This window comes from Eublepharis macularius, chromosome 6 (genome assembly GCF_028583425.1).
Source record: "Eublepharis macularius isolate TG4126 chromosome 6, MPM_Emac_v1.0, whole genome shotgun sequence".
Classification (NCBI taxonomy): Eukaryota; Metazoa; Chordata; class Lepidosauria; order Squamata; family Eublepharidae; genus Eublepharis; species Eublepharis macularius.
The window spans coordinates 48,671,223-48,959,580 of NC_072795.1; the positions used below are offsets into that span (position 1 = coordinate 48,671,223).

Consider the following 288,358-nt stretch of genomic DNA (forward strand, 5'->3'; position numbering starts at 1 on the left):
TCAGTGTGCGTTGTTAGGGTTCCACTTTGATATCACTAGGTTAGGTAATACCTACAAGTTTGGTTCAAAGTCTATTTGCCAATTACAAATGGGGTACTGATTTTTCATCAGTTCGTGTGGCTGTTTCTCAGTTCGAGCCTGTTAGCTGAGTTGCTTTTCATTATTCAGATTTATTGTACAAATGTGTATTTTCACATCAGGGCCGGATCGGGGGGGCAGGGGGGGTAGTCTGCCCCTGCCGCCGCCAAAGAGGGGGCACCAGGTGCAGCTGCCAGCCACTGGGAGTGCGCCGACGGCAGCATGGGTGGCTGAGTGGCCGCCCATGCCATTCACCTGCCCAGCAGGACAGGGAGTGCGTGGCAAGCTGGCTGTCCCCTCAGCCGGGCAGGCAAATAGCACGGAGAGCTTCAAGGCCGCCCGCATCACTCACCTGTCCCGCTGAGGGGGCAGCCGGCTGCACCCACTATGCAAAAGCCTTTGCAAGGCAAGGAAGTGAAATTCCACCACCCCAAGGAAACAAAATTCTACCACCACAGCTAGCTGCAAAACTACTCAACAGCCTTTTGAAGCAGATGATGGACAAGCAAACAGATCAGAAGTTCAGTTCCCGGATAACTATAGCCATTTAACATATTCACTTGTCGAATACTGAGTGTTTGTCTATTAAACGTGTTCACCATAAAATCTGCAGCACCTCTAGTTACCCTTTCTGTCTCAGGATTGCTACAGAAATTCTGGGAAGGTTCACTGATGGATAATGAATGGCAAGAAGTCTTTAAAAAGCCATAACTGGTGGTGGCTTTGGCCTTGAAGAGCCAGGGAAAATAGCATCCAAGGGGTATAAGGATTGGATTGGGAACATGAGAGAGAAGATGTATGTGTTAATTCTTCCTAGTTGTGCTGCTTCCTCAGTAGAAGTCAGGATTGTTTCAATTGGAAGATACCTTCTGTTATGGATACATAACATGTCACAGAGAGCTGAAGCCATTCATTCTTAAAGTCATTATATATATTATATCATCTTTCATGTGGATGATGATACAGGAGTATACCAAAAACTTAGAATAAGCAGCCACTTGCAATCTAAGAAGCAGAATGGATCAAACTCAAATTTAAAAGAGAACCAATTTATTCACTGTGCTTTTTTTACTCTTATGAAGGGGTTTTAAATAAACATAAAAGTTTATTATTAAATGATCAATCCCAGGAGAAATTAGTTATGCTAACTGACAATGTGTGTTCCTGGCTCATTAAACTCAGAACCATGCCATTGTTTCAGTGAGATATGACTAATCAAGAAGTTTAATAATAAGAATTTTCACCTTATCTAACATCTGGTTAAGAAAATACTGTTGGAAGATACAATGGAATAGACAGATAAGTAAGAAAAATATAAGGCATACACCACTGTAAATTATCATTTAAAAGTCTCATCTGTATAAAGAATGCTGAGAAAATCAATTATATGGTGAAGGCTTAATATAGGAGAATTGATGGAGATTTATTTGTTTTTAGAAGACTTGGTATGAGGAGGTCATCTGACCATCCCATAGGACAATGATAGCCTACTCACCCATTTCATCAGGCAACAATTTTGCCATTCACCCAAACTGAGCATGCTATGATTACGGCATTAATTTCTGTCTTATAAAAGTTTTCCTCATCACTTTTATTCTGAGTAATTGGGAATGTAATTCTAAACAGAGTTACACCAATACTCTGCTTAGTATTGCATTGTAGGATGCATTAGTTTTGCAGTCAGTAGTGCGCAATCGAAAGGTAGCATAAAGGGCAGTGTTTTTGTGGGCACATTTAGGCTGCTTCCACACACATTGGATAATGCACTTTCAATGCTCTTTAATGATCATTTGGAACTGGATTTTCATGTGTTAAACACAAAATCCACTTCTAAAGGATTGCTAAAGTGCATTGAAAGTGCATTATTCAACGTATGTGGAAATGGCCATACTGGGGTGGATGACTCAGAGTGGTATTCATCTTCAAAGATTAATCTTCAGTCTTGTTTCAATGTTTTTATTATTGATTGCCTTGGGGATGCTGAGTTGAGTGAAAAGTCGGCTTATCAATATTTTATATAAATAAATATATTAAACACTGTGATCACCTTGAGACATCTAATGATGGCGGATGTTTCCCAATCCAGTCTCATGGGGATCCAGGGGAGCTTAAACCCAGGATGTGTTCGCTGAAACCATTGTTGGCTGAAATAGGGGCTCAGCTCCTCTCAGCACAGATTTTCTGTGTGGGTAAACATATAAATGAGGCAAGGCAGGATTGCCAAACTGAGATTTGGGCCAGAGATTGCTCAAAACACTGGCAGCTCTTTAATAGGGTAACCTGCACTAAATGGAGTTGGGGATATTTTAATAAATTGAACAGATTATCTGTTAACAATAATTCCCACCTGGATCTCATTTTATGAGTTTTGTGTCTTCTTTTTACGGTGGGGGCAAGTCACCAGACGCAGCTGAGTGAAATCTGAAGTGAGACCAAGAAAAAGTCATCAAATCAGTGAACAAAAGAACACAACAATAATATGACATTGGTGTTATATTATAATTAGTTCAATAAAAAAGGAAGCAACAGATATTAATCACAACAAAGGGAAGTTTAATAAACAATATAAAAATTATATTGTTTATTGGCATATGATGTTGCCAGTCAATGAATCTGTCAAGGGACAATGTGCCATACCTTCATGTCACTTTTGACAATGACTAATTTTGAGCACAAGTTGTCCTGAACAAGATCTCCTGCAAAGATTTTGAGAGTAGAGAAAATTCATACAGAAGAAGACATCCCATAAGGATGTGCTGAGCCCAAGTCATTAAGTACCATATAGCACAATCCTATATATGTCTATTCAAAAGTAAGTTATAGTATGTTCAGTTATACTTACTCCTGGGTAAGTGTGCATGGGATTGCAGCCTTACAGTGCAATCCTAAACAGAGTTATCCCTTTCTAAACTCACTGAAGTTAGGGCAGCACCATTCATCTTTTTCTGAAATTATAGTTTTTAAAGCTTGCATTTGGGGTAGTTGGAATATCTTTTTGACCATTTCACTCTGAAACTGAACTCTTCAAGCTGAGCCAGAATTACACTTATAATTGAAAACCAGACAGTTTATGGGAATAAAATGTGAATAAGGAAACTGGGAGTATTGCCAACTATATTAATATCTTCATTTCCACAGGCATCTCATGTAATTATCAAAGATATATAGATTTCTGCATAGAGTGAAAGAAGTTCACAGTTTGCTTTTTCATCACTTAGTAAAAATGACTGATTAATATTGATAGCCTTCTAATTGTTCAGAAAGAAAGAAAGAAAGAAAGAAAGAAAGAAAGAAAGAAAGAAAGAAAGAAAGAAAACATAACTCTTTATAATTCTGAGGATCTAATAAGAATGGAACTTTAGGACATTTTTCTAATCCAGTGGGTTATATATATCTGTATCTTGCTGTTTTTCCAAGGCCCTCAGAGTGGCATACATGCCCTCCATTTGTTCTCACATCAATCCTGTGAAATAGGTCGGCTAAGAAACAATGACTGGCCCAGGGTAACCACGGAGCTTCATATGTGACAGGAATTCCAAAATTATAACCACTATACCATACAGGTTGTCACTTCATACTTTAATTTTGCCCTATGCTAGCTAAATGATTCACAGCATGCAAGTTGCTGTCATCTGATAAGTATATATAAAATGGCACAAACAACACTGCCCCACCCCCCACTCACAACAGGTAAAAATTTCTATTAGCCTGACACAGCTGTCAATAAAAGAATGACTGGAAAAGCTTCAAGGTACAAAGGCTAACAACGACAACAAAACAGGTATCTGTCCTAACAACTTATGAATTGGCAATAATGAGTGGTTAATAGAAAGAGCCCTCTGAATGCTGAATTTCATTTTGGTAGGAACAAATACTCCTGGAAAAACTCAACACAATAGAAGTGTTTTACTAAGAAGAAAGCTTATTTTGGCACTTAGTAGAAGAAAACTGTGACCCTTTCTCCCAACCTCTCCCAACTCTGTAGTAGAGCTTGGTGAGTTTTTTAAACATCAGATACAGAAAGACAGAAGAAATTATGCCCCCAACTGTATTCTCTAATGTGGACTATGATAGGGTACTCGTGTCCTCTAATATACACCTTTAATATGGAAAATGCTGAGTCTTCTTCTTAACATTAGTTCTTCCTTATATCTCAAGTTTAGTGCTAGAACATATAATATTTTTCTTTATAATGACTCTCTCATGTTACCAATTCTAAGCTTTCCCTATCACTTTAAGGCAGGGGTATTGCTGGGAAGAAATTTAGTGGCACTTTGACAGCAGCCATTAAAACAGTCATTACTGCTGCAGTACCGACTAGAGAGCTCCTTTGGTGAGAGTCTGTCACTTGCAGCATCGTGAGTTATCATTCAGAGGCTTTGGAGTTCTCATTTTTAATAATATTGATTAGTTATAGGCTCATAGCAAGCAAACAGTATGGCTTTGGGATTAGAAAATGATCATTTGCTCTGACAAAATGCATCACACATAAATTACTGAGCAAAATAAATGTGCGCTGACCATCAATCTTATTTTCCTGCAGATTTATGATGTTGCTCACGCAGAGTTCACTTCGTGATGAGTTATCATAGTGGCTCCTTTCCGTGTGAATAATGAGAATGAGTAATAACTCATGCCTATCATTTAGCAAATGGCAAAGAGGCTGGGAAAGCAGTCAATCACCAGCAGTCATCAATCCATCCTCTATGGTCCTTGCCATGTTAAAACTGCTCTAAGTGTAAATGCATGCAGATTATTTTGAATGACAGAAGGACTGTTAGGCTTCTATTTGTGCACATTGTTAGGAGCATGGAATGTATTTAAAGACAGGTATATTTTCCACAAGATACTCCTGTGCCCAGACAATGCCGGTGATTGCGTATCCTATGCCAGCTCCCTTCAGTCATATAATCTTTCAAAGACCTTAGCACAGGGGGCAGAGTTAAATCCTAATATTAGACAGACATGCCCTAACCCTAGTGATGGGAAGCAGGAATTGCTGCTTGCCTCCTATGGGAAGCTGCTTCTATGTCAATATAGGAGAAAGATTGCACCTCTACAGGGTGTTTAGGGTATCAGAAGCAAAAGTGGCATGTACCTTGCAACGGAATCAATCAACTATTACAAATAGACAAGCACAAGCTTTCAAGTTCCCTAAGAAAGCTTCATCAGGGTAGAGATTCAGGACAAAAGTAGAAACAAGGAAGGGGGCCAAAAAAAAACCCAGGTTATATTGGAATTTTCCCCATGCTGCAGCTTCCAGAGCAGTGGTCCCAGCCAATATGTTTCCTGGTAGCAAAAGGCTAATTCTGGCTTCCCTGCACTTCACTGTAGGAGAAGGAACTTCAGAATAAGGGAGGCGGCAAGATCTTTGGATCAATAAGGAACACCCATTCAGAAGCAGCTGCATCCATTGTGGAAGAATGCCTGACTTGAAACCTCCTAAAATTTTGTGAAACCTTCCAACATTTTATAGCTGGAATCAGGCTGCATGACATCTATTCTGAAGTTTGTTATATGCCTTATGGCAGCCATTGTGCTGTGGCACCCAATACTTATTTACAAAATTACCCAAACAGATTCAATAAGGCTGGATAGCCCATTCCAGATCCTTCAGAAGGAATGCAGGATCTGTTGCAGACCTGATTAGATTACTTGGTGTTACATGCATACAGATTAAGTGCAGCATCAACTGGGGTGGCCCAGCCACTAAGCAGCCCTAGGCTACTGTCTAGGCTGCCAGAGGGTGATGGGCATTGGGGAGTCCATGGACCCAGTACCACTTCCCTGGTCATCAAACCAGCTGGCCAGCTCAGGGGTTCACTTTCTCGTGCTGGAAGAGAAAGTGGGAGAAGGACATCCTGGGCGTGATGAGTGACACTCTAGGAACCATCATATCTTTAGATCTTTAGCATAGGGGGGATCAGTTTTGGGTTTAGAAAAAATCTTTCACTCCTTCCATTACATCAGAAAGCAAGTGCAACCCAAACCACCTGAGCAGTCTGTGGCTTAGTGTGTGCCTAGGCATATGGGCAAGTCATTGAGGGAGTATGATGGACCCTCCCTTCATTTCTCCACTGTAATTCAGATTTTCCCACCAAAATTCAGTTACCCAGATTTGACTGAGCAGCCTCAAATAATGTGCTAATATTTGAGGTTTTAAAAGTCTGTTTGTCCACCCTGACAGGCCAATATAATGTTCGCTTTTTAGCACAGTACAGGAATTTGATGGGGAAAAGCAGGAGCCTCTTCCTTCTTGTTGGAAATGGAACCAGAGACTGTATAATGTTTTTTAAAAACTTTATTTAACAGGCAAGAATTGAGTAGTTGTAGTCAGGGAATGGAAGTGCAGAGGTAAAATTTGGTTGATATTACAGAATATGCATCAAGAAACAGACAAGATGGTATCCTTGAAGCTTAGTTTCATATAGTCTTAGTTCTTAACAGTGAGAGATGTTTTACTTAGTACTTTAGTTACAGCAACAATGTTTCTTCACAAAGTTCCCTATGACAGTTTAAGTTTCCTGGAGTTGGTTTAAAACTGTTTTCCCTCCACAACAGACTTGAGGTCCTCCTCAGAGCCTTAACCCTTTAGAAACTGGGCAGAAATTAATCTTCTCCTCAGAAGAAAACCCTTCTTCTTTTGGCTTGAAAGGGAGTTTCACCCCACTACCCAATCACTCTTGCCAAAACACACTCCCAGTTCTCTCTTGTCTGTATAAAACCAGGTTTCAGCTTATGCTGACTCATACTTTGAATTCTTAAATAGAATTCTTCCTCAGGACAATGATGTTACAGTTAAGACACAAGATTCCTCTTCCCTCACACCAAAGGGAACCTGTCTGACCTTCCCCGTCAGACTCACTCATACAATCTGAACAATCCTCTCAGAAACCAACTGACTTTCTTTAGACTGGTTCTAAACTGACCAATCAGAGAGGAGGGAGAAAACTGCTGCTCAAGCTCTCCATCCCAGGCAGTAGTTAACTCTTTCCCTCCCAGCTTTCTGATTGTGCTGTTCTTAGGAAACCTGCTATTCAGTGCAGGGGGTGCTAAACTGGCGTGCCTAAAGTGGAGAAAGCCCTTAGGACAACCCTTGCATCAGTCATCAGTGGTGCTGGGATGGTGAAGTAGAGGTGGAAATGGCCATACTCCCTTTGTAAATATAAATCCCATTAGTTAATGATACATTTTCTCGGCATGAATTGCTACAGCATCTGGGAGTACCAGGAGGTTATCAAGCTCTATTGAATTTAATGCTTTCTTACCATTCTTTTGCTCTTCTTTCCTTCACTGAAGTGAGGCTTATGCAGATCTTCAAGATGTATTTGGGAGGCTTCTAGAAGGTCATCTGGAAGTGGCATCACTTCTGGATTAGACAAAATTCTCCCCCTTACTCTCACTGCACTGGCAAACAAGTGAGCCCCAATTTTGGCTATTATGGTAATTCCAGATAATAAATTAATAGTATCTTTTCAGCAATGTTTTGTCAAGGCCTTCACCAAGGTCTCCAAATTCTAAACATCAAAAGTCTGGGGAGGGAATTCCCTTGGTTTTAAAAATTATTATTAAGATCCATTTTAAAATAAAGGGAACGGCCTCCCCAACTCTTTATGGCTAGAATTTTGGAGGCCTTGACCAAATGTTGCTGAAAATATACTAATTATCTTATTATACAAAATAGCCATAATATTTGGGAAAATATAAAACACACACAGAATTACTCTGACAAGGAAAGATCAAGGAACAGTAATTGCCTCCATCAATCCCATCACCCCCTTTAATGTGGGAAGGAGAGATTGCAGAAAGTGTAATGATGCATAAATGGGTCAGAATTACCATGTTTGCAAACTGAAACAAGGTTCATATTACACTGACAACATGCAGATAAATGGATTTTTAAAATGAGCTACAAAAGTCAGTGTGTATTTGACTCCTTTTTCAAGGTATTGATCCAGATTTGACGTCTCTTTGCCTAAAAGGGTGAGTGATAACTAACCTGAAAAGAAAAAATATAGAAAGAAATAAGGGTACAATTAGCCTAAGTGAGCCTGTCATTAGAAGGAAGGAAACAGGAACAAAGAGCTGTTATGAGCTGGCAGAGCAACAGTTTCATTTGAACGTATCTGGGGGCTTATCAAAATGACTTTTTCCACGTCTAACTTCCAAAAGCATATTTCTCTACACTAGATGGATGTGTGTGTGTTTGTGTGTGTATGTGTATGGAATTACTCAAGTATGTCTTAGAGGCATGTTCCTAGATAAAACCAAGCAAGCGTATTATATAGGTAAATAGTACTTAAAAATATTCTAATGTGAAAATGCTATGTATAACGAGTGTGTGGCAAAGCGATGCTATTGCCGTAAAGAAAAATAGTAATAACATTTTGTGCTGTGTGACATTAGCTTTACAAAGTATAGTAACAAACATAATGACTGAAAGCAACCATCCACTACAGTATAGTAGAATAGTAGTTGGAGTATGGGTGGGTTGTGTGTGTTTCAAACAAAAGATGTGGTAAAGCAAGGTGAGGAAGGTGTTTGCTTCCTTTATCTGTTTGTACCTCTCTACATACCAAATAGTCTTCTTCACCCATCCAATTTACACATGAGCAAGGCAGACACATGAAGAAATGCATATAGCCACCTCCCATTAGGTATAGTTTGGCCCTAAGAATGAGGATTTTTTTCTGGAGAATGGCGCCTGGTACAGTCTGAAAATCCAAAAACTCTTTCCAGATGTTTTAGAAAGTACATACACATAGAAACATAGAACACAACCAAGGTGAGATTATTAATCCATAAATCCTACACTAATAGGAATTTATACTAATTTGGATCACTGTTCTTTCAAAGTCAGTATTACATACTCTTACTGGCTGTAGCTCTCTAGGGTCCCAGCTCAAGATCTTTCACTTAAATTACTGCCTAATCTTTTAAACTGGAAATGCCCAGGACTGAGCCTTAAAGTTTCTGCATGGAAAACAGGTGCTTTTCAACTGATCTACTGATTCTTCCCAAGTGCAAGCAAAACCCTTCTAGAACATCTATCTAGTCCAGTCTTTTGTTTCCAACAGTGGCTATTCTTCTGATTTCTTGGGAACTTTACAAGCAAGGCATCATGCTGATAAGGGCTTTCTCTTTCTCTTTCCATCTGCAATACAAGTTTAGAATCAGTTCTGTCTCTGCAATTCACTCTACAGTGCACCACAAGCAAGGTGCAAGAGAACCAAGAGTAGCTGAAGATAGCCAGTATGATTCAGACAAGCCTGCCAGCTAGCCACTCCATATATTATGGAGAAAGGCAAAAAGTAAATCCCAAAGGGTTTCTGTTGGTCAATACTTTTAATATATAATTGAATGCCTGCCAGGACTCATATCCACAATAGATTTGTACAGGGATTCAGTTTACTACTCAGCTGTGGCCAAAGATGGGAGATAGAAGGCCTGAAAGATCTACCCGAAAGGAAAGCAATATGAGAGAATCCTGAATACCTGTAAAATGGGGGGGGGGGGGATGCATAGAAAGGAAACTGATTGTATTTGGAAAGGGGATGGATCACAAAACAAGAGAGACTATGAGAGACACTGCAATAATCACAGTTAGAATGTGTGTGTGTGTCAAAAGGGAATACTGGCTAGCTTCTCATTGGTTATCATTTCTTTGGTTTCTCTCCCAACTTAAGAAATAATTGCATTGTTGTTCTGTAAGTTCAAGGCCAGCATCATTATAATGTGGATTTGGAACCCAGCACATCTATAGAGTGGCCACAATAAATGATTTACATGCAGAAGAAAATATTAAAAATGAAATTAAAAATCACATGCCTGCAAAATGAAAATAGCAGCCATGATTGGGCAAACCATGGTGCATGAAAGATCAACATTTCAGCTCTGTATTCCCTGTAGCCAGATGATAACACCCCCCTCTCTTGCTTGGTGAGATATTAATTTTTACAGCTCCACTGCTTTTATTTTTAGATATTGAAAACCCTCTATGAATACATGGGCTTATGGCTTTCTTAATTTCTTTTGTATGTAATCTGTTTTGATAGTTTGTAATGAGCTAAACAGCCTTATGTTGTCCTAGGCACTGGAGGTCGTCAGAAAAATGTGGCCGTTAAAACTCTCCAGCATTCATAAATGTTTTTATTACCTTTTCAAGGTTGGTGGAGAGGCTGGAAGCTTGTACAGCCATCAGCATAATTTTGAAAGTCAGCAAGCTTCCTAACACCATCTTGTTTTAGACATTTTAAACAGAGAGGGAAATCAAAGTACGCTCTTCCCGTAGAGCAAGTGTTATTAGTGTCATAAAAGTGTGCGTGAAAGAAAGCAGCAAAGCCATTGTGGAGAATCTTTATACAGAAGAATCACTATTGTTGAAGGTCAATTGATGCTTCTGACAGAAACATTACTGTACACTTCCACATAATACCTCTGCTACTTTCAGGGACTGGAGACTGCGCTGAGTGAGTGTTAATGCCCCTCCAGAAGAAACAGCATCACCGTGACCATAATGAATTGAGTGATGAAATTTCTTCTGACCTGCCAACTACAGAAGCAAAAATTATCCCAAGCAGTGGTGTTTGTGAGCCGTATCCAAGGATTCAGACAGGGCCAGCAAAAAATGAATTCTTTTTTAAACAGCTAACATTATAATTTATGGATCTATTTTAACCAGGAATGAAGTTCTGAATCACTGTAATAGGCAGCATTTCATAGCCATGCAGGAAAAAAATCGGTACTAAGTCTCGTTAAAGCAGCCCATTGAACTGAAGCCAGAGATGTGTTTCCTTGATGTCAAATATTGATGGGGTTAGCAAAGAGCCAAGGTTTGATACCAATGCAAGGTATTTGTCATCATACATATACTTCGAGCTATAGATTCGTACAACAAAAATGTCAATTCTTTTTATCTTTTTTAGTACCATAACCAGGCCTTTTCATTCTGCATGCCACTTTTACTGTAAAACAAGCTGAGCTGGCTCAAAAGAATTCTATCAGTAATCCAAAAAGCTGATGGTCAGCATATCTAACACACTGATGGGGCTGCTTGGCCTTCAATGGTTTACAGTGATTTTTGAGCAGAGTTATACCCATCTAAGTCCTTTGAAGTCAATGGGCTTTAGAGCATGTAACTGAACTGTGTTTAGGATGGCACTGTTAGCTTAATGTACATATACTGCGGATCCAAGAAAGTGAATTTGTCAAATCATGGATGTAGCTTCAAAGCACATATAATTCTGTTCATACACTGATGTTACGATTCATTAACACCCATAGGATTACTATATTGACATATTATAATACTACAAATCTCAACCAATTAAGTGATTAATATTCCAGCATCTCAGTGTAAATTATCATTTTGTAATAACTGAATTAATTATTAAGTAACTATTCTCTAAGAAAAAAAAAATCTTCACAAAACCTGTGAACCTGTGGATAAGATCCAACATAATCACATTAAATCATCCAGGAAAATTTGAGCAATCATTACCTGTCACTGAAACCTACTTCATTTCTGATAAATGGGTGGAACTCTATGACTTTATCATCCACACTAAACCAAGACAACAAGTTTCACTTTGTTCGTTTGGGTTCCTATCCAATGGAACCGAACCAACATGGATCTGCATGCATAGATATCCAGTGCTGACCTCTGCATGCAGTAATTCTCTTGATTCAGTCTTCTTTCCTAACCCACAGGATCCTCTGTAGATTTGCATGGAATAATTATTGCAATAAATTCTTTTATTACAGACCAAAGACAAAAACTGCATTGGGATGAAAAGGTAAACAACACAGTGAGTTTTCAGTTACTCTCATGGAGATTTTCAGGTTCTTGAATAGTATTCAAATAACATCCAGGTGGGAGAACTTTAAAAAAATAAGCATTCATTCCCTCCCTAGTTTTTAATAGAGTAAAAATATTTGAAGTATAATCTGAGAAACATGTTTCTAAATCTGTCATGACAATAAATACAAGTAGACTATTATACAAAAGGACATTATAATAAGATGCCCAGACCAGTTCTTAGAGCATATAAGACAACACACAGGTTATTAGCACTCATAAGACACTGCATAATAGAATGATCTATGATATAAATGATGAGATTAAAGCCCCATTTCTGCACAGAATTTGCAATTCATGTGGAATACAATGGCTGTCAACCTGTCATTTTACATTAGAAGTGAATTTCTTGCTATTGATTCTTTATCTGCCTGTGCACTTTTTGTTCTTCGGTTTCTCAGCTTTTTAAAAGAACAACAAGAAACGTTAACAAAAGTCTCTGAATCAATGAATACATTACTTTTGGCATGCTACACATTCCAGTTATTCTTTTCAAGACTCAGTTCAGAATGCCTCCATTCAAATTTCTGTCAACATATTTCCTGCAACACATTTTGGATGGTAGGTTGTACCTGGGATTAAGGAGAAATCTTTACTTTCCAAAACAGAGGTCAAATGAAATGAAATAAATATGAGAGTCAGCATGGTGCTGTGGTTAGAGTTTTGGACTGGGATATGGAGAAATAACAACAACAACATTTGATTTATATACCACCCTTCAGGATGACTTAACACCCACACAGAGCAGCCTACAAAGTATGTTATTATTATCCCCACAACAAAACACCCTGCAAGGCGGGTGGGGCTGAGAGAGCTAGAAGCTGTGACTGACCAAAAGTCACCCAGCTGGCTTCAAGTGGAGGAGTGAAGAATCAAACCTGGTTCTCCAGATTAGAGTCCTACACTCTTAACCACCACACCAAACTGGCTCTCAATAAAAGAGGAGTAACCGACCAACTCCAGATCTTCTTGGATGACTCTAGTGCTTTGGAATCTTTTTAGTCTGTAAGGCTATGAGATAGGCTGCAGACAGTGTTAGTGGATGGTCTCCATCTGAATATAGACAAAGTCCATGTTTCGTTATTACACCTCCTGGATCTATCTGCAGCCTTTAATGCATAAACCATGCCAACTCACTGAGGTGTTTGGAGGAAGAAATGGGTGTCAATGGATGTACTTTGGACTGGTTTAAATAATTTCTTATGGAATGAACTCAGAACGTCACTGCTATCTTCAGAGTGGGACCAGCTATCTTCAGAGTGGGAATTATTTTGTGAGGTTCCATAAAAGCCTTTAAGAAAACTCATTTGTAGCTATGGAATCGATGAATGCCATTGATATGTGGATTACACCCAACTCTATATCTCACTATTGAAGTCACTGCAGGTTGCAGTAGAAATCTTGGGTCGCTGCCTGACAGGTCTGGTCAAATGGCTGAAAGTTAACAAATTGAAATTGAACCCAGATGAGATGGAAGTGATGCTCATTGAGAAGGCAGAGATCTTGAAGGACATTGTACCTCCCACTTTTGATGGAGTTTGGCTGATCTTTGCAAACTCAATTAAAAGCCTAGAGGTTATACTGGATCCAGCATTACTAATAGAAAAAAAGTTAAGACAGCTACAAAAAATGTTTTCTACTACCTCAGTCTAGTCTGAAAGATGGCCTCCTACCTCAGCACAGCTGATCTGGCCACCTGGATCCATGCCATGGTAACATCGAGACTTGACTACTGTAAAACACTTTACATAGTTAACTTGGAGACTCTAGTTGGTGCAGAACACTGCAGCTTGATTATTATCAGGGGCTAGGAGAAGAATGAATATTACTCACATGCTGCAATTACTCCAATGGCTACCTATATGTTACTGGGCTTAATTCAAGGTATTGGTTCTCACATCCAAAGCTCTTCATGGCCTTGGTTCAGCATATCTATGGGAACACCTCTCTCACACTGTTCCACTACAGTAGCTGCACTCATCTGGCTTTCTGCAGGTGCAACCTTGCACATGGACAAAATCTACAGCAGCCATATGCATGTGTTCCCTGTGGAGGCCCCCAACTTATGGAATAGCCTACCTGAACAGGTCAGGAAAAAAACAGGGTTTCTCACCTGTAACTGTTGATCGTCGAGTCTCTTCTGTGCAGACACACATTGGGACTGCGCAGGCGCAGGCCAGCCGCGGAAAAGATTTTTCTAGCTCTAAGAGATGTGAGGGGGACGTTCGGATCCACCGCGCATGCGCGCCGGTGTTCCCGCCAATTTTGAATGCATATATATCCGAACGTCCCCGGCATTCCCTCAGTTCACCTGAGCCGCCGGAGAAACAATGGAAGAAACCAAGCACTCACAGCGGGGCAGGCGGGAGGGAATGTGTGTCTGCACAGAAGAGACTCGACGATCAACAGTTACAGGTGAGAAACCCTGTTTATCGTCTTCGTCCTTCTGTGCAGCCCCACATTGGGAGAGTAACTAGCATCTCACCAATGGGGGCGGGTGTGAGTGTCTACTTGAACAAGGACTGCAGGACAGCTGTGCCCACAGCCGAGTCACGTCGTGCATGCACATCCACAGAATAGTGCTTGATGAAAGTGTCTGCAGTGGACCATGTCGCAGCTTGGCAGACGTCCCGGAGCGGCACTCCTCGTAGGAAGGCAGCAGAAGCAGCTTGCGCTCGAGTGGAATGAGCGGTAACCAACAAGGGACACTGGACTCCAGCATGCTGATAGCAAAGTTTAATCGTAGACACAATCCAGCGAGAGATGGACTGGGCAGAAGCAGGTGAGCCCTTGCGAGGGCCAGAGTAACACACAAACAGGGCAGGAGACTTCCTGAAACAATTGGTGCGGTGCAAATAAAACAATAAAGCACGCTTTACATCCAATGTGTGTAGTGCTCGTTCCCCTGGGGATGAAGGTGTTGGAAAAAAGGAAGGGAGGAACACCTTTTGCTGTAGGTGAAACCTTGAGACTACCTTGGGCAGAAACTCCATGCTAGTGTGGAGCATGACAGTACCAGGGAAAAACTGCAGGAAGGGAGGGTCACACCGCAGGGCAGACAGCTCCCCAACACGCCTAGAGGACGTGATTGCCACCAGGAAAGCCACCTTCTGAGTGAGCAAAGGCAGGGGACAAGAAGATAGAGGCTCAAAGGGCTGGAGCATCAGCTGGGAGAGAACCAGGGAGAGACTCCATTGTGGAATGGGATGGGCCCTAGGAGGGAAGGTCTTGAACAGGCCCTTCAGGAACTGCTTGGAAAGCCAGTGAGTAAAAACTGTCTTCCCATCAATCTGCTCATGGAAGGCAGAGATTGCAGCCATGTGGACCTTAATACTGGAAAACGCAAGGCCCTGGGAGCAGAGATCCAGGAGGTAGTCCAGGATGACAGGGAGCGGGCAACTAAAGGGAGAAACCCCCTTTGGGGCCAACCACCGGGAAAAACGTGACCACTTCCTCTGGTAGGACAACCTGGTGGACGGTTTCCGGGCATTCAAGATCACCCCAAGCACCCCAGAAGAGAGGTTCATTCCCGGTTGCCCAGAAGCCAGGCAGCCAGATTCAGTACAGCCACATCGTGATGCCACACCCCGTCCCTGGTTAAGAGGTCCGGGGCGTGAGGCAGGGGGAGGCATCGCCCCTGGGACAGGGAGAGCAAAAGGGGGAACCAATCCTGGCGAGGCCACCGAGGGGCAACGAGGATACAGCGGGTTCGGTAGGCCCTGACCCTGGAAAGAACCTTGTACAGGAGCGGAAAGGGCGGGAAGGCATAAAAGAGCCCTGGGGACCAAGGTATTTGGAAGGCATCCCCTAGGGAGTGGCGGCCAATGCCGGCCCGGGAGCAGAACAGCGGGGCCTGTTTGTTGCGGGCAGTGGCGAAGAGGTCGACCAACGGCGTGCCCCATGTGCGGAAACCTGGTCGAGGTAAACCCTGTTTAGGGACCACTCGTGCTGAGGCAGAAACACCCTGCTCAGCGCATCCGCCGAGGTGTTGAGATCCCCGGCAATGTGCACGGCTCTGGGAAGGACGTTGTTGACCATGGCCCAATTCCATAGAGTTGTTGCCTCCTTGCAGAGCTTGAGCGAGACCGTCCCTCCCTGCTTGTTGAGGTAGTAGCAGGCCGTGGTATTGTCCGACAGGACCTGAACCCTCCTGTTCCGAATGGCATCTGCAAAAGAAGCGAGGGAGTAACGGATCGCCCTAAGCTCAAGAAGGTTGATATGCATGGATGCCTCAGATGGGGACCAGATGCCCTGAGCCGAAAGCTGTCCACAGCGCCCCCCCCATCCCAAGTTGGAGGCATCGGTATAAACCGTGACCTCGGCTAGGAAGGGGCCGAAAGGACAACCTTCAGACAGGTTCCCAGGGACAGTCCACCAGGCCAGAGAGCGCAGCACCACCCTGGGGATGGAAAACCTCTGGTGCTGACCCATGGTGAGGGGGTTGTACCTCCGGACAAACCAGTTTTGCAGAGGCCTCATACGCAGGCGCGCAAAGAAAACCACCCCTGTGGTGGAGGCCATAAGGCCCAACAGAGTCTGAACCAAAAGGGCAGTCTGATACCGGCAATGCATAAAATGCCGGGCCAAAGCGGAAAGCCTGGCCAACCGGTCAGGGGGCAGGTAGGCTCTACCCAGCAGGGAATTGAAATGGACCCCAATAAACCTAATGGCCATGCCTGGGGTCAGGATAGACTTATCCCCATTAACCACCAAGCCCAGCCTAGCCAGCACGGACAAAGTGAGGGCAATATGGGCCTGGAGAGAGTCAGGCGAGGGTCCCACCAGGAGCCAGTCATCCAAGTACGGGTAGATAAAGCAACCCTGGGACCGCAGGTATGCCACTACGGTGGCCATGCACTTTGTGAAGACTCTGGGTGCAGAGGCTAGCCCGAAGGGCAACACTGTATATTCATACACAGAATTCCCATACACAAACCGCAGGTATTTCCTGTGGCCCTCAAATATAGAAATGTGGAAGTAGGCATCCTTCAGGTCTAGAATGGCCAGCCAGACGCCCACTTCCAGGAGTTCCATGACTCGCGCCAGGGTCAGCATGCGAAACTTCTCAGCCTTCAAATAACCATTGAGGCCTCGAAGGTCTAAGATGGGCCGGGAACCTCCACCCTTTTTATCCACAAGGAAGTATCTGGAGTAAAATCCCCATGGGGAAGTAGAGACATTGACCACCCGGACAGCACCTTTGGTAACCAACTCCATAACATTATTGTGTAACACAACATCACAACATGGAGAACAACGGGGAGGGAGAGAGAGAGGGGGTGCATCCGTAAACATTAACTTGTAACCATGGGCCACAATGGACAGGACCCAAGCGTCAGAAGTAACACGTTGCCAACAGGGCAAAAAAGGTCGAAGCCTGTCCAGAAACTGGGCAGCAGAGGAAGCACCCTCGGAGGCCAACGGGGGAGCGTTCAGGCGCAGTCAGAAGACCGAGGGCTTCTGCGCCGAGGTCGAAGGCTTGGGCGAAGAGGGCTGTTGCCTGCCTTTGGACCGGCCGGAGCGCCTGGAAGGGTGACGCTGCTGGGCAGAGTAGGATCGGTGACCGTAGGACTGGCCCGAGAAGAAGCGCCCTTGACGCTGCTGGTAAGGCTGGTAAGGGGTCTGGTAGGATCGGAACCGACCATAGCGATACCTCGGACCCGACGACTGGGCTGAGGGGGCGACCCCGAGGGACTTGGCCGTCTGCTGATTCTTCTTCATCAGGGAGAGGGACTCATCCGTCTTCTCCGAGAAGAGCTGGGGCCCCTCGAACGGGAAGTCCTCCACCTTCGCCTTCTTCTCTGGAGGCAGGGCCGTGGACCGGAGCCAGGCGTGCCGACGCAGGACCACCGAAGTCGCCATCGCTCGCGCTGCAGAGTCGGCGGCGTCCTTGCCAGCTGTCATTTGCTGTTTTGACAGCTTCACGGCCTCGGCTTGGAGGGCCTTAACCAGGTGGCGGCGATCCTCCGGGAGGTCGGAGAGGTAAGAAGACAGCCTCTTCCACAGGAATAGATTATAGGATCCCATTATGGCCTGGAAGTTGGCAATACGGAATCCCAGAGACGCGGATGAGTAGAGTTTCCTGCCCACGCCATCCAGCTTCCTGCCTTCCCGGTCCGCCGGGGCCGACGAGGAACCGGAACGGAACCGAGCCTGACCCTCCTCAGCCACGATCGACGAGGGTTTCGGGTGATTGAAGAGGTACGGGCAATCATCTTGCTTTAAACGGTAGTACCGTTCCACCTTCTTTGCCGTCGCGGACAGGGACGCCGGCGCCTGCCAGAGCGCGAGAGCGTTATCAACAAAATCCTCCACAGGGGGAAACGCCACCGACGCGGGGGACCCGGAATACAGCGCCTCCAGCAGCTTACTCTTGGGCTTGGAGGTCGTGGAGGAGACGTCTATCTCCAGCGCGGCGGCCATCCGCACCATTTGTTCGGAGAATAGCCTGTAATCGTCATTCGGGGACGATGAGCGGGGCCCACCCACGGTGTCATCCGGGGAAGGATCCGAGGCCGCGTCTGAAGAGCACTCCGACGGTGACGCCAGACCTTCATCATCCTCGGAATCCGAAAACTCCGGCGAGGTTTGCGTCGGAACCGAAGACCGGTGAGCGGTCGGGGCCGACGGATAAGATGCAGGAACCGGCGGTCGCAGAGGTAAGCCCGGAGGTGGAGGAGCGGGTGCTGGGAGCCCGACTGGCTGAGCCGGAACGGAGACCATCGGAACCGACGGATGTTGCAGGAAGGGCAGCGACTGCTGGAACCACGCCACAAAATCCTGCCAGGAGGTCATGTTCCCAACCCCCGCGACCGGCTGGCAAGGGGGCAGAGGAGCAGGCACCGGGGCAGGCCAGCGAAGAGGCATCGGAACCGACGAGGTAGACGGCAGTGGAACGGAGGCCTCTGAAGGCGCCGGGGCGGACGGCAGGGAGCGCTCAAAAGATTGGAACGGATCCGGGAAAGGCGGAAACGGCACAAATTCCTCGGGAACCGACGGAGGAGGCGTGCAAGGAGGCGACGGGGTGTGGAGACTCACCACATCGTCGGGTATCAGGACTGGTTCGGCCGGAGAACCAGGCAGCACAGTCGGAGCTGGGGACAATGCACGGTCCTTGGCCCTCGACTTCGCCTTGGCCTTCTTGGACGGGGGCTCCGAAACAGCCTCCCGAACCGAAGGCTTGGAGGAGGACTTCGGCTTGGGCGCGGAACGCTTCTTGGCCTTCCGGCTCGAAGGACGATCCCCGGAACCGGAATCAGGACGGGCCTCCGGAACGGGTTGCCCCGTCGGTTCCGAGGGGAGCGGCTCTGGCGACTTACGAGACGGCGCCGGTGACGGAGCGGCGGAGCGCGGCCTATCTCCCGAAGAGCCTGACGGCTTGGGGGGGAGAAGGTTGGCATCCCACAAGAAGGCACGGAGCCTGGCCTTCCGATCACTCCTTGCCTTCGGAGTGAAGGACATACAAATGGAGCAGCGCTCGACAACATGCCCCTCGCCCAGGCAGATGAGGCAGAGCTCATGGCCGTCCGAATGGGTCATCTTAGTGCCGCATTTATGACACTTTTTAAACAAAGATGTCTGCGACATAATGAACGGTATCTCCCGACAGATGACAAGGGGAAAATACCGACCAGCAGAAGAAACGATCCAAAACTCCGAAGAGACGCTTGAAACGAACGCTAGACAATAAGAACCTTTTCGACGGCGGCGAAAAAGGAACTGAGGGAATGCCGGGGACGTTCGGATATATATGCATTCAAAATTGGCGGGAACACCGGCGCGCATGCGCGGTGGATCCGAACGTCCCCCTCACATCTCTTAGAGCTAGAAAAATCTTTTCCGCGGCTGGCCTGCGCCTGCGCAGTCCCAATGTGGGGCTGCACAGAAGGACGAAGACGATCTCCTGTTTTCCTGGCCTTCTACAAATGATGCAAAACAGAATTATTCAAGAGTGCTTTTTACTCAGCTAGGAGGGCTGTGCTGTAAGGAAGTGGTCTCAAAGAGATGTATCGGTAAAGAAAGACCATAGACTTTACTATTATATGCTGCTAGGTACTGCCTGTTGCTTTAGGTATGATCCTACTGTGTAATTCTATGCTGTTTAATATGTCAGAATTGCTTATCCTCTGTTTCAGCATTTCTTTAGTTCTGTATTGGATTTCGGCCATTTTAAATCTTGAGAAATGTGCATTTATATACCCTATTACTTTGGATATTGAAATGTCCTTGAAATTGACTGTTCTAACTCACACTGAGTAATTGACCTTGAGCCTCAGTAAGAAAGGCAGACTATAAATAATGTAGATAAATAAGCAGGTTTGAATCCCTACACTGCTGTGGAAGCTTGCTGGGTGACTTTGGAATAGAGATGGGGATGAACAGGAAAAAACCCAAACATGATGTTTGTTGTTCATTGCCATCCACGAACAGGGACTCACGAACAACCATGAACATGCCCCTGTTCACAAACATGTTTGTGGTTGGCTGTTCGTGGGGGCCAGCAGGCTCTCCTCCAGCCATCATCCAAGTCAAGATTTCTACTGCACCACTCCCAGAAACCTGATCTAAGCAGGCACCAGGAAAGGTACCAATAATAAATAATAGCTTGGCCGCAGAGCCTGGCAGCAGCCCTGGAACTTGAAGGGATATATCCCTATCCCACCACACACAAAGAAAATTCAAGCCCCAATGCACTCTATCAAAATGCCAACAGCAGCTGTGTCTCTCCCTCTCCACTGTCTGCAAAGTCAGAGCTGGGAGTCCCCTCCCCCCTGCTCTTTGCTCCCTTGTTGTAATAAATTTGAAGCTCCACACTTGAAAGGAAGACCTGCCTATCAAGTCAAATTGGGCTTAGATTGGGGTTTCCATGGCAACAGCTGGAGTTCAGACAGAGTTCATACAATCCCTGCCTAAGTTGCCAAGGGAATTGATTGCAGGTGCCAGACTGTCTGGCTTGACAAACAGTAAGATGAACAGCAATGAATGAGGCTTGCAATGACCACCTGTTCGTTTAGAATGGGGCCTCATGAACAGCTTGTTCGTGAACAGCAGATTGTGCTGTTTGTGGCTTTTTTTTGTTCGTATTGCTGTTCGTGCCCATCTCTACTTTGGACTCACACACTCTCAGCCTAACCTACCTCTCAGGGATGTTTTGAGGATAAAATGGAGGCAAGGAAAATTATATTAGCCCATTGGGGAGAAAGGTATGGTACGTGGAAAGAAAGAAAGAAAGAAAGAAAGAAAGAAAGAAAGAAAGAAAGAAAGAAAGAAAGAAAGAAAGAAAGAAAGAAAGAAAGAAAGAAAGAAAGAAAGAAAGAAAGAAAGAAAGAAAGAAAGAAAGAAAGAAAGAAAGACTGGTATCTGTTATGTATGCGGTAGAGAAGGAATGTCTTCCAGACCCAACACCACCAGCAATAAAGATGCATACATCTGCCATAAACAGAAAGGAAAAAAATAAAGTGCTAAAAGAAAAATATTGTGGAGTGCCAGTATGTTTTAGTGGCCAGAGGTCTGTGAATGATAAGACCCAGATTCTAATTCTTCCTCTCTCCTAAATCTTACTTTGGGCCAATCCCCTCTCACTCTCTCTTTCAACTCACAATCCATTATAGGGTTGTTTTGAGGGTAAGTTTGAAGAGTGGCAAACATGTATGCTGCCTTGAGTTCCTTGGAGAAACAGCAGGATAAGAATAACTGAATGTTTAATAAAGTATCCATCCTATGATGCTCAAGGGAAAAGAGGCAAATACTAGAATGAAGTCTTCTAGGTTGTAAGATAGGATACTTTCCTCAGTCCACTATAACAACTTGATTTTGAACAAGAGATATTACAAGATACTTTTACTTCTCTTTAGGAATACAGCATTTAGTTCATTATGTGGATTTTAGGGCTGCCATATCCCTACTAGGAGCAGCACAAAGGGAAACCCCGGATAGTCAAGCTAAGCAACCATACAAGTCCGGGAATACATATATTTTTTAGAAGCAATAAATAGGTATCAAAAAATTTTTATATTTGTGCAAAATACCAAGTGCAAAGTGCAAGTGAATATTCAATAAATATGAAAGTTATAAATACAAACAATTAAATAAATCTATTCATCTAAAGTCTGTCCGAGTCCTGTATTCATTTCTCATCAGTTCATGGACTGGAAGTCACCTTAATGTTCTCCATTCTCATGCCTGTGGAACTCATTGAGACATGAACTGATGAGAAATGAATACAGGACTCGGACAGACTTTAGATGAATAGATTTATTTAATTGTTTGTATTTATAACTTTCATATTTATTGAATATTCACTTGCACTTTGCACTTGGTATTTTGCACAAATATAAAAATTTTTTGATACCTATTTATTGCTTCTAAAAAATATATGTATTCCCAGACTTGTATGGTTGCATATCCCTACTAGGGGCAGGAGATCTCCTGCCGGCACTCCACTGACTGGTTGGAAGGATTTTTAAAAAACAATGCTGTTGGTAACAGTTGGTAAATCACTCTGGAAAAATCCCACTCTAGGAAGCTCTATGGTAAAACCTGTAGGATGAATGGAATCCTCTCTAGGAATTGCAGAAAAGTCTATGAGTTACTGTATGGAAGTTGCTAACCTGAGACTAGGTGTTTAGAGAAAATGACTGAACTTAGTTTCAGGTAGTTAAGTGTTGTAAGGTTTGTGGCCTAGCACTTTGTTCTGGCAGTTGTTCATGATGATGCAAATGTGCAAGTGAGAAGCTGAGACGTGCATGTTATTTGTCACCCTTAGCATGTCCTTATGCTGAATTGACCAAGTACAAAGAAGTGATGGATTGGTGAGATATGCAACAATGGAAACCTCTTAAAGATGCTTAGGTAGAAAGCTCTACCTAAGATATACCTAGATAGTTTTAATATTTAGCAATAGCAATCTTGTTTTAATGCCTGTTGTCTAAGTAAGAGTGCTTCATGTGTTTTGGTGACACTCCTTAATTAATAAACTTGTATTTTATTAAGCTGAGCCTGAAAATCATGTCTTGTGTGTGGATACACCCCGAAATTAACCTGAGATTGCATAGCCTGACCTTTGGAAAAGAGAGAACTTTCAGTCTCATAAATAATTGGAAAACACATCCTGCCTGCCTGGTTGCTGGAGTGACTGTGGTCCGCGCTCAGAACTGGGAAGTGAATATGCAGGTTCCTACAATTTCCAGTGATTCCATAGAGTTTCCAGTGATTCCTAGAGAGGTATGACATCACCAAGTTTTCCCAGAAAAGATGTCATGCTATTGCTAACAGCTGTCCCCCAGGTCTCCTATTTGGCCTGACAACTCTATTTGTGGTCAGTTATAAATATAGGCTCAATTAATCATGCAGCAATTTTAAAATTTTATTTTAATAGAAATCTTTGCAAAAACTTACATGCTACTTATATGCAAATAGAATCACATGTTAGGATCAATTTGCCCACAAAATAACTGGATGATTTACAAAATATTGTCTGGAGATTAAGTATAACAAACAGTCAAGAAGTCCCACTGCACTTGAGAAAATATATTCATGGAGTAAACTGTCATTCTCTATAACAAGGAGAATTAGAAAATTGGGCTGTTAGATTCGGGGGCACTGCAAACGAGTTTGGAAATGTAGGTAAAGCAAATGGACTAGAATGAAATGTTTTGTAGTAAATTATTCACTTCAGTTGTGTTTCATTGGTAAACATATCGTCACAGAGAAAGCCCCAGAAGAAAAAAAACTGCACTCAGGCATCGCATCATGACAAGCTACAATGCAAAACTTTTGGGCTTGATCAAGATCAAATTTGCTATGGGGTCAGAATGCCTTAGTGGTTGTTTACTCCACAATCCAAGATTCTAAACTTCAGTTTAATACCAGTTTTGAATTTGTATTTAATAAACAAATTTTAATTCATTGAGGCACCTGCATTCAAATTGCACAGTGAATCAGAGCTCAGTTAAGCTGGGAAGAGTACCATGGGGGTGTGGATGAGAGTGCATGCAAACGCAGCAACAAGCTATATCTGCATAAAAATCTGAAATGTTTATGGTGTCTGTATGCAGCCTGGGCCCAGTGGACTACTTTCATTGCAATTCATAGACTTTCCTTTGTTATTTTTTGAAGAATTTATACCTTGCCTTTCCTGCATTCAAAGCATCTCTAGCACATTCCTCAATAAAAATAAATCAGAGAAAATCAGATAATACTGATAATTCACAGGTTAGAATTGCCAGGTCCCCTGGGTGTCAAAGCAGTGGATGGTGGGAGTGGGGCTGATGGGAGAACATAACTTGTGTATGTGCAAAGCATGCATACTAAATTTTTACTAATTCAGTTGAGTGTGCAAGCTGTCACTTCTGTGTTGTGCCATGAATGACGTCATTCCCACTGCAATACAGAAATGACAGGTCACTTGTGGAATTAGCATTTTGACAATTTTACCGGTAATTTGTGCTTCATTAAGGCGGAGAGCACCTTCCGGACCAGTTCTACGTGTGCCCTTTTATCCGCTGAATAAATAAGTATGTCATCTAGGTACACACACACACCCTTATACAGGTATTCATGTAGTACTTCATTGATGAGGTTCATATACACACCTGGGGAGCCTTTGAGGCCAAATGGCATGACCAGGTACTCGAATTGTCCCAAGAGGGTATTGAACGCTGTCTTCCACTCATCCCCCTCCCTTATTTGCACCTGGAAGTAGGCATCTTTTAAGTCCAATTTCGAAAAGATTTTGCCTTGGGCCACTACGCTAAGGAGGTCTCGGATCAAGGGGAGCGGGTGAGCGTTGGACATGGATATGGCATTTATTCTTCTAAAGTCTGTGCATAAGTGCAGGCCCCCATCTTTCTTTTTGACGAATAAGACTGGCACTGCATGGGGGGAGCTGGCTGGCTGGCTGAAGCCATGCTCCAAGTTTTTGTCAATGAATTTTCTCAGCTCTTGCCTTTCCGCTGGACTCATTGAGTACAGTTTGCCTTTAGGAAGGTTTTCCCCGGGGACTAGTTCGATAGCACAATCCATAATTCGATGGGGGGGGGGAGTTCGTTGGCTTCCTTGTCACCAAACACTAAGCGGAGGTCTCAGTACTCTAGGGGGATGGACTTTTCCTCCTCCTCCGTGAGCAAAATAACCTCCAGTGGGGAGGGTGCTTCTTTTCCCCATACCTTCGCCCACGCATGCGTGGCATATTTGTCTCCCTTAAAGACGATCATCTTCGTGGACCATTTAATGTAGGGGTCATGATCCCATAGCCAGTGACTCCCTAGTACCAAGGGATATTTTGCTACATTGCTGACTATATATGACCAGGCTTCCCAGTGCTTTCCCATCCCTGTTGGGACCAGCTCTGTTTCGTAGGGGGCAGGGCTCATGCTGGACCCGTCCATTTGCTCAAATACTATAGGCTCTTTTAATTCTTGGGTCTCTAATCTGAGCCCGTTCACTTAGGTAGGTGACATAATGTCACACGAGCATCCCGAATCTATCAGGGCTTGTAGTCGCACGTGGGTTCCCCTTTTCGAGTTTACTAGTATTACGGGCATGATGAGGATGGCCCCCCTTTCTCTAACCTGTGGTGGGGTAGGTTCCCTCATGACCTGCCGTTGGGGCTGTCTTACAGCAAATCTATCCCATTTCCCGGTGGTAGGTACATCTCGTCCTCCTGGCCGGGGTCTTCTGTGTCGCCTGGGTGTTCTTCCACATCCAAGCCAGTTTCTGGCCTTCCCCTCTTGGGGGGTTGCTTGCACTAGGCTTTTGAGGCACACACGAGGGGCTGGTGGGGGTCTTTGGCTGCGCCTGTTCAACTTGGTTTTGAGGGGGCATTGTGCGGCGAAGTGCCCCATGCCTCCACATTGCAGGCACAGCCCTTGCCTCCAGCGGGTGTCTCACATCTCGCGGCCAGGTCCGGGGCCGCTTGCTGGGGGCACCCATCCACGGGTGTAGCTGGATGGGGGCCTCCGCGCCCCTGTAAGTTGATATTGTTTTACCAACCGGGACCACCTGCGTTCTGTTTTCGATTCCGGATTCATGAAGTATCCCAGTTCTTCTTCCCAGGTGTGTTGCATCTGCCACACACGTTCCCATTCCTCCTGGGAGAAATCGGGTTCGGTGGGGCCCCCTGAGTCCTGTGTCATCCCAGCCCCGATGAGTGTCCTGGAAGCATTGTGATACTTGCTTGAGCTGGAGGAGCGGGACTCCTGGGACCCCTCGCTAGCGTACTCCGCAATTCTGGGGATTTGTACATCCAGCAGCGTCGGTTGTGCTGCATCCAGGGGGGGCAGAGGGGGGTACATGGGAGCACCGGGGCCCCTCACCTTCCCTGGGTGCTGCAGGGTATAATCCCGGATCCCGATCTCAACAAACTCGTGGGGTGCCATGTTATGTTGGACGCCATGCATGCTATCCACCCAGCCCTGCGTTAGGCCAGTCACCGCGAGAAGGTCATAGCGCATCACCTGGACTAGTTCCATGAGGGCATCCAAACGGTCCCCCCTTGCGGTTATGCGCCCTCGGTTAATTGGGGCGCTCCAGGTTCCGGCTCCACCCGTGCCCACCACCGGAGTTCCTGTGAGGGTATCTGGCTTGCACCGGTCAAGGGTTGGAACAGGGGCTCCATGCCTCCAGTGGCCGAGCTCTCATGCGGGCAGGGTGCCTCCACGTAATGGCCCACTGCCTCATCTCACCAGAATTCCTGGCTGCCGCTGGCTATCATTGGGCCTTCCACTTCCGTGGAGAGTTGGAACGTCTCTCAGGTATAATTCCCCCCGGCCTTTCGCCCTGGCTGGGTCTCCGGGATAGCTGATAATTGGGGGTCCAAACCACTGCTGAGCCCCGTGCCCGTGGAGTAGCGTGCAAACAAAGTCCTGCAGCGCTGCTCCTTCTCTTCCCTCAGCTGAGGGGCCCATTGTCTCGGGGTGGGCAGGGAGGACCACGACAGGTGGGTCACCCCACTCCGGGGAATCACCCCCATATCTGCAGAAGGGCATCCAGTAATCAGCCCCAAGTCTGGGGGCCAAACCGGTTGAAGTGAAAGACTCTCCTCCTCCATCTCTCCCAGGTCAGGTGTCTCAGTCAACGAAAAGCTGGTAGCCATCGCTCCGGGGTACAGATTCGGAGATAAAGGAAGATTCTTAACAATATGTCAGGCTATGGAAGACAGGATACATTGAAGATGACTCCTGACCCTTGCAGCAAGAAATCCAAGCTGTCCTGAGTAAATAGGTCTTTATTGAGATATCACAAGCTTCTTCGTACATATGTCCATAGGTTACACAGAAGCAATTAAAGGCATCTGGCTGTACACAGGTCTCTTGTTAAGAATGATGCAGTGAGCACAGGTTACATTATATCAACCCTTTTGCATGTTCCCCCCACCCCTCTGGCTCTCCCGGCTGAACACAATCAGTAGCGGGATGGAAGGAGCTGTCCTAAGGCCGCTGCTGCGAGCCATCCAAGATAAGGGCTCGCTCATCTCGGAATCTGGAAAGCAACAGGAAGCAGGTGCAAGAGGCTATTGCAACATACTATACATGGAATAACAATATGGAGGGACAGCGGGCAACAGACCTGACAATGATGTCATTCCTGGAGCGACATGGAAGTGCTCTAGAATGCGCAGGAGAGTGCTGAGGGGTTCTGGAAACCATTTATGAACCTCCCCCCCCAGCCAGGTGGGATGTGGTGGGGGGGGGGTGGAGGCTGGGAACAGGGATCCCCCACCCCCCTGGAGGGATGGTAACCCTGTTACTGGAAGATGCACTGTATGAATTTCTTTCTGTACCAAAAATATTAATTGCTAAATGAAAAAACAATAATGCAGCTATTATATTCTACTTATCGGCAAATAATTCAATTTAACTGAGTCAGGAAAAGACTCCTAAAGTCTAAGCATCAGTGATGCATGCACACACACACAAATACAAATGAAAAATAGTTATTCTAGTGGAAAAGTGTTAGGGGTTTTTTTTAATGCTGGAAGTATGTATTGAGAGCTGTACTAAGCTCTCACAGTAGCATTTATTTATTTATTTCATTTATAGCATAATTTTTCTCTGCACTGGGGACCCAAACTGGCTTACAACATTCTCTCCATCTTTGCAACAACAACCCTGAGAGGTGAGGCTAGAAATTTGTGACTGGCCCAAGGTCACGCATCAAGCTGCCATGACAGAGTGAGGACTCGAGCCAGAATTTCCCAGATCCTAGTCCATCTCCCTAACCACTACACCATACTAGCTCACATTTGATTCTGTTTACCGGCTACATTGCGCCAAACTTTGGAATCTAGTATCTTTTCCAATTATTTTTGACAGGAACAGGAATGTTTCCTTAACCTTGAAATACGGCTTCCATGCCATGCCTGTGTGCATTGTGCTGAATTAGCTTGTAGAAAAGCAGGTAGACAGATTTGCTGGCTATGTGGCTGTCACTTTGGTAGAGAGAAGTGGTGCCATCAGTACAAATTAAAGTTGCCTGGAACGTTAAGTATGACAGATACATTTGTATAAAAATTTCTGTTCCTGGTTTCTCTTTCCCAGGCTTTCCAGGAAATGAAGTCTTATTGTTTTTTAAGAATATCCTCCTGTGGCAAGTTTTAATGAATGAACTGCATTTGTAATGTAGCACCATCTGTGCAGATTCATGAAGTTGCAAAATTATGCAGTCAAATTTCTACACATCCTGAGAGCTGAGCTGTCCCTTGTTTAACGAATGTGTATTATTCAAATGAGTTTGAATGAATACATTAGTTAAATCTGCATATATTTACATATGGATAAAACAATTTGTAGGAAAAATGTGTTTTATGTATGCATGTATTAGATGATACATGCATAACCACCTTCAAAGAGACATTTCCACCATCTTTGTGCTAGCAAGTGGGGAATGACTCACACGTCTCATTTAATATTTTTATATGTACCAGCATAAATAACGGTTTCCTTGATTAAAGGCAGATCAAAAGATTCTCAATCAGTTAATCTAACCTGGTGGCCTGAGTGAAGTGATTTGGAAATATAATATTTCATATCCACTCCCCATATATATCACCCTTCTTTCAGCAGTAGAAACTTCAAAGCCTCTTACCTGGTTATTTCCTCGGAAGGGCTAGATGCCACAGAGGGCAGGGGTTGTACCCCCTGTTCTGTTAACATCTAGTTGTAGTAACATCCAGCCCCATGGATTGCTGTTATTATTGGATGTGTGCTGTTGTCATTTAGAAATTGCTGTATTTATTTTCATGTTACCTATATGTGTTGTATTCCACTCTGAGCCCGTTCATGGGGAGAGCGAATTAGAAATATAATAAATAATAATAATATATAATAAATGTCTTTGCCATAACTGCAAATATTGTTTAGTTACACATGTTGAATAGGTATTAAAGACAGCAGAAACAAGCACACAGGTAGTATCAAATTATCAGTTCAGGTTTCCAAAACAAGAGCAAACATTCAGATAATGAAAAAAGCCCGCTTACAGTTCACCAAATTCAGAAAGACTCCAGATTAAGGCTGAGTGAACTAATTTTAGCCTCCTGCAGGTGGGGATGACTCACATTCAGATACTTGAAACAGCCGATTGCCCATTAGCATCCTAGCCTAGGGAGAAAGAAAGCTCTTCACTTCACTCAACACAACAGCATGAGTCACAATAATAATACGGTGCAGACATCCTTTAAAGAAAGTGAAGGGAGAGGAGTGTGCTGTACATTAAGTTGTGTCTTCAGCAAAAAACGGATGTGACAGCAAAGTAGATATGGAATGGCTGAAGCACTTCACACTGACACACTAAAACACCTGATAGATAACTTTGTTTCTACTGGCAGCAAGAAGATGAAATGCTTTGGAATAGACACCTGGGAAATTATGCTTGGCTGTACCTCAGGTAATCAGTAGCCAACAAGTACGCACAAAGAGTGACACACTACTGATTTTCTGTGCTGGACAATTCTGACTAGAATTTTAATTAAATGTTACTAAAAGAGAGGAGAGAGGGGAAAGAGTCCTAGAGCAACATGCTCACAAATGTAAACTTAATTGGACGCTGCTAATGAATTTCCACCCTTTTAGGACCTCTCTCCTAACTGCAGCTTGCATGTTTGTGACAGGCTTCTGATACAATATAAACAACCCAGCTCAGAGAGCTTTCCTCAGCCTGAAATTTAATTTAGCACCAATCAGGAACAAGTACCAAACCCAAAAAAGTATAGATCACTATGTTTTCTTCATTCAATAGTGTTCACTCTCTATTTGTCTAAGAAATCTATGTAAATGGACAACAACATTTATTTCACAGTCTGCATGCATCAGCTGATGACTGGTTAATTGATTAATCAAAAAATGGCACAATAGTACACATTATGATTTTCCAAAAGCACTATGTATTTTGTTACACAGATGATGTATGTGAAAAAAGGGAATGTGTGCTGGTGTTTAGAGGACAGCTTCTGACGTAACTTGTGAAGTATCATCACACTTGTGTGTCACACACAAGTCAGCCTTCTTGGCTTCTTTGTTATATATGAAAACATAGTAGAAAAGCACACAGAAATTTTATTTAAGTTCAGATTGGGATCCTGAGAGCTTGGGGAGAGGAGCCAGGTGGTGATCGGAGGTTTCCTTGGAGTGCTTTTACCATCCACATGTCCAAGAATAAAGAAAAAGCACTCTAACAAGCTGCACCAAAAGGAAAAACTGGAGAAAGAGCATTCGCAGAAGAAATGCATAAAAAAGGTAGGTACACTTTTCACCATTTTGCTAACTGAGACATATGAAGGGAAGGGGGAAAGCCGCAGGCCATACGGAAGCAGCCTAAGCATGGAAAACTTCCTTGGAATCCTACATAAGACCTAATTTAAATTTGATGCTGGCCAAGCAAAGAGCTTCCCTGGGCAACTTTGCCCAGGTTCAATTCCTCATATAAACTGTGCTGCAGCCCATGCAAAGGAGCTGTGCATGCTTGGTCTACATAATATCCACAAAGATTGTACAAACTAAACATGCATAGCTGCTTTGCACAGGTTTGCAACATAGTCTTTACCTCACTTGCTTCTCCTTTAAATTGGGCCTATGTTTTATCAAGTTCCATGACCAGAAAAAAGTGGAATAAAAATAAAATAAAGTGCATTGCCAAGCTGACAAAGCAGGACACTCCTCAGCACCTGAGGGACAGAGGAGTTGTGCTGCCAATGGAGTGGCTTTTAAAGCTGGCCAAGCCAAAGATTGAGAACAATAATTCTGAAGCCCACTCCAGTCTGAAGACTTTGAGTGGAAATAGAAGCATGTGAAGGATCCCGTTAACTCCCTTCCTTCCATTTCTAACAATCAGAGGAAGAACGAGGAGGGACATGAGGAGCAACTGTCTCCTGACCGTTCCCAAATTACATTTGATCAGTCATGGTTTAAGCATGTTCTCTGAAACAGTCCTCCAGAGAAGATCAGAAAGATACTGTGTCAGAAAAGAAACCTCAAGAAGTAGCAGATTTATCCACAGATTGATGTGGGTGCAAGGAGACAAAATTGCTTTGGAACTGTACCGATTATTTGTTTGGCATTATATTTTAGACACAATAGTCCACTTCTTTGTTTATATATATCTGAAGGGAAACCATCTACCATGGGAATCTCAAACTGTTTTGAAAGAATCTTGAGATCCTCTGAAACTTTCCAGAAGCAGCATGAGAGGTTACCAACCAGAACGTGGTTGTTGGATGGTTTCATTCTGCTTTTGAGCAGGACTGTTTCTTGGATCTCTCCAAGAACTTCATTTTTACAGCAGCTTTAGATTCAATTTTTCACCCTGTCATGCTCCTATGTTTCATCTGCAAATATGCTGAATGCTTCTCCTCCACAAAAGCCAGTAGGTATGGTCTATGCGAATAATGAATGAAGTACAAAAATCGTTAGCTATCTGGAGAAAAAAATGCCCTGCACCTTTAACAGAGGCTTAATGGAATATTATTTATCAGGTGCTATTATTAACCTCAGTGCCATGAAAAGCTTCCTCTGTTCATTTCTGTACATTAAGCCTCTTTTAAAGGGGAAGCATATTTTTCTCCAGGCCTGTTTGGAACCCTAGAATAAAGTGGTGAGATTTTTTTTCCTGAACTGTAGCATTTCAGATTTAATGTAGCTCAGCCATCAATGGGCTCAGAATGCTGCTGTGGCGGTGGCAGGGGGAAGAACAGCATAGAGGAGTTGTTTCCCTGTTTTCACTGCTCCACGTGGAGTATTTCTGAACATGAAGCAGAGAGAACGATAAATAATTCCCCCTTTGTGCCTTTTCCACATGGTTAAACTGCTTGGGGGGAATGCAAGAGCAAAGCACGCCTCCCATCTGCGGAGGCATTCCAAGCCTGTTTGGACTCTCATCTTTTTAAAAAAGCCATTCCCTGTAGCTGTTGTGTACCTTCAGGGAACATGAGTTGGCTCCATGGCAAACAAGTGAAAAAGTAACGTCTAGTTTGGAGTATACAGTAATTTGGGGGATACAGTTGTCACTCCACTCTAGGGTTGCCAGGTTCCCTTACCCTCCCAGCAGGAGGGGGGACCTGGCACTCACTTTTTAGCTGTCTTTGTGTGTGCACAAAGTATGCACGTGCTACCACAGTGGAGTAGTGATGTCACTTCTCGGAAGTGACATCATTGTGCAGGGGCTGGGAGTGCTCCTGCATTTCACAGTGGGCTGATTTGGGCCCCAAACAGGCCCGATTCAGCCCATTTGGAGCTCAAATCAGTCTTCTGTGTAGTGTGGGGGCACTACAGGGCTGGTGCAATGATGTCACTCCAGGGCATGATGTCATTCTGCCACCCCAGGAGCACATCCAGGAGGCCTATTCACTCACCTTTCCCCCCACCAGCCAGGTGAGTGGTGGCGGGGCTGGAGGGTGGGAGTGTTCTCTCCTCCTTCCACTTTTAAAAAGCACCAGAGGCATTTTTAAAATTCAAAAATAACTATTTTATTTATGTTAGAGGGGAAAGGACAGGTGAAATCAGGTGTTGAAAATTTCTGAGGTAATTCAACATAGAAATCTTTGAAGTAAAATCAGTATATGCACAGACTTTAGTTCTTATGCTCTTTACAGATTCTTATGTTAAGAAGCTTGTGTTTCCCTCAAACACTCTAGTATACTTTCTTTTAGTATTCTCTGTCTCTTTTGGGTTTAAGAATGCAGGTACCACTTTCTAGTACCCCAAACCTTTTCTCTTCAAATACTGGTGGTTTCCTTCAGTTTCTGTCAAAGTCTTCAAAAGGTAGTTTCCAACCATACCTGACTAGGCATGGGCACAAACGGAAAAAAAAGCGAACATGGTGTTCGTTGTCATCCACGAACAATGAACATTGACGAACATGATCTGTTCATGAACATGTTTGTTGTTTGTGGGGCCAGCAGGCTCGCCTCCAGCCATCAAGATCTCTACTGCATAACTCCCAGAAACCTTACCTGAGCAGGCAGCAGGAAAGGTACCAGTAATAAATAATAGCTTGGCCCAGAGCCTGGCTACTTGAAGAGGTAGATCCCTATCCCACCACACACAAAGAAAATTCAAGCTCCAATGCACTCTCCCTCCCTCTCTCTCTCTCAAAATGCCAACAGCAACACTCCTAAACTGTCTGCAAAACCAGAGCTGGGATCCCCCCTCCCCCCAGCTCTTTGCTTCCTTGTAACAAATTTGGAGCTCCACACTTGAAAGGAAGACCTGCCTATCAAGCTAAATTGGGCTTAGAGTGGGGTTTCCAGGGCAACAGCAGGAGTTCAGACAGAGTTCAGGCAGTCCCTGCCTCCAGTTGCCAAGGGAATTGATTGCAGGTGCCAGATTGTCTGGCTTGACCAATAGCAATGAACAGCAATGAACGAGGCTTGCAACGACCACCTGTTCATTTAGAATGGGGCCTCACGAACAGCTTGTGCAAACAGCTGATTGGGCTGTTTGTGGTTTTCTTTAGTTCGTATTGCTATTCGTGCCCATCTCTATACCTGACCAGGAATCTCTTCACTCTCCAGAGCTAGCTCCCTGTTTAACTGGGTAGGGAAAATATCCTCTCCTTAAAAGATCTATCCCCTTTCTTTGGCCAAAATGGGAGTTTGTACCTACATCCCAAACTTCCTTGTCAACTTTTCCCCAGTTCTCCTGTCAGTGTTAAACTGCTGTCCATTAGGACTCCATCTCCCAACTGTTCACACTTGAGTCCTTTCAGCTGGGGCTGAAAACAGACCCTCCTCTTTCCAGCTCATGCTACCCAATCAGATCCCTTGGAGAAGCCTGTCACTAAAAGCTGTCTAATTCTGCGAGGGATTACCACTTAACAGTCCTTCAGCTGTTTGTACAGCACTTCCAGGCTTTTAAAAAGTGCAGTTCATCACAGATCCCTACTCCATTCCCACTCCCATATACAATCTGAAGGTCTAAACTCATCTGCTGTTTATGTAGACTAGAATGTACCCTACATGTAACATTTGGAATTCTATGCTGAGAACTTCCAAGAATTTTCTTTTCTCTTTTAATAATAGGTGAGCAAACCTCTGATTGGGATTGGGATTGCAGCACAGGGCTGGCATAGCTGAATGGAGCCACAAGTCTGATATTGTTCTATTGCTTCCACCATCATGCGTATTTAGGCTGTGAGCCTTTGCTCAGAAGTCTCCTGTTTCCTGTTTATCTAGTTTATTTAATTCTGCCCATGCTCCAAACTGCTCATGGCAAAATATTTTGCTCTTTCTTCTTCATTTTATCCTCACAACACTGTGAGGTAGCTTTGGAAGTGACTGGTTCCTGACCACCCAGCAAGCTTCATGGTAGTGTAGTATTTGACCCTGGAGTTCCTGGGACAACATTCTAACCATTATACCATATCCTGAAAACTGGGGTGACTGTCCTGAAATCAGATTAGAATAAAAGATCTCTGGTATTGGGTCTAACTTAATTTTCTTGACTCAGAGCACTTTTATTTAATAAACTAAGCATGCATCTTTTGAATGTAGATTTTGTAAGAAGACTATGCATAGCTCTTGAAATAGTTTCCTCAGTAAAGGCTTCCATCTAGTGTGATTAAGAATGTGCGCACACAACATTTGTCAATAGGGAAGCACCTAAGTGCTGTTTGGCCTTTGCAGTACACCTACTTTTTAAAGACTCTTTTCAGTCTTACATCTTCAGCTTTTCAACAGATCACTCAGGAAAAGACTCTATTTTTATCATGCATGAACATATCAAGGACAGCTAAATTTCATGTTTAAATGGCCCTTCTAACATACATTTACCAAAACGTCACAGACTGTCATCAGCTTAACAGGAAATTTCTCTCAACTGCTTTGGGAAAGAGAGAGGAAATAATGAAAAATAGCAGATGCAGTCAGCCTCTACTTTTCCCTAAAGAAACTTCTGGCAGGAACCCTTGGAAGAAATGTAGACTTACACTCTCCTGAGAATACTCAAACTGGAAGAAACCTGAGGCCTGCCAAATTCTAAACCTTGGTTTTGACAGATGAAAAATTTGCATAGAGCTGTCTATGAATCACTATTCTCCACTTTGGAAAATTTGAAGAGACTGCTGACTTGTGAAAATGAATCAGTGGTTAGTCAGTCTACTGACATAATTGGATCATAGCTGTGTTTTGCATGGTTATTCTATTTTCATCAGATGAGGAAAATATTTAGATTCTATATTGTTAAAATGTTCACAGTTTTGATCCACAACTTTTTTTAGAAGTCTGCTTATAAATACTTTTAGATTTAAAAGGAGAATGCCCCCCCCCCACACACACTGAATGCCCATGTGGCAGAAAGGGGACGGGCCATGCAGGTTTGCCACTGACATAATGTCCCTTCCAGGACTCTTCTCCTTCCCCACACACATCCTCCTTTCCTCCTTCCCCTGTCAGGTCTGTAGCAGGTAAGGGTTTTAATTGGCTGTTAGAGAGGCCCTCCCTGCTAGGCCAGTGTGGGAAAAAGCTATGAGGAATGAAACCAGGACGCAAAATACCTCCTGGTTAAGTGTACAGTGGGTGCAGCCCTGGCGGGGCACAACAATGTCCCTTCCAGGAGTGACATTATCACACTGGCCGCAGGAATGTTCTCATGCTTCACCCGGGGCTGATTTGGGCCCCAAACAGGTCGATGCTTAAAACCATGATGACATCACTCCCAGAAATTATGTCATCATGTTGGCACCAGGAGTGGGGGCCCAATGCTGAATGGTGAGTACTGTGTCCTTACCCCTCCTGCTGGGAGGGTAAGGGGACCTGGCAACCCTAATGGCATTATATCCGACTCCTCATCAAAGCCCACCCTCCTCAGGCTCCACCCCTCAAACTCCAGGAATTCCCCAACCTGAAGCTGGCAACCCTATTTAAGCATGGGTGTCTACAGGGGGAAGGTGCTTCCCCCCACACCCGGAATCCTAAATTTTGTATTTCTTTAATGTACACAGACACATTAAACACACAAACTCCTATACAGAAAAAAGCATTGATAGAATGATCTCTAAGGCCACTATTAGTGATAGAATAGTAGGCTTCAGCTTTGAGATCAGGACTCTGCATTTTTTTAGGGGAGTTAGAGGACCAGAAGGTGACTTAGTTCTGATCTAGTGATGTTTTCCCAAGTTTTATAAGCTATAGACCCCCTATACATACAATGATAATATAAGCTGTGTGACATACGTATGCATAAAAATACTACATTTTAGTTTCAGTATCTCTTTTGTAGTAGAAATTTTGTTTATAAAAGCCCTCTAGGTTTGTCTGAACAAATGTCTCCTTTTAGTTTGGACCCTGCCAAAGAGCCTCTTGTGGAATATCTACAGTGGAAATTTGGTGATGTTGCTTTACTGAACTATGTGCTGTTTTAGGGGCAAAGCAATTACTTCAGTTTCGCTTTTTGTTCTGCTCGTCTGTTGTGCCAGCCAGAAGTAACAACTGCTCCAATTTAGGGATTATTCTAATGCAGTGTTCCCCAACTTTTTTTTTTTAGGAACCCTAAATCAACTTTTAAATGCCAAGGAACTCCTATGAAAATATTTACAGGCCAGAAAAAGCTGATGGTGAGGAGCACAATTCAATTACTACTAAACTAAAGAGCTGCTGTGTGTGAGAGTCAGATTATATACCCTTAATAACTATGGTATTTCAATAGATATTTGGAATTTTTCATGGTATTTCAAAATTTTTATTTATTCCGTGATTTCTTGTGGAACCCCTAATGATGTCCTCAGGAACCTGAGGAGTCTAATGGGTACGATACACTGTTCTAATGTGCAGCTATACATTTTGTGCAGTGTCAAAAAACGTGCAGTGTGAAATAATTTTTTGTACAAGTGGGTATGTGGTATTTAATAAAGGATCAAATTGTTTCTTAAAAGGAACTTGATGTGAAAAAATTTCAGGTGGAGCATGAGGTACATTGGCTAGCACAGCCATTGCAAATGAGGCAGGAAGGAGCCGGGCACACTCTCCCTTCTCATGGTAACTTGTCCTAGCCAGCAAGGGCAAAGAGCTGCAGTAGTTTCATGCAGGTGAAAACTGACTCCTTTCCTACTCTGTAGATCTTAGCCCTGGTACCACAGTTCTCTAATACAGGATAAGGTCCCCCAACCCTCATTCTAGCTCTTTCTGCAGCATCCGTTGTCTTCCATTTCCAAATGTATATATGTGCACATAGCCTTGTAAGCCTTATGTAGTTTCGTTTTCTTCAAGGCCTCTATGGACGGCATCTCGCTTTTGCCTTGGTGTTCTCTGTGCACTCTCCCCCTCCGTATTAGTGACAGATTTCCACAATAGTCAGAGTGCTCTCACATCTGGAATCAGTAAAGAGACTATCCAACTTTCCTGAAACTTTCAGTTACAGAGCAAGACAGAGGGGTACAGTGAAAGCACCGTGGGTGAGCCCACCCACACCTCAGGAAGACAACAAAGCCACTATAACAGTGGCTGCTGCAAAGGACAGGCCTTTGTTGTATCAAACTACACTTTGCAGGTTTCCTGTAACTTTGTTTTAGTTGTTCAGTATTAATTTTGCCCTTCCCCTATCCTGGAGAACTGATCTTTGAAGAAGCTTCCTAGCAAACGTCTAAATCTCTGGAAAGTTCAGTTCAGCACAAGATCTTCAGGATGCAACAACAACATCTCAGAATTCCAGATCGAGGCTTTATAGTTCAAATTAGATATACTTCCATACAAGCTGAAAGACATTAGACTCAATATAATTCAATTTATGACCTGGATTTTGTTTAAAAGTTCCTTTTTACAAGCAACAGTAGCACAGTTTTTGATCAGCCATTTTATGAAGATCTTCTAGTAATGCTTGTTTTACTGTAATACTAAATATAAACAGAATCTTGAATATATTCCACTCAGAAGAATGTTTTGTTGTCACAGAGGGAAAATCTTAATGATCACAATTATAAATTAAAGGTTTGGGAAGGGACATAATCTTATTCCCCAAGTAATCTGAAGTGTCAATGCTACTCCATTATTTCAAGTCTCATCCTTTACCCTACTCGCCTGCATGCTATTATCCTATTAATTTTAATTTTTCCTTCCCCCTTTCCTAATCATTTCTAATACAAAATGCTTAGCCAGTGGGTGCTGTGCCTGCAGCTTGTCTACTAGGAGGGGAAAGCTTAGAATAAACCCTGTTTCTGTTTAGTTTTACAAATTATGAAACCATTTATCTTTACTTTAGAGAGCAATCCAGCTACATGCAGTAATTGGGAGCAGGAAAATATGGCTATTATCTCTAGTAAACTGAAAGCACTAAGGCCGTTGGGTGCATGGATTATAAGGACAGAGGAGGTTTTATGTGACCAAGAGCTCACATAATAGCTATTTAGGGGCAATGAAGCAATTGAAGGGGAATGATAGGAAATAAGGTTGTAGGCCCTGAAAGCACACCGTATAGCATGGGGTTAAAAATAATTAAACGATAATTTAAATTGTATGAAGGGGACCCCCTCTTTCCTTGCTCTCTCTCTCTCTCTCTGATTGAGGTTTAGGCATGGATTCCACAGTTATTTCAAAAAGCAGAAGACTACTGAGCCACAGCTCAGAAAGAGAAAATGATGGACTATTTTCTTTTAGCCCTGTCTCATGAAAAACATCTCCAGAGAGAGAGATGTTCTTCCCAGTGACTGCCTGCTGCAATTGTCAAAGAAGAGTGAGTGGAAGGCACTGTTCTACCTCCACTCCACCCCAAACTCTCGACGTGCACATTCCATCCACTGCTCCCCAATAGCTGAGTAGGTGCCGAAAGGTTTCCAAGTTTAGCTCTTGAAGTTTCCAAACACAAACTGCATACACTAGAATACCATCAGTGTGACTGTAGAGAGACCACAAAGAAGAGACACCTACATTCTTATGCAATTACCAGTAACATTTCTTTGGGCAAAAAGAGGGAAAAAATAAACTTTAAAAAGTGCATCTGTTTCTTTCCTTATTCCTTAAAATTCAGAATAGTTCAATGTTATTTCTGTAAAAGGCTTGGAACACCTGGTATCTTTGACCTCTTTAATAATAACAGCACTTATATACAACTTTTCTAGACAGATTAGTGCTTCACTCATAGTGCTGAACAAAGTCAATGTTCTTATCCTTACAATGCAGCAGGGGAGCTGGGGCTGAGAGGTGTGGCCTACCCCAAGCCACCTGCTGAGTGGGATTTGAACTAGCAGAGTACTGATTCATGACCCAGCCCCTTAACCACTATGCTACATATGGATTTCTAGTAAAAATAATTTGAAGATAGAAACAATATAGAATGCTTCATACTGATATGAGACCTTATCTTGAAGATAATAAATGGCAGATGAAAATGGAAAAATTTAAAAGAAAATATTAAGCTAAAATGTTTCTTTTACACTAGATAAATGCATACCTTGACAGATTCCCCCGCCCCCATTGTTGGCCCTCTCCACAAGATGCTGTCTTTGCTTTAATAGCTGATAATTCTGCATGTACAAATTCTATATACTTAGGTTCTTTGCTCCACTCTGAAGAGTCATCCATGCACACATTTGGGTGCATCTGGACTCTGCCTCAGAGAACTGGATTTTCAGTATAATTTTTATCGGCTATGGTTGGGATAAATGTTTTGCCCACATTTAGGACTCTGCATCTTTACAGATCTTCACATAGAACAATACAAAAACTTCCAGCCTTGTTTGATTTATAGTTCAATTTCATTTCCCCCACCCCCTCAGGGTTGTTTCAGGGAAAGAAAGAAAACAAGTGATTAACACATGTTTACATCAAGGATAACTATTCAAAGCAGACTGTTTGTCAAATTAGTTTATCCCCTTTTCATGTTTGCAAATTATCCATAAGGAGACTTTGACTTTAATAGGTTTGTTTATTTGCAAATATTTAGTGTGACAGATGTTAGCCCAAGGCTTCTATGAACGCTGCTCATTGTTGTTCTTGCATCGAGACAACTGCTTTCAATTGGCATTTATTGTTAACTAAATCACATGACAGATATTTTGCATATTACCTGACTTAGTACTCAAGGAATGTTAATGACAACCACTTGCTGTGAAGGCTGCAGACTACATAAGAATATACGTTCCCCATCATTACTTTAGAACCACTGGATTTGTGCCCAAGAAATAGTTCAACAAATATTGCTTTGGGCATACTTACCTCAACAATAGTTGGGCAGAAGCAACTGAGAAATACAACTGATATAACTATTACTTCAAACCATTAAAAACACCACTGATGCAAACGTGTGTGTTCAAATCATTCAGCCAGTTTAGACAGGTCTTTCAGGATGGAGCAGGGTCATTTGCAGACAATCAGTGTAGGATAACGTAAAGGTCTCATTTTTGTCAAGTGTCTGTCTCTTCCCCTTTCCTGCTTCCTTCTCTTCTTCCCACCAACCAATCAACCTACCTTTATCTGCTCCCCCTCTCTTCAACTTTCCCTCATTCCCTCCCCTTGGCAGCCAGAAAACCTATGGCTCAGTTGCACTGTGTGCAGCCTGCAAGGATTTGTGGGGATTACCTTACTTTCCCCCATATCACCCTTCCCACACTATTTCTCTCCTCCTGACAGCTCCCATACCCTCATCTTTCTGTTTCTTTATCTCCTTCCCATACACCAACCAACATACTTTTACTTCTCCCCATCTTCAGCTATATTTACTTCATTTGTACCCCACTTTTCTTTCCAATGAGAACACAAAGCAGCTTACATCATTCTCCTCTCCTTCATTTTATCCTCACAAAAACTCTGTAAGGTTTGAGAAGGTGTGACTGGCCCAAAGTTACCCAGTGAGCATCCATGGAAGAGTTGGGATTCAAATCTGGATCTCCCAGATCCTTATCTGAAATTCTAACCATTACACCATAAACTGGCTTTTGTGGGATGGCTGCTGTTGACCTGTACCAAGCAGCTCAGCCTGGGTGATTCATGAAAGATGTATGGTAACAACTCAGTTGGTGGTTGCTGGCAGGCCCTGATGAGTCCTCTCTCAAAGGACAAAACACCCTAGTAAGGGGCTTCCCCCTACCTTTTCCATGATAGAAACCAAGGCTTGAAGGCTGAAATAATGGTATGGTTGTCTAGCAATGGACACTAAGGGCATTTGGGGGGGGGAGGTTTAATACCTCATTTTAAAAAAAGATTTCATATTTTTATGCAAACTGGAGCTTTTCTTAGGTTTGCAGAAATATGTGTTGTCTGTCCATGCCCCTAAATCTCTGAATTTCGGTATCCACAAGTAGTGCCATGTTAAGAATTAGATATATTGATAACCTGATTACCATGTTGTTTATGACCATTTTTCAAGTTGCCATGATCACAGGAATTGAGTTGTGCACATATGCAAGCAGCACATGGAAGCACCAGTTCCCACGGTTCTATATGTTTCCACAACACTCATAAGGGTTCATTTCATGTCTGAACCATTCTGTATCTTATCAGGAGGCACCTTGGCCTCCTTCCCAACACCTTCTTCACCAAGGTGGATGTTCTTGTCTTAACTATACCAATTTGATCTATAAATCCTTTTTTTCTTTCACACGTGAATTCTTTAAATTCTGATTCCTAACAATAAAATCTAATTTTCAATGTTCAAAAAATGAGTACTTCAGGTATGTGCAACAGATGATTGACAACAGCACATTTTGAGATATTACTAATAAACCGAAGCATCCCCAAATGCCTAGAAAAGTTGGAAGTATTTTTATTACTCTCAGCTTCTAGGAGTTTTCAAACTGTTTATAGGAAGAGGATGAGGGTACAAAACAAGGAGCTTAATGATTTTTCTAAAAAGCCAAAACTACTCACTTCATGATGTCCCTTAAATTACTATGATGAACTAAATGGGAGACTGCTGACAACCTGCTATTTTTAAGTCTCTTTCATTTCTTCTTATGTCACACTCTTTAATACAATAATGATTTGTAATGCATTAATTCACAACTCATTTATAACAAACTTCAATTTAGCTTTGGGGTAAACATTATCCTAGACTGAACTTCGCAGCTAGAATTCTGACAATCTTATTATCTAGGCCATTTTAGTAAAGGAGCAGTACTGAGTCAACTGGTTCGGGAAGGTGTTGACTCTGCTTAGGACTGCTCCATCAGTCCCATATTTCCTGATTTTCTGTTGGGAAAAAAACTTTTCAGTACAATTAATTGTTGTACCATGTTTGGCCACCAGAGGTGAGTCTAAGCCTTCTCTTTGCAGAGGAGAGTACAATTGAGAAAAAACATGAGAACAAAACACATTACCACAGTGGGGCAGTAGGTTTTGCATTCTTGCAGAGGGCTGATGTTCATTCTAGAAAGTGATCTTAGCAGAGAGTAGAAATGGAGCCTGAGAAAATTTAGAATTGAATGCTAATGTTGTTGAAGAGGCAAAGGACATATCCCACAACCTTTCATTCCACTACCCCAAATACACACTTGAAAAAAAAATTATTGCTAATTGGTGACAATATGTCAGAAGATTTCAAAGATATCCAGATAACAATGGTGTGTATGTGTAATTCCCACCCTCCGACTTACCTACTTTTAAATCAGCTGGGATATGGTTTCATGTTGGCCCATAAATGTGTCCACAATATATGACCAATAGAGATGCTCTATAGATTCATTTATACATGTTCCCAATGTGCTAAGACAACTGAAATATGTAGGAATTCAGCTCTGACACCAAAACATACTTATGGGCAAAAGCCTGGATGTGTGAGGCATCATGTGCAGACAGCTTAAACACAATAGTGTCAGAGTATATTCAGAATCTCAGTTGTCAGTTAAAACTTAACTGGATGTTGCCCTAAGTTGCATGGCAAACTAAATGTTTGAGAAAAGCGCATAGTTCAAAATGCCACCCAACATGTAAGTAGACATGGCACTACAGAAGAAAAGGCTGCTGGTTACTGGAAATTCTGTTCCACTTGAAGTAGAATTGCTCTTGCTAATATGCCATGTTACAATCAGACTTTGAGTTCTTATACACCTTAAGGCAAAAGTTACTTATGTCTTAGAAAAATACCACAAACACAAACAAATCTCATGGTTGCACTCTGCAGATGACCAGATAACTGCACAGAGGCAAGGGGTGGGGCCAGTGCGCTTGTGCCAGCTCTCCCTTCTGGCATGATGTTAATGTGTATGGGGAGGCACACTTGTTCCTTGTTACAGATATATGGACAAGCAAAGCACAACTACACCACCAGAGTGTGCATTGTACAGTGCTAAACTGCAAGTTTTGCATTGGAAAACATCTGTACAATCCAACCATAAAGACTGTGATAACCTAGTTTTATTTCTGAGACCTAGAGCTTAAGTGCTTACACATTCCTGGTTAGAGTCCCTGAGGCACTTTCTGCAAAGAACTCTCATTAAAGTCATCTTGAAAACTGTGAGCCTACTCCAGGAATTACTTCAGAATAAATGGTTTAAGTCTGCAGCCCGACTCTGATAAAATGCCAAGCTTTTAATATTCTTGCAATGCATCCTGCATCCCCATTGAAAAACCAATTAAATTGCAAAGACAACAATCGTTAGAGCAACAAACAAGTAAAACAATCAGTACTGCAAAGATCAATTTTATAAGCTCTATTTAGAATACCACATACAGCAAGATAAGGGTTCATGAACAGCTACCACCAAGAATTCTTCCAAATTTTATTTATAGGAACATTCAAATGCACCATTTCAAAAGAGGCCTACATGCCTATAATGTCAACCACAAATTAAATTACAGCCCCTTTGAATTTCTGTCACTGTTTCAACACATATCCCACACTAAATTATGTTAAAAACTCCAGCATTATAAAATTTAGCATTCCATAACTAAAGAAAACCTTATCCAAGTTGACTAAAAAATCCCGTATGACACAAATATTTAAAAATGGAGCTGTGACATCCTAACAGTTCATCAAAGTAAAGTTATCCATGACAATTGAGTCATCTGTTTACTGTGATTAAAGGAAAATGTTTGAAAGCAGTTTTTGGCATCCCCTTTACAAAGAAGGTAAAAAACATTTAGTATACTCACTGTACAGTAAAAAACAAGACTAAGCGTATAAAATGTCTTCCTAGTCTATAAAAGTACTACAAATGGACTACAAAATTAAGCATTAAGTCAAATTCTTTTTCGGCTACATGCAGCCATTACAACCAAATGCTAAACACTGCTTTTCATCACAGCACATTGATTTGAACACATAAGTAAACAGAAAGATCCTAAAACAATGTATTAAAAGTCCGATTTAGAGTTTTCTATTTCCCATCTAATGACTCTGTATTTACTTGTTAATCCTTTTCTAGCATCTGGCACAAAAACCTGTAATTTGTGTTCGAACTACACATAAAGTGCTAAAAGTGCAAAGAACGGAACGTTTATTTTTACGCGTCCTGTGGTTGTCTTTGTATGTGATACGGTGGTTTGGTTCCTGCCAAGCTGGGGGGAGAAGGTTCCACAAGAAGGCAGTAATGTTTTAATTGAACGGCTTCTTACACGGATCAGCCTGCATTGATTGTGCAAAAAGGTGCTTTCGATGATGGTGGTGCCCCGCAGAAAGTCACGGCATGTTGGTAAGCAGGCTTCCCGCAATTTCCAGCCCATCTATATAAGAACCTATTGGTAAACATTCCAGTTCCCACACTTTGTTCCCACCATACATTAAATACCTTTCAGCAGAAATCATGCTGTAAACCTTCTGTAGGATGGAGCCTCCATTATATTTTACTCTTCATATTTATAGGTCACATGCTACAGAGCTGTGTGTGCAAAAAGCATTTGTATTCATGTGTCTCCAACTGACCTATGACTTCAGTGGATTGTCACTTCAGAAATACTTTAGCTATATACCAATAGAGAAATACTGTATGTTATTCTAAGAATTTGAATTTTTTTTGTTAATTACCTCTGCAGTGGTATATCAAGGAACCAGAATATACATAGCCAGTTCTTCAAGCAATATCCATTTTACAGCAGCTTGGAGACAAATCAAGTTGACCAGAATGTACATAGATCCCGTAATGGGCATTAGACTTATTTTTTTCTACTTCATACCATTGTAGAATGAATTTTGGCAAAACTAAAACCGTTTCAAGCTATATTCATTTGCACTTAGGCACACAAGGATTTGACAATGTCAAATTTTCACAGAGATGTCCTTTCTGAAAATACAAAATGTAACATTTATTTCTTCCTCATTTAGAACAATCTTCTGCGACATGCATCATAATAATTGGTGCTATTAAAAGGTGAAAACATGTCCTGTTTAACAAAATGGACAAATTTCTCTAAAGGGCACATTGGCTTGTTGTAACGCCGGTTATAATCCCGGCAGAAGGAAGTCTGTGATGAGACATCCACACCATTATAAAGGATTCGAATGAAGTGTTCTTTGTTTTTTTTCTCATCTTTCCACAACTCAAAGACTAGTCTAGCTGCAAATCTTGGAAACCTGGCCTCTGTAATGCCTAAGGCACTAAGGACAGGTGACAACGTGACATCATGAGCAGAGTATAGAACAAATAATTCTTCACTCTTGCCTTCTGTAATACGCTGCATACGATTCACAGTCTGGTTAAGAAGAGGATGAGTTGCCAGTAGTGCATACAAGTAGTAATATTTCTTCTCCTGCCTCTCTTTTTCATCTTCAAGTTGATGTGTTTTAATGACTTTAAAGTGCTCCATGTTAATGCAACCATTCATAGTACATGGGAAACTGACATTATGGCAAAAATGGCATAACATAGAATCTATAGGGTTAGAAGCCCTTAACTGTTTTGTGGGGATGCCAATTATTTTTGCCATATCCGCGTATGTTTTTTCCAAGCGTATGTTTGTCACACGTAGGCTATACTGTCGACGTTGATCTTCTCCAAGGTAATAGTTTCTTATTGGGCAAACACAATTTCCAGAACAAAAAATGGTGCTCCACTGGTGTCTAAAATTAATTTTCTTCCAATCAAAATCTGGCAGGAAGGCATACAGTAATGCCAGCCCGCTCTGCAGTGTTCGACTTTTTCCAGTGGTCTCCAAGTACAAGTGTTTTGCTGACCAGTCATTTGGCATCAGGTTATGCTTCTTTATATAAATATCCTGTAGTAGCTGCCCATTTCGCAAATGCTGCACAACCCCTTTACAAAAAAAAAGGAAATAATTCTGTCATAATAATGCTTAAGAGAGACTCCAACTCTAGTTACAGCCGTTTATTTTCATTTTTCAGCCAAAAATGACTCTCAAAGTGAATCATAGGAATAAAAACATATCAGTATAAATGACATTAAATGAAATGTTCAGTGGAGGTTTGTGGATGAATGCCTTGATGTTTCGTATCCTCCTTCTGATGGTCCCATCAACAGCAACTGGAAGCAGATAGGAGGGGGCTTCCCAGCTGTTATTAAAGGGTTCAGTGTCCCTAGCTGGGGAAGAAAAATCAGATTTTCCATCCATTTAGGTGGGCTCCAGAAAGATAGCACCACAAAAGGGAATATAACCAAGTGCATATTACTAAAACCTAAATTAGAATTTAGCACACTATATTGCTTAGTACAATGGTAGAATGAAACGGCTGGCTCAATAACTTTTTATGATGAACAGCTTACGAGAGTACGGTATTTTAAGAGGCACTAAATGGTAAAGTCAAAAAAAAATGAACTTCTATTTTCCAAAGCTGATCAGCTTTCAGATAGGATAGCTGCAAGAAGCAATTCAGGCAACAGCGTGCAGCCCAGAGAACAACATATTCAGATTCTAGATGGAGATTGGATGTTTTGAGTCCCAATTTTCTAACGATAAATCAGGCTTTGGGATAGGGGTGGACTCAAGTGCCTATCTACGTTTCTCAGGTCACTTAACAATGATAAGCAGATTTTGTTTAGGGGTTGGTACCCATAAAGAATTATGAAAAAAAATCTAGCTTGACTCAAAATTTGTACCTATGGTGGCTGCTGTTTCTTTAAAGGTTATTTGGAATACAGAACAGTCTACATTTTGGATTTACTGTCTGAAGTCTATGTAAACCAAATGGCTGAATTCTTACTAACAATTTTGTTACACACTCATTTCAATAGCATCTCTAAGGAGATAAGCTTTAAGGAAAGAACAAGATGTCAGGAAACCACGAGCATGTTTGGTTAGCTGAAATGAAAAGCTGGACCTTTCACAATAAATGGAACACAAGTGGTGGATAGATATTTCCCATGATTTCCTGGCTGCTACTTAAACATCATGAAACTGCACAGGCTTATCGGGTCATGAAAGAAAACAGTATAAAAATAATTTAGATGGCTTATAGTTATTTAAATTATTTCCTATACATTTGTATCACCTTACCTAAAAATCTCAAGGTGGATTACAAAAAAAATGTGCACAACATGAAATCAATCTAAATTAATTTTTCATACTGAAGATGTTTATGAGAAAATGGAAACAAATCTGGTTTTCACCTAGGTACATAAAAGTGCATGTGGGATGGGTCTCAAAGCCCATGATGAAGCAACCTTGCAGTAGCTAAGCAGATGTGAACCTGACCAATAACTGGGTGGGAGACTACCAGGGTACTACATATCTCTGGATCTTATGAAGGGAAGTAGAAATCTGGGAAGACATTGTGTCATATGACTTGCTTGTACAATGTATTATGTTCTTAACATCAACAGCAAACTTGACATCAAATTAATTTGGGTGTAAGATTCACCATGAAAGAACTGAAATATATGCATTGGAAGCAAATTTTCCAAGGTTAGTTATTGCTGATGACCAAACAGAAAATACTGTGCTATACTATAATCCTGTAGTTCATTCCTCAGTTCCTTTCAAAGGAAAAATGCATTCTTTCAGGTGTCCATCTAAAAGATGAGAGGGGGTGAAGAGGAAATTTATATTTCAAAATGGCCATCCACTTAGATTCAGAGGATTATGCAAGCAAAACTATAAAATCTGCTATAGATACATAGTGGTTTATGGCAATGCTATCATAACTGTATTTTATTGTGACGAATTAGAAAGTGCATATGCCATCTCTTCAGAGACTTGTTTGAGGTGGCTCCTCTGGAATGTACCAACACATCCTTTAGGAAAATCATTTTTAATACTTTGAAAGTGTCCTGGAAGTTCCAATTAAGAGAGAAGCAAACAGCCCTTTGGCATACTGATTTTTGCTGGAGGTGAAAATAAAACAGCTGTATGCACTCACCTGTCTGTGTAAGCTCTCCCATTTCACATAGCAAATGGCTGGGGTAACGAGGCATGCCGCTCAGAGTGCTATCCATTTTAGCTTCTGATCCAAGTTTAGACATATGGCCAATAAAAGCTTCAAGCTGAGGGTGGGAAGGTTTTCTAAAGAGATAAAATAAACACAAGACCTTTAAGTGCATAAAAAAGCTTAAAAATGTAAAGTGCTCCAATTATGTCAATTCATATAATTTCATGATGAAGGCTTACCACCTGCTGGGGGAAATCTACTTTTATAGAAATTAAATATGTAGACTGGCAGATGGCCACCAATGCCTGAAAGAATGTATAGCACGTGAACAGAAAATGAATATGAAAGGGGTACATACAAACAAAAGTACTGAAAACATCCAGGACAACAATCCAATTGTCCGTTTCTCAGATAAATGACTTTGCTGGCAACATACCTACTGGCCTTCTGTATCATCTGTGTAAAACGAGCAATACCTTCCCACTCAGACCACAGTTTTATCTACCCAATGTATTCTGATTTTCAGAACTTATCCTCATGTGATAGATATGAATTCTCATGGCAGAAAGAAATATTTCAATTAATGCCTGCTGCATAAAATGGCCTAAGATCATCTCAGGATGACTTTGTCATAGCAAAAATTGAGAAACATCCTAAACCACACCTTAACTCACAAAACAAAGATCTGGCCTTCTGAAAAAGGCTTCTTTCTTAGCCTAAAACTCCCAGTACCAATGGAAGTTAAACATTAAAAAAGGTTACTTTATACATACATTGAAACTGCAAACTCCACCATTCAAATACTGATAAAAGCAGAAAAGAGGCACATTTCAACCAGTAAAAGCTCAGTATAAACAGAAGTGGTAAAGTAATTTTGGCATAACATTGTCATATTTCATGTAACTCTTTTAAACACTGCTGTAAACCCTTGACACAGCTAATAATAATGGAACATATTAATATTTATTTATGAAACCTCTTAGTACAGAAGATCAATTGAAAGGCAATGGCTGCTATCAAGAAGCCTACAAAAAAGATCAGAATGAAATGTCCACAAATCCAATTGGGTTGGCTTTCAGGAGGGAGAGCTTCTGCTGAACTGCAAGATAAATGAGAGGATGACACCTAAGATATGGTTTGTAGAAAGGCAGAGGAAGAACAGGTTGAGGGAAAGAACACTGGAACAATCTCTTCCCCAGCTGTGGATGTTGTAGGGGCTTGTTGGATCATAGAAGCTTTCCAGCTTCTGACTGAGTTGTGTGTTCTTATCACTGCAGCCAGGATATCATAAAGGGACACGGTACCTGATAAAACATGAATTGTGAACAATTCTCTGTGGAAATGAATTCCTGGCATCAAAACTTGACCCATTCCAGTCAACATCCCAGCTGCATGCAGCATTCTGCACCAACTGAAGTTTCAAGAACAGTGCATTGCAGTAATATAATTGAATGTACATGGAACCCAAGACGTTCATCACAATGGCATCCCAATTCATCCACTCAATAGTAGCACTTCTGGCTTGTTGGAATTAAACTTTTATTTTATTTATTTATTCAATTTTTACCGCTTCTCTTCAATTAAGCTCTTGAAGCAGTTCACAACAACACAACAGTCAAAACCAATACAAAAATACAATATTCAATAAAATAATAATAAAACAATAGTCTAATACAAATAATTAAAAACCACTCTAGTCCCAACCTTGGCCTATAAAATGCTGTGAATCACATAAAAATTGCAGGTAGATAAAATGTGCAGCAATTTGCTCACAAAAAAAGCACACAAGTTCTGCCTTACAGAGTTTCAAAACATCAACAGGTCCTGCTGAGCACAAGTGCCTTCTGACAGTGCATTCCAAAGGGAGAGTGCCACAATTGTCAAGGCCTTCTTCAAGTCATATCCCAACAGGCCTGAAACCATCTGGAACAGCTTCGCCGGCCTACACTGTGCAGAAGCAATGGTGGTGGGAAAGTGCTGTTTCTTTGTTGCTATCACTGCCGCAGAGTATACTTTAAGATACGGGCAAAAGCTCATTTTATCAGATTTGTCCCTAATCTTCCGCCACTGTAGCTGTCTGTCTATTCATTGATCACAGTGCCTCAATAAACAAAGGTGCTACCTGGGCTTTAACACTTGAGAGAGGACACCCAGGAACCATTGCATAAACCTCTTGGGTCATTTCCAGAAGTCAACCAAGGCATCAACAACAGCATCAACCATATCAATAGGAAAATTTCTCTAGACCCATCAGAAAACCATTTTGGTCTATCTGGCTCTGAAGGCAGATGATTTTGATAGATCCCCCATCCCTCCAGAGTGTTAGTATCCCTTTAAGTATAAACCCATGCAAACACTGATCTATCCACCACCAGAACAAATTCCTCCACTCTCAGATCACATTCCTCCTACCCAGAACAAAATATCAGATCAAGAGCGTAGGAACAATTATTACTAGTTATAAACATGTCTTTCTTCTAAACAAATGGGTAACAAAATAAGGTAACAAAATAAAACCATTGAACATCACACTAGTGAAGAGTGATGCTCAATCAATATAAATGGCTTTGGAAGCAACCAAACAGGTATTTCCAGCAAACAAGAAAACAGATTTCCTGTTCACTAATTTGGCTATTATTCCAACAGAGAACCTGAATCATTACAAGTAATGTAGGGCTAGCACAGTCTTCTGTGCAGACCGGTCCCATAGATGTAACCAGAGAGTCTGCCCTGGTGATTCCATAACTATAGGTACTGATTCCCAGGTTACTCATGAAAATTCCACTGGTTGCATCTGTAGACTTGCTATACTAGACATTGCTTCCTCCATGTTGCTATTCTGTGTGGATGAGGCTGAATATCTAACTTCGCCAATGTAAGGATATATTTCAAAGTTTCACAACAAGGCATGTGGCACAGATTCATCACACATTCCATTCTTAGCAACATTTTTTCCAGTGATATCTAGTCATTTTTTTTCTTTTCTTAGTCACATTTTACAATTTGGAAACATTTAGTACATATTGCTCCTTTCATATGATGGTCTATAAAGGTAAAGGTAGTCCCCTGTGCAAGCACCGAGTCATTACTGACCCATGGGGGGACGTCACATCATGACGTTTTCTTGGCAGACTTTTGTTATGGGGTGGTTTGCCATTGCCTTCCCCAGTCATCTACACTTTACCCCCAGGAAACTGGGTACTCATTTTACCGACCTCGGAAGGCTGGAAGGCTGACTCAACCTTGAGCCAGCTACCTGAACCCAGCTTCTGCCGGGATCGAACTCAGGTCATGAGCAGAGCTTGGACTGCAGTACTGCAGCTTACCACTCTGTGCCAGGGGGCTCCTATATGATGGTCTATATGCTATGTTTAATCTCTTTAAAAATGTATTCAACAGGTTTTGCCATTTCTCAGAAAAAGATTCTCTACCATGTTTGAAAATACACGTTGAAGTCGAAGGCAACCAATTGCATGACTAATAACTTGAGACTGGCTACAAAAAAGTATGGTTTCTACCTGAACATTTGCATGCACTTAAAAGAATTTGGTCAAAAGACATGCTTGCAACTGCTTGCTACACATGTCACCAACTTCTCAAAGTTACTTGAACCACAAGAGGGTGCCACATTACCATTTCAGTGTAAACATACTAGTCTTTAAAAATGGATCATTTCTGTAGGACTACAAAAAGTACTCACCAAGATTTTATTATACAGTACTATTTACCACAACTTTATTCTCAGCTGAACATCTTGCTACTGCACAGAACAGCAACAAAAACAACTACTCTCAGAGGGAGCCAGACTCTTTAACTTGCCTGACATTCCCAGCAGGTTACTGCATTGAAAGGCCACTGATGGCCAGGAGTAAACCAAGCCTCAGAAACGCTGGCAGCATGGCATCGGACGCTTGGTTTGGATCAGGCCAGCTGCTTCTTCCCCTGCTGAGTAGCCTCTGTAGTGCTGCTGACACCACAGGAGCTGGTTAGCTTGCTCCTCAGTCGTTTTAATGTCCCGAATCCAGGGAGTTAATATTTATTGAGAGATTTAAAATCCCAAGTGAAGTGATTAGCGATATTTTGGAGTTGGAATTTTGATCTCACTAAGAATCTTAACTAACTTGGCAAAACCTAGAATCCCCCCTCCGATTACATACGTTAACTAGTTTAGCATAACTAGTGAATAATCTATATGTTTCTTGGTTAGATTTGAATTTTCCATCAAATTACCACCAAATACCATTTTCCATCAAGTATTCACATTCCATGTAAAAACAAATAGGCAGGGAGGTGGTGGTGAAGTTATGCTACCTGCTTTTATTGCGTTCCAAGCCTGTCTCTTCCTGCCTTTCTTGGGATACCAAATGTCATCATATTTCTATCTTTTGGATGTCTGTTACAGTCTGTTTTGAAACTGAACATTGTATTTCCTAAACAAGAAATTTTTCCTGTTTGCAATTTGGCAAGAAGGAGCCTTGAAAATGCAATGGAAACCACAGAGTCACAACTGGATTTCTCACTGAAAGTAAACAAAAAAGGACAACTAATTAATGCAGCATATATATATTTTTAAAAGGAAAGAATTAATGCAAAGATAATACAAGTCAAACGTTGGAAATAAAATGAAAAAACAAAAAACAAAAAATGTACAACCCTAGCTTAAATGGGCACAACCATTAAAGATACAAGCATTACTACCAAGATTAAGAACTAGGGGTGTGCAGCAGCAAACAAACAACTCTCCCATCCCAGTATTATTTACATCTGGGTATTAGGAATACCGTAAATATTTGGTATTCCTGATTTTCATGTCTAAAAATATTGGCATAGTATTTGGAATTCCAATATTCACCTCCATTAATTACAATGAGGAAATCTTCCCCATTATTCCCTGTGGGGAAATCTTTCTGGGGAGCTGTAGGGGTCATTTTTTTAAAAGCTAACTACACCAAACTTGCAGAGTTCTAGTCCCATCTATCCAAAGACTCCCCCCAACCCCAGTTTTAAGTGAATTGGACCAAATGCTCCTGTAAACAGGAGAAATGGCCCAGTTCTACAGCCCCCTAAACAAGCTGCCCTAGCCTCTCTCCATTATTTCCTATGGTGGAAAAATCAAGGCTTTCTCTAGGGCACAGGAAGCCTTAGTCAACACACAATAGCAACCAATGACCAAAAGCCTCGCAAAGCAAACAGCACCAGCAAAGCCCAAGAGAACTACCATCAAACCAGGAAATCACACCAGAACCAATGTCAAACCAGAGAATCACATAAGACATAAACTGAAGCAAGGGACATGTTACAAACTCAACAGAACCAGTATCACTCAAAGATGCCAAGCAGAACCCAAGACCAATGCAAGCCCAACAAAATCAATGTCAAATCAGAGAACCCCACCAGAAAAATGACAAACCAGAAAATCCTAGCAGAATCAATGCCAAACCAGTTTCAGGTGGATCACTTGTTGATCTGTAGTAGAAGAGGAAGATTCGGGTCCAGTAGCACCTTAGACACCAACTAGATTTCCAGGGTGTGAGCATTTGACAGTCAAAGCTCTCTACATGTTGTAATTAGGTTGACAGAACACGTAAATTTAGCATATGTAATGCGAAAAAATTCCTATGTTCCAATTCAACCCTGGAGGATCCATTGTTCCAAATTTGCAAATAAAGTCATTTCCAGCAGTCTCTCGGCATGTTTTTCCTTATGAGTTTATTTGCTTGAGAACTCGTACTCTGAGATCAGAGATGGAATATCCTAGAAGACTGACATGTTTTCTCACTGGTTTTTGAATGGTGTGGTTTTTGATATCAGATTTATGTCCATTCTTTTGTGAAGGGACTGACCTGTTTGTCCAATTAGAGAGTTGAAGGGCATTGTTGACATACATGATGTTGAATGAACAACTGAACGAGCCTGAGATGGTATAACTGGTGTTGTTCGGTCCAGCGATTGTGTTGTTGGAGTGAATATGGGAACAGAGTTGGCATCTTGGTTTATTTCAGGCCCTGGTCCCAGAATTCATGTCCATGTTGAGACATGCATTGCTGTGAGTGAGGAATTGTTTAAAGTTTGGGGGGGGGGGCTATATGTGGGCAAGAAAAGGTTTGCCTCCCAATGCCTGTGAGAGAGCATTATCATTGTCCAGTAAAGATTGCAGTTCATTAATGATACGTTGAACTGGTTTGAGCTGGGAGCTGTATGTGACCACCAGTGGTGTTCTCTTGTTCAGTTTGGGCTTATCTTGTAGCAGGTAATCCCTTGGTATCATTTTGGCTTGGTTGATTTGTTGTCTTACTACATCCAGTGGGTACTTTAAGTCTAGAAATCTCTGTTGCAGATCACACAGGTGAGAATCTCTGTCAGAGGCACTGGAGCAGAGGTGGCTGTAGCAAAGAGCTTGGCTGTAGACAATGGATTGTTTGGTGTGTTTGGGATGGTGATTGGAAGCATGTAGATATGTTTGGTGATCAGTAGGTTTTCTGTTTAAAATGGTTCTTAAGTTTCTGCCATGTATTGGTACAGAGGTGTCAAGAAAATGCACTTCTTGTGGGGACTGATTCATGGTCAGGTTGATGATAGTGTGGAAACCAGAGAATCTCAGCACCCAACCTAGCAAGCCAGTAATACAACAGCAACAGCCAAACATACGTCATATGGCAAGCAAGCAATACTGTCACAGATATACACAAACAGTAACGTGGCTTCCCTCCCTCCTCCTCCTGTTGCCTGGGAAGCCTGCAAAAGTGTGTGTGTGTGGGTGGGGGGGGAGAAGCTGCTAGAACCTTTAAAATGTGATTCCTGGATATTCCTGAATATATACAGATAATTCAGTAACATAAATACTAGCTTATCCGAATATGCCAGATGTACCCAAAGAATTCTGAATAGTTATTTTTCAGGATGTATTTGGTATTTCTGAGCCAAATCGTACACCCTTTGTAAGAGCCTATGAAATTGCTTATACCAAGACTGCTTTTTAAAAATCCGTCAATATTGCCTACTCCTAAGGATCTCAAGCATTCATGGTCCCACTCAGTTGAATGGATCTTGATCTTAATTAAGGAGTAATTTGATTGCAGCCTTAAACATTTAACAATGCACTGTGATCTCATTGCTTCCAAAAGAATTTAGTCCACAGATGTTTGCTGGGCTGTGCCCAGAAGTGAATAGGTTAGAAAAACTCTAGTTTACAGTTCTCCATCAACCTTTACATTCCAATCACAACACAAGTACCTTCTTTAATACATCTTTAATTCTGATGTTCTCTTATAAAATATGATCATCTTTTTGATGTTTAATTAAAAATCTTTGTTTCAAATTAAGATTGATGTACCTGTTCTCTTCTAAACTCTGGTCTGGTGTGTATGCAGCCTTTTAAAACTTGCAGCAAGTTAAAACTTCACTTAATACTGTGAATTCACATATATTTTATCATCCTAAGCCTTGGTTCAGCAGAAACTAAAGCCAAACCAGTCTTGACATGAAAGACCTCATATAAAAGGCTGCAGTTTGGTAAATGCTAATTTTCAGCCTTGGGCAGCAGCACTGAAGATCACAGAAGGGTCACTGAAGACAGGATGTTTAAATCCTTTCCCCTCATGGATTGCCTATGATTTAAAATGTTTTTCCAGAGCTGAAACTGACTCTTGTGGGAAAATCCATGGATTCAGGAAACTCAACTGTAGAAGACTCAATTGCAACTTTGGAAAGGTATTTTAAATCATAGGCAAGCCTTGGAGGGAAAGGATTAAATCAACTTTCCCAGCAAACCGTTGGGATTGTCTGAGCAGCTGCCCAAGGCTGCAAATTCGCAATTTAAAAAACCTTACCTAAATCCCAATACACAGGTTTTTCAAGTCAAGTCTGGTTTGGCCTGAAATCCTCATGTCCAAAGCCCAGGGTGAAAGAGGCAGAGGACACTCAAACCTTTCTGCATGCATACGTAACTGGTGATAACCTAATTCTGTCAAATTTCATCTTCAGCCACTGCAAAGCAAGTGTCAACTGTACTACAGGAAAAATATTTCCAGTGATGAACATCATTCACATATTTATCAGAAAGAACACACGGTCTTGGTTGCATGGCAAAACTATTGTTTGGGCTCAATCAAATGCCTCAAATTTCAGCCAAATCTAGCAAAACCAAAAGAATTTTTACGGTTTTGCACTGCCTTTATTCTCTCCTGAAGACCCAGGAACTTAATATAAGGTTTAACTCTATCATAGATCATTGATCAGTACAATCCAGTTTGTTACAAAAACAAAGCAAAGCTCAACCAACTCCATAAACATCTTTCCACCTGATCAAGTGGTTATGAAGTAATGGGCAGATTTTTCTCTATCATTTTATATAATAGGCACTTGCTTGGGAATTTTATAAAGTATGTGTAGTTTCTGTGAATGAAAAGTTAGTGTAACTTGTATATTTAGAAAACTATTCACTTGTACATTTAAAAAACTATTTGCAAACCAAAACTCAATATGGCCTCAAGTTTTAAGGAGAATGATCAAAATACTTCTGAGTAGATGGCAAGGAACGTTATATTACTGCTTCTAGTCAGTATTACTCTTCATCATATTATCATTCATTTGCTACCCCTCAGGACCTCTACTAGACCAGTTTTAATTGATTCCTAAAGATAAGGACTCATGTCTACTATTTATTTGCTCAACCCATTCATAACTTATTAAAACTGCTGGGAAGGGTGAGGGAAATGGAAAAATTATAAATGAAGATAAAGATGTCAGCCAGGTAAAGGAAGCTAGGATGAGGCAAGCATCCCTTGTGGTTCTCCTGGATCTTCCACTGGCATTTCATATCATCAACCATGTTATTTTTCTGAATACTTGGCTAAGTTGGATCTGAGTAGCATCATTGTACAGTGACTCCATTTCTTCCTGGAATGTGTGTTTCAGATGGCAGTTCGGTACCCCATGGTTTGTGGGGTACCATACAGTTTTATCTTGCCACCCATGCTATGAAACACATTTGGTTAAATATATGGGGAGGTCATCCAAAGATTTGGGTTGCTTTTCATCAGCATGTAGATGATACTCAGCTATCTCTCTTTTTTCAGTGTAGTCATAGGGAGGCAATGAAAGTTCTGAACCAGTGCAAAGGACTAGTGATATACCAGATGGGGCTGAATAAACTAAAACTTAAGTTAAGACAAAACTGAAGCATTCCTAATCAGAAACAAGATAGCCTTGGAGTGGGTGTCATACCTACACTGAATGGATTTTATCCTTGAAATTCCCTGTCTAGAGTTTGGAAGGGGGATTACTCCTGGATCTCCTGATACTCCAGGATGGCCAGGAAACAGTTATATCCTTTAATCAGCTCTGGCTTGTTTACTTCTTTTTTAGTCATGGCTTTTTATGCTTTCACGACATCTGGACAAGACTACTGCAGTATTTTCTACTTTTGAAGAAAATACCATCTTCACTGTTTTCCAATTAGTTCTGGGCCCAATTCACAGTGTTTCCAATTAGTTCTGGACCCAATTCACAGTGTTTTGAATCTAATTCTAAAGCCCGGAACGGTTTAGTATCTAGTTTCATCTTCTGCCACACACTTGAATGGATGCTGAGGTCATCTTTAGAAATCCCTCTCCATTTGCCCCACCATCCAAAGTATGCTGACAAAAGTCTGCCTTACCTCTTCCTTACTGGTATTTCATTACCTACTGAAGATCTATTTGAGAGGGTACTTAGTAGAGATGGGCATGATCCGCATTACGAACGAAAAAAACCCACGATAATGGCGATTGCGCGATCGTGACCTGGCGGATCATGATCGTCCACAGCCAACAATCCAGCGGTCGGGAGAGGCCTGGATCGGGGTGTTTGGGCTTGATTCGGGGATCCAGACACTCAGGCACCAGCAATCTATTCCCCTGGCAACGGATCCAGGGGAATGCCTGAGCTCTGTTTGCCCTCCTTCTGTCACCCTGGAAACCTGAATGGAAGCCCAGCTTTCCTTGATCAGCAGGGCTTCCTTCCAACCACGGAGCAGCAAAGCAGTCACCAGTTGGGAGAAGACACCCAGGGAAGGGAGGAGGTGTTCTGTATCCATGGGCACTCCAATCTCATCCCTGCAAACCCTGATAGGCAGCTCTGATGGCCAAACACAGACCTCCTGTGTTGCTGAATAGGACCCATGCTTATAAATAGCCGTGGTCTCCCAGGCTGGGTTTCACTTTCTGCGAGCAGTGGAGTGGGACAGAGCTCTTGCTTGCTACTTGCTAGCCTTTGGAGAGAGAGAGAGAGAAACTGAGAGAGTCGGCTGCCGCCACAACCCACCTTCCCACATAGCTGGGAATACCAGCGTGCCCCGCTTTGGCATCCACGATCCATGGTTCGGGAATGGGAGATGATCGGTGTGGATTGTTAATTTGGGATGATCCGCTGGCTCGTAAATATTTTTTGGATCGTGCCCGTCTCTAGTACTTAGTACATAGGGTTTTGATGCTGTCATGTAATAGGAAGTGTGAAACTGCTGCTGTGAGACTGGTTATAGTGTTTAGACTATAGTATAAAGACTGGTTATAGTGTTTAGATGGTTAAATATCTTTTTCATAACATGGAGGCTTATTTGTATTGATGCATTTTTAAATTTTGTATTATATTATTTAATACTATTTTAAATTAATGAAATCCACAGGGATTTGGGTGGAAAGGGTAGCTATAAATGTTTTTTATAAAAAATGTTCAGAGATCCCATTTCATAATTTTGTCAGTACAAACATTCAGCAAAACACCAGTACAAGCAGATACTATCTGAAATTTTGCTGAATTTCTTGGATTAACCCCCCCACACCCATTATAATGAATAACAACAAATGCACTTATATACCACTCTTCTGGACAGATCCCACTCAGAGCAATGAACAAATTCAATGTTGTTATTATCCCCACAATAGAGCTGGGGATCTGGGGCTGAGAGGAGTGGCTTACCCAAGGCCACCTGCAGAGCTCAGGGCAGTAGTAGAAGTCGAACTAGCAGTATGCTGATTCACAGTCCAACCACTTAACCACTATGCTACAGCAGCTCTGAAAAACAGGCTTGAGTATGCAAATTGAGATTCTGCAGTATTGTTTACTGGCCAGCATATTAGAGGAAGAGCTGCTCAGGCAACTATCAAGACGGCAAATGTGCGCGAAGGTCTGTCAGATGAGTCATGGCAAGGGAAAACTTGATGGTGGTTACTTGAAATAGTCTCTCTGACAAGCTTTAGAATTTCATTTCATCTGTCTCTTTACTATGACCCCATTCTGCTGAACCTAATGCATTAGATGTATCATGTGCATGCACTAGATTGGGTTCATCTTGTTCAGGTTTGGGAACGGACCTTGGAGGAAATCAATGATTACTCACCTTGTAGGTAAAGGTGCTGGGGAAAAAATAAGGACGCTTATCCAATTATTCACTAAATTACTGCTTACTATTAATTGCATGAAAACATTGTCAGAGTATATCAGTTTGAGCTGTTAAGGTGATGTGAATACAGCCTCTTTTCTAGTTAGGGAAAACAACTTTAACAGGTTGAAATTTTGAGTGTTTATTTATTTATGTTATTTATAATCTGCCTTTCTCTCTGGTGTTCAAGGTAGATTACACAAAGAAAGTCAATAAAATCAACAGTATGGGACATCCAATAAACAATGCAATAGGATTTGGATTGCAAAACTCTAAAACCAACAGGAAATCTAAGGCAGCTTAAGCAAAGCATAACAATTAGTATGATCCACTAAATGATGCAAAAATTGCGTAGTAGGATCCTGCTTACAAGCAACAGACAGTGTAAACTATCCACAGTATTACAGCAACATAAGGAACAAACTATATACAGTAGTACAGACTACAGTCCCTAACATTTTACTCAAGTACCTTTCTAAATCGTTTTGTTACAGTACAGCCTTCCTACCTGTATTAAACAAGCCCTTTTGAATAAATCAGTTTTTCATATAGGAGAATGGGAGCCTTCTAGACCTGATCAGGCGGGCTACTCCATAAATTGGAGGACCACAATGAGGAATGCATGTGTATGGGCAGCAAATGATTTTGCCTATTTGTAGGCTGGCACCTGCAGAAGGCCCTGTTCAGATGAACAAAGCTGTCATATCGGAGTACAGAGGGAGAGGCAGTCCCACAGATATGAGGGAACAAATTCGTGAAAGGCTTTGTATGTGATTGCCAATACTTTGACTGAGCCCAGTTACTGATGGGAAGGCAATGGAGTGAATACAGAATAGGAATAATATGCATACTCCATGCAGCTGTGGTATTCTGCACCAACTGGAGACTTTGAGTTGATTTTGAAGGGAGACCAATTACAATAATCTACTCTCAACATTATGGTGATGCAGATCCAGGTGGCTCAACTGGCCATATCAAGATAGGGGGCAATTTTCCAGGCTAGAGTGGGTTGAAAGAAAGCGTTCTTTTTAGTTGCATTAATTTACTTCTCCAGCAATAAAGTTGGATCCACTATAACCCCAAGCCTCTTAACTGAGGCAGAAAGGGTCAGTTAAGCCCCATTAAAAATGGGGAGCTCAGTGTCCTTTAAGATCTCCACCTTTGAAGCCAGCAGCAATGCAGTGATTCAGGATCTCTACTGCATCACCAGGATAGGAATATATAGAACTAGGTGCTATCAGCACAGAGATGACAACCAACCTACAAACTATGAATGATTTGTCCTGAAGGTGTTAAACAGAGTTTGAAAAGCATGGGGGATAGAACTGCTCCTTGTGGAACCCAACAGATTAATCTCAAACTGATAATAACTGGTTTTTAACAGCAACCCTTTGAGTCTGGTCCATGAGGAATGATTTAAATCAGTCCAAGGCATATGCCTTGATACTTACCTCTGCCCCCAAGTGTCTCAAAACGATGGCATGGTACACTCTATCAAAGGCTGCAGATAAATTCAGTATGAGCAAGAAAGAGGTATGGCCTTTGTCTACATTCAAATGGAAGTAGTCCACTAAAGCCAGCAGGGCTGTCTCTGTTCCACAGCCCAGCCTGAAAGCAGGGTATGACAACACATGATGTTAACACAAGGTAGGTTGGGGGAAAACCCAACCCAAATTGAATTTAATGTGTGACTGTGCTCACCTTCAAAATGGTGGGGGTGGGGAATAGGCTCCCAAGGACAAACAGAGACAAGAGTGGCTTTGCTGGTTCCTGCTTTCCACCCAGTGCACTCTTCCAGAAAGAAAAAGGAATCAGGGGAAAGGCTGTTTGTCTTACTGCTGGAGAAAAGTGCACATGAGGGGGAAGCGAGGACCCCTTCAGAGCCCATTCTCCTCCCCACCCCTACACCATTCTGAAGGTGAGCATGGTCACATGTTAAGTGGGATTCCCCCAACCCACCTCACGTTTAGTGCATGTGCAATTAATATTAATAACAACAACACTGGATTTATATACTGCCCTTCAGGACAACTTAATGCCCACTCAGAACGGTTTACAAAGTATGTTATTATTATCCTCACCCTGTGCGGTGGGCGAGACTAAAGGAGCTCCGAGAAACTGTGATTGACTCAAGGTCACCCAGCTGGCTTCAAGCGGAGGAGTGGGGAATCAAAACCCGGTTCTCCAAATTAGAGTCCTGCAGCTCTTAACCACTACACCAGAGACTGAAAAGGGTCCAGAGCAGATGAATTATTCACTACTGCTCTCAATTACGTTGCTCAGAAAGTAGTAGTAGTAGTGGGGAAATTTATCATTTTTCCATTCCAAAATGCTCCTCCCCTCAAGCTGTTTTTCTCCTTGATAGTACTCCAGATGAACATTTATCCTTGCAAACATGTATCTGGAGAGGGTGTGTGTGTAGTGAATAAGGACCCATTGCAACTTTAGTACTCTAAATTGTGGCCTGTTCAACCAGCTTTTCTTGATAAACAAATCTCCATGTAACACTGTAACATATTCATAACACAGCCCCCCCTCCCCCAGTAAGCAAATTCTTTCCTCCAAACCCTTCTTTAGTTCCCAACAATAGATATACATGCACTCACATTGCCTTATTAACTCAAATGGGATCTCCTATGACAATGATTGCAGGCAAACGCTAGTAAGTAGTAACTTAAACCATGCATTAATTTCCAAAACTTGCATCCATTTATAGGATAAATTGTTCCCTTTTCCACTGAAGTATTCCAAACTATATCAGGCTAAAATCTAATGATGTTTAAAAGTAGTACAGTTGCTCCATTACTCCCATGAGCAGTGACATTTATGATTAACTTTGAGAATGTGTATTTTGAAAGCTCAGTATCTATAGTGGTAGACTTCAAATGATATCCAGACAATGAAAGCATGGGCATACATTTACAAAAATGCATTCTCAAAAGGCCATATATGAAAGTGCTAGCATCTGCAAAGGAAAGAGTCCTGGATGCCAGTATTCTACTGACTGCTCTGTGAAAACTTACTCTTTATAGGGGGAGGGGGGTAGAAGGAGGGCTGAAAGGCAAGTTGTATTTCAGATTCTGCATGACCAATTACTTTTCCCAAGGATTTTTTAAAAATTCAGATTAGCAATCTTGCTGTTGAATTGGCCAATTTACAGATGCCGCAGGAGACTGAGTATCCAGGCAACACTGTGAAGGTTGCTGGGACTGAGAAGAATGAAAGAAATTACTCTGTTTAGTTTGAAGGATTAAGCCCCCAGAGAGTCTTACAATTTAATTTCCATAAAATCATGGAAGAATAAAAATGCAAGTTATTAGTCATGCAATTTTAACCCCCCTCCCCTTTTGATAATTCAGGGATTGGGGAATATGGCCAGGGATGGTTCTTTTTTTAATAAATATTTTTTTAAAATACATGCTTTAAAATCTGGTTAACAAATTGTCAGCACAAAGTTCATATAGCAAGGGATATAATTGCCCATTTCTTGAAACTGTAATCGTGCTGTTACTTGTGGTTGGCTTGTTTGCCTTTTCATTTTATAGCATTTCCGATGTATTACACATTGTCTGAAGCTGATGAAATAGTAGGTCAAAATCTCCATTAGAACCCTCTACCAACTAGAACCAAGAGGTCTATTTGAGAGTAAATTGCTAGGAGGCTGCTGCTGTATCTGCAATTTCTTGTCAGTATTTCTGCCTGGTTTTCATGCATTCAGTGAAGCATAAAAGAATATCTAAGTCCAAACAAAACCATCCATTTTTCTCACATGATTTTGTCCACCACCCAAATTCTACATATTTGAACTATACCACTATATTCAATAGCAGGCAGCCTCTGCTATGTGTCAGAACAAAAAGTGTTTGTGTGAACATACAGATGTGTGTGAACATATATGTACACACACATATGTATGGGGACGAGGGAGGTATGGTGGTGGGACACGGGCTAAGATGAGAAGGACAGGGAGATATGGTAGGGCTCGGTGTCCTTCCAACCTCCATCCCATCCTGAGAAATGCTGGATGTGGAGTTAGGAAATTTAGCCCCCCTTTGACACTGATGTTGTGCAACACCAGATCCATAAACAATAAAACCAGAATACTGCATGACTATTTTGCCATGAGTGATATGGATCTGGTGTGCATGACTGAGACCTGGGTATGGGAGGACGAAACAATCGCCTTGAAAGAACTGATCCCCCCCCTGGGTTTTCAGTCCTCCATCAGTCCCGAATGGGAGGCTGGGGGGAGAGGGGTGGCGATTCTTGTTTGAGAGTCTTTCTCCTTCAGACCGCTCCCTGCTCCGGAGATCTCTGGCACTGATTGTGCGGGTCACCAAGGACAGTTTGGCTATCTGTGTGGTGTACTGACCACCTAGTGCACCAGCTGTCATGCCTGTTGGAGGCGGTAGCAGGGTGGGCTCTAGCGTACCCATGAATGGTGGTGTTGGGAGACTTCAATGTTCACGCCGATGATACTGCCTCTACTTGGGCTGCAGACCTAGTGTCCTCCATGGCCGCTCTGGGACTCTCCCAGATTGTTTCGACCACCACACATCAAGCAGGACACACACTAGATTTGATCTTCGGGATGGGGATAAATGTGGATCTGGAAGCAGTTGAACAGGTGCCATGGTCAGACCCACTCGGTTCTGAAGGCTCAGCTGGATATCCCCCCGCCCGGCAAAGACGGCAAGCTTATTTATGCTCGCCCGCGGAGACTCATGGATCCAACTGGTTTCCAGAATGCTCTGTGGGATCTGATACTCCCTGGTGGTTCATTGGATGAGCTGGTGGAAGACTGGCAAGTCTGTCTCACTGAAACCATTGATGAAATCACACACCCCCCCCCCCCCGTTGCCCTCTCCACCCCTGCACCAGACTGGCTCCCTGGTATACAGAGGAGCTACAACGGATGAAGCGGGAGCTATGACAGCTTGAGCGCGTATGAAGAAGCAAGAACATCTTATAGGATGTTTACGGAAGCTTATGAGATGGCACTGAAAACTGCAAAGAAGGATTTCTACACAGCTTCCATTGCATCAGCTAGCTCATGCCCAGCAAAATTGTTTAATGTGGTTCGGTCTTTGGTCTCCCTGTTGTGGGGGAGACCGTCAAACTTTGAATTAGGATATTAGCTGTGAGCAGGGCTTTTTTTATGGGAAAAGAGGTGGTGCAACTCTTTATTATCACATGTGTGCGCGCAAAGCGCGCTCTCTCTCAGCAATGCATGATATTGTCACTCCCAGAAGTGACGTCATTCCCGGAAGTGACGCTGCTTCCCGGAACCCAGCACAATGCATTACAATGAGATAAACGTTAGTAAGCTTTGAAAATTACACTATTATGAGAAACGGTTTGTTTCCTTTCTGTATCCTCTACAAAAAGTAAAATCTTCCATTCCCTTTCCCAAACATTTCATTTCTTTGAAATCATATTTTTAAAAATGCAAGAAGGAAGGGGCCTCTAAAAATCCAAAACCCATCTCACAAATCTAAATTCTAACAGATTCCCTCTGCCAGCGTAGAAAAAATATCCAAAATTCTTTCTCAAAATTCCACAGAGTCTGAAATTCCTAATCTAATGAATATTGGATTTTCAAATTTTCAGGGAGGGTTTTGCTTTACTGGAGCAATTCAGAATTAGATACTCAACTTTAGCTGCATTACTTAGTTTAAAATGGCTTTTTTTGTTGTTGCCTGCCAACTCTACCTTGTCAATGGCTAAGCTGTTATGATATTGTGAAATGCTCATAAATATTCCAATGTCCCAGACAAACAATATTCATAAAAACTTCCTTAACACCCATATATCCACTGCAATTTCAGTGATGTTAATCAGTTGAGGGTGGGAAGAACCATTTGAGTCACAGCTATTAAGACGTAAGAACACCTATATGCTGATGAATATATTGATGAAAGCCTTCTGTGACATGGACACAGCTATCCATTCCTAGCATAAAACTGGAATAACCATAACTGATATTTTAACTAATACAAATAACCATAACTAATATATTTAACTAACACAGAACCAATCTGCATTCAAAAGCTGTGGGAACTATTACAATGTCAACTTCAGTTAACAAAAGAATGAAAGCAACACACACACAGCCCCCCACAGCCCCATGAAAAGAAAGCAGAATGAACTCAAAGCAGCACACATACACACAGCCCCACCCACCCACTCCCCCAATGAAAATAAAACAAAATGAACTCAAAGCAGCACACACATACACAGAAACGTGTGTATGAAATGAAAGCACATGTGAATGAAATGAAAGCAGACTGAACTCAAAGCAGCTTAACCTCCTCTGGAGAGGTAGCTCTCTTTCTCTCTCTCTCACTCAAGAATGAAAAAAAGCAGAATGAACTCAAAGCAGCTAAACCTCCTCTGCAGAGCCCGTCCCAGGCCCCAGCTCTCTCACACACATAGGAATGGGAATAAAGCAGAATGAACTCAAAGCAGCTTAACCTCCTCTGCAGAGCCTGCAGAAATCACGTGGGCAGATTCTACTGCTGCTGGAATCACGTGCTGGAATCTAGAGCTGCCGGAACGGCGTTCCGGAGTGTTCCCCCTCAAAAAAAGACCTGGCTGTGAGGCTTTTGCGCACTTTTTTGCTGACAAAATCTTGTCTCTACACCATGACTTGCCGGTAACAATTGACACAGTATGCGAATTAGAGGCCCTTTGGCCATCTACTGGTTTCAATAGTAGATTATTTCAACCCACTCTCTGGAGATGAGATTGACAGGATCCTGAGAGCGGTGAGACCTACCACGTGCTCCTTGGAACCGTGCCCATCGTGGCTGGTGAAGGCCAGCGTAGATGGGCTACGGATTACCTTGGAGGCCACTGTCAACATGTCCTTGAGCTTCGGGGGTTTTCCTGGAGCACTGAAGGAAGCTGTGGTTAGGCCTCTTTTGAAGAAACCATCTTTGGATCCCATTGACTTGGTCAATTACTGCCCAGTTTTGAACCTCCTGTTTCTGGGTAAGGTGGTTGAGCGGGTGGTGATGAAGCAGCTACAGGGTTTCCTGAATGATTCCTCCTCCCTAGACCCCTTCCAGTCCGATTTCTGCCCAGGATACGGGACAGAGACATTGCTGGTCGCCCTCACCGACGTGGACTTGTCAGCAGCATTCGACATGGTTGATTATGGCCTACTGACCCACCGTCCTGCCAATGTGGGGATACGAAGGATTGACTTACACTGGCTCATCTCTTTTCTCCATGGTCGGGAACAGAGGTTGGCGCTTGGGGAGAAATTGTCATCCTTCCACCCTTTGGTGTGCGGTGTCCCTCTGGAAGTAATACTCTCCTCATTACTGTTTAATGTTTATATGCGCCCCCTTGCCCAGTTGGCGCGGAATTTCAGACGTGGGTGACATCAATATGCTGATGACACCCAATTACATCTGATGATGGACGGACGGCCCGACCCTACCCCGGATGTCTTGGAGCGTGCCTTCGAAGCTGTGACTGGGTGGTTGAAGCAGAATTGGTTGAAACTAAATCCCCCAAAGATGGAGGTCCTGCATGTGGGTCGTGGGTTCATGGGCACGGGACTCCGGCTCCCTGCTCTTAATGGAGTGCCGCTTGTGCTGGTTTCAAGATTTAGGAGCCTGGGGGTGATCCTGGATGCCTCCTTGACCATGGAGGCACAGGTCACAGTGGTTAACGACACTGGCCAACAACATGCACTTGACAAAACTTCTGAACAGAATCTTATAAATGTAACACAGCAATTATGCTGAACATTTGTGGAGGTCAATATCAGGGGCTGTAAGTAAGAAATCACTTTTCTTACATGTGCTCAGAACTGGCCTGCCTGCTATGTGAACCCAGGCAATTGCCTAGCATGCCAGAGAACAGGGAGCACAAAAAGAGGCTTGCTGGTGGCCAGCAGTAGGTCCTAGTGGCACCAGTGGCCTGCTCACCTTCACTTGCCCCCATGAAAGAGCGAGGCAGCAAGAGTAGATGGCTAGCTGCTCGGTCACTACAGGCATTACTCCTTAGCTTTGTGGCAATTCAGGTTGAGGCAGCTGGCCCAGCCTGCCTTCTCCAATGCTGCCCACATGAAGTGGGGAAGGCAGGAGGAAGAGCAGCCAGCTGTTTGATCCCCCGTGTCAGGTTCTGCGTGGTTCTGGCTTTGCAGTTCCTGTGGGTGGGAGTGTACCCAGTTTCTCTTCCCCTGTGAAAGACATACGGCATGGGGAAAATCAGATTGCCACTAGCTCCGCTGAGCCAGGCCCTGCTCCCTTCTGGCTTTGCAGTGTGGCTGACAGCACACAAAACCCCGGATGAAGGAGGGAGGAAGAGCAGTTGGCTGCTTCTTCCCCTGTTCCAGGGTCTACCCTGAACTGACTCTGCAGTGGGTAGGGTTGTCAACTCTGGGCTGGGAAATCCATGGAAATGTGGAGCCTGGGGGTGGGGGAGGGACCTAGGCAGGGTGTAATGTCATAGAGTCTTCCCTCTAAAGCAGCCATTTTCTCCAGGTGTCACCTGGAGATCAGTTGTAAAGGCTCAGAGAGTGCTCAGGCCATGGCTGGGAGGGGGGGATGGCAAGCTGCAGGAGGGGTGCCATGCAAATGCTTGCTTAGAGTTCCTAAGGCCTTTGGGCTGATACTGCACTTGTTCAGTCTACCTACATGAAACATCTACACAGGTAGTTTTCTGCAGCTGCAGAAGTGGAGGTTCAGGCGCCCAAAGCTTGCAGTAGGTTCAATTCTTCCCAGAAAGTAAAAATTAACAGGCCTTAAATTATTTATGCCTATTTGCATAATGGAAGACAAATTCCAGTCTCCTGCATAGATAAATGGAAGAAAATTATTCAAGAACTTGGAGCTTTTATGATCTAACAAAAATACAATGCCAAGAAAACTCAAGCAGTAAACATAAATTTGGATCTTTTCCCCCCACGGCTTCCAGCTGTCTCTACCACTTGCTCCTCAGTTACATCATTTTTTCATCTCCCTGTCTCACTCCTCCTGCTCCATAAAGTTTATCTATCATTGCTCCATTTTACTTATTTATTCTCTACATTTATATCCCACTTTTCCTCTGGATAATGACTTCCTACTTAGTTTATTTTCTACGACTTTAGTTTCTTGAACACACTGCTCCTTAGTCTTGATCTAACTTGACATCTTGAAATATTCTTCAAAGCATGTGCCAAATCATTCTCTATGCCACTGAACAGTCTGTCATAATTATGTTCAACCATACGTGAAGAGCAAGTTTTTTAAAATTAATTCAACCACCATATGCCATAAATGTCACAGTAATTGAATGTGTTTTTCTCCTCATCTACCTATGCAACTGGGTATCCACCATACTGAGGTCTGATTCAGAGTACCACGTATGCTCACAGGACTTTCCTATTTTTACTGACCCAACTAGCAAAAACTCAAGTTTTGCAACTCCCCCCTGCCCAAACATTAATGGTTGATAATCATGAGGCTACAACATTTACTTTCCTCCTGTTGCCGTTCAGAAACACAGTCTTTCTCTATGCCCTTTAACAACAAGTCTTTACCTTTCTAACTTCAATTCAATTCAAATACCTTTAATGGCATACAAAGATCTAAGACAGCACCTTTATAACTTGCCCCATCATAAGTACACAGGATATTTAATACTGGATGGCCACAATATTATTTTTATATCCCAAAGGATAGTTTTCCAGTATCTGCAGCAATAAGCACTCACTAAACTGTCCCCTTTCTTTATAGCTACCATGTTTTGTTTTGTTTTTAAAGCACGGCTAGAAGGAACCACTAAATGACAGGGATTTTGTGTGTTTTCTCAACATCCGCATCTAGTTATCTATATACAATAGATATGGGTCTCTCATTCTCTTTTGGCCATTTTTATGAAACTGGACTACGATATTCTACAAGTTTTAATCAAGCACTATAACTGGCTGATGCATGCAAAATTAACATATGGTATTATGTACATGAATTCATTTTTAAAAGTACAAGGGAAAGTTAATTATTCTGGTGAACAATCACAAAAGCATGTTTTCCCTATGGAAACTTACCTTGATTTTTTAAAATGAAAATGTTAATTGAAATTTGACAGGAGAAAGCTCCAAGGATTTGGTCTGTTTACTTATACCCAATCCACACTATTTATATGCCACAATTCTTAATTCATAAAGCTCAAGAATGACCCCTAAGCTATCCTGCCTACCCATTAAAAGTCGATAGGGCTGCAGCATAATCTGTGTAATTAATGAACTCCATCTGTGGAATACTAAATGAAACAAAGAATGGAACTGAATACAAATAGGATACTTACCACAAAACAAAGCCTAAACAGCTTAAACAAATACAAATTTCAATGAGAAAATAATTAAACTGAAATAGATGCCAATCTATATTTAAAAATGTGTGGCAATTCTCCTACTTTTTAATTCCCGTTAGGAACAGATACCCTTCCATTAAAGCACAGTGTTAGTACTGACTTACTGCATCACACTGGAAGCCCTACTAGAAAAGGGTTCCTAAAATACACTCACATTTCTGTATGTATGTATGCATGCATGCATACCATTTATGAGGAGCCCTGTGGCACAGAGTGGTAAGCTGCAGTACTGCAGCCCAAGCTCTACTTATGACCTGAGTTCGATCCTGGCAGAAGCCAGGTTCAAGTAGCCGGCTCAAGGTTGACTCAGCCTTCCATCCTTCCGAGGTCGGTAAAATGAGTACCCAGTTTCCTGGGGGTTAAGTGTAGATGACTGGGGAAGGCAATGGCAAACCACCCCATAAAAAGTCTGCCAAGAAAACGTTGTGATGCGACATCCCCCATGGGTCAGTAATGACTTGGTGCTTGCACAGGGGACTACTTTACCTATGTCATTTATAGACTGCCTTTCTCACTGAGACTCAAGGCGGATTACACAATATGAGATTAGTACAATCAGTATCAAGTACATTTCCATACAGTATCAAGGACATTTCCATAAACAATGCCATTGGGTAAATAGATACAAGTTTAAAAAGACATAGCATTAGCAAGAATCCAATACAGAGTAGAAGAAATACTGAAACAGAACATGATCAATTCTAGCACTGACATTAGACAACATAAACCAAAGGTAGTACACAGGAGTACATATTTAAACCAACAGATAATATGTAAGGCAACTTAGTGAAGTCTACGGTCCCTAACTCATTAGCGAAGCATCTGAGACCCCATCCCTACAATACAGCCCTCCCACTTGAGTAAAAAGCCTTTATGAATAATTCAGTTTTGCATCATTTGCGGAAAGCCAGGAGAGTGGTGGCTCTCCTGTCTTTCTCAGGCAGGTCATTCCACAGGGTAGAGGCCACCACAGAGAAAGCCCGTGTACGGGCTGCTGTTGATTTCACCCATGTGCAGTCTGGCATTTGCAGGAGTCACTGTTCAGATGAGCGAATAGAATCTTTAAAGAATAGAATCTGTAAAGAATCAGATATAGGGCTTAGGGGTATCTGCATATCTTAAACAATTGGGATGGTTGTGATCTAGCTGATGCAATGGTTGCCAAGAAATAACGCTTCTTTGCCACTTTCATTTCCTCTTTATAGGTCCTCTAGTGGGTTTTGTATCATGCTCTATCTGCTTCCACATGAATTTTTCACATGGTAAAGCATGGGGCTGACTTCTGTCCCAAGGGCCAGAGTGGTCGACAAGGAGCAATGGTGTCAATAGCTTCAGGGAGCTTTGCATTCCACGTTCCTACAGCAGCTACCATGGAGCATGTGTCTGGAATTCTAAAATCCTCCAAGGCATTTTGGAATCTTGAAGGGTCCATGAGCCTTTGTGGGCAAATCATTTTAAATGGACCCCCCTCCCCATTTTGTGGGGTGTTGGGGCTATATTCACTTTTGCCTTCAGCAGATGATGGTCTGACCAAGGCCAAATCTCCAGTGTTGAAACAAGGTTTTTCCTTAAAGGCTTAGTGCAAAATATTAAGTCTAAGGTAGTAACGTGTCCCAATTTGAAAGAGGCCCAGGGTTGCCAGGGAAGTTATAAATTCATGAGCCGGGACACATTTGCGACATTTTTCTGGACAACTACTGCTGTCTTTTGTCTACCTTTACGATGTCATACAGGAAGCTCCACTATTTTATCTTCCAGCCTACAAGTAGACTATGCATCATTCAGCCACAACGAACTTCACTCATGAATGGAAGTGGATATTCACAGTTCTTCACTGCCCCATGTGTGGCAGCCATGAACCCAATTAAATATTATACGTTCACACATATAAACATTGAAATATCATTTGTGTGTATAACTGCCAACTCTAGGTTGGGAAATTCCTGGAGATTTGGAGGCAAAGCCTGAGTAGGGTAGAGTTAGGGAAGAGAGGAACCTCACTGGGGTATTAAGTCCAGGGAAACTGGACTCTTTTGCCTGGAGAACAGCTGTAATTTAGGAGATTTCCAGGCCTAACCTATTTGAGTGTTATGTGCTACTTGACCTCATTTCTTAATACAGCTATTCCATTGAATCAATTACTTATTTTATATATGTATGTTCTCTTTTTAACTTTAAATGGTCTCAACAAGATGTGGTTATTCTAGAAATACTAGCATCAGAAAATTTCCCAGAAAATAATCCAATGCCCTAAACAGAATGTTCACCGATACAGCATGCAATTTAAGGGAGAAAATTGAAGGTACTGAAAAGTGTTGACATGCTAACTTTAGCACACTCAAAGAAGTGTGCACGATACAGAATTAACTCATTCAGAGGGGTCACTGGGACTTCTCATCACTTACATCACATGTTATTGCAGTTATCAGACTGTCCCTTCCATCTTGTGAGAGAAGACATATAAATAAGAATCTAGTTTTGCCTTTGATTTGACCTGGAGGATAGCTGTATTTTTTCACTAATCTCACTTTGATTTGACCTGCACAGCCAATCAAGTTACATGTATGTAACTCTTTCACACAATTCCTAGGGATAATCACCTTTAAAAAACCCCATTAATTACTTCGAAACCGTCAAGGTTGTCTAACACTGTATTAGCAAATTCATTCATTCATTGATATTAATTCTATGAAAGAATGAATCTTTAGGAATGGAAAATTTTCCATGGAAAAATAAAGCACTGGAAGATTTTCCATTCTGAGACATTTTCCACCCCACATCTACATTTGAAACAATTGGAAAAAATTAGCTGTTTAATTATCCACCATTACCACATGCACTTGCCAAGTATGCAAACTGTTTTCTTTAGTAATATACCGGCAGACATTTTTAGAGTTTAGATTGTCAAGTCCTGTAGGATTTCTAAATGGCTTTGAATTATCTCTCTTCAATTAATGTTTCCTTCCCTGGAGTAAGTTCATTAAAAATCCTATCATCACAATTAGCGAATTACTCATAGCTTATCTTATTACACAATTTAATTGCTTACCATGGCCACTGCAATTTGGTAGAATTGAGTAAGTCTAATCTAGAATCAACACTGTCTTCTATATGTGCCCTACTTTAAAATGCTAAAACTTGTTCTTTAAAGGTGTATACCACAACTTGATTTTTAACTGTCCTGTTTCTTGTGTTATCCCCCAAATGGTAAAGACATAATAAAGGCTTGCAAAATTACATCATGTTTAAATCCTTCCTGACCTTTACAGAACAGTATGTGTTCACTGTGGGATGTTAAAATCAGACTTTACAAGTTTAATCTTCAGTGGCATTCTTTGCAAATTGCAATTCAGCACTTAGCAATTCTAATTAACCTTTATGCAGCTTTTCAATTCATGTTATTTATTTATTTACTTTATTTATACCTTCCTTTCTCCTCAATAGGTACCCAAAACAGCTTACATCATTCTTCTCTCCATTTTATGCTCACAACAACCCTGAGAGGTAGGTGAGGCTGAGAGAGTGCAACTGGCCCACCGTCACCCAGTGAGCTTTCATGACAAGAGTAGGCATTCAAATATGGATCTCCCAGATCCTAGTTTGACACTCTAACCACTACACCACCACTGGCTCTTACTTTTGCCCATTTTTGTTTTTCTTTAGCGCCCCATAAATGACAAAAAGTGTCCACTTTTTGTTTTCTGAGTAGCTGTCTAGACAGAACTGTAGCAATCTAGGATTTCTGGACTCAAACAGCAATATCAAGAAGCACATTATGATTAATATTTTCCATTAAGTATCTCAGAAGGTATACAGAATAATTAAGCACCACTAACAGCTGCTATCAACAGCAAAAAGCAGAACCGATACTCAAGGTATCTGCATCTGATAGGCCTTGATGCTTAATGAAGAGTCATAAAATGTGTAATTACAATTAGTGAAAAAATACAGCTATCCTCCAGTCAAGCACCTTAGAAACTAACAATGATTACATCAAGGCAAAGGAAGGAAGGAAGGAAGTCTATCTTCCTCACAAGCAACATATGGAACACTTTTGAATAACACCAGTCAGGAGAAGTTGTGGTTCTGCACAGTTCAACATACTAGCATGTTTGTTATCTCATGCTTTTCCTGCCACAGGAGGGAGTTTGATTTTGGAGGGATGGGGACAATAAATAAGATCCCCTTATTGTCTCTAGACCCATCCTCGAAATTCTACCAACCTGTATTCATATGTAAAAAGAAGATCTCTGCTATTGTGTGGGGAAAGGAAACAGAACACACGTTCTATGCATGCGGGCACCATTACAGATATTTATTTTATCCTTTCAGTACAAAAAGTTCAGCAACAAAAACTTTAATCAAAAAATAAAGAAATTAAGTACTGACGCTTATAGGCTTTTATTGGACCCTCCTGTTCAATTGAACTTTACAGTGATACCCACAGAGAAATGGCACAATCCAAATACTTACCTGTTAGGCATTAATGTACAGTCAATATTTGGCCTTTTTGTTTTAGGAATGGCATAAAGAGGGTATCGATCCCCGTGGCGAATCAGCACATGAACAGACACCAGCTTAAAATAATGAGGCGCATGACCTACAAAAGACAAATGTAGATAATGGCAATATGTTACTTTCAAAGCTGTTAACTCAACCCAAGAAGCATAACCCGTTTACATGCATTTGGGATGTGTATAGGCTGGACGCATGGAACGGTGACAAGGGCATCCCTGCCGCCTCCACCATGAGTTCCATGTGTTAATCATAAAAATGTCTGAGTTGCTATGATGTATTAAGTCAGTCTTCTGGTCATAGTTCCTATTATGGGATCATGTATATGCTATTCACTTTGAATGTTATGGTTGTGATAGATATAATTTTGTTAATATGTATTCCTTTTGGCGAAATAAAATTATTATTATTTAAAAAGTCATTCTTCTAGTTAGTCTCTATATGGAAAAATATGGTATGGAGGCCTAAGCTTCTCCTTGTTGCTGGCCTCCAGCAACTCTGTTCAAAGAATTACAGCCTCTGAACATGGAAGTTCCATTTAGTCATCACGGCTAGTACTTTAGGGTTGGTAACCTCTAGATAGGGCCTGGAGAGCTCCTGGAATTACAGCTGGTCTCCAGACAGCAGAGATCAGTTCCTCCAGAGTAAAGGGTTGCTTTGAAGGGTGGAGTTTATGACATTATACCCTGCTAGATGCCCTTCCCTTCTCCTGAGACTCTACTCTCAAATCCCCAGGAATTTTCCAAACCAGTGCTGGCAGGCCTACTAGTAGTCCTTCGTGAATTTGCTTAATCCCTTTTTAAAACTGATTAAATTAGAGGCCATCATCACAGCAGCAAATTCCACAAGCTACTCACCCTTGAAGCGAAAGACACTTTCCTTTTATCTCACTTGATATACTGCTGATTAACATCATTGTGTGCCCATGAACTCTAGTATTATGGGAGACTAAAAACAAACTCTCATTATCCAATTTTTCACACCATGCATAAATTTATATACCTCTATCACTATCCTTTGTGGGGAAGATGCTCCAACTGCTTGGATTATTTTTGGTTACCTTTTTCTGCACCTTCTCTAGAACTACAATACAACCTCTGAGATACAGCAACTTATAGTGTTTCAAGTGTGGCCACACCACAGATACATACAAAACTATTAATATAATGGCAATCTTCTTTTCAATCCCTTAGCTAATAATTCCTAACATAGAATTTGCCTTTTTCACTGCTAACCCACACTGAGCAGACATTATGTTCAGAAGCAATGCCAGACCTTATTGGCTAGTTCTCCATGGATAAGAATAATAAAGTATAAGGAGGTTTTTGTTGCTGTTTTTTTTAATTATGTTGATTTCAATACCCATTGCGGCCACCCAAGAGCACACAGGGTTAGGAGGTTAGAAAGTCAAAAGTTATTACAGGAACAGAAGATAGCAACACTATGATAAATTTACCTTCCATGCTGCGTTCAGGAACGGTGGGATTGTTACAATAAAATTGAGCTTCATAAATGGGATCTATGGGAGGGGGCTCTGTCAAAGGATCAGGCATTATTCTCTTTCTGTTCTTGGAGTTCAACCCATCTTCTTTGACTGGGTTTACAGGGATCAAGTGTACTAAAATAAATACAAACAAGCAATATTCATGACAGGTTACTATTTACCTGCAAAACCCACCTATGAAAATACACAGAAATGAACAAGGAAACAGATTCCCAAAGTAGAAAATCAGTTTAAATCACTGGTTTTACTTGCCTTCATACAATAATTTCCTGGGCTTAAGCATCATTTCTCTGGACTAGGTACAAACCCAGAACATGTATCTCCTCCATCAATTCCAAGACATATATACCATGTCATGAGTCATAAAAGATTTTCATTTTATGAAATATCATTACTAAGCCATAGCATGGTGATGACAATGGTCCTCCTGATTACCGAACAGGACCCATGAATGTCCTCCATCCATATGCTTAGGCTTCTGTAATTGCTCCATGCTTTTAATTACAGTGCCTTATTGAAAAAGCATTAAGTATGAGTTCATACATACACTAAATAACAATATTTAACTAAATATGCAATAAAAAGGTTAGATGACACTGGACTCAGACTGGAGAAGTCTACACAAGATAGCACTGTCAATGCCTCAAATTGCTAGTACAGCTATTCAAGTCCGACCTCTGTTTCCTGCATTAAAACAGAAGGCTTGCCTGCTTTTATTAATTCTAATTTTTCAGAATCCACTCCCTCCATCTCCCACAATAATACATTTAATCTTGTTCTTCCATAAGGAGAGTCTTGGAAGAGAGTCATCTCTTTCCAGGGGGGAACCCTACTATTTTTGACATATGTGCAGAATGTAGCACAGCAAGATTGGGAACTAGTATGCAGGAAGACAAACCGACACATTCTATCCCACAAGAATATTTAAGACTGGCATTTTCAGTGGTGGAGTTCCAATTTATTTGTTCAAAACCTTTTTTTAGTTACTATTCCCTTCCTATCCCACAATCTCACAATAGTAGTTAAAAGATACTGGGTACCACAATACACAAGCTAAAACACCGCAACATTAAAAATCTTTATTTTTCAATAATAAGATTTCAATTTAAAGAATAAATACTATAGAACCTGAAATAACCCATTTTTAGATTTTATATACTTTCAATGGTCCTAAAGCATTATCGATTACGAGTTATTTTCTTTTTATTTGGAACATAACTATAATTTGCAGCACTACCAAAAGAAAAGACTCTACAGCAAAATCATTCAGTAGATGCGATCATATATATTTACCTAACATTAGGATTAAAAGCAAATCCATTTCCCAGTCTGTTTTCCTCTAAAACTCCAACTAGAACGAAAAGAACTTGTGAACCAAGATACCGTTTTAGCCTGGACTTTCTTTTCTAACTGTTTACCTTAGAACACAGAAGGTTCTTTGAGTTCAATGCAACCAAACTATTTAAAGCTGCTTTCACTGACATGGAAAATTTCACAGGAAAAAAAATTACACTGAAACTTTCCAGCAGCTTGAAAAAGTAAACAAAGTAAATTAGTCTTGCCCCTAAAATAAAGGACTTTTACCATCTCTAAAATCCACATGGTAATTGTCATTTTAAAAAAATGATAACTAGAACACAGAAGTAAAAGACTGATAAACACAGAAATGCAAGTAGATACATGCCACAGGGCTGAAGGGAGAGACATAGAACAGGTATGAAAACCTACTGGAGGATATACAAAAAACAGTCTGGAAAAGACAGATAAGGTGCATATGGATTGGAGTTGTTAGTATACAATGCTACCAATTTAGAAACAACGCAGATGTGGAAACACTGTACTGGAAATCTTGCTATCTGCTGTGCCAGTTTAAGAACTACTTCCATCCTGGACATATTCCGAAATTTACGTTTGACAATTTAACATCTCTTCTATTCATTCTAAGTGGAATCAAAAAGAGTCCAGTAGCACCTTTAAGACTAACCAATTTTATTGTAGCATAAGCTTTCGAGAATCAAGTTCTCTTCGTCAGATGCATGGTACAGAAACTGGTCAAATATAGAAGAGGAGGGGAGAGGAGGGGAGGAGAGAGAAGATGCAATTAGGGGGGGGAGACGGAGGATGCAACCCAAACATTCCTTTGCTAGTAAATGTAAACATCTCCTTTTGGTATGGAGATTAATTGGCTTGTGTGAGGCTTCAAAGGAGTTTGCCGTGTTGGTTTGTAGCAGCAAAACAACCAGACCATCCAATTCCAAAGTAGTATAAGCCTTCGATAATCACAGCTCTCCCCGTCAGATGCATCTGACAAAGAGAACTGTGGTCCCCAGAAGCCCACGCCAGGTGCCACTGGGCTCATACACCTTTTAAGATTGCAAATAATTCCAGTAATGGACTGTTATAATAAATTCTGAGCAATATCACTGAACCTTGTTTACCTCATTTCACAGTATGAATTTATCTTGCTTGTAATGATCCACTGCATTACAAATTAAGCACCTTTTCACTGAAGGGTTCTTCTCCAACTAAGAATGCAAACTGAATTTCTGACCATGGTCCAGTCAGGAAGCAGTAAAGTTGTCAACCTCAAGTGGAGGGTAGAATTACAACTGATCTCCAGGCTATGGAGACCAGTTCCCCAGGAGAATATGGCTGCTTTGGCTGGACTCTATGGCAAAATATCTGGCTGAGATCCTTCTGTTCCATAAACCCTGCCAATCCCAGGATCCCAAATCCCCATGAATTTCCCAACCCAGAGCTGGCAACCCTAGCAACCAGATCTAGGACGTACAGTTTTTCACTAAGATTTTCCAGGGTGTCTAATATCTGAATTGACTAGTCTGGAGACCTGAAAAATGGCACGTATCAAATGTCAGCATTCTAGGTGCCAAGGAGGAATGGCGGCCTTGTAGAGATGCTTCCTAGTCACCACCATAGCTGCCACCAGATACATATTGGATGAAGTTAAGAAAATGGGAAGGGAGGCTTGCAGGCATCGCCAACTACACCCTTTACAATGTTACTGGAAGCTCAAGGTGGTCTACAAATTCTGAACTATGTTCAGGAAAAAGAACTCAAGCTATGTTCACATTTTTTGTAATGCAGCTTATATGAATAAACCCCAATTCCAAAGCAAGGAAATCCACCCATTTCTATTAAACACATAATATCCCCTACTTAGCGATAAGGATGCACAAACTTAACCCTCTCTTACTAATAGTAGCATTTCAGAGTTGATGGTGAATTCCAAAAGACATTACCTGAATATTGCTGAAGTTAAATTACACTGAAAGGATGAAAAAGAAACACCTCCACTTTTTTACTTTAATTGGACAAATAAAAGGTAAAGGTAGTCTCCTGTGCAAACACCGAGTCATTAATGAGCCATGGGGGGACGCCGCATAATGACGTTTTCTTGGCAGACTTTTTGTTATGGGGTGGTTTGCCATTGCCCTCTCCAGTCATCTACACTATAATTGGACACATATGAAAGACAAATTAACTTCCAGAAGTAACTGCATTTCCCCCCCAAATATGGCTGTCACATAGGGTTGCCAGTCCCCCGGCCCCAGCGGGGGATCTCTCACTCCCACCCTCGCTAACCTGGCCAGCAGGAGGGGGCATGCACCTCCTGGGGTGTGCTCCTAGTTGGCACAGCGACCCGATTCAGGCAGCTGCGGAGCATGAGAGCACTCCAGTGCTCCACAACAGCCCAATTCGGACCAAATTGGGCCCAAATTTGGCCCCCTGAGAAGCACCAGAAGTGTGAGAGATTACATATCATCGCACAGGCCGGTAGCACACTGTGATGGACTCAGCTTCAGATGCTGAGATTTCCAGAAGTGACAGTATGATTGACATGTTTCCTTCTCCCCCCCCCCACCATGGGGCTAGCCTGAAATAGCAGTTGGGGATGGAATGTTGGGGAAGCTGTCAGTTGGAGTAGGAGTGTAAACAAGAGAGTGAAAGAGAGTTGGAGCCTGGCTTTAGACCAGAGAGGGTCAGCTAGAGAATCCTCTGTGAGAGGAAATAATGTTTGTGAAACACTTTTAGTCCTAGGACTAAAGTGGGGAAAACCAGCACTAACTCCTACTTAGACTCAAGAGATCTGGGAATTATAGAGGGCCAAGGAAGTGGGTAGAGAGGAGTCTCCCCTTCAGTGCCAGGAATAGGGTTATAGCTCATAACTATAACGCCTGCCCAGTATCTAGTAAGGGTTTGTCTCAGTGGAGCACCCTAAGGTCTGGAGAGGAGGGAAAGTCATGCTGTGTATATAAAGTGTAACATCTGTGAAGCAGTGTCAACCTCTGAAAGAAGCCAGCAACCTAGTGTTAAACCAAATGTTTTGTGCCTCACACCAGTGAAGTTGCTGTATAAAAACCTTTGTTACTTAAGTTCAAACATCTGCCTGCCTGCCTGCCTGCCTGCCTTTTGATTTTAACCTTCTGTAAATAAACCTTCAGTTACGTTTTGAACCTCCCCAAGCCTTGTGTGCCAGTTTCTGCTAAAGGGAAGCGCAACCCCTGATCTGTCCCCTACTGAGACTGGGCTGGGTAACCACTTTTTAATATATCTTAAGGGTGGGACAAGAAGGAAAGTTGAAGCTTAACATCAACCACGCTACCAGAGGCTTCCCGGCCCAGTATACAGCTTCATAGACTTAAAGAGGAGAAATTTTACCTCAGGGTAGGGAAAGGTCAGCCTAAGCCAGAGTTGGACGTGGGTTTGTGGCACATGCGTGCGCTGTGCATGTGCACAAGAAACAAAAACAAAAAGGTAAGGTGTAAAATAATAAATAAAACCTCCTGCTCAGGGGGTGGGGGGAGAGGGGACCTGGCAACCCTATTGTCACATAATACCTATGCTGACAATTTTCTAGGTCAAAATATGCAACATGGTGCCTTGGGTGCTATGGGACCCACTGACACGTTCCTGGGCAGTGAGCCCCATGATAATGTTACTTTTGACAATGACAGAGGAACGAGAAGAGATTGAAAAAATAATGGATTGTGCCATGACCACAAAGTCAGTAAAATACTTAGGGATAAAAGTATCAGCACGAAATGAGAATCTTTATAATTATCAAAAAGTGTGGACAAACATTACTGAAGATTTGCAAAAACGGGAAAAACTGAACATTTCATTGCTAGAAGAATCTCTGCTGTTAAAATGAACATACTACCAAAATTGAACTTTTTATTTCAAATAGTTCCAATTCATATAGATCAAAAGATCTTAAATAACTGGCAGAAAGTAATAAATGACTTCATACGGAATGGGAAGAAACCAATGATAAGATTTAAAGTACCACAGGATGATAAAAAACAAGGAGGACTGGCAGTACCAAACATCAAATTGTATCACCAAGTGGCGGCACTAGTTTGGATAATAGACTGGATTACAAATCTGAGTAGCAGACACATTAAATTGGAGACAGAGGATACTAAAGAAGGCATACACAATTATTTATGGCCTACGAAATCACTGAAATCTCTTCAAAAACAGGACAAGATACATGTACTAAGACTACCTAAAACATGGTTACAATGCAGAAATGCCCACTGATCTCTCCATTGATGTCACCAATAAATGCCCATTATGATGTTGCCACTAGAAATAGAATTAATCAGCTAAGCTACAAATCTATGATTGATAAGAAAGGAAATGTAAAAACTAGGCAAGAAATTCAAACTTAAGGCACAAAATATTCCATGGCTGATGTATCACCAAACATTATCAGGTTCAAAGATCAAATTCTTAAAGAAGGCTGCAGATTAAGAGAAAAAACAGAATTTGAATTATTAATATCTGGAGATTTGAGGCATCTATAGGGAAAATTTACAAAATTTTATTGCAATACCACACAGAAATGGTGTATGATAAAATGGATAAAAAACTTTGGAGAAACTATTCTGATGATTCTATGGAAAGAGCTATGGACTAAGGATATTAAATTTACAGACTGTCAGTTATTAAGAGAGAACTGGTACAAAATGTATTTAGATGGTATTCTACTCCCAAAGACATTGCGAGAATTAGTAAGGACTATAGTGGACAGTGTTGGAAATGTCAATGCATGGATTCAACATTTTATCATATGTGGTGGACATGTAAGAAAGCACAAAAATATTGGATAAAGATACATGAAGAGATGTAGAAGATTTTTAAGCTCAGGTTTGAGTTAAATCCAAAAAACATGCTTTTAAACATTTTCCCAAATAATGTTATAAAAGAACTGGAAGACCTTTTTCGTTACATGGTGACAGCAGCAAGAGTGTTATAGGCAGTAAAATGGAAAACAGGTATGTGCCCCTATTTGTCAGAGTGAATAGATACGATCTATGAATACACATCAATGGCCAAATTAACTAGTTATGTGCATGATAGACCCACAGCTGAATTTTGGGGAAAATGGAAGGATTTCTTTGACTACGTAGGCTAAAATTAATATTAATTAAGGTACTCAGTACAAAGATAAAACAGGAAATGATTAATTAAAACAGTTGATTTTAAATGGTTGTTGTGGATTTTCTGGGCTGTATAGCCGTGGTCTTGGCATTGTAGTTCCTGAAGTTTCGCCAGCAGCTGTGACTGGCATCTTCAGAGGTGTGGCACCAAAAGACAGAGATCTCTCAGTGTCACAGTGTGGAAAAGAAGTTGGCAGGTAATTTATATCTACTCAGGAAGGTAGGGTTGGGCTGAGTCATCCTGTAAGAGTTTCCCAGGGTGTGGAATGGTAATGGAGGGAGGCGTCACTGTATCCTGAGGAGGTTATTTTGCATCTGGATTGGTGCTTGATATGCTAATCTTCTCTGCAGGGCTATTGTCGAGTATAGAGTATTTTGTTAGCCTGGTGTTTTTCAGGACTGGAAACCATGCTCTATTCATTCTTAAGGTCTCTTCTTTCCTGTTGAAATTGTGCTTATGCTTATGAATTTCAATGCCTTCCCTGTGTAATCTGACGAAGTAGTTGGAAGCGTTGTCCAGTATTTTAGTGTCCTGGAATAGGATACTGTATCCTGTTTGAGCTAGGCTATGTTCAGCCGCTGCTGATTTTTCCGGATGGCCAAGTCTGCAGTGTCTTTCATGTTCTTTTATTCTTCTCTGGATGCTACGCTGTGTGGTCCCAATGTAAACTTGTCCACAGCTGCAGGGTATGCAGTATACTCCTGCAGAGGTGAGGGGGTCTCTACTGTCTTTTGCTGATTGTAGCATCTGTTGTATTTTTCTGGTGGGTCTGAATACCGCTTGAAGGTTGTGCTTTTTCATAAGCTTTCCCATCTGATCAGTGATTCCTTTGATATATGGCAAAAACACTTTTCCTGTGGGAGACTGTTTTTCCTTGGTTGTTTGATTTATCCTTGGTTTAATTGCTTTTCTGATTTCATTTCTGGAGTAGCTATTTGATTGAAGTGCGTGTTTTAGATGATTAGTTTCCTTGTCGAGAAAGTGTGGTTCACATATCCGTCTTGCATGGTCTTACTAATGTTTTTATTATGCCTCTTTTCTGTCAAGGGTGGTGATTGGAGTTTTTGTGTAAGTACCGATCTGTGTGAGTTGGTTTCCTGTAGACATTGTGACCTAACTGAAAGTTTGCTTTGCGAATGACCAAGGTATCTAGAAATGGAAATTTCCCCCCAATTTCTTTCTCCATGGTGAATTGTATGTTCTGGTGGATATTGTTGAGGTGGTTTAAAAACTCCATCAATTCTTCCTCACCATGGCTCCAAATGATAAAGGTATCATCTACTAACCGGAACCAGACTGTAGGTTTGTGTGGTACTGATTCTAGAGCTGTTTTTTCAAAATGTTCCATGTAGAAGTTTGATATAACTGGGCTGAGAGGGCTTCCCGTGGCCACCCCATCCATCTGTTCATAGAATTCGTTATCCCATTGGAAGTAACTGGTTGTCAGACATTGGTGGAATAAGGCTGTTACATCTTCTGGAAAAATCTGATTAATAAGTGTGATTGTGTTTTTTACCAGAACCTTAGTAAACAGGGATACATCAAAACTGACGAGTATGTCCTGTGGATTGAGTTTCAGAGAACTGATTTTGTTGATGAAATGTGCTGAATCTTTGATGTAAGACGTGGTTTTTACGATGTGGTCCTGTAGAAGATTGGCCAGATGTTTAGCTAATTCATATGTCGGCGAACCAATGGCACTCACGATGGGTCAGAGTGTGACTGAATCCTTATGAATTTTAGGGAGTCCATATAGTCGTGGTGGCTGTGCTTCCGTCTTGCATAGTTTTCTGTGCACAGCACAATCGTGGTGGCTGTGCTTCCGTCTCGCAGAGTTTTCTGTGCTATACAGCCAAGACCACAGCTATACAGCCCGGAAAATCCACAACAACCATCGTTCTCTGGCTGTGAAAGCCTTCGACAATACAGTTGATATTAAAGTTTGGGTATAGTAAATAAGGAGAGGGGAGCTACTATACAATTAAGTTGTGTTGTTATATATTCTGATTGTATCTATTAGTTTAATCTAATTTCAAATGTAGTACTTGTATAATTTTTTATGCATTTTCTAAAGAAAATACTTTATTTGCTCACAACAGTATCCTGAGAAGATGACTGTATAGTGTGTAATTTTGAACAAATGAAATGCAGGAGATTCCACGCTATATTATACCTACTAAAGCAAATAAAACAGATTACACTCTTAAATGTGCAATAAGGAAGTTACAGACTGAACAAGTCCTCTTGTAAAGGCAACAGAAAAACATAATTCAACAGTTTTAAATAAAGGCCTTTCAGTTTGCACATCATTATAAATGTCATAATATTGTGAGAACATAACAAGTGCTAATCTGCAGTTAGTAAAGTCAACAAATTCCCACATCTTTTAAGAAACAAAAAAGAGCTATGTTAACACAAATTAGTGCCTACTTTTTCAGAAATATGTAAGCCATCACATAGGTGGACAGTCACTGGCAGTTAAGAAAGACAATAATGGGTTAGAGGGACCAATGGCCTCACTAGGTATTAGGCAGCTTAACTTGTTCACTAAGGTAGGACAATATTATTGTCTTCATTAAGGACTTAAGAATTGCTTAGATAAATAAGCCAAAGAAGACACAATCCATATTGACCTTTATTAGGACCAGCCCAATGATACATAATAGGCAAAAACCCCCAAAACAAAACAGCATTTTGTTTCCAATACAGCAAGATTTAAATTGATGAAAAAAACTAATTTAACCAAGGGAGGAGAAAAGAAGGCTGATTTAAATTACTGGCTTGGCTCTAATGAAATACAATGCTAACTGAGAACCTGTTTGGTGGCAAAAGCACAGCTCTGCTTTCACAAGTACCCACAGTTCTTGGCTAATACAGTCTGCATCGTTCTGATTAAAAGTGGAAATTTAGCAAGGTTGTGGGCTAATGCAATCATAGAAAAAGAGGTTTTATATTTGTGTTCTCAGTGTAGTTATTCCTTTGCATGTCTGCTTTCCCGATTGCCCTTCTGCTCTTGATGCAGAGCCAGTTTGGTGTAGTGGTTAAGAGCGCAGGACTCTAATCTGGAGAACCGGGTTTGATTCCCCACTCCTGACAATCTTACCTTGTGGGAAAAGGATATATTAGTGAAAAATGAGTTTCAGAGAAGAAATATAAATTCGATGAAGAGATTGGAAAACTATCTGAAGAAAAGAAGGGAAAAACAAAAGATAGTGTGCATGAAAAATGAAATGGGAAATAAGGTTTTTAAGGACAAACAGATAAGAGAAATTTTTGAAAAGTTTTATAGTAAGTTATTTAAAGCTGAGGAAGGGAAACAATTGGATGAAGTTATAATTAACAAAATCAAGAATGAGGATTTGGCAGCTTTAAATGAGGATATTACATAACAAGAAATTTTGAGTGTTATAAAGAATTTAAAAAATGGGAAGTCACCGGGTTTAGATGGACTTACAGAAGAATTTTATAAAATGGTTGGGACATTAATAGCTCCGGAACTGCAGAGCCTGTTTAACAAGATACTGAGGGGAAAGAAAGCCCCAGATTCCTGGAGGAAAACTGAAATCATGACCATTTGGAAACAATTGAGGGACCCGGAGGATCCCAACTCTTATAGGCCTATTAGTCTGGCAAATCAGGACTATAGAATTTTTGCAAAAATATTAGCAAATAGACTTGAGAAAATACTTCCAAGTCTAGTAGGAGAGGATCAATATGGCTTTGTAAAGGGGAGATATACTGGTCACCCTATAAGGAACGTGATTAATACTTTATAACATGGAAAAACTGAGGGAAGGTTTGCCCTTTTGAAATTGGATGTTTATAAGGCATTTGATACATTAAATCATGGGTATTTATTTCAAGTACTAAATAAATACGGTTTTGAAGGACCCTTTTTGAATGCATTAAAGGAAATTTATAGGGAAGGGAAAGCTATGATTAAAGTTAATAGATGCAGAGGAGTTAGCCGTGTTAGTCTGTGGTAGCAAAATCAAAAAGAGTCCAGTAGTACCTTTAAGACTAACCAATTTTATTGTAGCATAAGCTTTCGAGAATCAAGTTCTCTTCGTCAGATGCATGGTACAGAAACTGGTCAAATACAGAATATGGTCTGGTTGTTTTGCTGCTACAAACCAACACGGCAAACTCCTTTGAAGCCTCACACAAGCCAATTAATCTTCATACCAAGAGGAGATGTTTACATTTACTAGCAAAGGAATGTTTTGGTTGCATCCCTCTCCCCCCCTAATTGCATCTTCTCTCTCCTCCCCTCCCCCCCCTCCTCTTCTATATTTGACCAGTTTCTGTACCATGCATCCGACGAAGAGAACTTGATTCTCGAAAGCTTATGCTACAATAAAATTGGTTAGTCTTAAAGGTGCTACTGGACTCTTTTTGATTAGAGTTAATGATGATCATACTAAGGAAGTACTGATACAGAGAGGAGTGAAACAGGGATGTCCTCTATCCCCAATGTTGTTTGTTTTAGCTATGGAGCCCTTAGCTGATAGAATTAGGAACAGTATTAGAATTAAAGGGTACAGGGTAGGGAAGGAGGAAATTAAACTAAATTTATATGCAGATGACATATTATTAGTGTTAGGGAACCCTCTGGAAGCTTTGAGAGAATTAATGATAATTTTAGAGGATTTTAAAGCATATTCAGGTTTAGGGATAAACATTAAGAAATCAGAAATAATGTTTAGAAAGACAGATTCGAAGGAACAAAAAGAAATAGCAAAAATAACAGGTATGAAATTAGGAATTAAGAGATTAAAATATTTGTGAATAATATAACAAAGAATATTAAAAATTTGGTGGGGACAAATTATAAAATAATATGGAGAAAGATACAAAGAAATTTAAACCACTGGAGTAAAAGATATTTAAATATTTTAGGAAAGATAAGGGCAATTAAAATGTTTATAATTCCTAAGATGTTATACCTATTTCAGGTACTACCAGAGTGGATCCCCAAAAAGCAATTAGTTACATGGAATCAAGAAATAAAAAATTGGTTGTTTGGGAAGAAAAAAGTTAGAATTTTGAGAAAGGTGATATACTCACCACAAGAAGATTTAGGATGGGGTATGCCACAATTGGAAAGCTATTATGAAGCGTTCCAAATAAGGATGTTGATGGAAATTGATGGAAAAGGTTTGGATAAATGGCTGAGATGGGAGGACACTATAAATAGAGGAGCAGGCAAATTTGGAATATTTACACAGAAGGTGAAGAATGAAATTAAAAATACAATAGGCCCAAGACAAACAGCATTAAAAGTCTGGGGGAAACTGCAAACTAATTGGATGTCAAGACTTTCCAAATGGACCCCACTAGAATCCTTAAGTGAGGAATTTAAAAATGTTGAGAAAACATTCTGGAAGAAGTTAAAGGAAAAGGGTTTTTTCAGAGTGAAGGATTTATACAATACTCAGGGGATACTGACACCAGTACAAGAAGTATTAGGGAAAGTGGGAGAACAATATTGGCTAAGGATCATGGCTTTATATAATATTTTGAAACAGAGAAGGCATTGTAGAATACTAAATAAGGAGGATGCTCCGCTCGAAAAGATATATTGTATTAAAGAGGGTAATAAGAAGGGTATTGCAAGGAAGTTATACAACTTAATGAATAAAGACAAAGATTATATGACTGGGATAATACAAACTAAGTGGGAAAGAGAGGTGAATTTGACAGTACAGGAGATAGATAGACTAATGAAAGGAATATTGGAAATAAAAATAGACAAATTTAGAGAATTGGAGATGAAATTAATATTGAAATGGTATAGGACACCTTCCCAATTGTCCTATATGATTAAGGGAATGAATTCAAATTGTTGGCATTGCAAGAAGATAAAGGGATATTATGTTCATCTTTGGTGGGAATGTCCTAAAGTAACTGAATTTTGGCAAATGGTTCTGGAAAAGATGGAGGATTTATGTAAAGTTAAATTAGATTTGACAGGGAAGGTATTGTTTATGGGAGTTCTGGGGAATAATAAAGTAGATAATTCTAAACAGGAGTTGTTTAAAACAATGATCATTGCTGCACATGCAGTCATAGCTTATGGCTGGAAGGATACGGCAAACTGGACTATGGGTAGATGGAATCTGTATCTATATCAAATGATCCAATCAGACATTCTGGCCATATTAAAATAAGAAAAGACATGGGAGGATAATATATTAGAGATAAGGAAGAAATGGCTTGGGTATATAAATTGGGTAAGAGAAGGGGGGGCCAACAAAGATACATTTGACAAAATCCAAAGGGTGTGCTTATGGTTGCAAGTATAAAGTATTATTTTCCAATTGGTTGCTTACGGGAGGGGGGGGGAGGGTAACATAAAGGGGAAAAGGTTGTATTGATGTAGGATTATGTTAATGTAATGGAAGTGACTATGTATGGCTATGTAAACAAAGACATCAATACAATAAAAAAAAATGATTCCCCACACCTCCACTTGAAGCCAGCTGGGTGACCTTGGGTCAATCACAGATTCTAGCTCACCCAGCCTCACCTACCTCACAGGGTGTTTTGTTGTGAGTATAATAATAATGCACTTTGTAAACCGCTCTGAGTGGGTGTTATGTCATCCTGAAGGGCGGTATATAAATCAAATGTTATTATTATTATTTGCCTATCCCCTATCTGATCCAGCCACATCGACCATAGGTTCCCTCTGTGACAGTTCATTTCCTCTTGCTCCCTTCATCAGTGATGGGGAGCTTTGGCTTATGGGTCCTGGTCCTTCTCCCACATCAGCTACCATATGCAACAACAACTGTGTAATAATGCTGCCAGTGTGCAGAGGGGAAGGGGAGGAAGGTACACACAATCTGATCACTTTTTGAAAATACCATGTACTACACTAAGCATGATGTGCTTTGTGCATGTTAACAGTACAAAGAATTTCACTTGAAACAAACTTCTGGCACAAGGAGGAGGAAAAAACTTGCTCAAGCACTTGTACTGTGGAAAGGGACAAAAGTTCCAAGCTACTGATTTAGATATAATATTCTGTTTATTAAATACTTCCTTAAAATGCAAATGAATTGGTTATGCCTATTAAAATGTATCAGCCTAAGAGTCTTTATACAACCTCAGAGGTTACACCTTAAGTTTCTTAAATATTTATATTAGGATATATTGGTTGCATTTTTTTATAATTTAATGCCCAGAATTAGACATGGGCACGAACCAAAAAAATTTAACGAATCTGCAGTTCGTGGTGCTCAGAATAGCCCCCGTTGCACTTAGAAAGCCCATATTCACAGGGAGTGTGTAGCAGGCTCTCCTCCAGCCAGCACCCAAGTTTGGTCAAGATTGCAATAGGGATCTTGGAGTTATACCCTCTCCAATCCGAGGCCCCCAGGAAACTCCCACAAAAATCCAAGCTCAATTATACTCTCTCTGTCTCTCCCCAAAGGCTAGCAAGTAGCAAGCAACAGCTCTCACACTCCACTGCTTGCTGAAAGTGAAAGCCAGCCTAGGAGCGCAGTGCTTTTTATAAGCTGAGGTTCCATAGAGCAACGCAGGAGGTCTGTGTTTGGCTGTCAGAGCTGCCTATCAGGGTTTGCAGGGATGAGATTGGAGTGCCCGTGGCTACAGAACACCCCCTCCCCCTCCCTCCCCCGGGTGTCTTCTCCCAACTTGTAACCACTTTGCAGCTCCATGGTTGGAAGGAAGACCTGCCGATCAAGGTAAGCTGGGCTTCCATTCGGGTTTCCAGGGCAATAGAAGGAGCGCAGACAGAGTTCAGGCATTCCCTCGGCTCCGTTTCCAGGGGAACTGATTGATGGCGCCTGACTATCTGGCTTCCCGAACCGCGGCCAAATGCACCAAACCAGTCTTCTTCCAAATGCTGGTTCATTTGCTGTGGACAATCATGAACTGCCGGATCGCAATAGCCAATTTCGTGGGTTTTTGAAGTTTGTAATGCGGTTTGTGCCCATGTCTACTCAGAATCACAAATAAAGGTCTTTTGAACAATCTGCCTTTCTACAGGTATTGGGGACAGCTGCTAGTTGGAGAGTACAAGAAAAAAAAAAACTTCTTTTCAGTATTCCTTTCTGCTTTAGATCTAGTCATGGATGCAAGTGAATGAGATGGGAACATAGTGGCAAAATGCCAAAATGGCAGTAGCATTGACTGGTTTAATTTAATTTAATTTATTAGATTTGTATTCTGCCCCCTGCCCCCATGACAGCAGGCTCAGGGTGGATCACAATTTACACACAAAGTTAAAATTACATCAAATAGTTCATACCATTTAAGACCATAAATTAAAAACACCCAAAGATTAATACATATACATATATATATAGGTATATACACACACATATATACACAGCGACACAGTAAAATGCACTATACATAGGCACAGGGCACAACCCTTTAGTCAGCACCAGAGCATTAGGAAGTATTCAACAGATGGAGATGTCACCAGTGCGGAGGGCACAGCCCATACTCAACCAGATGGGGGGCTCCGCCTAGTATCAACCATATGCCTGGCGGAACAGCTCTGTCTTACAGGCCCGGCGGAAAGATAACAAGTCCTGCCGGACCCTGGTCTCATTAGACAGAGCATTCCACCAGGCTGGGGCCAGGACCAAAAAAGCCCTGGCTCTGGTCAATGCCAGGCAGGCCTCCCTAGGGCCAGGGACCTTCAACAGATGTTTACTAGCGGAGTGACAAGTCCTCTGGGGTTCATATGGGGAGAGGCTGTCCCGCAGATACACCGGTCCCAGTCTGCATAGGGCTTTATAGGTTAATACTAAAACCTTGAACCTGATTCAGTACTCTACCGGTAACCAGTGCAGCTGGTGCAATAACACCGTTATGTGCGCATACCTTGGCGTTCCAGTGATGACCCACACCACTGCATTCTGCACTAGCTGTAATCACCGGATCAGGTTCAAGGGAAACCCAGCATAGAGTGCGTTACAGTAGTCTAACCGAGAGGTGACCATTGCCTGGACCACTGTAGTCAAGTCGCGGAGTGAAAGATGAGGGGCAAGTTGCCTGGTATGTTGAAGGTAGAAAAAAGAAGACCTGGCAACTGCAACGACTGGGGCCTCCATGGTCAGGGAAGCATCCAGGATCACCCCCAGGCTCCTAACTCTTGGGGCCAGTGTAAGCCTGCTCAATCACCTTACCCAGAAATGGGAGGTTCGAGACTAGGCAGTAACTGAGCGGGTCAGCAGGATCCAGTAATGGTTTCTTTAGAAGGGGCCTCACCACAGCCGTCTTCAGTGTCCTGGGAAAAACCCCAGAGCCCAGTGACGTTAACAAAAGCCTCCAAAGAGTCCCGTAATCCATCGACACTGGCTTTCACCAGCCATGACGGACACGGGTTCAGGGGGCATGTGGTGGGCCTCACAACCCGCAGAATTCTGTCCAAGTCTTCCCCAGAAAGAAGGCTGTAATGATCAAATATCCACCCCGAAGATGGCCAAAGGGCCTCTAGTTCACATACTGTATCAACTGTGGCCAATAAATCGCGGCGGAGGGACAAAACGTTATCAGCAAAAAAGCTCGCAAAAGCCTCACAGCTTATAGTTGAATTCAAATTTTGGCGGTCTTCTCCTGAAAGAAAGACCAATGAACGGCCCACATTAAACAATTTATCCCGGTGTGAGCTAGCTGATGCAATGGAATCTGCGTAACATTCCTTCTTTACAGCTTTCACTGCCATCTCATAGGACTTCATAAACGGCCTATAAGATGTTCTTGCTTCCTCGTCGTGAGATCGCCGCCACATGCACTCAAGTCGTCTTAGTGCCTGTTTCTGTTGCCGTAGCTCCTATGTGTACCAGGAGGCCTGGCGATTTCGGGAACGAAGAGCACGACAGGGAGCGACTTCATCAATGGCCTCGGAGAGCTGGACTTGCTAGTTCTCCACCAGCTCATCCAATGAGCCGCTGCGGGGCATCCGTTTCCACAGAGCATTTTGGAAACCAATTGGATCCATAAGTCTCTGCGGGCGAGCATAAATTTGCTCGCCACCCTTGCAGAGGGAGAGTGGCATAACCAACCGAGCCTCCAAAACCGCGTGGTCTGACCATGGCACTGACTCTATTCTATCCAGAACCACATCCAGCCCCAGCCTGAAGATCAAATCTAGCATGTGGTCTGCTTTATGTGTGGGGGCCAATACAAACTGGGAAAGTCCTAGTGTTGCTATGGCCGACACCAGGACTGCAGCCTGTGCAGAGGTGGCATCATCAGCATGAACACTGAAGTCCCCCAGTACTATCAGTCTGGGGGACTCCAAGGCCCACCCTGCCACCACCTCCAACAGGCGCAACATGGGGTCTGCGGTGCGCTTGGCGGTTGGTACACCAGACTTTCCTCGGCACTCCACACCAGTCCCACACAATCAATGCTAGAGATCTCCAGGGTGGGGAGCAGTCTGAAGGAGAAACCCTCTCGGATGAGGATTGCCACCCCTCCCCCCCGACACCCTATTCGAGACTGATGAAGGACCGAGTATCCCGGGGGGGTCAGCTCACCCAAGTCAACTGTTTTGCCATCCCTCACCCAGGTCTCGGTCCATATTAGCCACTGCAAAAAAATCATGCAGAGTACTGGATTTTAGTTCAAATGGCAGGTGAAGGATCACGAAGAAATGTTCCACTAAATTAAAAATATTCTACAAATAGAAAACTAGCACAAGTAGCAAAGAAAAGAACCTCTCTCTCTCCCTACTGTACTTGATTCCTATCTGAATGAAGGTTTTATTCATTTATGCAGAGAAAAATTCGAAGCTAGAACCCATCACTTACAGTCCTGTCAGTCACCCTGACATTCTACTGTCTCTCCTGCTGATGTGAAGCAGGCCTAAGTTTGCTTCTCCATTGGTGCAACTTTCATGCCCTGCCTCATTGTACAAAAATAAATAATCTCAAAATGAAGCAAGGACTGGCATTAGTTACTGGGCAAATCAGTGTTCATGAGATGAAATGTTCCTGTTCCTTGCCTGGCAGGTAGACTCATAAACATTTATAACAACAGGTCTGAGTCTAATGGTAGAACTCTGGTGGTCAGTAGGTATGTAACAGGAATAAAAGGTCACCATATGGATCAATGTACAAAACTTGTGAATACTTGGCAGTACCTGGCCTCCAGTATAAAGCCATAAGTAGATGAAGTATTGGTCCTTATGAGAGCAGATGACGTTTTGCACACCATTCTTTTATTACAAAGGAAAGCTACCTTTCACAAGAGGGTCATACATTTAATCTGAAGAGATTCTATTCTTGTATTCAGTTCAGACTTCTTTTGAAAGGAGTAAATTATAGCTGAACCACATAAAAAACAGATATCAGATTTAAGTTTATAAAAATTGTTAATATCATCCATTTTTATCTACCCTGCACTTCATAACCATAAGGCAAAGTACAGGAATTAAAAACAAGCAAAAAAAATTTCATAATCAGTAAAAACCAATAAACGCAAGGGATTCGATCCCAAGTATTATAAACTGAAGGAACGGAGATCTTAATCACGTTCTACTCCCCCAAACATATCCTTCCAAACCCACCCCCCTTCCCCCAGAAACTAGAATCCTGGGGGTCAATTAATGTTATAGTGATAAAACCTAGGAAAGAAAAATGAAGAAGCAATACAAGCTGCAAACAGATAAAAAATAATCAGACTCAGATGAACATTTTTTTCTCTCTCTGAAACAAAGAAGTTGCTAGGTTTATATTGGTGAGGAAAGAGTTCAACAAGCATGGTTCCACTACAGAAAAGGAACTTTTTCTTGTCACCATCTTCCTGTCAGGTGCTTGGCCTCACCTGTCATACCCAGCAGCATCACTTGTCATACCCAGCAACACCCTGCAGTCATGATTGTAGTCTACTGCTTCATCTTATGGTTATAGTTGAATGCTGTTCTTTTACTGACCTGCAAATGTTACTCGTCTTGTCTTTCAAACCCATGATGTAAAAATATGCAAGGGAGGCATTTCTTCCTGCTGTTATCTCTGTGGTCCTCTGAAATGCACCAGGGCCTCTCTCCTTCTCCTGGGAATAGGCATCTATGACCTTGGAAATCCCATACATCAGTTCTGCTGTTTTCTTGCTTAGATGTTTTCCCTCTGAGCTTAGCTGACCATTAGATTGGGGGGGGGGGGTCAAGGATCTTAGAATTTGCCCACACTCTAGAAAACTATATATGTTTGATGCTTGCATGTGAACGTCATTCCTGGTAAAGATGGAGTAAGATCCTGATACTGGCAGCTTTTCAATGAAGTGCTTTTACCGCTAGAGATGGGCATGATCCAAAAAAAAATTAACAATCCAGCTGATCGTGGATTGGTGCTGGCGACGATCCCGAATTAACGATCCACACCGATCATCTCCCGTTCCCGATCCATGGATCGTGGATTATGGAGGTCAAAGCGGGCTGCGCTGCTATTCCCAGCTATGTGGGAAGGTGGGTGGTGGTGGCGGCCGCTGGGCCTGGCGGGCATGGGGAGGCGGCGACGAGCCGCTTCCCCTCAAGTCCCATTCAGCAACACAGGAGGTCTGTGTTTGGCCATCAGAGCTGCCTATCAGGGTTTGCAGGGATGAGACTGGAGTGCCCATGGCTACAGAAAAACAGGTTTTACTTACCATAACTGTTGTTCATCTAGGTCTTCCGTGCAGGCACACATGGGACTGCGCACGCGCAGGCCTGCCGATACCGGAGATTTTTATAGCTCAAAGCCACTAGGGGGCGCTCCCGCCTCTCAGCGCGCATGCGCAGCCGCTTTCCCGCCGAAATGGCTCCTAAGAGGCGGAGCGCCCCTCACATACCCTCAGTTCCTCTTTCGCTGCCCCCTGCAAGGTAAGTACCAAGAGAGTCAGCGGGGAAGGAGAGAGGGCATGTGTGCCTGCACGGAAGACCTAGATGAACAACAGTTATGGTAAGTAAAACCTGTTTTTCATCTACGGTCTTCCTGTGCAGTCCCACATGGGAAGATTACAAAGCTAAATACCTGGGTGGAGGTGACGCCAAAGCATCACTCAAAGATGGAGTGCAGAACTGCTGTGCCCACCGCTGTCTCTTTCCTATCTAGGATGTCCAGCGCGTAATGCTTCACAAAAGTATCCACCGAGGCCCACGTCGCCGCTCTGCAGATGTCGTGGAGTGGAACACCCCTGAGGAGAGCCGGCGCCGGCGCCGGCGCCTGGGACCTGGTGGAATGGGCATGCACTTCCAAAGGGCAAGGTAAGTTAGCAACAGTATAACACGTCAGTATAGTCTGGACCACCCATCTAGAAATAGATTGAGACGAGGCCCGTCTACCCTTATGCTGTCCCGCAAAGCAAACAAATAAATTAGAATCAAGCCTAAATGGCTTCACCCTATCTAAATAGAATAAAATAGCCCTGCGGACATCCAGGGAATGAAGGGCCTTCTCCGCCTCCGAAACTGGAGCTGGGAAGAAAACTGGCAGAACTAGCTCCTGAGACAAATGGAAATGTGACACCACTTTAGGTAAAAACTCAATCTTCGTACGAAGAACAACCTTCTCAGGATGAAATTTTAAATAAGGGGGCTCGCAGGATAACGCAGCCAACTCCCCCACCCTCCTGGCCAAAGTAGCCGCAACAAGAAAGGCCACCTTCATGGACAAAAAGCGGAGTGGACAGGAAGCCAAGGGTTCAAACGGCTTGGACATTAAACGAGTCAGGACCAAGGGTAACGACCACTGTGGAACCAGGGCCCGAACAGGGGGAAACAAATTATTCAACCCTCGCAAAAACAATTTAGCAGAATAGTGGGAAAAAACAGATTTCCTGTCAACTGGAGGGTGAAAAGCAGAAATAGCTGCCAGATAAACCTTAACCGAAGAATTGGCCAAACCCTTCTGTTTAACCTCCCACAAAAATTCCAAAACATCAGAAAGGGATGACTGAAAAGAATCCAACTCCCTGTGCCTACACCACACAGAGAATTTGTCCCACTTAAGGGCATAGGACTGCCTGGTAGATAAGCGCCTAGCATTTAACAGAACATTAGTCACAGCCTCGGAGAAGGCACCTCCGGTTTGATCAACCAAGCAGTCAGTTTGAGTCTCCCGATGTCGTGGTGAAGAACCCCCCCCGCAGGTCAGGAGGTCGGGAACCACCAGGAGACAGATTGACTGAGTCTGAAGACTCAGGAGGGAGTGGAACCAGGGCTGCCTCGGCCAATAAGGAGCCACCAGGATGACTGACGCCCCGTCCCTCCGGATCTTGCTGAGGACCCGTACCAGAAGCGGGAATGGAGGAAAGGCATAACACAGGGGACCCGACCAATTTAACTGAAACGCGTCCCCACGTGATCCTGGGCCTACTCCTCCTCTGGAACAGTAAGCTAGAGACTTGCGATTTTCTACTGTCGCAAACAGGTCTAGTTCTGGAGTCCCCCACTCCGAAAAGATAGGGGTGAGATACTTGTCTCGGAGGGACCATTCGTGGTTCTCTCTGTGGAGTCTGCTTAGGTGGTCCGCCATGGTGTTCTCCACCCCGGGGATGTGAACTGCGTGCAGCCACACCGCGTGATCTATGGCCCACTTCCAGAGCCTCATCGCTTCTGTGCAGAGGGCTACAGACGCCGTGCCACCTTGCTTGTTGATATAAAACATCGCCGTCGTGTTGTCTGTCAGGACTTGGACGGACTTGTTCCGCACGACATCTGAAAAGGAGATCAGTGCATATAAAATCGCGCTTAATTCAAGAACATTAATATGTTCCTTACGCTCAGACTCAGACCATAACCCATGGGCATAAGATCCTGCACAGTGTGCCCCCCAACCGAACAAGGAAGCATCCGAAGTAACCGACACATGAGTTCGATGAAAACCAAACTCTACCCCTTTAAAGAGATTAGTATCATCCAACCACCATTCCAGAGAGGACACCACCCCCCTGGGAACTCGATAGTCTCATGTTCTGAGAATCACGGCCTGGTGAAAACACCGAATTGAACCATAATTGAAGAGACCGCATAAACAATCTGGCCAATGGAACCACCACTGTTGTAGAGGCCATACAACCCAGTAGCGTCTGAATAAAACGAACAGATTGAAAACGACACCTCTTAAGGGTCAAAACAAGCCTCTTGATCTTAGACGCACGATCCACAGGCAAAAAACCTGCGTTCTTAACACCATCCAAGACCACACCTATAAACTGGATGGAGCGCACAGGGGTCAATTTCGATTTCTTCTGATTAATGAAAAGGCCCAAACGCAGACATAAGTCCAACGTGAGAGACACTTGGTCAGACACGGCCTGTGCAGAGTTACCAACCAATAGCCAATTATCCAGATACGGAAAAATTTGGCAGCCCCGGAGGCGTAAATGGGCCACCACCACTGCCATGCATTTAGTAAATACTCTAGGAGCAGTGGCCAGCCCAAAGGGTAAGACATTGTACTGAAAGACCCGGTGGCCATAGACAAAACGTAAAAATTTTCTGTGTTCAGGGAAAATAGAAATATGAAAGTATGCGTCCTTCAAATCCAGGACCGCAAACCAAGATTGTGGGGGCAATAAGGTCAACACCAGTTGTAAAGTAACCATCTTAAATTTACGGACTCGTATAAATTCGTTCAAGCCCCTGAGATCCAGGATAGGCCGTAATCCACTATCCTTCTTTTCTACCAGGAACAGGCTGGAATAGAATCCCAAACCAGCGGAGGCAACTGGAACCTCCTCTATAGCCCCTTTCTGCAGGAGGGCTGTAAGCTCCCCCAAAAACTCAGAACGAGGAGGGTCAGAAGAAAACACAGGGAGACGTAAATATGGTAAACCAATAAATTCAACTTTATAACCAAACTGGATAATAGACAGTACCCAAACGTCAGAACAAATTGAAGACCATGCATTCAAGAAAGCACTAAGCCTGTCCCCAAACATGGGGTCAGGTCCCTGTGATAGTCAGAATTGCTTATGCAATTGGTCCTGGTCCTTGGCCTGATGCTGTTGGGAGCCAGGCTTGGGATGTTGGCCCTGCCTCCGTCTAGGGAAGGCGGTTTGCGGGCTCTGGTAGCTCCTGCGAGGCTGGTAAGCATACCCTTGATAGGGCTAGTAGCGGTGTTGTCTGCCACGCTGAAAGGAACGATAGTAGGGACGAGAAGACTGCTGCGAAGTTTGGTGCAGAACCCCATACGAGCGGGCCGTCAGACGGTCGGTCCTCTTCTTAGAGAGGAATTCGTCAGTTTTTTCCCGAAAACAGGGTGGTGCCCTCGAAAGGTAAGTCCTCAACCCTGTTCCTCGTCTCCACAGGAAGGGCAGTTGTACGAAGCCAGGCATATCTGCGCAAAACAACGGACGACAGAAGCGACCTGGCTGAAGTATCCGCCATACTCCTACCAGCATTAATCTGGTGGCGGGATAAGCGGACCGCTTCCTCTTGTATAACCCGAAGCAAGGTGCATTGATCTTCGGGAACCTTTGGAAGAAAAGATGCCACTTTCTTCCATAAGAAGAGTTGGTATGCCGCCATCATCGCAGTATAATTTGCCACCTTGATGCCAAACGCCGCCGAAGTGTACAACTTCCTGCCGATGGCATCTATCTTTCTGCTGTCCTTATCAGACGGAGCTGACATAGAACCTTGGCGAGGCCGAGCCTGCATCTCCTCCGTGACAAGTGAAGACGGAGGAGGATGAACCGCCAGGAACGGATGAGCATCGTCTTTGGTCCTATAAAGGCTCTCCACTTTACAATTGGTGGCTGTAGCAGACGCAGGACGAGACTGCAGCTTCTTCCAAAGGTCAGCAAAACCTTCTATAAGGGGAAAGGCAATCGAAGGTGTCGATCCAGAATAGATATGTTGTAATATCTTATCGGTGAACTTAGACTCAGTGGAAGTCACTTCAAGGTCCAAGGCCTTAGCCATTCTCTGGAGCAGTTCATTATAGGCCCGAAAATCATCGGTAGGCGAAGCCTCATCAGATGGTCCAATCTCTCTTTCAGGTGACTCCGACAAAGGAGAATCACTGTATTGGGCATGGATCCGAGGAGACATCACCTCCGACGGGTGACGGGACGGATCATAACCAGTATCGGAACCGACACGAAATGAGGGGGACAAGGAAGCACCTCTGTAAAGCCGGTCAGAGCAGTACGAACTCTCCCTACTAAAATAGTGAGGAACAGGTTCGTCCCGACGCCGACTCTCCCTCGATCGGCTCCGATAGGACTGAGGTGAGCCCCAATGGTCAGTGACGGGTAGACCGACTCCGCTGACTCCTAACCGAACGAACCGAGCCCGATTCATAAGAGGCCGATCGAGGCCGACCCGATGGTGTAGGGGGCTTCTCAAGAAGTATGACATCATCCTCCTGAGTCTCCCGGTCTGGAGGAGGCTGAGACAACGGACGATCCGCCGCTGCAGCACACTTCTCCACCTGGGCAGTAGCGAGGTCGATCGGAACCGACGGGGTAGTAGCAATCAGGCTCTCCAAAACTGCCTTATCATGTTTGTCGGAGCGCTTATGCTTTTTCTTTTTCTTCTCAGGACCGGAGCCCGCCATCGATCTTACAATCGGGTCCGAGGTAGTCGGATCCGAGGGGGCCGAAGGAGCCGGAGGGGTTGACCTCGGAACCGAAGGGGTAGAACTTCTACGGACTCCATGAACCGGGGAAGCCCGAGCAACCGAAGAGGTCGAAGGAGGTCGACTTCCAGAAGGTCTTGGAACCTAAACGATCGGTTCCGACGAACTCCGAATCGGGGCGATCCTCCCGGATCTCGACTCCGACCGGCTGGGAGACGGTTGAGAGTGAGGAGTCTTGGAACCCGGAGCCTCCGAAGGAGGACGAGACGGTGCAGATGGAGCAGATGAAGATTTCGGTGGGGGATCTTCGACAGACATCGCGTGCTGCCAGAGGGAGGCATGCAAGCGATCCGCCCACTCCGCCCTGGCCTTAGAGGTAAACGCGCGGCAATGTTTGCACGCTTGAGTGTTGTGCGTTTCCCCAAGACAGTATAAACACACAGAGTGACCATCCGACCTTGTCATCTTGCGATTGCAGGTCTCACAACGTTTGAACAAGGCCGTCTCAGACATCGCGAACGAAGAAAGCTATAAACCTCAACGATCGGCGGCGAAAGAGAAACTGAGGGTATGTGAGGGGCGCTCTGCCTCTTAGGAGCCGTTTCGGCGGGAAAGCGGCCGCGCATGCGCGCTGAGAGGCGGGAGCGCCCCCTAGTGGCTTTGAGCTATAAAAATCTCCGGTATCGGCAGGCCTGCGCGTGCACAGTCCCATGTGGGACTGCACAGGAAGACCGTAGATGAACACCCCCTTCCCCCTCCCTCCCCTGGGTGTCTTCTCCCAACTTGTGACTGCTTTGCTGTTCCATGGTTGGAAGGAAGCCCTGCTGATCAAGGTAAGCTGGGCTTCCATTCGGGTTTCCAGGGCGACAGAAGGAGGGCAAACATAGCTCAGGCTTTCCCCTGGCTCTGTTGCCAGGGGAATAGATTGCTGGCGCCTGAGTGTCTGGATCCCCGATCCGAGCCCGAACACAACGATCCAGGCCTCTCCTGATCGCTGGATCATTGGCCGTGGACGATCATGATCCACCGGGTCACGATCGCGCGATCGCCATTATCGTGTTTTTTTTTCTATCGTAATGCGGATCGTGCCCATCTCTATTTACCGCTGCTTACAATGGAGTCTTTTTGAGAATTGTTTGGCAGTTCTTTACACGTCCTCAGTTCAATGAACAGAAGTACACTAAACAGGGCCTCATCGTTTCCCGTTCAGACAGAACATTATTGGTGTTTGTTTTTAAAGAAGAAGATGCCAGTAATCTTGCATCCATTCTAAGGAGGCAGATATTCTGCTTGATGTAATATAGAATTGGCTAATACTACATCTTTCCATTCTCTTCCTCGAGTTATCTGTCATCTATTCGTAATTACCTGTATTTAATACATGATTTATGCTTAGTTATTAAATATCTATTTGCTTAATGAACTGAAATGTGAAGTGACTGCTTTTGGAATCTCACCACAAAGCCTGTCCACTTTCCCATGCAACCTAGATTTCACCCAGTGCTAAAGGGACAGTAGTGGCTGTGAAACAAAACAACAAGGAGAAAGGCGGGAGGAATTCAACCCAAATACTTTCACTTCTCACATACACACACATACTGTGATCCTCCTGGGTTCTAAGATTGCCATGAGGAGAAAAAGATAAGGGGTGGGGAATGCTTCCTCTTGGTGGTGACAGTCAAGAAAGAGAGAGCTTCAGTAAAAAGGGTTTCCTTTGGGGTTTTATTTTGAAGAACCATATGCCAGACCCTCTTGGACCTCTGATCACCTCTAGCATGGTAAGAGCCAAGAAGAAGGCTTCAGTTAGGGGGAATGTATCTTTGGTGCACTGACCCCACCCAATCACAAATTAGTTCTGCATAGGGTGGGCCTGATGCTCTATGCTATCTTCCAAACTCTGCCTTGCCTTCTCACAACAACTTCCTATGGCCACTACATAATTCTCTCCCCTTGCTGGAATAACAGAATAAGAGATCTGGTTGGGGAGCTAGGACAATAGCTTTGAATGTTCTAGGGGGAGCTGCAGCTGAGGAAGAAGACTTTTTATCTTGAGGACTGGCCTGCAGAAGATGTATGAGATATTTTGTCTTCATTTTTGCTTTCTTTGCAGGTGGCTCTAATTGGTTCCTGGGTTGAACTGAGGATGACACTGTTGGAAGAGAAGCATCTTTGGAACCAGACTCCTAAGAAAGTCTGGATCTACCACTACACATTCAGAAGTAACAAAGCAGCAGATACTCTGAAGAAAGCATAGTAAATGATGAGTTCTTTCCTATTTACCTAAAAAGCAGGCTTCTAATTAGGTTTGGGGGAAATGATGAAAAGAAGAACTCTTAAGAGATTAAAAGATTGTCTACCCTGCCACAGCTGTTTAAGTGTTCAATAATAACACAGAACATGGATGTACTTGTAACTGAGGTGTCTAGAAGATTTCAATGCAAACAGCATTCCAAAAGCCTCATTTCTCAACATACTTTTACCATGTTGAAGTGAGCCCCATCAGCAAAGCCAAACATCAGACTGTTCTGGTAGTGAAACTGCAGCAATTAGGTAAATGTTTTTCTTCACCAAATGCAGGACGAAACTGACTGGACAGAGAGTAAGCTTGTGGATGATTAATTAGACTTGTGATGCATGTCCAAAAGTCTGCAGAAGCCTAAGACTGGATCCATACAGGGATGTGAAAATGTGCCTCAGCAGCTGCAGCAGTAAGTTGTGGGGAAGTGGACAGAGCCGCTGGAATCCACACAGCCTGTCCCTGCACCACTTCCTGATAGCAACTTCATTAGACTACCCTTATGGCCTGGTCACAACCCTTCTTTCCTCTACCCAGCTGAGCTGCAGTTTAAAGCCATGCCGTGACTCAGCTGAGAAAATAACAAAGCTCTTTAAAAGAGCTACAAGGGGGAAGGAGGAAATACAGAGCTTATCTTTGTCATTTTTAAGGTGGAGCTTAGTTTGTCCTTTCAGCTGGATCTGTCCCTGGAAGGCTCAGAAAGCATGCTCAGAATACACAAAACATCATGTGGAAACTCTCTTTAAATATGGGGCCATGTTGCTCTCCATTCAGAGAAGAAACTGCATGAGGAAGCAGCATAACAATGCTTTCCAAAACAAAAAAAATGCATATACATCTTTCCTCTCAAACATACTTCACTTCGTTTAGCATCCACCTCTGCTCTCACAATTTTGGTTCAAAAGCACTCATCATAGCATTGTAACTTGATTTTGCATTGCAGTGGATAGAGGTCCATAAACGAGAGACTGTTCTGACAAAGCAAGAAAGAGGACAAAGACTTATGTGATACCGCAATGTAAACTGCTAAATATATATATTCACACAGGCAGAAGATTAATCCTTTCACATATTCGGTACATATTGCTGTTTTACTCCCATCCAATATTTCCCTCCATTCCCTTTTTGTTATGCTACTTATTTGGCTTCCATTTAGAGATATTTGGCTCTTTTTTTTAAAAAAAAGTACAGTATTTATAAGTCACACTCTACCAGAAGGCACACAAGGTAATGTAGAATATTTTAAAAAATTATGATTCAATAAAACGTTGAAAATCACTAAACAACAAAACACAGAACAAAGCAGAAGCACAAATATACCATAAAATAATAAAGTAATTGCCAAATAAAACCCACACTCTAGAAATACATTCAGTAACAACACTGAAAAACTAAACTACTGATCAATAATTGAATCCTCCAATAAACAAGACACTGCCACCGCGTGGTATCAACAGAAAGCTTTCCCACTTCCTGTCTAAACAAAAATGTTTTATGCCATGGGCGGAACTGAAGCTGCTGACTCTGGAGTGGGAAAACAATGGTGAACAAGCAAGCGTGGAAGAGAAAGAGGAGCCAGAAAGTTCCTGTGAAACAAAGTACATTTGTCAAAATAAGGTTTTCTGTATAACACTTAAAAGGTGATAGGCAACTTGAATTTGGAATGACCCAATCTTTCTATCAAGACTGTTACAAAAAATCTTGGACATTTCCAACAATTCACTGAAAGCATGGGGAAAACCAGTTCAGGGTGAAAACCAGGTCTCTACTACCCCCAGGCTTCCTGCTTACACATGCAAAGTAAACTTTTCTCCCCATCCCTTTAAATAACTTGCAGGGAAGAAGAAAGCAGGCTCAGCAGCCTCCACTTATGTCTGGGGTCTGCAATTGCACATGCCTCCTAAATTGACTGGCCCCTTTTAGTAGAGATAACACCAGTCTTCGGAACATAGATTTCTTTCTGTGAAGATTTTGTTCAAGCCTACATTTATAAACATTGTTTTGGGACATATAAATGTAGGGGGAAACTATGGGAAATGTTATTTTCTGTCCATAGGAGGTCCCTTTAAAAGGTTTGTTTTTTAAAAAAAAACATTTTTATTCATGGTATTTTGCATGAAGACAATATTTTACATCAGGACAATGCTTTCCACAAATGGAAACCAACTGACCTTCAGACCATGTGGACAAAACAGAGGACGGTACAAACAACTGTGCAAGCACATTTAAAATTAGTATTAAGTTTAAAGAAAAAAAATCAATCTATAACAAGTTCATCGCTCCAGCTTCTTTTTGTGCATTTTCTTATAACAAGATAATGCAGATGGTATTATTCCACCGACTCACTCTCCTCAGAATTACTGTAAAACAGTCTACAATCAAAAAATGCATTTGCTTTTCATGCATTATACAAAAAGGTGTGTGTGTGTGTGTGTGTGTGTGTGTGTGTGTGTGTGTGTGTGTGTGTAACTGTAGTTCAATAAATGCAACAACTTGGTACAAGCCTGAAAAATCAATAGACATGTGAAGCTGAAAGTTCAATACAACAATTTTTCTCCTAGTTTGTCATTTTCACATTTTTGCATTTTCCTATATCACTGCTGTATTCATTCATTTTGCATGATAGATCTCACAAGTCTGCAAATAATATGCATTTCCAGTTGCCAGAAATGTAATTACGACAAATGCCAGTGTAATAAATACGGCCTGGAAAATAAGGAACAGTGTTGGACTCAACCAACAAGACCAGAGGATGTATTTACACACCAGAAACAGAGTTTGTCTAGTCTCTGGAGTCAGGCCACCTGGACACCATCCTGGGGGGACCATCACCTCCCAGCCCCGGCCGAACCAACCTGGAGCTGCAGACCTGCGGCAGCAGCGAGAGCAGCCTGACCAGAGCTGCAGGCGGATGAGTGGCCAGGCACAGCAGCATGGCGGCAGGATGAGGGGAAGCAAGGCAGCAATCCGTCCCGAAGGCTAACGGGTGCCGCGGCGCAGCCAGGCATGAGCTGTGGCCGAAGTGGGGCAGCAGCCTGAAGAAGTGCTCCCCAGCTGCGACCGAGATGTGGGGCAGGTGCAGCCCCACCCCTCCAAGCCTTCAGACGAGATGGCCTCAGAGGGCAACTGGCCAACCCCAGGCAGGCCCCAAAGCCCCAGCCCAGAGGCACAGATGGGGTTGGTGGAGGGAACAGCCTGTCCATCCTCAGAGGGGAGGGCGGGGCTGGAAGACCGTGGCGACAATTGGTCCAGGTGTTGGGCCTCACCCTGAGGGCTGGGGGTGGGTACTGGGGAGAGGTTGTTAAGCAGAAGGGGGGACATAAAGGAGGCTCTTTCCCCAGGCCAGGGAGGAGGAAGTGGAGAGGTCTGTTCCTGAAGTCAAGGGCAGCCTCTTCCCGGGGCAACAGGCCAAAAGGGGAAAGCCAACCCAGGCCTGTGTAACCACTTCTGAGGCCTTAAAAACAGGGATCCTCCCAATGTCAAGGGGAGGGTCCCTTGAACGGGGAGGGCGACGAGGCGACCTTGAAACAAGGAAGCAAGGCCGAAGCCCCAAAGCAGCACCACAGCAGATGGGCAAGCGTCTGGCAGGAACCTGCAAGAACCTGATGTGGTGGAGAATGCAGGCACTGATCTTGCTCTAAGGCGGCCCCTGCCGCACCTGCCCACCCCTAGTGGGTGGACCAGCAGTCACCCTCTTATATGCCTGCCAGTCCTCCAGAGTTTGACCGGGGCCCGCTCCAAAGTAAGGGACGGGAAAGGAGACTGGCGGATAGATCCCGCTGCACCCGCTACTGGGGCCACTGGGCTGGCCAACCCTGGCACTGACATGGACCAGTTTGGTCACCACCAGCCAACAGGAAGCCCAAGCGTCGCTTCTCCAATGTCTATGCCAAGCCCTGGGGGCTCAAGGAGATGCAGCAGCCCTGGGTGGAGGGACATCTGGCCCCCAGCATGGAGCCCCCTTCCAGCTCACCAAGCTAGGGGCAGATGATGACATAGATGCCTACTAAGAAGCCGTCAATGGAGGCCACCCAATGGCCGCCGATGCAGTGGGCTTTCATCATAGGTCACTACCTCATGGGTGAAGCTCAGGCAGCCCTGAAGGCGCTTCCCAAGGCAGATGGGGCCGACTACCAGTGGCTCAAGGCCACTATCTTGGACCACTACAAGCTGACCCCAGATACTTTTCTGCTCAAGTTTAGGGCCATCACCTTCAAGTGAGCTGACCGGCCCTGAGTCCTGGTGATCCACCTACAAGAAACAGCATACCACTGGTTGAAGCCCATCACGAGGAACAAGAATATGATAGTGGACCAGGTCGTCCTAGAACAGCTGTTAAATATCCTGCCCTCTCAGGCTCGGTACTGGGTTGCCTGCAGCAAGGAGGCCACCACCTTGTTGGAAAATTTCATCTCAGCGGAGCCGGGAAGGAAGGGCCCTCCAACAGTCAGGCGATTGCAGAGCCTCCCAATCCAGGTAGGGCTCAGCTGTGTCCCTGTGCCTCTGGGGGTCCAGAGGGCGGCGTGCTGAGGGGCCAAGGGCACAAACTCCCGGCCCTCCGAACCTCCCCAATGCCTCCCTGTGAACTGTGGCAGAGCTCCAACAAGGACGGCAGAAATAGAGGAGCCTGCTTTCAATGTGCACAGCGGGGGCACTTCATGCGCAAATGCCCTTTGATGGAGTGCGACATTGGCTGGGATACTGCAGTACCTGTGACCATGAGGATCCCCTGCCCTGCCCCCCTACTGCTCTTGGTCGAGGTGGCAGGCCGTCGTTTCTCTGCCCTACTGGATAGCAGCAGCTCAGACTCCATGGTAAGAACCCGGCTGCTGCTCGGAGGGATACCGGTGATTCTTACAGCTGTGGTGGCCTGCTTCTACGGAAATTCTGAGTATCCTGTGGTGTGGGTACTCATGTGCTATCAAGGGCGTGAGTGGCAGGTGGAGCTGGCCCACGTCACCACCCTCCCCTCCCCCAAAGCACATATGATATTCATATGTATGGTAATCATTATTTTAAAATAGACTTTAAAAGTAGTTAGAATGAACTAAGAATTTGTATATATTTCAAGTATAGATAACTTCGTATGGTGTTTGAAGTTATAAGGTAATTAGTTAGCCAAGAATGCTCACCTTCATCAAGCTAGCTATTGTCAGAAGATGATTTTTAAAACTTATAAATATGGGAACTGAATTGATTGGGAGTTTCTTCTTAGAAAGGATTCCTGGCTTGTGACCTGCTTATCTCTGGGTAAGATATTTTTATGGACTTATGTAATTGCTCTCCTTTATCTATGTAGCAGTAATGAATGGTATAATTTTCTGTTCAGTTAGTCAATGTTAAAAATGCAAAAAAGTTAAGCTGTAATGAAAGAATAAAAAGGAAACAAAGATTTTCTAACAATATCACTTGTGAGCTATACCCACAGCAAACCTAAAAGATTACTGAGGTGTAACTAAATTTTCTCAGATTTGCAGAAAGATCTGGCTCTCTGTCTATATCCCCAATCTCCTGATATAAATAGCCATATATGAGGGTACACTGAGAATTATATTGATGTGGATGACTGAATATTTAATAGTGAGATACACAGTAACAGCAAATACGAAGTGAATTAAAATTTGGGGGATATTACCAGCAGCAAAAGTTTATTTAGCTGACCCTAAACATAAAACTAGGCATGACAATTCTTTTTGCTTCAGGAACGTCTACTTCACATGCTGGCACAATCATCTGAGTTTAAGATATAACAATGTGTTTTGTAGAATAAAATATGGATTAAGGTTGCATTGCTGAAGTCTAGCACATTTTTGAAGTGCACTAAAAAAGTCGCTAAAAAGGACTGAAACAGTGGTTCACTGTCAAATTACAAGTTCAACTTCTTTTAACAATCTTAAGTGGGACACACATTAAATTCTGCAAAACCAGTTTCTCTTCTACATACATTGTGTGCTTCACTAAGAGTTTTTTTTTTTATAACTTCCACCTACTCGACATGTGGATCACTTTTTCCCTTGAGGAAAGCAGAGAAGCTTGTAATGTCAAAATAAAGCAGGTCAGCATGCAGATTCATTACACAGCAGGATATCCTACACTGCACATACTTATCTACGACCTAATGCACATGAGCTCTAGCACCTCACTGCAGCAGAAGTTATTGCAGCATCCTGCCTTCTCTAAGAGGCAGCTGCTATTGAAGTGACATAATGAGGCTGCGTTCATACAACTCTCACAACTGTGGTTAAATAAGCATGCTTGCTTCAGGCTTGCAGCCTGGCTCTAATGCACATCTCACTCTTCATCCTTCTCTTCTCGCACGAAGAACTGGATTAAACTTGTACTCCAGTTGCCACGACGTACCAGAGCAGGCACATTTATTCTGCTTAACCTGTTTCCCTCCACTGATGATGAATTTAAGCCTGCTTCACCTCAAAAGAAGGAACAGAATCAATTCCCTTTCTGAAAGTTCTTTAAGTTCCCTTTCCACTACTGTTCGGCTAGTCACCACTTAGAAGTCATTAACCAATGTCTTGTAACTGACAGGGGGTAGCAAAATTATCAGGGAAAACCTGTGAATTTCTATGTTGCTACATCATCATTTGTTTCTGTAGATACTGTGTTTTCGACTTTGTTGCTGGAAGCACACAAAACTGTGATTGAATTGGGCTGGTGTTGTGATTTTTGGTGTAGTAGGACAATTAGATCTGGTCTCTGGAACAGGTAAATTTAAGAGGACTAGGAAGTAATCTGATTGCCAAAATGTGAAAAGGAAATAAGCATAGTATGTGCATGAGAACTGGCAGATAGACAGATATTAAGGAAGGAAATGATCAAACATAGATTACAATAGAAAGGGAACTATTTGTACTGTAATGGTAACATCATAGAAAAACAAAATAATTAATGTACCTGTGACGATTATCTTTCAAAAAAGAAAAAAAATAGGAACAACTAGAATTAAAACAAAATACGTGAAGTGATGAGGGAAAACATTAAGCTAAAATTATAAATACTGTAAAACTTCTGATAGTTCTTAAAAACAACAAAAAATCTATGCCAATTTCATAAAATTAGAAGATGACCCAACAGCAGACTTCTAAAAACATTTGAAATAATGCAAACAAATGAAAGGCTGTGTGTTATGAAGAAGAGAGAGAATGTAATTTACTTCAAAGAGTACTTATTTTTGCATGCACTTTTTCCAAATATATAACATCTAAGCAGGGTGAAAGTCTGCAGGAAAACACCCAGCAATCCTGCACAATCAAGAAAAAGCAGAAATTATTCCAGCAAATAAGGAGGCACACAAGTTTTGAAATTCCCTCCCCGGGGAGATTCATCCGTCCCCTTCTATCGCTGTCATCTGCCAGCAGCAGAAGACTTTGTTTTGTCCGGCATTCCCTCAATAATCCTCAATTCTTCCTCCTGTTCATGCGTGTCTTTATGTGTTCCATTTTATTTTTAAATATTTATGTGTGTGTTTTAATCATGCTTTAATCTTTTTACTGTTTGCAGCCTTGGGGACCATAAATTGCGTGAAAAGATAGCTTTCAAATATTTTAAATTAATTACATTAAATAAAATTAAAGCAAATCATGTGTTTGTGGTGTATGTACATATTCACATAAGGGAATGTGCCCTATTCATCCTAAACAAGGGGTATGCTGACTACGGATTGCTCTAAACCATAGTTTGAAGGTGAGGGTGAGGGTTCACCATTTTTTGTCCACCTTAGCCAGTTTAGGCAAATCGGCAAAGGGAGAAGAAACTGACAGAGAGGAAGAAGCAAAGAAACCTACATGTAGAGATGGGCACAATCTGAATTACGATTTCAAAAAAACCCCGATTTTGGCGAGACTCAGGGCCAAGCTACACATGACGAATGACACTTGAACGGCAAGTGGATTGAGTGGAGGGCAAGTGAACAGGGAGAAATACACTTGCCATTCAAGTGTCATTCGTCATGTGTAGCTTGGCCCTCAGCTAATCGGTTCTGTCCATGGCAACCGAACCAGCAGCCGGGAGTTTGCTTGTTCGGGACTTGATGGGAAGGGTCAGTTTCTGTTCGGAATTGCAGACACTCTGACGCTAGTAATTTATTCCCGGGGCAACAGAGTCAGGGAAATGAGCTGTGTTTGCCCTCCTTCTGTTGCCCTCGAAACACGAATGGAAGCCCAGCTTTCCTTGATTAGCAGGCTTCCTTCCAACCACGGAGCAGCAACCCAGGGGAGGGAGGGGGAAGGGGGTGGGCACAAAGGAAAGGCAAAAGGCAGCGCGGGAGGCTGGGAGGCCGCCTGCGCTGTTCGCCTTTCCTCAAGACAAGGGGCGCGCAGGCAAGCTGGCCGCCCCTTGTCTTGCGGAGAAGGTGAACGGCACGGGCAGCCTCCGAGCCACTCGCACTGCCGCCAGCTCCGCAGCGCACTGGGACAGCCGGCTTACTGCGTGGGCGGGGGTGACTCAGGAGCGCACGCGCAAGAGCATGACTACGGTTGCCCTGGGCACTGGCCTCCCCGATTCCCGATTGCAGACCGGAAACAGGAGCTGATCATTTAGGATCGGTGGCCTGCGTTCGGCAGCAGCCCAGATCCACGAACGGCTGAATTGGAATTTTTTTTTGGATCGGGCCCATGTCTACCTACATGTCCCCTATCTGAGCCTGTATTTATTCTGCGATAGCCCATAAAGGAAACAAAGAGAGCAAGCCTAAGCATAGCTAAACCCTTCTAAACCAACTGACTTCAATGGATTTAGAAGGGTGTAACTCTGACTAGGAGTGAATTAGGAGTGAACTGAAAGTGTCAACCATTAATCATGCTGTAGATTAGAGGTGTGCAAAATAATAACATACTTTGTAAACCGCTCTGAGTGGGCATTAAGTTGTCCTGAAGGGAGGTATATAAATCGAATGTTTGTTGTTGTTTTGAAAATTTTCATGATGTTTTCAAATCTAGGGCTGTTGAGTGAAATGCTTATTGTGATTGGATAGTTTTCTGGTGGGTCGTTGCCAGGTTAGACTAGAAATCTGTCCGTTTTTTTCCCATTCTCCTGATTTTCATGGCTGTTCTTTTCAATGCGGAAGGGGAGAGGGGACCAACTGGAGACTCTGGGGCAGCTGTTTTTGCACTTAATGGCACCAAAATCGCACAGAACACAATCCTCTCTCTAATCTAAAAAAACTCCTAAATATAAAGCAAACTGAAGAAAAGGGGGGGGGGGGGGCGCGATATTACAGACTTTGAAAGTAGGTTTCTTTCTGTGCAGCCAACTAAGTTCTTTCTACATGTGGGGAAGGCCCTGGGTGCAACCTGCCCTCCATCCAGTTTTGCACTTTCATTATTTCCTATGGGAGACTTCGAGGGCATCTGGAGTCATTGTTTTTCAACCAAATTTTGTTAAAATTGCAGCAGGGTGTCTTGTGCCTGTCCTTGAAAGAACCCTCAAGTTTCAAGCAAATTGGGCAACACATTCAAATTCTATGGACCCATGAGCAAGCCCGCCACCCCTCGCCATCAGGCTTCTCTTACAGGAAAACAGTTTCTCTCAATCCCAGAAGAAGGAGGGAAGGGGGAAGGAGGTGGTGGGGAGGAGAAGGGCAGCTGTCTTTAAGATTGGCTGGGAGTTCTTTGCAATAATCTGATTGGAAGCAAGAAATTCAGTACACAGATTCAAATGAAATGCACACTCATGCTGCCTTTCTAGTAAATGCTGGAACTTTGGTGGGGGGGATACATATTCCGCAATGGAGGATTTCTGTGATTACTGGTAGCCCAGGCCAGTGTCTCCATTCTGGAGAATCACAAGTAAGGTTCAAAACCAGCGTTTTTTCATGATTTTTGTGCCTCAAGGGTTTTGTTTATGCACGCATCTACTTTACATATTTTCTCAAAGCCACATTATTAATATTTGGACATCTCTCACTATGAGTCACTGTTGAATAAAATAAAAATAGTTCCTGTATTTAGTATTTAAAGACTATTATGTGTGGGGTTTGTGGCAGGAAACTTAGTTCTCTTACCTTTTATACACAGGCTGTAAGCCTTTTTTCTTAACCTGAACATTTCCCTTCTAGGGCATTAGGAGGCAACTACATGATAAAGACTAAATTTTCACTAAAATGAACATTAAGTAACTCCCACGCTCTACTTTGTCCTTTTGAAAATGTCTATATAGTATTGTTAGCAGGCTAAATGTCCCAGACTACCTGAGTTCCTTAGAGCTTGGATGCGAAGCAGGGTTGCCCATGGTAAGTAGTTGAATGAGACATCACCAAGGAAGACTAGGGTTGCTATACAGAGGAAGAAAATGGCAAAACCACTTATATTAATCTCTTGCCTTGAAAACCCCATGAGGTGGAACTTCATGGGGTTGCCATGCGTTAGTTGTGACTTGACAATACTTCACTATGTAGTCTTATTGCGCTCGTAAATAAAGATTTCATGAGAAGCTTGTTAAGTGCTGTCAACAGTGTTTCAATTGATCCATAGATCAATACGTATCCTAGGGTGAAATTAAGCTTCAGATACACATGGATTTACTTGTTCCCTGCAATGTCACAGAAATCTTCCATAAGCACATCTATACTCTGAATGATCTCCTGTATATGTAATCCACACCTGAACTGAGAGAAATCTGCTAAAAATCAGAAATTAAAATGAGAATCTCCTTTTTTTTGTTAGAAGAGTCAACATTGTGACAAAAAACACTTATTTTCAGTATATATAAGTACAAGTTTTATAATATAACTAGTTGTCTTCATTCAGTTTCTATCTTTCCTTGCTGGTTCAAACTAAGGGAAGGCAGGCAGACAGCTGAGAGCATGAGATATTCATGAAGCAATGGGAGAGGAGGGAAAATTGCAGAATGAATGCAGGACAAGAGAAACAGATATAGACTCAAGCGCTGTTACAAATGAAGAGTCTGGGTGCCTGGCAACAGGCAGATTAGAACAGGAGCCAAGTGAGTTCATCAAAGCTGCTACAACAATAGTAAGAACACCCCTTACCATGGGGCAGGAGATACTGCATGGAGACTACAAGAGAGCATTTATGTAAATTAACAATAGCAGCCAAGATGTGAAATCTGTATAAAGCGGACCTATCTGAAAGGGATCCAACACATGCCTGGATACCAAAGTTCTTTTAAGACTGCTGTCCGAATCCATACCTACTTTAGAGTAGAGTTACACCTTATTCTGAGCCAAACATGAGGCACCCATCCTTTTCCCCTCATAATATTAATGCAGGGCAGGCATATGCAGAGGAGAATGTGGAAATATTTGCTGAGATAACACGAAGTTCTGTGCTTAGCAATAACCTATAGCAAAGGTGTATTTGGTCCCCTACAAAATGTATCACTGATGTGAACTGCTCTCTTCTACACTCATTTACAGCAACATCTACACAATTTACAGCAACATCAATAAACATGTGCATCTAAAGTATGGCTTCTGGAGGAACAAGATCCGTTCCGCTGCAAATATTTGGCCACAATGGTGATCAACAACATTTGCCTACTGATCAGTTTATCAGTTGAATTTCTAGATAGTTGTACCTCAGAAGGTCACATTTAAACAAGGCCTCTGAATTACTCATTCAGAAGTGTTTTCATATGGAATATTTTAAAGAACCCAACCAAAGACACAAGTTATTAGATTTGAACAGTAGCTCTGGGTATGTGTGGGTATGTGTAAAGTGCCGGGGTTTTCAAAGCAAGGAGTGGTTTGCCACTGCCCTGCTACTGCACAGTGACCCTGGTCTTCCTTGGTAGTGTCCCATCCAAATACTAACCAGGGCTGACCCTGTTTAGCTTCCAAGATATAACAAGATAGAGGTAGCCTGGGCCAGCACTTGCTATATAGAGAGAAAAACACTATTTAAATAGAAAGCAGCCTTGCATAAGATTGCTCCACTTCAACCATACAGTTTTGGGTTTTTGTATTTTTTCCTATGACATTGACTTCTATGGAAGGAGAGGTGTATGGCTAGTCATCTTGAATGAGTTTCATTTGTAGGAATTTTCTAGACACTGGGTGGTTTCTGAGAAATTTAGAGGAACAGTCCCCCACCCTTCCATATTCTCTTCTTCCATCCTTGTACTGTATGACCTGCTCAATCTGCTGACACATGTAGGGAAGAAACCACTACTATTTCCCTCATTAAGAGCAAGGGGCGATCGAGTAGTATGAGGACAGGCCAAGAAAGAGAAATTGGATAATTTCTCCTACTCCCCTCTCACTTGAAGAGATTTCAGTAATCTTTAATGTATTGATGCTGGTTTAATTTGTTATGCTGGTGGATTTGTCTGTATTTTATTTTTTTCCTCCCATGTTGGTATTTTGAAAGTCATGGCTGAAAAGCAGGATTGAAATATTTCAAAACAAATACTGACATGCACTTTTTTAAAAAATGGAGGAATGTAAAGGGCAGTTCTGCCACAGAACTGCCCTTTATACATAGGCAGTTCTGCCACAGAAAACATGAAAAAAGAAGAAGTTACAGAGCAAGCTGTAACTGCTTGTTCCAAAAACTGAAACACAAAACACAAATGAAAACAGACCCTTCCAGGAAGACCCCATCACCAAAAACATAGGAAACAAACAAACAAACAAAGCTAGAGAAGCAAAGAACTGAGTTGAATGGTGCTGAAGGTACTCAATGTACAATAGCAAAGCAGATGTTAAACATAAAGCAACAGGCATTCTGCCAATTCAAACATCAAAGCATTCAAAAAGCACCAAGGGAAGATGGAGGGGGAGGGGCTTGCATATGAGAGCTAAGAGCTAACCAAGACTTGCTTAGATGCCAGAAATATTTTTAATTTTGCTCTTCACATGCTGGGGAGGAGGGAGGGAGTTAAACTTCTCTCCGTTTGCTCATTATCACAAAACATTTCTCTGCGTTTTCATGGTTTGGATAATTAACCAGGTGAAATGAAACACTGATCGGGATGAAGACAAGTACTTCTAATTCTAACCAAGCACACTTACTTACAGGACTTGTTGATGATTCAAAATAATTTTATCATGTGTTTATGGATATTAAGGAAAGCAACACACCATTTCTTGTCTCACAGTATCAATTAAATTTATTAATTTAAAGAAGTAATGCAGAATAGCATAAAAGTAACTGTAATATGAAGTGCTCAATTTACTACAGTTCCTCAATTATCTTCTTAAACACAAATCATTATTTCCATTTAGTACCAAGAATGTCCAATTCATGCGGCAGCTTCAAATGCACATCTCATCAACTGTACAGTCACCGCCACTAACCGATCTCCATTAAGGCTATTTTGCTTCATCTTCTATTCTTTCCTAAAACAATAATTTGCACCCATGATTTATAGTCTTGTTAATAACTCAGGTTCACAATAACCTATGATAACTGTCCAAAAGTCACCTCATATTGCAGTTTCTCACCCCCACTCATTTTTCCAGAAATCAAGGCAGGTGTGGCACACACCGCTGCAAGTTGGAAATCAAAGCTGCAGTGATATCTAGAAAACTAATGATTTTTGTTATACAATTTATATTGCTAACACATGCAAATTATAACATCAACCTTACGAAGTGGCATAATTTTTTACAAATCAGAACATTTACAATTACATAACATTGGGCAGTCATATCAGCATGAAAAAGCCATGCTATACTTGTGAAATAATAACTACAGAATACACCAGTAACAAGCAAAACACTGAAGTACACACAATATTGGTTAAATTCAGACATCACAGTATGGTTTGTTTAAACTAACTCTGGTTAGTCTACACATTACAGACCACAATAATTTTACAATCTGGTGCTCCCAACATTCCTTCCCCTTTTCTGTCAGTTGCTTTGACACTTAATGAGAAGTCTCTGAAGCAGTGCTACCACCAGGGCTTGATTTTGGGAAGATACAAATCACATAGCAGGGGGGCTCAAAATCAAGCAGTAGGTTTGCACTTGAACTATGTGATACCATAGGAGGCATCAGACCATTCAGGTCAGATTTATCTAATTGCACTGCTGCTCTGAAGCATACTCGGGCTTGTTGAATCATCACTAGCAGAGTGAGAAGGCAAGAAAAGAACACAAAGGGAATGTCGATAGCCATTTCTGGGGTCAGAAAGCAATTTTCTCCAGGCCAGTTTAGCTAGGGGTCACTGGGGGGTGTTTTGCCATCCGGGCATGGAGCAGGAGCCACTAGGGGTGTGGGGGGAGGCAGCTGTGAGAAATTCTGAGACTATGGTCCTTAAAGGAACACATTCCCCATATGAGCAAGGTGGCCAGTTAAGATCTCTGCATTGTCAGCTTATCTTCAGAATTCCCTCCTCATAACTGTTTGCACTGGACCTTTTGCATTTCAAACACTAGGGGAGAAGTTTCCTATCCACTCAGGTTATTGCTTTATATTTGTTGCATTAATGCTATTTTCTATTTGCTGTTGTTTGCTGTTTTGATGGTGTCTATACTGTAATACTTTGTTAACTTTTGTTTCATTGTAAATGTTTCATTTTAATGTGTTTTTAATTGCTTTTACACTGTGAAGGACACAATGAAAGCTTCAGCTGAGAGACAGCAGAATAAATGGACAAAATTAAAAAAGGAAAGCATTTTAATACAACAGATTTTTTTAAAAGTTACATATTAAGACCAACTCTACTTTTTCAACGCTTTAAAAATGCAGCATTTTATCAACTGAGATTCATCGTGTATTCAGATAAATATTTCACCCTATTTTATGGTTCAGCTTTTTTCAGTTTAACTGCAGGTGCTTTGTCAGTAAAAGTGCATCTGGCTCCCAATCCTTTAGTCCTTTCTTTAAAACATTAGAACTCACAAATCTAGGAAGTAATTATTTTTCAGAGGACAGAACTCAAAAAACTACTGTGAAAGCTTTCTGCGTGTACACGTTATGAACTTATAAAAAATGTGTTATTGTAATACCAGCCTGCCTGATCCAAAACTAAGTTAAAGCCAAAGCAATTAGATTTAAAATGATCCGTTAAATTGATTTCAATGGGTTTATATATCTGTTTAAACACAAATATGGTAAAGTTTTCATGTCTACAGAATGTACTGCTGCTGGCTTGGACCCCACTGTGAATTTACTCTAATGGAAGGGGAAGTGATTTGCTTTGTATTGTCGAAGGCTTTCACGGCTGGAGAACGATGGTTGTTGTGGGTTTTCCGGGCTGTATTGCCGTGGGCTTGGCATTGTAGTTCCTGACGTTTCGCCAGCAGCTGTCAGGAACTACAATGCCAAGCCCACGGCAATACAGCCCGGAAAACCCACAACAACCATCAATACATTCGTTGCCAGAACAGGGCATCTTTCAATAAATATAATCCTTCTTTAGGATCTCTGCTCTGCGGATATGTTAGAATAGAAAGTGTGCAAAACAGGAAAATCTCTTGACACATCTATAATGGGGGAGACTGGAATTATCTTACAGATGCAGCTACTCCAAAGAAATGACCTAGCATCTTGCTTACTGAAAGAAGCCTTTAAACTGAGAATCCTCTTTTTTACAAGAATCCTCTTTCTTCTGTCTGTATAGTCCAATCCTACAGTTTGGTGTATCTTATATTATAAACAGGAAAAGGGGGCTTGGAGATCAGGCAGGAAGATCAACTTTTTCCTTTACTTTGAGAGATAACATATCTGCATTATCAGGTTTTGGGCCACACAGTGTAAGGTATCTATATAAAAAATTCCCAGCCGTCCAAGAACTTCTATTCTTTTAATAAAATGTACAAAATAAAGGTCAGGCGAGACTCCCTAACCCAAGCTTGGTTGCTACTACACCATTTGGTCTGATCAACTGAGGTGCTGAATCATACTGCACAGAAGAGGGAAAGCAGAGATGAGAGCATTCTTTTGGAATTTATCCTGTTTTTCCTAGTATGGTAATTTACATGACAAAAAATTAGGACTTTTCATGACTAATTAATTTTGTTAAAGCTAGACAAACTAGATTGTTTTAGACCAGCAACATTTATCATTTTTTCAACTAAACCTTGAGCAAAGCCTCATGAAATCAAAGTTACTCCCAAGTTAAATACGTTTCATTTTGAACATCCTTTGTCAACTAAGACCAGCGTAGAATCACTTGACTCTCCTAGTGGAGAAAAGTTGCCTTAAGGAAAAGGCAACCCTGGACAGTGAGATAGCATCACTGAAAGTACAAAAGCAGATTCCATATAGGTTTAAATATAGCTAGGTACAGACAAAGCTTTGTTAGCTGGGACTCGTGTGGAATAGGGAATGTTGGTTAATCAAATGTGTCAGATACTGATACCCACCCACTACCTAAATGAACCCACAGCACCCAAGTAGTGAACTGCCCTAGAGAGGGGAAAGGACATGCCCCAAGAATGATATTAACTGGCAGCACCACTTGTCAGAAGTCTAGCAACGTCCAGACAAGGGACCAAGCTGGCTGGCTAGAGAGGCTGGAGTGATGCACACATACTCTCAAAGGTGCAGGGGTAAGGGGAACGAGCTTGCCTCTCGGTGAAGCCACTTAATCGAGCATTTTGGATACGCCCGGAAGCAAAGCTTTTACTGTACACCGATTTTCACATTTCCTGTGTTTCCAGCCTGCAAAAACGCATTGCTATTTGAGAATAATGTGGAAATTCCATATTTTTAAAAAGATAGCTTAAGCCTCCTAAATGTGATCATGTTTATAGAATTATTTATTCAGATAATAAATAGCTGTCCTTAAACCATTTTAATGATTCCATTAAAAAGCTTTCATTATACCACATCACACCTCAGAGCTGGATGGTGTGAAGAGAGGGTCTTTTTGATCTAGGGATAATAATGTCAAATTTAAGTGGTCTATCCTGTCAATCCACAATCAAGCTTGCAAACAAAACAGACACACTGAGTCCTTTCTCCAAATCATTATCAGTGTACATGATGGTAACCTTGGTGAAAGTAAGCATAATGCGGTAATATTGGTGAAAGTAAGCAATATTGGGTCTAGTCAGTGCCTGAGTGAGAAACCTCTTAGGAACACCATATGCATGACCTTCAGTCTACAGAAGGTAGGCAGGATATAAAAGTAATAAATAAATAAATAGTTTGGTTGAAGTTTGCTCACACAGATCTCTCTCAAGGAACTAGGAAATACTGAAAGTGGAAAGAATTTTGGACGTTCTTCTCACAGAGCTTTACACTACATATGGCCTACGAACGTTGGGACAAACACACAAACCAGGCCAAATTAATAACAACCTTGTAAATTGCAAAGACAGAGCCAAATGGAAAGATAAGCTTTAAATTTTTACCAATGATATTTTTAAAAATATATACTTACAGAACTGCAGGCTAAGGCTCAGAAAGGCTAATAAGGCTGCCAAGGCCAACAAGAACAGAAAACGATTTCGGAAAAACATTATTATTCTTTCTGTTGTTTCTTCATGGTTTCATCTCCATAATCAAATATTTCCTGTCAACATAGAATACAAAACATTAATCAGAAATGAACTTCAATATATCAGCTGTCCTAAGCAGCAGCAAAACTCTATAGAAAGGAGGACATTATTTCCAATACGATCAAATCAAAATATTTCCGATACGATCAAATCAGAATATTCCTTAACAATCAGTCTATTTCAGATTTCAAAATCACATTAATTCCGTGGAATGGAGGACTACCATTCTAAAAAAAAATCTTGAAAATCTAGCACAAATAAATTAAGGCAAACACTTGTCAGTCTTAAAATTCAGACACCTTGTCAGGAAGAAATTCTCATTTAATTCTTCTTAATTTAAGTACTCTTGTGGAGAATCCAAGCTGGGTTTCTGGCTTAGGAGGAGCTTAACCCAGGGTTCACCTCCCCAACAAATGGTAGCCTGTCACCAGGTTCCCTTCTAAGTCCTGGTGCTGTGGCAGGAACCACATCTCAGGCCTGGCTGGACTGTATTTGAGAGACAGCAAGCTGAATTCCAACCAAAAGTTACAAAAGGTAGCACAGGCCAAATTGGCCTAGACACGGGATTCAGATAAAAGCTGTTGAACCAGAGAGACACCATACAGAGATAAAAATGAACTATTTATTAGTAAGTGAATAAAATAGTTAAACTAGAAAGTGTGCATAAAAGGAAATATCTGAAAGAATTTAAATTGAAAGTACTTTGGAAAAGGCCGAATTCCGATTTTGCCCAATTAACTGTCTTAGACAGCAATACTAAGGAGGTCTACTAAGAATTAGACATGGGTATGATCCGGGAAAAAAAACCCTGAACCACCTGATTCGTGGTTCATTGCTGTTCCATGAACCACGAACTTCCACAAACTTTTATCAGTTCACAAATCAGTTTGTGGTTTGTAGTTTGCGAAATGCAAATGTCCAGCGCTGGCTTCTGAAGCTGGTGCGGGGTGTTTGAAACTGACAGCCCTCTTCTCCTGTCATCCCGAAGCGGCAGAAGAAGACTGTCAGTTTCAAAACACCCCACGCAGGCTTCATCTGATCAGGTGAAGCTGGCACGGAGCACATGAAACTGACAGCCCTGTTCTCCTGTACCCTGAGTGGCAGGAGAATGGGGTTGTCAGCATCACTCACCCCACACTGGCTTCAGCCCATCAGCTGAACCCAGCGCAGGGCGAGTGAAACTGACTGCCTTGTTCTTCTGTCCCTCAAGTGGCAGGAGAACAGGGCTGTCAGCATCACTTACCCCACACCGGCTTCAGCCCATCAGCTGAACCCGGCACAGGGTCTGTCAAACTGACAGCTCTCGTTCTCCTTCCACTCGGGCGGCAGAAGAACGGGAGGTGTCAGCTTTACTTACCCCTCAGCGGCACCAACCTGTCTGGGGTCACAAACCATCACAAACGTGACAAACCGGGCCAAAAAGTTGTGGGGTTCATGGAAAATGCAGCCCTACGAACCGCGTTTTCCCGAACTATGAACCAGCCCAGTTCATGTGTTTTTTGGTTCGTATCGCAGTTCGTGCCCACCTCTACTAAGAATCCTTCTCAGTTCTAGTCAATGGGGCTTATTCCCAGAAAAATGTTCTTAGGATTGCACTATAAAATAGTAAGCAAGACAGAAACTGCATTTTGAATGAAAACTGTGGCATGCTAACAAATAAAAGTAATTACACCACCCGTGATTGATTCTATATTGTTCCCAATGAGCAACTATGCTAAATAAAGGCTGCCAATACAATTTATTTTCCAACGTTACTTGATATTGATTTTCATGGGATCAGGTGCCTGTGCAATTATAATGTGAAACAACTGCAGAATAATACTACAATAAAAGTTATTTACATTAACACACACACAAGAGACCTAAGCAACACAGTGCTTGGTTATTCAAATTGGCTCTTTTAAGTTTCCCTAATCTACCACAGAAGAGGAGAGGTGCATGGGGAGAAGGAACTTTCTAAGAAAAATGTCAGGCAGAAAAGAAATAGGGCCAGTACAAATATACCTCCTGCCCCTTACCCATGTTTAAAGAATTGGTACTAAGCCACAAGTTCGTATATACCTATTTCCCATCTCCTCCTCCTCATGCACACGTTTCACTGTCCTCCTTTCTCTCGCCTTTAGTATGAATAAGAATTATGCAGGTACAGATAGTTACCAGGCCTAAATCTATAAGCATGGTTCACTTCTAACCAGGTTCTGAAAACATAGTTAGAAGCTATTTTCAAGTTTTACTTTGGATCAACCCTGACTGGTATAAAAATAGTATATTATGGCAAAGAGTCAATTCAAATGCAGTGCAGAATCATGGCCTATTTTAACTATGCTTAGTTTGTGAAACTAGCTTTTGCCATCAAATGACCACTCAAATATTGATTTTAGCACCTTTTGCACTTCCCCCCCACCTCCCCAGCTGCTATCCTGGCCTGGACTGAGGCTCTTGGTCAAGGGCGAAGTCTCTCAGCATCACCAGCTCCCTTACTGTTGGCCAGCCATTGTATGAAGGTGAGAAATCCTCCTTGAGAATTTACTACTGGCATAGTGTTTGCCTTGCATGCTAGGAACCAGGTGAGTGACTGGAAGACTTCTAGTGAAGGGTGTGAAATGGTTTGTTTTCATACTATTCTTATCAGGAATTAAACTAGGGCAGAGTTCCCCAGCTTTTTTGAACCTGTGGGCACAACCACAAAATGGTTTCAATAGGAGGTGGAATCAAGTGCAGAATGTCATGAAGTGAGGTTACGCACAACTCTAATAGTAAATCTTCAATATCTTAGGCCGAAGCTTTGTTTAACAGGATGTCTTTTTAAATGGACATATTGTTTTAAAGTATTTTTTGCATACATACAGTTTAGCTTGTCATGCTGTGAAGATCCTTGTACAGTGGTGGTATCTGCTGCCAAAGCAGTTTTTAAAAAATCTGCACAGCCAATCAGAAACCTGCCATGCAAAAGCTCCATCTAGCCCTGCCCACTTTCTAAAAACACTTGGCAGGCACCAGGAAAGATATTGGTGGGCACCATGTGTTGCCAAGTAGGCCCCCTCTCATGCTTTAAGGCCTGCCATGAACTGTGTTAAAGTTTCCTGCATTACTGTTTTACTGCTACACCGAAGATTGCCCTGCACGTGTGTGTTCTGGTACACGTGTCAATTTCCTGCCTGCGTGTTAATTACCTTGCTGCTGCAATAGACTGTGTAGTTTACTGACTCCATGTTTGGTTAACTGCACAAAGGACTCTCTTCCTGGGCAGCCCTGCCCAGGTAAAGCTAATTTCCCCTTATAATAAAAAGCAGTTCTGGTAACACATGGTGACCACTGGCACCATGTTGGGGACCCCTGAACTATGGTTTCACATTCACATGTTCCATATAACCACTGTGAAGACTAATGGTAGAGAAGCCAGTTTCAGATCTTGATTTGATTCACAGTTTGGGAGCATCCTGCGCTGAAATGATTAAATAGTTAAATTAAACCATGGTTCTGTGTTACATCTGAACCAAGTCAGAGAAATGTTAACCATGCATAGAGAAGCCACAAGACATCTGTGAGGGAAGGGAATCGGAGAACAGAATATTCTCCCCCCCCCCAATACCTTTTCCAACACACTTTCTCAAAGCTCATTTTCATCCCCTACACAACAGTTAAGAGAAAGAGACACATTTCATCCGTACTAGCCCAAAGAGAAGTGCATCTACAGTTGTAAAATTTCAGTACTTGAAATATTATAATTTAAAAATTAAAACTCACAATATCATAGGCAACAGCTACATGCTTTCTGATCTTTCTTCATTTACATTTTGGGTTCAGAGCGCAGACTGTTCCTTGCCTCGTTATCTTCAGTCAACAGTTCTAAATATCTAGATGTAAATATTTATTTTTTGAACTGTACTCTCCCGTGTTGCCCCGACCTGGATAGCCCAGGTGAGCCTGCTCTCATCAGATCTCAGAAGCTAAGCAGGGTAAGCCTTGGTAAGTAATTGGATGGGAGACCTACAACAAAGACGAAGGTTGCAGAGGCAGGCAATGGCAAACCACCTCTGTTAGTCTCTTGCCATGAAAACCCTGCCAGGGGTCGCCATAAGTCAGCTATGATTTGAGGGCATGTTCCACCACCACCACTTTCTTGTGTTAGCACTCAAGGTCATATAACAAGTAAAAGAATATCCAAGGCAAGAACTTAAAATGCAAGCTGAACCCTAAGATACTTGTGCATAGTGTTTGTGATGTTTGCAAAAGGGTTGGGGGAAGGTTGAAAAATGAAAACTATTCTGTTTGGGGCAACAAAAAAGGATTAAATGAGACCATTGGATTTTGGAACTAATACGTCAATTTCAACAATACTGTTGATCATATAAGAACATTTGTTATACTGTCATACTGGACATGTAAGAACAGCATTACCTTTGCAGCCAGTGGTTCCCAAGACTGCAATAAACATCACACTGGTGGTACACTCCTAGCAAATAAGGTAGAAGTGAAAACGCCCAAGTTTATGACAGAAACAGTACAAAGGTGAATCAAGATGGACACAACCCGAACAGTTTAACACCTTCCTAACAAAAAAGGTGGCATAAGGAAAAACACTACAACTGAAATCACTGTCATAAATGATTGCTTCCTCCCTCTCCCACACCTCAGTCACTGAGGGGATAGGACTCCAGCTAACTCAGTAGCCACTGGCCGCTTCCTAGGGTTGCCAGTACCCCTGCTGGCCAGGTAAGCAGGGGCTGGAGGTGGAGGATGGGAGCAGGGGATTGGCAACCCTAGGCAGCAGCAAAGTCTGCAGTGTAGCGGCTAGACCCAGGCTTGATTCCCTGCTCTGCCATGGACACTCACTAGGTGATCTTGGGCCTGTCACACACTCTCAGCTTACCCTACTTCACAGGGATGTTACGAGTTAAAAATGGAAAGGGGAATGATGAAAGCCATCATGGTTCCCAGTGGGGAGAGGAGTGGTTATAAATGAAGTTTAAAAAATTAAAAATAAGTTAAAAATAAAGAGACTCCATGAAAGCACCCCCCAGGACTAAACAGCTTAGCATGAAGAATCCCCCACAATATTTAGTCAAACTACTGGATACGTATTTTCAGGCTTTAAACACCAGTGTCTTATTAGTTCCACAGGGAGCTATATCACTAGAATCAGCCCATTTTACCATCACTTTAGAAAGTCAGCCTCCTGTCTCGTCTAGAGAGTAAACACACTATTACACTGAATCATTGCGACAGCTTAAATGAATTGATAAAAATGTCTTGTCTCCATAATAATCAATAGCACTCTTCAAAGTCTGCAGCTATGAAATTACTGTACTTATATAGTGTGGGAGATCAGAATGATGCAACCTGCCATGATATGAGTGAGTGAAACAGCGGACAGAAACAGTCACCAACACAAAAGGAAAAGTACAGCTCATAACAAAAGGCAGATATATAAACAGAGCCGAGTTACCACATAATCAAATGCTGACAGAGGAAGCACGAAAGCGTAACTTTACAACTCCCCCCCACCCCCGTGATGCCCACTCCAGCAGAGTTTTCTATTGTGAAAGCAGTTGTTCCTTCTCACACTGACACACCCCAAGAGGGCAATAGATGACTTGAAGTCAAGCGGTCTCTGGTACCTTTCAATACTCCAACTGCACAAAAGCTGTTCTTATGCTGAAGCCAAACAAAATCCTATGGATGCTACTGCTTTACCTGAGGTGTCATCCATATAAAAACAGTGGGGAAACATCCAAGGATTAGCATGAAGCTACCTAGAAACATATATGAAAAACATGGTGCTTGGATTAGGTCAGCTGCGTTGTTAAACAACACAGTTCTGCTGCGTGTTCTGAAATGGAAGCAAAAGACAAGAGGCTCTGCGCAAGAGCAGGAATAGTACATTCATGGTATAATTCTGAAAAAGGTAACGTAAAACACAAAGGACACCTTTCAAAAGTCAATTATCAGTCACAATGCACTGAGTCAACCCTGTGCTTCCAGCTGTGCTGCATGCATCATTGTGTACCTTCCTGTGGTTCAAGAAACTGCTTTAATTGAAATTCAAGTACCCTTATATAAAATTGTTTTTATGAAAATCTTTACTGAAGGTTTCAAATGAATGCAATGAAAAATGCATATGAAGTCTATTACAAGGTATTCTCCATTCTCTTTACCACACAAGTAAATGCTTCCTCTCTCCTGTCTCCTCTCTCCTATTGCAAACACCACACCATTTCCCCATTCTAACCCCCTCTTGATCCATCCTCTTCCCAATCCCCACCCAAAAGGAGTCCAGTAGCGCCTTTAAGACTAACCAATTTTATTGTAGCATAAGCTTTCGAGAATCAAGTTCTCTTCGTCAGATGCATGATACAAACTGGTCAAATACAGAAGAGGAGGAGGGAAAGGGGAGAGAAGGGGACATATATCTCCCCTTTCTCTCCCCTTCTGATATATGTCCCCTTCTCTCCCCTTTCCCTCCTCCTCTTCTGTATTTGACCAGTTTGTATCATGCATCTGACGAAGAGAACTTGATTCTCGAAAGCTTATGCTACAATAAAATTGGTTAGTCTTAAAGGCGCTACTGGACTCTTTTTGATTTTGCTACTACAGACTAACACGGCTAACTCCTCTGGATCTTCAATCCCCACCCAATTTCCCATCTACCATATGTCCCCAAACTCCTAGAATACACTGATTATTCCCACAGCTTAATTTCTTTTCCAGCTCTGACTACTGGCTTTTCCCCATTATGATACCCATTTTTTTGTAAGTATCTTGATCTTATTTTATGTTTGTCAACAAAGCTGAAAGATAGGCACAAATTGGCTGTCACAAAAAGCCATTTCTTTCCATTGTCTTGTCTCAAAAATTGTCATAGAAGGATCCTAAAAAGTAACTGAACAATAGCACATATTCTCCAACATGACAAGAAATAAATTTATGTCAGAAAATGAATGAATCCAAATCAAGCAGAACAGATAATAGGGTGTAAAATTTCAGACTCAACTACTAATCTAAAAACTGAATTGCAAGCCTGTAACACAACCAACAGTTCAGATTTTGAGGGGCAGAACTGACTGTAGCAAATAAGCGCATCAAACGCTCTCTCTGAAACTTAATAGTGATTGTGAATTCGTATGTTTGGAAAAAAATATCACTGAACACTATGTTGAAAAAATAAATTTATCATCAAGCATCATAATTCTATTACTTTTAAAAAATAAATGTAAAGATTTTTTTTGGTGACACAAACCAAGGGTTAGTAACAGGAGCAGACCTGGAAGAAAACAGATTGCCAAACTGGAAGGATGAGCAGGGCCCATCCTTTACTGTACCATACAAGCAATGCCAGGCCAGATGCATCTTTCCCCATACCTTGCTCCCATCTCTTGCTTGGAGTTGGGTGGCCCAAGCAAGGGAATGTATCCCCAGGGTGGCCCCAAAAGGGGCCAACCGCAGGCCATCAGCCCACCGAGACTTCTTCCAGTGGACTTAATGGCCAACCTGCCCCTGGTTAATAAGAAGATTGACTACTGAAATCAGATTTCAAGACAGTATTATTCCAAAGCTGTAGAAACCTTGCCTGTACAGCAGAAACTACTTAGATTTGGATGTAGCACAAAATTTCAGCTTGTGCTAAGAGCTCTTGTGTAAGTTAAGAACATACAGATCAGACCAGCAGTCCACCTAGTCCAGCATTCTGTTTCACACAGCGGCCAACCAGTTACTCTGGAGAGTCAACAACAGGGCATAGAGGCCAAGGACTAGAGATGGGCACGATCTCCATTACGATAAAAAAAAACCCATGATAATGGCAATCTCCCAATCGTGGCCTGGTGGATCGTTGTCTTCCATGGCAAACGATCCAGCAGTCGGGAGGGGGCTGGACCAGGGCGATCGTGATAGGACCAGGAGGCTAGACATTCAGGCGCCAACAATCTATTCCCCTGGCAACAGAGGCAGGGGAATGCCTGAGCTCTGTTTGAAACTTGGTAATATTTCCCCTAGCGAGGAAAAGCAAACAGTTATGAGTGAAAAGGTGGCTTTCTGAGAAAAATATAAGCAAAGTGATTGGGAGAGGAATGGGTTAAGAGAGAGAGAAAACTTTGAGTGCAGCTATCAGCAGAAGCTGTTTTGCGCTTCATTCAGTGCGTTGAAAGAGTTAAGAAGAGATCTCTTCTCAGTGTTAACTCTTTCAAAAACCCCTTGCTTTGAGAGCAGCTATCAAGCTGTTTTGCGCTCCTCTCCTGACTGAGTTAGTTCAGTGCGTTGAAAGAGTTAACTGAAAAGAGGTATCTCTCTCCTCCTGGCTTCTCAGCCCAGTGCCTGCTTTTTGCAAGAAGTTGGTATGTGATTTGATGTTTCATTTGTGTTTTTCCTATTTAAAAAACCATAGGATCCGCGAGGATCCGTATGGATCCTGGTTTTACTTTCTTCCTGTTTAAAATATGCTTTTGGAAGACTGGCTGCTTGCTTTTAAAATCGGGTGGGATGGAGGATTCTATCCCTGCTTTTTTTAAAAAGCTGGCTGAAACTTGTTGACGGGGTCTCTCTCTCTCTCTCTATTTGGAGAGGCAGGGACAGGTTAAAAACTTTCCCCCCCTCTGCTCTAAGTGCGTGCGTGTGTGTGTGAGAAAACGTCCCCTCCCTGAGGGGAGGCGGCTCGTCGCCGGGTTAAAAACTTTTTTCCCCATCTGCTCTAAGTGTGGGGGGGCCCTCCGATCCCAGATTGGAAATGGGACTTGATCGGAGTGAATCGGTGATCTGGGGTCGTCACCAGAGCTGATCCATGAACAGCTTGATCGGTATTTTTTTTTTGGATCGTGCCCATGTCTACCGAGGACTCCCCATGATGTTTCCTCCTGTCACTGATGTTCAGAGGCTTATTGCCTCTGGATGTGGAGGTTCCCTTTAATCAACATAATTTGTAGGTACTGATAGACCTATCCCTTCATAAAGTTGTCTATGCCTATAGCCATCAGTACATCTTGCGGCAGCTAATACCATATTTTAATCACTCATGTGAAGAAATATTTCCTTTAATGGTCCTGAATCTAGTACCCATCAACTTCATTGATTGCCCTTGAATTCTAGTATTTGGGGAGCATTTAGGGGGAAATAAAAAGTTCTCTGTCCACTCTCTATCCTAGGCATAATTTTATAACCTTCTATCATATCCCCCTTTAATCATCTCTTCTAAGTCCCAGAATCTTCAGCCTTTCCTCATAGGAAAGATGCTTCAACCTCTCAATCTTTCTTATCCACTTTTTTGAGCTCTACAAAAGTAGACAGAGTATTCCAAATGAGGCCACATCATAGATCTACACAAGGGCATTACAATATTAGTTGTTTTATTTCCAACTCCATTCCTAATAATTCCCAGCATAGTGTTTGCCTTTTTCACTGGTACAGTACACTGGGTCGTTTCATTGAGCTACTCACTATGACCCCAAGGTCTCTTTCCCTCTCATCCTCAGAAAGTTCCAAACCTATTTACATATACTTGAAGATGGGATGTTTTTGTTTCAGTGCACTTCACCTTACACTTATTTTGTCCTTGGGTCTTAGCTCAGAAGAGGCCATCTCTATGTCTAAGGATTTTGCCATTTGGAGCATCTGCTTAGGATAGAATCGAAAGTCATCTGTAGGAGAAACAGGTTCTCTATGTCCCACAGCCTCATCTAGTAACGGTCCAGATGGTAGACTTGGGCTCCGCTCCCCCAGACAGGGCTCTAGTTCTGATTCAGGTAGATGAAACATCATGGATGACTTCAGAATGGAGTACCATTGATGGTCCACTCTAGGTGGTGTAAGATTGGACGTGGATCCTACAGATTCTGCTCTGTAGGGTTCACCCCAGTCAACTCCCAAAGGCGTACTTCCTGATACCATGCTGGACATTTATGCACACAGCAGCTCTGGTGTGAAATTTGTTCATGCCCCCTAATGGCCATGTAAGAGGATTCTTGGGGGTAATTCCCCTTTCTCTTCTGAGGAATAAGCTGATCGGAAACCTGAGTGAGGAGAAGGGTATGTGGGTCTCCACTACCTCCAGATCTCCGGTCTCCAGGTCAATGACCTGCATCCTGTGAGAAAACAGGGTTTCACTCACCTCTACCTGTTGTTCACTGAAGTCTTTTGTGCCACATAGGACTGTGCATGAGCAAGCCTGCTGATCGGTAGCTTCTATAGCTAAAATTCCTCTAGTGGGCGCCTGCCCCTTCCCAGAGTGCAGGTGTGGCATGTTTCTTGCTGAAATAGCCCACTCTCTGGGAGGAGCTACGCCCCCAACCCTCAGTTCCTCTTTTGCTGCTGGTTGGATAGATTCTTTTTGGCAAAGATGGAAAATGAACTATCACTTCATTCCCATTCTCTGCTTCCTGTTGTTCAACCAATTTTAATCCATAAAAGGACACTCTAATCCCATAACTGCAAAGCTTATTCAGGAGTCTTCAGTGGGGTACCTCTTCAAAAGTGGAAATGCAAGAAAAAGACTGCAGTAGCTGCTTAAGGGAAGTCAAAATTTTTATATCCCCACTTGCATTTCCACATGTGCAAGATCTTGTGCAGTCAATTCCTTGGCACTATTAATATACAGCAATGAATGTGCTAGGTGTTGCACAAGATTCTGTGCAAACGGAACTGCACTAAATCCATGTTTTTTGCTTGCATATCACTCAGCTGGAGCCAGGCCTTACATTGCAACCCTAAACACAGTTACATCCTTCTAAGCCCACTGATTTCAAAGTGTGCGGTATCAACCTTTTTAAATGGATCTTATTCAGAAGTGTGTTTTTTTCTTGAGTTCCAAATGTATCAAGGGGAAAGGGGCAATCTGTCTCTTTAAATCCCAGTGTGCCAGAAAGTATTTCCTTTCCGCTTGTCTACAGAATTTAGGTCAGTCAGGAAGATCACAGATTTTCTCCCTCAAGGATGGGCCCTCTCATTCTCTAGCCAAAGACCCGAGGAAACCTTGCTCTCCAGGCTCAACTGAAGGGCCAGTGACACTTCTCTCTATTTCATGACCAAGGAAAGAGTTTTGAACTGATGACTTACTGAATGTATGCCTTTCTGAAATTAATCATGCTTAACTTAATTATTTTTTTAACCAACATTCAGTGTTGGTGTTTCTTATAATCTACTGATCTTTGCTTTATGGAATGCTAGACTGGATGCATAAACAGGTTGGTGAGTACAGCTGGATGTGATTGTGTCCATTTGAAGACTGTGGGAAGACAAGCTACAACAAGTGGAAGATACTTTTCCAGTTTGCAGAGAACTCAAAAGCACCTTGTATGCATGACTGCCTCCCCCACCACAGACCTTCTACAGAAGCATCTTTGTTAATATGCCAGGTAACCTCTGCCTAAGATACTGAAGAAAACCTGGACCAGTTCACCACAACCTTCTGATAAGAGAGAAAGGAGAAACGTTCACCAGACTGTCCCAAAGAGGCCATTTTCCCAAGAAAGCCGTGGCACCACCCACCGGGATCTGACTGATTTCCACTCCTTTCCTAGAAAGGAGGAGAGTGCAAACCAGGTGGGCCCTGAGACACAAAGGAATATAAAACCACCAAAGGGCAAGGGAGGGATAGAATCTCCTTTACCATATGTTGGGATTCTCCAATTCTGATTGTATCAGCCACATTTAAAGATGACCTAGGTATGTATGAGTTTGCACGCATGGAACCCAATGAGGAGCTTTTGAATGTCTTTAATAAACTTTACTGCTATATTCAAGAATTTACTGCCTGAATTTCTCTATCTCACTCCCTCACCTCTAGGTAAAAAGCCTTCTGTGCCGCAGTGGATTTGGACAAATGTCTGATCACCTTTTTAGCTTATTTGCACTGGCCCTGGGATCATTTTGGTTTTGACAGCTTTGATTCCTCAACTCATTTTCACTATTTTTCCTTCCTGTAAGTCAGTGTTAGTATAATTAGTACATCTACAAACCTGTTGTGTTAAATGCACACAAGTGCATTTCATATCCTATTCATAGGATTCATATCCTATGAATATTCCAGTAATTTCAAGAGACCATCCTCTAATGCACTGGCTACGGCATGAAGAATTTTCTGTATAACTTTAGAATTTTTTTTTGTAAAAATGTATAATTATCTCTTACAAAAAACTGCAGACAGGTCTAAAACCAAGATTTTCTCTTCATTGTTGTCTTCCCAGTTACATTCATCCAAAACGTTTGTTTGCTCTCCCTAGTCTTTGCTATTTAAAATAAAATGCATTTTACCAACAAAGGTATAGAATTCATTGACAAGTGAAAAACCTTTGAAATCAGAAAAGCAAGTTTCATATTCTGTCACGGAAACCAAAAGTAGTCTTCCTCTCTGTACATTAATGATCCAGAATCCAAGAAAAGGTCTATACAAGCAAGTTGTTCTCCCAGCCCCACAGAAAAGCTCATTATTTACACTATGCTTCAAATATCTATTGCTTCCAAAGGTTTTTGCTCACTAAACCGCTTTAGTAGGTCCTTTGAAGTCAACACCTCATCAGTACTGACAGGCAACTAACTTAAGGCTTGGCCAAAACATTTTTGAAAAGGTATCTGATTGCAGCAGCAGAAGATAAATATTAGAGAACAAAGGAAACTGGCTGAGAGCAAAAGGGATTACATTTGAATGTCATTTTCCTCCTTCCCGTAATCTGTGGGGCCAGGCATGGCCACCGTCTGTCCTTTCTGTGGCTTCTCTAGTATTTCATCCAAGGATCTGAAAGGTATTCTGAATAACAAACTTCCTCCTTCCCCCCTGCAATCGTGTGGGGCAAGATGCATCTTATATTTAAAAAACCAACATGTCGTAGCATTTACATATGGAATATCTCTTTCTTATATCTTGAAAACTTTTCTCTTTCTTAAAAGCAAAACTGTGGGAATGCATTTCACTGTATCTTGACTATAATTTAGCTGGACTGCCAGGAGCCAGATAAACTGTCTCAGTAGCATGATACATCTCATGGTCTGCTGGCTTGCTAGCACTGCCTCAGGGAAATGTGATTTTGTTATAAATAAATCAATGTCTTCAAGTAGTATAAACGCTCCTCCTGGATCTGTCTGCAGCCACTGATACAATAGACCATGCCATCCTGTTGAGGCATTTAGAAACAGGGCATCAAAGGATGTGCCCTGGACTGGTTTAAATCGTTTCTCATGGAATGGACTCAAAGGGTTGCCATCGAAGATTAGCTATCTGCAGATTAGGAAGTAACTTGTGGGTTTCCACAGGGCGCAATCATATTTCTCATGTTATTCAACCTCTATGTAAAACCTTTAGGAGAACTCATTTGCAACTATGGAGTGGGATGTCATCAATATGCAGATGACACTCAACTCTATATCTCGCTATTTACATTCCCACAGGATGCAGTAGAAATCTTAGATCGCTGCCTGACAGCCGTGGTGAAATAGCTGAAAAGTAACAAATTGAAATTGAACTCAGACAGGACTGAAGTGATGCTTGTTGGGAAGTCAGAGATCTTGAAAGACACTGTACTCTCCACTTTCGATGGAGCTCATCTGACCCTTCCAGACTCGGTTAAGAGCATAGGGGTTATACTGGATCCAGCACTACTACTAGAAACAAGTTAAGGCAGTTGCAAAAAATGCTTACTACAATCTGACTCTTGCCTGGAAGATGGCTTCTTACCTCAACACAGCCGACCTGGCCACCTGGATGCATGCTATGGTAACATTAAAACTCAACTATTGTAATACACTATACATTGGTCTCCCATCTAAGGAGGCTCCAACTGGTGCAAAATGCTGGGCTCGACTGTTAACAGGAGCGAGCAGAAGCATGAACATCATTCTCATCCTACAGTCAATCCACTGGCCACCTATCAGTTATGCTCAATTCAAGGTATTGGTCAGGAGTCATTTCCTAAAAAAAGAACTGCAGGAACTCATTAGCATAACTCATTAGCATATCTCATAAGCATATGCCACACCCCCTGACATCACCAGAAGTGTGTCAGAAGGCAACATCCACCCCTCAGGCCCCTTTCCGCAAAAATCTCCAGGTATTTCCTTAAAGCAGAATGAACTCAAAGCAGCTTACCCTCCTCTGGAGAGCCAGCCCTGCTTGCACCCACGCACTCACTCTCTCTCTCTCACAAGTCACAAATGAAAATAAAGCAGCATGATTTCCAAGCAGCTTACATTCCTTTGGAGCCCAGTGTCAGACTATGGCATTCCAGACCTGGTAGTCTGTCTCACTCTCTTCTGCAAGAAGACAAGGTCTTTTGATTTCAAAAGGTTTATTGTGAAAGACAGCATTCAAGCCCAGATGTACATATTCCAGGATTAGAGGTCCTGGCCGAGCAAAGCGTTGTTAGGAATGACTTACAGAACGAAAGTCGTTACATTTCACACTCCCTGAGCCCAGCCTCCCCCCCCTGAGTTCACACAGCAAAACTTCTCAGAGCTGGCCAAGGTCGAGACGACAGATAAGACAGTATCCTTTCCCATGGAATCGGCTCCATGCAGGTGGTGGGGCCTAGAGGGAAAGAAGACTAAACACTACATAGTTAAACATGGCGTTACTCAGGTTAAACAGACTCTGACACCCAGCACCACTTGGCTTGCACCCATTCACTCATTCTCTCTCTCTCTCTCTCTCTCTCTCTCCCCCCCCCTCCCCTCACAAGTCACAAATGTAAGTAAAGCAGTAGAGCAGAATGAATCCAAGCAGCTTACATTCCTTTGGAGCCCAGCACCACTTGGCTTGCACTCATTCACTCATTTTCTCTCTCCCCCTCCTCTAACAAGTTACAAACTAAAGTAAAGCAGCAGAGCAGAATGAATCCAAGCAGCTTTAGGTTCCTTTGGAGCCCAGCACCACTCGGCTTGCACTTGGAGGAAAAGGAATCATGTGGGTGGGGCCAAAACCCACGTGACCTCTTTTCAGATCTACCAGAACGCCGTTCCTGTGCGTTCCGCCTCCAAATGAGCCCTGGTTATTACATACATAGCTCTTCACGGCCTTGGCCCAGCATACCTACGAGATTGCCTCACTCCTTATCTCCCTGCACAGCAGCTTCACTCATCTGAACAGGGTCTCTTGCAGGTGCCAGCCTGCACATGGGCAAAATCAACAGCAGCCCACATATGGGCTTTCCCTGTGGTGGCCCCTACCCTATGGAACGTCTGCCTGAGGAGGTCAGGAGAGCCCCCACTCTTCTGGCTTTCTGTAAACGATGCAAAATTGAAATATTCAAAAAGGGTTTTTACTCAGATAGGAGGGAAATATTGTAGGGAGGGGGTCTCAAATGCGTTGCTATGAGTTAGGGACCATAGACTTCACCACTATGTTGCCTTGCATATTATCTGTTGCTCAAATACTACCTGCGCTTCATGTTATCTAATGTCAGTCCTAGAATTGATTATGTTCTGTTTCAGCAATTCTTCAGCTCTGTATTAGATCCTTGCTAATGCTGCATCTTTTTAAGATCCTATGACATTGTTGTGGAAATGTCTTTGACTCTGTATGGAAATGTCCTTGATACTGTTTGTGCTAATCTCACACTATGTAATCTGTCTTGAGTCTGCGAGAAAGGCAGACTATACATACATACATACATACATACATACATACATACATACATACATACATACATACATACATACATACCTCAGTGAATGAGTAACAATAAAAATAAAAATGTGGGGCCTGGAGTTCCCCCAGAATTATAACTGATATCCATACCAGAGCTCAGTCCCCATGAAAGAAATGACAATTTCAGAAGACAGATTTTATGGCATCACAGCCCCACTAAACTTCCCCCCACAAAAAAAACTTCTATCTTGCCCAGGCACCACCCCGGAATCTCCAGTTAGAGCTAAGTTAGAGCTAAGAACCTGATTGCTGAGGTGATTGGCAACTATATGGGAGGGAGAATATCATAGAATCATAGAGTTGGAAGGGACCTCTAGTTCAACCCCAAATATGTTCACTTGATTTTCAAACTTGCATCTGAGTAGTGGAATAAGATGTTGTACCAGCCTTGTGTCTCTTCCCTCCATTCAGTTTTCAGTAAGGAAGAAGAGCAGCAGCTTGAGCTCATCATAGAACCAATGTTCTTGCCTTAAAAGTTATTATTTTAGTTTTAAACTTTTTTAAAATCTTTGTTTTTCACCTTCAGTGTCAACATTTGTAGAAAGGCAGTATTTAGATCAATACTTTAACACACACACGAACAAACAAAACCTTCCAAAACCCAAGGTAATTACATATGCGGACAAACATTTCTTATCTCTCAGGTTAACTGTTGCTCTGATTGCATTATGAAAGTTTTGAAATTTCACAGCAGCCAGATATTCAGGCAACAGGGTTAAAGCTTTTTTTATCTCTCTCCATAAGAGTCAAGACTTATCAAGAAGAAAAACCAACCTACCTCCATACACACTGACCAATTCATCACTTCCATCACAATGTAATTATTGGTGCTCCCCAACCCCCAAAAAACACATGTCAGAAGCAGTGTAATATCTAATTTTATTTCTGAAACATCACTTCTTCATTTTGTACATCAAATTAATAATTTCAGTGTTTCAAGTCTCAAGAACTGAATGTATACTGGAGTGAAACAGACTTCAGATTCTAGTGATTTACAAGGAATGTTCATCACATATACACAAAAGATTATGAATGTGAATTAGTTTAAGGTCATATGGAGTAATAAAATGAGTAGAGAATACCACGTTTCAGATGATAACATGATACCACAGGCAGTTTTGCTATTTGTTTACACTTAAGGTAACTCCAAATAAACCAAGCTGACTACTTAAGGCTGAACAAGATTTATAGAACAACTCTTAACATACAGTAAGTGTTATCAATTGAGGGCAAACTTTCAGCTGTTACAGGTTTATAAAAATGTAAAGGACTAACAGGACTAACATGTTGATATGACTGGATATAAACTTAGAAATAAAAAAGTGTTTGAAAAGTATTTGAATACACCATTCTAACTAATTTCAAAGAGGTAGCTCTGTTATTGCTGGAGAAAAAAAAGTCTTGAAGGATTTCATCGATTAAGAAATTCATTCCAGATTCGTAGCCATGTTACTACGTAGCAACAAAACAAAACAGGAGCCTAGTGGCCTTTCAAAACTAATAAAATTTACCTACCCAGAGTAGGTGAGGGCCACTTCAGCTGTTCACTTTGTCAACAGTCACTCTGATTAGATTATTCTTGATTTGATCTTGTTTTAAACTTACTTCTCTTTGAATCCCCAACTGCTTCTCTATTGCTCCTGTTTTATTTAAAAGATTTATTGTAGCACATACTTTAGGAGATCAAAGCTAGAGATGGGTACGAACAGCAATACGAACAAAAAAAGCCACGAACAGCCCAATCTGTTCGAGAAAAAGCTGTTCGTGAGGCCCCATTCTAAATGAACAGGTGGTTGTTGCAAGCCTTGTTCATTGCTGTTCGTCAAGCCAGACAGTCTGGCACCTGCAGTCAATTCCCTTGGCAACATAGGCAGGGATTGTCTGAAATCTCTCTGAACTCCTGCTGTTTCCCTGGAAACCCCAATCTAAGCCCAATTTAGCTTGATAGGCAGGTTTTCCTTCCAAGTGTGGAGCACCAAATTTGTTACAAGAGAGCATAGACCATGGGGGAGGGGGAGCTCCCAGCTCTGGCTAGTCTTTGCAGACAGTGGAGAGGGAGAGACAGCTGCTGTTGGCATTTTGATACAGAGACAGGGAGAGTGCATTGGAGCTTGAATTTTCTTTGCGTGTGGTGGGATAGGGATCTACTCCTTCAGGTTCCAGGGCTGCTGCCAGGCTCTAAGGCTAAGCTATTAGTTACTATTGGTACCTTTCCTGCTGCCTGCTCAGGTAGGGTTTCTGGGAGTGGTGCGGTAGGGACCTACCTTTTCAAGTTCCAGGGCTGCTGCCAGGCACTGGGGCCAAGCTATTTTTATTATTGGTACCTTTCCTGGTGCCTGCTCAGGTCAGGTTTCTGGGAGTGGTGCAGTAGGGACCTACCTTTTCAAGTTCCAGGGCTGCTGCCAGGCACTGGGGCCAAGCTATTTTTATTATTGGTACCTTTCCTGGTGCCTGCTCAGGTCAGGTTTCTGGGAGTGGTGCAGTAGGGATCTTGACCAAACTTGGATGATGGTTGGAGGAGAGCCTGCTGGCTCCTACGAACAGGGCCATGTTCGTGGTTGTTTGTGAGTCCCTGTTCATGGATGGCAACAAACATCATGTTCAGGTTTTTTTCTGTTTGTGCCCATCTCTAATCACAGCTCATCCTATCACATATGTTAAATGTTTTCCTCAGTTGACAAAATATACATATAAGTGGGAAAGGGGGAAAAACATGAACACAGTATTGACTAAAGGCTATGAAATGCCATGCAAACTTTTAATGTATACAGATTAGGGTTCCCATCCTCCAGTGGCTGGAGACCTCCCAGAATCATTACTGATCTCCAGGTGACAGAAATCAGTTCCCCTGGAGAAAACGGCTGCCATGGAAGGTGGAATCTATGGTATTATACGCAGCTGAAGCCCCTCCCCTCACCAAACGCTACCCTCCCCAAGCGCTATCCACAAATCTCCAGGAATTTCTCAACCCTGGCAACACTAATGCAAATACAGTTGACATTAACAAGAGCAGTAATTGGTTGTTTCTCCTTCTAATGAAATTACTGCTTATGATAAAAATCATATATTCAGAAACGTCCCCCAAATGCCTCAAAAGCTTCCATTCAGAGCCTGGGAAATAAGGCAATAGTGTAGTTGAGTTGGAGGGGAGGTATTCTAATGATAAGGAATGGAATCAAAGGAAGAATTCTGGATAAAATTAATAGGTTTTTAACAATGGAAAATAATTGCAGAATAACGGAAAATAATTGTCGAACTGTACTGTTGCAATTATCAAACTTAGTTTCAGGTAGGTAGCCTTGTTGGTCTGCAGTAGAAGAGCAAGATTCAAGTCCAATTGCACCTTAAAGATCAACAAGATTTCCAGAGTATAAGCTTCCAAGAATCAAAGCTCCTTTGAACAACATTCAAATACACACCTAGGGTAAGGTAATCACTGAACAAAATGAAGATAATCACCCAGAATGTTCACTACACAAATGTTCACTACATAAGTGTTTAACATCACTAAAAGTGTTGAGCAACACTACTGCAATTTGTCAGAAACTCAACTAATGAAGTCAAAGAAGCACAGTTCTCATATTATCCACACACACAACACATCAGTGGCTTTGCATCAAAATACCTTAATTGCCTTCTCTATCCTTTCTTAAACAACTTCGGAATGAAGTCTTGTTCTATAAAAGCACTCTTGCAAAGATAGATGTACTTCTTTTGTTTTTAAGACAGGATATGAAAGAGTGTCTCAACATATGGCTTACCTGCAGCAATACAAGAGGCAAAATTGACACCTAGAATGGTTGATGTAAGCAATTGTTAAAATAATTTTATATTTATATATAATTTTATATTTAGTTAGGAAATTAAATCAAGAGAGGACTTGGCAGCAGAAGGGCACACTTGCCAGTGGTTTCCCTATATGCAAATCTCAGAGAGATTTAAATTAGATAAGAGTCTCTATGACTTTGAGCAATCTAAAACTGAATTTGAAATTGCCCTCTGTACAAATGATGAACATGTTATTTCTAAAATGTATAAATTTTTGTTAAGATTTGAGATGGAAGAAGAGCAAGTAAAAACTGGAGAGCCAGTTTGGTGTAGTGGTTAAGAGTGCGGGACTCTAATCAGGAGAGCCAGGTTTGATTCCCTGCTCTTCCACTTGAAGCCAGCTGGGTGACCTTGGGCTAGTCACGGCTCTCTGGAGCTCTCTCAGCCCCACCAACCTCACAGGGTGTTTTGCTGTGGGGATAATAATAACATACTGTGTAAATCGCTCTGAGTGGGCATTAAGTTGTCCTGAAGGGCAGTATATAAATCAAATATTATTATGTTATTATTAAAAGAATGTATGATTAAATGGGCAAAAAATGTGTACATGACATATTAATGGAGCAATGGGAAAATATGTGGACAAGGGGGTTGAAATTTATATTAAACTCTAGTATCAAAGAAAATGTTTATAAGATGATGTATCATTGGTATATAACTCCTGAAAAATTGGCTAGAATGTATAAGGGTGCTTCAAATGTATGCTGGAAATGTGCTAAACAAGAAGGGACATTTTTTCATATGTGGTGGACATGTAAGAAAGCAAACAGTTTCTAGTTGCAGATACAATCATCAATTCAGAAGATTTTTGAAGATTAGAATCCAGTTGAAACCCGAGATTTTTTTGTTGGGAATAGTGGACAGCCAGTTGGAAAGAAGCTTTGGAACTTTTTTTTATATTTGATTATGGAGGCAAGATTACTCTATGCACAAAAGTGGAAAACTCCAACATTGCCTACAGTGGAGGAATGGTGAATAAAAGTGTTGGAGTTTGCATCAATGGCAAAACTTACTTCACTGATTAGGGGAAAGACATTAGTTACATTTTTGACTGAAAGGAAACCATTTATAGACTTTTTACATGAAATGGATAATAAGGACTTGACATCTGGATTTATGGATTAAGAACCATGAACAATAGAAAAAAGAGGGCTTATATGTTTAACTTAGAATAAGTGAAATTCTGAAAATGATCTATATTTGTGGCGGAGAAAATAGGAACTCAATCTGTAGTTTAGTTTAAGGGTTTCTTTTTCTTTTTTCACTTGTCTATGTATTGTTAGTGTGTCTTCTTTTTAGAATGTTTCAGTGCAATCCTAAACAGTAGTGTGGAAAGCACATAGGGAGCGAACTAAGGCTTATGCCGGCGGAACTGGCTCTTATGCCAACGTAAACCCATCTCCGCTGGTGCCCACCCAAGGAGCACTACTGTAGATGGGTTGCCACCGGTGGGCATACCCCGGCGTGGGAGGGGACGGGCTGGGTCCGAGCCGTGAGTTAGTCTGCTTCCAAAGCCACTCCAGCCCTGGGAACGCCCCCTGCAGTGGCGGAAAGTTACACCACGAAAAAAGGGGTAGCCCATAGGCACCCATTGAATGGGAAAACTCAAGCCCCTCTCCCGGCACCCAGCCTCGCCCCGATGGCCTGAAGGAACATAGGACAGGAACTACCATGGGAGTCAATCCATGTGCGCTGCCAGGGTGGGCGAGCCCCCCTCCCCGCACCCAATCACCTCCTCTCACACCCTACAGAAGTCCAGCTGCACTGCTCATGATGTCAGGTAGGTGAGCACTTGTCTGAAAGCTCTGCTGTCAGCCTTCTACTGCGGGGACTTTGTGCACGACGCGGGAGAGTGGGTACTCATGGTGGCGGGCCCTGAGTGTACTGGGGGGACTTAGTGAGAAAACTGGGAGAACTTTGCACTTGCTCAAGGGAAGAAGGGCGAAGTCCAGAATGTCGGACTAACAATAACCACTCAAGTCTCCTTGCAGGTTATCTGAAGTTCCAGCTCGGTAAGAAACGAGGGAGCACTGACAGGTAAGAAGGAGATAGGTGGTGACTAACCCGGCTCGCTAATTTGTGCCAGCTGCCCCCTCACCTGAACTCGCCTGACCCCTAGCCTCTTCAGGTGGTGATCGGTGGGGGAGGGGGAGGGGGCAGCTTCCCCTGCCTGCCCAAGAGGCAGTTGCCCAGAAAACTACATTTGACACAGCCAATTGGGGGGCACTACCCATGTGGGACCTCTGTTCAGACTCCCTCAGCTGGGGCCTCTCTCAGCAGAGGAGGAAGTGTGGCCAGTGGTTGGGTTAACTGGGTGTTTGTAACACCCTGTTGCTGAAGGATGCTCAGCCACTTGATTTTCTCCCTCATGGGATAAGATCATCCCAAGGCAGAGCACTGTCTCACCAGAGAATCATGAATCATGTGGTTGTGAGCTGCATTTGTGGAGCTGCCACCAGAGCTCTTAACCAATGACACCTTCCCAGATATTGCAGATTGGGCTTGGCATCAGCCACACACTGGCCTGGATCACTTGCAACATGTGTCTGTTTCCCTTGCAGCCAGATCACCACTCGTTTGGGAGGCCAAGGGACATGGCTGTCTGAGCTCCCCATAAGCCTCCACAAGTGCCAGTCAGGTCCTGCCCAGGGAGAAGTTTACTAAGGCAGCTCACGACTTGGCCACATTGGCAGGAAATATTTCCAGAGAACCTCTGCACCTTTTCCAGTTTAATAAAATATGTGTTGAAAAACAACAAACTTCTGTTCACTCGCTCCCCTGACATTGACAATAGTTGCTGCCGCCCCCAACTCCCCATTGGGACATCTTCTCACACATCTCCACAAATTTTTCCTGGCTCGGGGCTGGAATCGATGGGGTGGGCTCTGCTGCCAGGAGGAACAGGTGTCAAGTGGTACCGTGTCCAGCTTCCCTGCCACCTTCCCTCCCCTCAATGTAAGTTCAGCCAGTGGGGTGGGAATTGAAGTGCGGCCCATGAAAGTCTGGCAGGACAGAGGGGATGCTCCACTAAGCACGTTCATTCTCTGACAGACTGAGCTGCTGGCATCTGATAAGTCAGGCAGAGGGGAAGGCAGAAGTTACTGCAGGGAGGTGGAGGATGTGGAGCAACATCTTCAGATCTCCCACTCCTGCAGAAGGATGGACCACCCTCTGTTTTGCTGTTTGCGGAAGCAGGGATGGACTTTGGAAATCTGGCACGGGAAGGGGATGAATGGCGGCCCCCGTAGCAGTTTCTCTGCTCCCGTGGGCTGTCAGTCCATGGGGGAGGGGGATGGGCTGGACTGGGGCATAGCTCTCAAGGTCCAACCCACATTCTCGCATCATTGTGATGCAGTGATTGTTCAAATGGTGCCGCCGCAAGTCTGTGGGTGCTTTGCACTCCCTTTTGGCCTCTAGCGTGGTTTCCAATGGGCATTCCACTCATTGTAGAACTCGCCGCCCCCACCTGCCTCTCCGGATCCTGGGGGCTGCTCCCAAGTGTTGTAGGCTTTCTGGCCCCACTTTTCAGGGAGGGGGAATCTGTTTCTTGCAGTAGCGGCAGTGACAGCGGGGATTTGCAGGCGCACAAGCTGCAGCCACCGGCCTGGCCCTCATCAGAAATGGGAGCTGGACGGGCGAGAAGATGGGTGTTCAATCTGGACCTTCACTGTCACCTCTGCTCTCCTCCCTGGCAGGGATGCCTGGTCTTCGAGGGGGGGGGGGGCTATTGGAGGCAATGGAGATCACGGCCTCCCCATTGGCTTGCCCCTCACCTGCCTGTCAGGGGAGGGGTGTGGCCACTGGCTGGTGAGAGCAGGGTTGTCAGGGGAACGGTGGGCAGGCACTACTGGTGGCAGCTACGCCTCACCTTGCCACGCTCAGGCGCCCACAGGACTCTCCTGCAAAAGTCCATAGGGAGCCATGGAGTGGCACCCCATTTACATCAACACACGAGCAATGACACTGCCTCGAGGCTTAGGATTGAGCTGCCCATCCTCTATGTTTGTTGTCTATAATTTTTATGTTATTGTTTACAGTTTTAATAAAGAAAAATTAAAAGAGAAAAAAGGAAATTAACCCTGGAAATGTCACAAGCTATTTGCACCTCGCAGAAATCATTAACTTTACATGTCTTCAACAATCTATGTAGATAGAGAAAAATATTTCCAATTACTGAAGATTTGCAAATTATATAAAAACAATCAAGAAGAATTTAAAATATCATAGTGAAAAGACATAAAAGTTGCTGTTTGTCTATAAAAGCATAAAACAGTCAGTCATCTTTTTAAAGGAAAAAAATTCTAAAGCACCAGAATGGATTATGTAGTAGCTTGAAAGGATTATTTAGTAATTGGATTCTTGCAAATATGGAGCCCCTCGTGTTTCCCTTTTCAAGCTTTTCCTCTCTTCCTTTTCAGCCACTTATTAGTCATGCTCATGATCAAGGAATTATGTTCAACATGGCCTTTCCCCCAAAGTTTTCATATGTGATATCCTGAATCTTGAATTTTCCTGCACATAATCTCGCAAGAACATTATTCACTCTACGTTAGCGTTAACTGACACACATATATCCAAAAAAGACAGTAGGTAGCCATGCTAGTCTGTAGTAGGACAAGAGTCCAGTAGCACTTTAAAGACCAACAGCATTTTCCAGGGTATAAGCTTTTTTGAGTTAAAGCTCACTTTGTCCGATACATATATCAGACATATATCCAAAATATCAATATCAGACAGTCAGGAGACACACTACTGAACAAACCTTCTTTAAAATAAGATCTGGATCCAATAATACATCAAATTCCAAGCATACACTACCATTCTAAATGCATCCCCTCACACCTGCCCAAAGTGAAGACAGGGGAAGTGGGAAGGGAGTTAAAGGTGTATAATAAAGAGGGTCCACAAACGGGAAAGTGACGAAGTGGGGAACTGGCAGAATTTTTTGGAATTTTTGGAAACTGGCAACTCCCACTTTATGTAAGAGCAAATGCCTCACACTGGGGGCACTTTTTATACAAATTCTCAAGTTTTATTATTAAAATCATCCATAAAGCACAACGGCTTATTGGACTTATTCAGGCTAGGTTAAATACAAATGTTTAGTAACCTACAATGAACACGTAAACACAATTTCAGGATCAAAAGGTCCACATATAATAAGAGGATGAAACTAGAAAATTTAAAAGTTACCTAAAATATCACTATTTTGATACTGAATTAGATCAAAATCCTCAGAAACCAATCAATTAATGTCGTTTCAGGACTTGGACATGGTGTTTTTGGTGACTATGAGATAAATTTTGCCACTATTTATGGAGTCCTCTTGTTAGATCCTGAAAGGAGATTTAAGAGATGATAATTCACAGAGTGAGCTGGATACAAGACACTGATTTTATTTTCTTGGTTTCTGGTCCAAAGGCCTTTGTTCACAAAACCCAGGGAAACTGTTCTAATTCAAGTCTGAGGGATTACTGATTAGTTCAATCTACTAAGGAAAAAACAGTCCTCAGGCACTGAAATAAAATTAAAACTTTCTGACTATAGTTGGTTGTTGTGGATTTTCCCGGCTGTATAGTTGTTTCTGTATAGCATTGTAGTTCCTGACATTTCACCAGCAGCTGTGACTGGCCTCTTCAGAGGTGTAGCTGACTATAGTTCTGACTATAGAATATAGACTATAGTTTATAGACTATAGTTTATAGAATATAGACTATAGTTTCTGACAATAGTTCTCCTGTTCACCCAAAGTACATTTTTTGTGACATTTACTTCCAGCATCCTTTAAACACTCCCAAAATCAAATTAGCTACAAGCTAAACATTTTTGTGCTTACCTAGAATTGTTGCCACCATGGATCTTCAGACTCAATCATGCAAGCAACTTAAATAGATGCCTGAGTGTGCCACACCTTGATGGTGCCATTTACAGGCTCAATAGCAAGCTTCCCTTTCATCAGGCAACAGACAGACATTCACTTAAGATGCCCATTCAAAGTCAGCTTCGTTCAAAAGAAGCCCGCAATATAATTAATTATATATGAGCTGACCATTCATATGGATTGGACACAGAGTTCTAACTCCATGTTGGGATACCACTGGAGATTGGTGGGGGGGGGGAGAATGGGAGCCTGTTGAGAGTGGGGTTTGTGAAGAGGAGGGACCTCAGCAGAGTATAATGCCATAGAATCCAACCTTCAAAGCAGCCTGTTATGATCTTCACTTTCTTTAGGGTGGATTTTGCTTTAATCTTTCCCTTCACACCCTCTGGGTAGTTAGCTGCCACCAGGAATATATTATTCCAAAATGTTTTATTTAAATTTTCCCTTTTGTAACGTGTTTGAGCGTCAGGCTCCTTCGTGGTTCTATGTGGCCCTGAGGATAGGAATGGGAGATAACTCTGGGATATAACAAAACAAAGTTTATTTTTTAAGAAGCGTATTGGTTACATAAAAGTCGTTCTTAGTTCTTCTAGTTGCTTCATCCAAACTCATTCACACAGATCTCTTGTAAGGCTTCACACACAGTTAGCCTCTTTCTCTAGGCTCTATATTTCCCTCACAGAGAACTCCTCCAACAGCACCCAGCTAGCTTGTTTTCTTTTCACTCTCAATTCTTTCTCTCTCAGGCGCACACACAGTTTGCCTGCTTCAAATAGAGTGAATATATAGTCTCACAGTCACATTCAGTTCAGGCTTCCACTCAGGTTGCCTTTCCCTCACAAATACATGAACACCCTCAGGCTGCACACAGCTCGCCTCTCTTGCCCTAACTGAATCTTTTTCTCTCCCTCAGTAACTGAAAACTGCCTTCACTCCGCCCACTCTCTGTCATCTACCAATCATATCACTCACTCTTCTCTCTCTTTCACCCCCACTCTTCACCTATCTCACCAAACATTTAAAGACACATGCACCCATTTCTTGAAATCATTACACAGCCATTTTCTCCAAGAGAACTGATCTCTGCTGTCTGAAGATTAGTTGTAATTCTGAAAGAAATCCAGGCCCCACCTGGAGGGTTGGCAAGCCTAACTGAACCCATTGTTTGCTTTCGCACTACTAGCTGCAATCCTGGAATCAGAGCAAAGTTCTAATGAAGTAACTTTGATATAACTAAAAATATTCACAAGACAGTAAAGAAATACCTTTTAATTAGGTATGTTCATATTCAGGGTTCCTGTGTAGCCCAGCTGAGCCTGATCTCATCAGATCTCAGAAGCTAAGCAGGGTCAGACTTGGTTAGTAATTGGATAGGAGAAGAGCAGGATTGCAGAGGCAGGTAATGGCAAACCACCTCTGTTAGTCTCTTGCCTTGAAAACCTCATCAGGGGTTGCCGTAAATCAGCTAAAGTTACTGTCTTCCTGAATTTTATTCTACTAGACAAAAAAAAAATCCTTACTCAAAAAGCCTCAACTGAAGATAGAGAACACTATGCATTACACTTACAGATCATTCTCCCTCCCATTGCATTAATTTATACACCTAAAAAAGTTGAACTCAACTCATAATCCAAATGTGCTGATACTCCTTAATACTGTGACAGTATATTGTTTCTACATAAAAATAATAAACATTCATTGTTTCACTATAAGATTTAAGATGTCTATATGGTTGCTAAAGGATTATGGGGAGACGACAAAGAAGCTAAATGAAGTTTAGCTACACCTTTTTGGTGCTACACCTCTGAAGATGCCAGCCACAGCTGCTGGCGAAACGTCAGGAACTACAATGCCAAGACCACGGCAATACAGCCCGGAAAACCCACAACAACCATCAAGCTAAATGAAGTCTTTGCTTCTATCTTCACTGTGGAAAGTGTGAGGATAACATGTACCCAAGCCACATCCGCTATTTTCAGAAAGCAAGTCTAAATAACTGATTCAAACTGAGGTGATAAGAGAAGGAGTTCTAGATCTACTGGGGAAATTAAAGACCAGTAAGTATCCAAGTATTGATGGCATACAACCAAGAGTTCTGAAAGAACTCAAATGTGAAACTGTAGAGTCATTAAAAACAGACACTGTGCCAGGATACTGGAGATTAGTAGGCATATTGATATTTTTAAAGGGGGCCCAAACAGGGATTAGGAAATTACAGGTCAGTTCGTCTCACATCTGTCCCAAACAAATTAGTATAAATTATAATCAAAAACAGAATTATTAGACACACAGAGAAACAACGTTTTCTAAGGGAAAATTAGCATGGCCTCTGCCTCACCAACCTTTTGGAGCTTTTTGAAAAAGTGAACGAATACATAGATAATGGTGACCTGGTAAGCATTATACACTTGGACATTCAAAAGGTTTTTGACAATGTATTTCACCGAATAGTACTTCAGGGTGAACTTAGCAGTCATGAAATAAGAGGAAGGAATAAATGGACAGTACTCCCTATGAAGGATAATAAGCAGTGAGATCCCACAAATATTGGTCCTGGGGATGGTGTTATTTAATTTGTTCATAAATGATCTGGAACTGGGGGCGAGCTGCATAGTGGCCATTTTTGCAAATGACACAAAACTATTCAAGGATGGTGAAAGACAAGGCCAAATATAAAGAGCTCCAGGAGGATCTCAACAAATTGAGGAAGCGGCAACATATCTGGCAAGCGTTATTCAATGTTAGTAAGTGTAAGGTGAGGCACAATGGAACAAAACAATCCCAACTTTTAAGTACACACTTAGGGTCTGAATTTGCTGACACTGAGAGGGAAAGAGATCTTGGGGTCGTGGTGGATGGCTCAATTAAAATGTCAACCCAGCATGCTGGAACAGTGAAAAAGGCAAACTCTATGGGGATTATTAGGAAAGGGATAGGAAAAATAATATAGGTCTATGGTGTGGTGTGGCTATCAACCCCTGAACCAAATTTGGGGATTTTGCCCACAAGCAAGTCCTAGAGTCTCGCCAGGCAATCAGAGCCCCTGGAGCTTCACTGGAGGGAGAGGGTGTGCCACCTCAGTTTAAATAGGGGAGCATTGATACATTCCTTTGGATAGGGAGGTGGTGGCCTTGGATTCAGGCTTTTGGGGGTGGATCAGTTTAGACTGAGGGCATCAAGGTAGTGTAGGATTCTTGTTTTTAATGAAGTAAACAACCTCCTTTTTTGAAGTACCCACCAAAATCTATTTTGTACTGGTTCTGAGGCCAGGTTCTCTAAAAGTAAATAGAGAGGGGCCTGAACTTGAGTAGAAGCCTGCCAGCACTGATTATTTGCTGAGAAGCCCTATCTGGAGGGAAAGGGCTCTCAGTGTTTGTGTGTGTTAAATTTGGTTCAGGTTCAACTAGTAACCTGTCAATGAGGAAAACATAACCTCTGGGGAGTGAAGTTGTGAGCCAGTTGTATATTTGGGTTTATTATTCATTCCACACCATATCTTTACTTGTTTCTATAACTTAAGTAAATAAACTGTTGGTTGTTCTGTTCCAACTGTGTATTATCTGTCCAGGCAAAATAGCTGTGGGAAAAAGGTTTCTAATCCTGTCATTATCAAGTACCATATTATTAGGGTCACAAATAAAAGTCCTTTAGGGAACACACAGCTACGTGCTATCATCCAGTAAATAAAAGCTTGTATCCCCCCTTTTTATTGATATTGCCGCAGCTGGGGATTAAACAGAAGAAATGGAGAGGCCAAACTGCAGGGGTGATAAGACCGCACTCAGTCTAAAGAGGCAGTTTACCTCAGAGAACTCCCCCCCCCACTCAGTTCTCCCTTATTATTGTTCTCCATCACAATGGGGCAGTACCACAAATTAAAATCCAACGCTGGCAGTCACAATTTATTTTAAAAAGAAGTGACAGCCAAAGGGGTGACACTGCAGAGCTCAGAAAAGTACAGAAGAGGACAACCAAGATGATTTGGGGTTGGAGCATCTTTCATAAGAGGAAAGGCTGAGGAGTCTGGGACTTTTCAGTTTAGAAAAAAGATGACTAAGGCGGGGGGACATGATAGAGGGTTATAAAATTATGCATGGGGGTAGAGAGAGTGTGGACAGAGAGAACTATGTCTCCATCTCCCAAAACACCAGAACTTGAGGGCATCCAATTACACTGACTGGCAGCAGATTCAGGACAGACCAAAGGAAATACTTCTTTACTTAATGAGTAATTAAAGTATGGAATTTGCTGCCAGAGAATATAATGATGGCTACAGGCATAGTCAGCCTTTAAAAAGGATTAGACAGATTCATGGAGGATAGGCCTATCAGCAGCTACCAGCCATGGTGATTAAAGTGAATCTTCACATCCAGAGGTAAAAAACCTCTGAATATCAGTGCCAGGAGGCAACATCAGGGGAAGGCATTGACCTCTCTGCCGTATTGTTGGTCTTCCAGAATAACTGACTGGCCCTGTGCGTGACAGGATGCTGGACTAGATGGACCTCTGGTCTGATCTAGCGGGGGGGGGGGGGCGGTGCATTCTTATATTCTTATTTGTAGTTCACAGGTAGTAAAAATTTGACTATGCGTGCTTGGGTAGCATAGGGTTCTGCAATCTATAGTGTGCTCTGTCTCTAGGACTGGGCACATTTGCAGTTTTATTTGAACAGAACTAAGGCACACCTTGAAATGTCATAAATAATTGCAATCATATATGCTCATTAGATATTTTATGTTCTTAAAGCAGTAAGTATAAGTTTAATAACAAAATATTGCACATAATTTCATTTCCCCCATTTTTGTGTCTCCCCCCCCATAAAAAGAACCCCCTATCCCCCCAATTGTTTCAAAAATTCTGGAAATTTCTACATGTCTCCTTTTACTTCAGCCTCTGCCCTAAAAATGTTTTAATAATTCCTGAAAGAGTAATAAGAATGACTCAGCATACTCGGTGCTTAAATTTCTGTCTTTAAAATATGCTGTGTTGTTATTCCATCTAGAAACAGTAATCTCTGATCTTGAACATCTTTCCTCTTATTTATCTCTCTCATCATTCACCTAAGTGTTCAAGAGCAGGATTCGAGTCCAACAGACCAAAAAGATTTCCAGGGCATAAGCTTTTGAGAATCAAGCTCCCCTTATCAGGTAAGTGTTTAAGAAGTGATTTCAAAAACACGTGCACACCCAGCACGCTAAACACTGTTTTTGGATAGCCATGCTGCAATTACATAGAGTAAAATTATAGACTATCAGTTTAATACCATTTCAGGATAATGAATGGTCCTTGAAACTAACAGAAACTCATGAAATCAGATAATTATAAGGTAATGCACAGGAGAAAAGGAAATTAGAGACAGTAAATTATGAGTGCAATGGTAGATCACAGCCTTAAAAATATCTTTTTAAAATGATGTTGTCCATATGGTAAAGAGCAGATAGAAAGTCATTCTAGGCTTGCCACACCTAAATTGAGAACTTCAAATTCCTGGAAATGTTTTCTACATTGTTTTTCCTTCTGCTGGTTTCAGTATATAATTTCTACTATACATTTTCCTTGGCACTATGTCAGTCAGTCTTTTTATTACGGTCCACAAATCATATGGAAGAAGAAAATACAGTTGTACAAACACCACCAATACTATTGCCACATACATCATTATATTTTTGAATAATTTATGTTTAAGATACAAATCTCTGCCTGTATTTTCATTGCAGAATACAGAAACCTGGCTACAGAAATAGTAGGGTTTTGGTAAACCCCTGCCAATAAAATTCTGAGAGTCTCTTCAGAAAACATTTTTTTGTTAGTCAACACAGGTTCCAATAAATCCAGGCACAACTGTACACAAAATCTACAATGGAAAAACACATGACCCCAAGATTCTATTGTGTTAACAGAACAGGGATAAAATCTGCAGATAGAATTTTTTTTTTCTATCTTCTTATCGCCAGTGCAAATGGCAGCACATTAAATCAAGGCAGCATAAAAGTATGCCAGTAACTTCAAAACAGTTAATATTGATAAATAATGTACATATTGATGTGTGATCTTTGGAGCTAAATTAAACAGAAGAGGAGAACACATTCCATTTGTTATAACCAAAGTTTCTTGAAAATCCACATCCTTTATGCGGTCACTGATTGCTAAATTAGCTTTAATTGGCCTCAAGGATTGTAAAAGAGGAGGGGAGAGACCAAAAGAGATCAACTTCTTGTCTATAGGGTTAAGCTAAGCTGAAATATAAGAATCCATCACTAAACTGTAAAGAAAATTATTCTGATCACTAAAGATCTGATCTACATCTAAAGGCTGCTTAGACAAACTATATTATAACTATAAGAGCTGTTGCTAATTTAAGAGCCCTAAATGATCCACACCTAGGCACTTTGAGTATTGTTCTCAAATTTTTTTACTGAATTAATTCAACAGAAGAAGCAACTGCTTGTACCCAAACCAGTACAGTGTATAATATCTGCATTAAAATCTCAGAAGTAAATAACTGGAGTGCAGCAGGGATATACTGTGCACTTGCTGTAAAATAGCATTTTACAATTGCTCCAATTTCCTTTTTAGGCTTAGCTATGATTTATTCAATATGCAATTTCCAGTACAATTCTTTTCCAAAAATAATCTCTAAATATTTATATGACTGAACTTGCCTGATTTTATATCTCCTTTTCACCAACTATTTACTGAGGGACAGTAAATAGTTGGGTGAAAAGGGAATTATTTTAATTGTATCAATATCCATTGACATTTATAGACACCATAAGGAGATCCACTAAAGTAAGATTTTCCAGGGTTCCCAAGCCAAAAATGGGTTGTGAAACCTGTACAAGTGGGTCGCAGGCTTTTGTAGTTTTATTGATTTGTGCATGCTCTGTTTTTGAAAATAGGTCACCATTACTATTTTGATTCAAGCTAACTAGGGTTGCCAGGTCTCCCTGGCAACTGGCAGGAGTGAGGGGCCTGTACTTGATCAGGCTTCTTTTCCTTCACATGCATGCGCTCACTAACGGGGCCATCACTTCTGGAAATGGCATGGTTGCACCTGCCTGGGAGCGTGCACTCCAGGTTTGGCAGGCATCCTGGGATGCCTGCCAATAGCGAGCAATCACCAGATGGTTTGCCACCTCCTGCTGACTGCCAGCAATCAGAAGGCAGAGGGAGTTCACCCACCACCAGAAGGGCACCTGGGAAACTAAAGCTAACACCTTCCCACACTAAAGATCAGAGAACCTCCTTCCTCTTTATGTTCTTTCTTCTATCTGCCACATGAGATATATATTAGAAACTACTGAATGATTAGCCCACAAAGGGGAAGTGTCAGTCAAGACTAGACATGCGCACGAACCAAAAAAATTTAACGACTCTGCAGTTCGTGATTCGGTGCCAACAATGATCCCGAGATCGCAAACCGCAACGAACATTTTCCGTTGTCAAACCGGTTTGCGGTTCGCTGGGCGCAGTACAGCCCCTGTGGCACTTAGAGAGCCCATATTCCCGGGGAGTGTTTTGCAAGCTCTCCTACAGCCATCACCCAAGTTTGGACAAGATTGCAAAAGGGATCTTGGAGTTATACCCTCTCCAATCCAAGGCCCCCAGGAAACTCCCACAAAAATCCAAGCTCAATTATACTCCCAGAGTGTGACTACAAGTGACTTTCTCCATGTGAAGAACACTAGATTTTTTTAGCAAGGTTTCCTGGGAAATTAAGTCCAAGTGGTTCTTCCCCTCTGTTAGAATCGCTGCCTGAAGAGCCACAAGAGAGCTTTGTTTGGGGGCGGGCAGCTGCTACTTTCTCCCAGGGCATCCTGCGGGCTGCCTGCTCCCGGGGAGCTGCTCTGGAAGCAGCAGCGTCGGTGAAGCTTCAGCCACAGCGACAGCGGAAGAATCTGCAGCAGATCCTTCCACTGTCGCTGCAGCTGAAGCTTCACCGACGCAGCCACTTTCTCCAGAGCAGCTCCCCAGGAGGAGGCAGCCTGCAGGACGCCCTGGGAGAAAGTAGCAGCTGCTCGCCCTCAAACGAAGCCCTCTTGTGGCTCTTCAGACAGCGATTCTAACAGAGGGGAAGGACTACTTGGACTTCATTTCCCAGGAAACCTTGCAAGAAAAATCTAGTGTTCTCCACGTGGAGAAAGTCACTTGTAGCTTTGCTGTCAGTCTCTCTCCCCAAAGGCTAATAAGTGGCAAGCAAGAGCTCTGTCCCACTCCACTGCTCACTGAAAGTGAAACCCAGTCTGGAAGCCCACAGCTATTTATAAGCACAGGTCCCATTGAGCAACGCAGGAGGTCTGTGTTTGGCCGTCAGAGCTGCCTATCAGGGTTTGCGGGGATGAGATTGGAGTGCTCGTGGCTACAGAACACCACCTCCCCCCTCCCTTCCCTGGGCGTCTTCTCCCAACTTGTAACCGCTTTGCAGCTCCGTAGCTGGAAGGAAGACCTGCCGATCAAGGTAAGCTGGGCTTCCATTCGGGTTTCCAGGGCGACAGAAGGAGCGCAGACAGAGTTCAGGCATTCCCCCAGATCCCTTGCCAGGGGAATTGATTGCTGGTGCCTGACTGTCTGGCTTCCCGAACCGTGGCCGAATGCACCGAACCAGGCGTCTCCCAAACGCTGGTTTGTGGACAATCACGAACCACCGGATCGTGATAGCGCAATCGCCAATTTCGTGGGTTTTTTAAGTTCGTAATGCGGTTCGTGCCCATCTCTAGTCAAGACAACTGGCAAGGAATATGAAGTCAGCTTTAGTGCAAAGACAACATATCCACAGATTGCTGAAACTCTGGGTATGAGTACTAACATCTATGCTTGTAATAAGCCACAGTGAGGCTGGTGCGTGATATATGGGCCCACCTATTTCAAACCGACAGAGGATGCAGCTTGATCCAATATCCAGAGTGAAATGTGAACAGATGTTTTTTACACACATATGGAAAATACCAATCTATCAACCTGGCTGCTGCTAATTCAAATGTGAATTTTCAACGATCACTACTTACACCAATGATTCCTTTTCCTCCAACTAAACTCCTAATGTGAACTGTATCTTTACACCCAAACTTAGCTGCCATTCCAAGATTCTGTCTGTTGGCAACACTAGATTTCCTAAAGTGTACATTTTAAACTCTGAAGGATACACAGCATAACCAAGAGGCAATGCACTGCTTCAGTGTCAAGTAAAGGCACAGCAGACTTTCAACACGTCTCTCTGGTGCTTTTTTGTTGTTAAAAAGTGCCAGTAGTCATATATAATGTTGTTCTGCTTTTCCACCAATTCTACCCTCAGGATTTTGCAGAATCCCACAAAAAGCTGAGCAGCATCACCAAAAAAGCCCCGTTTTCCTCTTTCTGTGCTTTCGGCCAACAGAGCATGAACCAGCCTTCAACAACAAGATGGCCCTCACTGTTTGAGTGTGGCTATCTCTCAGGAAGCAAATCCAAAGCTCATCAAACTGAAAAGCACTGGTTCAATTAAGATTTATTTCCTGGCAAGAAATACTTACCATCCCAAAGTCACTTTGAAAAGTGGCATGTACGTAGTCTTAAAATATTACAACAAAAATTTTACTTTGATACTAATCCAAATTTAATCTGCTTATTTTCTACTTATTACTGCTTACTTTTTATACATATGTTCATATTATAGTCCCATTAGAACAGTACAGACACAAAAGCAATTAATTAGGGACATAATATTCATGTCCACGTTTATGAGGATAAGGACCAAGGAACATGACGTTGCCAACATACTAAATCATTATTAAAACAGAGAAAAGAATATATTCCATGTAACTTCCTTGGATAAATATATTCACTGGTGCACGGAATATCAGAAACCAAAACTAAACATACTCTTCTATGTAATGTAATATCTTTAAAACAGACAATGAAATACTTTGTTGGAATGAAGCAGCTGTTTTATCTCATGAAAAAGCTAGTGCAGGATTGCATTGCAATGTCTGAACTTCCCACTATCCAAGACATGGGATAGCCAAGGCAGACATTTCATATTACTGGAGACAAAGGGATGAGAACAAACAGGAATGTTATTGTACGTTTACAAATTCATAGGTTGAGTTTGCAGTACATGGATGCAGAACCAATCACAGCCTGTGCCAAATTCAGAGCAAGTTCAATCTCAAACCAACAGCAGCCATCCTTGAAGCCTAATATCTGCTTTTTGCCATAAATCTTTTCCACATGATTACTATTCCAAATGTAAAGTGGTGAGGCTATTTTGGCAAAATAATAAACCACTTCAAATGACTGTGGTTGTTGTGAATTTTCCGGGCTGTATCGCCATGGTCTTGGCATTGTAGTTTCCAGTGTTTTGCCAGCAGCTGTGACTGGCATCTTCAGAGGTGTAGCACCAAAAGACAGAGATCTCTCAGTGTCACTAGCATGTTTGGTTAGCTCAAATGAAAAGCTGGACCTTCCACAATAAATGGAACTCAAGTGGTGGATAGATATTTCCCATGACTTCCTGGCTGCTACTGAGTATTTCAATAAATACACAGTCACAGATGTTAGCAGGTAATTTATATCTACTCAGGAAGGTGGGTTTGGGTTGTGTCATCCTGTAAGAGTTTCCCAGGGTGTGGAATGCTAATGGAATGTGAATGCTTCACTGAATCCTGAGGAGGTTCTTTTGCATATGGATTGGTGCTTGATATGCTAATATTCAAATGACTTTTATTAGCAGTTTCTTGAAAATACTTTGGATGAGCCAAAGAGAAGATATGGGTTGAATCCATCCAAATTTTCTGCTGGTGAAAAAGAAAGAATGGATCACACCTGACCACCCAAAAAACTATACTGAGAATCACAGAACCTACATATACAAAAGCTGTAGAGTATGGCAGCAGCAGGAAGAAGGAGAACGGACCCTTGGGCACTTACCATGAAGGGTCCTTCTCTTCTGAGGTCAGGAGAACATCTGTGGTTGTTTTCCACCATCCATTTGGGGAGGCAGGAAGTTGAAACTTCTTCCTCTTCCTTAGTAGGCGGGATCATCCCTTTCACTTTCAGTTCGGGTGACTCCCAAAAGCAGTGTCAACACCTGTACAAGGAAACCTAGACTATATATGTAACTGCAAACCGTTCCCAACTGTAATAACAAAGGAACAACAACACGTAAGGAGAAATAGAAAAAAATCAATGAACAGAAAGATCAGGCAGAAGAGACAGTAGTGAAGATCTCGGGAGGGCCCGATGTCCTCCTGACCTCAGAGGAGAAGGACCCTTCACAGTAAGTGCCCAAGGGGCCGTTCTCCCTCTGAGGCAGGAGGACATCTGTGGGAACTCCCAAAGCAGTTCTCTATGGCTCGAGTGGGTTGAGATCTTCATCTGGAACGTGCTGAAGCACTCTTCTGCCAAACGCCGTGTCTGAAGAGGTATGGGTATGTAAATGGTAATGCCTCACGAAGGAAGAAAGCGAGGACCACGTAGCCGCTCGGCAGACGTCCTCTACTGACGCATTCCTGCTAAGAGCTGCGTTAGTCGCGGTGCTCTGCGTCGAATGGGTGGTAACTCCTTTTTTTTTTTTTTTGAAAAATTTTTATTGGGTTAGAATCCATTATTTCCACATTTACATTCAATTTTCCCCAATTTTTTCATCTCTAACCCCCTCCCTTTCCCCCCCCTTTTTGTTGACTTCCAACAGCTTTCCAACCCTTTGTCCCCTTTCCCTTAATTTTATTAGCTTCCTCTATCTAAAACAAATATATATTCTCCATTATTCTAAGCAGTACATCCTTAACTATTTTTAACATTATATGCCCAAACTGTAAGCCTTTGTTTCTATCTTAGATAAACAATTTATCTCAATTTTTCAATTTCAGGTATTTCTATATATCATAAACCATATAGATCATACATTCGTTTATATCAAACAATTTGACTTATTCTCTATATATATTACTCATTCTATCTTTTTATAATAGTTCTATATATCTCTCCTCACGTAGTCAATCAATTTGACCCATCTATATCTTCAGACATTCAGTTTGGTACAAAACTTGTCAGAAAAAAAAGAAAATATTGTTAGTTAATCGCTCCTTATATTTAGTCCTTATAATTAATTATTTTCTCTATGTTCTGTTTGTTAACCTATATATATCTATATATATGTCAATCTATTAATCTGACTGCTTATTAATTCACATTTATCTCTTCTCCCCCCGGTAAAGTCTCCCCCCTCTACTTCAATACTTCAGTAGTTCTCAAACTGCCACAGTTTTCCTCCCACCTCCCATTTCTTCTCCAGGTATTGTTTCAGCTTCTCCCAGTCTGTGTTGAACTGCCCTGAGTCCAGATCTCTCAATTTTCTTGTCATCTTGTCCATTTCAGCCATATACAGCAATTTGTAAGTCCAATCTTCAATAGTTGGCACTTCTTGTACTTTCCATTTTTGCGCATACAAAAGTCTAGCTGCTGCTGTCATATAAAATATCAACGTCCTGTGTTGGGCTGGAATTCCCTCCATTCCCAAGTTCAGTAGCAGGAGTTCTGGGTTCTTATTAATTTGAAATTGTAAAATTTCACTCATTTCTCTTATTATTTCCCCCCAGTACTGCCTGGCTACCTCACACGACCACCACATATGATAGAGGGAGCCCTCATGCTTCTTACATTTCCAGCATTTATTAGAAGTATTCAAATTCCCTAGCGCAATCTTCTTTGGTGTCATGTACCAACGATAGATCATTTTATGAATGTTCTCTTTGATATTAATACATGTCGTTGTCTTCATTGTAGTTTTCCACAAGTATTCCCATGCCTCCATTGTTATTTCTTTATTAAAGTTTATAGCCCATTTCACCATTTGTGTTTTAACTATCTCATCCTCGGTATACCACTTCAACAGTACTTGGTATACCTTGGATATTCTTTTCTTATCTTCTTTAAGAAGGGTCTGCTCTAGTTCCGAATTCTCTATTCGTATACCTCCCTTTACAGAGTCCGAATTATATAAGTCTCTGATCTGTCTATACTGGAACCAATCGTAGTTAGGTGATAGTTCCTCTTGTGTCTTTATTCTAAGTTTGGATGCTTCAGTTTTAGTTATTTCTTTATACGTTAAACATTGTTGTTCATTATCAACAGCTCTCGGGTCTATCACCTCATATGGAACCACCCACAAAGGGGTTCCTTCTTGTAGATAAATTCTGTACTTCTTCCAGATTATGTATAGACTTCTCCGAACAAAGTGATGCAGGAACATCGAGTTGACCTTTACTTTGTCATGCCATAAATATGCATGCCATCCAAATATTTTTTTATATCCCTCTAGGGCTAATAGTTTCTTGTTCTTTAATGTCATCCATTCTTTCAACCAAACTAGGCAGATTGCATCATGATAAAGTCTCAGATTGGGCAGTTGCATTCCGCCTCTTTCCTTTGCATCTTGTAAAACTTTCACTTTCACTCGAGGCTTCTTGCCTGCCCAAACAAAATCTGATATTTTCCTCTGCCATTTTTCAAATTGTTTGGAGTCTCTGATGATTGGTATTGTCTGTAGCAAAAACATTACTCTTGGTAACACATTCATCTTAACTGCTGCAATCCTACCCAACCATGACAAATTCAATCTATTCCATTTAATCAAGTCTCTCTCTATCTGAGTCCATAGTTTTTCATAATTGTTTTTGAATAGATCTATGTTCTTTGCAGTTAATTCGACTCCCAAATATTTCACTTTACTTGTTACTTCACAATCCGTTGTTTCCATTAACAATTGTTGTTTCTGCTTAGTCATATTTTTGCATAATATCTTTGACTTCCTTTTGTTAATGAAGAAACCTGCCAAGTCTCCAAACTCCTTGATCTTATCTATCACTCTTGGCATGTTCTCCAATGGGTCCTCTACAATTAACATTATGTCATCCGCAAATGCTCTGACCTTGTATGAATAGTCCTTTATTTTTATTCCACGAATTTCATCATCTTGACGTATTTGTATCATCAGAATCTCCAATACTAAAATGAACAACAATGGAGATAACGGGCAACCTTGTCTTGTTCCTTTACTTATCGTCAATTTCTTGGTCAATTCATCATTCACCACAATTGCTGCAGTCTGGTCTCTATAAATTTCCTTAATTGCTCTGATGAATCTTTCTCCCAATTGTAGCTTTTCCATAGTGGCAAACATAAAGTCCCAGTTTAAATTGTCAAACGCTTTTTCAGCGTCAACAAAGAAGAAACCAACCTCTTTGTCACAACGCTTGTCATAATATTCAATAGTATTGATCACTGTCCTTAAGTTGTCTCTTATTTGTCTGTCTGGCAAAAAGCCTGCTTGTTCCTCCTCTATGACTTCCGAGAGCCACCCCTTCAATCTCTCCGCCAATATCTTCGCAAAAATTTTGTAGTCATTGTTGAGTAGCGATATAGGTCTATAATTTTTCACATTAGTCAGGTCTTGGCCCTCTTTTGGGATCAATGATATATTCGCTTCACTCCAAAATGGGTGGTAACTCCTGACGGTACTGGGAGTTTCTGAGCCTTGTAAGCTTCTCTAATACAAGTAGTAATGGAATACGCGATAGCTGATGATGACATGCACTGGCCAACTCGCGGCAGGGAAACGTTGATGAGTAGCACATCTGTCTGATGAATCCCTTCCGTTCTGACAAGGTAGGCTTTTAAGGCCCTCCTAACATCTAGCGTATGCCAGTCCCGTTCCCTTGGATGTCTCGGATCCGGGCAAAAGGAAGGCAAGACAATCTCCTATGCCCTGTGGAATCTAGAATACACCTTAGGTAAGAAGATCGGGTCCGTTCTCAATACGACCTTGTCCCTGTGGAAGACGCACAGGTCTGGCCTAGTGGAGAGGGCTCCTAGTTCCGAGACACGTCGTTCTAATGTTATCGCGATGAGAAAAATCACCTTGAACCTCAGCCATCTTAAGGGTACTGATCGTATGGGTTCGAACGGGGGCTTGGTAAGGGCAGACAGGACCACATGGAGTCGCCACGTAGAGAAACGATGGATTGTTGGGGGACTCAGCATAGACGCTCCCCGTAGGAAGCGTTGAATGTGTGGATGACCGGCTAAGGGTTCCCGCTCCACAGTAGGGATGATTGAGCCGATGGCAGCTATCTGCTTCCTTAGGGTGGCTGGTTTGAGACCTCTATCCAGCCCCTCTTGAAGAAACCCTAGGATGCTCCCTAAGTCCAGTTCTAGCGGGGCTATGCTTTTTCTTCTGCACCATCGGGTAAAGGCTTTCCAGGTAACATCGTATATCCTGATAGTCGACTTTTTCCTAGCAGCTAGTATAGTGTCAATAATTTTTGGTATCCTCTCAATTGAAGACGCTGCCGCTCAATCGCCAGCCTGCCAAGGCCAGCCAATCGGGACGTGGATGCCAGATTGGTCCCTGATGTAGGAGGTCTGTTTGGACTGGAAGATGGAAGGGCGGTTTGATGGACATTGATTGTAGTGTCAAAAACCAAGGTCTCCTGGGCCACCACGGTGCTACTAGAATCATCTCCGCATCTTGTTCTTGCACCCTCCTGAGTAGTCTGGGGATAGTTGGAAGAGATGGAAAGGCATACAGAAGCCCTGGTGGCCACCGTGATGTCAGTGCGTCGGTGCCCTCCGCCCCTGCATGGAAGAACCTCGTGAAGAATCTTGGGAGCTGGTGATTCAGGTGAGTGGCAAATAGGTCCACCGCCGGGGCTCCAAAGTGGTTTACCAGGAGGAGGAAGACTTTCCTGTTGAGGGGCCACTCCCCTGGATGAAGGTGTTGTCGACTCAGCCAGTCTGCTTGAACATTGAGGGCACCTCTGACATGTTCGGCTTGGATGGATAGGAGATGGTTCTCTGCCCAGCTGAGTATCTTGTATGCTTCCTGCTGTAGCCTGGAGGATCTGGTCCCTCCTTGCTTGTTGATGTAGCATTTGGCTGCAATATTGTCTGTGCGGATCAGGACGTGACACTGAAGGATCTGATGTCTGAAATGAATTAGAGCAAGGAAGATGGCCCTCATTTCTAGAACGTTTATTGGAAGCAGACTTTCCCTCGTGGACCAGCGTCCCTGGGCTGGGGACCCGTTCAGGGTGGCCCCCCAGCCTGCCAGACTTGCATCCGTAAAAATCTGGAGTGGTTGAGGAGAAAGGAAACTTTCCCCCTGCTGTAGATTGCTCTCTATAGACCACCAGCATAGGCTGTCCTTGACCGCTGGAGGCACATAAATCTTGATGTTTTGCCTCCGTGCGATTTGCGGCTGAAGGTCTGAGCAGGGACTGTAGAGGTTTGAAGTGAAAACGACCCCAGTAAATGGCCTCTGCATTCGCTACCAGAAGGCCCAAGAGCTTGGACAGTTCCATAAGACCGGAGTGGCATTGTCTGATGACCGTCGACAATAGGCTCCTGGTTTTGAGAGACTTCTCTTTGGGTAGGAAGAAGCACCCTTTCCTGGTGTCTATGATTAGCCCCAGGTGCTCCAGACTCAGGGATGGAAGCAGGGAACATTTCTTTGTGTTTATCAAAAATCCATGTCTCTCTAGGAACCTCATGATGAAGGTGGTGCTCCGAATTGAAGACTCTCTGGTATCTGCCCTTATCAGCAGGTTGTCCAGGTACAGATGCAGATGGAATCCCATTTCCCAGAGTCTGACAACGAGGATCACCAGAAGTTTGGTGAAGACTCTTGGGGCTGTGGACAGTCCGAAGGGCATTGCTCGGAATTGAAAATGGTTGTTTCCCACACAGAATCGGAGGAACTGTCTGTGGGAGAGGATGATCGGTACGTGAAGGTACGCTTCCGTCAGGTCTATAGAGGTTAGAAATTCCCCCGGGCGAGGGCCTCCGCTATCGACCGAAGGGTTTCCATTCTGAAATGATGAAGCCTGATGAAGTGATTTACGTACTTCAGATCTAGGATCGATCGCCAGTCCCCATTCCTCTTGGGAACAGTGAAGAATATTGAGTAGACTCCCTTGCCTTGTTCGTTGATGGGAACTGGTTCCCCTGCGTGGATTTCCACAAGGTGTTGTATGGCTTTTAGGGTAATTTCCCTTCCGTTAGGATCCTTCTTGAGTGGAGACTTGAGGAACTGCTCCGGTGGAAGGGAGGGGAATTCTATGGAATAGCCTTCGGACACTACTTCTCTGGACCATTCGTCTGCCTGAGACTCCCTCCAAGCCTCCTGAAATAGAAGTAGTCGTCCACCCACCAGAGCCTGGAGCGAGTCAGGGCTTCTGTCCCTTGTCGTCTGCGTCAAACCTGTTGACTCGAGTGGTCGATTGTCTGTGGTTCCTGGGTTGGAAGGGACCTTTCCGAGACTGTGTTTGCTGGGAGCTCCAGGAATGCTTGGAATCCTGGCGTGCTCTAGGTAGAGTATGATGAAAGCAAAAGGGTTGGGGGTTGAAAAACCTCCTTTCCGTGCGCTTCAGCGATTTTGGCATGGCCTTTTTCTTATCTTTGGTCTCAACCAGGATCTTCTCGAGTTGGTCTCCAAACAGCTTCCCCCCTTGGAAGGGGTATGACATCAAAATGATCTTTGCTTGAAGATCTGCTTGCCAGGCCCGGAGCCACAGTAATCGTCTGGATGCCATAGATGCAGCCATAGCTCTGGATACAAATGATAAGGAGTCTAGGGTGGCATCCGCCGTGAAGGCGCTTGCCTTCAAAATCCTCTTGGCTCCTTTGAGGAGTCGCTTATTATTCTCTGGGAGCAGCTGGATTAGCCGCCTGGTCCAGACAACGAAACGGCTGAAGCCTTGATGGCTACCGACATAGCTTCATGCGCCCTCCTTAGAGATACATCGGCTCTTTTGTCTAGGGCATCTCGGATGGACCCTTGACCATCTTCAGAAAGCAGACCCTGCGACTGCAGCGCTGCTACTGGAGCATCGATCGCTGGCACCTGCAAAAGCTCATTAGCAAAACTGGGTAGGTTATACAGCTTTTTAAGAGTATTGGGGCAGTGCTTGCAGGCTGCAGGCAAGGCCCATTCTGCTTTTAACCAATGCTCAAAAAATTCCGGGAAAGGGAATGCTTTAGCTCTTTCCTCCTCTCTAGGAAAAAATTTCCTGTTTCCCTTGGGTCTGCCCTTGCCCCCCCCCCCCCAGCTTTCCTCCTCCTCTTCTGGTTTGATCTCTTGGAGGTCTAGGGCTGCCAGGGTCTTGGTCAAGAGATACTGATAGTCCTCAGCCTGGAATAGTCTATTGGACTGATCAGTGTTTGGGGTCTCATCCTCCTGATCGTCCTCTAGCAGAAATTCCCCTTCATCAGAGTCCTCACTGGAAGAGGCCCCTCCCTCTGCCCACCTTGTTGACTTGTCCAGCTGTGCCAGCTGTGTCTGTTTTTGAGCCGCTTTAGTGGGCCACGGGCCTCCTTTGCCTCGACCCCCTTGGGAAGAAACCAGCCCTGATGTGGAAGGGCCAGACTCAGAAGAGGGGTCACCACTGCAGAGGGATAGAATCTCCTCTCGCATCAATTGTCTGATGGCTGCCAAGACTTCAGGGGAAAGAACAGGATGAGGGGCACTTACGCAGGCTTCCTGAGCCGGGTGACTGGAGCTCTGTGTGCTGGAATTGTCTAAATGAGTCGCTTTCCCCGCCGGGAGATTGGCAAGCACGTCATTGCTTGATGGCGGGAAGATCGCGGCTGCAGCTTGCTTTCCCGCCAAAAGTGAGCTCCGACCGGCAGCACTGCTTTTAGCCGGCTGGCCGTTGCGTGCTTTACTCACGGGCGCCCTCTTAGAAAGCCGGGGCCGTTTGGAGGGTCGATCTTCCTGTTCTGCTGGTAGTGGTGAGCCGGGGAGCCGATTGGCCCGAAAGGACTCATCAGCACCGGCAGGGACTGTTCCCACCGTCGGAATGACGGCTCCTTGGGAACAGCCCGGGACCCTCTCCAAGAAAGTCTCCTCAGAGTCCAATGACTCCCGTGGATCCATGCTTCCTCCTCTGCTGTCTCTCTCTAAAGTCTATTTTTTTTCTTGCAAAGGAAGAAAAAGGGTAGAGAGAGACGAGAGGAAGAAAAAAAGGTGGATGGAGAAAGGTAAATTAGAAGAGAAAGACAAATCAGAAGTGAAGAGATAGCTAAGCTAGCCTAAGAACAACTGCTCTCCCCAGAGGCACGAAAAGAACTGAAAGTGAAAGGGATGATCCCACCTACTAAGGAAGAGGAAGAAGTTTCAACTTCCTGCCTCCCCAAATGGATGGTGGGAAGCACCCACAGATGTCCTCCTGCCTCAGAGGGTGAACTGGGCAAGATCCAACCCTAAGAAGACATGCTTTCCTCTCCCCATGGTTCTCTAGTTTTTTCTTCACTTATTCGATAACGTCCATATTAGGATAGCCCCTACACATTTAAATAGCAGATACCCAAGAGCTAACTAATTTTATACTTGTCAATAGTGAGTTCACACTAATGCATTTGTTACAAGGTCTATCAAATTCATGACAAAATTAAACTACTTGTTTCATGTTGAGAAATGCAGGTGAAGAATTTGCTTTTGATGGGTTTGCCAGTTCTGTATTGCTCTTGAAAATGTAAGACATCTTTATCCTTGAATCTGTGCGTAAAAAAATATTACAGATACTGAGTAAAACTTGGCAGTCTCTCTTATACTGGCACAAGGTGGAAAGACATATTTTTACTGCAACTGTCCTCCAAGATGCTGCACTGGAAAGTGTTACTTACCTGCTAAACTTATTACAGACCTGTCCAAATGACTATTCTTTAAAAAGCTTCAAATCATTCTGCTCATTTTTACAATACAATGAAAAGCAAGGAACTAAAATGCTGTGGAAGAAATCCCTCTTATTCTGCCACTATACTATGACTGTTAAATTGACATCTGTAAGACAGATGTACATGATTTCACATTGTAAAGCATGAGGGGAATTTTAGATACATTTATGTGGGAGACACTACAGTATGGATTGTATTTCTGTGGCAAAGGAAAGCTCCACTCCTGTCTATTAAAACTCAAATTAATTCACTATAATCCAATCTGTCAAATTAAAAAGCTTTTTAGGACATCAGATATCTTTTCTTTGTAAAAAAATCAATTTGAACTGTAATTCTCAAGAAAAAACTGGGGAGACACATACAGTTACAAAATATCTTAAAGCTCCTTCCTAATATTAGTCTTGGGTGGATCTGTGTCTTTTGGGGTGCCAGACACCCACAGGCTGCTGTCCCCCTCCAAGTTCTTTCCAGGATATTCCACAGATCCCTTCATAGCATTCTCAAGGCGGGGGCTAACTTCTTCCCCTTTGTAGTAGGTCCATGGCTTGGAAAGAAAGAGGTTAGATTTTCTCCTGGAATCCAATTTCTGCTTGTCACTCTTCTCCTCATTGGCCAGTGAACCTATCAACCTTAAACAGGCCAACATAGCCTGCACATGTGCCATATCTCACAGGTAAGCTTTTCAAGACACAGAGGTGGGACATCATGTTGCGAAGGCAACTGTACTATGGCTTCCTTCTCCAAATGGCTCATTTTGTCAGTCTGGCTGCCTTACCTGGAGTTGCCCAAACAACCACTACATCTTTTTGCCTGCTGCCTCTTTGGGGCAGTTGGTTCCCAGCTAATTGGATCTCGCTGATCAGGGGCAGAATAGGTCTCATTTTACATGGGTATAACCCGCTGAAATATTGACTTATTTTCTACCCAAGCCCCAATTAATTTAAAAAGTTAAGTTTTATTTATCCCTATATTACATGAACAACAGTCTGCATCTCATATAATTCAGCAACATGCAAACAGTAAAGAAAGAGAAGTGACTGGTAATTCAATCCAACTACCTTCAATTAAGAAGTATATGGTTAATAAGCCACAGATTTTTTTTCACAGACTACAAGGAAGTCAGGAAAAATTACAACAATGGAAACGAGGATACAGAGCCCAATGCAACATCAAAAGTCTGGGAAGTTAGTATATCATGAAGTGTGACATTTGTAAAGTGATAGATCCAGAGGAGTTAGCCGTGTTAGTCTGTAGTAGCAAAATCAAAAAGAGTCCAGTAGCACCTTTAAGACTAACCAATTTTATTGTAGCATAAGCTTTCAAGAATCAAGTTCTCTTCATCAGATGCATCTGATGAAGAGAACTTGATTCTCGAAAGCTTATGCTACAATAAAATTGGTTAGTCTTAAAGGTGCTACTGGACTCTTTTTGATTTGTAAAGTGAATGCTGTTCTATAACGACTGTTCCAAGAACTATACAGAAAATAGTTGATGGGTATGCTGCGCCTTGACTACTCTGGTTCCATCCAGCTTGCAGGCACACAAATCAGAAGGAAGGTCAAATCTAAGTGGCTCAACATACAATTATTTGCGATTAGCAGTACACCTTCTACCCTTTTTCCCCCCGCCTCCAAAACACCATATGTTCATTTCTGATGGCTTGTTTTAAGGAGCAGCTGTTTCCCTGGCCATTTTAAGAAGGGCCACAAGGGCAAAATTATGACAGTGTGGATAAAATGCAGCATGCCTTTAAACATTAAGTCCTTCCTCTACTTTTCACATCCCTGCAAATTTACCATGTTGCCCATACTTGAGCAGCAAGACTGGAGCGAAGGTTGCCCATGGAAATGTACTCATCTTAGATTACTTATTATTTGCCTTTTTAGGTCTTCATTCTCATTTTAGGGCGATGTCCACAGCCTCTTTTTAAAAATTATGCAAACTGCACAGAAGTGCATAGGAGGCACATCTAGTCCATCCCTGCTCCAGAAGCACTTCTGCTCTACTAGTCAGGAGCTACCACCTGGATTCAGAGCAAATGTTTCTCTAGTCAAGGCTGTATTTAAATGCATCATTTGTAATTCCCTACTAGCAGATACATTTCTTCGGAGGCAGTTACATCTAAATATATTAATTTTAGATGTGGAATTGGAGGCAGGGAGTGACTGTACAACAGCAACATTACAAAATGGATTGCACGCTACATTTGGCCTACTAGAAATGGAGTTACGCTGGACTGGTTTCTTCTCCCATTTTGAAATCTTCAAAATGAAAACTAAGTTTTCCATTTATGTATTTACAAAATAATAACAACATAATAACATTTGATTTATATATTGCCCTTTAGGACAACTTAACGCCCACTCAGAGTGGTTTACAAAGTATGTTGTTATCATCCCCACAACAAAACACCCTGTGAGGTGGGTGGGACTGAGAGAGCTCCTAGAAGCTGTGACTGACCCAAGGTCACCCAGCTAGCTTCAAGTGGAGGAGTCAGGAATCAAACCCAGTTCTCCACATTAGAATCCCGTGCTCTTAACCACTATACCAAGCTGGTGTAATGATCATTATCATTGTCCAAGTCTGAGACCTATTTGAATATCCAAGAAAAAACTTGCATTTTAAAAGTAGGCATATTCTGAAAAACTGGAAAAAGACAAACTAATGATAATGCATCAGCAGGCTTTTTTAAAAACAAAAAGTCCAGTAACAACCTTTTAAAGTGGTAGACGATGGCATATTTGGTTAGTTTGCCATCATTAAATAATCGTTAGCAATATCTAAAGGTCAACTGCAGAGGAGAATGTCAAGTAAAAATAGACACAAAGCACAGCAGTACAAAGTCTGTGTCTGCCCTAAATTATCAAAAGGAAGACAAGAATATGCTGGAGATTAGACAAGCACTGTTGTTAATACTATGCTTTCTCTAATAGAATAAGATCAGCAACTAATTGCATTTTTCTACTTAGAACTGCATCAAAACCTTTTTTCTGGGAGCTGTGTTCTCAACAGAATGGACTCGTTTATATTAGAAAAATCTAAGTCAAGCTTTCAGTTTAGAAATTAATATGGGACATGCGCATTTGATCCATCATAGTTCCAATCCATGCAACAGCTGCCAATACTGTAGTTAAGCCAAAGCTGGCCTAGAGATAAGAGTTCCGCTATACAAGACTGGTAAAAACTTCTCGTAAACAGAGCATCACCAGGTATGACATTCCCTTGTCCTTAAGCAGCAGAAATGGCACCTGAGGCATTTTTAAATTTCAAAAATAACTAGTTTATTTATTTTAGAAGAGAAAGGTCAGGTGAAATCAGGGGTTGAAAATTTATGAGGTAATTCAACACACACACACACATACATACACACGAGGTAAAATCAAAACATGCACAGATTTCGGTTCTTATGCTCTCCACAGAGACCTGAATGCTTATGTTTTGAGGCTTTTCTTCCTTGGTTTTCACCAAATGCGCTCTGATTCTGTGAAAAATTAACCCTTAACAGTCCTGCAGCTGTGTGTGTACAATCCCCCAGGCTTTATAAAATGTGGAGTCCATCACAACATGCCCCACTCTTTGAGATCATCACTTCAGGGGAGGTTCTGACAAGCCTCTCCTGTGCAATGGGTGAAGCATGTGGGTGCATATTATCTTTCTGTTACATTAATACCCATAGTTCAACATCGAATACCAACATATCTACAACATTCTATAGGCATACCACTAGTTAAACATCTTATACCAACACATATACAACATTCAACAGGCATACCAACCTACTTCTGCAACCTCCACCCTTAGGTGTTTCTGAAGGGTACATCCACAATGACCTTCTCCTTCCCTTTTACATGTACTGTGTCAAAATTATAATCCTGCAACTGAAGACTCCATCTCATCAGTTTACTGTTTGTATTCTTCCCCTGGTTTACCATTGATAGTCAACATAAAATCTCACTGTCTGATCCGGTTTTGGGACTAAAATAATCTGAGGCCCAAGGAATGAATAAGTCCAAGGTTCAACATTTCTTTAACTTCCTTCTTGATACTGATGGCATTTAGGCCAGTTACTCTATATGATGAGAGAGCAATAGGCCTGGCATCTCCTGTATCGATCTTGTGCTAAGCTACAAGAAATTGTTCTCCACGGGAAATTGGAAAAGATAGACGGATATTCCATTAAAACAGCCTTAATGTTCCATTGCTGTTATTTAGTCAGAGTTGGTGCCAAATTCATCTCACTAATCGTGTTACTTTGGGATACCTTCCCCCAACCTGTTAATGCAATTTCCTCTTTTTGCCCTCCTCTAGCCATAAGGACCAAGTTACCTCTATTATGGTAAGGCTTAAGCATATTTACATGGAACATTTTATATTGACCCCCTTCAGAATTCACATTTACCATATAGAATTGTAAACAAGGTTTACAATGTAAACTAAAAACTCCTTCCCAAACTAATTCCAGCTTGTGCTTTCTCTGAGGCTTCAGCAGTTTCCAATCACCCTTGACCAGGGATCTCTTCACACTACCTTCCTGTTTGATTGGGTAGGGAAAATCTCCTCTCCTTAGAAGATTCCTTTTCTTTAGGCCATTTGGGAGTCTGCACCTACTTCCCAAACCTCCTTGCTAACTTTCCCCACTTCTCCTGCTGGTGTTAAAACAACTCTTTACTTAAAGGAAGTTAATGATGGAAGGGAAGTTTTGCCAAGTCAGAATAGCCTGTCTTTACTTCAATGGATGTCCCATTCATGTTGGTTCATTTTTTATCTTTTTTGTGCATCAAAATCCAGGCTTTACTGTGATCTTTCCAAACTCTGAAACAAAGCAAGTTTGAGAAATACTGGAGTAAAGCCAGCAAAGCCCTACGAGGTGCACAAATGTACCATAATGGTATGAAGCAGAAAAAACTCGCTTCTCAACAGCCCTGAAGCAAAAGCAGATAACCCATGTGGAAGTCATCAGAACCTAGATACTTTACTACAGAGAGGCTGAGGCAAACACCTGAATGTGAGATGCTGACAAGCCCATCAACCAAGTCATAAAGCAAGACAAGACACCCCTCACCCCACCCTTATTTTCAAGTTTTGGTGTCATTCCTTCCCGTCCTTACCCTGGCTGGGAAGTTAAAACATACTTAACAGTGAAACAACAAACTTCTGTTAATATTTTTAACAGTCAAGTTAATATTTCCAAATGATCTAACAAAACACTGAAAGGACATTCCCCCCCCCCAGCCACTTTTCACATGATGGTAATGGACTAATCTGCATTAGGGTTATACATGTGGAATTGTCAATGCCTTTCAACATTAAACAATATGAACAATACTATCACTTAATTATGAGACTAGAGTTTGTTTTTTAATAGATCATGTTTTAGACTTAGTTAAAGCAAATACAAATTCTGAGAGTAGTAGGCAGAACGATTTCCCCTAAATATATACATAGAGAGAGAGAGAAGCCAATTTATGGCAACCACAGAGCATTTTCAAGGTAAGAGACATTCAAAGGTGGTTTGCTATTACTTATCGTAGCACAGCAACCTTGGTTTTCCATGGTGGCTTCCCATCCAAATACTAACCATGGCCACCCTGCTTAGGTTCCAAGATCTAATAAGATTGAGCTACCTTGATCATCCAGGTCAGGATAATTAAAAGTGATTAAATTACATTATAAACACTGATCAAGCAATCAAAGTATTATTATTACTGTACTGCTGAGAAAACTGATACTTGGTCTTTTGTAAATGCAACTTTGCTACTGTAGGCAGTAAGCTTCATGTTATAGGACAAATGACAATCTTTTTAAAAAGATGCATCAGTAAAATTAATCCCACTGATCTCAGTGCTTCCTATTCAGTATCACTACATAAGCAGCACCTTATTTTGCCTTGATTTTGTGCTAGATAAAGACTCATGTAAACCAAGATAGATTTCTTATGATTTACTTACTAAAGATTCTTGTGACATGATTTTTTGTCAACTAGAGACTACTTTACCAGATTTAGGAAATGTATCCTATATTCATAGACATATATCTTATATTTAATTCTGAAGTGGCCCCAAGCTGTGTGGAGGCTTATATCCGAGGACTGGGGCCACTTCAGAACACAACACAGGCTTCTGCAACCTTGGGGAACCCCCCAGGGTGCCAGAGAAAGATTCCTAGGGGGGCTTAACCAGACCCACCCACAAAAGCACACTGGGTGCACAGGCACCACTTACACATCTGCCCTTAAAGAGCACACCAGAGCAGCCTCGCAAGGCCCAGGTGGCATTGACATAGTCTTGCTAGCCTAGCCTGCCAAGAACATGGCTGGGCCAGGGGAAGCACCCAAATGTCACTCTGCTCCCCCATCTGTCACCATTCTGGGACACATGGAGGAGGCCAGCTGTCAGAGAAGGGGCAATCAGTGGAGCACGCTGAGCCCTCCCATGCCTAAGCAGTGCTGGGAGTCCTGCTGGGCTGTGGGGAGCCTGTCTATACCCAGCCAGCACTGCAATGCACGGAGACCCAAAGGCCCAGGGAGGGCCAGTGCTGAGTCCAGCCAAACCACAGAAGGCCAGCGGTGTTGCAGCAAGAACAACCAGAGAAAAGGCAAGAAGGGGAGAAGGGTATTTTGAAGGGAGGAAGGGGCTAAGGCAAAGGGTGTTTGATGAGGAGGGTAAAAGGGTAAGGGTGGTATTTGCCAGGGAGGAGGGTAAAGATCTTTGGAGGGGGGTGCCAATGTGGGGGATGGGAAGGATATTTGCCATCGAGGAGGGGAGGGTAATACTGTTTTGGAGAGAGAAGGGAAGGGTAAGAGTGTTTGGGAAGGAGGGGGGAGAGAAAGAGACAGAGCGGAATCTTTGGAAAAGGAGGGTGGATAAAGAGACAGAGTAGGATCTTAAGGCAGAAGCTAAGATGGGAGAAATTTGATTCCCACCCCCGCAACTACCCTGACTCACTCCAACGTCACCACTGTTGCTCCTCTCCAGGACCTCCGTGGCTCTTAGCATTGCTAGATCTGGCGCAGCTCCCCCACCCACCCATCCCCAACACAATCTCAATATAATCTGCAACCTTCTGTTTCCGGGCCCCTCTTGTGTGTGTATAAATCTGAGTTACAAAATTAGACGCATGGCTATACAGAGAAATACTGAGAGGCACTAGCTGTTCAAACAAAGTAGCTGATATAGTAGAAATCATCAGTGGCTGATACAAAGGAAACAGAGGAGGTTCCAGAATCTTTACAGATAGAAGAGGAGGACATTATTGGAAAGATCAGTTTGTCTAGAAACAACTGAGGAAAGTTGCTCCTCCTCCTTTCACACAATTATGAAGGCTTATATAGATAGATTAGCTATATAAATATATATGCTTATTGATGTGAATAAAATGAAGACTAAGAATTTTTTTTCTGCCTCAGTGGCGGAATTCACCCACAGTGATCTTGATTAGCAGCAGGTTCACAACAGCCACAAGTAAGTACATTACATGCTGCATAACTAATGTATTAAATAAACTACTAAAAGAGATAACATCCACCGGCTGAGAAAACTTTAAAAGGGGATTAGACAGATTCATGCAGGACTGGTCCATCAGGGATCATTTGCTATGATGGCTAAAGAGAATCTCCATGTACAGAAGCACTGTATGTCTAACGCCAGTTGTTGGGGGCAACTGGTAGAGGATGGCGTGAAAACAGTTCATGGGGGGAATTGTTTTGCTAATTTTGCTGCTCCACATGAAGAATCTGTGTGCAGATTCTCCAAGAGTAGCTGAAAATTCAGCTAAACAACTCCCCTCATACATGGTTTTATTATGAGAAAAAGGGGCACTGGAGAAGGGCTGGAAGGTTTCCTCCCCCCCATGGCACCATTCTGAACTCCTTTTAACCCACCTTTCTTTTAAACAAACATTTCACCACAACTGCCCAGTAAATAATAACAACAACATTCGATTTATATAATACCCTTCAGGACAACTTAACACCCATTTAGAGCAGTTTACAAAGCATATTATTATTATCCCCACAACAATCACCCTGTGAGGTGGATGGGACCAAGAAAGCTCTGAAAAGCTGTGACTGACCCAAGGTCACCCCCAGCTGGCTTCAAGCAGAGGAGTGAGGGAACAAACCTGGTTCTCAATTGGAGGGAGAATGTTAAAACTAGTGCATGCCTGTGACGAAATGTATCATCTAGAGCTGCCCACATTATATTACATCTCAAGTGCAAAGCCTGAATGACCAGATATGGATTTTTTCCTATTAACAGTAATCACACTCACCACTTGCTCATGAGTCATTAAAATGAACAATCTGTTCAACACTTAGAGCTGCCAAACTCCAGGGGGAGCCTGGAGATTTCAGATTGCAAATCATCTCCAAACTACAGAGGTCAGTTATCATCCTACCCATTGTTTAAATTCCTTACTGTGTTTTTAACTACTTCATGGAGCATTACATAACTTGAAATTAAACCTATTTTATAAAATAACCCTTAACATACAGTGAACTGTTATGCAAGAATTTTGTTTTTAGAAATTCAAGGAATTTTGTTTTTAGAACAAAACTTGTATTCTCTTACAAACTAGACATCATCATAAATCAATCAAACCACAACTACGTGTGACATTCAAATGCAAGCCCAACAAAAGAGGAATCATTCAGTACCAAACCAGGATTTCAAAAAAAGTTCCACCACCCATTACTGCTTCCTGGTCCCATATACAGTAGTACACTAATGATGTCTTCACTGCTGGAAGGGAGCAAGGAGGCAAAAAGCAAAGCAAGTAGTATATATGCACAAGTTCAAGTTCATTCCTTACACATAGCAGCCTAACCAGTATTTTAACACACCACAATTTATTGCGACCTCTGAGCATAGCCTAACACTCAGTCTTACCTTTAACTATAGAACAGATAACTTAAGATACCAAATGTTACGTATTTTTCAAATTTTTTAGAATGGAATAACACTACATTTAGACAGTCATTCTGATATTTTACACAAGGGCTTGACAAACCCCAGGCGTCAGGTAGCCACAGTGCCTAGAAACTTCACTGTGGAGCCTAGTATTTTCAGTAGTGATTTATTTTAGTGTTGCTTAGTAATCCTCAGTAGATGCACAATGTTTATTTATCATTTCACATCAAAATATATTTTATTGTATGACGTAAAAATACAAGTGCATGAAGTTCTTGTTATTGCTTATTTAACTTTACACCATTTGATGGTGGTAGATTAAATCACATCTTAGCCAGTGGCATTCTATACTGGCTCCATCTATCCGGGCTCCAATATTCAGTTAGATAGAGTTTTTGAAGCAATAATAAAAACATGAAAACTTAGGGAGAAGTTGGTTTAGGAGCAGGAATCTGCAATATGTAGTTCATGGGCCATTGGTGGCTCTCCAGTTGCATTCTCTAGAAGACCCAGGAAATGCAAGACTTAATTTTCCAGGATGGCATCGGGGGCAAGGGGATCATCTTAAATTGGCATACAAGTTATAGTTATATTCAGCAACTGCATAAAACATGCTTTTTTTTAGGGATGTCATCTTACATTCAGCATAGTCTTCTTTTTGAGTAAACATGGTATTACATACGATATTCTTCTAGGTTTAGTTGCTAGTTTTTGTTTCTGGTGCTCTTCTTAAAACATGTTCTGTTTCTAGGACAGAAAAGGCTGGTGACCTCTGGATTAGAGGTTAGCTTCTTTTGGTGGTGCTGATAACCAGGATTACCCATAGATTTATTTATAAACTAAAGCATTTTTTGCAATAACTTTAATAAAATTAAAATGCTGTTCTTTTAGATGTATGTGTTTTACTGTCTGTATTCTACTATGGGTTTTAATGTTTGTATTTTACTATGTTACTGATTTTTAATGACTGTATTTCATTTTAATGTTGTACTATTGATTTTAATGTTTTTATTTTATATGTATGTTGTAAACCGCCTTGAGCATCAGACACGATGGAGAGGTGCTATATAACCAGGAGGTGCTGATAACCAGGATTACCCATAGATTTATTTACAAGCTAAAGCATTTTTGCAATAACTTTAATAAAATTAAAATGCTGTTCTTTTAGATGCAATAAAGATGGCCTTGTCCCTGTCTTTTTATTTGGGAAGATCTTATTTTCCCTTCAATTTTATCCCCCATATGATGAAGCAGGAAAGATTTTTCTTTCATCTAAATACACTTTGAAACTGTCTACTTATCAAATCCTCATTCCATGCTTCCTTTAATGAGTGCAAGGTAGTCTGCATGATTCTTCCCTCCATTATTTTATTTTTAAAACAACTACACAAGATAGGTCAGGTTGAGAGAGCGTAAGTGGGTCAAGATTACACCAAGAACTTTATGTCCCCATTTTTAGTACTACAGTTTAGTCACTAGATCACCCCCCTATATAATGAACATAATGTCCCAGCATGCACTCCAATCAAAATACAGCAAGAGATCCAACTTCCTCCACTTGGCTTTCAAGCCCAGGTGCAAATTGTGAGCTCTTGAACACAGGGACATGACAGTGTCTGGGCATGACTATTTCATTTTGCAGAATTAGAACAGTACACCACACAGAAAATTACAGATGTATCCATTTAAGTAAGGCATACGTGTGACCTTGCATTCTGTGTTAGTACTCCTAGTCACCTTCTTTACACGATTAAGTCTAACAAGATTTCGCTTTCATCCCACTCATACCCTCCCACTACCAATGCTGTCTGATCTAATCCTCCTTTCATAGATGTCACGGCATCAGGATCAGAGCTGTCTATAAGACCTGGGCTACACATCCAGAAGAACAAAGGGATACACATTGGACCATTGTCAATTGCAGGTGGGGAGTAGTGTTTTTAATGTTTCCACTAACTTAAAAAAAAAAAACAACCTTCCCCTCAATCTGAAAATTACCACAGTAGGAAGCAGGCTGCCACCTGCATTATGAAGTGCCACAGTCCACTTCAAGAATTTACCACAGTAAAGGCTCTGCACATTTAAACCATGCTACTAATACACATGCTAAGATGGCTGACTGGGTTGGCAAAGTATACTGATTCAGATGATAAGGGGGAATTGCATTTCTGACTACTACCCTATAAAAAGAATTCTGTACATGTAGAAAACAAGCATACTTAGAAAATGGATTTGTGCAATCTGCTTTTCTGATTTACTACTCCATGTGGAAATTTGTGCAAACTATGACACCTTCTCCATACAGTCTGGCATGCCACAATCCAGAATTCTACCTCATCTTACCTCCTCATTCAGCATAATGAGTCAGATGTTTCCCAGTAGTACTTTTGGCTCTGTTTTAAATATATTATAGCAAGCATACTATCAACATAATAACTTTTAATCAATCTGCAATGCTTTTTCCAGTCCTTCATTACTACATCCACTTAGCCCATTGATTTTTTCCATAGAAGATTAATAAATATTTTGAAAGGCGAAAAAAGCTTTGTACTAAAGTAGATGTTTGGCTTTGTCTAGATAAAAGACATGTATTTATCTTCCAGTCAGTTTTTTTCCCTCAAACTACCAATACAGGAAAGCCTACCTACGTCACTTCAGATTAAGCAAACTGCAAGAATCCAATTTACAATGCATACAAAAGCCTTTAAAGGCCAGTTACTTTGTTACCCATTATCAGTAGCATTACATTGCATGGGTCTTGGGAACATCAGAAGCCTTAACTGATTGGCACAGCAACCTGTGAACAAGCAACTGAAAAGAAAAATGTGTTAGCTGTGCTGAGAGAAACGATGTGTGTGTTAGTGACAAAGGAGTAAATAAGTAATCATGTAGTTTCTTTGGTTTTTCCCCCTGTGGGGCAGTATGGTATCAACCTATAATCTGTTACTTCCAGTGATCATACTGTACTACTCTAGCAAGATTTGGCTGCAGAAATCCCTTAGATTTCTCTCTCTCTCTCTCTCTCTCTCTCTCTCTCTCTCACACACACACACACACACAGCAAGGGATGTGTACCAGATGGTCATAGCTACTGCTCACCAAGCTGCTAGCTCCGGAGAACAGGAAAATGCAATCATCCAGGTGTATGAAAAAGATCCTTTTTGCCAGTCCTGTCCAGCACAGAAGGGTTAAAGCTGAGCTGCACAGGAATACACGCATAGAAGAGGAAGGTCTCAAACATCCTCTATACATTCTCTCACAGCAGATACTCATCCTTCCGCCCAAGCTTTCCCCAGCCGGATACTGAGTCCATCGCCAGCATACTGGTCACCACGCCATGCCAAGAAACCCACACAACTGCCAAGGACACGACATCATTTTGGGTTAAGAAGTGCGAATGCTGACTTGGTAGAGAGAGCAGCTTCCACAGCAAGCACCTGTGGATACCTTCACAGGACTGGGTGCCCAAAATGCCAACAACAGCGGGAGAAAAGTTCAGAACGCGGAGGAAAAGAAAAGGCATTACAACATATGTTATTCTATAGCGAGAGAAAGATTAGGGGAGTAGAAGAGAGGGAAACGGTTGTGTGGGAGGGGCAGCGCACACAAAGCAGGAGAAGCTTTTACATACATGGCGATACAAACAAAAGTGGTCTCAAGAAGTGTGCAGTCCTTAGCGGAGTTACACCACTCTAAGTCCATTGAGGTCAGTGGGCTGAGAAGGATGTAAATTCTGCTTAGGACTGCATGTACAGCTCCCCCGCCCCGCCCCATTCCTCCTACCTGTAGATCAAAGACATTCTTTGGGGCAAAGAAGGGAGGGAGACGCTGGGGGGCAGGAGCCTGCAAAGTGCAGAAGAGACTTTAGGCGGTGGGGAGGGAATGAGGGGGCGGTTCTTGCGCAGAAAGCCTGAACAGGGCTAGAGGGATACCGGAGACACAAAGCGCGACGGGCGACCAGGCTGGAAGTCGCCCGGCAGGGCAGAGACTGTGGGCAGGGCGAGCACAGAAGGCGCCTCCAACGCCCATCCCAGTCTGTGGGAGCCCGTCCCGTCCCAGGGATGAGGCAGGAGGGAAAGGAGAACGGGACCCTCAAGGGGCTGCTGGACAAACGGACCCCGCTTGCCCATGCCAAGTCCCGGAGCGGGATCGCACTTCAGCTCCTACCTGCCCCACCGCCTTCTTCCCAACCAGCCCAGGCGCCGGCGCAGCAGTCTCAGCACAGCCGGAGCCGGTGCTGCTGCCGACGTCGCGCAGCAACCACACTCGTCGCTCCCTTCCCTCTCGGTCTCTCTCGCTCTCCCTCGCTGTTGCGTGTCGCCGTCGCAGCGCGCGAACCAAGTTGGACGGGCTTCGACCACGGCTCCGGCTCCCTCTCGCAAGCTCCGCCTCCCCCTCCTGCCATTGGCCGCCCGACGGGTCCCAACGGCGCCCCCTGCCGCCGCCTCGGCACGTCTGCAAGGAGGCGCTTGGCAATCCGGCCTCCGCGTTCTTTTCCCCGCTTCCCTCCGCTGTCGGCTGTGCGAGCGAACCAAACCGCAGGCTGGCTGGGGCGGAGAGTGCCACGCAGCGACCGCTCCGCATGGGCACGGAACTCCCGCCCTGAAGGTTCCCGTCTTAGGACACGTCAGGAGACCCCAGCGCTCGCTCTCTGCCGCTATGGCTCGCTGTCCTCCGTTACAGAATGGGAAACTGGGAGGGTATGAGTCGAGTCTATCGGAAAGGAAGAGAGAGGCTGGTATTGACATGGATTTCCTCATGCCGCCATTCCAAGGCGCAATGGAGACTCTCCCAATGGACGAGCCCTTGGCTGTGCACCGGTTTGCTGCATTTTAGATTATAGGGCTGTCTGGTAGAGTTACCTTATTGAGGCTTATTATTTTCAACACATTTCTTTTTCACCATTCAAACAAAATGTTTGTTGTGCATGTTTTAAAAAGCCTGGGAGCGCTGTACACATAGATGCAGGACTATTGAAGGTTAATCCCTCACAGAACTTGAGAGATCTGAGCAACAGGCTACTCCAAGGAATCTGATTGGGTAGCATGAGCTGGAAAGAGGAGGGTCTGTTTTAAGTCCTGGCAGAGAGAGATCCAGTGTGAAGAGTTGGGAGATGGGAGTTCTAACAGACAGCAGTTTTAACACCAGGAGGAGAACTAGTGTTGCCTGGTTCCCCAATCCCCTGGGTGGGAAGTTGGAGGCCCAGCATCTACCTTTTGCCATTCCTCTTGTGGGGAAATGATGTCATCGCGGAGGCCACATTACTGCCCTGAGAGTGCTCCCACAGTCCTCGGGCAAATCGGGACTGATTCCACCCAAATTGGGCCACTGCAGAGCACAGAGCATGGGATTAGGGACCTAATCCAGCCCAATTCCAGACGAACTGGGCCACTGCAGAACACGGGAGAACTCCTGCACTACACAGTGGCCCAATTTGGGCCAAATTCACCCCAATTGAGGCTGAATCGTGCCTGAATTGGGCACACAGGAGCGTGCTGCACTACCTGGTAGCATGTTCCCCTCCTTGCCAGCCAGGTAAGCAGGAGTGGGGGTGGAGGGTGGGAACGGGGGATACCCCGCCCCCCAGCAGGAGACTGGCAACCCCAAGAAAAACTGTGAAAAGGTTAGCAAGGAGGTTTGGGAAGTAGGTGCAGACTCCCAAATGGGCCAAAGAAAGGAGATAGACTTCTAAGAAGAGGACATTTCCCTACCCAGTCAAACAGGGAGGTAGCTCTGGAGAGTGAAGAGATCCCTGGTTAAGTATGGTTGGAAACTGCCTGTGGAGACCTTCAGATTCAATTAACAACTGAAGGAAAGCACTGGTGTGTGAAGAGAAGAGCATTGGAGTACTAGAAAGTGCGTACCAGCCTTCCTAATTCCAGAAGAGAAAGAGAATACTTTTTAAAAAGTACACTAGAGTAATTGGGGAGACCAAGGGAACCAAAGCATCAGAACAGGTAATTCAATTCGGATTAATTACTTCCGAATGTTTAATTGCCTCCGAATGTCCAACCCCTGATTTCACCTGAACTTTCCCCTCTAAAATAAGTATACTAGTTAGTTATTTTTGAATTTAAAAACTCCTCTGGTGCCACTTCTGTTGTGTAAGTGCAAGGGCATGCCATGGCAACAAACAACAACAAAGCAAAGCAATTCAATGTATAAATACATATGGACATCAGACAGTGGCAAATTGAGGGTGGTTCACATCAAATAGACTGACAGCATCGGATACTGTTGTGATTCTGCATGCCCTTGACCTTAGTGCTTATTAAGCCATGAAGTTGCTTTTTGAGCCCTCCCCCTACACACAAAAGTCATCAGCTGGTGAAAACGTTTCGCCAGAATTCTGTAATGAAAAGAATATGCAACTTTAGGTATGCAAATCTGCACCATATACTGCTATGAACGAACGTAATTCAAATGAGGTAACATTTAGGATTACAAATCTTTAATCCAGTGTGCCTATACTCAAACTACAGTAGCTGTTTATGGACAATATAAAGTCCATGTGATTGGTGGTTTGGCTTGGGCAAGATTAACTGCAACAATAGAGATAAACACTGTTTAATTTCTCTTCTTCATAACTGGAAGACATCTATGCCTTATTGCCATACAGTAAGGTATTAAATACAAAGATAGCTATTATTTAAGGTCATCCAAAATAATGCCTGCTTCCTCAATATCTGTCATTATGAATTCAAAGTAATGAAGTTCAAATACCTCAAGGGCTTATCATAACACCACCCCCCATAATTTAATTTTCAATGCTTATCAAGAGAGAAATCAGAGTGGTAAAACTGCTCTGTGAGGTCATATAGCTTATTTTGCTTGTGGACAATAAAAGGGGCATCATCTGTCAAAAAAAAATAAATGTTTACTAAAAGCGAGCCACAAGGACCTTCTGCAGAACCCTATACACCAGTGCCAAAACCAGCATTCAAGGGCTTTGAGAAAAATGTACCAAAGTGTTGGTACAAATGGACAGCACAGTTTTGTTGTGCTTTGGCTGCAGAGATACCCATTGTAGGCCTATAAAACTGTACAGGCTGTTAAGTATATATAAATGGATGCCTGCTTAATAGTCAGTGTTGTTTATCACACTACACAGGACAGGACCAAGAAGCTTTTGGGGAAATTAAATATCCAACTACATATTACAGTGAGATTCTGCTCACACCTTGTCAAATGTCTTAAAGAATTCAACGAAGTGAGGTAGAGTGGCCTATGACCGCTGTCTCCATCCTTGCAGCCAATATAGAGGAATATTTCCATTTTATATTTTCCTACTCTAAAATTACATTGTGCCTCAGGAGGTATTTGAATTGCAAGTTACTTAAGTCTCCTTAGGAGCACTCTGGTCAAACTTTCTCTGCAATGCTGAGTAGAAAAGTTTCATGATGAGTGTAAGTCACTGTCATTTTTCACACAATGCTTACAGGGTTAACATGTGTTGTGTTTATGTTCTCAATGAGACAGAGGCAACCCAGATCTCATTGTTCATCCCAAATCCATGCCTTTTTAAAAGTCCCAGTTTTGAGAACGAGGAGTTAATAGCCAGCCCTGGTGGGAAGCCATTTTTGGTGCTGCAATTCCATATTAGGCTCTTACAATATTTGGAAGATTGCTATGCTATCATAATATAGCAGGAAAATGGTGCATTGGCATTTGTGCTGCCTCTCTGCAGGGCCGGATCTTGGGGGGGCAGGGGGGGTTCCTGCCCCCGGCGCCATCAAAGAGGGGGCAGCAAAGGGGGGGATCTGAGTTTGCCTCCCCAGCAAATAGCTGCTTGTGCCTGGCTCTCCCACTTGTTTTTTTTTCCTGCCTCAACTGTCAAGAGCAAAGCACGCCAAACAGTGGGACAGGAGGGGGAGGGGAGGGCTCCACTGCCGCCCCACAGGCCCCAGCAGCTGGCAGGCACCTCTATTTGCTCCATCAAAGAGAGGGCGGCCCCGCACTCCGGCAAGGAGGGGAATCCACGTTTGCCTCTCTTCCTACCAAATAGGTGCTCGTGCCTGTCTCACTTGCTTTTTCACCCATCTCTGCATCTGCGCTGCTGCCTGGGATGAGAAGAGCTTGAAGCGCCGCCACCCCAAAAGGTGGGATGGCGCAGAGTGCACGTGTGCATGGAGGGGGAGGGGGAGGGCTCCTCCATCGCCCCAGCAGGAGGCAGGTGCTGGCTCTATTTGCTGTATTTGTTCCAAGATCTGCACAGAGGGAGATGATCAAACCAAAGCAGGAAGGTAGGGGCGTGGGATACTTGTATACTTTATGCTTTTAAATTTCATTATTCCACATAGCACACTTCTGTATGCTGTTAAATCAATAAAATAAGTGGTTTGACAGGAAAGTAAGTTAAGTATTGCATACATATCAATTTCACCCAAAATTTCCCAGTTTATTTTTCTGTAGGAAAAAAAAGGAGGAGAGACCTTTTTCCTATGGCGTCAAAACTTGTGGAACATTTACACCTCTAGTAAGAACAGTCCTTAGCATCCAGCCTTATGGGTATGGTTGCCAGCTTCCAGGCTGGAGATCTCCCAGATTTACATCTGATCTCCAGCCAAGAGATTCCACATAGCACACTTCTATATGCGAATACGTTTTAAGTTGTTAAATCAATAAAATAAGACATGGTTTGACAGGAGAGTAAGTTAAGTATTGCATAAATATCAATTTCGCCCAAAATTTCCCAGTTTATTTTTCTGTAGAAAAAAAGGAGGAGGGACCTTTTCCCTATGGCGTCAAAACTTGTGGAAATTTTACACCACTAGTAAGAACAGTCATTAGCATCCAGCCTTAGGGGTATGGTTGCCAGCTTCCAGGCTGGAGATCTCCCAGAATTTCGTCTGATCTCCAGCCAAAAGAGATTAGTTCCCCTGGAGAAAATGGTTGCTTTTGAGGGAGGACTCTATGGCATTGTACTCTGCTGAGGCTTCTCCCTTCCCAAACCCCACACACTTCAAGCTTCACTCCCAAAATCTCCAGGAATATCTGAACCAATAGCTGGCAACACTACTTATGGGGCCAACTGTTGTGTCTTGCAGATCCTGTGGAATAGGGAGTCCAGAGCAGTGGTTCTCAGCCTTTCATATCTTATGTCCTCCCAGTCCCCCTCTCAGAACAAAAAGGCCACTTTTTTCAAGAAAGCATTTGGCAGCCCTGAGTAATCCAAGGCAGAAGCCCTCAGGAAGAGAAGGAACATTTGGCTGCTCAAACGGCCTCCTCAATGAAAAGATGGTTTAAAAAGTCAGGTGATACAGTTGCTCCATAACAAGAGAGAGAATCTGAAAGCCAAGAAATTACTGAAGATTCTTCTGGACCTTCATGTTCATCTGCTGTTTCCAGTACCTACACAGAAAAAGAAACCTCAACTGATTGTGAAGGAATTCTGCAGTCAAAGTTATCAAAAGAATTCTCAGACCCTAGCACTTAGCCAGCTGCTAATAAAATAGATGACAAAACTCGGCGCTTTTTAACTGAAATGGTTGCAATACAAGCTGGAAAATATCTAAACTGTGTTGACTTCTTATCAACAGAAAGGCAAAACAGGCGCTTAACATCTTCAATGTGGTATAAACAGCTACTAAATGGTGAGAAAACCAAAAGAAGCTGGTTAATACATTCAAAAACTGAGAATTCTTTTTTGTGCTCCATGCAAGCTGTTTCTTGATGCAGCAAGCACTGCAGGAACGTTGTCCACCTTACAAACCACGGGGTTTACAAATTGGAAGAAGATCCTGGAAAAATTACTCCAGCAGGAATCATCATCAATGCACAAGGTGTGTGTAGTTAAGTGGAAAACTCTTTTGAAAACTATCAAAAGTTGCAGTGGCATTAGCAAAGCATTAGAAACATCAATAGAGGCAGAAAAGCAAAAATGGACCCAAATTATTCACGTTGTAATTGATGCAGTCCTGTTCCTGGCAACAAATTGTCTTCCTTTTCAAGGTTCTCTTGAGAATCCACACACACTCACCATGACTTGTGCTTCAAAAAAACAAGGAAATTTCCTGAACTTGATAGCTCTTTTAGCAAGAACAATTTCTACGTTAAATAACATGTTGGATAACTTAAAAAAAGGGCAAGTGTCTTACTTATCAAGTACCACTCAAAACAAGATAATATAACTCATGGCTCAGAAAGTCCGTGAAAAAATATTGAGGGATATTATGTCTGCAAAATACTTCACTATCATGTTTGATTGTACACCTGATATATCTCACTGTGAGCAGATGAGTCAAATCATTTATTTTGTGAAAATCGATGAAGGTGGGATATGTGAAATAAAGGAACGCTTTATTGACTTTATAGAATTACATGGAAAGACTGGAGACTACATTGCTAGTCAGATTCTAAGGAAATTAGAGAGTGATGGCCTTAATATAAATAATTGTTGAGGACAGTCATATGACAATGGATCTAATATGGCTGGAATTTACAAAGGAGTTTAGGCAAGAATTCAAGAAAAAAATAAGTTGGCTGTGTTTGTGCCATGCCTAGCTCACTCACTTAACCTAATAGGCGTTCATGCTTCTTCACTGTGTCCAGAAGCATCGCATCTATTTGGAATTGTGCAAAGAGTGTTTTGTTTTTTTGTATCACCTACAATACGCTGGGAAATTATGAAAAAGTATACAGACAGCACTTTAAAGGGAACCAGCCAGACAGGGTGGTCTGCAAAGTTGGAGCTGTGAGTGCCCTTAAAAAAAACTTGGGTAAAGTAGTTCAAGCATTGGAAGAAATTAAAGGTGGAGATTTTCCTCCCAAAACTAAATCTGATGCAGGAAGCCTTTTACATTCAGTAATGGATTTTAGGTTTATTCTGAATCTGGTAATATGGAACAGTATTTTGAGAGAGATTAATCGTGTAAATACAGAAATTCAGAAGAGTGACATCATACTGAACAGATCAGTTTCCTTGATGGAAGGTTTGATCACTACCTTACAGCAACTGCGAAAATCTGGCTTTGAAGGCTGGCTTGAAGATGCAACAAATATTGCCACTACAATGTCTGTGGAGGCAGCATTAAAGAAGAGAAGAAGATCCAAGAAAAAGAAGATGGCAGGTGAACTTACAAGCAATGAGGCCTGTACATTTTCAAAAAAAGAACGATTCAGGCATGAGATTAACATTGTTTTTGACAGAATACTAACAGAATTGCATACAAGACTTGAAAAGACCAAAAAACTAAACACAGATTTTTCTTTTCTTGGTGGTGAAAAATTGATGAAAATGAGTAACTCAGACTTAATGGTGGCTGCAAAACACTTGGCAAAAAAATATTCAGAGGACTTAAATATTGATGAATTTAAATGTGAACTTGAAACATTCAGAGATCAAACTCATAATTTTTCTAAAAATACAGAACAAATGAGCTGCCTAGATCTATGACATTCTGATGGGCAAACTGGAAGACTGTGGACTAGACTATAGGACAGTTCGGTGGATAGGGAACTGGTTAGAGGACTGCACCCAAAGAGTGGTGGTCAACGGTGTTTCAACAGATTGGAGGAAGGTGTCCAGTGGGGTGCCGCAAGGCTCTGTTTTGGACCCGGTACTTTTCAATATTTTTATCAATGATCTGGATGAAGGAGTGGAAGGGCTGCTCATTAAATTTGCTGATGATACCCAATTGGGAGGAGTAGCAAATAGACATGGGCACGATCCCCCCCAAAATACCGATCAAGCTGTTCGTGGATCCATGCTGGTGACGACCCCAGATCTCCAATTCACTCCGATCAAGCCCCGTTTCTGACCTGGGATCTGGGATCGGAGGGGCGCCCCCCCACACACACACTTAGAGCAGATGGGGGGAAAAGTTTTTAACCCAGCGACGAGCCGCGTCCCCTCAGGGAGGGGATGTTTTCTCACACACACACATGCATGCACTTAGAGCAGGGGGGGGAGTTTTTAACCCGGCAACGAGCCGCCTCCCCTCAGGGAGGGAACGTTTTCTCTCACACACACACGCGCACGTACGCACGCACTTAGAGCAGAGGGGGGAAAGTTTTTAACCCGGAGTTTTCTCACACACACACACACACACACACACACACACACACACACACACACACACACACACACACACACACACACACACACTTAGAGCAGAGGGGGAAAACGTTTAAACCCATCCCTGCCTCTCCAAATAGAGAGAGAGAGAGAGACCCCGTCAACAAGTTTCAGCCAGCTTTTTAAAAAAAAAGCAGGGATAGAATCCATTCCTCCCCACCCGATTTTAAAAGCAAGCAGCCAGTGTTCCAAAAGCATATTTTAAACAGGAAGAAAGTAAAACCAGGATCCACATAGATTCTCGTGGATCCTATGGTTTTTTAAATAGGAAAAACACAAATGAAACATCAAATCACATACCAACTTCTTGCAAAAAGCAGGCACTGGGCTGAGAAGCCAGGAGGAGGAGAGAGATATCTCTTTTCAGTTAACTCTTTCAGCACTGAACGAACTAGGAGAGGAGCGCAAAACAGATTGATAGCTGCTCTCAAAGCAAGGGGTTTTTGAAAGAGTTAACACTGAGAAGAGATCTCTTAACTCTTTCAACAGCACTGAATTAACTCAGGAGGAGCGCAAAACAGCTTCTGCTTCTCTCTCTCTTAACCCATTCCTCTCCCAATCACTTTGTTTATATTTTTCTCAGGAAGCCACCTTTTCACTCACAAGAAGCCTGGGTCTGCAACGCAGGAGGGCTGTGTTTGGCCGTAAGAGCTGCCTCTCAGGCTTTGCAGGGATGAGATTCGAGTGCCCATGGCTACAGAAGAACACCCCTTCCCCCGCCCTCCCCTCTCTTCTCCCAAATGGTGACGAGACAGGCACGTTGCGGGCTGCTCCATGGTTGGAAGAAAGCCCTGCTGATCAAGGAAAGCTGGCCTTCCATTCGTGTTTCCAGGGTGACAGAAGGAGGGGAAACAGCTCAGGCATTCCCCTGGCTCCATTTCCCCAGGGCTCCGTTCCCCCAGGAATAGATGGCTGGCGCCAGAGTGTCTGCAATCCCGAACAGAAACCGATTGATCCGATCAAGACCCAAGCAAGCGCCCCACCCAACTGCTGGATCGGTTGCCGTGGACGGAACCGATCAGCCCGGTCCCGATGGCACAAACGCCATGATCAGGGAGTTTTTCAAATCGTAATTCAGGTCGTGCCCATCTCTAGTAGCAAACATCCAAGAAGATAGAATTAAAATTCAACAAGACCTGAATACTCTGGAGAAGTGGGCAGCTGTGAATAGGATGCAATTCAACAAGGACAAGTGCACAGTATTACATCTGGACCACAAAAATGGGAAGCACAAATACTGGATGGGGGATACACTTCTGGGCAGTAGTAGATGTGAAAGAGATCTTGGGGTAAGAGTGGACTGTAAACTAAATATGAGCAGTCAGTGTGATGTGGTGGCAAAAAAGGCCAATTCAATCCTGGGTTGTATCAAAGGGGCCACAGCGTCGAAATCGCAGGAGGTCTTAGCCCCTCTCTATACTGCCTTGGTCAGGCCGTACCTGGAGTATTGTGTGCAGTTCTGGAGGCCTCACTTCAAAAAGGATGTGGACAAAATCGAGAGGGTGCAGAGGAGAGCGATGAGGATGATCAAGGGTCTGGATACTGAGCCCTACGAGGAAATGCTGAGGGCCTTGGGAATGTTTAGTTTGGAGACGAGGAGATTGAGGGGGGACATGATTGCTCTCTTTAAGTATTTGAAAGGCTGTCATTTGGAGGAGGGCAGGGAGCTGTTCCAGTTGGCAGCAGAGGGTAGGACCCGAAACAATGGGCTTAAATTACATGCACAGAGGTACCGGCTGGATATTAGGAAGAACTTTTTCACGGTCAGAGTAGTTCAGAAGTGGAATCAGCTGCCTAGGGAAGTGGTGAGCTCCCCTTCACTGACAGGTTTCAAGAAGAGGCTGGATAAATATTTGTCAGAGATGCTTTAGGCTGATCCTGCACTGGGCAGGGGGTTGGACTAGATGGTCTGTAGATGGCCCCTTCCAACAATATGATTCTATGATTATCTGTGATTTACACAAATGATTTACAGGATACATTTCCTAATGTGTGTATAGCGTTAAGAATGTATGCCACTCTACCAACAACATCAGCATCCTGTGAGAGAAGTTTTAGCAAAATGAAGTTTATAAAAACCTATCTCAGGCCAGCAATGTATCAGGAGCGTTTATCAAGCCTGGCTATATTGTCTATTGAAAGTGATGTGGCAAATACCATAAATTATGATGATGCAGTGAGAAGTTTTGCAGAAAAAAAGCCAGAAACGTTCACTTTTAATTAAAGTGAAGTAGTTATCTGCATTTCCTCCTAAGGACATGATGCCCTAGCAAGAGAGTTTACCTTTTTTATATCTCTCTACTTTGCATCTGCTGTGTATTCTTTTAGGCATCAGAAACTTGCCTTTGCTAACTAATAAATGTTATTTTTCTAGAATAAAGAATTTGAATCTATTTTCTTTATTTGGGTAGTGGGCTTCCATTGTTGGAGTTTAAATTTCCCCTGTCATTGTGAGTTCCCTACACATTTGTCTTACTGGAATATTGACAGCTTGAGCTCGCAATAACTCTTGTTTTAGGAGAGCCCATCCTTCGCTTGCTCCTCTCCCTTCCAGTATTTTTTGCCATGGAATGACTCTCATCAGGCCTCTGAGTTCCTTAAACTCTGTCTTCCTAATATCTAACATGCATGTCTGCCTATGAACTCCCTTGGCTCCCTACAACAAAAGGAATTCTAGGAGGAATGCTTAGCTACTGATGGATAAGATAATGTAAAGCTGTTATTGACAATTCATAGAAGTCAACACAATTTATTCTGTTGTTTAAGAGTTGTTTATTATCTATCTATATTAAAAACATTGATCATATATGTATATATAAAGAAAAAATATAAGGGGGTGCCATTTTTCACTTTTGTCCCCCCTCAAAAAAATATGTAGATCCGGCCCTGCCTCTCTGTCAGTCTGTCTGTCTGTCTAAACATTTATATCCTGTCTTTTCCCATGGTTTAAGATTGCTTTATAATACATAACATGGTTCAAGATGGCTTTATATTACAAACCCCAGTCCTTCTCACTTAATAAAAAGCCTGAAATTTAAACTACATGAAAAGCTCTGTTACTAAAGTACCCTTACAGCACCTCCTAAAGTTTCCAAGCACATATCCCCTCACCTTCACACTGAGTCGTCCATTCCATAAAGTGGAAGCAATTATCACAGAGAAAGGATTAACCCTCCTCGATGCCAGGCCACCATTTTCTGGATCCCAGACTCTGGAAGGTCTTAAAGGTCATAATAAGCACCTTATTTTATTTATTTATTTATTCCATTTATTCCATTTATATCCCATCCTCCCCACAAGCAAGCTGAGGGCAAGTCACAACAGTAATAATCATACACAATTAAATATACTTTAAAACAAGGATAAATCACATTCTTCAATGGAACTCAGAAATAAACTAGCAGGAAGAATTTGTTTTAAAATAGGCGAGACGTGTTCATAAAAGCAAGCCTCTAACAACAATTGGGCTGCTGTATTCTGAACCAGCCGCAGTTTCTGGATTGTCTTCAAGGGGAGTCCAGTGTACAATGTGTTACGTGTCACAAAGTTTCAAAAACATGGATTAGTGTGGTCAAGTCGACAGGAAAAGGAAACAGCTTGGAAATCAGATGCAGCAATATCACAGAACATTTTTACCATTATTTATTATATTGCTTCTTAATATTCTGAACCAAGCAATAAATGTATTCTGTACCTGCTAATGAATATATCCAGTGCTAACAATCAAGCTACAATCATACTTTCATGATCTAATTATAATACATTTGGATCTGCTCAAAAGGAAAGACTATGTTGAGGTTAACTAGCAAATAGCAGAGATGTAACTCAAGACATGATTTAGTTTCTGTAGCTTTACTCCCATAAATTTGGGTCAAAGTGTACTGATTCCAATTTTCTATACTTTGAAAGGAGGCAGAGAATGTTTTTAATCAATGCTGAAAATGTATTTTTATTGTTTCATTAATTAGAACAATGATAAGTTTAGCACCTTGAACTTCCAGGATAAGTGCTTTTGTCCTCCGTAACCACAAGAAGAAGCTGTGGTCAATTTTTCCACACTTAAGCACCTCAGCTTGCACAGTGCTCTAGCTGCCAATTGCCAGGGAGCCCACATTTTGGCTTAATCTTGCGCAATGGAGGCCATATCGGTCTCATTCATGTTCGTGCATCAGCTGCTGTCTGGAAACCATCTGTTTTACTTGAAAATTACTTGAGGTAGTTTCCCACTCAGCATGACATCTGCTTGTTTATCTCAGGTTACCATTTTTTTACATTATAAATTATGTACATGGAACTGACATTGAGAAACTCCCAATCTGCTTGGTCCTAATTAAATCATTTCAGTTTCATAAGTAGGATCCTTTTGTTCTAGTAAATAAAATTCCAGCACCTATATAACACGCATATGCACATTCAAACTCAATTAATTTTTTTTAATTATTAGAGATCATTGAAGATTAGGATCTGCGACATGACAGATGTGTGAAAACCTTTTCCAACACAATTTCATTTCTCCTATGAAGCACCCTGAATGTCTGGATGATTTGGAAGAAATGGAAGTGCTGCTTACGTAGGATTATATTGTAATGGGACTCTGTGAAATGCACAATAAATTCAAGCTATTAAGACACATTATATCATTCATATAATGTGGTCTGCACTGTACACCACAAAATTAATTTCACAAAAATTATAGGAGCATATATTATTCTGTTATAATTCATATAATTTGCATAATGTGTAATGTAATTTTAGACAGTTGCATTTCATGGAAGCAAAGGAAATTCCTCCCATGCTGTTTGAGAAAACCTTTTTATATCACCTAGGGCAGTTAGGAGAAGAAATGCCGCAGGATTGTTGATGACAATACACTTTTTCCCCCGTTTTTTCCTTTTGTCATGTTCTGCTTTGGGTGTCGACCTGTGAGGCGCCGGAATGCCTGACTTTGGACCAGGAGTACCATCAGAGATTATGTGGGCTCCCGCTCTGTGGAAGGAGGGGGTATACTTCACCCTCGCACCCTCTCAATCCACTCGCAGGCTCCCGAACCTGCTCCTGCTTCCTCCTCCACAAGGAGTATGGCTCCTCCACAACCCACCATACCCTGTGGGTGCACTTCCCTTTTATCCCTTCACTGCTCTGTCAGCCACGCCCCCCTCCTGCACTCTAGCCACGGCCCTGGCTGACTCAAGCAGCCGCACCTGGGTTTACTCTGCTGCCTGCCCTGGGCAGCCACACCTGTGCCTCCTTGGCTGGCTGCCAAGCTTTCTCTACTGATCTGGCTGCTTGGGGCAGGTACACCTGTGCCTCCTTGGCTGGCTGCCAAGTTTTCCTGTAGAGTGCCTCAGGCAGCCCCACCTCGGGTTGTTTTGCTCCCTTCGCCTGGACCAGGCTACTGCCTTCTAGCTGGCCTGCAGGCTGGGGCATGGTTTTGTGCTTCTTTGGCTGCCTCTCCTCCCTGGCTGGTAAGGCTGCTGGCTGACTGCCCTTGCTTCCTGCGCCTCCTCCCTCAGGTCTACTCCCCTCCTGGGGGTCCTCACTCTCCCTGCATGGCCCTCTGGCCTCCCACCAGAGGGTGGGGCAAGCTGGCTTCCACCTCTCTGAGGCTTGGGTGCTTCTCTGCCCTCCTGTGGCTGGGATGCCTCCTTCCCCCCTTCAGTTGTTGGTCTGTTCTGGTCCTGAGTGCCCGTTGGGGTGGCTGGGTGGCTGTCCCCCAACTGTCTCCCATCCCCTCCTGGTAAGTCCAGGGGCTGAGCCTAAGATCCCAGACACAAATGATTTTATGCAAATGTTTTTTAACACAGCAGATATCCCCTTTGAATAAAAATTGCCAATGCTTTAGCATAGTGATAGATGAATCGTTACTTATTACAATGATCTTTATGGATATTAAATCCAAATGCATATTTGTTAGCTGCCTCAACTCCAAAAGGAAGTTTGATGGGTTAGGATGATTTTCATATTCAAGCAGGTGCAGTGCAGTAAAGATGCATATGGTTCCTGATTCTGGGTTTATAATGCAGATGTGCATTTGCAAATTAGTTGATTCACAGCACTGCATATTGCAGGTAGGATTGTGCCTTCCTATCCATCTTGATATGTACAAGCTGTTGTGTAGGATCACTGCCTTCTGTTATTATCCTTTTTTCTGCAGAAATGATAGGCAAGATCCAAGCCTTTTGTGAGTCTACAATTTCTTCATACAGATACAAAACAAAACAAAATGTTAGTGCTTTGGGTCTGATGATACGTTATCAATGCCTTGTAAGTAGGATAAAAATTATAAGCCCATGCAAAAATATTTAATAGCTCAACTTGTCAGAACATCACCTCCGAAACTCCATAAAAACCTCTGTAGCCTGTTTTTACCTTTTGAGTTCCCAGACTCCCACACAAAACTGCCTAGTTAATTACGTCCACTGTCTCCTGCAGCACTTTTTGCCCGTTGCCCATTCTTGCTGTCTTGGATCCTATTATCTCCTATCATTGCTGACACTTTGAATTCCCAGGGTGAGATCAGCTGTCTTCTGGTCTGATTTCCCAGCCTATACTGAATTTTAAAAGAACAGGATTCAATGCTAGAAAATGTTGCAAATCTTCCTTAGAAGGGTCAGCAGATGTATGGCCACTATACATATATATATATAGTTTGTGTAGCAGAGGGAATTTCAGCAAGTGCAGTTTCTGATTCCTGCATCTTGCAGATTTCCTTCTACACAATTATTCAATGCAGAGGAGCCCTGTTTTCCTTTGTGTGTAAATGTCTGCAAGGTCTGGATTCTTAAAGCAAGATAGAAGAAGAGGCCTACTCCTGAATAGTCTTGTAAAGAGATAATGATAAGTCACATTTTAAAACTTTCGCAGAACTTTTTGCAGGAACAAGGGCTCCTTTCTCATAAGCATGCATGGAAACAGGCAGATTTTTTTCTTATGGGGTCTGGAAATTAATGCACACAAAATAACACCACTCCATTTCTGAGAGAAGATGTTATGAGATCTGAAGGGTTTGGAAATAATTTTCTTATTTTTATGCATGTAAGATAAAGGATATGTCCCCGTGTTCTATCTAAAAGCAATTAATCCAAAGGTCTAATTTATTTAGAGCTGGTGATTAGGTTTCTGTTTTGTCTTTTTTGCTATTTAGAACTTCCATGCTGACGCCTACTGCTGGGCTAACTGAGTGCTTGAAAATCTCCCATATCATGACTTAAAATTATAAACAGCAAATTCTCATTTTTCAGTGCATTGGACCATTAAACCCTCCAGGTTTTCCTGAAATTTTGTTCCATATATACCTTTTTATATCTCAAGGAAGTGATTCAAAACTTAGTTTTGAGGAGTATATACCCTCAACTGCCTTTGGCCTCCCATTTCTTTTCTATGCATGTTGTTGCTACATGGTCCAGCAGGTTAACATTCAATCATTTGAAATTTCATCTTATCTATTATTTTTATCAAATAAGAGACTGCAATTGCTGTTTTAAAATTTGCTTATTTCATACCAACAGTATACTTGAGAAATGAGAAATAAGCCCCCAAGCATGCATGCACATGCACATGAATACATACAAAGCCATGGAACAACTGTATTGGCAAGAGAAAGAGTGGGGCTGTAATATCTCTCTCTCTCCAAAATATGTGGGTAAAATTGGCTGGTCAAGCTGTATATTTTCCATAGAAAGATTAGTGTATTCAGTTAAGCTTTTTATCTTGTTCTTGGATTATTCTGTTCTGTACCTTTATCTGCTGCTAAAATAATTATGAGGGGCAGTATTGTTCCATTTATCATGCTCTGTATTCCCCCTCCCCCTTTTTGCACACCAAAAAAGTTTGGTGTTCTGCATTTGATTTTGCAATAAGAAAAAGTGTATTGTTTTAAAAGGACAACCTACTGCCCTATGATTCAGAAGACTGGAGAGCTGCTTTGCCCTTTTCTGTATGGCAACAGGAATTTTTCACAGCCACTTAACAAACAATACTAATCTTCCCCAATCACCCTCTTCCAAATTCTTGGGGTAATGAAAGAAAAATTGGATAGAAATCAGGTGGACTTAGAGTTGTACATAACCTCAATTGCTTAATGACCAATGCAAACAGAACAAATTCCAGCCTTTCAACAGTATGAGGGTTTTTTTTATACCTTTAACTCTCCCAAGTGTTACAGAGGTAGCTGAAACAGTATGCAGCTGCTTTCTGCAAATGGGTTGATATTTAAGTGGGTCAAGAGAAAGGCTGTCAAACAGCCAAGTCCTTGGCAAAGGTAGATGTTTCTAACTCTGTTGAAATCTGTAGGTTCATAGACTATGTGGAAACAGAACAGGTGCCTGGAGGCAATTTTGGAGTAACAAGCTGAAATTTAATTCAAACCAAACAGAGATATTACTGGTGTAGAGATGGTTTGACCAGGAAATGGCTCATCTTTAAGGTTCCCAGGTGGCCAGTTTTAGCACAGACAGCCCAGTATTTGGGGGGACTGTCCAGGAAAACAGTTCCCCAAACACTGGATATCTGGCCCCTCCCCAATCAGTTGCCCAGCCTGGCTGTCCAGCCTCCTGCAGATGTGCAGTGCTGCTGCTGGGCTGAGAAAGTGGCTTGCCCAAAAGAGGCCCGCTAGCCTGGCTGGAAGTTGTGGGATGGTAGGATGATGTCACTTCTGACAGTGACATCATCAAGCTGCCCAGGAGCATGCATGTGTTTGCCACTGCCTTTCCCCGGGGTCTGATATTAGGCTGGACCCCATCTGGCAACCCTACTCGTCTCCTGTTTTAGATGGGGTTGTATTCCCCCTAATGAAGTAGGTTCATAATTTTGGTTGCTGCTGTACCCAGACTTCCAGTTGGATAAACAGGTGGCAGCAATTGGCAGGGTTGCCTTTCACCAGCTTTGGCTGATGAGCCAGCTGCAGCCCTTCCTGGGCAGGAAAAATCTTGCCACTGTAGTACATGCCCTGGTAACATTAGATTACTGCAATGGACTCTTTGTGGGGCTAGCCTCAAAGCCTGTCCAGAAGATACAGTTGGTACAGAACGTTGCAACCAGAATGCTGACTAGAGTGGATCTTAAGGACTATATCACTCCAGTCTTGTTCCATTTACACTGGATCCCAGTTTGTTTCCAGGACCAATTCAAGGTGTTGGTATTGACCTTTAAAGCTGTATACAGCTTGGGGCCAGGATAACTTAAGAATTGCCTTATTCCATTTGAACCTACTCATTCACTCAGGTCATCTTCAGAGAACCTGCTTCAGGTACCTTCACCATCTGAGAATAGATGGGTGGCAACCCAAGAATCTTCTCAGTTGTGGTACCAAAACTTTGGAACTCCCTCCCCAGGGAGATTTGTCTGTCCCCCTCTACTGCTGTCTTCCACCAGCAGGTAAAGAATTTTTCATTTTGTTTGGCCCTCCTTGATTTTCTTGGTGTTGTGTGTTTGTATGTTTTATTGAATTTTTAAGACTATTTTAAACGTTGCTTTAAATTTAAATTGCATAAAATATTTTAATTTTTTTAATGTTTTAATATTTCCTCACTTGGAGACCCTATTTGGGTAAAAAGGCATTATACAGATGTTGCTTTTGTTCTTGTTATCATCACCACCATCATCAATAATAATAATAATTCATTTATTATGGTCCTAAAACCAGCATACCAATTAAAGGAAAAAAGATCCACTTTAAGAACTTTTAAAATACAATTCCCATAATTAAAGAATTAATTCACAAAATTTAGCAACTTCACGTGTAATCCTAAACATTTTATCAGATAAAAACCAGTGGACCCTTGCATTATTGGTGGTTATATGACCAGGGATCATATCAAATAGTGGAGTTATGAGTCTGAGACAAACCTCTCAATAAAATGGACAACTAAAAAACGTGCTCGACAGACTCAACCTCTTCTAGGGGGCATGAGCACAATCTTTCTAGATAGGGGATTTTGTTCTCCTGCCTTCGATAACCACAGATGGAAGAGCGGAGCTCCTAGCTAGAGCAAATGCCCTTTTAAAACTGTTTGCTTCCACTGAGGCCAAGTACACTGCTAGCTCAAAAGTACCTTTGACATTTAGCAGCACCCCAAGTTTTGATGCATTGAAGATGTCAAATTGACACTCAATATCCTCTATTCTTTGTTTGATTAACCCTTTTGCTTATTCGACTCTGTACGTTAAGAGAACCTGAGGGGGAAAGCCTGTTCTATTAATATGGCTATAAACAGCCTTGAGCCAACTGGATTAGAAGTTGTCTTGAAGGATCAGGGGAAACAAACCTTGTGGGTTAAAATGGCCTTTCAGCTACATATAAATGGATTGAATACATACCCTGGCTTCAAACCTAAGACTACCAGACTCCAAATGTATCCAGTCATTAGATATACAGTTTGGGACTTGCAGAGCAGCTCTCAGAAATTTAGACTGAACTCTTTCTTGTAGAGCAAACTATGAGGAGGGCAGTCCTAAAAACACTCCATACAGCAGCTGCGCTAGAGATTTGGCCTTGTATAGCTTTAGGGCTGCAAAATGGCATTTGCTGAACTTTCCCCTTGATCAGCGGCAAAATGGCGGCATTTAACCCCAGAGCCGTTGGCCTGTATAACTACACCTATGTATTTAAAACTATCAACTTTTTCAATCTGATAGCCATTAATTGCCCAATTCCTAGCTTTCACTCTGCTCCCAAAAGCTAAAATTTTAGTTTTCTGATAGTTAATTGTCAGTAGCTTGGTTTCACAAAACATGGCAAACTTCCTAAGGGTTCTTAGATTGACTGGGGTTCTGGATAGAAGCACGGCATCATCTGCATACAGACATACAGATACATGCCTGTTTGCAAGTTTGAGGGGGTGAAGATCGGCGGTGTCAAGCCAGCTTAGCAGGTTGTTGATGTAAAAAATAAACAAAACTGGAGCTAACAGGCATTCTCTAGAAGTTTTAATGGGGTCAGATGAACAAAACTACTGCATCTGACTTTTAGAAAAGTATGGTCATGTAAAGCCCATAATAAAAGCAAAAGTCTTTTTTGTATATTTGAATTTAAAAGCTTGTTCCAGAGCCAAGGTCTAGCTACCAAGTCAAATGCAGACCTAAGATCGACTAAAGCTGCATATAACGAGGTTGCTCCCCTGCCCAAATATTCCTCAATAAGGTGTTGTAGTGTCAGGCAGTGGTCAAGTGTAGACCTACCTGGTCTAAAACCCGTCTGTTTAGCGACCAGGAGATTTTCTTGATCTATCCAGTCTAAAAAGTTGTCTAATAAGTGACCTGCAAAGAGCTTATTTATGATATTTAACAGACTGATCCGTCTATAATTGGATGGGTCCTTCTTCTTACCCTTCTTATAAAAAGGAACTACTATGGCCATACGCCAAGATTTGGGGATATGACTAGAGATGGGCACGATCCGCATTACGAATGAAAAAAACCCATGATAATGGCGATTGCGCAATCGTGACCTGGCAGATCATGATCATCCACAGCCAACAATCCAGCAGTCGGGAGAGGCCTGGATCGGGGCGATCGGGCTTGGTTCGGGGATCCAGACACTCAGTCGCCAGCAATCTATTCCCCTGGCAACGGAGCCAGGGGAATGCCTGAGCTCTGTTTGCCCTCCTTCTGTCACCCTGGAAACCCGAATGGAAGCCCAGCTTTCCTTGATCAGCAGGGCTTCCTTCCAACCACGGAGCAGCTAAGCAGTCACAAGTTGGGAGAAGACACCCAGGGGAGGGAGGGGGAAGGGGGTGTTCTGTCCTAGAATTGATTATGTCCTAGAATTGATTAAGTCCTAATCAATTAGAATTAATTAAGTCCTAGAATTGATTATGTTCTGTTTCAGCAATTTTTCAACCCCATATTGGATCCTTGCTAATGCTATGTCTTTGTAAACTTGCATTCATTTACCCCCTATGACATTGTTTATGGAAATGTTCTTGAAGCTGTATGGAAATGCCTGCCCTTGTCCTTACTACTGAGAGTACTAATCTCAAACTATGTAATCCGCCTTGAGTTTCAGTGAGAAAGGTGGAATATAAATGACATGAATGAATGAATGAATGAATGAATGAATGAATGAATGAATGAATGAATGAATGAATGAATGAATGAATGAAAGGAGGCCCACTTGTCCTTGTCCTCTTTCAAGAGTTCAGGAGGGATACCATCTGAACCTAGGGCTTTAGCATTCTTCAGTCTACCAATAAGAGAATCAATCTCACCAGCTGTTACAGGAGGCCACTTCACGATATGATACCACTGGTGAGGAATTATCAAACATTTCTCTGAAAAAGGAGACCAAGCGATCTACAGGGATATTATAATAATAACAACAACAACATTTCATTATTCAACATCTCATTAATCCCCTTGACAATGGTCCCAGATAAAACAAAAATGGGTCATGTTTCTGATCAGGCTGGGAAAATAAACCATCTCCTGTACATGGATGATTTGAAATTGTAAGCAAAAAGTCCCACTGAACTTGAATCATTGCTTAATACAGTGAAAATGTACATTGATGATATTCAAATGCAATTTGGATTAGACAAATGTGCAGTACTCTCCATGAAGCGGGGGAAAGTAAAAAATATTGATGAAATAAAACTTGAAAAAGGCGATGTTATGACCTTTACTTTCTTTGGGGTAGATTTTTCTTTTAATCTTTCCCCTACACCCTCTGGGTAGTTTGCTGCCACCAGGAATATATTATTCCAAGATATTTTATTTAAATTTTCCCTTTGGTAACATTCCAAAGCGTCAGGCTCCTTCGTGGTTCTATGTGGCCCTGAGGATAGGAATGGAATATAGCAATGATAGCTACACTGGGAGATAACAAAACAAAATAAACTTTTATTTAGTCAAGCATATCGGTTTCATAAAAGTAGTTCTCGGTTCTTAAAGTTACTTCATTTACTCTCGTTCACACAGATCTCTTCTAAGGCTTCACACACAGTTAGCCTCTTTCACTAGACTCAATAGTTCTCTCACACATACTTCAATATACTCAGGCAGCACACAGCTAGCCTCTCTTTCTCTGACTCTCATTCACAGAAATATTAAACCTGCTCAGGCAGCACACAGCTGGCTTCACTTTCCCTGACTGCAAGGAAAGTTAGAGACCTTGGATCATATAATAGTTTTTTGCCCTAAGTGGAGTAAGGAAAGAGAGAGATTTATTATTCCTATTATGTTAAAAGAAAAGCTTCCCTTCCTTCCTTGGGCAATCTCAGCGTTATTGTCTGATAACTTTCCTAACAATCAAACCTCTGCTATAGTGGCTTCCTTTTTAGCCACGGTGATAAAGAAACAAGATTTTCATGAGTTTAGATAATTTAGACTAGTTTAGATAATTTAGACTGGACACAAAGCGATTTAGAAAAATTGAATCGAAAAACAAAAACTAATGAACATGCATTACTCTTTACATCCAAAAAGTGATGTTGACAGGCTATATTTACCATGAAAAATTGGTGGAAGAGGACTGTTACAAGTACATCAAGTAGTGGAAGAAGAAAAGAGAGGCCTGATTACATCAGTAGAAGTACAGAAAAATAATTTCAGGCTGTTAAAACAGAGAACATATTAAAAACCACTGAAACAAAGGCTGAATACAAGAAGAAACAGTTTGAGAATAGATTAAATGGCTGGAAGAACAAATACTTACATGGACAACATCTAAAAAATATTGAAGGAAAAAGTGGCAACAGCCTAACTTGAGCATGATTGAAGATGGGTACAATCAAGAAAGAAACTGAAGGTCTGATCTTCACAACACAAGAACAAGCATTGCGAATGAATGTTATGAAAGCCAAAATTCAGAAAATCAGTGAAAATCCAAAATGTCAACTGTGCCAGGAAAAAGATGAAACTGTGTTCCATCTTATCTCTGAATGCAGCAAAATTGCACAGACTACAAAGCTAGAAATGACAGGGTCACAAAGCTGATTCATTGGTCAATGTGTAAAAAGTATAACTTGCCAATATCAAAGAATTCATGGGAACACCAAGTGGAAAAGGTGCTAGAAAATGAACACGTCAGGATTTTGTGGGATTTCAGAATTCAAACTGATCGGCACCTTGAACATAATACACCAGACATAACAGCCGTGGAAAATCGAAAAGTCTGGAGAATCGACATTGCAATTCCTGGGAATGCCAGAGTTGAAGAAAAAGAACAAGAAAAAATAATTAAATATAGAGATCTGGCAATAGAAACCACCCAACTATGGAAGGAGAATGCAACAGTAGTGCCCATTGTCATCGGGACACTTGGAACCATCATATGGAAAAACTGCAGCTTTCTGACATAACATCTACAGAACTGCAAAAGACAGCGCTACTTGGAACAGCATACATATTATGCCACTATCTGGTTGATACTTAGGTCTCCAGTGGAAACTTGTATCAGCTTAGCAAGGCCAATCAATAATAACATGTGACCTCTGCTTATTTTGATTGTGATTCATATAATTTGAATAATAATAATAATAATAATAATAATAATAATAATAATAATAAACAACTGCAATCCTATGCACACCTATTTGGGAGTCCATTGGACTTAGTCGGTCAAACTTCTGAATAAATTTGTATAAACGTAGGTTAGATATTGTTTTTCATTTACATTCTTCCATGAAACAGCCTGAACACACACTCTATAATTCTTCTGCCGAGTCATCTTAAATGGCCCTATGCAGACCTCTCTAGTCTATCTGTTATTTATATATTTTTAACTCAAATATACTCTGTACTGAACAGAAACAAACCTAGACAGTTTTATGAGTGTCTGTAGCCTTACAATCTAAATAATATAGATAAGGGCTTTTAATTAAAAGTGGTAATCCCTTGTATAGGTGAGTAAAATGTTTTTGAAAAGGGCCGCTGCTTCTACCTTTTTTTTAAATTTATTGGTGAGTACATACAATGTACAATCTCCTTATTACTAATATTAGCTTAGATTAATTAATAGCTAAGTTTCCCCATTAATGGTAAAGTTACTTCTCTCTCCCCTTTATAAAATCACATATTAATAATTCTCAAACTGCCACAATCCTCCTTTCACATCCCATTTTTTTTCTAAATATTGTTTCAATTTCTCCCAGTCTGCAATATATTCTCCTGGATCAAGAAGTTTTCTTGTCATTTTGTCCATCTCAGCCATGTACAGCAATTTGTAAATCCAATCTTCTATAGTTGGTATTTCTTGCACTTTCCATTTCTGCGCATACAAAAGTCTTGCTGCTGTAGTCATGTAAAATAGCAATGTTCTGTACTGCCTTGGAACTTCTTCCATCCCCAAGTTCAGTAGCAACAACTCTGGGTTCTTATTTATTTGGGTTTGCAAAACCTCATTAATTATTTCTATTATATCTCCCCAGTATTGCTTAGCTACCTCACAAGTCCACCACATATGATAAAATGATCCTTCATGCTTTTTACATTTCCAGCATTTATCTGACATATTTGCATTTCCATGCACAATCTTCTTAGGCGTTAAATACCACCTATACATCAGTTTGTATACATTCTCTTTAATGTTGGTACAAGTTGAAATCTTCAAAGTATTTTTCCACAAGTATTCCCATGATTCCATTGTTATTTCTTTATGAAGGTTTATTGCCCATTTCACCATCTGGACTTTGACTGTCTCGTCTTCCGTATACCATTTTAAAAGTATTTTGTATATTTTCGAATTATCTTTTTTGCCTTCTTGTAGAATCACTTGTTCTAACTCCGAGTTTTTTAGTCTTATTCCTCCCTTTAGACAGTCCGAGTTGTAGAGCTCCCTAATTTGCCTATATTGAAACCATCCATAGTGAGGAGATAACTCTTCTTGTGTCTTTATTTTTGGTATTCTATGTTCTGTCGACATTATCTCTTTATAAGTTAAATATTGTTGTTCATTATAAACAGTTCTCGGATCTATTACTTCATATGGTACCACCCATGAAGGGATACCACTTTCCATGTAATTCTTATATTTCTTCCAGATTGTGAAAAGGCTTCTTCTGATATAGTGATGCAAAAACATAGAGTCCACTTTAACTTTATCATACCACAAATAGGCATGCCATCTAAACAACTTTTTGTGTCCCTCCAGTCAGCAGTTTACGGTCTTTTAACGTTATCCAATCTTTTAACCATGTCAGACAAATTGCTTCGTAATATAATCTTATGTTTGGCAGTTGCAGCCCCCCTCTTTCTTTCGAGTCTTGTAATACCTTCATTTTCACTCGGGGTTTCCTGCCTGCCCACACAAAGTCTGAAATTTTTCTTTGCCGTTTGTCAAATTGTTTGAAGTCTCGGATAATTGGAATAGTTTGCAGCAAAAACATCACACATGGTAGCACATTCATCTTCACTGCTGCTGTTCTTCCCAACCATGACAAATTTAATTTATTCCATTTTATCAAATCTCTTTCTATTTGTTGCCACAGTTTCTCATAATTATTTTTAAATAAATCTATATTATTTGCAGTCAACTCAATTCCTAAATATTTCACTTTATTAGCTGCCTCACAATCTGTTATATCCATTAATTCTTGCTGTTTTTGCTTCATCATGTTCTTACACAATATCTTCGACTTCTTTTTGTTCACATGAAATCCCGCCAAATCACCAAATTCCTTTATTTTATCCATTATTTTTGGCATATTGTATATTGGATCTTCCACTATCAACATTACATCATCCGCAAATGCCCTGACTTTGTAGGAAAATTCCTGTATTTTTATGCCACAGATTGTATCGTCCTCTCGAATTTGAATCAGCAAAATTTCCAAAATCAAAATGAACAACAATGGAGATAATGGGCAACCTTGTCTTGTACCTTTACCTATTTTCAATTTTTTAGTCAAATCATCATTAACTACAATCGCTGCACACTGGTCTTTGTAAATTCCTTTTTTTAAAAAAAAATTTTTTTTTATTGGAATTAGAAATATTTTGTCATTTATAACAATCAAATTACTTTAATATTCCAGTTCTAACCCCCTCCCTTCCCCCCCCGTTTGTTGACTTCCAACAGTTTTCCAACCCTTTGTCTATTCTTCCCCTACTCATTTCAACTTATTTTGTCAATTAAACATATACTTTCACACTCTTCTAAGCTAGTCTATTATAACACAGTGCTAAGTCAGTTTCCCTTCACTTATCAACTAACTAATACATTCCTGGCATGTTATTCAATAGTAATAATACTGGTAATATTCTCAATATCCTGTACTCTAACTTATTCATTCTAATGTCATCAATATGGGACAAACAATTTATCCCTCCCTATACATAACTTGAGTACTCATAAGTGATGAATACATTTATAAGTCAACCAATTTAACTTATACTCTATATGTTACTCTTTACTTCCTCTTATATCTCTTATCTTTATAACATAAAGTCAATCAATTTGACTCATATTCTACACATTTCTAAATATAACTATAAACACAATATACATTCGACATAAGTCAATCAATTTGACCCATGTTCTGCACATTTCTAAATACCGCTATAACCAAAAATACCTTCAGCATAAGTCAATCAATTTAACCTATATTCTATATGCTACTTCTCATTCCCCCCTTCTTGTATTCATGAATTTTAATTCTGTTAATTCTCAATTACACCCCTATCTGCCAGCAACATAATTAATTAATTAATTTCTATTCTTATATATCACATAATAACTATTACTTAATACTGTATAGAATAATCAAATAGAATAATTGCTTAGTAATTCTTCTTTAACTCTCCTCCCCCCGGTATAGTCACTTCTCTCTTCTTTTGTTTTTCTTCAATAATTTTCAAACTGCCACAGTTCTCCTCCCACCTCCCATTTTTTCACCAAATATTGTTTCAGCTTCTCCCAATCTGTGTTAAACTGTCCTGGATCAAGGTCTCTTAGTTTTCTTGTCAGTTTATCCATCTCCGCCATGTACAGCAATTTGTGAATCCAGTCCTCGATAGTTGGCACTTCTTGTACTTTCCACTTTTGCGCATACAAAAGTCTATCCGCTGCTGTCATGTAAAAAAGCAATGTCCTATGTTGTGCTGGAATATCTTCCATTCCCAAGTTCAGTAGCAGGAGTTCTGGGTTCTTATTAACTTGAAACTGTAAAATCTCACTTATTACTCTTATTATTTCCCCCCAGTACTGCCTGACTACCTCACAAGTCCACCACATATGGTACAAAGATCCTTCATGCTTTTTACATTTCCAGCATTTATTAGACGTGTTCACATTCCCTAGCGCAATTTTCTTTGGTGTCAGGTACCAACGATAGATCATTTTATAGACATTCTCTTTAATGTTAGTGCATGTCGTAATCTTCAAAGTATTTTTCCACAAGTATTCCCACGCCTCCATTGTTATTTCTTTATTAAAATTTATAGCCCACTTCACCATTTGCACCTTAACTACCTCTTCTTCAGTATACCATTTTAACAACACTTTATAGACCTTTGAAATTTCCTTTTTGTCTTCTTGTAAAATTACTTCCTCCAAGTCCGAGTTCTCCATTCTTATCCCTCCCTTGGCACAATCCGATTTATAAAGGTCTCTGAGCTGTCTATATTGAAACCAGTCATAGTTTGGAGACAACTCTTCTTGCGTCTTTATTCTTAATTTAGAAAATTCTATTCGTGTTATCTCCTTATACGTTAAACACTGTTGTTCATTATCAACAGTTCTCGGATCTATCACTTCATAAGGAACCACCCAGGAGGGAATTCCTTCTTGTAGGTAATCTCTGTACTTTTTCCATATTGTGAAGAGGCTTCTCCGAATGTAATGGTGTAAAAACATAGAGTCCGCTTTTACTTTATCATACCATAAGTATGCATGCCATCCAAATATTTTTTTATATCCCTCTAAGGCCAGCAATTTGCGATTTTTAAGCATCATCCAGTCCTTCAGCCAAACCAAGCAGATTGCCTCATAGTAAAGTCTTAGGTTGGGCAGTTGCATTCCGCCTCTCTCTTTCGCGTCCTGTAACACTTTCATTTTCACTCGAGGCTTTTTGCCTGCCCAAACAAAGTCCGATATCTTTCTCTGCCATTTCTCAAACTGCTTGGAATCCCGAATAACTGGTATTGTCTGTAACAAAAACATCACTCTTGGCAGCACATTCATCTTGACTGCTGCAATTCTTCCCAACCATGACAAATTCAATCTATTCCATTTAATCAAGTCTCGCTCTATTTGAGTCCACAATTTCTCATAATTATTCTTGAATAGATCTATATTCTTTGCAGTCAGTTCAATTCCCAAGTATTTCACCTTATTTGTTACTTCACAGTCTGTTATTTCCATAAGTTGCTGTTGTTTTTGTTTAGTCATATTTTTACACAGTATCTTTGACTTCTTTTTGGTTACAAAAAAACCTGCCAAATCTCCAAATTCTGTGATTTTTTCTATTACCCTTGGCATGTTTTCAATTGGATCTTCCACAATTAACATTATATCGTCTGCAAATGCTCTGACCTTAAAGGAAAAGTCTTTTATCTTTATTCCACGGATTGCATTATCTTCTCGGATCTGTATCATCAAAATTTCCAAAACCATTATAAACAACAGTGGAGACAACGGGCAACCTTGTCTTGTACCTTTGCCTATAGTCAATTTCTTAGTCACCTCGTCATTCACCACAATTGCTGCACTCTGGTCTCTGTAGATTTCTTTTACTGCTCTGATAAATCTTTCTCCCAACTGTAGCTGTTCCATAGTGGCGAACATAAAATCCCAGTTCAAATTGTCAAATGCTTTTTCAGCGTCCACAAAGAAGAACCCAACCTCCTTATCACAACGCCTATCATAATATTCAATAGCATTTATAACTGTCCTTAAATTGTCTCTGATTTGTCTATTCGGTAAAAAACCAGCTTGTTCTTCCCCAATAACTTCGGATAGCCATCCCTTTACTCTTTCCGCTAAGATCTTCGCAAAGATCTTATAGTCATTGTTAAGTAAGGAAATAGGTCTGTAATTTTTGACATTAGTCAAGTCCTGTCCTTCTTTAGGGATCAATGATATATTAGCTTCACTCCAAGTATCTGGAATTCTTTGGTCTCTCATAACACCATTGATCACTTCTTTTAGGAATGACACCAGTTCATTGACCATTACCTTATAAAATTTAGCTGTGAGTCCATCAGGCCCTGGCGCCTTACCCAGATTTGTTGACTGTATTGCCTTCCTTATCTCTTCCTCTGTCACTTCACTATTCAATTTATTTCTCCAATCTTCCGAGATCACTGGGAGCCTCATTTTCCCCAGATATGTCGCTATTGAATCTTTATTCACCTCTTTTTTATTATACAATTTAGCGTAAAATTTGTAGAAGGCTCTACTAATAGCAGTCTGTTCCAAATATACTTTATTATCCTCACATATTTTATTTATTGTCTTCTTCTCCTTTCTCTTCTTCAATTGCAATGCCAAATATTTCCCAGGTTTATTTGCTCCTTCAAACGACTTTTGATTCATTCTCTTCAGATTCCATTCCAGTTCTTTATTATTCATTGCTGTCAACTGTTCTTGTAAAATTTTAATGTCTTGGTAGACTTTCTTCTTCCCTGGTCTTTTCTTTAGTAGTATTTCTTTGGCTTTTATTTTCTCTGTAATCTCCTGTCTCTTCTCCTCTTGTTTTTTCCTGGCTCTTCCGTTTAAGTCCATTAGTATGCCTCTAATTACTGCCTTATAGGTATCCCATACCTTGTTGGTTGGTACTTCTCGATTCATGTTTTATTGTATGAAGAACTTAGTTTCCCTTCTCAACATCTCCAAGTTTTCTCCCTCTTGCAACAAGTCCTCATTTATTCTCCATCCTTTCCTCTTAGTTCTTTTCCCAAACTTCCACATAATTGGATTGTGATCTGAGCCTACCATAGGCATTATTTCCACCTCTTTAGTCCATAACACTAAGTCCTTTGAGGCCCAGATCATGTCGATTCGTGATAAAGTAGAGTGTCTTGCGGAGAAAAATGTGAATTGTCTGCCCTTGGGATTCTGTATTCTCCATACATCTTCCAAAGTTTCCTGCTGCATTAATGCAAAAAAAGTTTTTGGTAGTAGTCCTCTTTTCTTTTGTGCAGTTGCTGATTTCTTGTCCTGCTCCAAATTTGTAACTCCATTGAAGTCTCCTGCAAGAATTATCTGGTTGTAAGAAAGTTCATCTAATTGCTTCCTCAAATCCTCAAAGAAGCTTTCTTTTGCTCCATTAGGTGCATAGATTCCAATCAACAGCACTTTCTTTAAATTCCATGTACATTCCACCGCTAAAAATCTGGCTTCTGGGTCCTTAAACACTAACTTTGGCTGCAGCTCCTCTCTAATATACAAGACCACTCCCCTTTTTTTCTTTTTTGTGGCCGCTGCAAAATGAGTGCCCAATTTGCTCAGTTTTAGATATTTTACATCCTGTTTTCTAATATGAGTCTCTTGTAAACAAACAATATCACATTTCTGTTTTAATAGCCAGTGAAAAGTACTTTTTTCTCTTATTGGGTGAATTAAGTCCATTTACATTCCAAGATATAACCTTACATTCCATATTCATAGCCTTGTTGCTGGTAAGTCCTTTTCATTGTCCCTCATAAACTTTTCCATTTCAAATTCAGATCTGATGCGCTTTTTCACTCCTCCAAACTCAAATGCCAGTCCTTCCGGTAATTCCCATCTATACCTTATTTTCATGTCCTTCAAAATTTGGACTAAGGCTTTATATTTTTTCCGATCAAGCAACACCGATCTGGGTAACTCCTTCATAATAATCACCGTCTTGCCATCAACCTCCAATGGATCTTGGAATTGCTTGCTCACAATCATTTCTTTCATATTTCTGGTTGTAAATTGCACAATCACGTCTCTTGGTAACTTCCTCTGGGTCGCAAATCTTGAGTTTATACGATACACCACATCTAGGATAGCCACGATTTCTTCTTCTTCCTTCCCCAGGTATCCAGCTAACACTTCAGCAACTTGCTCTTGAGCTGTCTTTCCCTCCATCTCCGGCAAACCGCGAAACCTTAGCTGCTTTTCCATATACTTGCTCTCCGCAATAGCCATTCTGCCCCTCATCGTCCTCATATCTGTCTGTTGCGTGTCTGAGAGATTCTCCATCTCCACTACGTTGACTTTTTGCTGTGTTGCTTCCATTCCCTTTTTCATTTCTGCCAATTCACTTTTAACTGTCTCTTTAACCTCTTTGACCTCTTTCACCAGCTCCTGCTGGACCTTTAACATTTCCGAAAATCTTTTGTCTAAATTTTCCATAACCGTCTGCCACTCTTTTTTTGACATCGTGGGGCTTGACTTGCCTCGCTCCCACGAGTCTGCTCGTTTCCTTAACTCCGTCGCGCTTGGCTAAGTGTCCCTTTAATTTAATTTAATTCAAATGTCCCGGTTTCAAAAGGAAAAAAAAAAGCACTTACAAAATCCAAAATGCCGGGCGTCTTTTCTCTATGGTTTTTCTATATTTTTGTAATCCAATATGGCATACTTCCTCTTCTGCTGAAGCCCATGCCCTTCCCTCTTCAAAGATGGCGATTGCCCTCTTCCTGTCTGCCTTAGGGCCGTCTCTCTCCAGCAGCTCTATCACAATTACGTACTTCCTGTTTCCCGTCTCCTCACAGCAGCTCTCGCGATGGTAGAAGCTTTCTCACAGTCTATTATCTCCTCACAGGTATGAACAACAATCCTCCGATTTCTCTAATTACTTCTTTTAGCTTAGTCCTTTTACTGATCTGTTTCTTGCCGAGTCTTCCTCTACTTTTAATCAAACTGTTGCAGTTTAAAAGTCCCCTTTAATGCTTCTTTACTTTAAGTAATTCGTCCCGTTTCAAGAGATAGTGATCTTTACCTTTTCAAACGTCTTTCTGGGTTGTAATCACTGCTTCAAACTCAGGTTCTCTTTCACCTTCTTTCCTCCTGTTGATGCTTGGGCATGTAGATCTTATGCCAGCCGTCACTGGCCCCAGAACTGCCGCAGAGATATAGGCTGACCTGTCTTAGGGTGGGACCTCAAGGGACGGGGGAGAGTCCGTTGCGCAGAACCCCCCCTCGCCCGAGATCAACACGCCCTGAGGTACGTGAGCGTTCAAAGCCTGTTCTCCGCCTGAGAACAGGGGACCGCGGACTTGTTTGCCCCCGCCGGTCACTAAAAACGGCAGCCCGGTCAGCTCTGCTCCCAGAGCTGTGTTAGACCTCCATGGATCCCAAACAGGAAGTCCGTCTTTGTAAATTCCTTTAACTGCTTGTGTGAACTTTTCTCCCATTTGCAGCTTTTCCATAGTGGCAAACATAAAATCCCAGTTCAAATTGTCAAATGCTTTTTCCGCGTCTACAAAAAAGAAACCAACTTCCTTTTCACAGTGCTTATCGTAATATTCAATAGCGTTTATTACTGTCCTTAAATTGCCCTTAATTTGTCTATTGGGTAGGAATCCAGCTTGTTCTTCTGCAATAGATTCCAACATCCAGCCCTTTAATCTTTCCGCCATAATTTTCGCAAATATTTTATAGTCATTATTCAGCAATGAAATTGGCCGATAATTCTTAACGTTGGTCAAATCCTGTCCATCTTTCGGGATCAATGATATATTAGCTTCATTCCATGAATAAGGAATCTTTTGGCCTTGTAATATTCCGTTAATTACCTCACTTAGAAACGGTATCAGCTCATTGGCCATCATTCTATAGAACTTTGCTGTTATTCCATCTGGTCCTGGTGCTTTCCCTAATTTTGTTGATTGTATAGCTTCTTTTATTTCTTCCTCTGGCTGCTGCTTCTTCCTTACTACAAAATTTACTGCAACTTTGCTCTTCTCATCAGCTGCAGCTGCAGCAGCCACTAGTTCCTATTGCATTCTTCAACTGGCCCCTAGTTATTGCTGCGTACCTTTGTTTGCATCCCCCTTCCCCTCCTGATGATGGTCTCCCTGCCTTGCTGCCATGGGATCTCCTTTCTGTTTGCATCTGAAGGCTTTGTGCCCATTGATATGCTGGTTCTTCCCTACTTGAAATGTCCTGTCCCCTGCTTCTCAGATGTAGGGATACACAATAAAGCTGATAGGCAGTAGATTCAGAAAGACAAAAACTTTGTATTCATACAATCCATTGTTAAGTTATAGAACTTACTGCCCAGGACATGATGCTAGCCACTAGCACAGAAGGCTTTTAAACTGGTTTTTGGCTGATTCATGGACTATTGACTATCATTGACTAATAGCCACAATGAAACCTCTATGTTCAGATAAAGGTGGATAGCCGTGTTAGTCTGTCTGTAGTAGGAGAAAAGAGCAAGGGTCCAGTAGCTGTATTTGAAGAAGTGAGCTGTGATGAAAGCTCATCCCCTACCAAAATTTGTTGTTAGTCTTATAGGTGCTACTGGACTCTTGCTCTTCTCTATGTTCAGAGACATTGTACTAGGGGAATACACTACAAAATTTTCAGAATAATTTCAGATCTGGATTTCAGCCAGGGCACTCTTTTTGTTTTCGGTTGTTACTGGTTTGGATTTTTTTTCTGGTTATTTTTCTTTCCAACACATTTTTCCCCCAATGTCACTACCCCCAAATCCCCAGGAGCATCCCCCCCCCCACACACACCAAAAATAATAAGCTTTGGATGGTCAAGAGGTTCTTGCATCTTGAGGTACGTCACTGTCTCCAATTTCCTCTAACTAATCCTAAACTCAGAGACTGAGGAAATAGTCTCCACTCATACCAGGCATTAATAAAAAAGTTATCCCTGCAAGATAGACTATTTGCCTGCTGAGTTCTACTACAATAGTTAACTGGTAGCTGAGCCAACAGACCAAGCTGTTGGATTCAGGTTGAAGCCGAAAACCCATTAACATCAAACACTGATAAAGAGCAATATATTTATTAAGAATTGTACAGAAAGATTACAAATACAGAAAGTGTAGAAATACAGGAGAGGTAAAACAATAAAAACTAAAAACTTAGCAGGATCCTCTGCCTATTAAACCAGATGTTACCTTGCCAAGTCAAGCCACAAAACCCAAAGAGAACAGAACACCAAGGGCTAGCTCTCCAGACTAGTCTGAGAATGAGATAGCTAAGGGTCAGCAATCTGTCCAGCTGATGGTTCAAGGGCAAATAACTATCTTAGAAACTCCATTTTTATCCCATATCAGCCAGCAACATGGGCAACTCTAAGAACCCATCAGGACCTTGCTAAAACATGTAAACATGGCTCTCTGCAGTGGAGTCTAGGGATCCCACTCCTCTGGTGGGGGCAGAAATCCCCTGCTCCCAGCCTCTACCCCCTACCACCTTTCATCTGACTGGTGAGTGGGAGGGGGGAAGATGCAAGAATGAGCCTAGGAGCCCCACAGTGCACTTCTGCGTGCTCTAAAGCACTTCCTCATCATGCCGGGAATGACATCTTTACTGGTGCAACAAGGAAGTGGCAGGTCCCATGTTGGGTTGATTTGGTAAAAATCAGCTCCAAATCTAGCATTTGGGACAAATTTTTATTAAATCAGCCCCGCGCAGGACCTGTCACTTTCTCATCACACAAAGAACAAGGAAGTGCTCCAAGGTCCTCGAGCGATGCAGAAGGTGAGTCCTCCTGGTGTGCACCGCTCCCTGCCCTCCAGTTTCAAGCCCAAGAGCCCTGGCATTCCTAGCTACTGTAAATCACGCATGTGTATCAGAACAATTATACTCAATCTTTGATCTGATGGCTTAAATAGACGGAATGCAGAGAATGAACCTCTCTCTGGCCATTTGGCCTTGGCACTCCCCTGATCTCTTTTGTACCTGGATTCTGAAAAACATGTCCAGGATTATATCTCTGGGAACTTTCTTCAAGTTTCCTGGTATTCTCCTTCAAAGCCTAACCAGGCAGATTCGCCTTAGCATAAGTTTCACTAAGAAACCAGCAAAGAACAGACTGGTTTTTTGACATCCAGACCTTGACACTTTGGAACCATTATTTTTGTTATCCCTCCCCCCCCCCATCACCAGGCAGCAGGAGCAGAGAGGGAGGGATGAAAAGCCAGCCACCGACTTACCATGCTGCTATTGTCCCTGCAGGAGCCTTCTCCCTCCCACTGGCATCATTCAAGTGCGGGGGGGGGGGCATAATTTTAACGTCTAAAACTGCTTTTCAGCCTCATCTATTTCATTTCATTGTGCTTCTCAAACAGCTGCCTCAAATGCTTTGTAAGATCTTCAGTCCCTTATTTAGTGAGAGGTTTACTAACCCTTTTTTATGGTATCCAGTTTCTAGCAAACAGTGCATTAAGGTTACTGATTACAGACTGGAATGTCTTGTATCATTCTTTCTCAGCAGTTCTGAGTACTTAACGCATGGTCTACAATCAGAGAGAAAAATAATTGTACAAGTTTGGCCTCTGATCACTGGATAAATCTCTCTACGCGACAGAAGGAACAGTAATTTAGCAACTGTAGATTGGGCCTTCAGTGTCAAGAGATGGCTCCCATCAGGGTTTGGAGGAGGTGACCTTGCCCTTCATGGCAGAATAGAGAGAACAGTCAGGTGTTTGTGTCAAAAGAAAGATAGTGGAAGAATCAAAGAGAGGAGGAGACAGTTGCATATTGGCTGAAGCTCCTTGCTGTTCCAGGTGCTCTCACAGGAGGATCTGATAGCCCGTAGGAGTGCCTCTACCTGTACTATACATATAGTTGTAAATAAAGCAAATACTATGGTTGTTGTGGGTTTTCCGGGCTGTATTGCCGTGGTCTTGGCATTGTAGTTCCTGACGTTTCGCCAGCAGCTGTGGCTGGCATCTTCAGAGGTGTAGCACCAAAAGACAGAGATCTCTCAGTGTCACTGAGAGTGACACTGAGAGATCTCTGTCTTTTGGTGCTACACCTCTGAAGATGCCAGCCACAGCTGCTGGCGAAACGTCAGGAACTACAATGCCAAGACCACGGCAATACAGCCCGGAAAACCCACAACAACCATCGTTCTCCGGCCGTGAAAGCCTTCGACAATACAAAGCAAATACTATTAAACCTCCATCAGTCTCCAGTGCTCCCTCCCGAAAACTACACTAACACAGGTAAATGCTACCTATGAAACTTCTCACTGCTTGGGAGCTGGGGGTGTACATAACACTGGTGCTAGCAGTGGCGTGTTGTTTCCTTGAAAAGGAACTGTGAGCTTGTGTAACTGAGCCATAGAATGGAGAATCAGATGCTCATCAAACACACGCAGTTGCTGCTCTACTAGCAAAGCTGTCTTGAATCTAAGTTCCAGCATGAGCATAAACTTGAAGCTACCTTAACAGCAAATAGCATTAGACATGGGCAGAAATGGGTGGGGGGAAATGAACACTCTGTTATTCGTTGCCATCGATGAACATGAACAAACGAACAGTAATGAACATGACCCATTAACAAACATGTCCATTGTTTGTGGTTCATGGGGGCCAGAACAGCCCCCTTGGGACTTAGAGAGCCCATATTCACAGGGAGTGTTCAGCAGGCACGCCTACAGCCATCACCCAAGTTTGGTCAAGATTGCAATATGGATCTTGGAGTTATACATTCCCAAATCCGACGCTCCCAGGAAACTCCCATTTGATACAATTGAAGCCACCAGTTGACTTTGGCCCCATGTACAAGCGGTGGAAGGCTTGGGAAGGTGGTGGTGGGCCCCCTCTAGGGGGCACCTCCCCTCTAGGGGGCAAGAGGTTTGGCTGCTCACTGGTGGCACACCGCATGCGCCCGCCCACTAGGCCTGAGAGAGGCTACTTTCTGTACGGCCGGAAGGTGGGTTAGATTGGCGGCCACCTAGCCTGGTGGGCTTGGGGAGGCAGTGGTGGGCCACCTCCCCTCTAGGGGGCAGGGGGTGTGGCCACTCACTGGCAGCACCCCCCCATATGCCCGCCCACCAGGCCTCAGAGAGGCTACTTTATGGATGGATGGAAGGTGAGCCATGTTGGTGGCTGACAGGCCTGGCGGGCTCAAGGAGGTGATGGCGGGATGCCTCCCCTCTAGGGGGCAGGTGGCTGGCCGCTCACCGGTGGCACCCCCCCCCATGTGCCTGCCTGCCAGGCCTCAGAGAGGCTACTTTCCGCACGGCCGGAAGGTGGGTCATGTCGTCGGCCACTGGGGCTGGCGGGCTTGGGGAGGCGGTGGTGGGCCACCTCCCCTCTAGGAGGCAGGGTGTGTGGCTGCTCATCGGCGGCACCCCCAATGTGCCCACCCGCCGGGCCTCAGAGAGGCTACTTTCCAAACAGAAATAAGGTGGGTCATGTTGGCGGCCTCCACATAACCAAATGACCAAGAAACAGTCTGCAAAGAAAACCCTCCAACAGGTCATGGTGATGTACGCAGAGGTCTTGCACACACACACACCCTGGTGGGTCAGAGACACCAACATACGTCCACCAGATGGGGACATTGTGGCATTGGGGCCAATGCTGTTGTCCACACTTCGCGTGGTGCAGAGGCCACCCAAACACACCAGCTGGACATGGAGCATTGGATGGTTAGGTACATGGAACAGATAGGTTTCTCGATAGACAGATGCATAGCTGTATGGGATAGGTGTATAGGATAGAGGGATGCATGGATACATTGAATACCTGTATTGGATTGACAGGAGAGATAGATACCATGTACAGGGATATTGGGGAGACAGGTGGATTGCATAAATATCTGGGCTATCCCATTATTAACTCTACTGCCCCCTATACCTTTCTTTCCACCCAATCATGGCCTTTCAACAGTGCCACACTTTATTGCAACTCCACAGCAGATTTGTGTGCTGTTGTTGCACCACCATTTTGGGGTGGCATAATGGGACTTACAGTGAAATGCTAAGCAGAGTAACTCCAGTTTAAGCTCATTGACTTCAATGGGCTTAGACTGGAACAACTCTGCATAGGATTTCACTGTTAGTGGCACTCCTGTCTCATCCAAGCAACAAGCATGTTATCTGTTACAAACAATGAATGTTGCTGCTAAATTTTGCTTACAACGAATAGTGTTTTTCAAGGGGGTGTAAGAGTTCCTGCTCCTGCCCATTGATATGCCTGAAGGATTGGTTGCCTGTTTCTCCCAGTGTATGTACACGCGCACGTGTGCGTGCACACGCACACACAAAGTCTGAACATCTTCCAAATGCTGCATTCTCTTCACTTTCTCATTAGCATTAACTTTCTTAGAGGCTGTTATGAGATCTGCCTCATCAACTGCAGCAATAATCAAACAATCATCATTTACTGTACATCATATATTCTCATAATATCAAGTTAAATTATTTGTTTTCCTAAACTATTTCACTGGTAAGTTTCATTCTGACAATCCACAACATCTTTAACGTTTTTAGTGAGTTTTATTAAGCAAATGGAGAAGCAAACGTCTTTTTGTTGAAGCTTCTCAACTTCTTTAGCTATTCTTTACAACTTCTGAAATGGGGATCAGTTTAATTGGGTTCTGTATCTTCACAGTCTTTCAAGGCATGGGGGGTGCTGTCACTCTAATGTTATGGCTATGGGATTGATCACTGGAAACACTCCTATCCCATGTTTTAAGAAGGCTTGCCAAGAACCAACAGCCCTGGCAAGGAAGTGCATCATCTGATACTCATGTGGAACTCTTTGCACATGGAGAATGGTTCATGTTGCTTTGTGATTTGTAGAAAAAGAGTGTGATAACCCTGGCATTCACCAACTTCCATGTGCTTATTGAAGTTTCAAATCATGCCTATAATGTGAGGAAGCAGTCATGTTAATGTACCAAACTATGATACTAGCCTTAATTCCTGATATTTTCAAGCTAATGATGATCTTCGCTCTCCCAAGATAAATAAAAGTCTTTATCAAAGCATACAAGAGTGCTGTGAGAGGTGCCAGAATACAAATATGCTGCTTTCTTGGAAAATGTCCCATTCCATTAAATTCATCAAGATAGCCTGTAATAAAGGGTTGTGCAGCTGCTTCGCTGAAACCTCTGTCTTTTCTGCTGGCTTCGTTTTTAGATTTCATTCATCGCTTATCTTTTGCTTGTAACTAACATTGCAAGCCCTTTGTGTCCAAGGCTTTTCATTTTGTATTTATGAAATGTTTACCATGTAAAAGGCTCCCAGACATTGAAACAAAAATATAATCAATGACTAAACTTCACATTGGACACAGGAAAAAAACTGGAGAGGGGTGGTGGGGTTTAATGCTACATTTCCTATTCCCAGTAAGCATCATACACATCTGTTTGTTGAATAGCAACCAAGAATAAATCTTTGGAATGGCGGGAGAGATTAATTTTCAGTTTGACATTCTCTAAGCCTGACCCAGCATATAAAACATAATACTTTTTGCTTGACCTCCCAGAAAGGCAAATATGATTTCTTGACTTAATTTCCTATCACCCTTTGTACAACAAAACCATACTTCCCATTTGTTGGGAAGAAGTGAAATTTTTTTATTACCAGGGTTTCTGAGTTATCTAAGAGGCAGTTCTTAATAAAGCACCGCTATTCACAATTTAATATTGAAGGATTTATGCAGCTAGGCTACTGCATTCCATTTAATAAGAGCATAAAGAAATGATTCAGTTGCTTCTCTTATCTTGTTTTAAAAGCTGTCTGCTCCGTATACCAGTTATGAGTCAAGAGACTGATAATTACACATGGCTGATTCAAATGCAGGTGTCTTAATATCTGGATGCTATTCCAACCATCACCTTCCATTTTAAGTACCTTCACTATGGCTTCTGTATGAATCTAGACATTCTGCATCAAACTCAATTGCCTTTATCCAGTCCGATGGCCTCCTGTGCCCATTTAGTTTCAAGGGTTTTGCAGCTATTCTGATGTCTTAATTTGGTAACACCTGCCAATAGTCTTCTCATCAGCCAGGCTGCTCTCTACACATTATTGCTCAGTTCTCTTACAGGTTTTTAAAACCTGAAAGTGGAGAAAAGGGGAAAAGTACATGAGGAATTGCCACATTGAGTGAATTACATCATTTTCCCTACTCCCAAACCGTAACTAGGTATATTTAAAATATGAACATGCATTTTGACTGGAAAAACCTGTCTCAAAAATATCTCCAAACTTTTACCAAATGAATTATCCTCTGTGTCATGTATACCCTGCCACCATACAGTATGGATAAGAATGGCTCTCATTCCTATTTAATTACTTTAAGAGCCAAAAAATGCAATAAGTGCTAACAGTGCAATCCTAAACAGAATTATACCCCTCAAAGTCCATTGAAGTAATCTGTGTTTAGGATTGCACTGTAAGAGGAGAAGCAGCATCTACTTCAGGCCAGGTGCTATGATAAGGAAACCTCAGGGCTACCAACCGTGTTCCAAATGCAGTTTTGCAATTCCTAACAGAAATCTGCATTGCAATTTGTCACAAAGTGACAGCGTGCATCCTACAAGTCCTCAAAGATATTGAGCAGTTGGACCTGGCTATTGCTGCCACCATGAAATCCACTAAATCATAATTAGAAATGGGCACGAACAGCATTACGAATGCAAAAAAGCCCATAAACAGCCTGTTCGGCTGTTCGCGAACAAGCTGTTCATGAGGCCCCATTCTAAACGAACAGATGGCTGTTGCAAGCCTCGTTCATTGCTGTTAGTCAAGCCAAACAGTCTGGCACCTGCAATCAATTCCCATGGCAACTCAGGCAGGGATTGCCTGAACTCTGTCTGAACTCCTGCTGTTGCCCTGGAAACCCCAATCTAATCCCAATTTAGCTTGATAGGCAGGTCTTCCTTCCAAGTGTGGACGGAAGCTCCAAATTTGTTACAAGAGGAAAAGACCGGGGGGAGGGGGGCTCTCAGCTCTGGCTTTCAGGGAGAGACAGCTGCTGTTACAGAGATAGGGTGAGTGCATTGGAGTTTGAATTTTCTTTGTGTGTGATGGGATAGGGATCTACCCCTTCAGGTTCCAGGGCTCCTGCCAGGCTCTGGGCCAAGCTATTATTTATTATTGGTACATTTCCTGCTGCCTGCTCAGGTAGGGTTTCTGGGAGTGGTGCAGTAGGGATCTTGATGGCTGAAGGAGAGCCTGCTGGCCCCCACGAACAACAAACGAACATGTTCATGACAGGATCATGTTCATCAGTGTTTGTTGTTTGTTGTTCATGGATGGCAATGAACAACGAACACCACGTTCATTTTTTTTCCTGTTTGTGCCCATGTCTAATCATAATTAAATGCTTTGGAGAAATGATGCTAGTCTTTCTCACCTGCTTCACACCTTACAATGTCTAGATGTACACTTACGGGCAAACTACATATAATGTTCCATGACTGAGAGTATTTTCAGTCTGTGGAGAATAGTTATGCCCCCTTTCTCAAGAGCTGCTTTTTAGAGTCAAAAACTACATTAATGCATCTGATCATAGACTGCCATTGTTACATTAAGTTTGGCACTACAGAGTTTTAGGCACCAGATGTCCAGTTTAAAAGTAACAAGCACATTTGGAAGCCTGTGATTATGCACACGTTTGTCAGACAGAGGAAATTGTGCATGTTCTTGATAGGAAAGGCAGTTTTACTGCCTTGTAGTGTGTGAAATGGACTTTAGAAGTCCTTCATAGACTTCTTTGACCTGGTTAGCTTTACTACACACAAAAAGTAGTATGTTAGCCATACAGTTAGGTAGTTGTTGATTCAACAAATTACAGAGAATTGTGACTCCCGTTCTGTACATGAATCCAATTCAAGAGGATATTTATCTGGGGAAAGATATGAGAATTATATGACCAAATGACAGATGGATTGTGCTCATATTAGCTAACTCCATGCTGCTTCTTAATACTTTGGAAGACATCCAGTTTACAGAAGCTCGAAGAATTCAAATAATGTCACCCAACCGATTTTAATCTGTTCCTGTCTTCATCACAAAAACAGTCACAGCCCTGGGAGCCTCTGTTTTCTGTATTTTCCCATCCCAAACAAGATAATTTTTCTATGGTTAGCAGGAAATAAGACCCAGAAATGGCAGCTTCAATCTGTAATCTATAAACCATGGATGAATTGTGGCCTGCTTAGCACTGAAAACAGTATTGGGATGAATTACCTACCCCATTTGTATTTTTGTTAGACTTCAGAGAAATCTGGCTTTAGAACCTGATTGTCATCTGTACCCTGTACCAGATAGAAAATAAATCCAGGATTATCTATGCATTTTTGCCATTGGTGTATTTTTTACCCATTTTTTTCATGCCCCTTAAGTTTATAAACTTAAAGGTAAACTTATAAGTGGTCTAAGAAACTGGTTTTAAATGCATTGAAGAGATACAACCCTTCATGAAAACACAAACAGCAAAACAAAAGAACTGTGGGACATTTTTGCTCCTAGATTCATGGGGGTTTGGTTTGGAATGAAAATATACCTCACATGTTTTAAGTTTTTTTCAGAGGACAGGTTGAAGAATAAAGGCAAGTCAGAATATCCCGGGGGGGGGGGGGTTGCCTGTCTGCAATTCATTTGTACCCCTACAAGCCACAGGTTTTCATTAAAATTTATGATACAGAGACAGCTCAGTTGTTCAGAGTTTTTTGTGTGTACGTAGCCGTAGAGTATTTCTAGTTGATGCTAGGTGAAAGAAAGTTAACTTAATTTTAATGAGGTCTTTTCTACTGTAGTGGCTTCTGAGCAAAGATCAGAAATCTGAACCTATTACTGTTAGATGTATTTAATGATGAATAAGGGAAGATTCTTCATCTCTCAGTTAGACAACAGGTTTTTCACCATAAGATATGGATAAGGCTGCACTAAATTCTGTCTGTTTACTAATTCCTAAAATAGCTGTCAAGTAGCAGCCAGCAGGAGAGCTCCAGCTGGCCACTATAATAATAATATAAAAAACATTCATTCCCCTACTCTTTTGTTTACCTTTCCACTAAAAACTCTGTATTTGCCATCCTTCCTTGTTGTAGTTTGTTTACTTTCAGAAAGTGAAAAAGGCTTCCATTGCAGATCACCCCCATCCCATTAGGTCCCATTAGAAACTCCATTCTCCAGGAAATCAGTATAATTAAAAACAAAAAGATGCATGGCTGGTAAGCATCAGAACTAAAAAAAAACACCCACAGGTTTTGGGAGAAGGTGTTTTGTTATTCCCAAGCATCTTGGATTTGTGTTACCGTTCCAGAAAATTAAGTTAATGATTCAAAACAGAGATTTCCATGTATATTTTCATTTCAAGAATTCCATTAAGGTTAGTGTGATGGCTCTGTGACTGACTCCACTAACTAACAGTAGTTAGATTATACAAGATCAGAATCTGAAATAATGGCTTGACATTGGTTATTAACTACAGATAATTTTAACTATAGGCCAAGCTACAAGTGACGAATGACACTTGAATGGCAAGTGGATTGAGTGGCGGGCAAGTGAACAGGGAGAAATACACTTGCCGTTCAAGTGTCATTCGTCACATGTAGCTTGGCCCTATGTTTTCACATGACATACAGACATGGATATTCAACCTTGTTCCCTGGAGCTGTCCTCACCCGTCCTGGGATACTGGGATCCAGGAGACCCAGGTTTGAATTCTCATTTCTACCATGGATGCTCACTTGGTAACCTTGGGCCCATCACAAACTCTCAGCCTCACCGAGGCAGTGTTGCAGGGAAATGGAGGTGAGGAGAACAATGTTCGAAGCCACACTGAGTTCCTAACTGTGAAGAAAAGCAGGATATAAATAAATAAATGCAAAATGCATATAGTCTAAGATACCATCTGAGTTGTTATGGCAGAGGCTAGAAAAAGGGTAATAAAGTGGCCTTTGTTGAGGCAGAATACAGGTTGAGGCAGAATACAGGTTTCACAAATTAACCATAGTTTACACTGTGATATTGTATTATATCTTTACTGTGACTGTCCCGCCAGTACCTAGTCCATGTATTGTATTTTCTAAAGGCATTATCTGCTAGCCAACTGCAGCTCTTAATTTTGGCTCCTTAACTCAACTGCAGGGTTTTGTTTTGTTTTATCTGCTGCTCTATTTTTTTTTTGCATGTTTTAATGATAATTTTTTTAAAAAATATCTCTATGTATTCTTTGGTTTTAGGTTACTTTTGGATCCCCTTTTGAGTGCAGCTTTTTAGCAGACAGTGCAGTTTTGAGCGCATATATACATACTCAAATGAAGGCAGCCCTGTCACTATGCAAATCACATTAAATGAGCATTTAAAAACCAAGAAAAGAGGCTTCAGAGAGAAAACAAGAGGGCCATTTAGGAGAATTATAGATTTATCAGTGTGAGTGATGAGATAGAAGAAATGTTAGAAGGTTTTAGTGACATCTTGTGAACAAAAGATTTTAGTGAATCAAATAAATAAAGACACCAAGGATTAGCAACAGCAAAAATACAATAAAAGGAAGAGAGCGAGGAATCAAAGAAAACTCAAAGTTTTCAAGCCAAATAAAATAAAATAACACAAACAGAAAATGGAGATCTGAAGAATAAAGGGTTCAGACAAGCATTGAACAGAGGATAGTGAGCTCTTCAGGAAGGTATAACTGGGGTGGAATGGGAGAAATAAGTAGAGGGAGAAAAGTCTGGAAAAGAATAGTAAAGCTGTAGACAACCTATGAAAACCAAAAAAGTGCACACCAAATGAATTACAGTGCAATCCTAAATCAATGACCTTAGAAAGATGTTAACGCTTTCTTTAAAAGGTGTTAACTTTTCTTTTTAAAAGTTCTGGTTTCCAACAGGCTTGAGCAGAATAATGCTCTCCAGCAAAATTCCTCAGCACAAAAACGAGGAAGAAGAAATATTACTCATATATTACTCAAAAAGACACCAAAAGCTCATATATCCATGCCAATTTGCTCATAATCCTAACTGGCTGTGGCTAGAGAGAAACAGATTTATTAGGAACTGTTATAAGGTGCTGAAGTTATAGAGGTAAGTAAAGTTGCAAAGAAACTCAGGACAAAGCATTTCTTGTGGTTAAATGCCATCATGTGTTGCTCAGAATGGCATCTCTGCAGTGTCTCCCACCTGTAAAAAAAGAAAACTCCTTGAAGGAAACCCAGGGGACATTTGGGAGGAGAAGAAAACATACCAGAAGTGGCCCTGACTGCTCAGCTCAGTTCTAATTTCTATCGGCATACAGCAATTCCAAAATGAGTGCTGCGGTATTGCCTGGCCCAATGATCACTTCTCATTTAATGCCTGTGTCATCACTTTAAACAAGCTGCTGCCTAGTTCCGTTTAATTGCCATGTGCAGATACGTCGGATCTGAGTGTGCATTAGCTGGAGGGAGAACTAACCCGATCTACAGATTGCTTCTTTCCAGAGCGAAACACCACATGGGAATACTCCAGCTTGTACCGAGCCAGCCGCCCCTAGCATCAGAAACTGGTAGAGTCAAAAGATGTTTACCCACCATGCCCTATGTGTTATTCACGAGTTCACAGGGCTGTCAAACACCTTCAAGTTAATTTGCAATCTCCCCCTGCACTTCAGTTCTGAGGAAAGATTAAATTTAGATCTGTATCCTAGCACCAAGCATTACTACATGGTGTGAGCAGCTGCCCCAGTGTGAAGAAAATGGAGCTATTTGCCTCTCCTTCATTGACATTCATTAAAAGGAGCAGACACAGCACCAGGAAACCAGGCAGCTATTTTCCTCTGCCTGAAAAGAGGACTTTCCCCCCTAATACACAAGCCTATATTCATCTCATCTCCCCATGCCTTGCACCCACATCCAAATTTTTATTTTTCAGAGGATCAGAAACAGAGGAAAGTATAACTGTCTTAATTGTTTTGTCATGCATTAGCTTTCCACTTTTTATGGAATTAGCACTTCTCCATGCATCATGGAGCTCTGTGAGGCCAAAGACATGGAGAGCATTAATAATGTTTCTGTTTTGTAGTAAAGACAAAAGAATCGAACATTGTCGTGTAGATTGTGTGGTCCCAATGGGTGGTTACCTATGACCTGCCACTACATTGTGACCAGTCCAAAGTGCTGTCAGGAGGATGCATAGACATGCTGATTCACAGAGCAGATTCCCCTACTTTTAGTGTAACATCTCAAAGTCATATTAACGTAATGATGTAGTCTTGTCAAGCTATTTTAGTGTTCAAAGAAAGCGCCCCATCCCATCAGAGCGGTGCTTCTAGCCACTTGGTTTTCCCTTAACAATGAGAAAGTTCTCCTCTGGATCAATATCTTTCCTTATCTTTGGGCTACTTCTAATGTCATCATCACCCTTCTGTCCTCCTGACCAGCAAATCATTTTGTTGATTTGAGAAGGGGCACGGGAAAAACAGAGATGATCTAGTAACTACAGGTTCTTCTCTCCCAACAGTTTTCTAAATCTTGGAATCTTTGATTGTGAAGATTCCTGTGTGGGAAAAAAACCCTTACCCATTTACCTTTCTCCTACCCTTCCTCCAGGGAGCTTAGGGACGGTGTTTATAGCTCTTCCCACCTCCATTTTATCCTAAGAACAACCTATTAGGCTGAACAGCAAAGGTTTGAATCCAGTAGCACCTTAAAGACCAACAAGATTTCCAGGGTACAAGCCTCCAAGAGTCAAAGCTCCCTTCGATGTTCAACAGCTTATACCCTGAAAATCTTGTTGGTCTGCTATCTGATGAAGAGAGCTTTGACTCTCAGAAAACTTCGTATGCTGAAAATCTCATTGGTCTTTAAGGTGCTACTGGATTAGAATCTTGTTGTTCTGCTGCAGACCAACACAGCTACCCACCTGACACTATTATGCTGAAAGAGGATCTATTGAGTTTCATATGCCAGTAGGGATTTGAATCCAGATCCTAATCTATCACTCTTAAATTCTGACCACACTTGCTTTTAGTCTATATCTCTCCTCAAAGTATAATACTGATAGACTCTAGTTTAGATGGTTTTAAGGTGAAGGGAGAGAATACAAATGCATGGAGAGGTCTAGTACATAGCTATTAATATGATGTCTAAAAGAGTGATTGTCAAAGATGCTCATATTCACAAACTGTCCTGAGTAGAAAGGCAAGAGCAAAACACTCAACACTGGGGAGTGAAACCTCACTATTCATGGTAACGTGACACTACCAGTCTCTCTTAACTTAACCCTCGCCTGTGGAACTGAGAGACAGCCCTACCAGGTATTAAACAGGATGTCAACCCTGCACTTGCAGATTGAGTTTCACCAAAAAACTATTTGGGTAAATGTGACCAAAATGGGCCAAAGTGCTGGACTCATATTGAAGCACTTAAATCCAAATATAATGAACAGAGTTTATTAAGAAGAGTGCAAACAGGAGAAGAAGTAACAGAAGCTAAATAATTATCCTAAGACACTATACAAGCATTGGTCCTCTGACACTGATATTACTTTGTCAGATTGAAAGCACAAAGTCCAGGTAGAAGTTCAAAGTCCACAGTCAGATTCTGGTCTGACATAGGGTTGCCAACTTTCAGGTAATCTTCCAGAATTACAACTGATCTCCAAACCACCTGGAGAACATGGTTGCTTTAGAGTATGGCCTCCATGGCATTATACCTCAGTGAGGTCCCTCCCCTCCCCAAACCCTGCCCTCTCCAGGCTCCATTCCCTCAAACCTCCAAGTATTTCCTCCTGACTAGGAGCTGGCTCCCCTAGCCTGACACCTTTTTTGTAGTCCAATCTGAGCAAAGCAGAAGCAGCAACAGGCAGTCCATCCATAGACATACTAAGTACGGAACAGACTAGAATGAACTAGCAATATGGCCTGATCCTAATTAACCAATCATTGCTCTGAGGATGATGCAATATAGATGTAAGATTCCTTTCTGGCTTGACCTTTAAGGTATAATGTCATTTTGCACCTGTTCATTTGGGAAGCAAATGAACAGAGAAAGAGTTTTAATAAGTGCTATGGTTCAGCTCTTATTTGATAAAACCTAGTTGTGGGGGCAGGAAGGTATGGCACGAGTGCTAAGTAGTTCTGCCTAGAATACTAATATCAGCCCACTTTGTCCTTCACAGTGATATATACCCATTGTTACATCCTTTTTCTATAATTCCCTTTTTGACTGTATTCAGTGAATTTTAAAAGATCTATTTAAAACACTTTAGAATTCTTTCCATCACTGTGTATAAAGCTTTAATCAGTTCCACATCCCTTAGATAGTTATCTTTTCTATACATTTTTCACTGAAGAGCCTCCACTGGAAAGTTACAAACTATGAACTGTTCCTAAAGGGCTGGTTTCATAGATATGCCCCTCTAATGGCAGCACTTTTCTTCAGTACAAGGAACCTTCCATTGTCCTTGCATTAGCAAATAGTTCCTTCTGCCAGAGGAAAGCACCGCCGTTAGCATAACAGATCTGCGGGTTGCAACCCAAAGTGTTTAAATGAAACAGAACATTACCAAAATTTAAAATGAAGCAGACATTCTATCCTGAGATAATAACAATTACTCAAAATCATAGTTCCTTTTTGTCACAAATAATTTTTTTTTAAATCCTGTATTGATCTGTTTTCACACAGTGTCACTCCTATAACATGCTCCTTGAGGAATTACAGCAATGAGCAGAAAGGAATTTTTAAAAAATAATGTTTTATTGAGCTCTTAGTATTTCAGTTTATGTAAACAATCTCAAACATGGGAGAAATTATCCTTTTATGGAAAAGAGATGCATATGGCCATTTTGTGAAATGAACATACTAATGACTGAATGGTGTACTGGCATTTTATTGCCTACATAAGAGCCATCATTTGCTATCTTTAAAAACAAGAAAGCACCTAAGGGCTTTGTGCTCTCTCTTGGACTCGGGGGGGGGGGGGGGCTATAGAAGTGTCACAGAGACCTGTCCATCCTTCCTTTTCACAGCTCTGAGAAATCCCTTTGAAATGCAGACTGCTACTCTTCGGGGCTCTCCATTCCTTCCTGAAAAAACACTTTCTCTTCCTTCTTCTCCATCTTGCAACCATGAGAGCAGGACATGCTTCTTGGGTTGCCAGATGCAGAATGGGAAATTCCTGGAGATTTGAGGGATGGAGTTTCAGCTGGGTATAATATAGTGTTACCAGTCTCCCACTGGGGGGAATCCCCCATTCCTACCCTCCATCCCCAGCCCCCACTTACCTGGCCAGAGGGAGAAAAGGTAGGGGAACGCACCTCGGCCGTCGTCACACGGGCCCTTATTTTGTCAGTTTTTGCACTAGAAATTGTTTCTTCTGTTATCATTATTAGAATGGATTCTCCCATCTTTTGACGACTGCTTGCGCTTCCAGTCAGTCACATTAAAAGGGGAAAGTGCAATTCGATGGTTTGTCAAAGTGCCTTTGGAAACAGGGCCCTAAAAATCCCATCCCATTAAAAAAATTTTTTTTTGCATATTTGCACTATATCACTCTTTTATTATACCAATGTTGTGCTGGGCCAACCCAAAAGCCAACCGTGATAGGTAGCAGAGGTTTCCCGCCCGTGGCAGAATAGCGCTATAGCACTATAAGGCTGACGTTTTTTAAAAAAAAATTACTTTGAGGCTTAATTGCGGGTTGCGCTGGGGCTTGTGGGAGTGTAGGGCAGGAGAATCAGTGTTAGGTGAGACAGATGATCGGGGAGAGTGAGCGTTTTGGTGTTGCAAAGCATTCATAGTCGATCCGGGGCATTCACATGGAAGTGGATAAAGACAACATAAAGAGTCACAAAGTGTGAATTGGGGAGAACGGCACTAGTTTGGCGCTAAATTTATGGCTGTGTGATGATGGCCCTCCTCAGGCACGCTCCCAGGCAGTGCAGCATGCATCTGTGCTCCACAGTGGGCCAATTTTGGGCCCATTTGGGGCCTAAATTGACCTGCTGTGAAATGCAGGAGTGATCCAGTGCCCTCTCAGCAGCACTCCTATGCTCTGCAGTGGGCCGATTTAGGCCCCAAATGGGCCCAGTTTAGCCCACTGTGAAACACGGGAGTATTCCAGGGCCCATCGTGCCACCCCAGCAGTGCTCCTGCACTTCACAGAGGGTCGATTTAGGCCCCAAATGGGCTGAAATTGGCCCACTGTGGAGGGCTGGAGTGTTCCCAGGGGCAGCACAAGGCCCTGCACAATGACATCACTCCTGGAAGAGAATTCATCACACAGTCCTGGGAACACGCACACATATTGCATGCACACGAAGACCTCCACAAAGGTGAGCATCAGGTCTCCAGCCTCCTGCATGGAGGGTGAGGGGACCTAGAAACCCTAGTATAATACCATAGAGTCCACCCTCTAAAGCAACCATTTTCTCCAAGGCAACTGATTTTTATGGCCTGGAGGTCATTTGTAATTCCAACTCGGGTTCCCCACAGCCACACAGCAGCTGTGAGGAATGGCTGTTTAAGTATAAAGGAGAGCCTAAACGACCTCAGAATGCTTCTGCAGGGGAAGGACGAGCTCCTGCCTCTCCCACCCCCAGCCATTTCCCTTGTCAAAACAGGAAGGAAGAGTTTTTCCCCCCTCTGTTTACTCCACCACATGCACACAATACCCCATGTGGAACAGCAAAAATACACACACACACCCTCGATATTTTGGAAAATATCTTGAGAGGGGAAGGCAGGAGCCCTTCTTCCTCCCATGGTGTGGCTGCAGGGAACCCAAGTTGGGTCTGGGGAAGCTGAACCCAACTCTTTAAAAACCTGCACATCTAGTTTGACCCTTAGATAGATAAAGATGCTGTCTCTTCCTAACCTGAGTGGAGTTCTTTACAATAAAGGATTCTTATTTCCTTATTAAAGACTCTGTGTAAGCTTTATTTCTTCAACAGTATGCGCATGCTTTGCTGCACCTACTAGGCATTCTGTCCTTCAAGATCAAATGGTACAGACTTCCCAAACATAACAAGGACCTCTCTGGTTTTCCCATAGAGTTTCAAGTGAAGTGAGGCCTCATGGGGTGTTTAATCTCTTTTCCTGCAAAGCTTGTTCAGCTGCTGGTACTGTGTAGCTTTTAGAATAGTGGCTGTGGCAAGACTTGTATTATATCATTGAGAATTGTGCAGTACAAAAGCCTGCAATGAAGAAATGTAGATCTGGCCTGTCGCCTTGTTCTTGCAAAACGGTTGAAACTGGGCACAACTCCTGTTAAGCATAGCGGTCCATATGGCACACTAGCTTATATGCTGCCGTCAGACCCCAGAGTCAACATGACTCAGACACAAAAGGCATTCATTGAACTTAACATCATAATGAGACAGGAATGTGACTTGGGACTTGATATGAGGCTTTTAAAAAACCTACAGATTGGCTTGTATGATTAGGAATTTTCTTGTCTAGTGAAAATCTATTTGAATTTAGAAAACAAAAAATCAGAGTGCCGAGATCACAAAGGTATGTTTGCTGAAGAGGTTAGCCTCATCTTAATTCTTTGCCAAATAGGATCTAAAATGTTCACATGCTTTTAAAAGGGTTTCACAGATTTATTATGAAAGCCATACAACACAGTACCTATCTCAATTGCCTTGTTTTTCTCTGCATTATGAGCACCTCTTTGATTTTCCTCTTTTATGTCATTCATTCCTAGTTAAGAATAACAAGCAAAACATATAGAATCATGGAGCAATCGTTTCTCATCAGATTTAGTTTTTAAAAAATCTTTTAAAAAGAAAAGAAATTAAACTAAGCTTCAAATGCCAAGTGGGTCTTAAAATTCCTCAGGTAAAAAGCATTCATTTTACTTCAAAGGAGGAATCAAAGGAACCCAAACCAGCATCCTTTGTCTTTCTTTCAACATAGCAAGTAACTAAATGATGCCATGTAGAATAATTGCTGCAGGCCCTCGATCATTCTCCAATTCCTTTTTGTATGTGTGCAATTAAAAAGCTTGTATAATTAGGATTATTGTAATGATGAAATCCCCAAACCCTGGTAAGTAAATACGTAGATGCCTTTAAAAACTTCTCCTTCGGTTAATTTGGGACATAAATCTCTCTTGGGTTCTGTTTTCTCATAATTTTTTTTTGCTCTTATTCCATAAGACAACATTACTAAACCCTTCTGAGGCTTTCATGACTGTCAATAAAAGTCAGCATTTCCATCCCTTTCTTTAGGGTGGCTAAATCTGGTACTGCAGTAATCTTCTGAAGTTTTTCCAGTTAAAGTGTGCACATTTATACCTCCCAGTCATCATTCTACTTAAAATAACTATAATTTTCTCTCTTTCTTCTACTAAGGAATTCTGGGTGGCATATATATATAGTATATATTTTTCCTCTCTTCCATTTTATCCTCATAGCAGCCCATTCAGGGTTAACCTGAAAGCAAGTGACTTGCCCAAAATTTCTAGTGAGCTTCAGGACCCAAGTGGTAATTTAAACCTTGGACTCCCTAGTTCTAGATTGATACTCTTAACTAGCACCCTAACTCTTAACTAGCACCCCAGGGCCTAAAATCTTCTGCAGGAAAAAATGTCCCAAAGAAGCACCCCATAGACCTCTCTGAGAAAGAGGATGTATTACTAAGCACTGGATTTGGGAATAACAGCTCACATCTGTCCGCTGAGGAATTTGAAATCCACTAACTACCTAAGCTGTTCGCTAACCTAAGGGTCTCTCTCGATATGCAGGTTTTTAAAGAGTTGGATCTCCCGGACCCAACTTAGATTCCCAGCAGCCTCACAGCATCTCTGTGGAATGGCTGTTTAAAAGTAAAGGAGAGCTCAAAAGCCTCAGAATCCGATCCCAACTCTTTAAAAACCTGCATATCTAGAAAGACCAATAGCAAAGGTACCCACTCGAAACTCTTGAATGGGAAACATCACAGTGACAGATACAAGCGAAACAGTTACAGGACCACTCCTTCAGCTTCACACCACAATTTCAAATATTGATTTGAAATCACTGGCTACCTGTTAGATTGCAGGTTCCTAGTACTTTGTAATACTGGCGGACACATGCAGTAATTAGAATACTATCTCTGATGATTGACAGAGATAACCATGGCTTGTTTTTGAATGGTGGAAACCTGATTGCAGTAGTAGATTCTTAAAAGAGAAATGAACGGTGTTTTGTGAGAGAAATCAGTGAGTGCTGGGCACTTACTAGTGGAAGCTGAGAGTTTGTGGAAATAAGATGACTGAAGGGGCTAAAAAAAGCAGGCTAGGTGGTTCCAATTTTTGGAGGAATACAAGAGAATATCTGGCTGCATTCTTGAGATAATGTTCAAGAGCTATGTGCAAGCTTATTTAGCTACTTGAAACAAAGTTTAATAACTTATTGTATCTATAACTTTCATGTAAGATTTAATCCTTCCTCTCCCTTGCTTCCACTGGGCAGAGAAGTTTTGAGTCTTCCATGGTTGCATAACAGGCAAAAATTCAAAAATAAAATCATTCTAAACATGAGTATTCTGCATCAAGAAAAGCCAACCTGTTAAATTTCAGCCAGAGGGAAAAAGTGGGAAGATATTTTCTTGGAAAGAACTATTGTGTAGTGGATGGGAGCAATTATCTGCCAAAAAGAAGTTAAAATACCGGATTCAAGTACTATGATTGTTATTTTGAAATGCACTACAAAAATGCTGATATTTTATCTCTAAAGTTCCATATAGCCCTGCCTGCCTGCCTACCTGGATTATTCAAAGATCACTGTTCATAGGCCCTGAAAGCCAGAAGTAACAATTTCCCAAAACAGAATCATGTTAATAAATTGTATTATTTCTGCAATGATAGTTTCTGGGGTTTTTTTTTAATTACATACATTATTAACTATGTTAGCAGCAGGACATAGCAAAATGCAAAACACTTGTTCATGGACTCCACTGCTTTCAGCAGGGAATAATTAAGCATATATTTCAATAACATTTAGCATCCTAATGAATAAAAGATAACTTATGCTAGCAGTTCAGAACCCTGCACAATTTCTCTCAAAGGGGGCCAAAAATGCAGGATAAGATCCTAATTCAAAAGGAGCTACTCATCATCAGTAATAAAGTTCTGTGTCAGCAGGCAGGCAAAGTTTGGGAGATATATATAATCAAGGAGATATCCTGTAGGAAAGGAAAGCTTTTAAATATATAGGGCAGTATTATTCAAGAACACTCCGACACAGAAAATCACCTCTCTACAAAAGCAATTTTTTGAGCTTGTAACAGTGCACAAGTACAAATATAGCTCGAGGAGGGGAAATTCCTAGAACTGAACATTTCTGAAAATAAGTATTACACATTGGTGATGTATAAATCTTTACAGCAACAAATACAAGTACTAGAGGACAAAAATCATTCTCTGGTAACTTTACATCTGCTGATCCATTCTCTTTCTTAATGTCAGTTAAAATATATAAAAAATAAATGGGTCGGATCCAATTCATTTTCAGCTGGTGAAAAAGAGAAGAGGGAGTCCCCATTGATTACCAAAAAAAAATTATGCTGAGGACCATGAAACTTGTATGAACAAGTGGGATAGGGGCTGTTGTAAGGATGGGAATTAGGTAGGGTTGCCATCCTGCATGTGGGGCCTGGAGAGCTCCCAGAATTACAGTTGACTACCAAACCACAGAGGTCTATTTCCCTGGATAAAATGGTCATTTTAGAAGGAAAACACTGTCATTATACACTGCTGGTGTCCCTCCCCTCTTCAAATGCCACCTTTCCTAGGCTCCACACTCAAATCTCCAGGAATTTCTTGGTCTAGGACTGGAACCTTCGAAGTAGGTGAAATTGAGTTAAAAAGCTGGCTGGATCCAACACAAATAGCTTTCAAGTAGAACCTGTTTTTTAAAACAGCTTTTCTAAAAGCTGGAAAGATACAAAATGGTCAAGAGGCACATGCACATAGAGATACTACAATAATACTTAAGGAGGGTATGCCTATTAATGGCCACTATTAATACTAAATGAAACCATGTTCAAAATCCATATATTTCTGAGCACCAGATGCTGGGGACAGACCTATAGTCAGAAACGTCATAATGAAGAGGCCGTAGGTATACATATACCAGGTTAAAGGGCCAAATCCCCATCATCCTAAACCCTGAGATCCACTGGTGTTTGATGAAGTCATATTAATAGTAGTACTTCCACACACAAATAGGTATGTACTACATGGTATCTGTGCATAGTCACAATCACGTGGCTTTGATGACACGGGCTATTTACCAGACTTAAAATATTGTATTTTTAACATGGAAATTAACTATGTGCTATAAGTAAAATATCTTTCCAATATTCTCGCTTATTAAAGAAGACAGAAACCAAAAACAAATGAACGGACAAAACCAATGGGGACACAGCTGAACAGATTTGATCAGAAAGGTATTAACTGGCCCAGCTTCAGCCAACTTGCAGCCTCCTCTCCCCATTCTGGAGCAAAACTGCTTGCACATTTTTCTCATCTAAAAGAGCGAGAGAATTTTTAAAAAGAAAATCTGAGGACCAGAGGTGGTGGGGTATAACATATGTCTTCATTTGATGTAAAAAATTACTGATGGAAGGCAGCAGCCAAGGCTCTGCAATGTTGTGAGGGAGCCTAGACCAAGTTGTACATCAGCATCCCTAAAAAATATTACCACTCCATGTAACTACAGCTGCAATTTGAAAATGCACAGTATACCTTCAACAGGAAAGATGGGATTTCTTTTTGTAGGTATATAAAAGATGGAGACTTGCCTATCATGTGCTTGCATGTATTGTATTTAGAAGTGAACATGGACTGGGAAAACCCCATGAACCACCAGCCCATGGTCTGTTGATTTTCACGGACCATGGCCCATGAGCTCTTCAAGGACAAGCCCTGTTCACGGACCTGTTCGTTGGTCCATGGTCCATCACTTCTGGCAGCTCTGGCTCTGCCCCCTTCACACCCAGAGAGCCCAAACTTGCAGAGAATCTTCAGAAGCCTCTCCTCCAGCCACCCTCCAAGTTTAATCAAGATTGCATTCCGGACGTCCAAGTTACAAACCCCCCCAAAGCGGCCGCCCCAGGATACTTCCAGTAAATACTAGGAGACGTAAATGCCAATGGACTTGCATTGGCTAGCAGCACCAAAAAGTTGCAATGAGGCAAAATCAAACAGAAAAGGGTGGGGGAAGAGCCCCCTCACTCACCACACAGACACATTCCCAGCTGTTGCCTAGGGAATTAATTCTTGTTCTTTGCTTGCATAGAGAAGAATGGGAGCTCTCTGTTTGGCAGGTAGAGCTGCCTATCAAGGTTTTGCGGGCGAAGGTTGGCTGCAGAATGTCCACCCCTCTGTTGCAGAATGGGAGTTCTCTGGTTGGCAAACAGAGCTGCCTATCAAGGTTTGGAAAGCTGATTGGCCACAGAACAGCCACCCCTCTGTTGCCTAGGGAATTAATTCTTGCTCCTTGCTCCATAGAGCAGAATGGGAGTTCTCTGCTTGACAGGCAGAGCTGCCTATCAAGTTTTTAAGGTCCGCGGACACCCCCTCCATTGCTTAGGGAATTGATACATCAGTTCCAGGATGTTTGGACTCACAGATCACGGACCAACAGACAGGTCCAAATGGACCAAACTTTGTGAAAATATGAGTCCCATGAACTGTGTGTTCGCAAACCACGAACCAAGCCAGACTGTATCAAATTTAGGTCCATTTTCTGGACCATGCCCACCTCTAATTGTATTTTATTATGTGATGCAGTGTTGTGAAATAAATGATCTTTAGCAGCATAACAGGAACACAGCTGCAAACTGGACTGCAGTGAAAACTGAATAACCCAGTTGCTACTGCCAAATGGTGAATAAGAAGGAAGGAGAGTTTGTGCTGTAGTTGTGCAAAACAGACATAGCTACTAATACTATATTACATCACAAACTAGTGTTAAAGGATCCTTCACATAGAAGGTTCAACATCTGTGCTATTATAACTGTTCTCCCCCCACCTGGTTCAGGTATAGTGACCAAGAAGCACCTCTCTCTCTCTCACCACCAACAGCAGTGGTGGCTAGGAAGTGCACTGCACATTTCCAAACATGCCACAACTAACAGAAATGGGAACACATGAGTTATTTTTTATGAATGGGGTTTAAAAGCCTGCTCTGGGTTTTACTGGACTGGAATGTAGGAAGCATTTACAAAAGAAAGCCGAAGCAGCAATCTATTAGCCACCTTTTCTGCAGCTGACACTTTGGGAGAAAGCCTAAACAGTTCTACTCAGAAGTAGAGATGGGCACAAACAGCAATACGAACTAAAAAAAACCCACAAACAGCCCAATCTGCTGTTCGCGAACAAGCTGTTTGTGAGGCCCTGTTTTAAATGAACATGTGGTCATTGCAAGCCTCATTCGTTGCTGTTCGTCAGGCCAGACAGTCTGGCACCTGCAATCAATTCCCATGGCAACTCAGGCAGGGATTGCCTGAACTCTGTCTGAACTCCTGCTGTTGCCCTGGAAACCCCCATCTAAGCCCAATTTAGCTTGATAGGCAGGTCTTCCTTCCAAGTATGGACTAGAACTCCAAATTTGTTACAAGAGGAAAAGACCAGGGGGGAGGGGGGCTCCCAGCTCTGGCTTTCAAGGAGAGACAGCTGCTGTTAGAGAGACAGGGTGAGTGCATTGGAGCTTGAATTTTCTTTGTGTGTGGTGGGATAGGGATCTACTCCTTCAGGTTCCAGGGCTTCTGCCAGGCTCTGGGGCCAAGCTATTATTTATTATTGGTACATTTTCTGCTGCCTGCTCAGGTAGGGTTTCTGGGAGTGGTGCGGTAGGGATCTACCCCTTCAAGTTCCAGGGCTGCTGCCAGGCTCTGGGGCCAAGCTATTATTTATTGGTACATTTCCTGCTGCCTGCTCAGGTAGGGTTTCTGGGAGGCTGTTTCATGACTCCTGGGATAGTTTGGCATACTGTACTATTTTAATTAATTTTAGTAACCTATACAAACTGTGATAAGGGATTTAATTGTTTATTAGTCAATGTTTGGTGAATTGTGACGGCCTATGGCTATAGACAATAAACTCTTTTGACTTGAGTGGTGTAGTAGTAATCTTGATGGCTGGAGAAGAGCCTGCTGGCCCCCATGAACAACGAACAACAAACACGTGACAGGATCATGTTCGTCAATGTTTGTTGTTCGTAGTTCGTGGATGGCAATGAACAACAAACAACATGTTCGGGTTTTTTTTCTGTTTGTGCCCATGTCTACTCAGAAGTATGCCCCATTGTGGTCAGTTAAACTTACTCTCAGGAATCCAGAGGAGTTAGCCGTGTTAGTCTGTAGTAGCAAAATCAAAAAGAGTCCAGTAGCACCTTTAAGACTAACCAATTTTATTATAGCATAAGCTTTCGAGAATCAAGTTCTCTTCATCAGATGCCTGATCAAAACTGGGCAGATACAGAAGAGGAGGGGGAAAGAGAGAGAAGGAAGGGGGCATAAATGTGATTTATGCCCCCTTCCTTCTCTCTCTTTCCCCCTCCTCTTCTGTATCTGCCCAGTTTTGATCAGGCATCTGATGAAGAGAACTTGATTCTCGAAAGCTTATGCTATAATAAAATTGGTTAGTCTTAAAGGTGCTACTGGACTCTTTTTGATTTTACTCTCAGGAAAGCATTCTTGAGATTGCAGCCTATGGTCACTATTGAATTTTATGGAAACATTGAGAAACTGCTCCAGAGTAAACAGTTTCTGGATTGGCTGCCTGAATTTCTGTTTCTCAGAACTCACACAGGAAAATGGCTCCTTGTTTACTACCACAATGTGCTAATTAATTGATTTGCACTGAGTCAGAGCTGGTTTCCAGTATTCTACAGATACAAGAGTGATCAGTCTTGGCAATATTTAAAAAGCACAAGAATGTCAAATTATTTCTGGAAAAAAATGTCAGCTACAATATTTTACTGGAATACTGCCCAATTTATTGGAAGTGATTGAGCAATTCATATTGGGCAAGAATTACCCCTCAAAGTTATGATCTGCTGGAGAGACAGAGAGGCTGATGTATTTTCAGAATGTAGATCAATAAGCAGAAGGGGAAAAAATCTCTCTGCTGTTATTCATTTCCCAAGCAAAACAATTCACAACAATGCTCATTATCGAAGGACATTATTCAACAATTTTACAGTAAGAGCTTTGGGTAACGTTTAATGATCCCCAAGGCCAGAAGGTCACAATACATATGGGAAGTTTAGAAACCTAGCTAAGCACCACTTACAAGTAAGTTCTGAGTCACTGTTATCAGGTCTTGGGTGAGGGATGAAGCAGTCAGAAAACAAACTGGATGATGTAGGAGGGTGGCTTGGTGAAGAAGGTGAGATAAACAGTAATTTTGAAGAACATCAGACAAAACCAGAAGCCAGATTCCAGGGAGAGCTATTTCCACTTCTGTAAAGACCAGTTCCCAGAGTTGTATCACGCTCTAGTATGACCAACAAGAATCCTAGGTGGCCTATTCAGATTTTTAAAATATACTGATAACAATATGTGGGTGATTCCCAGTGGTTCCATTAAGTTCATATCATAAAGGAAATGATTAGAAATAGACAACACTATTGAGGTAGGAAAAAGAAATGGCCCTTACTGAGTGATATTCCTGAGAACTCTTACATTTCTCCATTATTAGGGAATGGTTGTCATTCACACTAAAGTGAAAGATAAACGAATACATAAATTTGCCAGGCCTGTGCCTATTGTCCCCGGGACTGATCATCCCTTTTGCTCAAATTGTAGTATGTTCACCCATTTGTTAAGATGTGCAGCTGAGTCTTATGCAATGTTACTAGAAAGCGGTGTCAGCGAGACTAAAGAAGGAGCATAGGAGTGGGCTGCTGGAGAGGTGAGTGCTTTTCAGTCCCTTGCCCTAGGGTCCAGGCTAGAAGTGATGAATTACACTTGAATGGCAAGTGAACAGATTGAGCGGAGTGCAAGTGGAGCACAAGTGAACAGGGAGGAATACATGTGAGTCCGTACACTTGTCATTCAAGTGTAATTCGTCACTTCTAGCTTGGCCCCTACGCTGCCAGGGTATAATTGTCTGAGGTTTGCTCAGACAGGGGTTGAGAGGGAATTGATGTTTTTGACTTGAAAGTGAGTTGGTGAGCTTAGCTTGCAAAGGGCATGGTTTTCTCCTTGTTTCTCCTTGTGTTTAGTGTTACTAATTGAGGAGGGCCTGTCTACTTGGGAGTGATGGCTACCACACCTCTGCTGCTGCTATTGTGAAACAGGGGCTATGCGCCCTTCAAATTTAAAGGCTTCCTCCTCACCAGAGGCGCAAACTGAAGGGCAAGAGCCAAACAGCAAGATTCAAATAGCTCCTGGCCTGTGGCTCTTAGCTTGGGGATGAAGCCTGGGGACTCTGTAAGCCCCCTCTTACTTTCTATACATACTTCTCTTATGTTACCACTTTTGTTCTCAGGAGACATTAGGCAAGGGTTTGGGGGCTGGATTTCTTCACAGGACGCTGATTCCATGGAGAAAATCTATTTTGTATGGCAGTTATAAGAAAGATTTTATTTATTTATTTTGGAAGAGAACAATGACTACTGAAGGGACATTTCCAGTTGCCTGCTAGAGGTATGCCACCGTGCCATGATTGTCTTTCTCCCTGAGGACAAGAAAGACTTTATTTGTCCTAAGTGCAAGCTGATATTGTTACTAGAAGAAAAAGTGGTGCCTGGACGAACAGATTGTTATCTTTCAAGAGAACAAAGAAGGAGAGGATTTCATCAACAAAAGTCTTCAGGCCCTGCAAAAGAATAGGGAAAGTGTTGGAAGGGTTAACAAAAGAGAATGTTTGCCTAATGAACCTCCTCAGAGATCGGCAGCATGAGCCAGAAGGCATAGAGCAAGACGGCACTCAATGCCACTAGAGCTGAGAAATCAATTCCAGGCTCCTACTGATGTGACAGAATCACTGGCCGATGTACAACAAAAAGGATTTGAAAGAACAAGTAGGGACTCTATGGAGTTACAAACAAATGACAATAGAAGGAAAAGGAAAGTCTTGGTGATAGGTGATGCTCTGCTTAGGGGGTACGGAATATCATGTGTCCAGGCCTGACTCCATGTATCCAGGCTGGATGGAGGAGCTACATCAGATGAAACGGAAACTGAGGGCCAAGCTACAAGTGACGAATGACACTTGAACAGCAAGTGTATTTCTCCCTGTTCACTTGCGCTCCACTTGCGCTCCACTCGATCCACTTGCCATTCAAGTGTCATTTGTCACTTGTAGCTTGGCCCTGAGACGGCTAGAGAGAGTGTGGTGATGGAATTGTAGTAAAGAGGCAAGATAATCTTTTAGAGAGTTTATGAAAGCCTATGAGGTGGCTGTGAAGGTGACGAAGAGGGAGTACTTTGCCACCTACATAGCATCTGCAAGCTCACGCCCAGCAAAATTGTTTCAAGTTGTTTGGTCTCCGATCTCCCTCTCGCAGGGAGACAGCCAAATTAGGAATTTGGCCATTAGCTGCAAGGCTTTTGGGAGCTTCTTTGCAGATAAAATCTTGTCTCTCCAGTGTGATCTGCAAGCCACGGTTGATACAGTGAGGGAACTGGAGGCCCTTTGGCCATCTTCCAGTCCGATTTTAGGTCACTTCAGCCTGGTCTCACGTGGACGTGGACTGGTTAGGCCCACTATGTGTTCCTTGGACCCATACCCGTCATAGCTGGTGAAAGCTGGAGCCGATAGGTTGGGGGCCCAATTGGAGGATATTATTAATTCATCGTTAAGCTCTGGGGTTTTTCCTGGGCCATTGAAGGAAGCCGTGGTGACGCCTCTCTTAAGAAAGCCATCTTTGGACCCCACAGACCCATCCAGTTACCGCCCAGTATCAAACCTCCCGTTCCTGGGAAAGATGATTGAGCAGGTGGTGGTGGAACAGCTGCAGGCTTTCCTGGAAGAGACTTCTGTCCTGGATCCATACCAGTCCAGTTTCCGTCCAGGTCATGGGATGGAGACAGTGTTGGTCGCCCTCACAGACAATCTCCAGAGACACCTGGATCGAGGCGAGTTGGCGCTGCTGATATTGCTAGATCTCTCAGCAGTGTTTGACACGGTCGACCATGAGTTGTTGGCCCACTGTCTTGCCGATGTGGGGATCCGAGGGACAGCCTTGCAGTGGTTTGTCTCTTTTCTCCACGGTCGGGGACAGAGGGTAGTGCTGCGGGAGAGGGTGTCCACGCACCAGTCACTGGTATGTGGCGTCCCGCAGGGGGCAATACTCTCCCCCGTGTTATTCAATCTTTATATGTGCCTCCTCGCCCAGCCGGTGCAGAGTTTTGGACTGGGTTGTCACCAGTATGCAGATGACACCCAGTTGTATCTGTTGATGGGCAGCTGACCTGGCTCTGCCCCAGATGCCCTTCTGAGAGCTTTGGAGGCCGTGTCTGGTTGGGTGAAACAGAGCAGACTGAGGTTGAACCCTGCGAAGATAGAGGTCTTGTACTTGGCCTTGAGCTGTCGGATGTGAGATTCCGTCTCCCAGCCTTTGGGGGGGCCCCATTGGTGCCCATCTCATTGGTTAAAAGTCTTGGTGTGATCTTGAATTCCTCCCTGTCTATGGAGACCCAAGTCACATCTGTTGCCCGGACTGCTTTTTTCCATCTGCAGCAAGCCAGGCAACTTGCCCCCTATCTCTCAGCCCAGGACTTAACGACAGTGATCCATGCAACGGTCACCTCCAGGCTGGACTACTGCAACTCACTCTATGCAGGGCTTCCCTTGGGTCTCATCCTGAAACTACAATGGGTCCAGAACACTGCTGCTCGTGTCCTGATGGGTGTTCCATACAGGACACATATTACACCAATCCTACAGCAGCTTCACTGGCTTCCCATGGAATTCTGGATCCGTTTCAAGGTGTTGGTTTTAACCTTTAAAGCCCTAAATGGATTGGGACCAGCATACCTGAGGGACTGTCTCTCCCAGTATGTGCCCCGGAGAGTGCTTTGTTCAGCGGGTAAGAACGTACTGGTAATCCCTAGCCCTAGGGAGGTTCGCTTGGCCTCGACCAGGGCCAGGGCCTTTTCAGTCCTGGCCCCAACCTGGTGGAACTCTCTGTCTGAGGACACTTGGGCCTGCCAGGATCTTGTATCATTTCGGCGGGCCTGCAAGATGGAGATGTTCCTCCAGGCTTACAGTTGAGGCCAGCATCAGGACCATCATTGAGCCTCCCAACAGTCTCTGGTATTCGAGTACAGCTCGTGTGTCTGTCTACCTCCTCTTTGTATGCTGGAGACAGGAATGTGTAGCCATCTATATTAGTTTTTTATATATATATAATTTTAATTGCTGAATTTTATTGTTGAATTTGCTATGCAATTATATTTTATGACTGTTGTACCCCGTCCTGAGCTGACTTGTGGGGAGGGCGGGTTAAACAGTGGACAAATTAAACTAAACATGGCCTGAGAGGTGTGCTGCTTGTCAGCAGTGAAGAGTAAGGATATCACAGACTGGATGGCCAAGCTAGTCAAACCAACAGTTCATTACTCATTTGAGATGGTCCCTGTGGGAACAAATGACACAGCTGTGAACACCATTGAAAACATTACAGCTGAGAGTGGAAATACACATTGCATATTATCTGGGGATGCTCAAGTGCAAGATTTTATGTGTGTAGCCCTTGATTCAACTGCAGGCTGTTTCTTGCTCGGCACATGTGCATGCCGCTTTCACAGGAGCTCCATTTGTGTGATTACATCTGCGAGTAGGAACACCACCACTTAGTTGGGAGGGCAGAGTGCCAATTGAGCTCCTTTTCTGCCTTGCCTTTTCTTGTTTTTCAGTGCTTTATAGGAAGATGCCACTCTTGCCTAGTCCCTTCTGAATACCTTCTGTGGGTTTTTAAAAAGCCCCCTCCCCCGCTTTACACTCACATCAGCCAAAGCAGAGCCCTCTGGGTTATTTCAATTTCAATTTCATTCAGAAGTTATATCTCACTGTATTGCAACAAGCTCCTGCCATTCTTGCATTGGGCTGTCCCCACCCTCCACCCCTGCAGTCAATTGTCAACAAACAGATCTTGAGCTGATGTTCCTGCAATTCTACCTGAAACCCTCATTACATTATTTATAGTGGACAAACAGCCTATGAGACATGAAAGCTCCTCCATAGCGAGTAATGTAGGATCTTCTGATTTGCCAATCTGCATTTATTTATAGTGTGAGAATGTGTTAAGATCTGCATTTCAATGAATGGATGTGGGAGGTGGGGGAAATGGGATTCAGCAGTTGTAAACAGAGAATTTCTTTGTGAAAGATTAACTACAGGGCAAAGAAAAGCATAGCTATTCTTTATAGCTATGCTATTTCTTTATAGAAATTTAATGCAACATTTTGCATCAATTTCAAACCACTATTATCAGAAAAGAAAAATGGAAAAATATTTTTTTTAAAAAATTGAAAGCTTTCTTCGACTATGTAGCTGAAAATTAATGTAGCTGAAAATTAAGAAAAATTTCTTCAATCTCATTTTCCTTTACTTCCTTTATAGAGAGGCTAATCTGATTTCTTTTATGTTCCCTCCTCAGACATTTATACAGTATTGCTCATACAAACTGAGTTCAGAAAGAGAGAGATCATGAATGCCAGCTACTGAGAATAAACAATGAAATAACCAGTGCTTTTAATGAATGCTGTCTCTGTTCTTATGATGGTATTATGATTATAGGAACTGGGTAAATTTTTAGAGCATCCTCGGGTGATTTCTTGGAAGTAACATCACAGCATCAGTGACATTTCCCCCCTCAATATGGAGGAACTGTTGTACAAGGAGTAAACCTGCACCTGACAAAGGGTAGACTAGCTCCTACTAACAGGGATTCCCTCCACAGTCCTTCCATTACAAATCTCCGCTATACCCAATCCCACTATATCTATTTATTTATGTCATTTATAGTCCGCATTTCTCACTGAGACTCAAGGCGGATTACATAGTGTGAGATTATTACAATCAGTAGCAAAGACAAAGGCAGTGTTGTGGGCTCGGTCAGCACAGGCAGGATAGTCTAGGTCTGGTCCGAGGTCAGTGCATGAGTTCAAAGCCCAGTGGGAGTTCCAAGTCCAGTGTCCAGAATCCAAAAGCTAAGTCAAGGCACGGTCCAGAGGTCATATGGTGGGGCGGGGCGGGGCACAGTGAGTGGTCACAGTCAGAGCAGAATGCTGATGTGTTGCTTCCACGTTCCCTGGTTGTCTGTGGCAGGCTTTTATAGATAGACTGGGCTTGCAGCCAGCTGCTTGGGAGCTATCCTGTGCTCCTCATCACTCTCAACAAGCAGCTGGCGTCTGGCCAGGAGGTGTGCACTTTGCCTCCATGCCTGCAATTTAGTTTTCATCTTCTGTCTGCGGCGCTCAAAGGGTGGAGGTGAATCTGGAGGGCTGGGGTTGGCTAACTTGGTTTCACCTGCTGGAGCACAGCTAGAGGGCATTGGTCCTGCCTCAGCTGTTGATGGTGCAGGCTGATCAGCAGCTTCCGTTAGCTCCCCTTCCTCTGAGGAGTCCTTAGCTTCTGGCTGTTCAAGGCTGGCTGCATGGGGCTCCTCTTCCCCAGAGGAGTCCTCCCTATCACTCAGCCCTGGCTGACTCATGACAGGCAGACGTTTCCATACAGTATCAAGGATATTTCGATAAACAATGTCATAGGGTAAATGAATACAAGTTTACAAAGACATAACATTAGCAAGGATCCAATATGGGGTTGAAGAATTGCTGAAACAGAACATAATCAATGTTCTCTTTCAGCATTAGACAACATGAAGCACAAGTAGTATATACAAGTACATATTTAAAGCAACAGATAATACATAAGGCAACATAATGGTGACGTCTATGGTTCTTATTATTATCTTCTCATTAACGAAACATCTGAGACGCCCTCCCTACAATACTGCCCTCCTATCTGAGTAAAAAGCCTTTTTGAATAATTCAGTTTTGCATTGTTTACAGAAAGCCAAGAGCATGGGGGCTCTCCTGACCTCCTCAGGCAGGCTGTTCCATAGGGTAGGGGCCACCATAGAGAAAGTCCATGTACAGGCTGCTGTTGATTTCACCCATGTACAGGCTGGTATCTGAAAGAGACCCTGTTTGGATGAGCGAAGCTGCTGTGGAGGGACATAGGGAGGGAGGCGGTCCCGTAGGTATGTCAGGCCAAGGCTGTGAAGAGCTTTGTATGTAATAACCAATACCTTGAATTGAGCACAGTAACTGATAGATAGCCAATGGAGTGACTGTAAGATGGGAGTGATGTTCATGCTCCTGATCGCTCCTACAAATAGTCGAGCTGCAGCATTTTGCACCAGTTGAAGCCTACTAGTTAACTTAGATGGGAGACCAATGTACAAGGCGTTACAATAGTCAAGTTTTGATGTTACCATAGCATGGATCCAGGTGGCCAGGTCGGCTGTGTCAAGATAAGAAGCCATCTTCCAGGCTAGAGTGAGAATGCTGCACGCACATCCACTGCCCATTTTACATTAACTTTATGAATCCCATCCCTTTTATCCATTCATTTACTGGGCACCCTCCCAGGCATAACTGGTAAAATCTGTGTCCTTCCCAACTTCACCCTACCCTTCAGCTCGAACACATGTGTGGCCGTGCCATAGCCATATCTAGTCCACACTTCTGGGGCAGGAAAAATTAAACAAATATGACTAAGTAGGTCATTTCTAACTAAGTTGCCAACTCTATCTTGAAAAATTCCTGTAGACTGGAGTGTGGAGTTGGGTGGGGAGGAAGCTCAGCACAGATGTGATGCATTGGAGTCCACCCTCTGAAGTTGCACTTTCCTCCAAAGGAACTGATCTCTGTAGTCTGGAGAACTCCTGGCCCCACCTTGAGGATGGTAACCCTATTTCTAGCCAGTCTTGAACAGAATCTGAAGTAAAAGTATGTTAACTAGTGGCCCATTTCATTCCACTGGAGAATGAAATCAGTTTTTGAAGAGGCAACTGTCGGTGGATATTTAAGCTTCTGTCTCTCTAGCACTCATGCCAGCATGAAGGAAACATTCTGGTTATGTAACATATCAAAGAAAATATGCAGAAATATATGATTTGTAAAGTCTGTTCCTTTAAAATGAATTGCCTCCTGGCAACAAGCAGCAATATGCAGTAAGGTTTCTTCCTTCTTCTGCAGACATTAGAAACAAGGTTATCCTTTTCTAAGAGTTGCAAACGCCTGTTCTGTTCTGATGTGCTTTTTTCACTGATTGATCTCATAAAGGCATATGTATAGCCAAGCAGAAGAATGGAACTGGAAACACACCACTAAATCTGTCGAGAGTAACAAACATTTCATCTCTTCTACTCATAACATTGCACTTATACCCATTTGTTATGATGTGCAGCCCAATGTTTTGCAGTGTTAAAAGAAAATAGGTCATATGAGTTCAATGGGTTTTACTCCAGACTCAGATAACTGGTTATATGTTGGTCTACAGTTGAAGAGCACCTAAAAACCAACTAGATTTCTAAAGCATGAGCTTTAGAGAGACAAAACTTCCTTTGTCAGATACAAGGAGAAGAAAAAGGAAGTAATCTTTATAATCCAGGGAGAGGGTGATAGGGGTATTGTAAATTAGAGTGTTAGGAAGCTAGCTATAATACAAGTTGCAATTAGGGGCCAAGCTACACATGGCGAATGACACTTGAACGGCAAGTGGATTGAGTGGAGGGCAAGTGAACAGGGAGAAATACACTTGCCATTCAAGTGTCATTCGTCATGTGTAGCTTGGCCCTCAGATAATAGAATCATAGAGTTAGAAGGGACCTCCAGGGTACCTAGTCCAACCCCCTGCACAATGCAGGAAATTCACAACTCTCTCCCCTTACACACCCCCAGTGACCCCTGCTCTCTGTCAGGCCTGACTAGAGGACTCTCTCAGACTCTCCACTTCATCAGACACAACTGTATGAGTTAAAGGTCTTTATTAGAGATTTCCACTAGTGAATCCTGTATAGAGCAATTGCCTGGAACGCCAAAGTAAAGTCCTCCCAGAAAAGTTATACCCCCAGTCCCCTCCCCCTAGTTCAAATGACAGTCAGTTGAAGTTGCCACATAGCTTCTAAGTGGGAAAAGCCTGGGAGAGAGGCAGAGCTGAGTTCCTCAAGGTCAGTCAGTTCCCAGACGTTCACTCCCACCTGTACTGATAACACCATTCAGCAGAGATGGCAACAAAGCCTTAGCGAAGACACAGTGAAGCAGCAAAGCAGCCAGTCTCCTTCCCATCTCTCCCTCCTAATAGTTGGACATTGACATTGACAGGTATGGCTGGCAGGCTGGCTTGCTAGCCTGTCAGACACTCTCATGATCTGCCTAGGTTCACAGAATCAGCATTGCTGTCAGATGGCCTTTATCCTCTGCTTAAAAACCTCCAAAGGAGTGCCCACCATCTCCTGAGGAAGCCTTTTCCGCTGAGAGACTTCTGTAACTGTAAGGAGGTTCTTCTTAATGATTACCTGAAAACTCTTTTTACTTAATTTCAACCTGTTCGTTCTGGTCTGACCTTCTGGGGCAACTCCACACTATTCTCTATATGACAGCCTTTCAAGTTGTCATATCACCTCTCAGTCACCTCCTCTCCAGACTAAACATACTGAGCTCCTTCAGCCTTTCCTCATAGGACTTGACCTCCAGACCCCTCACCATATTTGTTGCCCTCCACTGGACATGTTCCAGCTTGTCTAGATCCTTCTTAAATTGGGGTGCCCAAAACTGAACACAATATTCTAGGGTACTTTTCACACTCAGTTTTTAGAGCATGTTTGTACCTGTTCCACATCCCATGTTTGCAAGGTTTTCACACTTTCAAATCAGTCATGGGGTGCAGTCCCGCTTTTTGCCCACTGTATCCCTGATTTTTCTCCCTGCGGATATACCGCAATGTTTCTTTCAGTCCGCTGCTGAATGGCAGCTAGCCCACATTTTGCTAATGTGAACACTTTTGCCTGCTTTTTGCTTCTCTTCACCCCTCTCCTTTTCCCTAGGAGCTGATTGGTTTGTGCAGAATTAACCACTCCCACCCTCCTCAGCTCTCTGAACTCCTTGTCCACCATTTTTTTAGTAAAGCGAGGTAAGAGTCATAAGGCTGCTTCTCCGTTGGTTTCCTTCCTCCTGGGTATGCACACACACTTTTATTTTTTTCCAAAGCCAGGAACGATTCCTAAGCTTGCTGCTAATTCCCTGCTGGCTTTAAAAGCAAGGAAAGGGTTAAATAGCTACTTTCTCCTTCCTCCCTTAGAGTATGCACACACACGCATTTTTTTAAAGATAAGAATGCATTGCAATGTTGTATCATTGTAATGTTACTGCACTTTCTTCCTGGCTTTAAAAGCCAGGAAAGGATTAAATGGCTGCTTTCCCTCCCTCTCAGGCATGTTTCAGGCTTTGCGAAAGGGAAAAAAAAAAGCATTTTGCACAGCCCTTTGGAAACAAAGCCTCAGCTTGCTGGGAAGGGATGAATTGGCAGCATTTTAACCCTTTCCTGGCTTGATTAAAAAAAATGAGAGTGGTACATGTTTTCCCCCAGAACTCTGCTACCAATTGCCTCTCCAGAGGGCAGGGAACAGCCCAGCAAAAGGGGAGGATGGGTTCCAACATTGCTACGCATGTATGACGTGAATTGCAAAGCCCCAAAAGCCCGAAACTGCACCAAGGCTTCAAAGTGGGTTTGAAATGAAGCACAGACGCCAAATTGAAACCGCAGTGGACAGTGTGCAATGAACAAGTGCAATGCTGAAGCCATTGCAATCAGGGCAAATGCTCATAAATGGCGGTTTAAACCGTAAGTGCGAAAAGGGCCTTTCTGGCATAACCAGTGCACAGCAAAGTGTACCATCACTTTGCATGATCTGGACACTATTGTTTCTGTTGATAGAGCTCAAGATTGCATTTACATTTTTAGCTACCACATCACACTGCTGACTCATGTTCAGTGCATGGTCTACTAAGACCCCTAGATCCTTTTCTCACATACTACTGCCAAGACAAGTCTCCCTCATGCTATAATTATGGATTTGATTATTCCTACCTAAATGCAGAACTTTATATTTATCTCATTTGAAATTCATTTTGTTTTGGCCCAGTTTTCCAGCCTGTCAAGATCATCCTGTATCTTGATTCTGTCTTCTACCATATTTGCTACCCCTCCCAATTTAGTATCATCTGCAAATTTAATAAACATTCCCTCTATTCTTTCATCCAAATCATTTATAAAAATGTTGAACAAAACAGGTCCCAGGACCGATCTCTGAGGCACTCCACTTGTTACTCTTCTCCAAAAGGATGAGGAACCATTAACAAGCATTCTTGGGGTGCAATCTTTCAACCAGTTACAGATCCACCTAACAGTAACAGGATCCAAACCACATTTTACCAATTTGTCAACAAGAATATTATGTTGAACCTTATCAAAAGCCTTGTTGAAATTGAGATGAACTATGTCTACAGCATTCCCCTGATCCAGCAAGGTAGTAACTTTCTCAAAAAAAAAAAAAAAGATAAGGTTACCTTGATAGGGCAGAGGTGCAAAGTGCAGAAAATTAGTATCTATAATGCAAGGAAAATCTTGTTTTCCCTTAATAATCCCTCTGCCTGGATTGTAAAGACTCCTTCCTTTTTCCACCCCTCATATCTGATGAACAACCTTTGACTCCAGAAAGCTTATGCCTTGGAAATCTAGATGGTCTTTGATGTGTTATTGGACCCAGATCTTACTCTTGGTTATAGGATTGAAACTTTCAAGGAACTAATAAGGCAGTTAGTTACTTTTAGACAAATACATACTAACTAAATGCCCATAACAAAGCAGTGGTAAAGTGAGGCAAGTTAGATGTTGCAATGTTTTGCATATAATAAAATTTGAATATTTTATTTCTGCTTGCTAATGTGAGGTTTTTAAAGTTGTTGCTGTTAATTAAAATTAGGGTTGCCAGGTCCCCTTACCCTCCTGGTGGGACCTTAGGTGCCTTCTTGCGTATACACAAAGTGCACACGTTCCTGGTGCAGTGCAATTATGTCACTTCCAGGAGTGATGTCATTGTGTAGGCCCCAAAAGTGCTCCTGGGCTTCGAGCCTGGCCAGTTTGGGCCCCCAAATGGGCCAAATCATCCAAGTACAAAGCCTGGGGTCACTCCTGGGGCCAGAGTGATGGCATCACTACTGGGAGGGACATCGTTCCGCTGTGCTGGGAGCACACCCCAAGAGGCCGGCTCTCTCACCTTTTCCCCCACCAGACAGGTGAGTAGTGGGGGGGGAGGAGACTGGGAGCAGAGAATCCCCCACCCCTACCGGGGGGCCAGTAACTCTAGTTAACATTTAGAAGGAGAGGGGTGGATGGGTGAGTTTAAGGTAATGTAAAGAAGAGTTTAAGTTTAAGGTAAGAGAATAAGTTTAAGGTAATGTAAAGAAGAGCTGAATTTAAGATCCAGAGCCAAAGGTTTAAGGTTAAAACAAACAGCAAACCATTAAAAGGCGGTATCAAAAATAAGTAAACCATTACAGATGTGATTATGGCAAGCCAAAGCATGTAACACGGGGTGTGGTCATCGCTTAGTGGTAGAGCACAAACTTTACATACAGAAACCTCCCATCTGGCATCATTCTTGTTGACAGATTTGAAGGCCAAAATAATATTTATGCAGGAGCTCCACGACTGGAACTTCAGATGTGCAGTTGAGCTCTTAAAAAGTATAAGAATACATGAACATAAGTAGAGCCTGCTGGATCAGACTAGTGGTCCACCTAGTCCGACATACTATTTCATACAGTGGCCAGTCAGTTGCCCTGAAGGGCCAAACAGGGCATAGAGGCCAAGTCCTTCCTCTCCTGCTGCCTCTCAGAACTAGTATTCAGAAGTTTGCTGCAAATCTCTGTATCTGGAGACTCACTTCAGTAATGATGGCTGGTACCTATTGATGGACCTAAGGCTGCCAGGCCTCCCACTAGACCTTCAGTCTTCATTGACCACTACCACGCTGATCAACAGCAGGAGAAAAAAATCACAGGTGTTACTTATGTAGGGTGGCCTGGTCTCTCATTGTGAGTTGGAAATCTTGATCCTGGAAAGCCAAAACTGAGAGGGGCTTTGCTTCAAGGAGAAATTAAGAAGCTGAAGTTATGTAAGCCTTTGTGTAACTTTTCCTGGATGAGTAGTCTTTTGTCCTGTAAAGTGCCACCTACCTTGGTCATATTATTATTCCCTCAGTCTACCATTTGCATTAGCAGAGATCAGCACAGTTCACATGCAATCAGTAAGTGCACCCAACACCCAAAAATCTTTCCATCTTGACTGGGCAATAAGTCTTTGAACTGTATTTTGAGGACAAAAGAAAAGAAGGAAAAATGCTGAAGGCTTCCCCCCCCCCCCATAGTAGTTAATGATGTATATGGGCCTGACTATACATTATGTTTTCCCTCAGGTCTGTGCGATCAAACATGTATTGTAAGTTCCCTGTTGGGAAGTTAATTTCATGTATGCACGTGCCCAATTCAGATTGGGACCATGGCACATAGACAGAGGGTTTTAGCCTTGCTCTTCCACATGGTTTTCAAAGGGGTGCTATTTGCCCCACGTGCACTGATGGGGTGCACCCAATGGGGCAAATAGCAATCCTGAGCCTCTTTTAGGTAAGGACAGATCTGAATGGATTAGATCCAAACTGGTAACACTCCATTTAAAAAAAAAAAACAGAACAGAGCTCATTTGGAAACCCCAAATTCACAACTGAAATGATTTTTTTTTCCAGTGCACACCTCTAGTTGCCAACTCTGGTTTGGGAAATTCCTGGAGATTTAGAAGCAGAGCCTGGGAAGGGTAGACTTTGAGGATAGGAAGGAGCTCAGCAGGGATGCTCTGCATTAGTGAGTGTGCACCTTCTGAAACTGCCATTTCCATCAGGGGAACTGATCTTGGTGGTTTGGAGATCAGTTGTAATTCTGGGAAAATTCTGGGCCTCACATGGAGGTTGGCAACCTACATAGCCAGGCTGCAGGTTAAACTTCCAGCATTCATTGTGACGTTTTCAGCAGCCTTATATTTTCTCTAGTCTCACTGCTTCCACAAGACTTGTGATGGGATCAACTGTACATTTAACTAACTACATCAGTGCGTGTCCCCAAAGCCATCTTTTCACCCAAGGTCAAAGCTTTAAAAACATTAAATAGCTGATCATCTTACATATAGAAGTCCTAGCTCACACTAAAGTGACCCCCATGATCTCAGGGACAAAGATCTTATGAGTACACAGCCAAAGAAGACTGATCTCGAGAATGGAATAGACCCTAAGGAATGCTTAGCAGGAACATCACGACCGTTTGCCAGCTGTCACACTAGCACTTGCCCCAGTGCTTATATAGCAGCCTTTGTCTTGAGCAATACACCCATCCAGCCATCACAGACACAGAAACTTGTTCTTCTGTAAAAACAAAGCATCCCTTAATATGACCCATCACCTTGGCTTTAACAGCAGCTTGATTTGCAGACATTAACAGATGATAATCTTTATACTGTGCCATTCTGCTACTTATTTTTGGAATCCAAGGTGCAAGACCAAACTAGGCCAATTGCTGCCAAAGGGCTCAAACCAGGAGCCCTTGTGGATCACATACTGACTTACTTGCTGCTACCTTTGCTGTTGCTGGCTGGAGAGGAGACAAGGAATGTAAACAATTCCATCTGGGAGATTCAAGGCTCAGCTTGATGAAACAGGAAAGATCCATGATCGGGTTTCCAAATGCTGCTTTTAATGAGGCTCAAAATGGGAACTGCCTTGAAAGATCTAATTTGTGCCAGAGCCATGGCACAGTTGAGGGGATTTTTCTTCTGCCTCCTGTGAAGTTTCCTGGCTAGAACTTGCCCTTTTCCCAATTGGTTATTAGCCCTGCCAGGAAAAAAAGACAGGCTGCTATTCCTAGGAGCATATTGGTTAGTTATAAAGTCTAATTGGGTCTTAATTATTGTAGATTTGATGGCCTGTGACCTGCTCTGTTCCTTTGGATTTCTGCCATTAATCTTCCCTGCCTGCAATTGCTTTGGTTCCCAGCTACCTGATATTTTACCTTTGCCTTCCTTACCGTTGGCGGTGCCAGCTGAGGACCTGTTCCTGAGTCGTGATATTCACAAACTTTGTACTTTCTGTAAGCCTGATGGCACCATCAAATTATAATATAATATACAGATTATAATACAACACAGATTATTATACAACATTAAATAATAATATTATTTGAGCTGGCAATTCTTCTTTGGCATCGCTCCTACGCCCCTTCCAATTTCATGGATTAGGGAAAGTCAGCAGGTATATTTTCCCCATAATGGCCTCCCCGTGCAGAGAAATGTTTTACCTGCTGATTCTTTCTTCTTCCTGTAATGCAGCAGATGAACAGTACAAAAGTCCCGCCAGGAAAAAAAGACGGGCAATCTAAACTTTTATTTATTTATTTATTTATTTCATTTATATTCTGCCTTTCTCCCCAATAGGGAACCAAAGCAGCTTAAATTGTTCTCATCTCCTCTCTTTTATCCTCACAACAACCATGTGAGGTAGGTTAGGTTGAGTGTGTATGACTGGCCCAACGTCACCCAGCAATCTTCCATGGCAGAGTGAGGATTTGAACCTGGCTCTATAATGATGGGACATTTTAATGCATTAGTAGTGTTTTATGAACTGTGATTTCTAGTTAGAAATGCTAGTTGTAAACTAGTCTACGGTTGACTGCCTTTTTAAAGAACAATTTCTTGGAATGTGATAAAGTTTTACAAGGCTTTTTTTGAAGACCCATACAGCATCTTTGAAGTGAGTGATGTGCCTTGTAAAGAATCCTTGTCCTGTGTCATTAATTGCTAATGTTATTACTGTTCAGTCTCAGAAAATGTTAAAGGCTGGATCAATACAGATAAGCAGACAGGCCTACCTGTCTCTTTACAATATTACCTTACTGTTCTTTCCTACAATATTTATTTTATAATAAGGAAGCATACTGACAAGTAGATGTGATTTTTTAACCTTTTTTATATTTACACTCATATTTAACCACAATAACAGTAATAGCACAATATCAGCAGTGCAATAACAAAAAATGACAATAAACCATTAAAAGCAAATGGATAGACTTTATCTCTTACTTTCTCATTCCAAGACATAAGAACCAATATCCAATGTCTATTAAATGTATCAGAATTCTGGAAGTGACTCTTTTGAGTTCTCTGGTAATATGTCATTTTACTAATAAAGCCATGCTCCAAATTTTATTAAACTATTCAATTATGGATAATGATACTGATACTGATTTCTACCAGTTGGCTGCAATAAATAACCTCAAAACAAACTTTACATCTGAAAAATCAACATAACATTTCCAATATCCTAAAAAATATATCTTGAGCTAGATACAATTTTAGAAAGGTGGCGCAGAGTGGTAAGCTGCAGTACTGCAGCCCAAGCTCTGCTCACGACCTGAGTTCAATCCTGGTGGAAGCTGGGTTCAGGTAGCCCACTCAAGGTTGACTCAACCTTCCATGCTTCCAAGGTCAGTAAAATGAGTACCCAGTTTCCTGGGGCTAAAGTGTAGATGACTTTGGAAGGCAATGGCAAACCACCCCATAACAAAAAGTCTGCCAAGAAAACGTGATGTGACGTCCCCCCATGGGTCAGTAATGACTCGGTGCTTGCACAGGGGACTTACCTTTACCCTAGATGCAATTTTAAGCCTTGATATTCTCTCAATTTATTTTAAATCTTGTAGATACTTTTGCTTTTGAAGTATGGTTTTCTGACATTGGTGGGGATCAGTTCCTCACACTAGACGTGATCAATGGCACAGCAAAGCATCACAAGATGCTTGAAATTCTTCAGACCTGAGCTTTCATCCAGATACTTCTGGGTGATGATAATTCCTCATGCTGGAGAAGTCAGTGGAACGGTGTAAAACCACAGGGAGCCATCCTCTTGAAATCCTCCAATCCTCTCCCAGGAGCAATGGTAGCCAAACTTAAATGATGCATATCTCAGGACACGCCAGGGAGACCAGGAGGGGCCATAGGCAGCAGATGGATGCAGTGTAATGGCTTAACTGTTATCTGGACAGCTCTTAAGTTCAAGCCCCATCTCTCACTAAATGGCATTAGGCAAGTCATGCTCTTTTAGACCCATATGTCAAAAGTGTTATCTGTATTGTTAGTTAGTTTTTAAAATCAGTTTTCTCTGTTTGCATTTGTTTCTTTTGATTGCAACTGACTCCAGGTCCTTTGGCAAAGAAGTGAGATAGAAATAAATATTAAAATCTTCAATCTCTGGATAACAGTACTGGCCTTCTTTACAGGGCTGTTGTAAAGATTAAGATGAGAAAACATATGAAGCACTTCAAACACTAAAAGTGCTATGCAAATACTAAGGACAACTATGATCAGGAAGCAGCTTATGTAAACTGCACGGATGATGATGAGAAGAGCAAAAAAGCAAGAATGAAAAGATACAAGGAATTGCTTCACCCCTTCCCTTCCAATGGCCATGGCCAGCCTCGTCTCTCTAGATAAGACTGCAAGAGGCCAAGGCCTGTGAAGCCAGTACTTCAGGTGGAGTGGTGCATCCACTGGCCTTATACTACCTACCATTCTGCTGAAGCCAGAGAGAGAAGAGGAGGAGCCAGGCAGCCCTCTCATCCCCACTGTCCTCTTAGCTACCAACTGCCATTCCTGCAGCCTTCACTTGGTAGAACTGCATATTTCCAGGAAAAAGGTAATGTCTGCACTTGACTAATGCCATCCTGGCTCCTGCCTTGCTTCCTCTCTAAAACCCCTTACTTTACGCTTGTTCCCTCCATCTCCTCTTTTCTTCATTGCCTCTTTTACTGAGGAATAATTTAAACAAATATTTTACCACAGTGTCTTAATTCCTCATGTAAACTTGTTTCCTATTGTCTCTTTAAAATGCACATGAGTTTCCCCATAATTTCTCAATTTGACCCTTCATTCTGCCTTGTCAATCAGTCCCTGCCCTCCCCCCACCCCACCCCAACCCTCTATTCCAGCAGCCAGTCCTTAGTGGTGGGAAAGGTGAGGTATTGCCCTTACGCAAAACAAAATTGAAGGAATGCGAGATAAGGAGAAAAAAGAAAGGCTATATTTTAAAATGCTCCTTCTCTGTAGGAACAGGAGCTTGGGTTTGTTTAGAATTGTTATTTGGGTTAAGGAGTCCTCTGCTGGAAGAAAGGAGAATGGTCATAAAGAAGAAATGCTTTGTAAGTTGCCCGTCAGTAAAATTTGTTTCTTGAGGGAGAATTTCATAATCACAGGGCCCTTTTTGAGACTCAAATTCTCTTTTGACAGAATACCAAAATTCAGGTATGTGAAACAACACGGTAGGGTGAACTTTTATATTTAATTTCTTTCTACCATTTCATCCACATGGGAATTGTAAATCAGTCCTTAATCAGCCCTCTGGAAGCGCCACTTGCCTTGGTCAGGAAAATGTACATTTCCTGCAAGTTTGTCCTGCAGGGTAGCAGCTACTCGCTAGACATAGCTGATATTTATCAGGGGGAAAAAGTTTGTGCTGGAAGGGGGAGGTCTGATGTCAGAGGCTGGTATGGTCATATACCTGCTGAAGCTAGGGTTGTCAACCTCCAGACATGGCCCGGAAATCTAGAATTACAGCTGATCTCCAGGCTACAGAGATCAGTTCCCCTGAAGAAAACAGCAGCTGGGGGTGAGAGCGGGTGGACTCTATGGCATTATACCCTTTTGTGGTCTCTCTCCTTCCATCTTATAACTCTTTTTTCTGCTCCTTCTTTCCTCTTCACTCTGCCTCCCACATTCTCATAAAGCCCACCTCTGAACATTACTAGCAGAGAGACCCTCCTGATTCTTCCCCACATGCCACAAACCTCCACTGCTTTTGCCACTGATTGCACATGTGGCTGCTGTTGCTTTTGCATAAGACCAGAAAAGTTCACAAGTCGACATCAAATTGAGATATGTGTGAGAGTGAGATAGATGAGAGCAGAAATCGCTCTCATAAAATTGTTTTGTTTTTTAAAAAAATGGTATGCTACTTGGCTAGAGTTAAATAGATTTAATAGGGAGTTATCAAATGCATGTTGCCTCTGCAGTGCTCAGAGAAGATATTTGTGTGGCTTGAGGGAAATCCAAGAACATTGGGTGGGTGCCAGAGATTTTAGGATATTTTGATGGACAGAGCCACTTCCATCATTTTTTCTTATATGGCAATCCCATTTGTACCCTGGTGGTCCAGTAGAGAAATCCAGCAATGACCAATGAGGGCTTTGGGGGCCCTTGGTGAGGAGGAGGGGCAGAGGAAAAAGAGCCATTTAAATTATTTTTGTTACAATAGAAATTGAGACTTGGAAGAGCAGCTGTGAGGGAGCTAAATAAGATCCTTAAGATAAAGATGCCTCTCTGGGAACCAAGATCAAGATAATCCAAACAATGGTATTCCCCATTGCTATGTATGGATGTGAAAGCTGGACAGTGAAGAAAGCTGACAGGAAAAAAATTGATTCATTTGAAATGTGGTGCTGGAGGAGAGTTCTGAAGATACCATGGACAACCAAAAAGACAAGTAAGTGGGTACTAGATCAAGTCAAGCCTGAATTCTCCCTAGAAGCTAAAATGACAAGATTAAGGCTATCGTACTTTGGCCACATTATGAGAAGACTAGATTCTCTGGAAAAGTCAATAATGATAGGAAAAATAGGAAGGCAGTAGGAAAAGAGGAAGATCTAAAACAAGACGGCTTGACAATAAAAGAAGCCATGTCCTCCAGTTTGCAAGATCTGAGCAAGTCTGTTAATGATAGAACACTTTGGAAGTCTTTCAGTCATAGGGTCACCATAGATCAGAGGCAACTTGATGGCACATCACACACACACACACACACACACACACACACACACACACACACACACACACAGGGTTTAGATATTTCTTAGGCAAGTTAAAGAACTCTGGTTCAATCTACAGTCACTTCAGAAGGGCAGTATTGTAGGGAGGGGGACCATAGACTTCACCACTATGTTGCCTTGCATATTATTTGTTGCTTTGAATATGTACTCCTATACTACCTTTAAATTTTGATAAATCCAAAATCATGGCTTTTGGGAAAACCTGGAAACCAGTTAAGTGGAATATAAGAAGGAGAGTGATTGAACAGGTCAAAAGTTTTAGATACCTAGGAGTCTATTTCCACCATAAAGCTAGTTGGGTAACTCACAAAAAAGAAGTGATAACATCCGTGAACAACAACGTATTAGCGATTACTCACTTTTTCTACACAAAAAGGAATCAATATATCCCAGCAGCCCTTAAAGTGTTTAATCATAAAACCAGTGCTAAACTGCTCTATGGCATTCCAATATGGATCATAGCCTTTAATAAAGAAGTCAAACGAATACAATCTAATTTTCTAAGGAAAATTTTAGGGCTGCCATCATGCATGCCCTATGCAGCTATTTTTTTGGAGACCAACCAAAGACACCTAGAGACAAAAGCCTGGATTCTAGCAATTAAATTCTGGCTGTGTTTGCAGTTCAGGAGCAGCCCCAATAGTATTATTGCATACGTGTTAACTGAATCCCAGTCTTCTGCGTGGTTAGCTGATATAGAAAAAAAAATCTCTGTAATCGGGCTTTGCCTTGATGAATTAGTTTTTCTTTCTGAGAGGTCTGCATTTGCTTTGATTAAACAAAGACTTGTAGATATTGAGATGCAAGAACTTAGGAGCCTCGCCTCTGGTAGATGTTCCCCTCTGAGATGGGGGATTTCCTCTAATGGTTCTTTGGCAGAGTATTTTTGTGGTTTGATTTTCCCTCACCTTCAGAGAGCATTTATGTTAGTACACTTTATTGTTCTTCCTTCTGTGGTACTCCATGGGAGGTTTAAGAAAATTCCTTACTCAACAAGGTATTGTGCCTGTAGCTTGAGGGATATAGAAAGTACTGAACATGTTCTCCTGTACTGCTTATTGTATTGTGATAACCACGCCATTTATCTAGAACCTTTGCTTCAAAATCATGAAGGTCAATCGGACAACAGTAAGACACGCCTTTTACTATCCACACATAACCCTGGGATCATGGAGTCTGTGGCTAAATTTCTTTGTTGTGCATCAAAGAGGAGAAGAATGGTTTAAGAGATGGGGCAAGGGTTTTTTTAAAATTTTTATTTATTTGTTTATTTAATTTAGTCTCCTTGCTGACTGTGCATATGTATGTCCTGTTATGCCAATAAAGGTATTGGATTTGAAATATACTACCTGCGCTTCATATTATCTGTGTCAGTCCTAGAATTGGTTATGTTCTGTTTCAGCAATTCTTCAACTTTGTATTGAATCCTTGCTAATGCTGTCTTTGTAAAATCCTATGACGTTGTTTATGGAAATGCCCTTGATACTGTATGGAAATGTCCTTGACACTGATTGTATTAATCTCACACTATGTAATTTGCCTTGAGTCTCAGTGAGAAAAGTGGACTATAAATTAGATAAATAAATAAATAAGATGACCATTTAGTGTGGTGGCCTGGAGTGGCCTACCTTGGTTTAAGGTTCTCTTACATAGTCTTTCTGATATATTTGAAAGCAATGAGGAAGACTAAGGTCTGTATTTAAAAGGTTCTAAAAGATTAGGAAACCTGTGGAAAAATTTAACTGCTCTTATAGTCAGAAGTTGTCTGACAATGACTGATGGTCTCTGCATTTAGAAAAAATACATACAATTTGTAAAAACTGTATCTCCATACCTCACTTTCTCCATAAATTATATCTGTATGAAGTTGATCTTAAATATCCATAGTTTATTGGCTCTCCTGGCTGGCAGCGTCAGCTGCTCCGGCCGGGGGCTATGCTTTGTCCCTCCGGGCAGGAGGAGGAGGCAGCAGCGGCATGTTCCTACTCAGCTGGGGTTGTGCAAGGAATGGAACTGGTGGCTTATCTGGCCGCTCCGTCCTTTGGCGCTGCAGTGCGCCTCGTGCTCGGGCAGAGGAAGGACATATCGCTTAACTCTCCCAGCACAAGGAGCCTGGTGGTAGAGCAGAGCTGCGGCCTGTTTGGCTCTGTGCGGCTGGCTGGCCGCTTACTGTGGGCGGCTCCGGAGGGCTTTCTGCACTCCTTCGCCTGCAGCCAGAGCATGCACACTGCAGACACTTTCCCTCGGCCCATGTACATCTGGGACAGGGAGGAACATCCGGTGCCTGGCACCCGTACAGCGCCCACTCTAGCATCAGTGCGCTGGGAAGTGCGGGCTGCTTGGCGGCACCCACAGGGAGGCTGGTTGTAGCGCTTCCCCAAACGGCTGCCTGTCATGTGGAGTGGTCAGATTCTGTGCAGCGTGATCTTTTGCCATGTGGACATTCACTCACCTTGCCTGGCTGCAGTGCGTGGCAGTAGCGGTTTGTGGAGGAGCCTGGGAGTGGGCGGGGGAGGATATTCTTCCTGGCTTTTGTTCAGTGTGGCAGCTACCTCCCCACCATATTCAGTGGCCATTTTGTGCCTTTTGTTGCTTTGGGGCTTGCTGAATATAAGGGGGTCCAGAAAAAGGGAGGTGAAGGGTAACATTGTGACCCCTCCTCTTTTATATTGGTCTGCTCAGCCTTGCCATGTGGGGCTACTACCTCACCATATTAATTTAGAGCCCAGTGGCCATTTTGTATTTGTTCCTCTGGGAAGCCAGTGCCTGGGTATTATTTGCCTGTCGGCCATTTTTTAAAGACATGCAGTGCCAGCTTTTTGTTGAGCACAGGCGATCATTTTGTTGTAACCTACCTGTTAAACTTGGCTTTCCAGAGTGGGTGGAGTTTCCCTGGAGTGGTCATCAGTTCCTGACTGGTCTGAGTATCTGTGCTCTGTTCATTACCTCATCACGGTAATTTAACATGCCTCCCAAAAAAAGGCACTGGCCATTCCAAGGGTAAACAGCCTGCAAAGCAGCCTGCCTCCAGGCAACCTGTAGTAGTCCTATTGTCCTCTGACTAGGATGAGGCAGTACCTAGTCGGCAGGAGCTTCTAGACTGCCTAGCAGCATTGGGGCAAGTCCATGAGGTTCCTAATGTTGACCCAGGGGCCAAGCATAGGAGGCCTGTGAGGGCTGCATCCAAGGCATCCTTTATTAATGAGATTTTGCCTCGTATTTCTGCTCTCGAGGGTCCATCTGGCCGCAGAGGGTTGGCCAGCACATTGTTGGCCAGAGCATCCACCAGTCAAGCTCTGGAGGCTTCGTTGGACAATGCAAGCCTGGCAGAGGGCAACAATGGTGGTTCAGGGGAGCCTGAACAGGTAGTGCTGGCAGTTCAGCCTCCTGAGTCGGCTCATAAGTCTTCCTGGCCTCAGCAGGGGTCTGGGTGGCCATGGGGGCCTTGGGGTCAGGCTGCTACCCCCACACCCCCTTGCAAGCCTCTGGCTCCATATGAGTAGCCAGGCACATCACAATCTGTGTCTTCAGGTAGTCTATGGCCGCAGTGGGGTCAGCCATCCCTCACGGAGAAGTTCCTGGGGTCAGCTGGTTGGCCACCTATTGCATCCCAGACTCAGGCAGGGATGGGTTTGGTAGCTCCATGGGGTTCCTTTTATGGGTATCCTTGGGCTAGCTATGGTTCTTTACCATACAGGGCATTGCCCTTTGGGATATGGCAATGCCCCTCGGGGACCATTTGACCCTAGCAACCAGGGAAAAGATCCTTAAGGGCGAGTATGTGGATGTCTTTACCCTTCTTTTCAGGGAACTGGAGAAGAAGGATAGAGGACCTTGAAGAGTAGGATAAGGAATGGCTGGTTGAAGAGTAGGATAAGGAATGGAAGGTGGATAGGACCTGGGCCAATTGGTTGCCTGGGTGCGCATGGATTCTCTGCCTGTTGTGTGGGAAGTTATAGTTGTTCTTTTTGGATTAAGGCTTCCAGGAGTGTGCAAGAAGCTTGGGCCTTGGATTGTGTTAGTCCAAGGCCCCCCCATCTGTGGTATGCAAGGAGCTTGGAAGGGGATGGAGGCTGAGTTACTGGGCATCCCCCATCTGCAAATCAGGGCTGCATTTGCTGACCTCTACTGAGGAGATGGTGTGAATAACATTTTGGAGGAGACATGGCAAGGGCAGGTGTGGCTTTCAGCCACCTGTGGGGCACAAAGGCCTAAGCAAAGGCTTGGCCTTAGCGGTGGCAGGTTAGGAGTTGGGGAAAATGTGTGGGCCAGGTGGGGGAGCTTTAAAGGGGTGAACCACTTCACCAGGCCAGCTGGGTCACAGCCATCGATGGATGGTTTGCCCCCGGGGCAGTTGGTGGATCACCCAAACAGGTTGGGGTGGAACTCCTGGAGTGATCCTGGGGCCCAACCTCTACCACTAGCTAGGCCCTTGCCATGTTGACAATTGTGTTGTGATAATTTTAATAAAGCGGCCCTTTAACTCCCAACACTTCTGTCTGCCTCTTCATTCTGACTGGAGCGGGGCAAACTTTCCTTCCCAGTATAATAAACCTGTTTCTTGTTTTTAAAATGTTTTCCTTTGTGGTAAATACAAGGCAGACAAGGTGAACAAGGGGTTTTACCGAGGAAGAGCAGAGTGTATGCCTGAGAAGTACCATCATGATTTACCTCTTGGAGAAGAGGTCTAGCTGTAGATAGTGCCAACCACTGGCAGGCCAGTGAATACATAGTAGTTCTTTGTCTCTGTAAGTGGTGCTTGGTGTATGTGATAGGGAAGTATGCGGTGGATGGTAGTGAACACACAACGTTGCCTTATACTGAATGAGACCATTGGCCCATCCAAGTCAGTATTGTCCACTCAGACCAGCTTGGCTCTCCAATCTTTCTGATTTCCTACCACCTGATCTTTTTCATTGGAAATGCTCAAAACTGAACCTAGGATCTTCGGCATGTCAAGAAGATGGTCTACCACTGAGCCTCTCTTTCTCAGTTAATCCCAAAATCAACACACACTATCATCAAGAGGACAGTGGTTCTGTTCTGAGAGGGAGCTTGTCCTGCCAAAAAGATTAGGTATCACTTGTGCCACCTCAGCCTGCCATGGACGTATATCTCTGTCTTCCATCTTCATATCTCCACTGATATTTGTTTTGAATAACATGGCATATAATGAACAGTGAGAAATGGTGAACATTTTAATTATAGTTCACAGTGATGCCACACAGTGGGAAAATTCAACTCTTAAAATACTTTCACCCCTTCTTTACTCCTTTCCCAGAGGGGGAGGAGGAACACACAAGGGCAGGACTGCACCATAGGAGATCAGTCAGGGAGTGGATCTGGATTTGTGAGTACATAACAGCAAGCAGGTCACTGACCACACTCATGTTCAGAGGTGTGTTTCTTTCTGCAAACCTTCCATTCCTCAAGAAGCCAGTCTTTGCCAGCAGCTCCCTGAATTTGCTTACCTGATAAGAGCTGGTGAAAAGCCCATGAATGGTAGGAACGTTTAAGCATTATGAGGATAAGACAGCAAGAATGCTAGCATGAGAGGCTAAATCTGCACTCTGGGCGTACCCACTTATCTGGGAGTGCCAGGAAGGGGGGGAAGGGGGAAAGAAAACTGTGATACCTTTGGGCTGAGTTGGGGCAGAAGAGTTAGCAGGAATCCATGAGTGGCTTATGTCCTCTTTGGATGGATTAGGAGAGCTCCAAATTCCACTTTTCCAGCATCAACAGTGCAGTAGCTGAGAAAACAGACTTAGGGTCACTTTAAACATTACTTCCTTCACGAGTGCCATGGAGTCAACCCAGGCTCACGCAGACACACCAGCAGCTTCTTTGTCCCAAGTGTTTTCCTCTGTGCAAAAACAGTGTGGGGTTTTTTTACTCCCATTTCTGCTGCACGTGGAAGTATTGTATGCACATGCTGCAGCAGAAATAGGAAACCCCCTGCAGCACTGTTTTTGCACAAGGGAAAATGCTTGGGAGAGAAAGGCAAGAGCTTTCCCTCCCCAGGTGGCAGCTTTCCAAGCCCATTTGGGCTCTTCTCTTTTTAATGCAAGCCATTCCCCAGAGCTGCAGTGTGTATGCGCGAGCCCGGGTTGGCTCCATGGTGAACTCATGAAGAAAGTAAATTTACAGTGACCTTTAGTGAATCCCAGGTCTTTGTTACTAAACTTCCAACATTCCTTGACATAAAAAGAAAGACGTTAACATATGTTTAAAGAGCTGCTTGTTCCCAGGGTTACAGGACGTGAGATGTGAGTTTCAGAAAGTCAAAGAAATTTTCATCCAACAGCACATGCAGTCGTTTTGTTATTGTGTCTGAAAAGATCCTTGTTTCAACCTGCCCCAGTGGAGAAGCTGGGCCTACCTACTGAGAATTGCCCCAATGTTTTGAGGGAAATCACTTCCAGACAGACACAGCTTCCAGAAAGAGCTCACGAAGAAGTCAGCTTCAGACATTCAAGCTATTGTGTTTGGCAGATCTCCAAGTAAGAGTTTGTTTTCTTCCTTCCTTTTTCATACTAATTCTGAAGGGAAATTCTAAGAGGTACATGCTTGTGCGCATTCATACACTTACCAATGGAGCACTGGCTCCCTCTGGCAGCAAAGAACAGTACTGCAATCGCTTTTTCTTTATGGCTGCTTGGGATGCCTGCATGGTTGTACCATCTTAACTCTCGCTGAACATTCTGAAAATCCAATGTTGATGGAGATTGTTCATTGTCTGTTTCTATGAAACTATACTTATGAAGAAAAGTATCTTTTCTAGCGAGCACTGTTCTGAAAAATGACTGCTGGGAATAGCTTGTTCTACTAGAACTTCTTCACAACAGCTCTCACTTTCTCTAATACACACACAAATGGCATGATACAGCAAATGAGTTTCAGCTAAATTTTCCACTACTACTAAACCTCCAGACAAAGAAACTTGTTCCTCTTACTGACCAGGAAAAAATCAGCTTGACCAGCCATAGCCCTTTCAAATGTAGTCTTGTTCTATAGAAATTAACAGGCAAAGATTTTTGTAGGTGTTCTTACTTACTACTACATTCAAGCTGTTCCCCAAAACTGGAGAGAGTAAAAAAGATGGTGATTCCTCTCCATCTATTACGACCTGGCCCAGCTCAATCTTGATGTCAGAGGAAGGCCCTGAGAGGAGGGAAGTCCCTATAGCTCCCAGCTACTGGGTTGAATTAGCTTAGCTCAGCATAGCATAGTAGTGTTTACCCAGTCAGGAAAGCATAAACACTTGCAGAAAACCACTCCATTAGCTAGTAAATTGAAAAAAGATAAAACATTCATTGAGGTAATTCTAATTCAAAATTACTTCTTGTAGAAGAAAGGAGAGAGAAAACCTAAGCTAGAAATATACTTTCTCTATTGCATGGCCAGCTGGTCCAGCGTCATGGGTGCATGAAGGTATGCCTCATGGCTTCATAGAAGGAGCTGTGAATATGTATTTTGCTCCAAGAGTCATGTTACCAGAACTGCTATTTTAATGGGGGAATTAGCTTGCAGTCTGGATTTAAATTAGTGCGGATCTTAACCAGCTATACCAGAGTCCCTCTTTCAGATCACTCATGCAATAAAGAGGCGAGACTAATAAAGATAAAACGTGCTTTACTAATAGTGTTGCATATGCCTAAAATAACACACACAAACAAGGTACATACAAGGAACTAGGAAATAAAGAGTTGGAAAAATAGAGCCAGTTGCTTTAGCAGGAGAGCCCACTTGAGATTGATGGAACTGGGTATACTGACCTGGTCACGGCGTGGAAGAAAGATGTAGCAGTGAAGCGTGGTGGTATCTAATGCCTGCACTAGACCCGTAGAGAAAGAGGCAGCGGAGGTTCAGGATAGGAATGGCACGCGCACCTCATGGCTGGGAGGCCGGCTTAAATACCCCAAAACGTACCCTGGGGCAGGTGCCATTCCCTGTGGTTCTCAAAAGGGGAACAAAGGCTTGATGGCTCTACAACTACCCTTGATGGGCCACTTTAGTGTCTGATTGTAAGGCAGTGACACCTCGGGAAGAGGGGACAAAGGAGGGGAAGGGAGTGCCGGGCAGGTTGATTGGATCGGCCAGGAAGCCGGCATTGTCTTGGCGGCAGCAGCTCTGGAATGCGGTGGCTGCATTAAGATGCGTCCATTAGCTGTTCTGGACAGTCGGCACTTAGCTTCCATTCCAGGGCAGCTTCCAAGATATGCAGAGCAGGGCAAGGCTGGCCACTGTGGACGTGACTGGCTCGCTTCCACGAAATGGCAGCCTCAAAGTAAACTGTCTAGGCTGCCTCTTTGGGAACATGGCTTCTTCCTTGGCACGGCTTGGGCTTGCTAGCAGGTTGCCCAGTGGCGGGGACAGACTCAGTGGCTGGCCTGCAAGGGGCTCTCTGCGGGAACTGACCAGGGGGTGCCTGGCCAAGCTCATGGAGACTCCCTCCGGCTGGCACTGTGCTGTTAGCAGCGTGGCTCTGGGCCCAGGTGAGATAGGTGCCCGAGGAGGCTGGAAAAAGACATGGATGGCACAGTCCATTGCAGCAGTAAGAACAGGAAATAGGAATGGGCAATGCTGCCCTTAAACAGAGTCCTTGGTAGATCTTTAAAACGGCAACACAGGAAACTGACACAGTTCATGGCAGGCCTCATAGCAGGAGGAGGAGGGGGACCTTGGCAACAGTCAGGGGAGAAGGACACAGGAAGAGAGGTATCCCCACTTTAGACAAATTGAGCAGAACCGCAAGTGACAAAAGGCACAGATTGGACACTTGTCAGCTTCCCTCAAGTTCTGATGGGAAATGTAGGCATCCTGGTCTCGCAGCTTCGCTCTCTGACTGCTGTCCAATGGACTTTTCAACTGTCACTTGTCCAACATTCCGCCAAGCTGCCTACATTTCCCATCAAAACTTGAGGGAAGCTGAAAAGTGTCCAATCTGTGCCTTTTGTCACTTGTGGTTCTGCTCAAAAGAGAGGTATCCTGCTTGTCAGGCAGATAACACATACACAGAAATATAGCACCCCTCTATGTCCAGGCATGCTGAGCCACTTCTATTGCAACATTTGTACCTTGGATCTCCCAAGGAAAGACTCCCACCATTCAAGAGCTAGAGATATAGGCAGCTCGAGAGCTCCCTCAGTGGTCTTTTCTACCTCCAATCCCCCCACCGTCTCACCCAAGAGCTAATGCGGTAACGAGCCAGAGCTGTAGCCAGCATCCACTGTCAGGTTCAGAATGCTCTCGTGTATGTTCTTGCCTAACCGACTCCATCTTTAATCCTTTCAGTGTTTAAGTGCTTTCTTCACAGGTGCCAAGGTTCCCAGGCAGCTATCTCACAGAGAAGGATTGTTTTGGCTACCGTTGTTCCACCAAGAACCGGCCTTGAGAGACTTTCGCTTTCCTAGCTTCAAAGGGATTATTTTGAGAACTATGAGGGGAGGTTGGGCCTGCTGGGATCTGTTACTTTGTACCTCATGCTTTGCCTGTCATTGGTAACAATGCATATGTACCATCCTGAATATTGTATTCAGGCCAGTGGACTATAATGAACTAATTCTTCAGTAAAAACCTTTTGGAAACAATGGACTGTTGTCTGATTGCAGAGGGTAGTCTGGAGTAAGGACATTATCTAGCCACAGCTCTGACATTTTGTTACCAATTACCAGATTACCGACGCCTAGAGGCCCACCGCCGGTTCAGCCTGCACCCCTACGGCCAGCGCCACTACAACCCGTACCTAGAGGGCCTCCCCAACCGATCCCGGGAGGGCCTCCCCCACAACAACCTCAACCTTATCCTCAGCAGCCTCCACCGCAGCTACCGCCAACACCGCGACAACCTCCTTTACAACTCGCCCCGCTCGACGTCTACCCGATGCCAGCACCAGCTCCCAGGCAAGAACTTCCCATGGGTTGGGTTAAGCTAGAAGCTACGTTCGATGGAGATCCTTCCAAGCTGGGATTTTTCCTTGTCCAAGCAGTACAGTTTTTCAATCGATGGGGACATCTATTTGGAAGTGAAGCCAGTCAAATCGAACACCTGGGATCGAGACTTCAAGGCAAAGCGGCTGACTGGTATGTAGGACTTTATGATATTGGTGCCCCCGAGTTGAATACACTTCAAGGGCTAGTGGACGCGCTCCGTGCCCAATATGAAGATCCCCTAGAAGAAACCAGGGCCCGGACTGAATTACAGTCTATTAGGCAAGGCAGTATGTCGGCTAGAGACTATGTTACAAAATTCCGACAGCTCGCTGCCAAATGCCCAAGGTGTGAGGAATCCACCAAAATCATTTTATTCAAACAGGGATTAAATCCTAAATTGTTGGATAGGGCTCTCATGCAAGATAACCCTCCTACGCTGTTAGGATGGATCCAGTTAACCTGCGAAGTAGAAAATCGCATGCTGGAAGTTCGTTTAGTAGAACAACATCAACAACCAACGGGCCAAAGGTGCTCCTCAGTCCTCGTTCGAGGAGGCCGAGGGGCTGGATACGCTACTCGTGGAGCGAGAGATGCTAGATGGCAACAAGGTTTGTGCCTGCAGTGTGGCCAAAGTGGTTACTTTGCAGCGCAATGTCCGTACCGGCCTGTGCAAAGACCTCTGCTCCAACTAAGACGTCCAGCCCCCGCAACCTACTCAGCGCCACCGCGCCCAACACCAGCTCCCAGATCCGCGAGGGGCAGAGGAGCCCCTAGGAAGAACCTCCCCGAGAGAGGGTTAGAGTTAGAAGAAGTTATGGAATATGATTCAACAGCTCTAACCGGGGAGGAGAATCCAGAAAGTCCCGCTTCGGGAAACGAAATGGATCTGTCGTAAAAGGACCCAAACGGCAGATCAAACCTCAGTCCGTTCCTGCTTTGAACAGACCTCCAGGGTCCATACTCTTCATACCCGTAATATTAGTAAATCCAGATCGAAAAATGCACATCCGCGTGCAAGCTCTAATAGATTCGGGCTGCTCAAGAGACATTATTGCCCCAGCCTTGGTGAATGGATTAGTGCTTCCTGTACAAGAACTGCAAACGCCCGTTATTTTTGAGCAAATGGACGGCACTAATATGAACCCAGTCACTACCGAAACCACTCCGGTCGTAACCGGCATGGGGCACCATTGGGAGGTAAGATCGTTCGTCATTAGTGCCACCGCCAAATACCCCTTGATCCTGGGAAGCCGATGGTTGTGCGATCACAACCCCTATATAAAATGGGCAGAAGGAAGCATTACGTTCAGCCATGATGCCTGCAAAAGTCACTGTTGGAATCAAAATTGGGGTGTCAATCCTACCCACAAAGATTCAGCTCTCCTCAGCCAGGAAGAAATTAATCAAATACCCAAGGAATATAGAGCCTACATCCAAGCCTTCACAGAAGAAGAGGCCAATACTTTACCTCCACATAGGAGGACAGACTGTGCCGTGGAAATTTTACCAGGCGCCTCGCTGCCTAAGGGCCACCTATACCCCATGAGCCCCAACGAAAGAGAAGAACTTCGCAAGTTCATTGACACGAATCTTCAAAGAGGATTTATACGACCTGCTAACAGCCCGCATGCTGCACCAGTGCTCTTCGTCAAAAAGAAAGATGGGGGTTTAAGACTGTGCACGGACTTTCGGGGACTTAACGCTGTATCATCCAGCAACGCATACCCCATCCCGCTCATCAGAGACCTTCTCAATGTTGTGGCTCAAGGTAAGATCTTTACAAAATTAGACTTAAAAGATGCCTACTTCCACGTTCGTATCAGAGCAGGGGATGAATGGAAAACCGCTTTTAACACGCCCCTCGGCCAGTATGAATATTTAGTTATGCCGTTTGGATTAGCTGGGGCACCGTCAGTTTTTATGTCCATGATCAATGAAGTCTTACATGAATTTTTGTACAAAGGAGTGGTGGTTTACCTAGATGATGTTTTAATCTATTCAGAATCTGAGGAGGAACACGTGGATCTTGTTAAAAGAGTCCTAACCACCCTAATGTGTAACAAACTGCCCATCAAACTATCTAAATGTGAATTTCATAAAACAGAACTCACTTATTTGGGCTACTGCATCTCCAAAGATGGTTTAAAAATGGATCCGAGCAAAGTACAAGCAATCCAAAGTTGGCAAACTCCTACTACTCGCAAGGAACTACAGTCCTTTTTAGGTTTCGCCAACTTCTATAGAGAGTTCATTGCAAACTTTGCTCAACTTACACTCCCCCTAACTGAACTGTTAAAAACTAAAGACAAGGGGGATAATGCCAAAAAGCCGAGTGCCAAATTGCCTTGGACACGAGAATGCCAGGAGGCATTCGATCTTCTCAAAATGCAGTTTGTTTCCGAACCTGCCCTCCAACACCCCGACGAGAATCGCCCCTTTGTAGTGCAAGTCGACGCCAGCGACACCGCACTAGGGGGCGTACTTTTGCAGAAGGGGGAGGACGGGAAGCTCAAGCCCTGTGCCTTCCTATCTCGGAAGTTTTCTGAAGCAGAGAGGAATTGGAATGTATGGGAGAAGGAAGCATTTGCTGTCAAAGCAGCTCTCACTACCTGGAGGCATTGGTTAGAGGGAGCCCATCATCCGTTTGAAGTCTGGACAGACCATAAAAATTTAGAAGCCCTACGCAGTCCTCGGAGACTAAATGCTAAACAACTGCGTTGGGCAGAATACTTTTCCAAATTCAATTTCACTTTGAACTTTTTGCCGGGCAAAACTAACTTTCTAGCTGATGCCCTCTCGCGCATGCCCCAACACAAAAGCAAGAGGGAGGAGACAGTAGACACCGTCTTTTCACCTACGCAATTAGGGGGTGTGGTAACAATGCGCAGTCGCACTACCCAGCCCCCTCAACCCGATCAGGGGTGGAGGTTGAACCTGAAAGCTGAAGTGCAAAAGGAGGGGGGGAAAGTGCCCAAAGACAAACTGCAACAATCGAAACAAGGGGAATGGCTTTGGGGGGACCGCTTTTATGTACCCGCCAGCTTAAGAAAAGAAGTCTTGCAGCGCTGTCACGATGCCCCTACGGCAGGACACTATGGGTACTTAAAGACGCTTCATTTAGTACAGCGTCAATTTTGGTGGCCAGGCATGTGCAAGGACATTTCCCAATATGTAGCATCCTGCCCAATTTGCCTCAGTGCCAAATCCCGCAAAGGCAAGCCTCCCGGATTGTTACAACCGTTAGAAACACCAAGCAGACCATGGGAAGTAATTTCCATGGACTTTATCACTGATCTACCCCCCTCCAAAGGGCACAACTGTATTCTGGTGGTAGTGGATTTATTCTCCAAGCAAGCACACTTTATACTTTGCACCACTATACCTTCAGCTAGAAAACTGGCGGATATTTTTCTAAAACAGATTGTAAAATTACATTCTTTTCCGTCTAAGGTGATTTCAGATTGCGGCGGACAGTTCGTTGCCAACTTCTGGCGGGAGCTTTTACAACTGCTAAATATTGAACAAGGTTTAAGTTCAAGTCATCATCCTCAAACCGACGGACAGTCGGAAAAAACTAATCAAATCCTGGAGCAATTTCTTCGCTGTTATATTAACTTCCAACAAGATAATTGGGTCGATTTGCTCCCCTTGGCAGAATTCTCTTACACTAACAGTGTGCACGCCTCCACAGGAGAAACTCCCTTCAAAGTTGTTTATGGCTTCCACTTCAACCCCTTCCCGTTTGAAGCGCTTCCCCCTCCTACGGCGGCTTCCAGAGACGTGACAGAATGGTGGGGGGAAGCTGCTCAACAATGGACTCAAATTAAAAAACATCTCGACAAAGCCAAAGAGGATTACAAACGATACGCCGACCGCCACCGTGCGGCTGATTGGGAACTACAGCCAGGCGATCTTGTCTATCTCTCCACAAAAAATCTGAAAGTAACTCAAACCAGCTGTAAGCTCGCATTAAAATTTCTTGGACCCTTTCCTGTTCGTAAAGTGATCAACAAAGTGACTGTTGCCTTGGATTTACCAAAGAATTTGCGCCACGTACACGATACTTTTCACATTAGTCTGTTAAAAAGAGCTCCTCCTGCAGACCAATGGCACATCCGTGCCCCTCCAATCCCAACTTTAATTGATGATCAAACTCATTACGAAGTACAGCAAATTTTGGACTCTAAGATGAAACGAAACCAACTGTTTTACCTTATCAGGTGGAAGGACTTTGACTCTGGGTTTGATGAGTGGGTGAATTCTGTACATGTTCATGCTCCTAGATTAGTTAAAGCATTCCATTCTCGCTACCCACATAAACCTGGGGGGGGAGCATCTTAGAGGGGGCAGAATGTCAGGTTCAGAATGCTCTCGTGTATGTTCTTGCCTAACCGACTCCATCTTTAATCCTTTCAGTGTTTAAGTGCTTTCTTCACAGGTGCCAAGGTTCCCAGGCAGCTATCTCACAGAGAAGGATTGTTTTGGCTACCGTTGTTCCACCAAGAACCAGCCTTGAGAGACTTTCGCTTTCCTAGCTTCAAAGGGATTATTTTGAGAACTATGGGGGGAGGTTGGGCCTGCTGGGATCTGTTACTTTGTACCTCATGCTTTGCCTGTCATTGGTAACAATGCATATGTACCATCCTGAATATTGTATTCAGGCCAGTGGACTATAATGAACTAATTCTCCAGTAAAAACCTTTTGGAAACAATGGACTGTTGTCTGATTGCAGAGGGTAGTCTGGAGTAAGGACATTATCTAGCCACAGCTCTGACATCCACCTGAGAAGCACATGTCTGGCAAATGGTAGTTAATTCCCTGTGAAAATTTTAGGCAGTTTTCTTTTTTAATTCTCCTTCTCCTTCATACTGCATTGTTTGTTGAATGCATTATATTGTCATTATTTCACTGTACTTGAATTGTATGATCTAGTTTTATTGCATCGTTTGTTGTATGTACTATTCTGGTCTTAGTCACATTTTTTAAAAATGACTCTGTAATCTGCCTTGAACCTTAGTGAGAAAGGTGGATGATAAACGAAATAAATAATTTTCTAGTAGCACTTAGGAAGAAGACACAAGTCTTTAGGTCTTTGTAGGATCAGGGACCTCACTCTGGCTACAGGAAAAGGTGGGGCAATCAGCTATATTCTTAACCCTTCAGCTGCCCTTCAGCCTTTACTGGTTCAACACCCCCCTACAAACTAGCTTTCCTGTCTCAAAGCCTCTGGGTCCCAGCTGCCTATATTCTTGCAATTGAAGAGCATCTCCAGCTTGACTTGATCTTAGCTGTCACTGGACCTTGTGCCTTCACCTTTGGGGGGCTAGGTTCAGAGCACCAGGACACCAGGCTTCCCCTTGTTCTTCTGCAGTTCCTGCTTTCTGAGGAAAAAGCAGTTAGAAAGCGGCTGCCAGTTAGTTTAGTCATCATTACTGACCTAGCTTGTCTTCTTTCTCCCCTTTTCTGCCAGCATAGGCATCTTTTATTTCCCCAATAAAACCTCCAAGGGGGCAGAACTTTCAGAATAGCAGTGAGTAAATATATAGGGTAGGAAGAGGTCTCATTTCCTCACAATATGGAACTGTTTATATAGGTATCCTCAGTGCTTTTTTGATAAAAAGATGCCAGTACTTTGACCAGCTCCCCCCCACCTTCCCCAACACACATCCACAATCTTTTTCTCTGGCTGAGTAGGGCAGGCTGGCTCATAAGGATCAGGACTTTGGAGAACTCCTCATGCCCAAACTCAATCAAGAAGCAGGATTCAAGATATACAGTCCGAACTCAGATTTCCTATTTGCAAACGGAGAGGGACCTCTTTTGCCCTAAAACCAAAGCTACCTTTGGAGGGTTTTTAAAAATGTATTTTTTTTCAGTGTCAGGTTTTTCTGCAGACCTGGTCTTTTCTCCAGTTTGTAGAAATATCTGTCTGGTCTGTTCATTGCTCCAGGCTTTGGATTTAAGTATCCATAGTTGGGCCTAGTTTAGGATTAGATATAGTTAAGGTCCTGACAGCTAGTCCCTAATAACAAACGGGCTTCTACAGTTTGCACTAGATGAAGTTTCTGGATCATCTTCAAGGGCAACCCCACACATACCACATTACAATATTCAAGACCCAAGATGAAACATTTCTTGCTCTTCTTGTTTCCTTTCTGCATTCAGAAGATACTATTTATCCAATTGCTCTGCTCTTCTCTCTCTCTCTCGTTTGAAGAATAACTCAAACATTTTTGCTATTCTGAGGGCTTTGCTATGGTATTCATACCTCTTAACAAGTTTTATTAAAATGAATTGCTAGTCAGAATGTAACTTTTAAGTATACCTGTTGAGATTTGGAATTAATAGACTGAAGCAACATTTGGGAGCCTATTTAAAAGTAAAGTCTAATTATATGATTTCATGGTCCATATCTCCAAAGTATAAAACTCAGTTATTAAAGGCAATTTTAATAAAACACAAGAATCTCAACATCAGACGAATCTGTTAATTCTGAGGCCCTAATTAAAGAGCAGTACTTCAAGAGAGTTATTGTAAAGTTCATTTGTGGATTTGCTGGGCAAAGAGGGATAGCATATATTCCTCATGAATTATGTTCAGCTGTTCTTTCCAACTCATATTAACTATCTGACAATCAATACAAGTATGTCTTCAGGGATGCTTCCATATGGTTTATTCTGTATTGAAATCAGCATATGAAAACTGAGTACTTTCTGAGGTTAAGATATTGTAAGTATTTGTATGCTGACATACCCCATACATGTGTCTCCCAAAATGTGGAATGCCCCGTATGTGGATATGCCCCATATCTTCCAGATGAATGGATCAGGGATCCGTGTTGAGTATACACAATGTACCGTGGTTTGTAGCAAAAATGTATGTTGAATATGAATAGCCATAATAATTTCAGTAAGTTCATATAGAATACAGATCTAGATGGGCACTGGGCTATTGAAAACACTTGTTGCCATTTGGATTTTCTTGCAAGTTCTTCTGGACAGTATGTTAGAAAATGAATGCAATGTGCTTATGTTTCTTATCACTAGAGGGCAGACCTCTGCATCATAACTGATAGTCACATTAGCTAACTTTAAAAATTCTTGTTTAAAGATCTCATTTTAGTGTCCCTGCTCGAAATCGAGATATCAAATTATTATTGATGGATAAATCCTTTAAAACATTAGCAAAGAGTGTCGTTCAGAGCATCTGTTTAGTTTCCTCCTTAGGATCCCCTCCTTTTCAGATAGAAATCAGTCTCAGTATCACCTGTCTCCAGGCTATTTTTTCTGCAATCCTATAGCAGTTCCACAAAAATTGGGTATCATAACTCCAAATTAGAAGTAAACTTAAAGCAGCTTAAAAACTGTAATTTTGCATACCAAACGTCACTTTTAATAAAACAGAATCTATACACTTGCACTTTCTTTCACTTAGTAGTATACTAGAGAGGCAGAAGAACATTTGATATCTCATTCTTTTCCAGCAACTGAACAAGGCAGAAGAGCTAATGTATACCACCATATAAGCCTTAGAACATAATAGCCTCTGGGCAGTGAGGTCTTGACAGAGAGATGCCATGCAGCACAAGCTTATGCCAGAGATCAAGGACAGATACTCTATAGCTGAAGATTGTTAAGTAATTAAATTACTTAAGTCCTTTATACCCCATCTTTCTCCCTTAACTAAGGATGCTACCAAACTTTATAGCCCTGAAGTTTTGACATGAAAATATGTTTCAATACTCCCTTGTGTAAATCAAACCCAGAAGGCTTCATTTTCATGCCATTTTCTGTTTCTTCACATCTTTTCCTCATCAAATTTACCTATTCTTATTTTTGAGTATAAATGGGTGGCATTAAAATGGTGTAAAAGAGAGGAGCAAACTGAGAACGCCAGAAAAGAAAATGGGTGAAATGTGTTTATTTAATTTATCCCCCACCTTTCTCCCCATTGTTCTGCTTTCTTGTGTGTGACTCACCCCCACCCCCACCCCCGTCTCTCAGCAAGCTCCCATGACAGCATACGGATTAGAATCTGTGTCTCCCAGTTCATAGTCTGACAAGCTAACTGCTACACTGAAATCACACTGGCTTTCAATTGAAAGACTTACAATCACAAGATACCAAAAGAAGAGAGAAATGCCAGAGTGTAGTTGTACATTCCTGAAGTTAATATGTCTTTCTGATTTCACTATCAAAGGTCCTGTTTTTGATTCAAGTAAAGTATAGTTCCAAATAAGCATCTTTGAGTTGGGGCCAAAGGAGGATTTCCATGGATGAAAGGATTTCCATCCATTGACCATGACTTTCTCCCCTCTCCCCTCTCACTATAACCTGAAGTGCCCCCTGTAGTGCTGCTCCAAAGGGACAGGGGACCCCAGGAGCAACACTGCAGGGGGCATTTTGGGGTTGCGGTGGGAGGGGGAGGGGACAGAGTCGCATGATGCAAAGGGGACTCCTTCTGTCCATGGAAGCACACCGTTGGATCCAACCAAGCTTCTGGAAGTTGCCATCCGTCTGAGAACACAAACATGGAAGGATGGGATTCTGTCCATTAAATCACATTCATTGTGGCTCTTCTGAAGGAAGGAAGGTATCAAAGATGAAAATTGCAAACATGATAAGCTTCTTGCACTGGACTCGATTAGCTTCTGGTGCCAGATAAAAACAGTTCTGTTCACCTTAGCTTTCATTTAAGTGGTGGGTAGGGTTAATATCAGGGGAACTCACCTAATATCCTAATTGTGGGAGACCCCAAGTCCAGCAGACCAATAAGACCAAAGCAGGAAACATTGGCAAAGTAAAAAAAAAAAAAAGTTTATCAGAGCAATACTCAAACGGATGCACCGCAGATAATTCTGGCAGAGTGCAGGCCATGCAGGGCATGGCACACACTTATATATCCTCTTACAAACAAATGTTCCAAAAGATTCTTTAAAATAGCAAACATTTCTGCAGAGTTAACAGTTTCTAGTCAGCAAAAAAAAAAGATTGGCAAGTCATACGGTCTATAAGGAGTGACTTTTAACATCCCTTTGACACCTCTTGTTATCTTGCTTGCATAACAAGAGGGGTACATCCCTGAGATAATAAAAGAGGGAAAGGGGAAATAGCAGACAAAGCTGAAATTGGTTCCCAGTTCCCAGTTCCTTATTCCCAGTTCCCAGTTTCTTATTCGCAGACCAGTTCCCAGTTCCTTATTCGCAGTTCCTAGTTCCTTATTACCCAAAAACAGTAACTGTAGGAGCACACATCATATACCTCAAACCCAATTCTTTAGTTAACAGCTTCCAAGTTTTCCCAACACTGGCTTCTGGGAGGCAGCCCAAACAGGAGGTCCTAGTTCCAGAATCAGTGTTTGGGTGGGCACCAGCACCGGCCTGGTTGTAGGGGACAGTCTAGTGAGTGCCGGGCTGTGTGGTATGGGACCATGCAAGATTGTTTGGGGGTGCGGAGGGCTTGTATCTCTTACCCTACTTTGAAGCTGTTAACTCAAGAGCTGGGCTTTGTAGGAGGACCCAGTATATGTCCACTTAGAGGGGAGAGTCCACTGAATACAGAGGTGTATGATATGTGCTCCTACAGTCTTTGTTTTGGGGTACAGAGCTTTTCAACTTCCCCCAATATTTGTTTTGCTCTGCGAATAAGGAACTAGGAACTGTGAATAAGGAACTAGGAACTGGGAACTAACTTCCGCTTCGTCAGTAACAGAGAGGCAGCCAAGGCTCATCCCATGATTCTATTTGAGAGAGACAAAGTTACAGAAACTAAAAGACTAAACTATATTAACTATATAAAACTATGTAAGAAAAATCCCTTAACAGTTACCTTGTTATGTTTATCAGAAGCTTCTTGGATGTACAGAGATCTAAATCTTGATCTCTCATATGCCAGTGCTGAACTCTAACCAAAACATCACATCATTCCTGCTTATATCGATTTTACTGCTCATTGTATAAGCCTCATGTGATTGGTTGCTCTTAGCTGGTTTACTCTTTTGTAATAATCTGGCATGCCTGTATTGCAAGACTGGTTTTGGTGTGGGATGGGGAGAGTTGAGGGATGGGGAGAGTTGATATTTACTGTACTTCTGTATGTATCAAATTGTGAACCACATGGTAGAAACTTGCTGGGTGACCTTGGTCCAGTCAATCTCTCTCAGTCTGATCTACCTCACAGGATTGTTGTAAGGATAATATGGAGTCAGGTGAACCGTGCATGCTGCCCTGAGTTCCTTGGGCACAGATTAAATGTTTTCGATAGATACAGTTATCCTGCACTAAAGTTCCTGATAAACACATTAAGGTAACCCAACCAACCATTTAAAGGAAGACTAGGGTGAACAGAAATGTTTTTTTTTATCTAGGGTGAACAGAAATGTTTTTATCTAGCACCAGAAGCTAATTAAGTCCAGTGCTAAGTGAAAGACTTGGTGCAGAATGGGAGAAAAATTCTATCATTGGAGGGCCACAGCTGAAAAAGCCCTGCTTCTTGTAGTTGTCACTGTTCCTGCAACTGTAGAAAGAAGATGCATCAGGGCCTATGATGCAGAACTTAGAGGTTTAATTTTTTCTAAGACTGGTGTGCCCTTGCCCATGTGCCTATACCCCACACACACACGTTCACAGAGAAAATTGTGTTTTAAATTATCTGCACCTTGGCAGTGATATCTTTTTTTCCTTTTTGTCAAATCTCCAGCTGCTAATTGTGATGGATTTCCGGCCAAATGTTTCACTCTAATGGATAAAAAAGTTCCAAAGAAACTATCATTCTATAGCTGACATAAAACAGCTGATAAGGATGGATTAGAGTAAAGCTACTTTCAGAGAGCTGGAATGATGCCATTTCCCATCCTGAAGAAGCAGAAAAGGCCTGGTAAATTTTTCATTTTGCACCATTTTTCATTGGTTTGTTGAAGAATTTAACGAAAATAATTGCACTTTGAATTCCTCACCACCCAGTATAGTAACATTTTCCTTTTTCACTTTCACTTAAATGGATTAAAATCTAACTGAGGGCTTGCTCCATATCCAGAAAGAGAACTTTCTATGCAAGTAAAGATACCAAAAGATATTCAAATCAAGAGTAGAGAATTATACAGGTTGCCTTGAGTCACATGCATATTAATCTTAATTATGTAAGAAACAATTATTGTAGAAGACCGTCTCAGACCAGAACTCCTACTGCACAGGAGGAAAAGGTGTTTAATTCTTTCTCTCCATATTATTGTCCCAACCCAAACAGCCCATCCGAAGCCTGTTGACTTCATTGAAATTAAAAGGGTGCAATTCTGCTTAGGAGGACTGCATTGTGACATAACCAAACATACCTCCTCCACAACTGGAAACTTCCTTCTGTTCCATATTTGTATATATTCCCAGGACCACATCCCTCCCTCCCTCTTCCCCTTTGGCCAAGTTGGTTGGATGCATCCTTTAAATGACTGGCACTACCTAGGTTGCATTGCTTGCTTTTTGCACTAATCTAGTTAGCAAATGATGGCAAGATTAGCTGCATTTATGGTCAGACACTGTAAACATACAGAGACTCCTTTACTCCTCACTCTCAAATTATGTTTGTTTGTTTTTTTTAAAAAATAGAGGTGGTGGCAGAGGCATATGGGGATGTCTGAGTAACAAAATAGTCAGCAGGCAAATGAACACATTAGAATTCGTTTGGAGGCCTCCGTACAGCTCTGCAGACAATTGGCTTCTTGCTTGCATCTAGCAAACAGGATGTGAGCCAAACCAGCCAGTGTTTGAGCATAACTACTAATCAGATGTTTGTTCACAACATTTTTGAATGTAACCCAAAGGTTTTATTTCCTGACATAGTTGCTAAACTACTTGCATTTTCTTCCTTGATTTATTTTTACAGTGTGCATCTGGAGATGTCTCATCTTCCAAATTGCTGAGTAAATGAAAGATTCATTCATTTCCTTTATCTGTACAGTTCTGTTATTGTATGAAAAGGACAGAAATCAGATTGGAAGACAATGAGAACTTTCTCACACTGCAATAAACATGTCAAAAACACTGTCTGAGGGTGACCATAATTTATAGCTCTTCAAGATGCATTCAGAAATATTTTCTCTAATGGCTGTGAACTACAGAATTCCAGACCTATGTACACATACAAACAATCAGGGCTTCCCATTTCATATTCTGCCTTGGTCGGATTGCCTGTTCTCTAACACTCTTTGTGCTTCTACCCCGAAGCAGTTCATTTTCTACCATTCCTTGACATACAATAATTTTGTCTCCCATTAAAGTCCAGATCTGGTTCCACACAACTGTTTAATTTGAAATTCCAGTAATATGTTCACACGGTTTTAATGGAAGATCTAAATGGAAGATTTAATCATTCTTGTTTTTCAATCTTTTTTTTTTTTTAAAGACATTTGCCTTGGATCCTATGACTTCATTTCCTTCAGGCTTCTCTCCATCTGCTGCAAAGGCTTAATATATGCTGTGGTGTTCTCTTGCTCTGCCTCTAGCACTTCTGTGTGCTTAAAAGCTCAGTGGTCTTGTGCATGCAGGTGCTAGTGGTAAAGAAAGCAAGCACCACAGTGGAGGAAAGTCTCTGCAATTGCCAGAGAGAACTGCCAGAAAAACAATGTAATAGGACTCACCTGATTTAAAGCCGCTTCCTCTTTCAAGAAGCTAAAATGACAAAACTGAGGCTATCGTACTTTGGTCACATCATGAGAAGACAAGACTCTCTGGAAAAGTCAATAATGCTAGGAAAAGTAGGAAGGCAGTAGGAAAAGAGGAACACCAACCAATATTGCTTCTCACAGTAGGCATTCATTACATAACCATATTATATATCTAAGAGCTGACTTGCTTTCCTACTATTTTACTTTTGTGTCGCATATATTATATTGTACATATATTATATTGTAGGCCATTATGTTGAAGAAACTGCCTTGAATGCAGTGGTAAGTGACATAGCAAACCAATCATAGAAACATGGAATCATAGAGTTGGAAGAGGTTTTAAGACCATCTAGGCAGGGGCCCACTAGGCAGGGGCCCAGTGCAGGTACAGCCTAACACATCCCTGACAAGTATTTGTCCAGCTGCTCCTTGAAGACTGCCAATGAAGGGCAAGCCATCATATCCCTAGGCAGCCGATTCCACTGCTGAACTACTGTTAATGTAAAGATGCTTTTCCTACTGTCCAGCTGATACCTTCCCTCCTGTAGCTTAAACCCATTGTTTTGAGTCCTATCCTCCATTGCCAACAGGAACAGCTGCCTTCCCTCCTCTAAGTGACAACCTTTTAAAAACTTAAAGAGAGCAATCATGTCTCCTCTCAATCTCCTCTTCTCCACACGGAACATTCTTAGGTCCCTCAGTCTTTCCTCATAGGGCTTGATCTCCAGACCCCTGATCATCCTGGTTGCTCTCCTCCGCACCCGTTCCAATTTGTCCATATCCTTTTTGAAGCGAGGCCTCCAGAACTGCACATGATACTTGAGGTGGGGGCTCACCAACATAGTATGTAGTGGGATAATGACATCCTGTGATTTGGATATTATGCCTTTGTTCATAAATCCCAAGATTGTGATTGCCTTTTTTGCTGCTGCATCACACTTATTGCTCATATTTAGCTTCCTATCCACCCATATCCCAAGGTCTTGTTCACACACACTGCTACCCAGAAATGTATCCCCCATCCAGTATGCATTCTTTGCATTTTTGTTACCCAGGTGGAGAACCTGGCACTTATCCATGTTAAATTGCATCTTATTCAAATCTGCTTACTTTCCCAATATGTTCAGATCTCATTGAATTCTATCCCTGTCTTCAAGGGTATTTGCTAGTCCTCCCAGTTCGGTGTCATCTGCAGATTTAATGAGTAATCCATTCACACCCTCGTCCAGATCATTTATAAAAATATTGAAAAGCACTGGACCCAGGACTGAACCCTGTGGCACTCCACTGAACACCTCCCTCCAATCAGGTGTGATGCTATTGACAACTACTCTTTGGGTCCAGTTATCCAGCCAGTTCCATATTCATATAACTATCCTAGAGTCCATCAGAACATCGTGAGGAACCTTGTAAAAAACTTTACTGAAATCCAGATAAATTACATCGACAGCATTCCCATGATCCAGTAAGCCTGTCACTTGATCATCGTAGAATGATATGAGGTCTGACAGGACCTGTTGGGGACGTATCCATGCTGACTTCCCCATATAACCATATTGCTCATCAGATGTTTTCAGGCTGATGCCTTTAATATCTGTTCCAGTATCTTCCTTGGGACAGAGGTCAGACTGATTGGTCTGTATTTCCCAAGATCCTCCTTTTTCCCTTTCTTGAAGATTGGGATAACATTTTCCCTCCTCCAGTCTTCTGGCACATCACACATCCTCCAAGAGGCCTAGGAGATTATCAAAAATGGTCTGCAAGCTCTTTTACAAGTTCTTTAAGCATTTTGGGGTGTACTGGGAATCTGTATACATCCAGTGCAGCTAGGTACTTCTCCACAGCTTCTCTGCCCATGTCAACCAGAAGCCCTGAAGATATGCTTTGCTGACTACCATCTCTAGGTGGGCCTGTTATCTCCTTCAGAGAGAAAACAAGGCAAAGTACGCATTGAGCCATTCTGCCTTCTCTCTGTCCTCAGTCAGAGTTTCTCCATTTTCATCCAGCAATTGGGCTATTGCCCTCTTCACCTTCCGTTTGCTCCTCATGTATCTGAAGAATGTCTTTTTATTATAGCAAGCCCTCCTGGCCAGTCTCAGCTCATTCTGAGCTTTGGCCTCTCTGATGGCTGCCCTACAGTGCCTTGCTACCCTAGATACTCTTCTTTGAATGCATTTCTTTTCCTCTATTTTTTGAACATCTCCTTTTTCATCTTTAGCTCATGACTAGACATGGGCACAAACAGAAAAAAACTAACATGGTGTTCGTTGTTCGTCGCCATCCACGAACAACAAACAACAAACACTGACGAACATGATCCTGTCACAAACATGTTCATTGTTCGTTGTCTGTGGGGGCCAGCAGGCTCTCCTCCAGCCATCAAGATCCCTACTGCACCACTCCCAGAAACCCTACCTGAGCAGGCAGCAGGAAATGTACCAATAATAAATAATGGTTTGGCCCCAGAGCCTGGCAGCAGCCCTGGAACTTGAAGGGGTAGATCCCTACCGCACCACTCCCAGAAACCCTACCTGAGCAGGCAGCAGGAAAGATACCAATAATAAATAATAGCTTGGCCCCAGAGCCTGGCAGCAGCCCTGGAACCTAAAGAGGTAGATCCCTATCCCACCACACAAAGAAAATTCAAGCTCCCAAGCACTCGCCCTGTCTCTCTAACAGCAGCTGTCTCTCCCTGAAAGCCAGAGCTGGGAGCCCCCCTCCCTCCAGGTCTTTTCCTCTTGTAACAAATTTGGAGCTCCAGTCCACACTTGGAAGGAAGACCCTTATCAAGCTAAATAGGTCTTAGATTGGGGTTTCCAGGGCAGCAGCAGGAGTTCAGACAGAGTTCAGACAATCCCTGCCTGAGTTGCCATGGGAATTGATTAAAGGTGCCAGATTGTCTTGCTTGATGAACAGCAATGAATGAAGCTTGCAATGACCACCTGTTGATTTAGAATGGGGCCTCATGAACATCTTGTTCATGAACAGCTGATTTGGACTGTTTGTGGCCTTTTTTTGTTCGTATTGCTGTTCGTGCCCATCTCTAGTCATGACAGAGCTCTCTGTTAATCCATATTGGCTTCTTCAATTCTTTGCCATGTTTCCATCTTACTGGAGAGTGCAAGAGCTTCTTTTAGGAGAGCCCAACCTTCACTTGCTCCTTTCCCGTCCAGCATTCCTGTCCATGGAATAACTCTCATCATTTCTCTAAATTTATTAAAGTTTGCCCTACTAAAATCTAACATGCAAGTTTGGCTACAAACTCCCTAGGTACCCCACAGCAAAAGGAATTCTAGGAGGACATGATCACTTCTCCCTAAGGTTCTCGACACCTTTACCCCATCAACCCACTCTTTCCTGTTGGTTAATATCAAGTCCAGTTTTGCTGAGCCCTTCATTGCTTCCTCCACCATTTGAGAAAGGAAATTGTTGGCCAGGCAGATCAGGAAGTTGCGTGACCCTGGACATGTAGTAGAGTCGGTCTCCCAGCACACATCAGGGAAATTGAAGTCTCCCATAACTACAAGATCATGTTTCTTGGCTATACTATTAAGCTGCTCATGGAGGGCTGAATCCACCTCACCTCCTTGGTCAAGCAGTCTATAGCAGACCCCCAGCTGCAATACTGCTTGTCCTTCCCTCCCTTATCTTCACCCAGACACTTTCCACTGAGCTATTACTCTCATCTTCCAGTATTTCCTGACAATGAATCCCTTTCCTCACATAGAGAGCCACTCCATCTCCTCTATGACATTTCCTGTTCTTCTTACATAACTCATACCTATCCACTACTGTATTCCAGTTGTGGGAATTATCCCACCCTGTCTTTGTAATGCCTACTAAGTCATATCTTTCTGTCTGCATTAGTAGATCAAGTTCCTCCTTCTTATTGCCCAAGCTTTGGGCACTGGTATATCAGCGCTGGAAGCCTTGCAGCATTCCCTCTCCTTGACCATTGACAGGTGGAGTCCATCATGTTAAAGCAGATCATCTTCAAGAAAATGTAGACCATGGTCCCAGAATTCAAATAGCTCCTGCCAGCACCATGAACACAGCCAGTGGTTCACCTCCAGAATCTTCTGTTTTTGTTGCATTCCTCAGCTCTCCAGATTAGAGTCCTGCTACTCTTAACTGCTACACCAAACTGGCATTCCGTACCCCTCAGCAGAGAGTCACCAATTGCCAAGACTTTCCTTTTCCTTCGAATATTATTTACTTGTAGATCGATGGCACCCCTACTTGTTCTTTCTGCACCTTATTATTGTATATCTGCCTGTGGTTCTGCCACTCGTTGTACATCTGCCAATGATTCCATCACATCTGCAAGTGCCTGGAACTGATTTGTCAGCTCCAGTAGCACTGATTGTCTTTTTGCTCTGTGCCTTCTGGCTCATGCTGCCGATCTCTAAGGAGGTTCATTAGGCAAATATTCTCTTTTATTATCCCTTCCAACACTCTCCCCATCCCTTTGCAGGGCCTGAAGACTTTTGTTGATTAAATCCTCTTCTTCTTTGATCTCTTGAAGGGTACCAATCTGTTCCTCCAGGCTTTTTATTTTTTCTTCCAGTAACACTGGCCTTTTTCACACCACCTCATTGTTGCGTTATGCTTCCGTTTGTGTCTCATCATTTGCTGGATTTTCCACACCTCTTCGCGATCATCCCGTGAACGCCCCGCAAATTCCCACCTCTTGTTCCGCTTTAAACTTTATCGCTTCTTCCGGTGTATGACGGCTTTCTTCTGCTCTTTTCCCCGAAAATGTGAACACAATTGTAGCGTTTTTTTCATGTCTCGCCACAAAATAGGTTTCATTTCAACTGTCGTCCAATTTTGATTTCACTTTCTTTCCCCCGCCGTTGGTGGCACGGCCCGATCGCCATGTCCAACATACCCTTTTTTTAAAAAAAAAAAATTAATACTTTATAGCGTTATTCCGGTTTACCGTGATTGAGTAATAGAAAAATGTTTACTGACCAATGGAACAGTTAAGCGTTTGTTGCGTTATTTTGATCAATATGTTTAATGGGTGATTTTCTAGATTTGGTCTAATATGATGTCTGCTGATTGTGTTGTTTCTGTTCCTGACATCAAGGACAAGAGACAGGAATTTTTCTTTCATTATACGACTGGGGGCTTTTTTTCGGTTTTTGGAGCGGGAAAATAACGGCCCATTATGCAGATTGAGCATGCGCATAGGGATCCAATGGTCAAAGGTGTGCATCGGCTCCTAATCGTTTGGCGCGAAAATCTGAAAGAGTTGATTTTGGGGGTGATAAAAAAGCGAAGCTGTGCATTGCAGACGAAAGGAGTGGGAGCTTGATGACAAGATGACAGAGCACGGTAAGGCGGTGGGAGTCAGGGGTGCCACATGGAAAGAAAAGGAAATACTGGACCTCCTAAGCTGCTGGGGAGAGGAGAAGATCCAGGCAGCGCTAAGAACTTCTCACAGGAACCTTGACTGCTTTGTGAAGGTGGCAGAACAGATGGCACTCAGGGGGCATAAACGGTCAGCCTTAGAGTGCCGTACCAAGACAAAAACTATGCGTTTAGAATATAAGCGGGTAGTCGCTCACAACAATCGTTCTGGAAACGCTCCCGCAACTTGCCCGTATTATAGAGAGCTGGATAACATTCTCCGAGGCGATGCAAGCGTCAGGCCGAAGAGGTTGTCCCGCAGTACTGTTTTGCAGGTCATAGAGGAGCCAAGGAGGAATGTTGTTGAGATACAGCCAGGTTCGGAGGAGCTCTTCTCCCACGACTTCGAATTAATGCTCCCTGAGGCATTCGCCACATCAACTCCTGTCATTTATGGTATGGTTTTTCACGTTGGGATCTTTCGTGGATGAAGCCTTTCCGGCTACAGTGCACCCATGCCATCTCTGGTGGTGTGGGTGGGTGGGTGGGTTGGGGATAGCCAATTGTTGTTTTTTGTTTTTGCAGAAATCGAGGATGAGAGAGAGAGAGAGAGTAGCCAAGACTCTCAGGAACTGGATGCAACAATCGATGGCTTGGAGGATCGTTCAAACCATATCGGTAAGTCAGCTCATCGTTATAGCAAAACCTTGAAGAGGGGGGTGGGGGGTTGGGGTTACAGAGATGAGAACTTAAAAACCCTCTTTTTAGATAGCGATGATTTGTGTTGCCGACAAGCATCAACACCATGATTGGGTATTCTCTATTCTGCATGGTGTCCCACAGACATGTTTTGATTTCAGCTTCCCCTGTCATGTGCAGAAGTCACTATGGCTGTGCCTTGTCATTCAGGTGCTTGGGGCTTTATGCATGCATCCCTGTCGACCACATCTGGCCCTGACTTAAATCTCTGCCATTAAAACAAATATGCCTTTTTTGGTTCATCAGTTCGAGAGACCTAGACTCTTTGTACCTTTCCGTCAACCAACGAAATAAATTTTTCTCTGGGACAGTTAAAGTGAATATTATGCGATTATTTGGCTACAAGGGGCATATCCACCATTGAATGAATCTCTGACAATTCATAAATTGCTATTTCCAAAGCAAGAATGTTAAAACACGAGACAGAGATGTCCCGTCCATGTCATATTGCTGGTGCATTGTGTGAATGAATCGTTTTACATTGGCTTCCTTTGAAGACAAAAAGGAGATTTTTTTCACTGTGTGAGATGACTTCATTGGCAGCATCCACTTCTTTTCAGATACATTGAACATCAATGACATAGCAGAACAGGAGAACCCACGATTGGACAAGGAGAATGAATCGCCCGTGCATCCACCATATCGTTCTCAGCAAGAGGGTAATTTCTCTAATTGTGGTCATTGTGGCAACAATTTGGGGGTTGGTTGTTGTGGGTTTTCCGGGCTGTATTGCCGTGGTCTTGGCATTGTAGTTCCTGACGTTTCGCCAGCAGCTGTGGCTGGCATCTTCAGAGGTGTGGCAACAAAAGACAGAGATCTCTCAGTGTCACTGAGACACTGAGAGATCTCTGTCTTTTGGTGCCACACCTCTGAAGATGCCAGCCACAGCTGCTGGCGAAACGTCAGGAACTACAATGCCAAGACCACGGCAATACAGCCCGGAAAACCCACAACAACCAACGTTCTCCGGCCGTGAAAGCCTTTGACAATACAATTTGGGGGTTCTTTGTCAGGACCTCATTGCCATTCCCAGCCGGTGCAAAAGGTGTGTGGCAAATTTTCCTAAGCAGGAATGGGGCAGTGGCGAAAACTGTCGTTCTGTGTGTGCTCCGCTCCTGTTTCTGAGTTTCTGCAACCATCAACAGCAAATGTACAGAAGCATGAGCTAAAGTGTGTGTGGTGTGTGTCATGCCTGCTGTATCAACATCCAATAACAAAAATTTTTCTTTGACTTTGGGTTTCAGGAACCACATCTAGACCTGTCGCCGAGCTCTCTCCTGACACTCGTTTGTCAAGCTTGAGAACAAAGAGAAGAAAAAATTCTGCACTCTACTCTGTAGCGGACAAATTGATGTTCCACAGCAAAGAGCAGCACATAAGCGAAATGGAGGAGAGGCGTAGGGAACATCGGGAGGCCAGAGAATGGCACCAGGACTTCATGACTGAGAACAGACAGGAGAGGCTTCTATTCCAGGACGCATTCACCAAGAACTTTGACATTTTGAAAGATGCGGTTAATGCACTAAGCAACATAGGTACCGCTCTTCTGGGGCAGGAAAAAGGATGCACCGGTGGTGATCCAACAGCCCCTCGGTCACCATGCAACATTCAACCTGAGAGGGCAGCCAATCCCAGACGTTCTTGTGTGGGGAGAGCGAGGGAACGGCTCACACTTTAATCATTTTCAACATATTCACCAGACAACATCTGTTACCTGTTGTTCCACCATAATTGTCCCCTTTTTAAAAAACCTTTCTTATTACAATGAGCAGATGATTTGAGTTAAAAAAAGGTTTTATTAACAAACAAAACAAATGCACACCATGTAACATTAACCGTAAACCTGAATAATTTTTTTTAAATAAACATCAGTGATGCAAACAGTCAGCATCAACTTAATCCTCAAACCTAAGAAGAATTAGATTGGCATGTGGAAAAAAAATTCACTGCTCGAGCGCACTGGTTGCTGTAGTTGCACTCTGACTGTGTCTCTCCCGATCTGCTGCCTGTAATTTGCGGATATGACGTCCATGCACGGCCAACCGTTTCTCGACTCGACCCATCCGTTTCTCAAACTTTGCCACTGTTAATAAAAGAATTAACCTGTGAGTTACTTGTCTTTGAACATGATTGTTATTTGCTGATTTAATGCTGCCACCAGAAATCCAAAGCTGTCAACCATGCTTTTGTATCTGTAAAAAACAACATGCATTGATGCTTGGTCATCACAGTTACTGTGTTCTCAATGTTAGTATAGTGGATGCCAGTGGTAAACACATCACTAAGCCCTAAGTAGTATGATTGCATCCTTTGGAAAAGTACAGACAGGCATCACGCATTGGTTTCTGAGGTCTCGATACTCACTACTTTGAATCACCCTTGTCTCCAACGAAGCAATGGTTGCACCAATGTCCTCAAGGGTCGTGGTCTTCTTTAAAGTTGACTTTTCTCCGCTTGAGGAGGAAGGGGCTGATTCTTGGGGCACAACAACCCCAGAGATGTTTTCTCCCGGCACTGGAAAGTCATCAATAACACAGGTGTTGGAGTGTGGGTTTTATTGAGAGCTGTGTTCATTCTTGATGACATAACTGTTGTTTTCAAGATGAACAGATCATCACAGAGAAGCTGGCTATACCGGCTGTGCACATGCAGCAAGAACCAATGACAACAAGGTCTTCCAGCATTACTTTACCCTTATTTGTGAGTCTCTCAGTCTCAGCAGATCTTTTTAAATGTTTTGGTGATTAAAGCTAAACACTAATGCTACACTCAGTGGCAGAGTGCAATTAACCCTTACCAGTTTCATAGACGGATGCTGCGGGATCCTGCTCCTCCTGCCCTGCAGCATGCTCTCTGACCTGCGCCTGCTGCTGTTGCTCAACCATGGGAAGCTGTTCATTCTCCCTTGCCTCACCGCTCCTCCTCCTTCCTCGCAGGAGAGCTTAAGGGAAAAATCGTTTGTGTTAGGCAGAGAGGAAACTCTGTGCAAAATAGCAAAAGCACAAATAATTTTTTGTGATCTGTACTCTCATGGTATGGTGTGATTTCATCAAAAACTCAAGCATTGTTCATGCACAATGTGTTAACGTGGGAACACTCATAGGACACAGACTTGCAAGGTCTGTCTGAACCCAACGCATCCAGTCTGGGGATCATAGCTTTTGCACAGTGTTACATTTATCAGTCAACCGATTCTATTTTATGTGTGGATTAATTGCAGACAAAGATGAGCATTGCCAACTTTTCGCCCCAGGTCTTCAGTAAACATTGTTTTGAGAAGAATAATATCTAAACCTTGTTATCAATGTCATTCCAACTCACAAGCATGTCTGCGGTCCCGCCAACTCGGCCGCCCCGAATGCTCCCACAGCCGCATCATCGATGCAAAATAAGGGGGCTTGCCGCTTTGCCTGGGCATGCCTTGCCAGGCTTCTAGGGCATCAAAAAAGGATGACTTCACCCTCTTGAACTTGGAGTGGCATTGCTCCCCTGTTCTCCTAAAACCGCGCTCACTCAATTTTCGAGCAACAGCGGCAAAGGTGGCCCTTGTAGGCAGATGGGTGCTGCTCATCAGTCTTTCTGCTCTTCCAGACTGCAGAAGAAGGGAGAGGAGAGTCTCCACCTCCTCGTCCTTCCAAAATGCACCTCGTCTACGGCCGGCCATTTTGTCTGCCCAAATAATGGTATACCGATCAACAGATAAAATGTTAGTGAGCA

General features: G+C 42.6%; 1 protein-coding gene across 2 annotated transcripts; it reads right to left on the reverse strand.

Annotated features, from left to right (window-relative positions):
- Positions 1-43,976: 43,976 nt before the first annotated feature.
- PXYLP1 (2-phosphoxylose phosphatase 1) lies at positions 43,977-178,459 on the reverse strand. 2 transcript variants are annotated; one of them, XM_054982158.1, is made up of 6 exons: positions 178,277-178,459; positions 120,042-120,173; positions 76,371-76,532; positions 74,873-74,999; positions 48,601-48,743; positions 43,977-46,540 (listed from the first exon to the last, which is right to left on the reverse strand). In XM_054982158.1, exons 2-6 carry the CDS (start codon positions 120,118-120,120, stop codon positions 45,609-45,611), a joined length of 1,443 nt encoding a protein of 480 aa, XP_054838133.1. In that variant the 5' UTR covers positions 120,121-120,173; positions 178,277-178,459; the 3' UTR covers positions 43,977-45,608. The 2 variants fall into 2 exon arrangements, with proteins under 2 accessions (XP_054838133.1, XP_054838132.1); XM_054982157.1 differs by lacking the exon at positions 178,277-178,459 and adding an exon at positions 177,893-177,914.
- Between the last annotated feature and the right edge of the window lie 109,899 nt (positions 178,460-288,358).

Excerpts from the sequence above, each read along its gene's own strand:
- PXYLP1 (XM_054982158.1), bottom strand. The coding sequence starts at position 120,120 with ATGTTTTTCCGAAATCGTTTTCTGTTCTTGTTGGCCTTGGCAGCCTTA. Across the intron at positions 76,533-120,041 it reads GAGCCTTAGCCTGCAGTTCT|TACACTTGATCCCTGTAAAC; the intron begins GTAAGTATATAT and ends TATTTATTTTAG. Across the intron at positions 75,000-76,370 it reads TCCTGAACGCAGCATGGAAG|GTCATGCGCCTCATTATTTT; the intron begins GTAAATTTATCA and ends TGTCTTTTGTAG.